General features: G+C 36.6%; 2 protein-coding genes across 33 annotated transcripts; one reads left to right on the forward strand and one right to left on the reverse strand.

The window, feature by feature from the left end:
- The first annotated feature begins 16487 nt into the window (after positions 1 to 16487).
- Positions 16488 to 138486, forward strand: LOC149784917 (uncharacterized). 31 transcript variants are annotated; one of them, XR_016425326.1, is made up of 8 exons: positions 16488 to 16580; positions 22236 to 22406; positions 29624 to 30894; positions 34547 to 34833; positions 46302 to 46435; positions 68985 to 69222; positions 108495 to 108744; positions 109590 to 109697. XR_016425326.1 is itself a non-coding variant. In XM_089978521.1 (8 exons), exons 2-7 carry the CDS (start codon positions 22281 to 22283, stop codon positions 101517 to 101519), a joined length of 2208 nt encoding a protein of 735 aa, XP_089834647.1. In that variant the 5' UTR covers positions 16488 to 16580; positions 22236 to 22280; the 3' UTR covers positions 101520 to 101565; positions 104833 to 104931. The 31 variants fall into 31 exon arrangements, 26 of the variants coding, with proteins under 26 accessions (XP_089834647.1, XP_089834665.1, XP_089834664.1 ...); XR_016425330.1 differs by lacking the exons at positions 108495 to 108744; positions 109590 to 109697 and adding exons at positions 95669 to 95870; positions 97564 to 97689; XR_016425327.1 differs by lacking the exons at positions 108495 to 108744; positions 109590 to 109697 and adding exons at positions 90145 to 90346; positions 90959 to 91428.
- Positions 138487 to 160433: 21947 nt separating this feature from the next.
- LOC149784918 (uncharacterized) lies at positions 160434 to 225041 on the reverse strand. 2 transcript variants are annotated; one of them, XM_089931161.1, is made up of 5 exons: positions 224691 to 225041; positions 205796 to 205851; positions 166028 to 166051; positions 162014 to 162205; positions 160434 to 160820 (listed from the first exon to the last, which is right to left on the reverse strand). In XM_089931161.1, the coding sequence occupies exons 1-4, from the start codon at positions 224755 to 224757 to the stop codon at positions 162017 to 162019; spliced, it is 336 nt and encodes a 111-aa protein (XP_089787287.1). In that variant the 5' UTR covers positions 224758 to 225041; the 3' UTR covers positions 160434 to 160820; positions 162014 to 162016. The 2 variants fall into 2 exon arrangements, with proteins under 2 accessions (XP_089787287.1, XP_089787286.1); XM_089931160.1 differs by lacking the exon at positions 224691 to 225041 and adding an exon at positions 217217 to 217386.
- Between the last annotated feature and the right edge of the window lie 63317 nt (positions 225042 to 288358).

A 288358-nucleotide genomic window follows, 5' to 3' on the forward strand; every position in this document is an offset into this window, starting at 1 on the left:
GTCAATGAGGAGACGGGGTGAAATTCCACCCACTGGGATTCTTGCATCGTCATCATGGTGGGGGGGGGCATGGCAAACAGATCCAGTTCCGTCTTGGAACAAGCGCAAGACTCTCGGTGCATCATTTTTTTCTGTGTTTCAATAATCGAAAACGTCTAAGTCTCGAACGGTTCTTCTTTTCTTGGCCTTTCTAGCTTGAAGTTTGGTGAAAGGGTGTTTTCTTCTTCGTCGTCTCTTTCTGCCTTGTCCTTGCTGAATGCCTGACTCGGTAGCGTGCAGGGCATTTATAGGTGTGTCTCGTCGGCCTAAAATGTCTTTTCCCGTTTGCAGCAAGACAGTTTTGCTTGCCCTCATGAAGGCTTCTTTAGGGTTTTGTTTGTCGATGATGACATTTTGGAGAAATTCTTTGCCTTGCGTCAGTGCCGCATCTTTCAAGGCGTGCAATCCGCGTGTCACCATCGGTTTCAACACCGGGGCCACCGAACGAAAGGCTGATTTTAACATATCTCCTAAACCGTGTCCTCGCTGTCGAGCAACCCCTCGGTACACTGGATACATGACTTACGAATCGTGAGAGAACCGTTTTCGAAAATGGAGTTTCACCGTGACTTTTCCTTTGGTGAATGGAATATTTTGTCCCAAATCTCCTTTTATAGCAATGTTGACCGTGTCCAAATACGACTTGCTGACAGGCAAATAATGAGGATGGACAAATTCGCGGTGAACGTGGTAAGTGTTTCCACCTTCCTGGTCACTGGTCGCGGTACTATCCACTTTGAAAGGAATGACACGCAGTAACGGTACGGAGGTGTGTCCCACCACGTTATACTCCACCACATCGGAGTACACGAACATCAAATTCAGTCCTTGGTTCAGTTCTACAGGGAATCGAAAAAACTTGTAAAATTCCATATTGCTGTTGATCTTCGGATTAAAATTTGGAGCCATTTTTGTGTCTCCACCTAAAATATCAAACAAGTCACGATTAAAACTGATGGACAACGTTTGGGTATCCGAAAATTTCATCAGTAAGCGACGAGCCACTTTATGGTACTCCAGGGTGACACTTTTTTTGATTCTGTTCAGGGCTTTGCCAAAGGCGAACTCGAACCTGGAAGTAATGGTGTCCACCAAATGTTGGCCACTAAAATAAAACCCTGTTGGAATTTTCACGGTGTAGATACTGAAGGCTGGATTGTTGGATGGTCTTGTGTCCCCTGAAAACCCGATGTCATTCATGGCTTCTTGTAATTGTTGGTTCATGATTTCGACCTCAAAAGTGTTTTGCTTTTCGGTGATGTTTTGGATTTGTGTAGGGTGAATCATTTCTACTAAAGCCACTTCCCAATGGGCTTCGTGATCTAAGGGGATGCCCTGAGGTAATTTGGCCGTGTAACAGCACAACGTGTTGTGGGGAAACACCTCCATGGAACTGTCACTGGGTAAGGTTAAGTAAAATTGGTTTTCGTGACTCATAATTCCAGAGTTCTGTGGCTGTCCGAGGGGATATTACTGGACGTCAGAGGCGTGTCTCGGCCCAAAATGGGGTTCTGGTTGTGGTTGGAGTGGTGACTGGCACTGGCACTGGCACTGGACACAAGGTTCCCGTGGTTCCCGTTCGAGGAGAATTTCAGGGAGGGATTGGGAAGCAGGTAACCGAAGCAACTGCTCAATAAAATGGTCCACAATTGTTTGTCTCCTTGTTGCAAACTCAAATTGGCAATGGCTGCCCCGATGACACAATACACCACGAAGATTTGGCAGAAAAAGACGATTTGCGTTTTAGGCACACGTTCTCCACACCACACCCACAAGGGTTGTTTTTGTAAATCTTGCACAGAAGAACTAGGTGAAGGAGGAGTGGTCGACGTAGCTGCGTCTGCTGTGTGAAAGGGCATGATGGTCACTTCTTTTTATAGTCGATGACTTGCGAAGCGTCGATCCAAGAATCGAAACTGGGTGGATGTCCTTTCCAACGTACTTTGACTTCTTTGACACGTCGTTTGCCCACTTTACGGGTTCTGCGTTCGAGAATGCTTTCGATGTCGTACACGTCGTCTTCTTTTTTGGTGACACGTTGTAACTCGGGCAAATAAAACGTTCCTTTGAGCACTTCTCCGTTTATGTCTTCCAATTTATAGACGGTAGGATGACGACCATGCACTCGTCCAGTGACGCGAAACAATTCGGTCGTCCAGTTAGGTAAGTAACCTTTATCGAAAGTGCGTTTGGTTTTGCCAATGCGCACCCAATCTCCTACGGTCAACTCTCCACTTTTCTTGGGGACAGCCCTCGTCGGGGACGTACCGAACAGGCGCTCAAACACCAGCACTTCGTTGTCGGGAGTCACGTCTTGCGGGGCACGTCCAATGCTTCGATGGTAAGATTGGTTGTACGCTTGCACCAGGTGCGGTAAGATGTCGATGTACTTCAGAGTGTGGTGATGCGTAAAATATTTCCACATGCGTTCTTTCAAAGTGCGTTGAAAACGTTCCACGATGCTGGCTTTGGTTTCGGGATTCTCGGTGGTAAAAAAATGAATGTCACGTTTCTTTAATTCTTTTTGGAAAGCTTGGTTCAGAAATTCGGTGCCTTTGTCCGTTTGCCATCGAAGAGGGTGACGACCGCTTTGTTTCAACACCCGTTGCAGGGCTCGCACTAACTCGCTGCTCGATTTGGAAGTCAAGGGCCCGACCCAGGCAAATTTGGAAAAGACGTCGATGACACAAAACAAATATTTGTAACCACGATTGTAGCTGGCCAAATGAGAGACATCGGCTAAATCGGCTTGCCATTGATGATCGATGCCTTCCACTCGGGTGCGACTTCTGGCAAACTTGCGTTGAATGGGTTTGTGTAAAGTGTAGGTAGCTTGTTCTTGTAACCATCGTTGCACTTGAGGTAAACGGAGACTTTTCAGTCGCGTTTTGGCAGCACGATACAATTTTTGAACTCCTGCGTAACCTGCAGGATGCGAGGGATCGTAGTAAATGCTGGCTAAGACTTTTTCCATTTTGTTGGTGTGTTAATAAGTCACCCACTCTTCGGTGATGCTACTTTGGGTGGGTCGAAAGGGTGGTTTGGAAACGGATTTACGTGTCCGATGGGCTACGGGAGTAGAAGTCGAAGGTAGTGGTGGTGGTGGTGGAGGTGGCAATGGAATGGCTTTGGTTTTCTTTTCTTTTTTCGCTTCTGGTTTCCCTTCTTTCTTTTTCACTTCTGTCGAAGGAGGCGTGGACATCATCTTTTTAACCCAAGCTTTCATTTCTTCTCGTTGGGGTGTGGGGGACGGGGTCAACAAGGATGCTGCAATCTTACTCGAAATGGGAGCTGCTGACGGTGTTTGAAACACTTCGCGCGTCTCTTCTTCCTCAAGTCTTTGTGGGGTAGCATCTCTGGTGACCCTTGGGGATGGTAGTGGTGGTAATGATGATGATGGTGCTGGACTTTTCATCAAGGTCTTAAAATCTTTTAGAGTGGGTAAAGCTGTTTCGTCTAAAGCTTTCTGGTGAAAGAGTTGCAGTCTTTGCAAGAGTTGACCGTACTTTTGCGATTTTTCTGTTTCGGACAAATCTTGGCGATCCATCAAGGATTGCAATTCGTGTTGTAACTGGGACATCTCGCTCAAATTGGGATTGGGAGGTAAATGCGGGGTGCGTTGTTCTTGCCACCGATGGTATTCCATCCATCGTTTGTAAGGCACTAAAGCTAGTTTTCGTCCTTCCATGGGGTTGTCAGGGGTCGATTCTGAGATCTTGGGACTTCCGAGGGCCTTTTTATCTTGCTCCCACCAGTCCTCCCAACATGGTTCCCAAGACTCCTTTCAGTATGGGGCCTAGCAAGAGAGGCAAAATGCCTCCACGTTGGACCAACATCTTCTTTTTTTGACGAATGGGAATTTTCTTTCGAACCATTTGGCGAAGAACGTGACGATGCTTGCTTAAGCATTGTTTCTGGTGTTTGGACAAAGGAATCGTGCCTTTCAAAACGTTCAAACAACATTCGCACACGGTATCGATGACCTCTTTGGAAGCCGTTTGAATGAATTTTTTTCGTAGGGGTGGAGAAGCTTTGGACAGGACAGATAACATGTCCCCATGTTTGGCTAAACGTGGTGGCAGTCCTTTCCTTTTCTTTCCTTGGGGTTTTCTGGAGGGTGACATCTTTGAGTCTTCAGGAGCACCAAAAAACACTGATACCCTACTTGGTCACAGGCCTTTTTTATACTGGAACGCGTCGCCACTGATTGTCTTTAAGTCGTATCAGTTTGAGGACAGGCATGACACGTCGTGCAGGGGTACGCAACGGACTAAATCGAGCCAGTTCTTGCTTGGACAAATCCAGTAAACTTTGTAACATGCCCGATCTTTCATGGACTTTGATTTTGGGAGAAGGTACTTTGTGAGCAGCAGCCACTGCCGCTAAATTGGAAGGTCCTGCCACTGGGGAAGTTCTTTTGGGGGTCATCAACGGAGAAGTTCTTGGTGTGATCAACGTCTCCAAGTACTCTTCAGTTCCTGGTGACATCAACGGAGAAGTGGATAAACGTGAGGCTGCCGGAGACGCAGTCACCGCTGTGGCAGGTCGTGGTTTGCGAGTGTAAGGTTGTGTCCTGGCCGAAGTGCCTCTCTTGCGACTAGTTTTCTTCTGTGGACTTTTCTTTTTCTGGGGACTTTTTTCTGTTTCTTTTTCTGTGGGCTTCTTTTCTTTTTCCGGGGTGGTGTCTGGTAAGAGGAGGGTCCCGCCACTGGAGAAGTTCTTCTTTTTGGGGACCTGGTCTTTTTCTTTTTCTTCTTGGGGCTTCGTTGGACTTTTGTCTTGGGTATAACTTTGGGGGCATTAGGATCCCATCTTAAGAGTGAGCGAATGATGACCCCTCCTAGAGTACCGCTCCCTCCAGGTTTCAAAATGATTTGTTTTTTGGTTTGAGTGTCGATGCGGGGATCGGCCAGTTGGACCAAAGCAACTTTGTTTCGATCGAAAAAACGTTGGGTTTGATGAGGAATCTGAATGATCCCTTGGAGTAATTGACGTGCTGTCACCGTGAACCATCGTAAGACTTCTTTGAGACTAGCTTCTAAGACACGAGCTCGTGTTTGTGGATTTTTTTCTCGACTGATGCCATACAAGGCACGAATCAATTTGACGGGAAGATGCGACTGAAGGGACGTCATGTTCGCACTGTGTGAGACAGACGAAAAAGGGTTTGAGGTTTTTATAGATTTTTTTATGTGGCGTGAAATGAAGTCGAGGACGGAGACGTGTACAGGACAGGCCCTCCGTCTTGGCACCAGTGGTGAAACAAGTGGGTACGAAATCGCAAATCCTCGGGGGTCGTAGGTTTCAAATCGACGAGTAAATAGGCGTGTGGCGTTTGAGTGGCATCGTCGTACGCCTGAGTCAGCCAAGGTGTTCCTAACTGTTTGGCTAAGACTTGCACTTGCGATTTATCTCGAGGGCTGTTAAACAAGACCACGTAATGCGCATTGAGACTGATGGTGCGATGGGCTTTACTTTGTTGAAACAAATTTTGGGTGATGTAAACGACACTGGCATTACGGTGATGCCCTTTGCGCGTGAACCACAGTTTAATTTCTTCTTCGTCTTCTCCTAACATGTCGTCGAAAATGACCAAATGGGTTTGACGGGAGTCAGAGACGATGCCGTCGTCTTCTTTAGGAATGCCTTCCACAAACACGATGGAATCGCCTTGACTTTCTCGCAAGAGGCTGTACGCCGATTGCCACTCTTTGTAACACCATACGATCCGTTGAGGTGGCCAATCGATCAAATGATGTTTATGTTCGATCAAACGTTTGACGAATTCGGTTTTGCCTGAACCGCTAGGTCCGGCAATGAGCATGTTAAAGGGATGGCGAAGATACAAAGCCTCCCAACTGGCACGATCTAAGTGTTCGTCGATGACTTTGACAGTAGAGGAAGAGGGAGCAGAGACAGCAGAGGTAGCCATGGTGTGAGAAATGTCACTTGTGACACGAAAAACAAACAAGACAAGAGTTTATATACTTTTTCAGAACACGTTTATTGAATGTTTTTTTCAAACATGAATACGAAAGACAAAAATACATAAAAGCCAAAGGCTTAAGTACAAGGATAAAAGGCACATGATAACTATGAACGTGGAATAAACACAAGTGTCTGTACAACATGTTTTGGGTAATGTTCTAACCAGTTCTATAGTAGGGGGTAAGGTCACACAAGTGTCCTCCCGAAAGGGTCTTTCAGGCCTGTCCACGACAGTCCTGTCCTGGGTGACGGGTTCTTCTGGCACCGTCACTAACACGGGTTGAAAAGTAACTTTTTTCCTTGAACAACTCTCGTGCATACTGGGCCACTTCTTGGGTCCAAGCCTCAAAACCCCATTCTTTCCAGGCACGGACATCTGTCCAATGGGGATGTAAGTCACAAGCTACACACACATCGTCATACACGTCTTGGGTAGCTAAAAGTTGACGAATCTTTTTTTCCTGTTGAGGTCGAGAAGTATCCAGATGAAACCGCAAGGCTTTGAGCAAAAGGAGTTTTTCGTGACCATTTAAGGCCATTGAGGTGGTAAGTACTGATCGTAAAGAGTCCACAAAGAATCGGCTGGTAAACGAAATCCCAGAAAACAAGTCACTAAGACACACACCACTTGTCGTCCCAAATTGAACGGATACAGTTCTTGTAATAATCGATGGTAATGATCCACGGTTTGAATATTGTCATTGAGTTCCTTCCACGGAATCTGTTGAATGATATGTGACATAATCCGTGGCATGGCAACTTGATTTTATAGTGTCTTTGTTTCAGAAGCAATAAAGGTAATTTCTAACCAAACACGTTCGTTCTCCAGTAGGGAATTTAAATGTTACATACTGTAACTGAAACGTCAGAGTTTGTCTAGATGTTTCGTCTTTTTCTAAGCAGATTCCATGTAACAAATGTTGGTAATCCTTAAACTCGTCTTCCTCAATGCGTTGCAGTAAGTGAATCTCCAAGTAACCAAAATTACGAACGTCTGGTCCATCCCCATCCATATACTGAAAGTGTTCAACAAGGTCTGACCACTGAAAAAATTTCTGACGAATCAGTCCTCTTATACCATTCAGGTACCAGTGGTTAAAGATCTGGTGACGTAACGGATGCAATTGTTCTTTACGTTTCACTTGTATTTTGACCAGCTCTCGGTAAATCCTTTCTCTCAACTCCTCAGGCAAGCCCAAAATGTTCTCTTGTAAAGTATCCATAAGTATATACACAGTTTTTGGAATCGTTGGGTGGTGGCCAATAGCCTCGTTTAACTTTGTGCCTGATGTAATATCCACTCATAATCAGTCTTCTTGTACTTTGAAACATAGCATAATTTAAAAACGGATGAATCACTTTGAGTTTGCGTTTCACTTGTATTTTGATCAGTTCTCGGCAAATGCGTTCTCTCAACTCCACAGGCAAAGCACGAATGTTCTCTAGCAAAGTATCCATGAATAGGTCATACTAAATCCTCTTTGGTCTGACACAAGAAATGTACTGTTTGCACAAACATGGTTTTACTTCAGTGTCGAATTTAAATCGTTCAGTCACTAATCTACACATTACAATTCGTTCAGAAGTTTCCTCTTTCACCAAGTTGACATTGTGTTCAAGATGTTGGTAATTCGTTAACTCTTCCTCTGGAATTCGATGCAGTAAGTTTACAATGATGTAGGTAGAATCGCCCATACCAAACCAATCCTTTTTAAAACTAGAGGATCGTTGATCAATGTCTGTCCGAGGGAACACTTTCAATTGAATCAATCCTTGTATAGCCTTCAGGTACCAGTGGTTCAAACACCGGTGACGTAACGGATGTAATTGTTCTTTACGTTTCACTTGTATTTTGACCAGCTCTCGGTAAATGCGTTCTCTCAACTCCACAGGCAAAGCACGAATGTTCTCTTGTAAAGTATTCATGAATAGGTCAGTCCGTACAATTCACAAAAGTAATCCACATAGTGAGTAATTTCTGACCACTGCCATTCAGGGTAACGTCCAAGAATGTCACTGAACTCTTTTGATGTAAACGGTCTAAAGCGATACAATAGGAGGAATGCACCCTTGACCCAAAGAAATCTAACACACTGGTTGACTTTTTTCACTTTCCTCTTATGAATTTCTCGACACAAAAGTTCTACAGTGACCCATTGAGATTTCACTCTGGCAAACCCCTGCCAAACTTCCTTGTAAATCTTCTCTTGTAGTTCTTTAGGTAATGATTCAATATCCTTTTTGAAATGAAGTTTAAATACTGGTCTCGGTGATGTCCAACATTTGACTCCTAGCCAATCTGGTTTCTTCTTCGTCAACGACATGGTAAGTTACTTCAATGTCTCGGTCCCACTAAGGGTAAGTAATAACAGTTCGGTGACCATCGAGCATGTTCTACGTAGGCCGAATCTTGCGGTTCCCAGTGGTGAAGTGACACACCGCAACTGAAGCACTTGACTTTATCTCCTTCGCCCAAGTAGAAAAATCCGGCTCTGGCTAATTCTTCGGGGGTCGGTCCTCCCAGATACTTAGGCCATTTTCCTTTGAACGATTGAAGACGATTTTCAAAGTCGCAGTATTCCGACAAACGCACAGGGAACGAATATTCGTCTTTCACAGGTTCGTTTCGATGAGGGTTGAGTGACATGGGTAGGAGTTTGCTCAGGGCTGGATGACATCCGTAGTGGGGTAGACGTGAAGGTGAACATTCCCCTTTAAAACGAAACCCAGTAAAATGTCCAAGAGGACGAGCGGCATCACTTTCGTATCCCACAGGTTTGACACGCACAGCATCACTTTCCATGATAGGGGTAGGGACACTAAAGTTCCCATGATGCTTTACGGCATCGCTCAGGTCACAACGTACAGCATCGTACACATCGCAAGGCTCACAATCGCACTCGTCTGCAAACTCCGTTACGCAATTACAATGGTAACCACATGGACAATCGCAGTTTCCTTCCGGACATTTTCCGTCGCAATGCCTGGGTCTTATCCATCCAGTATTAGTCACACTAGAGGAAGATACAACTTTTTTACAATCCCCAAACTGGAACGATGTCTCTTTCAAAGTATTCATCTTGTTCGCTCGGTCTTGGTAGTCCCAATGAACTATAGATCTTGCCTAGGGTTCCTTTTTATATACAGACCAATACCGACGTGACCGTACGGTAAGGTGAAATGATTGGGAAGTCGCACTCGCTTCTGGCACACGATTTGATAGACTTTTTCCAAGGGTCGACTGACGATGTGGTGAGTGGGTAAACGTACAATCTTGTTCGGTTGATAGGTGGTCACTTTAAAGTTTCCATCCTCTCCCGATTGCAAGGCTTCTTTCAATACCCCAAAATTGACCACTCGACTGGTACGATAATTCATAGTCAGTCCTTTCACTTTGCACGTCGTGTGCACTTCTCCTTGTTTGTCCCGGTATTCGTAGCCGTAATTTTTGGGACCACCACTGACGAAACTTAGAATCTTGTCGTCGGGATGCTCGTCTGTCCAGGCTCCTAAACGGTCTCCTTCGATGTTAGGGTGATGTTGAATCGGGTGATGGATGTAAATGCAACTGTCCGTGTCAAAGTACAGGACGCGTTCCCCTAACAGTTCTAAAGCTTCGTACAATTTTAAGCGAGCATGGGCTGTCACGTAAGCCGCAATGATGACATTTCCAAAGGGGTCGTCTTGTACAAAGTCCAGATCTTCTTCGTAATTGACCAAGATTAAATTCTCTCGAACGACGTCCACGTGTTTCATGTATTTGGTTTTGTCGTGAATCATCTGGAAGTAGCGGGAAGGTTCTGTCAAATATTCCGTCTTGGGTAAACACGGTCGTTGTGCCATTTTACCCCACAAGCAATTTAACATCACTTTGGCAAACGATCGCCTGCCTTCGTTTTTCTCGATGTGGTCTAAAGTGATGCCTTCTTGTTCGTAGTATTTCTCTTTGAATTTTATTTGGTCTTCGGGAGTGTGACACCAGGAAGGATAGCCGCTGGCTTCTTGCTTCAGTTTCAAAAAGGCATCCACGTAGTCGGCGAAAATGCCTTTCTGAGTAGGGTCACCCTTGCGGTATTGTTGTGTCTTGGGAAAGTGACAAATTTCGTACACTTCTAACAGTTGGTATCCCATGTCCAGAGCTTTGAACAATTCTACGCTGACCCAGGTTCCCGTCAAGGCCCGTTCTTCCTGGCTGTGCTGACAAGGTTGGTCTTGGTTGCACGTTTCGGCACAAGTACGGCACAAGGGAAACATCAGTTTGCCTTGACAATGGTGAGGTAAGACGGGATGGTATAGGTTCGTGGGAGGCAAAACTTTACACTTGATCAAGCCTTCGTATTGTCGAATGTTTTTCAGGTCGATGTGTTCCGTCAGCAATTGCGGGTGCCCTACAGGAAAGCAACAATATTTGCACACGTAGGGATACAGCGAACACACGTCCAAGTATTTGATTTCTTCTCCTTTCTCTTCGTCGGCTTGGTACAGCAAACAGGTGGCATTGGTCCTTCCTCCGTACAAACTATCCCTCGGGTTCAGCGGGTCCATGAACTGGTAACTTTCCACGAGGCGTTTAAACTCGGGATCGGTTTTCATACGGTGATCGTACTCGTGTTCCCACATTTCCACCACTTGGTATCCTTGCTGTTCTAACTTCAAGCGTCGCTGACAAGTGTCCTGGTACAAGTCTTCCATGGTTCGTTGCAAAAACTGATTTTTAGTGCTACGGTCAGGGTAACAGACGGGACATCCGTGAAATAAGTAACCGTTAAACTCGTACACGATCTTAGGGTTTTCTAAGTCCCAACCATCGACCGAATACGTTCCGATGGTCTTTTCGCCCCCTCCGTTGCGGGCATGCTGAATCCATTTATCTTCCTTGTCGCACAAGTAATGTAACCAACGTAGGGCTTTGACCGAGTATTGACGCTTGACATAGTGGGTCGTTTGAGGACTGATGACAGCCACGGTGTTTTCAGGCATAAATCGTTGGCGGTACACTAAGGAACACGCTTTGGCAATGGTGCAAGCTTCTTTCAAAGGATCGACCCCTCCGTGTTCCATGAACAGTTCTCGAAATTTTCCACAGCAACGTCGTAAAATGTCCACGTCGGAACGACAATACTTTAACATTTCTTCCTGAAAGTCGAAGGGGTCAGAGGCATGAGCCTGGTACCAAGCGTAGAAAGCTTCTCGTTGTTCGGTACGCATGTTGTCGGGGTCGTAATAGTGAGCCTCAGGTAAATGGGGTAGAACGGCATGTTGATTGGCTTCCGTATTGAAAAAGTGAGGAAAATAACCTTTAGCCATTTCTGTCATTCCAAACGTTTTAGGCATTCGACTCAAAGGCATGGCCAAATAGCTCATCGAATCTTTAAACTGTACTTGTCCCACTTGCATGAAAATGATTTTGGCTCCGTTCAAAGTCACTTTAGGACGCTCGGTGCCTTGTTCCGTATAGTACCTCAAAAGAAACTGTCCATCGTATCCGGAGAAATTGTGAGCCATCACCGTGGCATGACGATGACAATCTCCGTAACGTTCGATGTCCTCTTGGCTCCACGTCTTGTCGACGGGGTCTAAGACCCATTGGGCAAAATCGGCTAACGTGTTTGGTCCCCGAAAGATTTTTTCACGCCCTCCAGGAATCTTGCTGCAGTGAGGGCAATGACTGAAGATAGGTTCTTGAATGCACTTCTCGCACGCTCGATGAGCCACGCAGAAATTAGGAATGTGAATGCCGGTCTCTTGCATGCATTCGAAATCGAAAAAGATGAAATTGCCTTTCTTCTTGTGACTGTCCTCTTTCTCTGGTGGGGGTTGGTATTTTTGCACGTAACATTGGTGTTCCAAGTCCACGATGTGGTGACAAATGTGACATTTTTTCTTTCCTGAACATACGTGTGCCTTGGTATTATTGGTACGTATGACTTGTTCACACGTAGAGCACAATCTCAGCAGTTGACAAGCGCATTTCTTCTGTGAACCTTGCGTCTTCAGATGTTGTTGGTAACAGGTAGGGCTGACAAACGTGCGCAGACAAGTTGAACAAGGCACTGGTTCTTCGCTCAGACACGGTGAAGAGGCCAAACATCCTGTGCATTTAGATCCACAATGCTTGTGTTGCTCTCGATTGTTATAACCATGGTCACATTTCTCACAGTAATAACTGTATCCCAGAAATCCAGTGATAGTGGTAATCGTATCGAAATGGTCATCGTGATAATAAACATGAATGTATTTTCCGTCCTTAAAATCTTGGCCTCGAAACAACAGAGGCCCGCGCATTTCTTGAGGGTGCACTTTCAAGGTGTAGCGTGGAGCTAGGGCATCTTGCAATTTTTGCATCTCAGGAATGCCACAGGGTGTGCCTTTGGACAGGCCAGCTTGTTGCAACAGGAGTTCTGCTTCGCTTCGTTGTTTGGCTCGATCGGATCGTTGAATAGTGTTCCAGGTTCTTTTCCATTCTGCCGTGTCGTTCTTGTTGGCATAGGTTCGCCCCACCACGATGGCACGGGCTAAACACATCTGGTCATGAGGGTTGTTAATTCGGACGAGACTTGTTTTGGTGTTGCGAAGGTCGTCCACCAATAACATCTTTTTGCGTCCAGTCCCTTGAGGAGGAGAGACGTGGGTCATGTCCAGTGTGGCTTTACCATCGGTGATGTCAAACTGATCATTAGATTGTTGTACGTGTTGAATCTTGTCCATGACTTTGGATGCAGTCAATTCTGCAGGGGTGCTAAACTCGATCCAAACAGGGGATTTCAAACCGTCGTGTTGTATGGAAAGTCTCAAGCGATCGTCTTCTTTGGGTTGACATTGTTGCTTGAGTGAAGTGAGCAGAGAATCCCACACCCCAGTGATAAACACTTCTGCTTTCTCTAACGGCACTTCAGCCTTGAAATCTTTAAACTTCACCGTGTATTTGTAAGCCGTGGTTCTAAATTTTCTAGAGGAGCGCTTTTCCGTCTCTCGAATGGAATAGTACTTTTCAGGGTTGACTAAGGGTAGTGAACTTGGCTTAGAGGGTTCTGATTCTGGTTCACTCATGTCCTCTTCAAAATCACTGGCATGAATTTGTGCCAAGATTTCAGCCCTGGTTCGAGGCGATAGATCACGTTTCTGCCTCTTACTTTCTTCTTCTTTCTTCTCGAATGAATAGGATCGTTTCATCTTGAGTGCAAAACGTCAAATGACTCAAGTTTAAACACCATAGACTAATTTATAGTCATGGCAGACCAGCGTATATAAAAGGGGGTGTGTCTTGTCCTTTCACTATTCATTTCACTCTCAAGCCGAGCACAACGATGGAAGAGACTAACCAAATCGAACGTTTCGTCAGAGCTTTGCGAGGGGTCATTAGAAAATTCTCTTCAGACCAGCCGACGGACTACTCTCCTTCCTTTCGAGATAAAAGTCAAGATACTTGCTATATCTGTCAGAAGAAAGGGCATTGGTCTTCAGAGTGTCCAGACCGTCAAAAAAGAACAACAACAGGGGCTAAAAAAGACAAAAGTCAAGATACCTGTTATTATTGTAAAGAAAAAGGACATTGGTCTCCAGATTGCCCAAAAAAGAAACAAGAGTAGTCAGAAGAAAAGAGGGATTCTTCAGAAGAAGAAAGGGATTCTTCGGAAGAAGAGAGGGATTATTCTGAGGAAGAAAGCAGACAGGTGAAGAAAAAGAAACAGGAGAAGAAAAGAAGAAGGGAAGAAAGTGAGGAGGAAGAAGAGGAAAAGAGTGTGACGGTGAAAAAATTCAAAAAACAGAGAGACTAAACAAGGAGACAGAAGAAGTCAATGAACTTTTAATAAAAGTGTTATGTTGTGAATTGTGAATTGGATTGTAAAAAATGGAGAAAAGAATAAATTAATGATATAAGGTAAGTGTCTTTGAGTTTTGATTTTAAAATAAGAAGCTACACTCACGCACTCATACAAAGACACGTACTATAGGGGTAAAATGGGTGGGTTTTTTTTTGAGTTATTGGCAAATTGAAATTGTATTTCTTTTCGAGAAATGTGGGTGGCCCTGAAAAGGGCCTTTTTCCTTTATGGTGTAGGGGTGAGTTTAAGCAATCAATTTTAACTGCCTTAAGCCTTTGCCACGGCCAAGGCCTACTTCTGGACTGCGTAATGTTGATGATGATGATAATGATTGGGTTGAAATCACTAAGGGTGGTACGGTAGGCTTAGTCACAGGGTTGACATGTTTGGCTCGGGAAGGTCGTATTCTCTTCGGTCGTAATAAAGAAGTCTGATACATTTGTTTCAGACTTCTTAACTCCGCTAAAATGTCCAACAGTACCGTGACCGTTTCATTTTCACCCTCTTGTTTCTTTGCTGCTACTTCTTCTTGCTGTTGTTGCTGTTGTTTTTTTCTTACCTCTTCTTCTTGCTGCTGTTGCTGTAGGAGAAAAGCCTGTTCCGCTTCCTTTTGTCGTTGTATAAATTTCTCCAATTCTTCTTTCTGTCTCTGTCTAAAATTCTCCACTTGCGGTAATGAAGAAGGTAACGCAGGTTCCGGAACAAATTCTTGCGAGGAGAGAAAATCCACAAAATCCCAATTCACCTCTTCTGAAAGTAAGTCCGGGTTCCCTTGCTCAGTCTCCCCTGTTGGTGCACCCCAATGGATCGTTTTCTGAGTTTCCATCATGTTGAATCACTGTCGCATAGATTGACTGCACACAAGCGCTAACGAATCTATATAGACCAACTGACGTCACAGACTGCTCTCTTAGGATTGGATGCGGGGTAACTGAATTTTGTAACGCGTGTTTGGATTGGTGAATGAACTCAATCCGTTTCAATTCTACCTCTGCCTATAAATAAGCGCAGTTCAGTGCATTGATTCACCTGTTCTCGTCGCTTCAAGATGTGGACCGATGTGCAATCTTCTACGCTTGTGTCTTCCATGATGTTCAGGACGGACATGCTCATGTATGTCCGATCCAAGTGGACCGTTGTCCACAGGACAAACACCAGCCTGTGGATACGTAGGATTTACGTGGAGAGGCAAGGATGCCTCAAAAAAGTCCTGATTTACGGGCCAACAGTGAGACGCAGCCTAAGGACAAGAAGAAGACCAATGCGGTGTCCTTTATGTTAATGAATACATTAACATAAACCCAAAGGCCCTTTTCAGGGCCAGCCATATTTCTCGAAAAGAGATAGCCTTTCAATTGCCTACCCCTTTTTTTTAAAAAATTTAAAAAAAAAAAAAAATCCCATGTTCCATTCCCCTTGTCCCTAAACAAGCCCAAACTCTATTCCCCATGTTAAATTCCCCTTGTACGTAAAGTGGCCCACAATTTATTCCCGTGTTAATTCCCCTTGTACGTAGATTTGCCCACGATTTTTCTCCATGTTAAATTTCCATTGTACGTAGATTTGCCCAAGGGGGTCTGTAATGCTAATTCCCATTGTACGTAGGGTGCCCCCCTTCACTACTTGTGTATTCTCTTCTAAAAACGCATGGTATAAGTGTCAAGACCCACCCTCCGGCCACCCCCTTCCCGACAATACAAACGCTAGTAGCACAAGCTGGCAAAGGGATTTTATCATTTGAAGACTCGACATAATCGGTAAACTTTCTAAAAAAAATCGATTCCAAATATTTGATACTGAAACAGCATTAATTTTGAATTATGGAACGGAAGCTTGGAGTATCTACAAATGGCATTGAAGTTGTACATACGTCATTTTGTACATATATTATTGGTATTACAACATACACTCCAGACGCTTTTATTTTTTAATGAGTTATGTAGAATGCCAATGCAAGTAGTAAGATATAATAGGAGAATTCTTAAATAATGGTTAAAATGATTAAAAATTACTGAGGATAGAAAGCTATAGCCTACAACTGACATTGGGCGAACACTTTGACTTTTGGGTGAATAAAGTTAAGAATCCACTGTTTTCATAGGGAATGGCAGAAGTTTGGGTTAATCAAGAAGTTTGTAACGAGAAACTTTTTTTTTTTTAAATTTCCTTAAACAACGTTGTAACGATATATTTTTTTTTACAAGAACTGTACGGAGAGTTAAATTCAATGAATAGATTGTATAATAAAATCAGAAACGGTCAGAGCTGTTCTTTGAACTCTGCGTACAGGGTTGGCATGCTATGCATGTTCAGAAACGGAACCTTTCCCACAATGGCAATCATATAGATATATAATAATAATAATGATACTACTAATAATACTATTAATGATCATGATACTACTACTACTACTACTACTAATGATAATAATAGCAACAACAATAATAAGAATATCCTACTTAATTTTACTATTTTTCTAGAAAAATCTATAAAAATTAAGAGTCAGTGTGTTAATCTTTGAATTGTTAGGTTTTGTGGTATTATTATTATTACAAATACAGTTACTACAAAAAGCCAGTGTTCTCTGATTAAAGGGAGACAATCGCAGGTTGCTCTTTTGCGCTTGGAGGGAGATGATACCAGAAGGAAGAACAAAGAAGTAATTTATGCACCGCAAAGCGGCAGATTGATTTGTCGAATTCCCCGAACATAATACATGTTGGACTGGTATGTTTTATTTCACAATGTAGATTATATCACTATGCATCATATTAAGCGAATCTACAAACTTGGTGATTTATATTTTCGTTATTTTAGGCAAAATTATTTGTACTTTATCACCCGCTTTGAAATTTGCAATATGGCGATTGACCTACTTAATGTTATTCAAGTCGGTAAGCGTTAAATATCCAAATTTCTGCGTGTCTTTACATCTCATTAACATTTAGCTGTTTGTTTTACGAAAAAGGAAATTATATTGTGTAATTGTGCGAGTCCAGTATTAAATTTGTTGCAGTTTAATGTTAATTAGAAGGTACAATGTTAAGGTTTTTTGAATTGGGTGCTTTGGCGTGGTGTCGAGGGGTGGGTGTTAGTCGACACAAGCAGTTGCACTTTTCGGACGTGCGCAAGAAACCTAATTGGGTTGGGCGGTGGGAGTAAGTGAAGTTAGGTGATAGAGATGTAGTTTGCTAATTCAGATTTATCAGGGCTTGAAAGTGTTTGATTTTTTTTTTGTTGTCTAGCCCACATGGTCACCACAATACAGTTCTGCAGAAATCAAAGGGAAGTCGGAGCAGTTTCTAAATCGGCGTGTATTTTTAATTAACATCAACAGTAACAGCTGCATTTTACAAAGAAGTCTAACAAATTGGAAAATTCGTTTTCCTTAATGTTTTGAGAAGTGTTTGAATTTACATGGCTCCAAAAAGTGCTTGAAAATGCTATGTAGTCTTTGAAAATTGCTTCAGTTTTTCAAATAAATATATTTTTGGGAAAAACCCACCAAATAATTAAGAAAATAAATATTTAAAAAGTTTGTTATCCAGCAATTTTGAAACATTCAGAGTTCTTGTTAGCATAATCAACTAAAAGTCCATGATTCCTAATTTGATAAAAATAGGAGTCCTGCCAGCAAAAGTTGCAGTCCCATTCCAGAAGAATATTGGGCATACCTGAAGTGGCTAAATGTCCAGATGAGAAGAACCAATTGTTTAGTTTTCCAAAATTCTATATACCACTGACATACCGCTGTCCATCAGAGTGAAACTGAATTTTTTCAATCCAAGGTAAGGTTTTATTCCAGACATTAAGCCAGGCATCAGGCACTTACACTTGGCTGCTGTTCGATCCAAACTATCAGTTCTAGCAAATTTAGAACACTTCTGAATCTCATTAGCCGTTTAACCCCAAAATACTTGTCCAAATTTGCATTTTGTCTTAGTCTGTAGGTGTCTTGATTTTGACAGACAAGATTTTCTCCATTTTAAAGCAGAATTCTGCTTTTCTCCTTACTCGAATCAGATTTTTCTTGATATAGTCTGTTTTTTTTATATCATCTCCAATCCGTCTGTCCGCTCCCATTCTGCATTGACCCTTGTAAATTATTAATTTCATATATAAGTTAGCGCATGACTTGCATAAAGAGTATTCTGATTGTTCAAAGGTTTAAATTCATCCGATGAATCTTCGTGTAATGGAAACTGATCGAAGTGGAAAGAAGAAGCATGCTTGCAAAACATGGCATCCCGAGTTGCTAAGAGAGACCATGACACGAAAAGTTGATGAAAATTTAGTTGGTCACTTTATAAGAAAACTGAATGCTAGAGGACTGGTATTATGTGACCTCTGCAATAAAGATCTGAATTACAGTAATCGAGGTTGGAAGAGTTTGGAACAGCACCAACAAAAGAAGCTGCATATGGAAATATTGAAGCTCAAAGGCATCTGGAAAAAAGTGCAATTAATTACCATCAGAAGAAAGATTTCTTGCGTGAGAGAACTGATGTAGCCGTCTGTCAGAATATGTATACTGCATGTCGCCAAGCACCATCTTGAAAGGAAAAAGGCTCTCATTGCGAAGGAAAAGAAACAATTGCACATTGAGCCAAAAAAGTCAGTGGTTACAAAAAGGAAGGCTAAAGAAATCTCTGCCAAAGCTGCAAAAAGAGCTTGACTGGCATTTCAGCAGGTCGTGTCCATTGGAGAAAAAGACAAGTGAATGTATGGGATGGGATTATTTGTATATTGTTGATGTACTTGGGTATTTTTTTAAAATACAAATTTGTTATGAAAAGAGAGAAGTTTACTATATTTGCTGCAAAAATTGACAAATTATTGTGAATTAATTATGATTTGAACACTTACATGCAAATGAAATAACTTAAGCATCAATAATATTGGAGAACATATTCATGTGACCATAATATTGTGAAATCATTGAACTCAAGTTGAACATTTTTGGTAAGTTTATTAGTTTTTCAAATGATTATTTTGGTTTACTTTATGATAAGTTGCACCAGGAGCAGTTTTTCATGAGTGTAAAATGCATTTTTGGTCAGGGCCATTGGCCCCCTGGACCTCCGGATCAGGGGAGCTACCCCTCTAGACCACATTGGGGGAGGACCCCAAACCCCCTTACAATATTTTCAGCATTTTTGTATGGAAGACCAAAATTGGGTCTGTTTTGAGGTCACATGCAATACTTATTCAGCTTCACTCAGAAACGAACACAAGAATGAAAACTCAAGTTGTTCATCTGGTGTGCTCTTATAATGACCAAATTTACATCTCTGGGTCTATCTGCACCCAACTTCAGTCTTTGTACAAAATCATATTTTTGAGGTTTATGTTACTAATAGAGTTAAGGAAGCAGTTTTTTTAGACTGAAGATGGATAGTTTTTGATATTCACCAAATATATTTCATGTTTCATATATTTGAATACTATTTAAGTTACCAGTGCTTGAAAATAGTGTTGATAATTGGTAGGTCTAGGACCTGTAACCCTTTGAGGGAACTAGAGTTGCTGAACTGTTCTGAGGAAAATCAAATTCATTTCAAAACCATGTATATATATATATAGAGAGAGAGAGAGAGAGCGAGAGATGAGCTTTAATAAATGAAAAGAGTTATTTTAAAAAATGCAATTTCCTTTATTTACTGATCTAAATAAAATGTCCAGTAGTCTTAAATGGTCTTTGTTTTCACTGTCACCAGACTTGAGATTAATATAACTGAATGTTGTGTGATGGTATAGGGCACTGGATCTTGGCTAAATAATGGAACTTTAAAAGGCTTGAACACCTTTTTCCATTATCCAGATCATGTTCAATCCATGGCCAATTAGTATTCCACTGTTTTTTAAATGTACAAACATGGTGTTCATCATACTTTGCAACCTTGTTTGGCTTAATCTTTTTTTATGGGGGTCCATTTTCATTTTTGTGTTCCTGCGGCCTTTTGGATTTGCCGATAAATGAGAAATCAAAGTTTAAAAAAAAAATACTCTTGATTAGTATTCATCATCTCTGTACATTTGCACAGAAGCAAGTCAGAGGCTAATTGAACATTAAAGTATAGGACCAGTCAAATATGCATGGACACATTTTTTAGCCAGCAATCAAATCAGAAATATAGATTCTGTTGAAGATTCAGGCAGATGGCTTTGGAATTGTCTGATTCTCATTAATAAAGTGAAGACCCTTTGAATGAGATAAGATGTTAGATCTTGGGATTTTGTGGAAGGATACACAGATCTAGGGTGAAATAGCATTAGCTCGTATACTTTTCTATACTTGTACTAAATACTTACGAAAATGGTACTAACAAATAGGTTGGTGTTAGGACTGGGCTGCCTGGTGTCAGGATAATGTGTTTGGGTGGGATGTCATGCTGCATGTCCGTGGCATGATGTTCATGCGCTGGACACCACTTTAAACTGCCACAATGCAGACATCATATCGAAATGACTGATTTTTTGTTCTTAAAGCTTCGTTAAAAATTCAAAACACACACACACATACACTTTTCACTACATGTTCCAGTCCGACTAAAATGTACATATCAAAACTGGTCCTTGGCTTTAACTAAAATTGCTTGTACATAATTTTGCATATATTTTTTTTGACATTTTACACTTTGCTTAAGAAACAGTTCTAAGACTGCTGAGAGATAGTTCCATTTTTTGGGAGAGTGGGAGATCTGATGAACTTGTAACAAGTTTATCTTGTGAGTCCATCTCGGAAAACTGCTGGTTCTGGACTTAAGACCACCACCAATTTCAGGCCCTGCTTACTTTTCCAGCTAAACACTAGTAATTGATGAATTTATTTTGCTATATTTTCATGTGGGTCACTACATGCCAGCCGTTATGCTTTTGGCATGATTACACATTTTCCCTCACCAAATAATGTCTTATGCACGCCTGTATACGGATTAAAAGTTTTTGGTGCAATAAAATATAATAAAAATAAAGCAATAAGAGGATTTTTTTAATTATTTTTATTATCATCTCTTTAATCTCTCACATGCATATCGATGAATATTTTGTACCAGAATAGTGCAATTGTAGACCTACATGTACCTCCCCATTTTCTATTTATAGCAGCTTTATATGACACATTTCCAAGAAAAGGGGGTCTTCAATTTTAAAATGTGTCTCATAGATTCATTATAATTCGATAATATAGCTAAATAGCCGATGGTTCTATACTTAAAAATGGCACCCAGTGGCAATTGAAACTGGTTTATATCGATGTGACTGATAGATTTTCTATGACTTGAAAAATGCTAGAGGAGAGGGATCTTTTTAAATAGCGAAACCTGTCTGAACAGAGAAAGGACAAATTATTAGTGCTTTACAAATTTGAAAAGAAATCAATTGTCATGGTCATCATGGAATTTGTGGACTTTACATTATATGATCATTCAGAGAATGTTAAGATAAGTAGTCTGGCAAGTATTGTATATAACTAATATGTCAATATTTGACCTCCAAAAATCACTTAGTCCTCAGAAAATTCCTTGAATTATTTTTTTGTTTGTTTAAGCAATATCAGTATAATGATGATGGTTATGATAATGATGATGATGGTAGCAAAATCACAAAGTAATTATACTGTGCTGTGCTGAATATGAGGTCACATGGCCTTCAGTACTTTAGCAATGTTCTTGTCAGGGTTAGTTTCTGCCATATCGATTGTTTACTTGTACCAAAGATAAATCCATTGTGTGGATTGAAGGTAAGAGTTCTGTGCAATCTGATTAAAATCCATCTATTACATAATTGAGAATTGACATACACCAGTATGAGATAATGTTCATTTCCCAGGTCAAATGACAGCTTTCATATTTATTACAAAGGTCAGCAGAACATAAAACTTAATTGGTGCCTTTCAGATACACTTGTAATAAGTAGATTTCTGAGTCTTTGTGACATAGCTGGTGCATCATCCAACCTGTAATTCAGTAGTCGCAGCTTCAATACTTGCCTGGCTGTCTCTGTATGTCCAAGGCAGGCACTTGGCTACCATTTATCTTGGCATGGTAAAAGTCAAAAAATGTCTTTTCAAACCAACTACAGAATTTGATTTTAATCTGATTGTATTTATTTTAATCTCAGATGAAACCACGTTCCTGTATTGTGTCAATCTTAATTTACCATGTCACAGATGGAAAATTTCTTTGTAGATTGGGACAGATTTGATCTTTTCCAGTTAGTAATGCATAACTCTATTTGCTTGCTGGTGTGGATATTCACTTAGAACATTGACTGCTGAGAAAAGTGAATTTCATAGACCTACATTGCACAAGTGTAAAATTGTCATTTCAGTGTATACATTTTCCACTGATGCATCTGTACATGTTTTACTGTTTTTTTCAGATACTGAAAGCTATATTTTGAATGTAAAGTGAACCAAACCTGACAATGGCTTACCAAAAAGTTTACATGAACCAGATTCACTCAAGTTCCTTACTATGTCAGTTAGCTCAGATGTGGCGCAGTGAAGTGCTGTGTGATGCCTATATTAAGACGGGAAATGTTGTCACGAAGGTAAGTCCATCCAGTGTTTTTATTAAATTTTGACACCTTAACAGTGCTATACTGTTGGGGATATATTACCTTTGAAGTTGTGAGACTGATCAATGATTTGTGCACATTCCTCATTAAAATGAACATGGTAGCTCTTTTCAGTTTCTCACCTCTCAAGCAAATTTTAATGCAGTATGGGTTTTTGTCGAAGCCTCACTAAGAGGAATTGGTTTCCATTATGACTACTAGAAATGAGTATCACAAGCCATGCTGTATCATAATAGTGTCACATGAATGAACTGAAACATACACAGTTCATGTTTGCAGAATGCATTTTTGTATCATTACATAAACCTTTGGTATTGTATGCTAAATTCCCAGAACAATTTTTTTGCCTTTTAATGTTCACTATAAGTTGATAGATAATGCAGAATGATTAAAAGATGCATTTATTATATTGTGCAGAATAGAAACACCCTGGTGCGTTACAGTAAGTGAGGAGAGTGTCTCTCTTTAAGACATCAAAATCCAAGGAGTATTCTGTGTGTGTACGTATAGGTACATGTGCATTATACAGAAGTCTCACTAGGATTTGAACACCTTCACCACAAAACAACTTTGTACATATAGAGCCTTCAACACTAAGTAACTTTGAAGTTGTAAAGCAAAATGTGGATTTGAAATAACTTGGCCAATTTTAAAGATGTCTGCCAGGATTAGGTATCAAAACAAAGGTTAAAAATTAAATTGTACGACTAATTCACTACACAGGACATTGCCTCACATGAAGGACCTGTTGCAGCACGGGTTCTCTTCAAAGCAACCATATCTCAGTTTGTCAGGACAAGTTTTCAAAGTTGCAAACTGCATATTCCAGAGCAAGAGATGGTCTTTGTCCAATGTTAACAATGCAGAATATAAAAAAACCTATATGATTGGTGCAGTAGGAAGCACATTGATCCTAGTTATTCCTCTCCGAGTGTAGTGGTGGATGTGCGTCTCTTCCTCTTAAAGTAAGACAGTTCTGTCTAATGCTCATGTTCTCCAAGGGTCTGGTCATTGGCTCTGATTCTGAAGATCCTATTACATATTATTGAGTGCAATAACCATTTCCAGTTGGATCAAGAGGAAGTGGAACTCAAGATAGACTTGTATACCTTGATGAAATATCTGTTTTGTTTAGTGGGCTTTGTTAAAATGCCTCTTATGAACCATTGGGTGAAGCATTATTTTCAGAATCTTGACCTGGAATTGGTCTTCCTACCCTCATTAGCATCCATGAGTAGGAATGAGCTTTATGCTTTATCTAGAAAGAAAAAAGTTGCTTACAGTTCAGTGGCAGTTAAGAACCAATTTTTCTCCCTTGTCAACCGGGCTTTCGAGCAAGGAAACTTAGCTGGCCTAGGTAGCTCCACTCCCTTTAGAGTGCCCCACTCTCTCTACTATCTTCATTGTGTGTTATCACGGTTGACTTGCATGCTCAGTTTCTTCTTTAGGGTTCTATTTTGCCACTTTAGAGGGGAGAAGAAAGGGATTGTATTTTGGCAGCCATCTTTTATAGGTGGATTGTGCTCGATGTCGAGCAGTTTATCTGCCCCTTATTGAAATAGACCTTTCCTTCATAGGTTTTAAAGCCCATGAAGTTAGGGCATTGCTACTGCATGAGCGTATCTAACTTATCACTGGAGGATGTTACGGTGATGTTCAAACACCCAGTATGGCCACCATGAAAATCTTGTTATTGTAACTCCATCTGAATGGATGGACATATCAGCATGGGATTTTGACTAAAAGACTTAATGATGATGTCCATTGTGGCTGCCATGGCAGCCATCTTGGAAAATTGTATTATTATTACTCCTGAACGGATGGCCATATTAACATGCGGTTTTCATTTAAAGGCTTCTTATTGTGTCTAGTGGGTCAGAGGGCTGCTGACATCCAATATGGCCACCACTGCAGTCATTTCAAAATGTTATCACTACTCCTACATAGATATTCATATTAACATGGTGTTTTCAGTATAATGGTGTCTACAGTATAAGTATCACTGTAAGGCTTCTAATGATGTCATCTTGGTCCTAAATGAATCCAATAAGGGTTTGAGGACTAGCTTACTATATTACAAGGAGATATATATTGGTTTTACAGAAAATTAAATCCTTGTTTATACATTAGTATATCATTTTTAAGGTCTTTTTATAAAAATTTCAGACAGCCCTTTCGTAATTCAGACTTTCTAAAATGATTTTTTATTAACCAAATCATCGTAAGGAATTTAGGTTGTTAGTTTTGGTTTTATTGACAGATTGATTTCATGGTTCAACTTTTTCTTTACAAGATAAGATTATAAAATACTTTGCTTTTATTGTTTTCTTCAAATTGTGATAGGAAGGTTTACTTTGTATAACAGTGATATTACAGCTGATTATTCTGATTTTGGAATTGTAGGTTTGGAAGAAACAAAATTATATTTGCTTTGTTGTTTACTCTTGCCAACATAATGCAGTTCAGCAAAGTAAAGTTAAGATTGTTATTCTGTAAATCAGAATGATATTACATGCCAATTTATATGATGATACACGAGTCAGGCGTTTTTCTTGTAATACATTTTGTGGTTTAGCACATGATCGTATATATATATATATATATATATATATATATATATATATATATATATATATATAGATAGATGTTTTTGAGGGAGTTTTGAAATGGAAACATCTTTTGATTTGAAAAATGCATGTTTTATAAACTAAACTATTCTTCAATTCCATTCAGTAGTGGTTATATGGGAACCTTGAACAAATAAATTTCATCCTGGATGGAAATGACCTTTAAATTTATCTTTAAAATAGCGTGGGAACCATGCATCCAGCATTTGCACCACAGTAACTGTTGTCACTGAAGAATATAGGAGATTGTCTCGGTACTTGATAATTAAAAGGAAGAAGTGGTTTTGTCTTTTCACCAGTGTTTCCCTTTACACACATTAGTGTGTCATGGATGCACGCTGGAGAAAATTGACGCACACATTTGTTTGCCGTGCGTTTTTTGACGCAAAGGATTCGCATAATGCAATCAGAATTTATTTAATATCCAATGCATTGGACAAGGGTGACATTGTGTATACTTACAGCATAGGCATTGACTGGTTCCCCGCTTTGTTTACTGCATGCATTACTGTCCTCTATTCGTAAAGCAGAGTGCAACGCAGGGCACATACGAAATAAGGAACCAAACTAGCACAGGCAATGTTATGATGGAGTAGTTTCGCCTGCTCTCGCGAGCTCTCCCGTGATTTCCATTGAGCTCAGTAAAATGTTGTCCTTACGTTTAACCTCAATGCTTGTTGCACTAGAAAGTGACCTCCAGATTAAAACTTCATGCACTAAGAATCATTAGCAAAGAAGTGAAAGAAGCAGAACACAAAAGAGTAACTGTGAATCTAACTTTAATGAAGAATGGAGAAAATAATTCCCTTGACTGGAATACGGCACATCCATTAGGATTACCGGTGTGACTTATGATCGCATCATTGCGAGGACTGCAAAAGTGAAACATCCTTTTGTGACAGGGTTTAAGAATTTTTAAAAATATGCCTTCGTTCGCCACAAGATGTCTGGAGAACACATTATAACCCAACACATTCTTTCACAACAAAGAAATCAGTAAACCTGCCGAGAAAAATGTGTTTATTTGGATTACGAAGTCAGAGGGTCAGTGCAGATTTTGTTGGTTTTTAACTTTGTTGCAATAAAATAGAGATCTTAAAGTTCAAGTGTAACTTATTAAAAACGAGATGAATCATTAGCCTCCTTGATTTTTGGATAAATTTGTTCTAAGATGAAGTACAATGAGACCTATGATAGTACACATTTTATGACAGGCAGTAAATCAACTGACATCTGGTAACAAAAGATTTATTAGGCTTTTTGTATTGGCTTGTATGTAATGTGTTGGTCTATAATATTGCTTCAAAAAGCTTATAAAGAGACTGTTAAAAGTACGACTTTAAAAGAAAAATGATCTTATAAAATGATTCTTTGAATGGACAATGCATTTGTTTGTTAATTGTGCATGTTGGTTTATTTGTATGTTTAGAGAGAGAGAGTATGCTGCACAATTTGCATTATCCTATTTCAAGCTTAGTCGGAGGAACATTTGTCAGTACATTTTTGATCCCCACAGTTTTTATTTGACCCGCAGTTCTGACACCAAGGGGGATACACTCCTTTTCACCCAATAGAGCCAGAGTGCCTTCAAGGGACTCTTGTTAGTATTGTCCACCCCTAATGTGCCAAAAAGTTCATATTTGATTGCATCTTGATTGCTAAATGAGATGTTGTATCAGTAACTTTTCAGTATTTACAAGATAATTCATCCCTAAAATTTAAGTTGGCTCCCTTTAATTATAAAACAATGTGTCTCTACCATAAACAAACACAAATATCCAGACACATCAGTCTGGTCGCATTAGTTAATTGCTCAGGTTAGCAATTTAAAGTGTCATTACATGTTCATCTGTAACAGACAGAAATTAAAAAAATAAATCTAATTTGCTTGTATAACCACAGACAGCATGTTGCACTATCCTTATACACTACTTTGGTGCCTTTTTTTTGAACAACAAAACAAGCAATATAAAGAGCTTTACTCAGTGTAACCCCTAGGGGTGTAAATTGAGGTTTAAAAAAAACCTTTTAATTAATATGAAGCAATATTATAGCCCAACACATTACATACAAGCCAATACAAAAAGCCAAATAAATCTTTTTAACCAAATGGCAGTTAATTTACTGCCTTTCATAAAATGTGTACTATCGTTTTCATTGTACTTCGTCCTAGAACACATTTATCCAAATATCAAGGAGGATACTGATTCATCTTCTTTCTAATACGTTCCACTTGAACTTTAAGATCTTTCTTTTATTGCAGCAAAGTTAAAAACCAACAAAATCTGCAATGACCCGCTGACTTTGTAATCCAAATAACGCATTTGTCTCTGCAAGTTTAATGATTTCTTTGTGAAAGAATGTATTGGGTTATAATGTGTTCTCCAGATATCTTGTGGCGAATGCGGGCAGATTTTTTAAAATTCTAAATCCCTGTCACGAAAGGATTATTCACTTTTGCAGTCACACCGGTAATCCTAATGGAGGTGCCATATTCCAGTCAAGGGAATTATTTTCTCTATTTTTCATTAAATTAGATCCACAGTTACTCTTTTGTGTTCTGCTTCTTTCACTTTCTCGTGCAACAAGCATTAAGGTTAAACATCTAGATGACAGCTTGCGGAGCTCGACGGAAATCGCGTGAGAGATCACGAGATATGGGGTAGCTACTCCATCATAACATTGCCTATGCTAGTCTGGTTCATTGTTTCATATGTTTACTGCGGTGCACTCTGCTATACAAATAGAGGAGCGCAAGGCAGGGAGTAAACAAAGCGGGAAACCAGTCAATGCCTATGATCGAAGTATATACGATGCCATTCATCGTCCAATGCATTGGGTTTTAAATAAATCCTGATCACATTATGAAAATCCTTTGTGTCGAAAAAAATGCACGGCAACAAAAAGTGTGCGTCAATTCTCTCCAGCGTGCGTCCCTGACACACAAATGTGCCTAAAGGGAAACACTGCTTTACTTGACCAATTTTGATTGCAACTTTTTTTTGTGTGTTAAGGAAACAAATCACAGTTGTTGCTTTTACTTCAAGAAAATAAGTGATACCAACATTTGCCATAACAATATAAGCATTGAAAGAAAAAAAACAGTTCACTGTGTTTTTATCCTGAAAAGCTTTGGAAGTTAGGGACTGGTTTAATGTTAGGCCCAGATAATAAATCTTGTAATGGAAGCTTTGAATGTTTTACACAAGACACAGATGCTCTTGCCAGTGCATTGCAGTTGAATGCAAACTTAGCCATAAATCTCTGAATTTGCTTAAATAGTACAATGATCAACTTGATCTAGCTTTTCATAATTTCAATATTGATGTGCAATTTGTTTCCTGAAATCCTTCAAAATTAATTGTGAAATGAAATGAGTACTCAAAGAAATATTTTTGACACAGGCTTAAAGCTGGTGACTTGGAAAAAAATAACATGCCTGGATTCTGGCAATTTCCATGTGCCCAAAATTGCCCCTTTTTCAGTATTATTTTTTGGGGGTTCCCGAGTGGCTGAGTGGTCTAAAGCGCTCTCCATTACGGATCACTGCCATCTCACCTCTCTGCGTGGGTTCGAGTCTCGGATTCGGCCAATGTGGGTATGTGAGAAAACTTGCCTATAGCTTCTCGAGGGTCAGTTGTTCTTTCCGGGGATTTCCCGGGTTCTTCCTCCACCATTAATACTGGTCGCCATGTATAGCCTATCGTGTGCTGAAAACTGGCGTTAAACCCTAAAACAACATCAGTATTATTTTTCACACATTGTTGCAATTGCTACTCTTCCAGTATGAAGAAATGAAAACAAAATTTTGTTAAATAGACTTAAGTATTTATTTGAATTTTGAAACATTTCATGCAATGTTTTTCTCCAAGTTTTTAGGTCAGCCATTGTCTAATTGCTCTGACACGATCTTTCTTAACTCAGATGAATAATATTCATGTTTGTTAGCATTGGCAGCGTGTCTTGATTTATATACTGTTTCTGTTTACACTTTTGAAGTTCATAGGTGCCACTTAATTTGTTTAACCAGTAGTATTTTATCACACTTCTGACTAGTGTAAGCATGAGCAAGGGACAGCTTGATTATTTGTTAAACTTTAACTTGAAACATCTTGAACAACAGAATAGTAATTAGGAAAAAAAATCAAAAAATCGTTTTTTTTTGTGATTGATGTTTCTCAGGCATAATAGATTATTATTTTTTCTACAAGCCTGATGATCACCCCTCTTAGAATACGGGAGGGACCTGGTCTGAAATTAGAGTGTCCTCGGGTGTCAGTCTATATAATTTTTGAACACTGATAATGGCTGACATTAGTACTTAGTGGATATATTATGATCATTCATCATCTTTTGATGTGCCTGTCCTTCATTTGGTTTACTGAGAGTGGTTGATCAGCTTTTGAGGGCTTATAGGAGAGCAATAGTTTTGCATCCTGGATGCAGTCGTCTGGGAATTAGGTGTGTTTAGAAGTCACATTCATTTGTGTAAGTGAAGAATTTGATATTTGCAATGTCTTTCATCAGGTTTATAATTTACAGCATATATTTTTACTCTTGCAGGCTCATCGTGTAGTTTTGATGGCTGCTTGTCCCATGCTTCAATCGATGGATGGAGCCTCAGTTGGATCACAACTTGAGATCAAACTTGCTGCAGATATTTTTAAGGATTCTGTGAAAACCTTTCTTCAGTATTTATATGATGGGTTCATGATGTTAACAGAAGATAATGTCAAAGATGTTGAGAAGATTGCCCGGTTACTTCAGGTGGAAAATGTCATCAAGTGTTGTGCAGACTTCTACAAGACTCTTGAGCGTGTAACAGGAGGATCCAATTATTCCAGTTCACAGTATAAGTATAGCTTCCAGGATCAGCTGGAATTCAAACATGTACGGGCCACAGACATTCATAGAGCCATGCAAAATGGCAGTGAAAAGAGACCTGCAGATGCTGAGGAATTTCGTCGGAAAAGAACAAGAGGAGACAGTTTCTCTCCATCTCTGAGTCCACGACACACTACAGATGATTCCTCTTTCATGCTTAGTAGCTACACAAGCAGTGATGCACAAAGAACTTCACAAAACTTGGGGAGGGTTAAGCCAGGCTTTTCTGCCTCTCAGACACAGGGCAGACATGTTGTTGAAGATAGTTTTGAAATGGTGCAATCAGATTTAGACCCTAATAAATCTAGTCGTGAAAAAGGAGGTACAAGTGCACGGCCACAGCAGACTGTGTCCGTAACAGTTGCTAGTCAAATTAATCCAACACCTGATGTACAAATTATAACTATTCCAGACGTCAGCGAAGCTGACAGACCCACTGGTGCTTCTGGCACTTCATCCTCCAGACAGTCTATTTTCTCTGCTGCTGCAGCCAGTAAATCACCAAATTTTAGCTTTGGAGGAAACTTGTCAAGTCCTGTAAGAACTAGTGTACCACCTGGCCCCTCCCAGCCAGATAGAACATCTACATTCACAGGACCAAAAGGTCCAAGGTTTACATTAGGTAGTTCATCACGATCTGAGACCATCACTTCATCTTCAGTGTATTCATCAAAGGAATCCTCATCCACATCGCAAAGCAAAAGTTCCACAGTGACTACAGGAAGTGCTAGTGATTCCAAAGCTATTGAAATTGATACACATCCAGAGCAAATAATCATTACACCCATGGCAATAGATCTCCCAATTGTACCCACCTCTGCTATTTCAGAACCTATCAAACCAAGTTTTGTCTCATTTATTGAGAGTGAAAGCCATGGAAGAATATCACCTACTCCTGAAATAGAAGCCTTAAGTAAACAGGAGCGAACAGTTTCATCAGCTCCTGTAAGGTATGAATGTTTTAAGAGGTAGGGAATAAAAAATTTATATCCGACCGTGATAGTGTTAGGCATATGGTGTTATCCTTGGTTATGTCATCAACTGCACCTTGGTTAAAGTTCACTCCAGGTCAGTTTCAGGTACTTGAGTGGTGATTCAGTGTTTTTGAAGACTTGCATGGACTACCTTGGTTAAATTTTCTGCTGAGATTAGTTTCAGGTACTTGGGTGAGGCATCCATTTACGTTGAACACTTTTCTGGTTTTTGCCTGCATGATAAGATAGCCAGAGATAGGCAGCATTGTACATAGGGTCCCAAGGGCATTGGACACTGTCTCTCACATTCCAGTTCTGGTAGATACAAAACATTTTAATGGAACAAGTGAAAGTAATTGTACATAAGGCATTACTAGTGCTACAAATATGAGATAATCTTGTTTTTTTCAACAGTTTGGCCATCTTAACTTAGTGGTATGTACCATACTGTATTTTCCCTGGACACTTAACATTTTTCCAATAAAAATTATATCATATGCTGGGGCAACTCGTGGAAACGTTAACATGGTCAACTTGAAATAGCTTCAGTGTGTAAATTTGCTGTTCTTGATCTTGTTCTTGTTTAACTTTACATAACGCACCTTATCTACCACCAAAATTATAATAAATGTTTTCTGAATTAATTTTTTTTCATAACTATAAAATCATTAATTAAATAACGTGTCATTTCATAACTTTAGTCTCTTAAAACATCATTTAAACATTAAAAAGAAATTAAATCTTTTGTGCCATGGGGTGATTTTAAACTTTAAAAAAAAAAACTACACTAATGACCATGAAACACTTTCCATTGGCGACTACCACAGATATTGAATGTTTTTGTTGCCAGACACCATGTTTTTATATAGTCACCACAGTCTTAAAGTTTATCACCTTGTGACTGTTGCTATTGCTAGTACCAACATCCACTAATGCCAAGTTGAAGACATCTTTTGATTATTTTTCTTCTGATAAATAGCACAGGGTCAAAATTTGGGGAGCATGGGGCAAACCTGTGAGCCCACTCTGTGTGCAGTACTGCATATGTATGGAGGGAATGGATTTTATGTGTGACATGAGAGGTCAGTGAGACCCTTTTTTTGAGCTTAACAGTTTATTGATTGAATCCTTTCTATTTGAAGATGAAAGGATGGGTCTCACATGAGTCGGGACTAAGTTGAATTTTCAGTTGCCAAGATAATGAGGAAGAAACTTTTAAAATATTATGACTAGTCGGTGAAAATTAACATTTACTAATTTATACTTTGACTTTCAACTACAATTAGTTGAAAGTCAGGTATACATTGGGAATGTTGTACTTTCAGTTTGGAAATTATTTTATTGACATTTTTAGGGTAATATCTATAGTTAGGGCTGTTTTCTTATCAATGCCAAGGGTGTGTGTGTCTGAGGGATGTCTTGTGTAATGTCCATGAATGGATGTTTTCTTTTTTTTTAAATTGCTCTAGACAGTTTGACCAAATTTGACTGCATCTTGGCATGAATTGCTTTAAAATTTTGTACATGATGCTGAGCCACCAGTACTAAAAATGCAAAAACCTTAAAAAAAAAGTTGTTAGAAACATCACTTGACAGAACTGGACCAAATTTAACAGAAAACATCCTGGCATAAAGGCCTTGCAATTATTTTTCTTCATATGATGCCAATTCAGTATCAAATTTTGCCACCATTGCCAATAATAGATAAAGACAAATGATTTGTCAGAACTTCACAGCAGAATTTGACAAAACATTGTAGCATTAGCAACTTTCAGATTATATAAATAATGCTGATTCACCATCAAATATGGCCATTATAAAGAACAAAAAAAACCATTTAAATGACTACTTCGATGCCACTCATTAGAATTTGAATTTGACAGAAGCTTCTGAAAATAAAGTACTTGACGTTTTTACAAGTGATGCCACTCTCCTATTACATATGGATGCTAATACTAAAAATAGAACTTTAAATTTCTTTTTAAAAGTTGCTTCATATAATTTGACTCAATTTGAGAGAAAGCATTCTAACTCATTCTCTATTGGACAGATGATTCTGAAATATTATCACGTTTGCATAATGTTCACGATCAACAGCATTGGAAGAAATTTTTACCAAAAGCATCCTACAAACCCTGATTTCTTCTAGTGCTCTTGCATTTGGATATTCAGCAGATGTCAAAGAAGTATTTCCAGTTCAGGTGTTTCCAATCAGGTGACATCAATAACTACAACAAACTAATACGTTGTGTTGATGTTAATATGCATGCAGTAATCTGACGACAGTTTGATAATAGGTATTCAGATAATCACAAGATTAATTTTGATTATCATAATTTAATTGGGCTTATTGTCTTGTCTGTGTATGGCACAACACAACTGGCTACTTTTGGGAATCGATGGTAGCTCAGTTGGCAGAGCATTGGACTTGTAATCTAAGGATTACAGGTAAAATACCCACAGGGTCAATATGATTAAAATCAGCTCTCCACAGTCCCATGTGTAAAGTTCATATTTTGGTGATTATTGTAATTTCCTGTCCACTTATATTTAGTATCAGGTCAGATAAAGCATTACAGATTCATGTTAGGGAGTTTTATCATTAGTAATTGTATGTTCTGAATGATGCAAGTCACTTTCAGAGATTAGAAAGCGGTGATTTCATTGGTGAACCACAAGGCCAACAGTACAATACCTATTATTGGTGCCAGTCAGATCCACATATCAAACTGTGATGATTTTAATCCGATTTCCTACTGGGTACACTGCTTCTGTGTGTCATTGGGAAAGGCATCTGGCTCTTGTTTCCTTTCTATGATATAACCAATAATTATTTTAAGAGTTTATATTCTGCCATCCACTGATGGTTGAATATTCATTGTATCAACTTCCAACTTACATGTCCAGTGTTTTAAATGTGAACTCAGTGTAGAAACATTGCAGATGATGATATACCACTGAAGAAAATCTTGAACTTGTTGAAGTAGTGCAGTTTATATATAAAAATTTGATCCTATATTTTTAGAAGGTTTAACTTTACAGTTTTATTTAACTTTTACTGAATTTCAACAGCAGTCATCTTGAAAATCTTGTTATTGCTACTCCTACGGATGGAAAGTTATGTCTTTAAAATATTATCTCACTTTTTCTCAAAATGGAAGAATTTCATTTTGCTCAGTTAAGTGTCAGTCCTTTTGAGGGACTCTTGTTCTTTTGTTTTTAGTACCACATGCTTACATTTATTTGGAAGGCTTGTTCATATTTTGATCTTGTTGCTATTCTTTATCTTTACATTTTGAGAACTTTACTTTTAAATTACATAGCCAGTGTTGTGCTGATGTACCATTAAGCATATACCTACCAACCTACTTTAATACCTGTAACCAGTAGTAAATTGGGTTATTCCTTGGTCTATTTATTTATTTAATGGATCAGTCGCAAATTAAATCGTTTTCAGTCTGCATCCTGTCATATTTACTTTATTAAAAAGACATCAGTCATATTTAGTGATTTGTCTACAAGTTTAATCTTTTGTTTAAAAAGCAATGGAATAAACAGATAATATTACAAAATGATCCTTATGGTTAATGCCCAGAAACTGTATACTGAAAATTATCTTTCATTTTAGTGTTCATGATGAATCAAATAGCAGCCAACCCTCCTCAACACCTGATCTCAGTATTGTCAAAGTGGAAACCTCACCGGGGCCAACAACTATTCAGGAAAGTGATGTGCCCAGTCTGGACATGCATGTAGATGTCCAGCCTGAGGATGTGGAGGGGATAGATGATGATGGAGATGATGATGGTAGTGATCTGGAAATGTATGGATATAGCGACCTTTCCCAAGGAGACTCCTTTGGTCCAGGGCGGTCATCAGATCAGAACAACTCCTGGTACATACAGACTCTGAAGGGTATGTTTCAGAAATACTTTGATTGATGCTACATGTATTTGTGCACAATGTTCATCAATTGCCTTGCCCTCTCCAGTGTGAATTGAGTATATGATGGTGTTTGCTATTGTGCTTTTATCATTACAGGATGTTACAACTTAATGGTTCAATGATAATGACTCTTTGTACTTGTGTCCCTTTCAGATTCTTTTAAAATGCTCATATTTGTCTCATTACATGGAAAACTGACGTTGAAATTATGTAGATGATGACATTTAGAGGAATGTTCCCATCCAGCATGTTTCCTTTACCTACATTGAATTTTCTGATAAATCCTGCTCTGCATTTTCATAAATATAAACTTTGACTATAAAGATTTTGACCAAAAATTCCTGAGATCTATAAAGGCAGTGTATTTATGTATTTTACACAGAAAGAGTGACATAAAGCATAAATATTAACAAGGATACTGATTTTAGATGGTCTTTGCAGGTTTGACATGATTGTACTTGATCCCCTTGAGAACAGTCACTTAACTAGATCCATATAATTGAACACATCCTGATTAGTCTTGTTCACCATGTTGTTTGATACAGTCAAAAGGCATCATCAAATGACATGTTGATTAAGACTGAGTTATTTTTCAGAGTTCACAAAATATCCCTCTGAATTTTAAAAAGATGCCATTAGTTTCAAACCAGAATGTAAAATACCATATTTATTAAATTCTTATCTAGTTGGCAAGAACATGTCTTGCTAAATACTTTTTCTTCTACAGTGCAACCCAATTGTAAAAATATTTTTCTCTCCAACTTGTATCTAGCCAGTTTGTGTTTACACTTGTCAGCCTTTCCAGAAATTTTGCTTGTCTTGAAGATGCAGTTATTTTAATCCATTGTGGTTGCTTTAGAAAAGAAGCACTTCTGTTTTTGAAACGTCATGCAAGAAAACATGCTTATGATGTTTTTGGCATTAAAGAGTTTTTGAAGAATATATTTTTGAATGATCTTGCATAGCTTTGGAAACTTATTTGACTTACTTAAAAATGTTAAGAAATGGTAATTGTTTTAGTCAAGATGTTAAGGATATTTAATTCAGTTAAGATTGAATGATTTGATGTTAAAAGTCATTAAAGGTGTGTTATATGGGCTAAAGTTTTCAATCATGTGCATGTAAAAAATTAAGTCTTTCCAATACTTTATGTCATCTTTTTTGTGTTATAACAGTTCCTTCATTGCTTGTTACTATATGGTTGACTCAGTGTCGGGTACTGTAAATCATTGTACTTTGACTTAAATTTTTTGGTTAATTCTGTAAATTCAGCACATTTTTTTAAACCTGAAATATTCATGATTTACTGTTTGCAAAGGGCATATTTTATAACTGTTGCTAGTTATGTGAAAATGTTCACACCATTTTTTATTGTAACATATATACTTGCAGAGAAGTCTGGTCCATCTGCTAACATTATAGACCCAGATCTGCCATAGGATAATATGCTGGTGGATCAGGTCTCCACTGATTGTTTTACTAAATAGTCCTAACCAACGGCTTAGACCCAAATCTGTGAACGCATTGTGTGATGCAGACTTGGGTCTGTGCGGTTAGCAATGGGATCTGACTTGCAAGCAAGTTTATACAGCAGTACAAAAAGTAGGACCTCTCCATTTTTTTCTTTACATACTAATAATATCAGTTTCAAAACCTACTCCACTTCTGGCCATTTATTAATACCTGTATCAAGGTCTTTTCCACTTTAGAAAAAGGTATAGCAAGTGGTATGCATGTTGTGTGAAAGAGATCATTCCTCCAGGCAGTGAAGAAAAGATGGGGTGTTCACCATTACCTGTGTAATAAGAGGACTAGGCATTCATAAGTGTTCATGAAAGTCAAATAAAGGGTCATTATTGTTCCATCCATAGATTTTGTTTTGCTACAACTCTGCCTTTGTATTAACTACTTCCCATTTTGTATGTTTGCCTTTGTAGGCATGTAGTTAAAGTCTATTTGAAATTACCAGAAACATTGGCAAGTTTTGCAGAAGGATAGATTTGATTGGCAAATAAATTGAAGAAGGAAAAAATAAAGAACTCAAGGCATGGAAAAATGAATCCAGCCACTTGAAATTCCTTCGTCATAAAGGATAGAACATGCAAGACAAGAGGAATGACTAACAAGAATAAGAGGCTTACTAGTCTTCCCAGGAAAAGATTTGAAAGGAACTTCACCAAACAACAATCTTATCTTAGGCAGTGCAGACAATTTTTATACTGTAGGTCCTTTGGAGAATCCACAAGAAGAAAGAAGTACTTATCAAAAAGAAACAGTTCTACATGTTGCAAGTTTGACAGAGGAATTTACATGGCAGTTACATGAAAACAGGGAGGGAAGACAAACAGGAAGAAATGAAAAGGATGAGAATATTCATTGGCCAATAAAAGGAAAAAAAGGACGTTGCCGCCGGTGTTCGAAACAGAAAATCCGAAGAGAGCCTAGCCTTAGATGCTCAGCATGCAACATCAATATTTGCTTACAGTGTTTTAGACCATATCACTTGGAAAATTTTAATATTTCACTTCCATCCATGGAGTCCATTGAGTCAAAGAAATTGAATGACAAATGAGTTAATTTTTCATCATCTAGTTTTCAGAATTTAAAAAAAAGGTAGATATGCTTGTTGTATTTTTGTTTCCTGGAGTCTGATTAAGGATTTGACGTGTTGCATATTAGGTCAGTATGCATTACGCATGAAGGACATTGATGATGATATTGTATGACATGTACTGGCATGGTGCTTTGTGTTAATGTGTTTGTCCATATATTTTTTTATGCCTGCCGAAGTGAAAGAAGTTTTCATGAAGTATCTCTGTTACCAGTTTTGTTTCTGCATAATAACTCATGTTGTCTATTATCTGCAGTTATCAAATTTTGTAAAGAGCTTACCCATAGTGTAAAGAAGAACCCCTTCAATTTTGGAGTCAAAATGTCAAAAGGTCAAGGTCACCAACTGAGAAGAATAATAACACATATATATGGCTGGCAAAGGTCAGGCTTGGGATGAATCATTAGAAAGCTAAGAGAAATTCTTACTCTTTGAACCATTCAGCACCTTATTCAACTATATCTCTATGTCACTGTACTATTTTGAGTAAACTGCAGCTAAGTGCATTTCCAAATGACATACCAAGGTAATTGAACCAGGTTGGCAATGTACCATACATCCATGGGTTACAAGTTGGATGCTCTACCATTTGAGCTACCATAGTGCCCCATTGGGTCTTGGAGTTAAAGGTGACTGTTGTTTAGTTGGTGGGTTTTTAATTTGAAAAACTTATTATCATTGAAGAATATCAGAGATGGTTTAAACACTCCACATCTAAACAGAAGAAACAGTCTTAACTTGAATCATTTCAAATTCTTTTCAGCCCGTTGTGTGTCAAACCTTTTGAAGGACTCTGTTTTTGTTTTTCCTTATATTAAATCCCTTGGTGGATTTTCTTTGTGCTGTGGATGAATCATTATGAAGCTAAGACAGTTTTGCAGTATGCTTGTTCAACTTTTTAAGCTTTTGGTGAAGGTTATTTGTTCCACAGCAATTTGCATGCCAGGCAATCTTGTTTGATTATATCTGGTTACACATAAAGAGAATGATATTGGGTCTTGTGTCTTAGCTCTAAAGGTGCGTGTATTGTGGTGATTGTGTGAAAAATACTGCAACATTAATAATAATACAAGTTTTATGAAATTTTTATTCAGAAAATTGCTGTTGGTAGTAGAAACAGTATTCCAAAAAAACATTTGGTGTTACAATACTGTTCTTTGCAGACATGGATAGGAAAAAAGGTACTTAAGTACTGGTATGATACATAGAATATAGTTTTTCTTGATGTAAAAAAATTGGATGTACATGCAGGTGCCAAGAAACCAGTTAGTTGGTCTGTACATGAGTGAAAAATGGCAACACAGATTAAGAGACGAGATAATTCATGAAGAAAAAAGATGTTATGGATTATTTTTTTGGTCTTGAAATGTTGATTCTTATTGGACTCTACTGATCTTAACAAGTATTTTATAGATTCATTGGAAGATAGTAGGATTGTATACGAGTTTGTTACTTTTAATGAATGCGTCTTCCATTTTGGGCGGATTGTCTTTTTCTGAAATATTTGACAGTTGGATTCCTGATAGGCACCCTCATTGCAGGTGTCATTACCAGCAAAAACTTGCCCAGACTGGCAAAAGTTTAGATGGACCAATTGACATACTTCTTAGTATATATAAAAAAAAAAGAAAAGATACACATCTATTTAGTGTTCATTCATTGTTGGGTAATTTCATCCACACAGCATTTTTTTTAAAACATTCTGACATGTGGCTGTTAAGCTAGCTTTACATTGATTGAATGGTAATGAATTGACCAATCAAATAAGGTCACACATAATTTGACTGGTTTTCTACTAATGTACTCAACTTTTCATGTTTTTGGTTCTACAACACATCAGTCAGAGCTGTAAAGATCTAGAACTTGCTGGACAAAATGTTGTGCAAGATTAGAAGTTCATACTTAATACTGGTATCTCGGGTACAAATTATTTGTTCAATTGAGATGCGGTTCTTACATGCAGTTCAGCTTATTACAAAATAATTTACTTGTTGAATTACAATTTTTTGCCTTTTAGTGGATCAATTCATAGGCCATAAACAAGAGTTCCTATTTGAGCGAGTTGTGTTAATACAATACTATAAGTGTGATGCAGTGGTCTCCTTTCTGAGAGGCCACACTTGTTGTGGAAGGGTAGTATCAACAGACAAGTGCACATTCATGTATTAAATAAATGCAGTTGACTTCTCTTCAGTGGTGATGGTACTGGGATAATCACTCGGAAAACACTTAACAAATTAAAGCGGATCCACGGAGCTGATTTAACTGACACTTGTATCTCTGAATCCACCTTAAACCACATCTAAAAACCTTAGATAAGACCAGTTGTCAAATAAAAGAATCCAGTTTCTGTACTCATCCAGTAAAATTTTCCAGTTTATTTCACTATTGAAACCATAGTTGGATAGATGAAAGTTAGATTTTAGACTGTACGGTCTTTGCTTTTACAAGCAAGTAACTGACATCTCTCTGTGGTGTACCTTTGCAGGGCCCACAGAGATGAGTCGGGTCGAAAGAATTCCAGTACCACCACCACTGCACCATGTAGTGTCAACTTCCTGTACCAAAGCAAATAGCAGTGCATCTGTTGTAAGGGACAAATCATTGAAGGGAGATAATGAGAAAACTGAGTCAGCATCAGGTACTACTGTGGTTAAATTAAGATCATCGGATGGTCAGTCATTGCTTGAGCACAGAGAAGGACATTATATGGGAAATTTGTCAATGGACCTTTCACGCTTGGCTGTGTTGTCACAGCAGGCTGTCCCAGTGTCTCTTGGAGAGATAACACCAGAAGAAAGTGCACACATAGGAGAGATTCATTTATCTTCTTACTCCCGTCAGAACTTTGCATGGCGGCTGTGTCAGTATTATTTCCAGCCAAATGAACTGGAGGGACACAATTGTTACGGGAGGAAAGGAAAGCCTGGCTTGGATGATAACAGGCTTGCTAAAGTCAGGATGCTGACAATTATGTATTATCCACTTATGGAAGATGAGAATGAGGCCAAAGCTTGGCAGAACTGTGTTGTAGCCATTGATAAAGGCATCCGCAACACCTTTTCAGAATATGCTTATAGCAGAAGAATGTCGGTTTCTGTCTAGTTGCTTTCAAATGAAGGACATGAATAATAATTTGTTGACAATTTTGTTAAGTGCAATCTTAATAGTTGCATCTCATTTTTTTTGCAAAGGGAAAATAGTGAAGCTGTTTACTCTGCATAAAGAACTGAGTGAAAAATAGTATGCTTATTCATTTATAACATTTAATATTTTACATGGATAAAGGAATGATGCATATGTTTATCCTAAGGGTGAAACAATTCATTGATGTATCAGTTCCTCAGTTCTTGTTTCAATACATGTATCAATACTAAAGGTGGACATTTAATTCGGTATTAGTTAGAAAAGACTTCAGTGGATATGCATAATTGTTAGCTGATTGTCTCTTTATTCTTTACAAGTATTGATATGTATTGTAACATAGTTTGTGGCTAAGATACATATTGACATGGCTTGGGTGTATTGTTTCACCTTACATTGATACTGCTTCTCATCACAAACAGGAATATCCTGTCGATTTTGTGCATATTTATAAAAGAATTGTAGTAAATATATTTCTCTTTGTAATGTTCTTGACATTATTTTTTTAATGTGTGTAGTAGATTGAGATCAATATACACATGTACCTGTCGGAACATATGAAGATGTTGACGATTGGCTTTGAATGTTTCATGCTTATCCGTGTATATATTGAATTTAATTTTTAATCCTTGTTATCTATAAATCTAACTGCCAACAAAATAGACATTAGGTGCCAGCAGATAATAGGTTATGCCAACTTAAAATTTAAATTCTTGTCAACAGCATGAACTTGGATCTGCTGGAGTGTGGGACGAATCTGAGTCTATTATTGAACTTAACATTTATTACAAGGGAAATTTCATCCTCCATTTTAAAAATAACATAGGAAGGATGTAATGAAGAAATAAAGATATGACTTCAGAATCTAATGTATTAATTTTTGTGTGCATGTGGTTGATATTTCATAACAGTTTGTGAGAAATAAGTGCAGATCCCTCAATGTCATATCCTAGAACAGACCTTGACAGCTGTATGAAGTTGGGCTTATATATTACCTGAAAACCAAATTAACGAGTGTACATGTAGATATCAGCAAGGGATACTGTAAAGAATGTAATAGAATTTCCTATAGGTCTACAGTAAGAAATAGATAAGAGGATGATAATGTTTGGAAGAGGATGTGTAGCATTTTATGCATTTTTTAAATACATTTTTGTGTTTGTTCTTTTGTTCCTTATGTCCTCAGTGCCTTTATTTCACCTACATGTATATTGGCATGTGGATACATCTTGGGAGGAGTAATTTGGCCTTATCAAAACTAGATCACTATGATCCAGTGTCTGCATTGGAGATACTTTTTATTTTGGCCATTCTTTCATTGCTCGTCCAACATTTTTGTCTCTACACTGGTATAAATTGATGCGATACGTGCATCTCGGAAAGAGTAACTTGGCCATACCAAAACTAAGTCACTGACCAAATTTTTTGGCTTGTGTATTGTCATCTGGTTGTTCGTTATCCCTTCAGTGTGTTTGATCTAATTTCTCTGCATGAATCGAAGCTTATATGCAGATGCATCTCATCTAGAGTAACTCGACCATACCAAAAGTATTACACTGATATAATTTGCACATTCGAGTAATACATCTTCAGCTATTATTTGATTCTTGAGAAGTGTGGATCCTATTCACATCACTAATGTAAATCAGTATGTGATGCCTCACAAGGAGAGTAATTTGTGAAACTTTTTCGATGCATCTTAATGAGTAGTCTTTGCTGTATTAATTTCTTCCTCCACGCAATGTCTTTGTAGCTAGTATATACTCAAAATCAGTGGGTAGTTTCTTTGAATTCGTCCAGACCAGTCTGAATTTGGACCTTGTGGTAAATGTCTTTGCAAGGTTTTGCTCTCCTATTGTTGAGGTTAATCATGTCTTACATAAATACTTAGGTTTCGTGTATTTGTGATGACAATGTTACTCAAGTCTAGCAGATCTTTTAGAAATTTCCTTCAATTTATATTTTATTTGGCAGAGCATGTGCTTTTGAAATACTGTTGTTCATTTGTACTTAATTATCTGTCAGTTTGTAATCACTAGATTTTATAATTTGTTTGTCATTTTTTTTATTTTTGTTTTTTCTTGTATGGTTTAGGTTTTTGATGAAATGCGAGTAGGTGGTTCTTCCATCCAAATTTTCTTAAAAGATAAAGCTTTCTAGTGAATTATTTGTATGTATTGGCGAGGGAGGGAGCATGGAAGCAGTAAACAGACATTTATTTGTAGGCACTGGGGAGGGAGGGAGAATGGAAGCAGTAAACAGACATTTATTTGTAGGTATTGGGGAGGGAGCATGGATGCAGCAAACGGACATTTATTTGTAGGTATTGGGGACGGAGCATGGAAGCAGTAAACAGACATTAAATGCCTCATTTATGTACTGTTGATGTTTTTTGAGGGTTTGGCAGGTAGTTTCACCCACCCCAACATGTTTTAAAGTGAAAATTTTAGCTTTTAAAAAGTAGAAAATTAATTGTAGTTCACTTCAGCCATAATATTATGATACTTACTTTTGATATAATTCAAATGTTTATGTTTGTAAATAAATTAAAAATGGTTGCTGAGTCATTGGTTTCTGTGATTTCTCTCTTCAATTTCTTTTCTTATAAGTGAGCATTTTAAACAACAAAGCTTGATTAAATTGACATACAACACTTATGCTTTGCATTCATTGTAACACACACATGCATGTGCACACAAAGAGCTCACAAGAGCATTTCACAGCCATTTCTGCTTTTTCTTTTTTCTTCTATGCATACAGTTTTTTTTTTCTGCACAGCAATACAAATTAAAGTAGTTTCTTCCACTGTGTATTGTTGATCAGATTTCAAATCAACTATACAGTTAGCTGCTATTTCATTGCAAGTTTTCATTGTAGACTGTACATCTATTTGTTGTAAGGAAAGTCTTCGGCCATTTTGGTTTTCGGCCGTTTTGAGGGGGGAAGAGTACTAGGACTACTCAGAGTCATAGGTAGGTCTTTGTTCTCTTTTTTTCTTTCTTTCTTGTAATTAAGGGGATTTTCAAAATTAAGACCATGTCCTTGTCAGTGAATAGATGTATGGTTTACATAGTTTATCTGCAAGAAGGTTATTTACTTTATATGGATTTCATCATGTATACTTGTGTAAATCATCCATTCATTTTTTTTATTGCCAAACATAGCTTTTATTAATAATAATAGTACAAATATTAATGGACTGACAAAAGTTCGTAAAAAAGTGTAGGTGCAGTGGTCATTCTTTTCAATTTTATGTGTCAAGGCAAATCTCATTTAGGTTAATGGTTTGGCCTGAACATAAATTTCACCCCAATACTTTGTTTTATCTTATATAATACAATAGTAGAAAATGCTTTTAAATGAATTTATAATTTTTTTCGCATTTGTATGATCAGTATCAATTCTCTAGTGTCGTTCATAGAAAAGTTCGAAAAAATGTATTAAGATTATGATATGTAAACGATTTTATGGTAGTAAAATGGACTCCGAATAGCGAGGTGTCGGGAGTTAAGATCTTGGATATTAACTTTTCTAAATTGAAAATCACTAAATGTTTATTCATCAGTACTTGCATTACTTGCCATACATACTTAACAAGACAAACTGCAAGCAATAAAGATTCTGGTCTGCCTAAGCATAATGTGCATGCAGATCAGTGTCTGTGTTGTTCTGCTGATTACTCCTAATAAACTGCACATACCCAGATCTGCCAGTGCATTACTTGATGGAAGATCTAGGTCTTTGCTGTTTGCAGTTGGAATTGTGTTATCTGTACAATGCAATTCAGTAATTCAGGTCAGAATTCACTCTTTAAATTTTGAGGCGGCTTTGTTAGTATTAAACATATATGAAGTTAAGTCATATAACCATTTATTGATTGACTGGTGGCCTAAGTGGGTAGAGTATCCACCATGGATGAGAGAGGTTGTGGGTTTGAACCCCAGCCGAGTCATACCAAAGATGTATACAAATTGTTTTAGCTGTCTCGCTTGGCGCTCAGCATTAAGAGGTTAGTGTGTTTGGACTGGTCGGCCTGGTGTCAGGATAATGTGACTGGGTGAGACTTGATGCAGCATGATGCACTAGTGCCAGACATCACTAAACTGCCAAACTGCAGACATCATAGCGATATGACTGAAATTATTTTAAAGCTAGGTTAAATATTTATATCACACACTCACACGACACATGCATAATGATCTACTTTACCAGTAGGTCATAAAAGTACTGTATGTGGCTTCATAAATTGGTGAAAGGGTTTATATGATATAAACTGTCCTTCAGAAATAACTCTATTGGTGTTTAAAGGTAAGCATTATGTTGTAACATCATTGTGGGTGGAGTGGCAAAAGATTGCGTAGGATGAATAGTAGAGCTGATAAGATGCTGTAAGGGTCACCCTATGGCTTATGTGATATTTGCCAGTGTATTGTTTATGACAGGCTCGAGTATGCAAACAATTAAGCAAAGTGCATAATATTGTGCAAAAAAAACCATGAACCAAGTCCTTTGATGCATACCTTCTCTGTTTCTGTTCAGTAATAAAAACATAAATGTAGAAATGTCTTGCATCCTTGACCAAACTGTTGGCATTAAAAGGATTACATAATTTGTCAACGTAGCCCAATCTTTCTCCAATCTTCCTACCTTTTCATTGATATTTGGATTGTTGCAGTCTGGCAGATGATAATTCAGATTTCAGACACAAGGTAGGAAGGTCATTAAAACAAATTCCGACTATAGCTGCTGAGGTAATATGTACAAAAGTTAACTGAACCAAGGTACATAAATAAATACATCTATCTCGTTATAAAATTATTTATTATTAAGTGATTCTAGATATAATACAGTGCCATTATGAATGTGGGGACCAAAAATTAAACCATTGTCAGTCCTGTAAATTTCTTTGTTGTCAGACTCATTAACAGATTGAGAAATTTACTAGTCTTGCTGAATCTTAACTAGTTTTTCCCAATGGTAGACACACATCTAGATTAACAATGGATTCTTTTTTTTCTCTATACACGTGTAGTTAAAGTATGAAATTGATCTATTTGCTTTCTGTTGTACAACAACCTAAACAGCGCAGCTGCAATCATGTGTAAATGAGTCATATTTCATTGGTAATTGGATTTGTCAAGAATGTATCTTAGAATTTCTTTTATGCTATATAATTGATGCACAGCTGCCATGTGCAGGTAAATTTGTATTAAAGGAAATAATTAAAATGTGTTAATTCTATGATAGATGCTGCCACTTTGCTGGTCTTCCAAAAATACTAACTTGTACCTGTTCGTAAATGGCTTATATGTTTTAAAATTTTCAATAGAGATTAGGATTTTATCATGTTGCAGGCATTAGCACTTGGCAAGGAAGATGTACCACTTTTTGGGTGGCACAACCGCATCAAAGTTGTCAACAATGTTAGGATTGTCAAAGTTTTGGCAAAAATTCTGACAGTGACTTACCAAAATTATTGACATAAGTGTGGTTTTAAGTTGAAATTGTTACAAGATAATGTTTTTTTTTACAGTCAATATAAATTGATAAAAAAATTAATGGTGTTGGTTCATAATTTGTTATTAAGCATTGCAATATCTTTCTGTTGAACAGAAAATCTTTCTTAGAGCCTTAATCTGTGTGTTTGATGGTAACTTTATAAGAATGTTTTGCTTTGTTTCAGATTTGAAAGAGAGAACAGGTGAGGGAGGTTTTGGTCCTGGTCCAGGGGCAATGGGTGGCCCAACTGCCGGACCCTCATCTCTCCAACCACGACCCACCCCTCCAAGAGGACTCCAGATTGACTATGCAAATTACGTAAGTACACCACCCCATGTGTTTGTTTTACTTTGCAAGTGAACAGTCTACCTTATAGAAAGAGCTTTTATTCGTGAGAATCCATATTTCTATGTCCTTGTTTTTTGTCTTGGGGTCCCAGTTTCAGAGATGAGTCTAGAAGCTATATCACTTTTAAGTAGGCATGACATTCAAGCTAAACAGATTGCTGGATTCATTAGTTACATCCAGACATATTACATTGGTGAAGTGCAAACCCTTTTTATGTATCACTGTTAATGTGGAAGTTGTGTATGGTGTTGCTCTTGTCCAACCACGACCCACCCCTTTTTCTGGTACTGGTTCCATGAACATTTTTCTTCTTCATCAGTTTGGTTGACACATTTCATTAAATTCCCATTTTACATCTCACATGCTTTAGAAGTTCATGAGATGCTGGGGGTACTTTATGGAAACAATCACCGCAGCAAAGGCATCAGCAATTTTAAGTGAACATTTTCTAATATTAAATTCCTGAACGGTGTCCTGAATTTATATGCCATCTTGAAAAAAGTCAGCATATCTCTTTGGTTTAGATAACTCTAGGACTTGGAGAGGGCCCATACTCGATTTTCACAACCATGACTCTCGGGGCTATCCTGTCTTTTGGAGCACTGTGTTTTAGGGTGGTTTTCAAGCAGTGCATACTGTGCAGTAGAACTCTTGTTTGAGATATTTGAATCTGATCTCTCTCTCAAAATCCAGCAGAGACCTAATAGACTTTACATCCATAGTTAATCATGAAACATAATCCTCTTTTTCAAGCTCACATTGGTGGGAAAGAGGGTTGGTTATTGCAGTTGCCTTTATGGTAACCGTGACAGTTGTATCAGTGGTGTCACCAGCATTGAAGTAAACAGTTTGTTTTATTGTGGGTTTTTTTGTGTGCTTATATTTCCTAAACCCTATTTTGGATTTTCTTCACACTTAGGGTGAATTGTAATGATGCTAAGACAAATCATTCTGCAACATGCTCAATAAACCTTCTAACCTTGGGGTCAAGGTCATGCATGCTCTGACTGGAGTTCAACATTAAGTCTTGTCTGTATGATGAAGATGGCTTTTGAACACACAAATACACCCCACAACCCCGGCAAGAAAAAACAAGCTTTGTGTCGAAGAAGTCATAGTAGGCAGCCCAGGTATGAGTTCAGAAGGTATTGGATTTCTTAACAGACCTCCTTCAAAGAGTTTTGCAACATGTACAATAAAGTTACTGATGTTTCTGTTCTGGAGCAAGTGTGTTAAAGTTGTACATGTAAAGTGAAAAGTACAATAGAATTACACTGATAAATTTGTCTACCATCACCCTTTGCTCATTTTTAATAGCATCAATACTTTTTAGAATATTAAAGTTTGTATAGTGTTTTTTGTATGCCTGCCATATCGCAGAGCTTACTAAGTGCTGGTTCATCTGTCTTTGTTACCAATTTCCGTGTCCACCATGAGCAGTATCCAGACTTTGTACACAGGTTGCATTTGGGTAAAGAAGAACTTTGTCAGTTTCAGCCTTAAAAGATCAAAGGTCAAGGTTTATCATAGTGAAAGAAGAAGATTGGATCCCTCAGAAAAAACCTTGAGTTCTTCGTCATCTACAGTTACTAAACTTTGTGGATCCCTAAAATTACATCACTCTAGATAACCAGGATTGTGCTGATGTGCCACATGCTATTAAACAAACCTATAAAGAGATGCTGCCAGGCATGCATGTATGGGAATCTTGCAAAATTTGTATGAATTCTCCCACAGATTAGTTTAAAATCATGCATATGAAATGTATGTTGTACAATTTTTAGGTAACTTTTGACCCTTAAAGTCCGTCTTGCAACAAAAATCCTGCCCTTCGTAGAGGACTCCGTGCGTGTGGTGAATGTCTTTGCTTTGGCTTGAGTTGAAGGATCGTTAAACTAAATTTGATTGTTACAATAGGCCATATGATCTGTTAAAACTTCATGTTTAAAATACGGGCTACACAGAAACCCCTAATCGCTGACTTGAACGTGGCTCATCTTCAGATGACTGTTTCATGCAGGAAATACTGGCTGATGGTATTGATGATGACAATTATTTTTAAAGTTTTGATTATTGGAGTTGTAAAAGTGCTGCTGGAAATTCCTGTGAGCGGTTTTGAACCTGAAAATTATGTTGAATAACACAGATAAATTGAATAAATAAGAATGTAAAAAGAAATTCCGTAGTAAGTTTATTCATTTGATCAAAATGCCTGTCAGAAGAAGTAGACTGGTATTGATGGACTAGAACCCCTACAACAGCATTGTGGAACAGGTTAAAAAATCTGGCACAGTAGATTAGCAGTCAGCAAAGTACAGAATCAAGAAAGTGAAACTTTGCAAGAACAAATGTTGGGAGGGAAAAAAATCTTGGAGCAGAGATGTCTAAGAGACAATACTTATGAGCTGTTGAAAATTGTACATAACCACCATAAAGATCAGTTTTCCATCTTGCTCAGGCCAGCTATGCATATGCCCCTTCAGACAGCTGACTGTGAAAGGGGGATCTCAACACTGAACAATATTCATGCACAGATAAGGAGCGTATTAACTTGTTAACACCTGGAGATTTTTGTCATTTTCACCTGAAAAGGAAGTAGGAATGTATTTTGGGGGTTTATTTTAATACATCCAGATACAACTGCTTCCAAGAGATTTTCATATAGCCAGATGCATAGTTGTGTTAAAGACATTTTATATTGGCTATTTTGATCGCACATGTGCAGCAGGGTACAAATTGGACTAAAAAAATTTCTTGCTTATTGGACCCATGATTTTCATATCCTGGGTATTTTTACTCCCAATCTCAAACTTGTCCTACTTCTTGCAAAGATTCACCTATCTAGCACAGTTAAAATCAAATTGGTCTGCTTTAGATCCCAGGCCTAAAAGTAAACAACTCCAGACACAAAATCCAGTTTCGACAGCCAACAAATTTTTTGGTTCAAAAATTGGGTCTCAACAATTGGGCTTTTCCATCTGCATTTTGTAATGCAAATGGAAAGTCCAGATTATTTGGCATCATTGTAGAGCTACATCTGTTTACTTTTATGTAATATCACCCACTTCTGTGTATTATAAACGTTGTTGACATTAAAGAGCTCAGAATTACATCCTCATGTGGCGTAAGTGTTGTCCCAGGGGTTATTGACTTAAGCTCAGAACAGTGAACAGATTATACGACTAAAAGCAGACACCTTTTGAGAATTTTGATTTTAATAGTGCTTTAACCGAATGGAGTAAGCAGAAAAGAGCTGGATATTTGAGTGTTAAGTACTCTGAATGATGGCCTCTTTTGGATATTTGAGTGTTAAGTACTCTGAATGATGGCCTCTTTTGGATATTTGAGTGTTAAGTACTCTGAATGATGGCCTCTTTCTCTCCCTCTTCACCTTTAATCTATTCCACCCCATTATGTTCATGGGGGGGGGGGCTTCCCTCTTGATAGAATCCAGGTAGCATCTCTGCATACATACAGACAGACATGCACATACACACACATCAACAGTCACTAGAACTTTATTAAAGACAACTTGAGTCTAAAAGGAGGACCAACTCTACAGTGTCATTAATTAACCGACCTCAGAATAGGCAGCTGATCAGTCAGTTATATGCTTGATTGTTTAGGTAGCTTCTTGTACAATCCAGCTAATTAATCTTGATGCGATTTCTAGTAAGAGCTAGTCATTAAGGAAATTATTAATGCAGAGTTCAAGCCATATTCTTTCCAAATGGCCATAAAATTCGATAATTGTTTTTTATTTACTGGTCATTTGGCAGGGTTAAGTGAAAAGTCATTAATTTAGAGATATACACATTTATTTCTGAACGGGCACTAAAGTTAGAAGTTGTACATTTTAAAATTTACACTGGACAAAAAAAATGCTTGGTTTTCTCAAAGCCATATTGTGTTTAAGAAAAAGGTGTTATTGTAATTTTCTTTTTATAAAAGATGGTTGTTGTTGACTTTTCCAAGACCTGTCTCTGATCATGTTCATGTTGAAAAACATGTAAAGTTGAAACTTAACATAGTCATTTTGTATATGTTTACAAAGCAAGAATTTGCTCGAATTTGTGCACACTTGGAATTTGTTATGTCAAGAAGTAATTGATATAATTGTAGAAGATGGTATAAAAGATCATATCTTGTTGATTACATAAATCATATAATAGCAAGTACAAGAAATTGTGCAGGATAGTGTGGTCAGACAGTTTGAATTTTCCGAACCATTACTTAATATGATCAATGCTGTTAATACTTTAGGACCCCTATAATGTCAAATGAGTTTCTCGTCAATATGTATGCCCCGATTACATTATAAGCTAAAATATGTGTGCCCAAATCACCCATTACCCCACTTCACAAGCAGATCTGTCATTACAGAAGGCATAGGCAGATTAGGGTACATGCATTGTTTACAAGCCTAGGTAGAAGTCATAGTTTACACACTGATTGGTCTGTAGATGTAGATCATAAAACAGTAAATAAAGTGGACTTTCATTTTACCTGTGTCATGGTTTTGCATGACCATGTTAGAATCATTGTTACCACTGATGGACTGAAATGAAGAAAAGATTTTTGCAAAACAGTAGGATAGTCCTTTACTTATTCACATGTTCCAAGACGTGAGAAGTTATGTGTTTGAGGGGGGTGGGTTTAATGCCATTTCTCAGTGCAAGATAAGCAATATATGGTGGCCAGAATAAATTGTGCAGGAAGAACCCAGGAAAACTGGTAAGAACCACCGACCCACATGAAACTACTGGCAGCTTTCATGTTTACCCATGTATATTGAGCCCAAAACTTAAACCCATGCTGACAGGTGAGATGGCAGTGATCAGTAAAGGTGAGCACTTAGACCACCCAGCCGCCAGGGTCCCTAAAATGTCAGAATGGATAAACATGTCCAGAATTTGGGTTTTGACTGGACATTTGATTAGAAGCTTGACTGTGGATGCTTATGCTCCGAAGGTTGTTTTTAACTGATATTGGATGTTCAGCATTGGCATTAGGGTCCATTACATATGAGATCTTCCTGATGTCCAGGTTGGTTAGATCTGGAAGTTTTAGACAGAATAATTGAAACAGCATAGAACACCCAATATAATTTACATCTGATTTTGGAGGACCTTTTGGGTATGAAGAGGCAGAGGATGGAATCTGTTGGTTTCCACAGACTTCAGAAGCTGGGCATTATATAAGAAAATGTAATTCAGCTGACATGTGAACATATCTGTATTTGACAGTTTGTTGATACCCAAATATAGAATTTTCAGGTCCTCATGCCCTTAATGTGCTAAAAGGTGACTGGGGAACTTGACTGCGAAGTCTCTTGGTGGTACATAGTTTTTATCAGTGCTGACAGGTCATGTTGGAAACTTAAATTCTAATCTGGTAAATCTTTGTTTTTGTAATGCCATGGACCTTGCAGCTAAATGGGGATGGGGGGTCCCAAGCATATTAAAGCTTTAAGTAATTAGATTTAATTCCACACCCCGTTAGAACGATCTTCAATCAGGTAAGCAGGAGTAGATTGTGATGACTATTAAATATTGTAGTTCAAATTCCTTATGCAAGGATTGATTCATTTGTGCTAAGTAATGTTTTGAAGCTTTAATATCTTTTTCCAATTTACCGGATTTTGATATATATTAAATAAAACTAACTTAAGATTTGATTTAAATGAATAAATCAGTCGGGTCATAAAAATAATTTGGTAAGAAATTCATTTATATAAAAAAAATGCGGTTGTTTTTGGAGTAACACACCTTTTGTTGAAGGAAGGCAGTGGTCATGACAGCTTTTGAAGAGGATAGTGGCTCTTCAGCAACAGCCGTAAGTTTTGTGCGGTTTCCTGTCTTGTTTTTCTGTATTCTGCTTACTAGCTTAAATAAACAGTGTTTCCAAAGCAATTTCCTGTGTAGCTTGTTTTTGGCAATTAATCAAAGCCCATGCATTGGAACAGCAATTAAAGCATTGAGACAAAAATTATACTTAAAAAATAGCTAAATGGAAATGCTGTTTATTTGCATACTTTTGTCTTTCTCTTGATTTTTTCTACAAATCATTTTGTCTTATGTTTTGTCAAAAATAACAAAAATTCATTGGCATAGATTAAAGCACCTGCCAGAAATATGTCTTGGTTACATGATTTAGCAAAGTAATGTTTTACCTTGTGTAAGGAGTTATATTTTGTGTTTAAAAGTATGCTGATCACTTGTTATCTTGGTTGCATTAACTACTTAAATGTATAAGCTTCCTTTATATTTTTTAAAATGTTTGGTCAGTATTTCCTTGTCAGTGGGAAAGATTGATGCTCCACTGTTAGCACTAAGCAACGGATACATTTGTATTAATTTTGTAATGGTTCCAAGAATTCAAACATGTCAGAACTTATTTGTTAAAGTAATATTTGGTACAAAATTGTTTAAGTAATATTTCATACATTTGGGAAACTTAAAACATACTGGGACTTCTATTTATAGTATTTTGAAAATTGTAATTTTTGTATAGTTCACAGAAAAGTGTTTAATGAGAGGTTATAATAATTTGTACAGTGTATGTTTCATTCAAATGTTGGTGATCCTAGAATAAACGGCTAATTTTTTTGCAGGGTATGATGCCTTGGACTACTGCCCCTAGGTTTGGTGCCAGGAAGACACTGCGGGAAAAACTGGTTCGATCGATGTCTCTCTCCAAAGCTCCCTTCATCTACATGAGACCTTTACAGAGGAGAGTCGGTGGCACCAAGATTGCAGACATTCATGGTAATGGTTACATATGTTTTAGGATGTTGTGAAGCTGTCTAATTTTGATATTTAGTTTCAAGAATGGTTTATTTTCAACAATCAGGCTTATCCAAACTTGTATATTGACAGTTGCGCTATCCAAGGTTCCGATGACCCTTTCTACAACTTGGCATATTGAGCAGATAATTCTGAGCCTCATGTCTGTGAATTTCATTGAATGTGGCATTCAGCCACCTCATCCAATCAAATTTGAACACTGTTCCTAAATGATCAAGACAAGGGGAGCACACAACTTGAATGTACTGATAAATAAGCACTTTTCCAGTACTGGTTCATGTTTGCACAAATACCTTCCACTCATATAGACATGTAATAACTTCCCTCTGGTACATAGTCATACTTTGGATGTTAAACTTACTTTAGGTCAATTGCCAGCACGTTTTCGGTCGATGTACAATGCACCACCCTAGTGGTTAGTTGGAATTACTAAGTGAGGCAACAGATGAAATCTAATAGATGTCGCTAGGACAAAGCACCGATATAGCAGTTTGATCTGCCAAGGTGTAGATGGGGTTATCAGAACCTTGGCTAGTGAAGATGAAATGAGTTGAGATTAACACATTTTAGCTCACTTGCCAAAGGGCTTATGATATCCAGCCTTACTGAGAAATCTAGTTTGGGTTGGCATATCTGATTTTTACCTTTTTAAGGTCAGCTTTGAACTAGATTTTTGGAAAGTTTGAACATTTTAGAAATAGTTCTATCAGAGCACACATATAGTGGATGTAAACTGTTGCTTCTAATTCAGTGCAGGAAAAATTAGTGGAATCTTCTTATATCCACTAGCAGCAGTTCAGGTTCATGCAAATCATTTTGGACAGTTTGCATTTTGAAAAGTTAGCTAAGAGGTGTGTCATAGATTTGTTTAAGCCATCAAATTTGTTTAGCTGGATAGAATCCTGTTACATTGACATGAAATCAAATGTCCATTTAGAAGAATTTCATACTGTCAGTGCTTTTTTGTTTAGAGACTGGTGCCCCCCACCTCCAATTTTCAGTGCCTGCTGTAACACTGATACAGGTGTAATGTTGAATGTGGTGCCCCTATATCAGTGATAAGAATTTATGCTGAAGTTTTGCAAGGCAGATATAGCGAGGGATACATAATGTAATTTTTCTCGGGTGTGACATGGAATTCCACAGAAGCCTTGTTTGTTTTAATTTTAAAAAAACACCAAAAAGCCGAACTAGCATGAGAAGTATATTGCACAACACTGCCATGTGTATTGATGAATCATGTATTGTTTAGCAGTTGATGGTATTTCTTTAAATTCAATTCATAGTTTGCCAAACCATAAGAAATTTTATTTAATTTACCAGATTATATATTATGTTAGGTTGAACAGTTTAGAACACTATGATGTAACATGCCCCTCACTGCCTTGGATAAAATTACATGTGTTTATATCAACCATTTATAGGTTAAAACTTTCTAATCCTTAGCTTAATACACTTTTAATTATACACATGCATAATACAGTTTAATGACTGCTTTCAGGATGTATTTTGAAATTTCTAAGGGCCCTCCTATTGTAAGTACCCAGGTACCCCTATAGCCATAATATGGTCCATAGTGCATACCATGGTCAATGTCAAGATGTTCAAAGTTGTGCAATTGATTTTTAACCAAGATCTGAATGTATGTTATAAACTTGGATTTGTAATTTGTAGGGATGGACAGGTACCTGACCTGGTCGGATCTTGCACTATGTTGAAAAATACCTGGCCTGGCTGGGTTTAAGATAAGAATTTGATTTTGCTGGGTCAGGTCTCCATGGCAGTAACAGACCTGCCAACTCTTATGATTCTGCCGTAAGTCTTATGAAAAATACCCTTAAAATACAGACTTAATCATACTAGCAAATACTACAGAAAAATGATTGTTGCTGAAAAATCCGGATAATGGGTTTATTTGGATCCGGGTTTCATCTTAGAATTAGTTTAGTTAGGCAGGGAACCAGACTAACTTTACAGCAGCACCCCAGATGCTTTAAACTGCACCTATTTGTTCATGTGAAGCATCTGCATGATCAAACTGTTGCTTATAGAATTTTTTAAATTGCGCCCAGAAAGAGTTTAAGACAAAAGGGAAAATAAGCTTCTAGAAAAGTACTAAATATCAACACAGAAGAATAAAAAAGGAGTATTCAGAATTTTTTAATAAAAGCTGGAACGGACAGTTATGTTTATTGGACATCACATGCCAATTTAAGTAAGTCTCGTGGCTAGAGTTATGATCGCTGTCATGTGCAACCTTACTAGTGGTAAATTGTGCAACTGTACTAGTGGTAAATAAAGTCTATGCGTACTTTACAAACTTTTCAGTTGAACATAATATTTATCGTTGATGTGTCGTACTTTTAATTACATTTTCCAGCTTTACAATAGCAGTTATTGATATTTTGTTACACCCTACTGAAAACTGGTCAATCTTAGGGGAAAAAATCAACTGCCTCACTGAGACGGACTCGTCGGGGTTGGCAGGTTTGTTCAGTAATTGAATTTTTTTCTTTGTTAAAATGGTTGACTAAAATGTAGGTGAAGCTAAGGGTAGGGAAACCAGATAAAATGAGAGTGGAGAAACCTGACTGGTTCCCAGCTGGGTACTTGGCAATATTTCCCTACCTGTCCATCTTTAGTAATTGAAGTTTCTGTCATATCCATTTGTGATGAAACTATTGATTTTCAACATTTGCTTGGTTCCATTTTTTTTTTATTTGCATACCTCAATTTAGATAACCATCATAAAGTTTAAAACTGTACTAAAATCGCCATATACCATTTTTCAAGATTGAAATTCCAGTTTAATGTTTTGAAAACCTGGTCTTCAAAGTTTGTGATTTTCTTTGCAGAAGAGCTGTTTGCCCTCCAGAGGGATGGTTTTGGACAGATGGTCCTCAAGTCAGATCAGAATTTGTTGCGGAGTGATGCCTTCATGAAACCATCACCCCAGAGTCTTTCACCAGAGGATAAATTTCTTAAAAGTGCAAATGTTTCTTACTCTGAATATGCTGCAAACTTCAATGACCTCTCTAATGTAACAGAAGAAGAGAAATTTATGTTGTGCAGTATTCATCCACACAAAGACATCATTCTCAAAATCTTTGCCCAGGCAGCTCGAGAAAAGGATCGAGAACAAAGAGCCTTAAAAAAGGTTTCAAATCAGATGGAAGTGACAATATCAGGAGATCCATGGATACCAGAAGGCTTACGTTCCTATATATCTAACTATCCAAGTAGTACTCCCCCATCTCAGTCTCTAGAGCTTGATCACCCAACAACAAGCTATAGTGATGCACAAACCTCTGCAGCTTCTGCTGCTGCTGTAAAGAAGGATGTAGACCAACAATAATAATGCCATTAATTGATTGAACAATCCTGAGCATTTAGTTCTTATTGAAGCACCTGATTCTTATTTTATGATCACTGTAGTATACATGAAGCATTACTTTGAATTGACTTTTTCTTATTGGCTTTACTGGTCATAAAATAGAAGAGCTAATGGGATGGTCTATTGTCTATCATCTGTCATCTGACATCTGTCTGTCTATTAGTTTGATATCACATTCATTCATCCCATAGTCGAGGTCCTGGGTGGCTGAGTGGTCTAAAGGGCTTGTCTTTACAGATCAGTTGAATCTCATCTCGGGTTTGAGTCTCTGGCTCATCCAATGTATGTATATGAGAGATCTAGCCAATAGCTTCCCATGGGTGGTGTATCTTCCTGTGGTTCTAACTCCCCCAGATATACTGGCTATAGTGAATCATGTGTTAAAATATGGTGTTAAACCCCATTGAAAAAAAAAACAACCCGTGTAATAGCTGGTCCTTGATGACAATTTGGCCAGCATGGCAGCCATCTTGAAAATCTTGTTATAGCTACTCCATCTATATAGATGGCCATATCAGCATGAGGTTTTCATTAGTAGAATGTGATATCTAGTTGGTCCTGAATGAAAATTGTGATGACAGCCATTCTGAAAATCTTTTTGCTAGTTTGCCAGAATGGATGGTTATATCAGCATGGGGTTTTCACGAAAAGACTCGTGTTGTCTAGCTAGTTGTAAATGATTATGGTGCTTATCTTAGGTCTAGTTTGGCCACCACAGTAGCTATTTTGAAAATCTTGTGATAGCTACATGGATGGGCAACATTGGATGTCTGCTTTGTCCTAAATGAAAATGGTTCTAATCTGGGCTCTAGTATGGTTGCCACAGAAGCCTGTAAATTCTTTTTATCAATACTGCTCCTGAACAAAAGGTCATATTGAGTTTTCACCAAAAATTTCTTACAATGTCAACTAGGTCTTAAATGAAAATGGTGATAATATGAGATATAATTTGACTGCCCAGTGACCAGATAGAAAATCTTATTGTCACTACTTTTTGATAAGTGGTCATATAATCAAGAGGTTTACATTGAACTGTTTGTAATCTTTCTTGATCTTAAAATGGTGCTGATCTAAAGTCAGTTGTTTTGTGAATTTTATGGTAGCTATAAACCACAAATTTGATGACCCAGCATATGTCGCTTCCATGGAAACTATAATATGCCTCGAAATTTCATTGTTTTTTAAAAGTGAGAAAGATTGATACCAATACAACTGAATAAATTGACACAGTTTCCTTTCTATAAGAATTTGATAGCATTTTCTTCTTATTGTAGTAATTTGTTTTAAGGTATTCATTGTTCTTTTTTTGGTTCAGGAACATTTTGTATTAGAAGTAGAATGTCAGTTGTATTGCAAATCTTTGTTCAAATTTTATTCTTGGTATGTTCAAAGAATAGTGTTTGAGACTTGTATGGCAGTGGCAGTTATGGACAGTGTCTGATTTTTGTCCTGCAGATAGCTTACACAATGATACAAATCTAAACGGGCAAAATAATTTTAAAAAACTCCACCTATATCCCTAAATCAAGGAAGACAAAGTAATGATTAAGTCCTCAATTGAGCTTTGATTTAGAACCGATTTTTTTCCCTTCATAAATAATAACAGGGTTCTTATGGTCTTTGAAGGTTGACAGTTTGGGGGAAAATGAGGTATCATTTTCAAGGCCTTGAAAGTTTTGGAAGATCGAGCAGATTACCCTGAGTTCTTTAAAAGTCTTCGAAAATTGAAATAAACACAAACATTTTAATTTCTTTCCATAATCACAATTAAAATTGTCCAAGGTTGTTAGATTTGGATGTAGTCAGGTTTTCCTGGTTTCTTTCTTTTGATTAATTATAACTTAGTTTGAATTTCATCATTAAACAGTATTTTGCATTCGTTGTTTTCTCATATAACATAACTTGTATGAAAAATTTTGTGAAAATATGTCTTGGAAATTTATGTTTGTGGTATTTGAAAGTTGGGAAAAGTCTTTGAATTTATCATTAAGAATTCTGTATGAACACTGAACGAGGAGAATGTGAATGTTTTTGAAAAATTGTTATGACAAACCTTTTTCAACTCAGAATTTTCCCGCAGTATTGTTAGTCATATCCGCATTGAAATTTGTTTTTAAATTTCAAGTTTAAAATGAAAGGATATTGAAATGGAACCTCACAATTATGAATGTAATAATTGGAGAAGCAAAAGGTGTTTAAACATTTATTAAAAATTTGAGAAATTGATTGATGGTATAGTTTGGTAGTGCTTTGCTGTTGAGACATGAATATCTTTTTTGATGGCATTGTTACTATTGGCATAGGCATCAACACTACTCTTTTGCATTGAGCTCAGTTTCTCACACTAACAGTCATGGAACAACGGTTGTATTCATCATAGAGGCTACCTATCATGGGCAAAAATTAGGTCACACTTGCCTGCTTCTCATTCTTTTGTGACTTTGCTGGGTATTGGTACTTATGGCATTCTGCAGAATTTTCTCATATTCTTTGAAATGATAAAGGAAACATTTAATATTGCATATTTCTAGCACTTTTATTCCTTGAAATTCTTCATGCAAAATGTAATGTCATTTATGTATGTATTCATGAGATAATTTTGCATTATATAGTTGGTATTGATGTTAGCATGATTAGCTTATCAGAATTAAAGCATGCATTTATTGTTGGTAATATTATAATTAAAATAAATATTAGTTTTAAACCTTTCCAGTACATGCACTAATAAAACAAGTGACCATTATCAGGACTAACATTGTGACTTTCCTCATTTTAAGGGAGATTGCCATTTTGATTATCTCTAATGGTCATAGATTAGAAGCACTTGTCAGTTGTTCATCAATCTATTAGCATGCTACTCCTTAACTACTTCTTTGATTGCCATGAACCTTTAATGCACATTTATTCCATGGCTGAATAGATTCTAAATGAAGATGGTGCTGCTTAGAAATCCAATATGGCCACAGCAGTAATGGTCTTGAAATTTGTTATTACTACTTTGCCAGAATGGATGAACATAACATGAGGTTTTTGCCAGAAGACTTGTCATCTCTGGTTCATTCTTGATGAAAATGGTGCGGATTTTACCTGTATTATAGCTGCCATATTAGTTGCCTTGAAAATCCTGTTATTGATACTTCTAGATTGATGGTCATGTCATCATTTGGTATCCATCTAAAGACCTTTTATGATGTCTAGTTAGTCCTTAATGAAAATAGTGCCAGTCTAATCTAATCTCTGAGGCCACCTCAGGCTATCTTTAAAAATTTTGTTGCTACTAATTGGTTGGACATACTGACATTTGGGCTTCACCAAAGGATTCTGTGATGTTTAACTTGTCCAAGATGAAAATGGTAGCCAGACTTCCAGTATGGCTAGCATGGCAGCCATCATGAAAATCTTGTTAATATCACTCCTAATAAATGCACAGTCTTATCAGTATGGGTTTTTTCCTTTGGTGTCTAATCAATCCTAAATGGAAGTAATGCTGATATCTTGTTATTGCTACTTTTTTCTGAATGGATGAACATTTTGACATTAAAGATATTGAACAAGACTTCATATGATATTCAGTTGGTGCTAAATGAAAATGGTTCAGTCTTAAATTCAGTATGGCCACCATGAAAATCCATTTGAGATATTTGTGTGAAATATTTTTATCATTACAAAAGTGTGTCCTTGTATATGATTTGGCCTTGTCAGATGAATTCTTTTAAAGCTGTCTGCCACTTTATTTTTAGTTCACTTGGCCAGAAGGTTGCCACTGTCCATGCATCTCAAAAAATGCTTGTCAGATTTGCACATTGTTTTAAAATTTGTTCATTGGATGCCAATCCATTGTTCGGTATAGCCATTGTTACTAAGAATAGAAAACCTTTCAGCATTAACTTCTGAAAAAATACTTGTCAGAATTTAAATTTGACAGACGATATTCTGGCATTAAGGGCTTTCATTTTTTTCTTTCTTCAGATGCATCCAATTCACCATCAAATAGGCTGTTGTTACTAAAACAGCATTATTATAAAAAGCATCCCACTGATATAGACTCCTCTTCCAAGAGCTATTGCATTTTGGTATTAGGTAGATGTCAACCAGGTGAGAAATCTGAGGTTCACTTGGCCTTTTCATGAAAATGGTATAAACAAGTATCTTGTGAGGGAAACTCATATAGATCTTCTGAATTCTGCTTATTAGTGGATTAACAGACTTGGAAGTTTATTTATCAGTGTATTGTATGGTTAACCAGGTCTGGAATTTAACAAAAAAATTTTGTGTTGACAGAGGGACTAGTAGAGTGAGAAATTTACTAGTTCTGTTGAATCATCACTAGTACTTCTCACTAAAAAAATTCTGAAAACTTCTAGTCCAATGGGAAGTTTACTAGCCATGGGCTATTTGTCTATCATTAATTTCAAGCTATGTGTGCTTTATATGCATGTGAATATTGTAAAATGTTGGCAATTGGAATGGCTGTCAGTCGGCATTAGAGTGTCATGAAGTTTTCATACAAATGCACAAATTTATACTGTATATACTTGTGTTGAGGTGAGTCCATCTGCAAACTGTTTCTTCTACTAAGCATTATAAAACAAACTAACAGATTTACTGTTGCATTGATGGCATATCTGGGTCTATATAGTTTGATTTGACTGAAAGTCAGTATAGATGGTATTGAATAGGAGTCGTTTTATCTGATTAATAAGATTTTATTGTTTTGCAACATTTTGGATTGCAAATGTTTTTACATGTTTCATTGATTTCCCTTTTGGAGCAGGATTTGACTTGGACTTGACTCGTACAATCTTTTTAAAGAAATGTGAATCTTCATGATTGCATTTAACAAACTTTCAAGAATGTTAAGATCTTTTTTGAAGTCTGTTCTGTGTAATTTATTAATATTGCCTCGTCTTGAATATTGTTTGGTTTAAATTTCTGGTGTTCGAGTTCATTGTCTTGTCTAGGATATATAAACCTGTCTTGTATCCATTTTTTCTTCATTTAAAGCATTTCTGTTTTCTTGATAACATGGAATGGATTGAGTGTCATCTTATGTTATCTTTATTTCTTGACAATAAAAGCTATGCAGATGTTTTATATTCCTGCCATAAGGCAGAGCATATTATGTTTTGAAGCCCATGCATTCATCCATCCGTTACCAATCTCGTTTTCACTTGACAACTTGAGTTGTCCACCATATGCAATTAACTGACTTGGTGGATGGTTTGTAAGAAAGAGCCGTATTGATTCTGTGGTGAAAAAAAAAACTTCTTAGGTCAAGGTCATTGAAAGAAGAAAATTGGCCTCTGCACAATAAATGGAGTTCTTCGCCACTTACAGTTAGCAAACTTTGTGGATTGCCTGCAGTTGTGGTGAGGACAAAGTCATTGTGACTTAAAGAATAAAATTGGTATCATCACATTTGCCACACTTTGTGGATCCTTGCTTTTGGAGTAAGGAGAAAGCCTATTGAGTTTGGAGTCCAAAAGTCAAGGTCACTAAGTGAGGAAGAAAAAAAACTTCACAATAACATTAGTTCTACATCATTGAGTTATACAAAACTTTCTGCATGGCTTGCACTTGCAGTAAGGAGGAAGTCTGTTTGATATTTTTAATCCTCGGGTGAGGAGTTTATCTTAATGTGTAATTTATTTTTTGAAAAGAATGAACAGGAATTGAGAAATGTTTTCATATGAAAATGTGTATGAAAGTTAACAGCAAAGATTCAGAAAAGTACAACATGCAGTTTGTTTAGAGGTCCTAATAAACTGATGAAAAATTTGTCTGAAGAAAGTGCAGTCTTTTACCTGTGAAAAGGGCTTCAGAATCATACCACCACCCACAAAAAGTACAGCTTAGTTTCTCCTACACCTTTGTTTGCTTACTGGTAATTGTTCTGAATAGGAAAAAGAGAAGGAAATGAACTTTTCCTTAGATGATCCACATAAATGTTATGAGCAGCACAGTTGATAGACTTTGAAAAGTATGGTCTGTGTTTAATGGCCATCATGGCCAAAAATTGAAACTAACATAAATTTGATTTTTAAAGATCTTTGAGAAGAAGAAATTTTGAACATTTCCAGACCATGTGTCAGCAGTAATTCTTTAAAGACAAATTGTAAAGATGCTAGAAATCAAATTCAGAATTGGGATGGTTTTTGTTCAGCTCAGTTGTATATATTGCATTTAATGGTACTATGCATTAACATAACGGATGTTCAACTTAGAACTGATGATTTGGAAACTTGTGTACAGTGTTTCAAGTGTTACATGTTATTTACATGTTGCTTTGTACATGCCTTGATTTGTAATAAAGTTCTAGCATAGAAATGTGTATTTGTTTCTTTTTGAATTTTTGAAACAAAGTTCTTTCATTTAAAAAAAACGTTTATTACATTCATTGTTGATTACCATTTGTGCCATGTTTTAACAGCAGAAATCCTGACGCTGTGTTTGACAGACATGAATTTAATGAGGATTTTATAATCACTTTCACCAGTAAAGAAAAATTAATTTAAAAATGATCATGAAAATTCCTTAATGCCATATGAAAAAAAGGTTGAAATAATTTATGACCAGAAATTCAGATGATAATTGATCAAGTATTTATGAATAATTCTTGCAGTGTCAGTCATCTTGAGCTATTATATATCAAAGGGGCAGGCGAAACTTGTCAGTGTGATTTGAAAGAACCCCAAATTTTGTGACATTTGTTGTCTAAAATTTTTCATCAAAGGCGATGAAAGGGCTGAAAAGAAGCTAAATTCAGCTGTACAGGAAGTGATTATGTAGATCATGCACAACATTGGCTTATAATCTCTTTAGTCTATAGGAATCATTGATGAACGATTAGTGACAGTTTCAATTGGTCACTTACAGTACAACATGTCATTAGCTCATCTGGTCATAGCCAAGTAAGCTTCTGTTAAGTCATCATGGACTGTTGAGTCATCATGGACTGTTACGTCATCATGGACTGTTAAGTCCATCATCTGTTGCTCAGCAATTCTTTATTACCACGCTGGAAGCCATATTTTTATCCAACTCTAGTTTGACTTGGAATATGAGCTTGTATTGTCAGGACCTTGAAATATTTTAATGTCCAACCCAGCACACTCGTGTGCAGTAATTTAAAAACATTTTGGCAAATATTTTTGAAGATCTTTTTCTGATAATGAGCCCTAGTTCCCACTTTTTAGTAAAACATTCCCTATGTACTTTCTTTTTACACATGTTTGTATCAAATCAACATTTTCACTTGTATGTACATCAAAGTTTTCAATAACGTAACTAAAGCTGTAAAAATGTTAGGAAATGTCTGCAGGGTACCCATCAGTCCTAATGATAGGTTACTGAGGTCCTCGAACATTAAATGAACGTTTAACTCTTTACCTTCTGCTGATGCATATATGTGACCATAAAAATAGCCTTGTAACCCCAGAGACACATATACAAGCAGTTAAAAATACTCTCTGTCCCAGCTGCCTCATACATGTTTCTGGCCAAGGGTTGGATAAACCCAGATACACACATAAACGTTTCATATTAAAACTTTGTATTGGATCAAATTACAAACATCCATTCTTTTTAAAATATTTAGCTAATGAAAATAGTCCTTACATAAAATGATGAACATATTTTAGTAGTAGTTTTACAGCATATAAGCAGGAAATTCTATTGAAAATGAGGTCAATTGTGACAGTAAATCAAAATGGCAACATTCATGTATTCCGACGATTCTCATGAAAGTTTTGAAGGATTTTAAAGTGATGACATTGCAATGATATTGATTTTAATCAGATTCAGGATGAAGGATCAGACATTAGTATAGGTCTTATTTCGACACCTGACATTTCAGATTTATCTGAATCCGAGGATGAAACGCGCAGTGATAAAATCTGGTCGGAACATGTCTAAACCGGTAAACGTGGATGACTTCATAGCAGTTTCAGGGCCAACATTTATTTTAGAAGAAAATGCAAGTGAAATAGATTTCTTTTTATGTGCTTCAGGCAGTATCATAAAAAATGAACAAATCTTCAATAAAATAGTGGACACGTTGTGCAAAATTGTGTGAAAAAATTAATATAATGTACATTATAAACACAAACAGATATCTTGAGATATATTTTTAAAAATAAATATGTGAATATAAACATTGATTCCTGTGGATTATATGTAATTGTTGGTGGAAATGAGTGGCATAAAACATTGGTGTTTAAAATTTTATTTTTCATTAAATTACAAAGTTTGCATGGGACAAGATTTATATAGAAAATGTAGACAGCATGTGCAGTTGCTCCAGAAGCTCTCACTCAGGCAGCCATTATGATGCTGTGGGGTTCAGCCTACAAACAGCTGCTAGAAGGCAGGCTGCTTATCAGGTTTGTACTTGCAGAAGGTAGAGAGTTAAAATGCTTTGTTCTAGGTTCATACATGCCAAACCCCAGAGTGGTATAAGCGTAATTGTTACTAAGTTTGGAAAAAGCATAATCTGAGCATAAAAAGAGTAATCTATATATTGCATGCCATAATTACAGAAAACCATATGAATTACTTACATTTAATTTTGCGAATTACCTGAATCTACAGTTACTTTGCAATTCTTGTCACAAATCAGCTTAATCCATATAGATTAGTTAAGAATATGGACACAAAATGTTGCATTATTTTTTACACAGCATCAATTTTAAATAGTCTACATGACTAACTTTTGCAGAATGGTTGTAATGTCAAGTCCACAAATTCTGAATGAGACATTGCATGCATAAAAATTAATCTTTCACAATTTTTAAAGCACTATTGATTTGTCCTTTTCTTGACAGAACAAATTTAAGATTATCCCTATCCTCTACAATTTTTCAATTGTATAACATATAGGAATAATTTCAATAAAGCCCATTTTGCTAACTGTTTGGCACTATTTATTCCAACTAGTTGTCGGTTCATCCTTCCATTGATCTGTTTAAACTTGAAATAAAATAGGTAAAATGAACTTTGAAGAAGGTTTGGGTGAGAGTATGGAGTAAAGTATTTTTCAATAAATAGGAATACAGACTATATATATTCCTTCTTTATTATGCATATTATTTTGTATTTTTTGCTTCCTAGTATTATAAAATATTATTTGATTGAATATAGTAGGAATCCATGCATAGCGTATCATGTGCTGAAAAATGGCGTTAAACCCCACAACAACAACACTACTACTTACTGGAATTGTCTCCCACCCCATTAAAGAATTTGGTTCTTGAAGTGTATCAGTAAGTATTCTTGGATTTCAGCCAGGTTTGTTATGTTGCTTTATATTAATGAGACCTTGAATGCGTCAGTAGCTTCCTTAACCAGAATTATAATGACCCTGATTGCCTGACTTCTTGACCAGCTTTTGAAACTTATAAAAATGACTAAGGCTAGAAATGGTCAACATTATTATCATGATTATCTTCATCCGGAAACGTGTGATAAAAATCTCTGTGTGATTAGGATTTTTAACATAGCTTTAACAATTTTTCAGTCATATTGCTACGATGTCTGCAGTGTGGCAGTTTATAGTGATGTCTAGCACTGGGGCATCATGCTGCAGACATTTAGCTTGATGTCCCACCCAGTCGCATTATCCTGACGCCAGGCAGACCAGTCCTAAAACTAACCTCTTAATACTGAGCGCCTAGCGAGGCAGCTGTTAGTGCCTTTTTTGTAAGTCGTTGGTATGACTTGGCTGGGTTTCAAACCCACGAACTCCGGCTTGCGAGGTGGACGCTCTAACCACTTGACCACTGGAGAGGTGATAAAAATCTAAGTAATAGATAATACAAAAGTGTTATCATTGCTGCAGTTCTAATACTGTAAGTTTCCTGTGCATCTTCCACTTCAGAAACATTCATATTATCAGGCAGCCAGGTCGGCATGTTTGTGAATACACAAACTGCCAGAATTTCAAGTGTTCAGATAAGGTGTTCGTTACTGTTGATCACTGTTGGGTAAGATGGGGTCAGGGGCAAAAAAACATGTTCATCTTGAGTAAGTAGTATTTATCACATTTGGATGACTTTTCAATATTTGGCCAGTCATTGAGGGAAACAAAACATGGAAGAGGTTTTAACATATACTGATGACATTTCAACTTTGGACAAAATATGGTGGTGCTCTACAGTTTTGTATTTTGCATAGGGTTAGAATTTTACTTACTGGTTATCTTGGCTATTTAAAAAGGGACCTTGTATATCTTGGGTATTGCTAAAAGAACTTTTAATTCTCCCTTTTATGGTGTATGATTGATGTGTGTAATATAGGTTATAGAACATATAGCTTGGGCTTAATTCAGATGTGCATGGTCCAGGACTGGAGATGAAAATCCTTTAATAAAGATGATTTATGTGGTTTGACTTTTTTTTTTACCCATATGCACTAAAAAATTTAAAAAATTGTATTTCAACACAGCACTAGCCTTTGTTCAGAAGGGCCGATGTTTTGCTAGATGTTTGGGATCTGTGACAAATGCATCAGGTCAGAGTCTGGGTTCACAATAACTTTGAAAACTGAGCATATCTGATCCCTGCAGCATAACAGTCATTGGACTCATCAAGGCAAAAAAAGAGAGCCAGAATTCAAGCCGATGAGCAGTTTTAACACATTAACCCCTAGCGACGACTTTACGGGGCAGGAGGTAGTAGCCTACTGCCGAGCTCTGTAGTGTCATGGTCACGCATGATACACTAACGTGAATGGTATTATAGAAAGGTAGACAATGATACCAAATAATCTGGAATATCTAGTTGCACTACAAAATACAGATAGAAAAACCTCCTTTTTTGGACCCGACTTTTTTTATGCAAAATTCGCCTGTGGTCGGAATCCCATTTTGTGTCTGGATTTTAGACTTTTTGGTCTCATATCTAAGGCAGACCAGTATGAACTGCAAACAGACAGATGAGCCTTTGCAAAAAGTAGGATAAGATGGGCATTTGGAATAAAGAGTGGTCTCCATACGAAAATAATGGCTCTGTTTAGCAAAAAAAAAACAAAAACAAAAAAAACAAGTCCAATTTTTACCCTTCTGCTCATGCGCAAATCAAATAGCCAACGAAAAATGATGTTTCCAACACAATTAGGCAGTATGTTATTGAAAGATGACCAGGAATTTGGTGTTTTCGAGTCTAGTCAGAAATAGCTTTCAAAATGTGTTTCCTACTTGATTTTCAGGCAAAAATGGCAAAAACCTCCAGGGGTTAATGTGTTAAGTAGTTTTAAAACAAAAAAAATATATTGTTTAAATACACAACAAAAATATTAGTTATATAATGTGACTAAAGCCAATAAGGCAATTCCCTTGCCAGAAGCATCTGAACAGTCTACATTTGTTCAAAATCTTGTTGATGGTTTCACGTCATCAGAAATAATCTGAGCTCATATGACAAGCCATTGTTGGATATGTTAGTGCTTTGATCTGCCACTGCTGTCACAAATGACGAATTTTCAGTAGTATGTATAATTTCACTGATAAATAAAATATTAATTACTATATATTTAGTTATAACATTGGATATTGGTTAGTTGGTTTACTTTTATTGACTATCATACTGAGGAAATTAGAGCTATTTACACTTTCAAAAGAATACATGGAGGCAGGACTTTTATTGAATATGTAAACCTTAGGTTACAAGTGTGACATTCTACTACTACGCTGCCTTGGCCCCACATAAAATACTTTGTTAATAGATTATTATTATTATTATTATTATTATTAATAGTTTTCATTGCCTCTCTGTTGGAGAGCTTTTCAAGGGAAATAACATTTTAGCATTTGGTTTATGATAAAGTATGTTGAGAATGGTTCTCTTTGATGTTTTTGTAAGTTTTTGCAAATCAATTTGTAAAAATTTTTTCTTTAACAATATTTCCATGTAGGATGATTTTATTGTTGTAATGTCAGAATTATAGTCAAAACCATTATCATGGCAATGGTGCTCGTTCTTGACACTTGTGACCTTTGAGGAATAATTTTGTCAGAAAGAAAGAAAACTGGGAGATGTGCCATGGTCAGCCAGTTTTGATGTAAAAAAATCTGTTTCAAGTCATTCAGCAAGAGGTGGGAGCCACAGTAGCTGAGTAGAGCACCAGACTCTCAATCCAAAGGTTGCAGGTTTGATATCCACCCAGGTCAGCCTGGGTGTGTACTTGGGAAAGGCACTTGCCTCCCATTTCCTTGGAATAATATTGCTTATAATGTTGTAAACATGTCATTAAACCAACAAAACAAAGTCGAGAAGAGGTTCCATTGAGCTGCTACTTATTGTTGTCTATATTTTTCTCCTTTAAGGTTATTGTTGAACATGGCAAACCAGTTCCACAAGGATATCGGCTTTTGGCACCTGGTGCTATTGTTGCTGTTCCAGAAATGTGGTATGAATTAACTATGAGTCGGTGTAAAGGAAAATCGGCATCCTACACATTAACGGCAGTCACTAATGGCTTAATTCGACCTTGGGAAGTACGGAAAGGCGGGACTTCAGCATATGATGGGACACCCTTGGAACCTGTGATTGATGCCTTGAAATGTAAGCATCAAACTTTGTTTTGACCTGCCACTTTGATGTGGGTGAAGATCTTGCACTCTTTTTTTGAGGATCAGATGTGACATAAGTTTTACTTTTTCTAATAAGATTGATGTAAAATTTTAAGATGTCTTTATTTATCCTCAACTTCATGATCAGCCAAAATATGGGTCACTTTTGTTATGGGGTGTTTAACATGGAACGGGGCCAATGTATAATCACTGTAGCTGGTCTTTCTCACCATCCAATATGACAGGCATTTGGATCAATTTGAGCTTTTCTTTATTAATACTCTGTCGATTGAATCAGTTGGTTGAAATATTTGAAAAATGAGAACCACTTGGACGAAACATACCAAACACTTGGGACAAATAGCTACTTATTTTGTAAGTGCTACAAAAGACTTCCCAAAACATTGCTTTGTAGCAAAAATAGGGGCAAAAACTCTGATCATACCATATTTTCTGCTCCTAATTTTGCTATTAGCAATGTTTTGTCAAAATGATGTAATGTGCCAAAGACAGGAGCCCAGGTGTCTGTGATTTCTTAAAACACTTAGACCAGTTGCTGCACCTAAAGTTAGTGTCATAAAGACCAAGGTATTCTGAATGCTTTTGGCATAATGTGGTGAGATTGCAGATGAGGCAACGCTGGATTTTTGTTTATATGGAGCTCAGAAATGCATTCCTTTCATTACTTCCTTCATGGACACATTTCTAGTTCTTGTTGTGCCGGTAGATGTAGATTAAAGTCTTGACCTCACTTACTGTTTTTGACCAAGATGTAAAAGAGTACCAGCATCTGCTTGGTTAATCAGCAATTAACAACTGGTTTCCTATCTGCAGAGATGTTCACTCCTTGTCCCTCTATGCCATAAACGTTATAATCAACATCAGTCTTAGGAGACACTTAACAACTCAGGAAGACATTAAAGGCTGAGATTCATATTTGCCTGGTAGCCCACAAGTTTATGGGATGCAGGAGGTTGTGGGTTCGATCTCTGGCCGGGTCATACCAAAGACTTACAAAAATGGTACTAACAGCTGCCTCGCTTGGCGTTCAGCATCAAGAGGTCGGTGTTGGGACTGGTTGGCCTGGTGTCAGGATAATGTGACTGGATGGGACATCATGCTACATGTGTGTGACATGATGCCCCAATGATATACATACTATAAACTGCCACACTGCAGACATTGTAGTGATATGACTAAAAAATTTAAAAAAATCCAAATCACACACACTACGCTTTGTTTAAGAATCAGTGACCTGTTGGGAATTGTTTCATTATCGTGTTATTAAAATGAGGTGTGTAAAGCCCATTGTTAGTTACTGAATCATTGTTTGGCTTCAACTACTTTCAATTCATAACTGCTTATTAGTGATCCCAAGTACCACTGACCAATTATATTGCAAGCCACATGTGAATTGTCTTGACACCAGTCTGTAATTATTTCTTGAAACAAATGAAATTTAACAAATCAGTTAGTGCAAAGCAATGTCAGCTTGACACTGGACTACATGAATGCAAGTACCATAAACCAATTTTTAGATAACAAAAACTTTTCTGCATACTCGTTCCTGGGCTGAGGAAGTGCACATTTGCATCTTAAGAGTAAATCTGAGTTTATTTTCTACACAGCATGTCCCAAAATGGCAGTACAGTCCTACCCACTTGTATCGACATCACTTATGTTGACAAGCTGCCTATTTTGACAAAAAGGCAAAGTCCCAGTCCCTAGGTCTACTACAACTTCCAAACTTGTCATGCTTATGTCAACATCGAGATAAAAAAATAAATGTACATGTCGACAGAAGCCCTTGGTCCCAGCTTGAACAGTTAGTTGATCTTGCCGCCAGGCTTTAATGTCGCGGTCGGATAAAAAAACAGGCTTTTGTTTGGTCCTATAAAGTTGGCCTCTTGAGGCGACTTAAATCAAAGCAATGAAATCTGATCGATTCTTGCATTTTCCCAAGTGATCGGTGATTAAAACAACTTTATTGTGCTGTGTAAGTTTCCTTTTTAACTTCATTTAGCATGTGTCAATTAACTTTTTTTAGCATGTGTCAATGTATACAATATTATGCCTTCATTAATCATATCAGCCGCATATCTCTTGTTCGTTTTTATGTAATTTTAACGATGAACCCAGGCAGAGTCATACCAAAGACTTATAAAAATGGCACTTGGCAGCTGCCTCATTTGGCAGTCAGTATTGAGGTTAGTATTAGGATTGGTCAGCCTGGTGGCAGGGACAATGTAACTAGTTCTTTCGTAAAAGTACAAGCAGTGTGACCGCTTTGTTGACCTAAGTGGATATAGTGGCATCCACAGATACAGGATGCCACAGGTTCAAAATCCGGCAGAGACATACTAAAGACTTACAAGAAATGGTACTAGCAGCTGCTTCGCTTTGACCTCAGCATTAAGAGGTCAGTGTTAGGACTAGTCAGCCTGGTGTCAGGATATTGTGACTGGGTGGTACATGATGCTACACATCTGCAGCATGATGCCCCTGTGCTAGAGATGACTATAAACTGCCACACTGCAGACATCGTAGCCCTATGACTTAATTTGTGAAAGCTACATTAAAAATATAAATCTCGCACACCTGCATTGTAATGAGGAAGTATGTACAGTGAGGACAGGCACGAGTAAATGTTTTAAGTCACTAATCCCATGGATGAATGCTGGGAATATATTCCCAAGAGGAGAGCCATTGTATCACCTCCAGTGTCAGCATTGGCATGACCAGAATCCACACGCAACATTATCACCATGCATCTCTGTTAATATCACACCTTTGCAATAATACAAGGTCACTGTGACATTTATTTCACATTTCTTAATGAATTTTGCTTGTAGGTCATGCCCAAATAGTTTTTTTGGTACTCCGTGTACGTACTGTTATATCCAGAATATTTAAACTTGTTGAGGGGATGCATCTACTGCTTTTATTCCTTTAGCATTCCTGCTGTTAGGTCATGCCCAGGACGGAGTCAAGGGGTCTCGCGGTTATGCCTTTTGATAATATTATCAACAGCTTGAATAGGGGCGCATTTCTTAAAAATCGGTTCTTGGTGTTTCTTTAAATATTAAAAAGTTGTCACAATTCTAAAAATGTATCTTCATATTCCTTTTTTAACAAAATTGAATAGGTATGGACATGCTGTTTAAATTTGTATGCAGATTTTATTTCTTTTAAGTGAAACAGTTTGTCTTTTTGTGCAAATTAGCTCTTTTAAATGCTTTTTTAAGATTATTTTAATTTTTTGTCTCCCTATATTGATACCAATTTGTGAATTTGGCTTAGTAAATGGTGCTGTACCATTAAGGCAGCAACATTTACATGTGTAAACAGCATGGTTAAATTTACTACCTTTAAACTGAACATGTGCAAGATTGGCAAATATAAATAACTGTATGTGACCGTCATTGACACAGGAATTTCATATATTTCGTTGACACAGGAATTACCCATCATATATTTCATTGACACAGGAAATACCCATCGTATATTTCATTGACACAGGAATTTCATTGACACAGGAATTGCACATGTATTTCATTGACACAGGAATTACCCATCATATATTTCATTGACAGGAATTACCCATCATATTTTTCATTGATACAGGAATTACCCATCATATATTTCATTGACACAGGAATTACCCATCATATATTTCATTGACAGGAATTTCCCATCATAAATTTCATTGACAGGAATTACCCATCATATATTTCCACAGCTCTGCTTATGATATTATATAGTCCGATATTTGTTTAATTATTTTCTTAAAATATGTATCTATGATTTTTACAATGACATCGTCAGAAAAAAAATGGAAGTTAATGAGGATGGGTTATAGTGCACATTGTACATTAGGTTGAGTTAACATTTGACTTGTATCATTTTATTTTTTTAAAAATTTTCACATTTGTAAGTCACTGCATCGTTACAGTCACTATATATCTTACAAAAGTATCCCATGGCATGTCTACGTAGCAAGCCCAACTCCAGTACAGATTTTTCATCATGTACATATACGTGTCACTAGGAAATAGTATCACAACAATCCTAGTGAGATTTAACTGAAATTCAATAAAGGCATGTCTTGCAAATTGAATCCTCATAAATAAGATGCAAAAGATGTACAGCATATTAAACATTCATAAGTTGAGTGATGCATTGTGTGCACATTATACTAGACGTCAGCTGTTCCATAAGCGCAATGAGAGGAAGCAAGGGAGTTTCTAATCATTCTGATTAAATGACATCGTTTTGGTTATTTTAACCATGTTCACAAAACGTTGCAGCCTTGTATTGCATTAAAGCGATTTGCCTCTCCTGAGTAATATACAAGTTTAAATGCAAGAGCCCTAATGTGAGGCTGGAGACCAAAATATTGTTTTTAGTCGAATGAGACAGGCAGACAATATCTTGAATATCAGCTACAATGAATAATAAATACTGGTATCATTGCATCATACTTTTTCAGTATTACTGCAAAAGGATGTATGCCTTGTTTGGTGTAGAAACCATCACAAACTGGTCATATTTGATCTTGAATTTTGTCAACTTTGTACCATTCAAACTAGTGTCAAATTTGTTACATTCAAACTAGTGTCAACTTTGTACCATTCAAACTAGTGTCAAATTTGTTACATTCAAACTAGTGTCAACTTTGTACCATTCAAACTAGTGTCAACTTTGTACCATTCAAACTAGTGTCAAATTTGTTACATTTAATGAAGGTCTTACCTGAAAACCACTTGCAAGAGAAAGTATGGGTATCATTTTATTGACAGGATTGTTATTTTGCATGTGTCCACGTGAAGTTGGTGAATTTAGATGGGTCTCCATTGCACTTTTGCATGGACAGTTGTGAAATTTGATGGGTGTATTGATCATAGAGGGTATAGCTTACCAGAAGCAAAAGGGAGTTGCAGCAACCTACTGTTCGCATTTTACTGATGTTACTGCTTAATTGGATTAACTAGTGAGGCAAAGGATTCTATGGATTTATTGTTAAAAGCAGGATTTTATCCGTGTTGTTCCTAATAAATAAAATAAAGCCTTCATCCTGTCAGAAGTCTGCATTGATGCATATATATGAATCTATGTGAAAGATCTTCACCCACACAAGTGCTTTGATCAGTTTGGTAAAAAAAAATTCTAAGAAATAGTTATATTTTATAATTTACCAATCAATGGCATGATTGACATTTCCCCATATAGATATTTTTTTTGCTCTCATCTTGTGAAGCACCACACACACATACATTGTGTGTGTGTGTGTGTGTGTAACACATACAGACACACACATGTACACAGCTGATGCTCAGTTCATGCCATAGATATGTACCTGTGATTATGGCATAAATTGGTATCAATTTAAAGTAATTTTCCTAATAGGATATATGTAAATGAAGAAATCCTCTGGTATTATTCCTCAAAGTTTTCAAGTAATGATTATTTTTATGCATAATTTTGAAACAAATTTATATATATAATAATTCATTGCATTGATTAGTGATGTCTCATGCACATGCATGAGCTGTTATTTCTTGATTAAAAATGGTCTTAAAATGAAATCATGTAAATCAAATTGGTGTATAGCAAGCATCACCTGTTTGCGTGTTTGTGTAGATGTATATACATACATACAGCTCACTTTCACTGTAGAACCCTTTGTTATAATTGAGCGTCTACTCCAGTTTTAAATTACAAACAAGCTAAAATGTCTGCTTTTTCATATTTATGAGCAAAAATTTGTATATGTCTGCCATATAATGGAGTGTATTATGTTAAGATGATGTCCATTTGTCTATCAGTCCATCCATCCATCCATCCATACATCTGTTTGATGGTTGCTAGTTTCATTTTGACAGAATAACTGAGTTTGGTATCTACCCAAAAAATGCAGTCACCACACTGCATTTGGCGTGTACTTCAGGTAAGGTAGAAGCCAATTGAATTTTGGTGTCAAAAGGTCAAAGTATAATGTCACTTATTGAAAGAGTTTATAGTTTTAACATTAGCTTTATCATGCAGAGGAAAGACAACACAGGTTTTTCACCATCTACAGTTACCAAACTGTCGATCACTTGCTATTGGGGCAAGGAAGAAACCTATCAGTTTTGGAATTGGTTGGTCAAAGATCCATGTCATTCTGACAGAAAGTAGAAAAATGCATGATAAATTGAGTTCACCATCATCTGTGGTTATCAAACTTTGTGGATGGCCTGCACTTCAGCCAGAGAAATACCCTTTAGAATTTGGAATGAAATGGTCATAGTTAAAGACAGAAAATAAAAATGGTTTCTGCACAATATCATTAGTTCCACATCACATACCACATGGCTTGCATTTTGGGTTCGGAAAAAGCGTGTTGATTTGGGGGTCAAAAAGTTAAAGGTCAGCATTACTAACCAGAAGAAGAATTTTGTTTTAAAAAGGTATCCACACAGTGACATTAGTTCTGCATCACAGACCTGGACCAAACTTTGTGCAGTACTTAGGGTCAAGAAGCCTATCAATTTTAGGTTCCAAAGGTCAAATTCAGTGTGACAAAGAAGAAAAATGATTCTAACCAAAAATGTTAATTGGGTGCATAATTGGGTCATTCACGATACTATTCTAATGAAAATATATTATTCAAGATTGTCACAACTTAAACAAAGTTCTTCAGTCAAGCTGCTTTTGTTTCTGAATGCTACTTTATATTCTGACAGTGTATCTTTGATGAGATCTGATGATGATACCCATGTGTCATTGTATCTTTGATGAGATCTGATGATACCCATGTGTCAATGTATCTTTGATGAGATCTGATGATACCATGTATCTTTGATGAGGTCTGATGACGATACCCATGTGTCAGTGTATCTTTGATGAGATCTGATGATGATACCCATGTATCAATGTATCGTTGATGAGATCTGATGATACCCATGTGTCAGCGTATCTTTGAGGAGATCTGATGATACCCATGTGTCAGTGTATCTTTGATGAGGTCTGATGACGATACCCATGTGTCAGTGTATCTTTGATGAGATCTGATGATACCCATGTGTCAATGAATCTTTGATGAGATCTGATGATACCATGTATCTTTGATGAGGTCTGATGACGATACCCATGTGTCAGTGTATCTTTGATGAGATCTGATGATGATACCCATGTGTCAATGTATCGTTGATGAGATCTGATGATACCCATGTGTCAGCGTATCTTTGAGGAGATCTGATGATACCCATGTGTCAGTGTATCTTTGATGAGGTCTGATGACGATACCCATGTGTCAGTGTATCTTTGAGGAGATCTGATGATACCCATGTGTCAATGTATCTTTGATGAGATCTGATGATACCATGTATCTTTGATGAGGTCTGATGACGATACCCATGTGTCAGTGTATCTTTGATGAGATCTGATGATGATACCCATGTGTCAATGTATCGTTGATGAGATCTGATGATACCCATGTGTCAGCGTATCTTTGAGGAGATCTGATGATACCCATGTGTCAGTGTATCTTTGATGAGGTCTGATGACGATACCCATGTGTCAGTGTATCTTTAATGATATCTGATGATACCCATGTGTCAGTGTATCTATGAAGAGATCTGATGATATCCATGTGTCAGTGAACAGTAGGTTTGTTAGAATAAGACTAGTGGATCTTGAATGCAGAAGGCTTGCAGTCAGTTTTTCCCAATACAAACTGTATGCATTATGCGGTCACCAGGCAGAGCAATGGTCATGATATGGCTGCTGATGAGAATATTGTAAATATAAAATCCATCAACCCTTCATATTCAGACTTGGCACACAAATTCTACATGTATGCAAGGCAGTACATTTAAACTTGTATACTCGAAGTCCATATGGCTGATCCACTACGTTTACCTAGTAGGCACCATTCCAGTGTGCTATTAATAGCAATTAAAACTATACATATTAGCATATTGGGGTGAACTCTGTGATTTCAGAGTTGACTTACACTAATGATATTATTTATGGAGGCAATCTGAAATTTCTGATGTCATTAAGACTTTACTAGATGCAAGCTTGATTTTTGCATGTGTTCTCAATGAGTAAACACCAGTTTTGAAGAAAAGAAACTAATGGGGAAAAAGTTGTTGCATTTTTCAAGTTAATATTGACTAAATGGGGGTTTCACTGGCTTGAGTTTGAACTATATTGGTCATGAATATAGGTTTTGGTATAATATGGAAGAAAACAAGGAGCCCAGTGCTGAGTACTTACATTGAGCTGTAAACATTCCAAACATGTGATGAGTATGGATTCAAAACAATAGAACAGAAAGTTTCAATAGAATAAATTTATTTTCAGTATATGATTTTTTTTTAAAATTTATGTGTAAACTTTTAATGAGGTGACTGGTTTTTTTTCTTTCATTAAAGAAACGCTGTTGTCTTGATTTCATCCATGGGAGTGGTTTCTTCTCCAACTCCCCATTTCCTGATGTTTTGCATTAAACTATAGTTGGTACATAATGCAATCAGCAGTAATGGATCCTAGTTACTGCATTGTAGTGGTGGAGAGCTGTATGTATACATGTATGTGTGCTTAATAAAAAAAATGCTGCTTTTGCTCATTCATATATATATATATATATATATATATATATATATATATATATATATATATATATATATATATATATATATATGAATGAATGAATGAATGAAGCAGTATTATTTTTTCATTGGGCATCTATATCATTTCAACGATAGATTAATCATGCCAGTGATGACGATCAACCGCATCAGCTTTCTCATGCTTGGGTTCTCTTGGCTAACACAGTACTTTATTTTGATTAGTTAAGATGTATCTGCAGTAAGAGACTGTTTCCTCCTTACTGACTATGAGGACACTCTATCTATTTTGTGAGGTAAAAAATTCTCAGATATTCTGCCAAGTACTGTAGTGGCCTGGTTGGTGATATGTTTTCAGTGAGGTGGTGAGGTACAAGAAACTGTATTACTTTAAGAAGCACCAATGGATGACCATTAAGCTTTTCATGTGCCAGCACAGGGAAGGACGCCAGGCACTACATCAGGACAAAAGATTGTAAATTTAACGTCTGAAATAGGGCCTTGTGTCAAATATTTGTTTGCAATATTCACAGGGTTGCACACATGTACGTGTCATGTTTAGGGCCATACACATGTATAATGTGTCATGTTTAGGGCCATACACATGTATAATGTGTCATGTTAAGGGCCATACACATGTATAATGTGTCATGTTTAGGGCCATACACATGTATAATGTGTCATGTTTAGGGCCATACACATGTATAATGTGTCATGTTCAGGGCCGTACACTTGATAATTCAGATAACAGTTTAACCCACATTTGTACAGGTGGTAAATATGAGCACTGAAGCAAAATAAGTGAACTTTGAACCTTGGTTTGTTAAATATGGAATTGAAAACAACCCAACCAATCCACAATGGCTTTAGATGATATTTAGGGTGAATAGATCTGGAAGACTTGGGGGTGGGGGGGGAGGGGCTAGACCACCAGTCTTGGTGATTTAACTTGGCAGAATTAAGAAAGTATTCAGAAAAGTATATACTTTGTACCTTTAGAAAAAGGACCTGCAGAGAAAGCCAACCATTAGATTGTGTATTACAACCCTTTGTCTGCAAAGGTGGTTCCAAGTTGCATTTGAGGAAGGAGAACAGCCCACACTGACTGTGATTGGCATAGATTGCATGTTGTCTTATGGGCATGGGCATCATGGTCTATAATTCTTACAGTTGGAAGGGCTAAGACTGTAATAGTCTTTGTTTTTGTTTTAAAGTTGTTTTATCATCAACCTTGAGCCAGTGATGGGAATGATTTATTACAGGTTCATTTAAAATATTTATCAAACAGTAAATTATATTAATTTTAGCAGGAATTTGTTGGATAACAAGAATTTTAATTCATATTTATACTTAAAAGGGAAACAGACTCTTTCTTTCACCTGGAACTTGAATTAATAAACTGAGTGAATGGAAATATATGCTGTTATTTTGAATCAAATCCATGATTAAGTTCAAACATTCATGTCATTTGTTGGGACTACTACAAAATTTGCCATGGTGGATATAGGTTAACATCATTAAGTTGCTTCCAGTGCGCATTATTGATACATGGGTCTGCCAATTTACTGTTGGCATAATGTTCATTTTGAAACTGTTCAAAAACAAATCACAGAACAGATGTTAGACAATATTGTACAAAATGAAGATGAATTCAGATTACGGAGATGTACAAAGAACCCGTTCTTCAATGCTGTCAGATTGTTTGCAGCCTCCAACGAGAACATTTAACTTCATCAAGATTACTTTAAGAGATACATCACAAAAACTTTAACATTTAGTATGTTAATTTTAAACTTGTACCATATATACTCTCTTATAAGTTTAGTCAAACTGCAAACAACAGATCCTGATTTGCTATAGCATGATGTTCCTGCAGATCAGGGTCTATGTTTGTTCTACTGATTATTCCTAACAAACTGCCCAGACCCACATATGCCATCACATTATGCAATGGAAGGTCTGGGTCTGTGCAATTTGCATTTGGACTGGACTTGTGAGTATATACGTGTACACTATTTTCTCACATGAAATAAATTTATATTCAGATTAAACCCAAACTTTCCAACAGTTAATAAATCTTCGAGTCACCATTTTAACTGACTGTGACATTGTCACTTAACTTTGATGGATTAACAGTATCAACTCTCTGGACAATTGCTGCTTTCACAGGTGAAGAGCTTGGAGATACAGCAACATCATGTGCATTGATAAAGTGGACAGTTGTGGTAAAGAAAGTGAGAAATTATCCCTTACAAATTGATTTTTCCTCACATTTAAGATTTAATAAAATCAGTTTGTCACAAGAAGTTCATTTTCCTTTAATTTTGCAAATATTTTACACAAATTAAAACTGTTTGGGTTGTTTCCATGGTATACATACAAAAATGTAGATACTTACACAAGCTATACCAGTCTGATAAAAGAAAATGAAGTGGAAGTCGTTTTATCGTTGTCAGTGTTTATTGTTAATAGGAGTTATATTACACTTTGTGCAGTTTCTTTACTTTGGAAACACAAAGTATCGTGTTTAAGGTCCAGTTCTGTTAGGATAATGCATTATCATTGACATCATTTTAATCCGCACAAAAGTAACAAAACCTTAAAGTCTTGGACTTTGCATTATATCTGGAAAGTTTAATAAGGGACTTTTGAATTGCACATGGTTCATGCAGCAGTTTTCTATCTTGTTTCAGTTTTGCCTCTTGATTGGCTTGTCCCTGGCAGATATGAAAAAAAAGTATATGCCAGGGACTCAACATATTTACGTTTTACATTCTGTGACCATTATGTTTTCATGGAATCAGTTTTCTTTTCTCCACACAATGTAACCAGCTCACTGAACTTGTTAATTTTCAATGGAGAAGCAAATCTCTGCTTTTACAAATCTGAAAAAATAAGAATGCCTTTACCAATGTTAACCCCAGTCCAGTTTTAAATAATTTACATGCTAGGTCCCTTGGGCTTATCGGGGGGTCAGGGTGGGGTTAGATGCTGTAATTCAACATCGCATGTAAGCTGATGATTTAAATTGGTTCAAGTGTACTTGTAGTGCTGGTAGCACTGGCTCATCCTTGCTCACTGGCTTAATTTAATACTTTAAATAGACTTCGTGTGAAGATCCTTGTGTTTTTATTAGCTTTATTGGTCATAGACCAAAAGGGTTTATGGGATGGTCTGTTCATTGTCTATCGGTTTGCAAAAGTTTGTTGTGGCTACTCCTAAACTACATAGAGGATTGCCTTGAAACTTTACACAAACATTCATCCCATGGTCTGATTGGTCCTAAATTTAAAAAATTGCAGCTAAGACATCCAATATGGCAGCCACAGCAGCAGTGTTGAAAATCTCGTTTTTGCTACTTCTCCTGATTGGATGGTCCGTATCAACCTTGGGGTTTTCACTGAAGATTTCTTGTGATGTTAAGTTGGGCCTAAATGAAGATGGTGCCCATCTCAGATGTCCAATATTGTTGCCATGGCAGCCATTTAAAAAAATATTGTCACATCTATTTGAATAGAAAGTCCTATTGACATAGAGTTTTCACCAGAAGATATTTTATGATGTCAGTTTGGTCCAAGATGCAAATGGTGCTGATCTGATGTCCATTATAGCCACCACAGCAGTCATCTGGAAAATATTGTTATTGTTACTTCTCCTAAATGGAAAGTCCTATCTTGAAAATATTATCTCTACTCCTCTCCAAATTGATATTTAGCAGTAGAAGGCTTCTTATGATACCTAGTTAGTCCAAAATTAAAATTGTGCTAGTTATACAGCCAATACAGAGATGCTGCTTGGGTGCAAGATAGTACAAATCATGCCAAAATTGCAGAGAACAGTGATGCACAAGAACTCCTGTACATTTAAAGTCGAGTTCATGAAAATATTCTCTGTGCAGTATACAATTTCTAGTTAACTATTCAGCATTAAAGTGCTTGTAATGACACAACTCACACCAATAGAGAGGTGTTGTAGCACATGTTGTGACATTTTTTAAGGTTGGCAGCTGTTTACACATCTGGGTTCTTCAGCTTGAATGCTTTCAGAGCAAAGTTTGATTGGCATTTTGGGCCCTGGAACAAGCATTCTGTTTTAGTTTGAACCTAGTTTGAACCTCAGTTCAAAGAAGTTTTACAAATGCATGCTTAAAATACAGGATACCTAGAAAACCTAAAATGGCTGATTACCAGTATGGTTCGTCTTCAGATGTCGAGTTTGTTCAGCACTTATAGAGCACTATAAGGGTTGACATAAACTGAATCAATTATGATCTAAAAAGGAAATTAGGTAGTAAAAATATTTATTCAAAATACTTTTATTTGAACAAGCAGACAGACACTGAATGACTTTAAACCATAATACAACATTATGGAACAGATCAGAAATCTGGCATGATAGTAAAGCACAGATACAAGAATGTGAAACTTTCACAGTGATTATGTTAGTGAAATTTTTTTGGGGGGAGCAGAAGTATTCAAAAGATAATACTTGTGAGCTGCAGAAAATTGTACACAACAACTATAAAGAATAGCTTCCCAACTATGCTAACTATGTTTATGACACTGCATTCAGCACAGAACAGTATGCATGCACAGATAAGGAACAGATTAAGCCCAGAAAAAGTCAACAGTTTAATGCTTAAGACAACTTCTTTAAAGATTTTGATTGCAATAGAGCTCTAACATTGTGGAGCAGGAAGATGGACTGATCTTGAAATATTTGATATATATTGATCTATGGCTGTTCTCCCCTTTTTTTCCAACTTCCCCATTGCTTTGGTGATATAGGGGGAGCTCCTACCACCACTCTTAGATAATGTTGTTGGCATCTCTGCATTATGGCTGCCATTACTGTCTCAAAAATCTTGTCACTACTCTTTCTGAATGCATGATCATTATAAAAAGGGACATGCACCAAAAGATGTCTAATGGTGTCCATTTTGTCCTAATGAAAATGGTACAAAACTTGATTACAATACGATTACCTCAGGGGCTTGAGTGGCCGAGTGGTCTAAAGCGCTCACCGTTATGGATCACTGCCATCTCACCTTTGCCTGCGTGGGTTCGAGTCGCGGGCTCGGCTAATGTGGTGATGTGAGAAAGCTTGCCGGTAGCTTCTCGTGGGTCGGTGGTTCCTTCCAGGGTTTTCCCCGGTTCTTCCTCCTCCATTAATACTGGCCGCCATGTATAGCCTATATTGTGCTGAAAAATGGTGTTAAAAATATCTTTTTGCTTGGTAGAGTGTCAGGCTCTTTGATGGACTATTATTTATATGTAATTCAGTTTGGTGTTTTGAGGCACAACATCATCAGTGAGTTAGTTGGTGGTGAGGCATTTGGAATTAATTGCCTTGCCCAAGAACACACCACGCTAGCCGACCTGGGCAGATTTAATGGTAGGATTTATACCAGCACCCTTTTGGATGGGTTGTTAGTCTGGTACATACAGTAACAATGTGCCCATTGTAGCTTCTCATATATATATATATATATTGATATGTAGGGAACAGCTTAAGACTTTTAAGATGGTGTTAAGAGATTTATCAAGATTTTTTGTGCAGTAAGTTTGATGTCACCAACATACCATGTCTCTCAGATGTTCAGTGTAATTGTTGATGATAGCCCAGTCCCCACTTTCATGAAATTTCAGAACATTTTACTTCAGTTACCTTTTTTCTGATGCTAAAATTCGTTAAGATTTCCCCAGTATGTACAAAGTCGATGTTTTTTTTTACTGTTGTGTCCCATTTGCATCATAATAAAATCCAAAGTAGGAACCACATGTAGTTATTTGTATTTTCTAGGACAGATTAAACTTGCCTAACAGTTAGGATAGCAAAACTCTTGGTAAAATGTTTACTTCATTATACATCTGTATAAGGAATAAGTTTGCATTCTGTTCATCTGGTATTTGTTTTGTTGCTTTACATGGCTGTGTCGTTAAATTAGAAATACATGTATATTTGTCATTCTTTTCACCATGGTAACTTAGTTTACAATATGTGATTTGCTTGATCAGATATATAATGGGATACTGTTTTGGTTCTCGTATCTGCCATATCCAGCATCATGATACACCACTCCCGTGATAACTCGTGAACCCACTTATAACATGGGGTCAGGCATGGATCCCATTTTGTAAAGGAGAAAATACCCCAAAATTGTATCCCTATTTGTTGAACAAAATCACGATCAAAATTGGTAACGGAAACTTTGATATATTGTTCGTTTTATCGTCGAACGGTAGATAGGACCTGGAAATTTTAATCAACATTATGAAATTTAAAAATAGGTCATAACATTTTTTACATTTTCTATCTAAACAACATTCCTAGTACATCGCAATAAATGATGCATAAGAAAATTTTGATCAATGAAAATGTCATGCAGAATGGAGGATGTCACTTAATAAATAAATACAAATTAAATAATTTTTTATCAATTGAAATTTGTATTCTAGTTCTATTTTTTAGTTCCATTTAGATACAATCATCATAAAATGCAATGCGTCCTCTTAGATAACGTAAAATGCATCAATTTACTGTAAACTGCTATGTCGACATGCGTTTCTCTGAGAAACTAAATAAGTGCCAATCGTGTTTTGATAACCGTCTTGCAGAAGTATTTGTTGTATTGTTGCATAATTAAAAGCTGTTCTCCTTTGTATTATCACCTTAATTTTATCTTTTGAATCAAATAAAGGATTTGGAATAATAGTAAAGTTTTAAAAGGCATGAAAATTCTACAAACTTAAAACCTAGTGGCCCTGGTCTTATGTCTGGTGAACTCACTATCATTTGATCAATCGAACACGGTTATAAATGTTGTTGTGTAGGTAACATAAACTACCTTAAATTAACTGACTCTTTCATAACTGGGATCAAAGAAAGCAGGGCAACCAAGCAAAATGAATACTTTGTAAATTAAAGAGCCTGTTTTCACAGATATGGACCATTGTTTCAGGGAATTCTTGAACTGAACTTAGAGATATCCTCAAGACTTAAGAGAAATCCTCAAGGATGATAAGTTTCATTATTACTTCCAATGAAATCATGACATCAATATTGTACTAATTGAACAGTACAAAAATTTAGTTTTGACATAGACGATTGTCTCACTATATAAATGTCGCTTGTTTTTGAGGAAAAAAGAATCTTGTTGGGTGGTGTATCAACGGTTACTCTAGTTCCCTGCTAACAGACTTCCGATTTGGCAGGATACTATTAAATACTACTCTGGGAATCAGACTAATCAACAAAACAAAAAGCAGTGACATATTACACAGATGTTTTCACATAGATGTGATGGTTGTTGAAACCAGTTGGAACGATCTTTCACATGTTGGACATTTTGAAAATGTTCTTTAAATAGAATAATGAACTACTTAATTAGAAAAAGCGCATTATTAAAAATTATTATCGATATGATTGTAAAATGAGGATTCAGTCATTAAATAGCACAGTTCCCTACCCCCCCCCCCCCATTTTCTTGATGTTTAAGCACAATTTTTTAATTTGTGGAGGTCGCTCAATAACTTGCGCTCTTGCTTATAGTGCGGTCTATGTTTGTGAACCCCATTGTGCGCAAGTTATCAAGGGAGAGGTGTAATTGGAATTAATTCCAAAGTGAAATACCCTTGGACATAGTTATCCTGAAATGTCTTGTGTCATCTTAGAGTTAACCATGGCTTTTGAGATAAAGATTATATTTGAGAAATAAAAAAAAGACATTTTGAAAATAATCCTTTGTATTATTCCTAAAAGATAGAAAACTGAAATTAAAGTCATCATTCATGGAAATCTATTGTCTTGATTGAATGGGGTGGGGGAGAAACCTGATCATTTGGGAATCAGATTATATTTTTGTTATTGATTATGAGCATTTTGTTGTTTTCCTTTAAGATCAAGTCGCATGATCACAAAACATCATTAACAAACAACTTCATCATGATAGGAAAATAAGTAGATGAAGAATGGTCACTTTGATTAACATGAATACTTTCTTTCTTTTTGGGGGGTAATTACACATGAGGAAAATACATCAAAATAATTAATCACTCTTACCCCATGAAATTTAAACTTATTTTACCCAAAAATGTTTGAATTTAAGGAAATCCTCTTTAAGTTGAAGTATGATTTTGGGCTTCAGCTGTGATAGGAAGTGGATATCTTAGCATGAAAAAAATAGTTTGCCATAGTTAACAAAAACAGTTTGCCCAAAGTTTGAAGAGCATAATTTGTCACATAATGATAATTTTTTCTTGCCAGAAGTCTGCAGAACTAGAATGATTGCTGTATGTAGTGTTCCTCAAAGCACAGTTCTAGGTGTTTATTTTTGTTCTTAAGTAATGAACTCTTTAAAATTTTTCAGCCTTACAACCATTTTAGTGATTTAGAAAACAGACTAATCCTCTGTCCAGTGCCAGTTGATTTTTTTTTTGTTCATTTGTTGTATAGTACATAAAAAAGAAACTATGAGGCAAGTGATTCTTTGAAAACCACTTGCCTGTTGACTCATCAGAAGTTTTGTTGAGCACTATTTTTCCTTTCCTTTCTGGTACTATGTGTACATGGAACAATATATTTTTTTAGCTTGTCTGGCCATAAAGCCATGTGGGCCTAATGGTATGGTCCTTCGTTTGTCATGCATCCATGTATCATCTGTGAATATTTTAATCTTCTCCAAAACTGCTAAAATGAATTTAACCAAATTTTGGAGGTGGCATGTTTCTTTAAATTTGATGCTAGTCTACCATTAGACATGACCACTTCTCAAAAACTTCTCAACAGAATTTGACCAGATGTGACAAAATATTTCAAAGCCTATCAGTTGTATTGCATCTTCTGCCATTCTTCTGTCAGTGTTTAGAAAAATCTCTGATGATCTTCTCCAGAACTGCTGAAGAAATTTTGCCAAATTTGAGAGAAAGCATGCTGGCATGAAGTTCTTATGAATGATGATGGTATGCGGATGAATATGGCTGCCATTATTTAAAAGAAAGACCTTTCAATGACTTTTTCAAAATTGCTCAACATAATTTGACAGAAAGCATCCTGGCAAGAAACTTTTAAAAATGGGTGGGTGGGTGCTGATCTGCTATAAGATATAACCAATGTTACTAAAATTAGAGGCCCCCCCCCCCCCCCCCCGTGACCAAGTGGTCTATAATATTAGTCTTTATTGATCACTGTCATCTCACCCCTGTCCACATGGGTTCGAATCCTAGGCTCGACTAATGTTGGTACGTGAGAAAGCTTGCTAGTAGTTTCTCATGGGTCAGTTGTTCTTACTGGGATTTTCCAGGGTTATTCCTCACCCATTTATCCTGGCCACCATTTATAGCATATCATGGGCTGAAAAAAATGGCATTAAGTCCCAAAACAACATCAACTAAAAATGGAAAGGTCTTTTAAAAACATTTTTTATAACATGGAACGAAATTCAACCAAATGTAACAAAAGCAACTTGGCATAACAACTTCTGTATTGTGATCTATGAAACAAATGCTCAAAATAAGAATAAATTTAAAGTTTTTCTTCAAAAGCAGCAAAGCAGAATTTAATCTGACTTTTCAAAATGTCTTCATGTATCTAGTCCTTTTCAGACTTATGCAAATGATGGCCACTGTTGATAACAAATAAATAATATTTGAAGCACTCCTCAAAACCACTTTTCAGATATGGCAGAAAGTACTCTGGCATAAAGGGCTTTTTAGTTTGTACAAGTGCAACTGCTGTGAGGAAAAAAAACTTTCAGATTTATTTCAAAAAATCATTTTACAGTATTTGTACAACTTAGAAAGCATTCAGACATGAAGCTGTTTCAAATTTATGCAAATGATTCTGGCCTGCCATCAGATATTTTCGACATTACCACATGAATTTTTAAAACAAATTCAAGCACTTTCTCACGAGCTGTTGAACAGAATTTGGCTAAATTTAACGGAAAGCATTTATCTTGAAAACCTGTTCAGGTTTTACAAATCATGTTGATCAGCTATCAAATATGGGAACTGCTTCAGGAAAATGAAGAAATAAATACTTTAAACATCTAAACAGCTCTTAACAGAATTTGACCAGTTTTGAATAAGATCATCCTAGCAAGAAGGCCTTTTTTAAGTTTATACAATTGATGCAAATCCACCATTAAATTTGGCAGCAGTGCTAATTTAGTTGATAAAGAAGAAAGTTTTCTTTGGCAGAAATGCTCTGCTGAATATGACAAGTTGGACATAAAGCATTCTAGCATGAAGGCCTTTCAAAATTTTGTACATGTATCCATTATTCGATATAGCGTTGTATAGCTGCAAATAGAACGACCATAAGTGGCTTCTTTTCAGAAACCAGTCAACTGAATTTGACCAAATTTCTCAGCATTCTAGCATGAAGCCTTTCAAGTTTGCATGTGATGCTGATCTGCCCTCCAATACGGCTGCCATAGCTAAATAAAAGACAAATTACATGTATATAAGAAAACATTATAATAACCCATATTTGTCAGTTACTTGAGTGTTTGGCTATTATGTAGATGTCAGCCAGGTGAGTGATCTCATGCCTACTTGGGCCTCTTGATTTTGTCCTTTTCATTTAGATTGAGACTTGTTTTCTCTTGTAGCCTTTGGGATGTTAGTCCTGTGTATGACAATGGGAAAAACAACTCGTACACTTAACTACAAATTTGGAAATTATCACAAGACAATGAAGAAAATGACACAGAAACAGTTTGCAATGACGGAAGATCCACTTGATTACTCAAAATTTGACGATCCAGCAAATGTGTAGGAAATTCTTGTATTCCAATTAGAAGAGACTTCAGATATTTGCTTTTGAACTGTCAAGACTTTTTTCTCTTTCTTGTAGTGTTTGGGACCAAAAAGCTATATATGACTCCACAAAAAGCAATCAGAGTTTTAAACAACAAATTTCTGCATTTGCAAAAAGTTCTTCGACGAATGCTGGAGAAAAACAGAGCTGGGCAAGAATTGCAAGACCTTTTTGATAGCTAATTTGTATTTACTTTCTTGTGCTTCATTGTGGATTAAAATGACTTATTCAGTAAACTTGTTTCCATTTGGAGTGCAGTATACAGTGAATGTATTCTATGGATAGGAAATGTGAGATTGAAAGTTTTTTCATGGCTGAGATCCAGTGTGATTTCTACTGTTTCACAAGGATATTTCAAGAATGGAAGTGTCATCTTTAAAAAATAATGTAATCATCATATTTGACTCCTACAGGTTTAAATAAGTGGGTGAGCTGTTGGTTAGATTGCTGTTGAAATGCACGCTATTTGTTTTTCTTCTAAAATGAACAACCTTCTTCCTTTTTCTGTCCTGTAACTTGGAGTGTACATATTTTCATGTTTTATCTGAAAAATAAAATGTTTTGGAAATCCTCAGATTCATAAACCACATAAAAAATAATTTCTCTAACAGGTACTTGTACTGTGTATGTTTGATCTGAATTTAACAGAATTTGCAGGTTCTTGTGTCGAGATTACTGTTACTGTAACTTGTGTACTTGCATTGAAAGAAACATAATGTGATCGGATACATCTTTGTCACTTGCAAAGCAATTTAATTGCATTATGCATGATAGTATTTGGAAATGGCCCATTGATGAACATATTGTTAAAAGGGGACATAGGTTGCTTTTCATTTTTTGAATCACAGAATGTAGGATGCTGAGATCTTTATTTTTTGAACTATTGGTAACAGACAAACTAAACTATCTTAAAATAAGAATCTTCATTTCCCGATTGATTTGGTAAAGGGATCTTACAGGTAGCAATGTTCTGACTCTACTGTTTCTTTCTTGTAGGCTTTGGGACAATTTGTCTCCAAATGCCCCTGCAAAGGACAATACAAACATTGAACATCAAATTTGGAAGCTATAGAAGAGCTTTGAAGAGACTGGCCAATAGAGCCCTTACCTAGGATGCTCGAAACACAGTGATTCTGGATTTTATTCGTTTAGAACTGAATTGTTCTTCTGAAAATAATACCGTCTACTGATACAGATTTTTTTAGGAACATGTGTGAGAAAAGACCAAAATACAACAGCAGCCCCCCAAAAAGGGAAAAATTTGTATTCTCAGAAAATGGCATTGAAATAATGTCCAGTTCTCAGTAATTGGAAAAGCAACATGGCTGAAACACTGATTTGTTGGACATGCATGAAATTTTGTCTGTACAAAGGTGGAGAGTATTTATTAGTAGAAAATTGTATTCATTAAACCTTGTAGTGAAGGAATGAGGAATTCACTCCTAGATTGATTCATGTCTTTTTTTTTCTTCTTGTAGTGTTTGGGAAGCTATTACTGTGTATGCCACCGCACAAAGTTGTGCAAACACTCAATAAGAAATTTGTGAATCACCGAAGAGCTCTGAAGAATATGTTAAAGAAAAATTGGAATAAGTTGGACTCTGCACTTTCATATGAGACCTCATGATGATAGAACTATTTGTTTCCTTTATTTACATGGAGATAGAGTAAAGAAAATGTGTAGGTAGATAAAAGAAATCAAGTCATGTTCGCATAATTTACACCAAGACATAGGAATGATGTGATATTGAGGAAACGGATTGTGTAACACTTGTCATCAATTTGTGTGTTTGTTAATACCCTAAAATGCTGTTTTTAAACTTCATAAGGGATTCTTGATATGTGGTATATAATGGGTGATGCAGCAATTTAGTTTGTTGAAAATTTGAAGATAGAAATTCTAAAAAAATTTGGAATTTTTTTTAAAAACATTTATTCGTTATTTTCAAGACATTTCATTGGGAATAACTAGTAATGCCTTGTGGGAAAAAGTATTTTAGAAAAATAATTTTTGTACTGTTTTTAATAAGCAGCAAGAGCAAAGAATTTTAATAAAATTAGACATTAAAAACATTAGGTATGTTATAATTTTATGAATGAACATTTAATTTACAGAGCCTTTGTTTCCAGTGCTTTTCTACCTAGGGATAATTAGTAAAACTTGTCTGGCAATATTTCTCAGAAGTTGTACCAGGCATTGGATGATAATCTAAAGTACAAAAATTTTAATAAAAAGTCATGCAAGTTATCTACTTTCACTTTACTGTAACATGTTTTACTTTTTTTCCCTAGATTTTGGAACAGTAACCCTACAAATGCCACTCCAAAGAGTACTTCAAGCTCTGAACCAAAAATTTTGGTATTTTCGCAAATCTTTGAAGAACATCACACAATATGACTCTTGAAACAAAGAAAACAATTAGAAAATTTATGAAGAAACAATTTGACAGCTTCTGTGTGCAAATGGCAGATATTTCATGTCAGATGTTTCTCAGTTTATAGTTAGGATGATCGTGTTAATTTCATGTTTTTGTTATAGAAATATATATGTAAAAAATAGATCAACTCTTGATGTTATTTCACTGAAAGCTTTTTTGTTTTGTTTTTGTTTCTTGTAGCCTATGGGACAAAAGTTGTTTGTTTGCCACATCAAAAAGCAGTGAGAACATTAAATAAAAAATTTCAAAACAGTTTCAAAGCATACAGGAAAAAGCTTGAGAAGCAAGGTGTTTCTTGGGATGTGGAATTCTCATGTTAACTGTTTGGATGACTGATGAAATGAACAACGTGTTGATCAGATTCATTGGAAGTATTCTTTGTGTTTATGAATGAATGTGTTCTCCAGTGGATGTAATTTGAGTTTGAACAGTATAGTGACTTCATTTCTTTGGAAACAATATATAGGTTTTTAATGTTCATAAATGGACCATTTTACATCTAGAAACAGTAATATTGGACAGGTTTTAACAGTGTTGATAAGGTGTTCATTCATAAATCCCTACTTAATAGCTTAATATTTTATTTCTTTATTTTTTTTATGACATGCAGTGTTTGCTGCAGTCATTATTTCTTATTTTGTGTGTAATAATTTGTTTTATTCCAGACATTCGATCTGAATAATGCCTTATAAAATCTATCATCCCAAAATAACCAATCTGAAAGGAACGATAATTTTTATGACATGCAGATAGCCACGTTCATACATATAGTACTTTGGTTGGTTGTTACTTGCAAGTCATTGTTAACTTATTTTTAATGTCAGAGTACACCAGCAAAGTTTTTAATTTGATACATACCATTATGGATATGTGCGACTGTATAAAATCATATGAAAATTGTCAATCAAATGTGAAGATATTGGGAAAAAAAATATAATGGCTATAATAATTTATTAGTAGTGCCAGTGATCATGGGTAGTAATTCAATTTTTTTTTTTATTTATTGTAGCCTATGGGACAAACATTCTGGGTATGCCCCCTCAGAAAGCTGTGCGAACTCTTAATATAAAATTTAGCAATAGCAAGAGGGTTCAGAAGAGATTATCGGAAGTGCATGGAATGGGGAATATAGCCTTTCTTCATGACAAATAGGCTTGACCTTTGACAAAAGCATTGGATTTAGCAGCAAAGATGAAATGTGAACTGTATTCATTATTTCTGTTTTCCAAAGAGACCTGGAAATGGTCTGTGACATGTCCATGGCAAGCTTAAGTTCTGGCAGACTTTTCATTTCTGAATCATTCCATCATTTGAAACAATTACCTTTGTTCACCTGGGGGACTGTTACTTGAAATCTCTCGTTGCATTCAAGTATTCATTTGTCAAGTGTTCTACATATATGTTATTTAAGTAACCTTGTATACAGACATTGTTTAGCTATTCAGATGTTGTAATAAAGAAAACAGTATAGGTGTACCTTGGTTTTGTCTTAACATACACTATTGATCATTATGAGACAAAATTATTTTGAGTTTTGTTTCATTATGTATTATAGTCTTTATCCCACCACGAGCCAGTATGTCAACTTTTAAGCTCAACTGAAATCATTCAGAATGTGTTTAGTCTGTCGGTGACCATATCCATACAATAGAAAATGTTGCTACTAATTCTGTGTTCAAAGTAACAAAAATGATCATTAAATGTGAAGTTATCTGGAACAAGCATGATTTCTGTCAGATGCTATCTAGGCTTGGCAGTATAATGCAAAACCTGTTGACCATGCATTTAAAGCGTATGATGAATCAGACTGTTGTATAATGTTATAAAATCTTTAATAAATTGTCCTTCTCGTGTTAATGTTTCAAAGCAGTGAGTTGGATAAATTGAATTTAGGATAAAAGAGACCAGACTGTACCAGAATACCTTGAATCGTGAAAATGGACACATCTTGTTTTCTACAGCTTACTTTGAGTACTATCTTATAGTGAAAAATGTCATTTTCTAACATTTTGTTCATAAAAAAGGGAATCTTCCATGTTCTAATAAAAATTTGTTTTTACATTGTAAACACTACACAGGAAGTAAATGGTAGTCATATGCAAGTAACACTGTTGGCAATTTATACAAATTGCTTGATTAGTTTTGAGGGGTTATGTATATTATATGCCAACCTTTCATGTTAATTGGCATCTTACATCAAAGATTGTCTTGTTATCAAGACTATCCTCTTTTCTAGATTTCAGGCCATGTTTTTCTATACCCCCATTGCTGGCATTTGTCTTGTCTCTCTCTCCTTTTGTACAGCTCTGTCTCCCAAGAATCCTAACAGCAGAATTACACAAAACTTCTGGTAGAGAATTGAAAATTGATTGCAGGCATTTTTATTTTTCAGGAGATATAGATAACCAGATCAGATTTTCACACCACCAAAACAATTCTTTAATTTTATAAAAATAAACTGTTGAACATTTGGGACTTAACCTTTTATGAAAACTTTGTTAGCATAATTTGCACAAGATCAATGTATGTGGACAAATGGTAAACATTTACTGAATCAGCCATGACTATTTCCAGCTTAAACCACTGATAACTGCTTACATCAAGAAATTATCCATACATGCTAAACAGACACTCTGTTTAAAGAAGTTAAGGATCTTAAATGAAATGTTTTTCCTGGTATTGAAATGGAGGATATATAATCTCCAGGTTTATGTGCCCTTCTTGGTCATTTACACCCTGTAATTTGGCCGTATGATTTCAAATGAGCACAGCAGAAACCACACATGGTAATTAATTTCAACTGATAGGAATAATGAGATTGTAGTATAATAATTACAAGCAGGTAAAAATATTGAATCAAGCAGTTATAAGTTTTGTATTTAAGCTTAACAGAAAAAAGTCTGAAACATGCTGATACAGACATTCTGATACAACCCATATAAACCTACATGACATGCACAGGTGTATTCACACCAGTGTTCATCTAATGAAACCCTAATGATCACTAATGTTAAGGATAAGTTACCCGAATGATCACTAATGTTAAGGATAAGTTACCCTAATGACCACTAATATTAAGGATAAGTTACCCTAATGATCACTAATGTTAAGGACAAGTTACCCTAATGATCACTAATGTTAAGGACAAGTTACCCCAATGGTCACTAATGTTAAGGACAACTACATGATCAGAGGGATAATTCAAAAGAAAATTGGATCTTTTGGATTTCTTCAATTTTTAGGTGAAGTTTCGAAGAATTTTGTTTATATTCTAGTGGCAGTTGATTTACTATTTATACCAGTTTGTAATTACAATCTAATCTAGGTGTTCATATCAGTTAGAAATTACAATGTATAGTTAGTTGCTCCTGTGCTCATACGTCCAAATTACACAATATAATGACCAAGGGCACATAAACCCTAAGATGAAAAGAGATGGCCCCCAAAAATGTACTTTTGTTTGTTGCAGAACTATGTGTGTGTGTGTATGTGTGTGTGTGTGTGTGTGTGTGTGTATATATATATATATATATATATACACACACATACACACACACACACACATACACACAAACATATATTAGATTATGATCTCGGCAAGAATCCATATGGTCAGCAATCGCTATTATTGTATCTAACATTTATATTAGCTGATGGTTGTATGGCAAACTTGAGATGATGGTGTGTGGCCCTGCATCAAACGTGCATCATCCATTAGCCATTTTGCTTCATCCCAAACAAAACACTGAACCAGTTTTAATCAAACATGGTAGCTAGTATACTGGCATGAATGCCGTTCAAGTTTATTCAGACTTGTAAAATGGAATATGCTCTACACACCAGCTCGGATATGCATTGTGCAGCAATTGACTGAAACTTTGAAGGTTTGAGTTTTTGTTTGAAGAAAAACAAAAAACAATCCCCTCTGACTCTATTCAGTAAGCCAGTTCATTTGGGAAATAACTAGTAATGCTGGATGGTGAAACGTATTGTACTCTTTCAAAATAATTTGTTTTTCCTGTTTTTAATACGTCAAAGACCAAAAGAATTTTAATACTAGACCAAGTTATTACTGTGTGTAAGCAATGTTTATTTTTGGGATATTAAACAAGTTATCAGAACATTTCTTTTTTGCATTAACCTGACAGACGGCATTTATTCAGAAGTTATACTGGTCATTAGGTATTAATATAAAGTATAAATATTAAAACTTTTATTAAATTTCAAAATAACTGCATTCACTTTACTACAATGTAACATGTTTTACTTTTCTTCCCTAGATTTTGGAACAGTAACCCTACAAATGCCACTCCAAAAAGTACTTCAAGCTCTGAACAAAAAATTTTGGTATTTTCGCAAATCTTTGAAGAATGCAGCACAATATGATTGAAAAAAGAGAAACAGTTAGAAAGATTCTGTGTAAACCAGGCAGAATTTACACTATAAGCATTTCTCGATGTTGAATCGGGTTTGTCATATTAATGTTGGAGTTTTGTTACATGAAAATAGTTCGCTATTGATGTAATTTCACTGAAAGCTTTTTTTTTTTTTTTGTTTATTGTAGCCTTTGGGACAAAAGTTGTTTGTTTGCCACATCAAAAAGCAGTGAGAACTTTAAATAAAAAATTTCAAAACAGTTTCAGAGGACTCAGGAAAAAGCTTGAGAAGCAAGGTGTTTCTTGGGATGTGGAATTCTCGTATTAACTGTTTGGATGACTGATGAAATGAATGTGTTAATCAGATTCATTGGAAATACTGTGTTACAAGTGAGTGTTCTACAGTGGATGTAAATTGGAGTTTTAACTGGAAACTATATAAATTTTAGATGTTCATAATATGGAACATTTTGCAACTAAAGTACTTGTAATATTAGATAAGGTTTTAGAGTTGATCAGGTGTTCATGTATGAATCTGTAGTTTATTAACAGCAGTTTTATCTTTTCATTATTTTTTACAGGCATTGTTTGGTGAAGTCCTTTTTTCTTATTGTGTTTGTAATAATTTGCTTTCTTACAGACATACAGTCTGAGTATATTGCCTTGTAAAATCTGTCATCAGAAATTACAAATAAAGGAATGAGAATGTGTATAACATGGTGACCAGGCCTATTCAGAAATGTAAAAGTAATAATTTTATTATTCAAGTTGTGTCATGCGGGGAAGTCGGAGCAATGTGCCTTTCCCAATGATACACCAAGGCATAAAACCCTTGCTTGCCTTCGCAGGTATTGAACAGGCAATAGTTGAATTCTGAGTCCAGTGCTCTACCAACTGAGCTACTGCAGCTACCTACATGTAGTGCTTGTGAACTCTTAACAGGACACAAATATACATTTTATTAAAATAGGTAAAAAGAAAACTTTTTACTTTATCTTAAAAATTTAACTATTTTTGTTGATGTCATGTTTTTTCTTGTAACTTATTTGAAGTGAAAATAAACAGTATGTAAAGTTTTAATACAGTAATACCTCGTGCATTCGCGCTTCTGGATTCGCGGATTCGCGAAATTTTCATTGGAACCTAACTAACTGCTGGAAGGGTTGGAAGAAGCCAATCACACAGCAGGGTACCAGCTTTCCTCGTTGCTGATTGGCTTGTAGCTCGGATGCTTTGTGTACGTACTGTCACTAGTAAGTGTTTTCAGTGCTTTTTTCCTTGGTTTTTACTTAATTCTAAAAACCCTCAAGATGCCTAAACGTTCCTAGCAGTGTTCCTAAGCGTCAGAAGAAGGTGATGACACTAGAGGAAAAAGTAAAAGTTTTAGATTTGTTGAAATCTGGCAAGACTGCTACAAGCGTAGGACACCAATATGGCGTGAATGAAAGCACCTTCCTGACAATGACAAAGAAAACGTCAGTCATTATGTTTGCAGTCCCATTCGTTACTTGGTTTTACTTTACTGTGAGTGCAAAAGAAAACGGCAGCCAATGAATTAGTATAGGAGTAATATTAGTATACCGTATTGTAAATGCGCTAGTGTGGCAAATACCCATTAGGCGATACTGTACTCTATTTTTACGTCAACCATTTATTTCTCTTTTTAAGGGTAATGTATTAAGCTAACTTTTAAATGAAATTAAAGTGCTTTGGGAGCATGATTTCGGTCATATTTAGGGTTTAAACCCTAGAAATAAGCATTTATTAGCATTTTTAGTGACTCGTACCAAACATTCGCGATTCTTCCTGATCCGCGACTGGTTCTGGAACCTAAACGTCACTAATGTTCGAGGTATTACTGTATTTTGTAAAAGCACCATGACACATTCAGAAGAAACTAACAAAGTCTGTTTTTATTTGAGACCTTACCCATTATGAATGTTGACTGTATAAAATCATTTGAAAATGTAGAGTGTCAATATAAAACACTGAAGATATTGCAAAACAATATGGTGGCTATAGTAATCTTTTTGCTACTTCAGTGATCATGGGTAGTAATTTGCCTTTCTTTTATTTCTTGTAGCCTATGGGACAAACGTTCTGGGTATGCCCCCTCAGAAAGCTGTGCGAACTCTTAATATGAAATTTAACAATTGCAAGAGAGTTCAGAAGAGATTATTCGAAGTGCATGGAATGGGAAATGTAGCCTTTCCTCATGACATAGGCATGACCTTTGACAAAAGCATTGGATTTAGCAGCAAAGATGAAATGTGAACTGTATTTATTTTTGTTTTCCAAAGAGCGTGGAAATGGTCTGTGATTTGTCCATGGCAAGATTAAGGATAAATGAAATGTGGATAAGATACTGTACTTTAAAATGTCCCCCAAATTATGCTGCTGCACTTTTCATTTTCCATTGCAAGTTTTCAGAGACATTTTTAAGACCGTCTTGCTTTTAAGAGTGTTGTATTTTAATTAGATATTATCACCAATTTTGAGATATTTCCCATCACAGTTTTTATAGAAGCTTGTTTTTACTTAGTAAACAATTCTCAGTAATGGTAATTAGAATGAGGTGATTGCATTTTATACAAGTTTGTTTGATTGAGGGTCATGTATATGAAGCCTGTGTGTTAGGAATTAGTCTTATATTTGGATATTGTTACAATGTCAAGATACATTTCAAGATTTAGGAAAATGTTTTTCTGTACTGCCATTGCTGTCTTGTCTTGTCTGCCCTACTGTACATCTGTCCATAAAAACTGCTAGCAGAATTACAAGGAAAAAAAACCTACTTCATGTAGACAATCAAAAATTTGTAGGCATTTTTGTCAGCAGATGTAGAGAACCAGATCAGATTTTTATGCCATTATCTCACCTTTGTACACATGGGTTTGAGTCTTGGGATTGGCCATTGTGCATAAGCTTGCCAGTTGCTTCTGATGGGTCAGTGGTTCTTACTGGGTTTTCCTGGTTTCTTCCTCCACCATCTGTGCTGGCTGCCATGTATAGCCTATCCTGCTGTAAAAAAAATTACTTTCAATCCCAGACAACAACATATTTTTTAAAATCTTTCATGACTGACATTTTTTAAAATGAAAAACCAATTAGCATGATTGCAAAAAAACTACTTAACATAGAAATGTGGTATTCTTGCTTCTTTTCATATGTGGAAGACCTGATTAGATTTTAAAGTCATTAAATCAGTTTTTAAAGCCATACTTATAAATTAAAATGTTTGCTTTAATTGAGCTTTGACACTTTTGGTGAAAACTGTCTTAGCAAGATTGTTCCAAAACAACGCGACATTAGTAAAGTGAAATTTGGTTGGCATATATTTATATGTAGCAGTTTTCTGTTCTTTAACATTTTTTGAAAAAAGATGCATGGATGAAAAACTTGTTGCATATACCATGATTGTGCAAAATCCACTTGAAATAGATGGGATGTTTGAGAGTGTGTGTTTTTTAACAGTACTTTTAACACTTATTTTTGGCCATAACATGTTGAGGTAGCCAACCCAGACTGGTATGGGTGGTTATCAAACATGTGACCCTTGGATTAAGAGTCCAACACTTGCAGACTTGGTCCCTACACAAATTATAGTGTTCGTGATAAGTATTTCAAATTTATTCGGCTGCAAATGTTTTGCAGAGTGTGCATACATTGTGTTACAAAAGTCTAGTTGTACACCACTCAATAACTCATGTCCTGATAACTTGCAAACCCACTTATAACATGGAGTCAGGTGTGGATCCAGTTTTTTTTAAACCAGAAAATACCCTCAAAAACTGATCCCTATTTCTTGAACTTGAAAAAATTGTGATCAAAATTGGTTACAGAAACAATATATCACTCGTTTTATGGTTGAAAATGGCAGATATGACCTGGAAATTTTAATCAACATTTTGAAATTATCAACTTTTAATAAGTCATATAATGGTTACATTTTCTTTCCAAATGACGTTCTTATCACACTGTAATTAAAGATATTTAAGGAAATTTCAGTCAATAAAAGTCACTTGCGCCTAGTGTATGCAGTACGTTAATATTTAAATGCCAATTAAATGATATTTCCTAAGTGAAATTTGTGTTATAATTTTATCTTTTAGTTCCACTTAAGTGTAATCCTCATAAGTGCAATGTGTATTTAAATGTACAGTGTGTTAATCTACTGTAACAGCTATGTCCACAAGTGTTTCTCTGACAACCTAAGTAAGTGCCGACCGTGTTTTGATAACTGACTTGTGGAAGTATTTGTTGTATTGTTGCACTGAATTAAAAGCTGGCCTTCTTTGTATTATCAGGTTAATTATGTCTTTTGAATCAAATAAAGGATAAATAATCCTATGTACTTAAAATGTGGTGGTCCCCAGCGTATGTCGGGTGAACTCCATTTGATCAGTTGAACACTTACAAATGCTATTGGGTATGTAACATAAACTAACTTCAATTAACTGACTCCTTCATAACTGTGATCAAAGATAGCAAGGCAACCAAGCGAAATGAATACTTAGTAAAATAAAAAGCTTGTTTTCACAGATACGGACCATTGTGGGCAAGTGAGTTTCAGAGAATTCCTGAACTGGCACTTAAGATATCCTCAAGGATGATAAGATGTTTCACTATTACTTTCAATGAAATCATGACATCAGCACTGTACTAATTGAACAAAAATTTTATTAGTTTCAACGTAGCAATTGTCTCATGAAATAAATTTCGCTAGATTTTGAAAAAAAAAGGAATCTTGTTTGGTGGGTATCAACAGTTAGTCTATTTCCCAGCTGCTTTGACTCTCGACTTGTAGTATACTATGTAATACCACTCCGGGAACCAGACTAATCAACAAAGCAAAAAGCAGTGACGTTAGTACACAGATGTTTTTGTGTACACATGATGGTTGTTGCAACCAGCTGAAATGATCTTTCACATGTTGGACATTCTGAAAATGTTATTTATACAGAATAACGAACAACTTCATTAGAAAATGGGTGTAATTAACAATTATTATCGACGTGATTGTAAAACAAGGACTCAGTCATTAAACAGCCCAGTCCCTCAGATTTGAATATTAAATGAAACTTAATTTTTAGGGTTGTCTGTGAAATACATTGGATTACAAGTCAAACACAATCTTAATTCAATTATAGCAGCTCGAGAAGTTTTATATTTACACTGGAAAGCATTATAATTTATCTTATGTCCATTTTTGTTGTCAGAAAATGATTAAATTTCGTACAACTTGCTGCTCCTTCAGTCTACCTCCTATGTTAGACATGACAACCATAGTTTGCTGTACACATTCATTTTGTCATGTGGAAAGCTTGGCCACTAGAATAAGTACAAATGACCTTATTGGACTAATGGTGTTTTTGAGGAGATTGTACTTTACATTTATCGTTTTATGTATAATGTGAGATAAAAAGGTCTTGTTGCATGTATAATATGTTGAAATGGTCTCACTGCAGGTGTCACCAAACCCTTGAATTATCTTTTAGTTTTGAGGCACTTTCTTAAAAGGCATTAAAGGTGATTTTTCTTCCACTTCTAGATGTTCGGGTGTTTGCTTTTTGTATAGTCTCCGGTTAACTATACATCTCATCAGCAAGTCATTTATAAACATACTCAAGTTTGCTCAAAAGTTTTGTGGTGATTCTCAGACCAGTGTAGCAAGGGTACAAATTCTGCCAAAATAAATGAATCTAGGCATTGACAGTGAAGGCCGTCAATGTAAAAAGTATTGCCTTTACATTGTTTTAAGAACTCGATTAACCAGTAAATATAAGAACTAAAAAAAAAATGTCTTCAATCAGTTTTAACAAATGATCTTATTTGTAATTCTCTAAATTAATAAAAACATAAAACCTTTTATCTCTTTTCTTTGTAGCTTTTGGAATGAATGTTCTGGGTATGGCTTCCCACAGAGCAGTTCAAACACTTAATATGAAATTCGTGAATTACCGAAGAACATTGAGAAATCTCAGAAGTAAAGAGGTTATGTTCGAGAAGTCAGATTTTCCAGATATATTCAATACTTGATAAGGGCATCATTGGAACCTGAACATTATGCAACATTGAACTTTTGGTAATATTACAGCACAGACCAATACACTAGTTATGTACTACTGGATTTATTGAATTCTAATTATATTTGAAAGATTGTGAACAGAGCTGATTCTGTACATAGTGCTTAATTAAGATTGTTGGAGTGGAAATGGCTATGGTATGAGTGAAAACAGCATGGGACATCGATGCTATGGGCAGAAGATACATATTATAGTCTATTAGAAGAATTTGTTGAAACAAAAAAATTGTTTGAGAAAGATCTTGGCAGGTTGTTATGCAAAAGTTCATCTTTAATGAAGAAGCTGAAATTCAGATAGATGGTATTTCCATTATATGCTGTATAAAAAAAAAAAGTTGCATTCATAGAAAGGATTCCAAATACATTTCCATGTACTTTGAATATCATGTCATATGTTGCCAACTCCACTCACCTGTCACTCAGTTACATCATATTCAGAATTCCAGTGTAGTCCAAGTTGACCATTGCTATTGGGCTATGTATAAAGATAGGGTCAGTTTTGATCATGTACAGGTAAAGATCATCACAAACATAGGGTCAGTTTGATCATGTACAGGATTAGTGATTAGCTTTTTACCTGAGCATGTTCTTAAAATGCTGTAGCATAAAATATTTACAACAGGTTTTTGTGAAACGTCCCCAAAACAGTGTTATTTTGAAATGAAATAGGTTTTGGTTTTGTAAAAAAAAAATCTTATTTTAATAAAGGTTTGTGACTTGCTCCTCTTGCTATATGTACTACAGCTTTCCTCAATACCACTTGTCAGGACAAGTTATTGATCGCCTATTCAAACATATTAAAAATGGTCAGTTCTATTCTGTGGGTATCCTCTTACAAGAGGATATTTTTAGGCAATCCACGAGTGCATTTAACATGATCTTTACCCAGCAAGTAAGAACCTTTAAGATTAAATGTCATGCAGATGTCCAAAATGTAAAATTTTTGATGTGCAATTAATTCATCGCTGAGGATTTAAGACTAATTAGCCCCCATTGAATGCAGGTTGTGACTCTGAGAGTACAGGATGAAAAGCGGTCCTAACTTAGGCAGGGGACGATACTGCATGCATTGCATTATTATGCCATTTTAGGTATAGAACCAGAGGAAAACTGCCTTTGTACAATTTTGCAGCTGAAAGTGAAAGAGCTAATGATTGCCAACATACTGTAATTGTTATACATGTGATTTAGTCGTCTTTGTTGTTGTGGGCTGTTTCTTTTCTCGTCTTCCAAGATTTTCTTTTTACATTTATACTTACGGAGAATGATGTTTTGCAATAAAAAAACGGGAGATAACGAGAAAAGTTAAAATTTAATACATGGGTTGACTGCATCTTCCGATTAAAAAGTTGTAAACATTTTGATTCAGGTGGCTTAAATGAAACTTCTCAGACATGAACACTGGCAGTATCAAACATTTCATTATTTTATAGAAGCTGCGAGTATATACAAAGACTTGGTCATGCTGCAGGTCAGGTCTAGAGCTGGAACAAGTACAAAATTTTGCCATTCATTTAATATATTTGGATGGGATACAGATATTGGTGTTAATAAAATGAACAAATCTATCCATTTTTCATTCTCTTCTTTTCTATTTACTGACATTGAAACCACCAATTTCTGTCAAACTTAATCTAATTAAGTGATATTTAAGGGATCTTGATTACATTTTGGGGATATTCAGACTCAAAATCAAATAAATAAAGGTGTTATTATTTTCCCTGTTTATCTTCACTCTCAACAACATTCCTTGAGTGCTGAAGAGGGACTATAAGATGGTGTCATTTGTGGTATGTTTAATTCCATTTTTTAGCATGATAGCCTTGTACATTGTGGCTAGTCTTTCGATGATGCCTGAGCTCAGGACTTGAACCCATGCAGACTGGTGATATGTTCGTCATCTGTAAAGGCTTGTGCCTTAGACCACATGCCACCTGATGCTCCAAGGACTGTAGGTAAAGAAGGGTAAAAACTCTTGTTTACCTGTTCAGTTCAATGCAGGGACTATTTAAAAAAAAAAAAATGTCTTGCAAGTGATTCATTCGCAATCAAAATGTGTTGAATTTGAGTTGTTAAAGTTGGTTATTTTCGTTGATGTGTAAAGGCTTTCCTGACTGACTTTGATTTGACCTGTATTCAATACCATGTTCTCTATTAACTTGACATCATCACCATATTTTTTCAAGGAGTGCCTGAATGCTAAGGAATAATAATAATGATGATGTGGGCAGTGTGACTAGTCATAATTTTGACATTGTTATTTTGTGAGTAGGAGTATGAATTTCAAGTGATTCAGCAAGTTTGTAGTTGTTCTGTTGTAAACTAATTCAGAGTTGTATAGTTTACATTTTACCTTGTTTCTTTTTTACAAATGCCGCCAAGTTTGTTATGCAAGCAAATGAATATTTGATTACTGATTTTCTGTTTGAATATTCAGAAGTATTTTGTTTTGGTTAATACGTTCAGTTATACATTGGCAGCTCATGTTATAGTTGGGACTGGTTTAATGTTTCCTTCTATTACCAACAAGTCATCAGCTTACATGTTTAATGTGTGTGAATCCAATGCTCTGCCATTAGAGGCACAAGTTTATTGTGAAGTGCCCACTATGAATAATTTCACCAATTCATTCATATCTTAATTGTTTTATTGATGAGAGTCAAAGGTGTAGTTATTTTTTACCATCAAGAAAGTTATTTGGAAAAAAAGAATTGTTGGCAGTGTGTTTCTTCCCTGTGTTAAATAAAATTGACAACGATCAGAATTTTTCATTCCAACAAAATCTTGTTACAGCTCATGAATTCTACTGTATTTGATTTTTTTAAAATAAAAAAAATGTTTGCACTGTTCAACTAAATTGATAGGAGAAACCAGCACTAAATTAGAAATGTGGAAGCTAAAGGAACTTGAGTGTAACATTAAACAGATTTGTTTTTCCCAAATTATTAGTGATAAAAATAGTGTCCCCTTAATTGACCATAAGAAGGAAACTTTCAGAGCTGATTGGTCTAAAATACAGTGGTAGGTAGTCATCATAATTTTGCTTTTAAAATACTTTTGTGAGTTGATAATTTGCAACAAGCAGTTTTGTTACATACAGAAATTGAGGTATAGAATTAATTATATACAATGATGGAACCATGACATTCATTTTGTAAAAGCACTACATTTGTTAAAAAAGACAATTTGTAAGTAGAATGTATGTGTACATGTGAAAAAAAATAAAACTTGTAACATTTCATTTACTGACATTTTTATATTTTGTAGCCTTTGGGACGAATGTTCTGGGCATGTCTTCCCCGCAAGCAGTAAAAACAATTAATATCAAATTTAGGAATTACCGAAGAGCATTGAAGATTCAGAGAAGCAGAGAGATTCGTTGAACAAGTCATTTACAACAGGCATGTTCCAAACTTGAATATGTGACAATGAAATATATCTAGATAAACATAAACTTTTTGTAGAATATAGTGCCCAAAAAGACCATTATACAATGAATTGCAGCTAAGTCTGCTATTCATCCTTTTTTTAAAATTAATTTTCTTTTTGAATATTTATTCGGAGATGTTGAATTTTGTGGGGTTTTTTTTGTTTTATGACTGCTGCCATAGATGCTTAAATTTTTACTTCGGATATGTTTCTTGGAATTGATTTTCAGATACAAATATGGTTTTTTTTTATTTTCTTGTAGCCTTTGGAGTCCTCTGTCTCCAAATGCCTTTAGCGAGGGCACTACAAACTTTGAACCAAAAATTTTGGGCCTATCGAAGAACTATGAAGAGACTTACTCAGCAGAGCAAATCTACAGATACATATTAAAAACCGGATTTCAATGACTTGTATGAAGACTCTTATGTTATTCATATCAAAGTTCTTAAATTGCATGCAAGACTTTGAAATGAAAATATACTTGTATGTACTGTAATAAGAAAATGAGAACTCAGAACCTTGAATTTTACAATGCTTACTTGTGGAGAATAGTTTTTGTGGGAGCCAAAGAAAGCTGCCAGGCATTATAAATGAGGTAAATTTGACTGCGATAGGATTCAGCAAAGCAGTGTCAGGACAATATACATTCCCCCCCACCCCCCTCCACAAACGGTGTTTGACAATATTAAAATTATTTATTAAGGTCTCAGTATCCAAGAACTAAAAACAGTTGAATGATATAACAAACTTAAAACGTCGGTGGCATCCATGACCACATCATGTGTTACAAGAGATGCAGTATATTGATGGTTACATAGTGACAAAATCGCTATGACTATCAAGTTTTTTCTGAGATCTGTGATTCCTTTCTAATATATGGCTTATGTTTGTGTTTCTTGTAGCTTTTGGGACCAACGTGCTGTATATGCCCAGTAAAAGAGCAGTGCGAACATTAAACAATAAGTTTCGGAATTCCCAGCGGTCAACTAAGAAGAAAGTTTTTGAACATGTCTTCATCCATTAAAGAACATTTGTTGAATGTCTGGTTAAACAACTCTGTGATTTGAGTCACATTCTTTTTGCTGTTAGTTCTAGATTTTGCTCCTGTTCTGTGTAATTTTCCAGCAACATGTATGGGTGATTGACTGACTTTCCTTTTATTTCTGTTGTAGTGTTTGGGAAACTTGTCCTGGCAATGCCTCTGAAAAAAGCCGTTCGTGCTCTTAACTACAAACTTAACTATCAGCGGAATTTGAGGAGGCTTGGTGGTGAAAAAACCCAAATTCATGGAAACATTCTCAGTTTTTCATGATCACTTCAACAAGAATTCAAAGGGAGAATTCAAAACATTTTTGGGGGAAATTGAATTAGAGTGGAAATTTTAGAAGCAAGAATTTGTATCTTATATATATGAATGTTTCCCCCTTTGTGATAGAACAAGTTTTTGTCTAATTGGACATTTATATATGGGCTTTACATTCTATTGCAGTATTCGGAACTTTGGTCTTGCAAATGCCGGAATCCGAAGCTAAGCGAAGGATTAATATCAAACTGAGTAGTTGCCGCAGAACTATGAGAAGCTTGATTTCTAGACACAGCATGTCTCGATTCTCAGTGAAAGAATAGATCATTCATAAGAAAAACTTTACGATGGAATGCAGACTACAACAGAACAGATATATGACTGAAAAAAGTAAACAAAAAATAGAAAAGGAATATTGCTGTGCATTGTGTATTTTGTGAATTTGTGGCAGTTTCCTAAAAGTGTAACGTGTTCAATGCCATAACATTAATCCATTGTTGCAGATCATCCCAGTTGATATTTTTCTGTAGATGCTGCTCCATTATAGGTCATATTTATGCAGTTCGTAGATAAGTAACAATTTCCTTACCATCATTCATGCCAAATGATGTTCAATGCCACATTGTTCTATGGAACTTTGCCGCAGATTCTTCCACCCTGCCATGATGATTTTAGTTTCATATTCTGTGTTTTTCTTTGTAGTGCTGGGAACCAAATGCTTTGACATGACAATGACCCAGGCCACTCGCGCATTAAACCTCAAATTTGACTACAGCCGCAGGAGGAATAAACTTTTGTTCAAGCATTTGCAAAATTAAAAGACTTCCTTGGAATTACAGATAAGCAGGACAGATTTTGCTTTATTGGCTCTATCTTAATGTGCAAATATTAAGGATTAAATTGCCTCGGAGAGGAACAGGTTTAATACACAGTTTATTGTAACATGTTAAGTTGAAGAGTTGTGCTAAAAATGAGGATTGTGGTGAATTATGGAATGATACTAGCAAAGATATAGCTCAAAAATATCATTGAACTTTGCTTTTCTTTGGTCAAATTTCCTATCTCTCAAAAGGAATTTGATTGCTTTGTTTTATTTTCTTTGTAGTGTATGGAACAGATGTTCTTGGGATGCGGATTTCGGATGCAAAACACAGCGTCAATATGAAATTGAATAAAATGAGAGTAAAACTGTGTCAAATTCTATACAGGAAGCAAGTGTTTATGAGATTGACAAGCAACTTGGAAGCAAAGGACGATGCAAATTGACGTTGTATGATTTGATTATATCTAAATTATTACCTAAGCATTTAGTCAAATGTTCAAAATTAACAGAGGGATACTTTCATTTTAGCTGTATTTTATACAGGAATTGATAAGGATACTTTCACTTTATTTGTATTTTATACAAGGATTAATAAGGGGTCTTTTGTCTCTTGTAGTGTTTGGTGTCTCGCGCCTGGGTATGAAACTTGCTGATGTCAAGCACACCATGAATATGAAGTTTGGTTTTATTCGCCGAAAACATCTCAGTGGTCACAGACAGACTTTATCATAAATACAATTTTGCCAAGTTGGAATTACAGTGAAATAACTAAGTCAGTTTCACTCACTGAAAATATATCAAGCGTTTGTTTCCTTCTGCCAAAATAGCTCAGTGCTTGTTGAAATTTCTGTGGAGTCATTTGTTCGATTTAATTTTGCTGAAAATGGCATTATACTTGTATCGTCTTTTGACACATAAGGTAATTTTCCATCTTGGAATATCTCTGTATTCACTTTACAGGGCTGTAACAAAAAAAATGGAAAGAACGAATGTTTTTCAGAATAATGGAATATTGTTGTTGGTTGATTTTAATACTCATTTTTAGCACATTATTGGTTATATCATGCCAGGAAAATGGAAGCTAAGTGCCTTTTCAAAGGACACATCTAGGCAGCCAACCCAGGCTGGCCTGGGTGGGTATTGAACCCATACCCTTCGATTACAAGTCCAGTGCTCTTCCAGTGGAGCTACTGTGGCTTCTTTCATCAAGAATGGCTCGACTTGCCATCTGATTTGACTTCTGTTCGTGATAAATTGAAAGTAACAATTTGGATGATGTTGTTTCTCTGAGCTATAATTCTACCCAATAATTGTCATCACCAGTTAAGAGTTGTACTTTCTCCGTTCTGAAGGAATTTTTCTGTCTCTTTGTAGTGTTGGGGATGTTGAGTCTAAACATGAAGCTCCCTGATGCAACACACACATTGAACATGAAACTGAATGCTCTTCGCAAACGCATGACTAATCTGATTGCATTAAGCAGTCTCAAAGATGATGCAGTACAGAGTGTGAAAAGTTCAGATGATACTGACAACTATTTCGAGTCTGTATAAAATTGTGTATGTCAACTGGAGATTCAACCAATTTTAAAAACTTAGAATTTGCAACCAAAATATTATTCCAGGTACCTAGAACTTTTACATGACTTCAATTTTTAGCATCCCTAAAGTCTGTTCAAAAAAGTGAATGAGAAAATGCACATGGCCATTTATTTGTGGAGCTGTATCTTTCTGAGAGAAAAAAATATGTCTGAATTGGCATGTGTGATGATGGTGCATACATTTACAGTTTTCATTTCATCAAATAACAAGTTGATTCTGTGTTAGGTTAGTGACTTCCAGCAGTATATTATATTTCAGAGTCAGAAATTTGGTTTATTTTAGAATTTTGATGATGGTAAATGTGTTGTGGTCTCTCTCTTTTTTGTGTTTATACTTTATTTTTGACAAATGCTTCAATTGTACATGTTAGCTGTACATGGCATCATGAATATCTTTTATCATTTTTTTGTCCATTTTTAGTAAATGTTAGAGAGAGAGAGTGAGCAATTTTGGTAGTCTTGGACAATGGCAGTTGAATAGATGGAATATGTAGGGTTTATTTTTGCAGTGATTACAGGTAATGTTATTGTGAGCATGGGGGTGGATTGAAGAAGAAAAAAATCAGCATTTAAAAAATGAATCAGGGTTTTTTTTTTACATTCTTTTCCCCTCGTGTATTCTGTTATCTGTCATTTGGATTAAAAGGGCATGTGTTTCACTGTTACCATCATAATAGGATTATAGTTAATCTAGCACCTTGGCAATCTATCATTGACTAAAATAAAAAGAAAAAACTTTTTGTTGCAGTAACAAGAGTTTGGTTGTAAATAAAAGTGTTAATAAATGATTAAATGTCATTCATTAACTTGCATTTTGAAAGGTTAGATCTGGTACGTGTCTAATTTCCTTTTATCAAATTTCTTTTCAGTGTTTGGATCGAAACTGCTTGGAATACCAGTCACTAAGATCAAGACTTTGTTAAATAAAAAATTCCACTACCTTCTATATAAAAAGCCAAGAACAAATATCATGTGAAATTTATTACGAACTTCAACTGTCGATTCTTTTTACATGCGCGTACTTATGTTTTCACTCTTAAGATCAATTGGACTGGATCATTACCGTGTTGATGTGAGAAACTCTGAAGGAGAGACAAAATAATTTTCAGTTTCTTTGTGATATATACTCATAAATATCTTGCTCTTGATTGAATTATTTGTGGTATTTGTTAACTCTGCAATGAGACCCAGAAATTCTTACAATAATGTAAGTGGTATGTTTGACCAGAAATACTGTTTGATTTTTTTCAGTGTTTGGAACATGTCTGCTGGGTATGACAGTCAGTGAAACCAAGATGGTGTTAAATAATAAGTTCTACAATGTTCTCAGGAAACATAGACCTCAGTATTAGGTAGAAATGATAAGAAATTCCCTTAAAACATTTAACTTTTCAGGGCTGGGAAATTCTGATTTTCACCCAAGACGGGGTAAATGACAAATTTATTTCTTTTGGACTGAATCAAAAGCTCATAAATTCCACACATTTTTTTTTTATACCAGTTGCTTATCTGTGTAGAGGTTTGTGAGGGTGGAAGTGTTGGAATGCCTTTTTTTCCCCCATGAATGAGCAAATTGCTGCAAAGTATTTTTAAACAAATTTGTTTTGGTTCCATGATTTTTATTCCCAGGACTTTTCATAAGTTTCTAATTTGGCCAAATGTTTGCAGGTGTTCATCTTGACTTTTGGACTGGCCTGTTTTAGAGTGAATGAGCGGAAGTATACAAATTTAGAAACTAAACTCCATGTCCAGAACTGGCAATTTTTTGCCTAAACAAATCGGGTTAGAAAAAAATTAAAATTTCCATTGGTGTTTTAAGTTCAGAGGAATGTCTACATTTCTTGTCATTTTTATCAAGCTGCATCTTTCCACTTGGGTCTGTCATAAATATTGAAACAAGAGTACTATCTGTTCACTCACATTTATGGTAATCAACCTTAAGGAGTTGAACAGTTGTTTAAGTTTATTTTTGGAGTTTAAATAGCATCTGGTTTTTCTGGAATAGATAAGCTATGCTCAGCCACAATTGATTTATGTATAGTTGGTGAAAATGTTCAGAGACAGAAGTTTCATCAAAATTTCATCCGTTATATAATTTTTAGAACAAGTCAACTTCTTTTTTGGTATTTATTCATTGCTTATTTTATAGTGAAAATGACATGGTTCTTAGTTTTCACAACTTTACTGTTAGAGGATAAAAATAGTTAATGGTTTGTTGTTTATGGTTTGAAAATATACAGGCATTCTAAAAGAATTATTTCAAATGCCTCTTTGTACTTGAAAGACATTTGTACTGAAAAAAAGCTTGTTTAAATGTAGGTAGGTAAAACATGTACCATATATATTTGCTTGTGAAATGGATCAAACTGCAAACTTCATAGACCTTGATCTGTACAGTTTGTTAGGAGAAATCGAAAGAGTAGTCTATTGGCTTGTTACAGGGGAGGGGCAGCTTAGGTTGTGTGTTGTTTGCAGTTGGTGCAGACTTGTGAGTATATACGGTAAAGAATTATGTTACAAGAGAACTTTAAAACAGTGTGCTATTGTTGTTGATACCTAAATTTACTCTGACAAAATCTTAATTTTTTGTCATAAAATTCAGGTATGGCATATGTACTGCATTTATCTGCAGTTTTGAGTATTATAATTTGAAGCTTTTATGTCAAAAAAAGAAATTTGAAAGCTTAAAAATAGGTACAAATAAAGTTAAAGAGCAACATACTTTATCATCATCCAATATGGCCACCATTGAATCACCTTCATATATGGGTGTCATTACTTAAATTAGCAAACCTTAAATGACTCTTAAAAAGAAAAGCCTCTCAGTTCACCAGTTTTGACTGGAAGCATCCTGGCATGAAGTGGTTTCAGTTTGGTACACAAGTGGTGCTCCTGATCAGCCATAAAGCATGGATGCCATTACTAACATAGAAAAACTTGAGATCTTCTCAAACTACTTACAGAATTTGATGAAATCTAGCAGAAAACAATCTTGTCTAAAGGGTTTCGGGTTTGTATGCAGAGTAACTATCAAATATGGCCACCATTGCTGAAAATTGAAGAACCATGAGATGACATTATCAACTCGTCTGTAGCTCTTGAAAATTTGAAAGTATCCTGACATAAAAGGAACTCAGATTTATACAAATGATGTTAGTTCCAGCATCAAATATGGTCAGGTTACAAAAAATAAAAGAAAAACGTGTGCTGCTTTTAACAAATGCACTGAACATAACTTTACCAAATTTGGCAGAAAGCACAATGGATGAAGAACTATTTATTAATAATCCCACCAAAAAACTGCTGAGCAGAATCTGACCAACTTTGACAGAAATCTTCGTCATAAAAGTCATTTATTATTGGACCAAAGATGTTGATAAGCCATCAAATATGGATGAAGATACTAAAACAGAAACCTTGAGGAAATTGTTTTCATAATGTGCAATCAACAGTACTGAAAGAAATTTCTACAGAAAGCATCCCACTGACCCCGATTTCTTTGCAGTCTCCTCTTGCATTTGGCAGTTAGGCAGGTGAGCGATCTCAGGCCCACATGATCCTCTTGTTGTACAATTAGAAAATATTTTTTTTATGCAACTGAGCTTGAGCTGTGCTTAGAGCAAATATTGGAACTATTAATGACAACAGCCAAAAAAAAATTATTATATCTCTTTCTTTTCAGTGTTTGGGATTCAGGTTCTCCAAATGACTCCTTCAGATGTAACATCCATACTTAACCATAAGCTTATGTACATGAGGAAATCACTGGAAAAAAAAAGAAAGCTAACACTCGTCCCAAGTCATGAACTCCAGTAATTACTTCAAGTTTTTTACTTTAAAAAAAAAATAATTATAAAACTCAGTTTAAAGGAAACTATCATAGAATGGACAGCTAATATAATACATAATAAACGTCAGACTTGAGTTGAAAACAAGGTAACAGTACAAGTTGGATAATGGGTAACTCTCCCGTTATTGATATTTGTGGATTAGAAATACATGGCCCTAAGATGATGAGATTTCAAATACTGTTGTTAAATAATAAGGCAGGAAAATGATTTTGAAAAGAAATGAAACTTTGAAAAGAAAATGAACCTTACACAGTTCCTTGTTTGATAATTAATATTAAAAAGCTCTGTCACGTTACATGTTTATTGACATTACTGTGTCATCATAAATATATGATAGCGTGACAGATTGCCAAGGAAACTCACTACAATATTGCTCAGAAATACAGTGTTTGATAAATTGAATTGTAAACTTTATTTTATTGCATGGGAAAAGTCACAACCTTTTGAAAAGTCGTTGGAAGTACAATGTGCATTTTACTTTTTTGCAGCCGTTGCAATTTTACTCGACTTTTTTCATGAATATAATACCTGAAATGAAATGATAAGGTCTTACTTGTGTAAGATTCTTTGAATATTGCCTAGTGTGTGATATAGCCTTGTGATTCAGCTTTGTTTTTTATACTCTTTGGATTATAAAAGTTGTCTGCATGTAACATACAGAAATCTCGTCTCATGAAACAGTATGTGTCTGTTGCCAGCTTCGTATACCTCTCGATATGTGACGGTAATTTCAAGGCTGATTATAAAGGTGTTTGGAAGTTAGAGAGTATACCCACTTAATTAATATCTGGCGCTTTAGTTCATTGGAAATAAACAAATGATAATGTTAGATATTTTAGAACAAAGACAGTGATGGCAGGTTTTTGGTTTTAATTTCAGTGTTTGGTGTCAAAGTAACGCATCTGTCGCAAGCCCAGGCGACCTCAATCATTAACAATAAGTTCAAGTATATGCGAAACAGACTGGCACAAATACAGACGTACGAGGAGGAAGGAATATGATTTCAAAATTTTAAACATTATGTGCATTAAAGCATAATTTGATTGACAGAAGCTACATCCTTCACAGCAAGAATTTGTTTCTCCAAAAATTTTAATCTCTTGAAAATCAGATTTATGTAAGATGTATTAGACATCAACAAGTAAATATGGTTGAGAACTGAAGAATACTTACCTACACATGCATTACTTGGTTTTGAAAGTGTCTTCGTTTCTTTCCTGTTTTATTGGAAAAATTGTATCAACATCCAGTTCACTTTTCAACATTGTATGTTCAGCTGCTGCAGTCATACCCAGTATTGAACTTTATCTGGTCTTGGATAAATGTTGGATTTATGTAATCTGTGATGTGGACGTTAACATAACTTTTGGGTTGGAATTGGAAAAATTAAATTCTTGGTCATAATCTCTTGCATGTGTAATCATAAAAAAATGTAGATTCCTTCAAAATGTCCTATTTTTTCTTTTTCTGTACAATACATTCGAAAACAATAAGAAATTTTGAAAGAATCTTCTTGATGATAAAAGACTTTTGGGATGGAGATGGGGAAATGACATTGCTGGGTCATATTCCTTGCATGTGTCAGTCAGAAAAGTGTTGGTACTTCTGATACTGTCAGCTATTTTTCTTCATCTTTTTTTGCAAGTCAGAATACTGTTAATGCCTTCTGCACCATTTAGTATAAAACAATGGAAGAAATATAGAAAGAGTCATTTACCAAGAAAGCAATGCTAGTAGGTACATGTTTTGTAGGGGATGACATTTTGTTAACCGGGAACTTTTTCTGTTCTGGTTAGTTGACACCCATGGCTGTATGGCAAAGTAAATTATGATATGGCACATTGTCTGTCAGCATTACAAACGTCTCAAAAATCCCTGGGTCAATTTTGATCAAACTTAGCATTGTTTCTCAAGACATGCTCTTCAAAATTGTGTTCAGGGTGGGTGGCTTAGAAATGTGTGGTTTCCATGGCTAACAAAAACTGAAAACCTATTTTATACTTTTTCATCCGAATAGGTTTTGATAGATCTTGGTAGAAATGATGCAATATCACGTTTTTATTCAGTGTTGTTCAACTAGTAATGGTGTAGCTGATATAACAACCCTTCTTCTTAGTAGCTGAGTTGGCTGCAATCAAACTTGATAGGAATGTTTCTTATGCCATGTTTCATCAAAATTATTCCCAGGGCTGGGGCCCCGAGTGGCCAAGTGGTCTAAATTGCTCACCATTCTGGATCACTGCCATTTTACCTTTGTCGGCGTGGGTTCGAGTCTTGGGTTCGGCTAATGTGCATAAGTGAAAAATCTTGCCAATAGCTTCTTGTGGCTAGGTGGTTTTTCCAGGGTATTTTCAGGGTTCTTCCTCCACCAGTTATACTAGCCACCATGTATAGCCTATCTTGTGCTGAAAAATGGTGTTAAACCCTACAACAACAACAATTCCCAGGTTGACCGCCCAGGCCATGGTGCTTTGCCTCCCCTACCACTGGTGAGGCTTCTTTAGCAACTATATGGAACACCTATTTTTTACTTTTTCCCTTGAACGGCAGAGCAAGTTTTGATCCAACTTAGTTGAATTGTTTGCTGAGGATTTTTGTGTATTTTGAAGGGAAAAAATCCATGGTGGCTCTCTTGGTTATGTTGTGGCTCTTTTGCCAACCATATAGTAAACCTATTATCAAATTTTTCTCTAAAACAGCTTAGCCCGTTTTGATCAAACTTTGTTGGTTTCTTGTTTAGTGGCATTTGACTATATCATGCCTGAGCAGTATCAAACCCATGATGCTTGGATAATAATTCTAACTAATGCTCTCTTTTGCTACTTGATCAAGTGATTCTAGGACGTGTTCTATCAAACATATTTTTGAGGTTGCTCTAGCAATGGTGTGCTTTCTTTAGCTGTTTCGAAAACCTATTTTTTTAACATATAAAAGGACTGAGAGAGTTTCTTGGGACATGTTTTATCAGAACTGTTGGATGTGGTTCAGCATTGGTGTTCCTTCCATAGCAGTCATAGGAAAACTGATTCGCAACTTCTTCCTCAAAACAGCATAGCCACTTTTGATAAAACTTTGTATAAATCTTTCTTGTCACATTCGCAAAGTTGTGTCAGTGGTGGCGACACTAGTGAACCTGGCTTCCATGGCAGAATGGTGGAAAACCTACCAATTATACTCTTGTCCTATCGAGTAATGCTTGTTCTTATATCGGAAAGACTTTCTCTCCAAAACTGCTTTTCAGTGTCAGACCAGATGGATGGGTAAATTCCAACCATGAACCCCTTTAACATTTGTACACAAATGAAATTACTCAATACAATTCCTTCCAAATGGCCGGAAATTATCCTGTTACGGTTTTGTCTTTCAACCCAGGGCACAGACCTTATTTATTTACCATTTAGACCAATGTATGTCATATAAGGGATATGAGACCGACTTGGGCCTTGTGTTTTTACTTGAGAATAATCACCCATGATCACTGGACCACTTTTTTCTTTTCAAAAATTATTTACTGTATATAGTTTTGTTGGTTCCTTCCTGATAGAAAAAAATCTGCTTATTGAAACATTCCATTATTTTTGCTAGCATTCTCTTTTGTCAAAGCCACAGTAGTGGTAAAAGTATAATTTATCAGTATCAGTTTTCATGAATTGGGGGTGGGGTGGGGGTAATTTTTTTTGACAGACATCTATAGTAGATGCCTCTGGTTTCCACTACTGCTTAAGAGTGTGTAATGGCAATTCCTGACTAAATTACTTAGGATTCTAAAAATATTTGCAGATAAATTAAAGTCTAAGAAATAGAGACTGACTAAAGAACAAATGTTGGGAAATGTTAGATTTTTGTTGTTGTTGTGGGTTTTTTTTTTCTGCCATTGTCCAGAGAGAGAGAGAGAGAGAGAACTTGTAGATATTCATGTATTTTTACAATTGGATATCAACTATGTGTCTTGCAGTCATACTGTATATCTTCTAATCACATTGTAAAAGCATTGTGTACATCATCATGGTAATATTTTGTTATATGTGTATCATTTTTAGATTACTTTTTATAATAATACATTTTGGCAGCAGCCAGAAGTACATTTTACATTGTTAATACCATTTGTTGTATTGAACAGTGCAGTTTTACTTTGTATATTTGTAAAAAATTTGTGTTCTCTAGATCATGCATTACAGAAATAAAGTCATTGTGTTGAATAAAACAATTAAAAGTGAATGTTGTGTTTTGTCATATTTTTTCACAATTATATGCACAGTGACCTTCTCGCCTCGCCAACATTAACAGATTGAGAGACATGGGTATAACTTTCCACAGTTGGCTAAATTAAATATTGTGATCAAGTTTTCACAGTGTAACATCATATTTTATACTGTTTGCAGGTGAGACAGTTCCAGGGAACCCTTTATACTGTTCAGTCACTTAATTATCTCCAATCCAAAGTTATACTTTGGTTTGTCTTCCTTTCTGCCGCTGGATGGTCAGAGTGTCATATACTGAAATATGAAAAAGGTTTACAACTAAAAACTGCCTTTCACTAAAACTAAATTCTTAGAACCTTGGAATTCATTCCCAAGAACACCTACATTGTGTAATATACATGTATAATTTAATCAAATCTTTTTTCATTATGACTAGTACATTTGATTCTAAAGCTTGGCTTAAAATCATCATAATCTTGCCAGAATGGAAGCAGCCGTTACTCTAGTTTACAACTGGCATGTGCCTATACTAGTCGAGCTTATGGTTTCGCTCAGCATCTTTTGGTCCTTGTGTCATGTACCCACTGGTCGACTCGTCCTTGTGTCATGTACGCACTGGTCGACTCGTCTTTTGTCATTTGGTAAGTGTTCATGATAATAGAGCTGGGCTCTGTATTCTCAGAATTGTTCAAGCACAAAACAGCGCAAATTCTATGAGTTTTAAACATTCAGTCAAGTTTACTTAGAATGATGTTACATTCAAAGGGATTGGTTTATTTTTCACTGTTGTGCATCCTCACTTGGCACAGATTTATAAAGCCGATGAAGTGCAAGCCCTATATTGTTCAGACATGTTGAGCAAAAAACCTAAACCTGAAGTTTAAAGTCTGAAAATGTTGACATTATGTAGTCTCCATTAGTACTGAGGTCAGCACAGTACAATGCAATTTCAGAATCAATCTCAAGACTTGTATGATCACCAGGCTAGGTTTTCACTATCAGCCAGTCAAAGTGGTATTGCATAAGTAAGGACCTTTGTTATTAGCTGACAAAAAATCTCTGGCCCAAACTCGAAATCAGAATTGGGGCCAGCCATTTCGTACGTATGCATGGTAGGGGCAGGGCGGTTAACCCAAATGCGTACGTATCCGTGTTGGGGGGGGGGGGAGGGAGGGAGGGTCTACTGATAATGTACGTACGCATAGGAAACGGGGGTGGGGTGAAACATCGATAATAATTTGTCTAATACGTAACCTGTTCGACTTGGTTCAGTCGGCGTTTGAATTTTAACGGACACTAGACAAACTGTTTAAAGTTACGCAGCTTATTTATTTGATGCAGCCAGACATTCAACGTCTATGGATTATCTGTTTCATTAAACACGTTATTATTATTAATCCTTGATCGTTTCTGCGTGGATCAAATAAATGCCGTTCTATAGAATTGGGGGAGGGGTGCGCGAAGCATACGTACACAGGTTGGGGTGGTGTAAAAAAGTACGCATGTCTACAGGGAGGGATGAGGGTCAAGCTTTGCCAGATTTTTGCGTACGTACTAAATGGATGGCCCCATTATTATAATTTCCAGTCCTGGACAAATTATTTTATTTTCAGAAAATGAGCTTGAGTTTTGTTTTGCACAGAAAGTTTCCAAATAAAGGGTTCAGGTAAGGCAAGCATTATGATATGACTTGTATGGTCTTAAATATGGCTGCCACAGCCACCATCTTGAAACTTTTGTTACTATTTCTCCTAAATGAATGGCCGTAATAGCATTGGGATTTGACTGAAAGACTTTTTTATGATCTCTAGTTGTCCATCGTCTGTTAGCAAAAGTTTGTTATCACTATTCCTAAACTACTTGGAGGATTGCAAATGACATCTTTCAGAAATCCAATATGGCTGTCACACTGACCTTCTTGATCTCACACACACACAAGCTTTCTCACTATATATATATATATATATAGATATATATATATATATATATATATATATATATATATATATATATATATATATATATATATATATATATATATATATATATATATATAGTGAGAAAGCTTGCCGGTATCTTCTCGTGGGTCGGTGGTTCATTCCGGGTTCTTCCTCCACCATTAATACTTGCCGCCATGTACAGCCTATCTTGTGCTGAAAAATGGCGTTAAACCCTATAACAACAACTATACACACACACACACACACACACACACACACACACACACACACACATATATATATATATATATATATATATATATATATATATATATATATATATATATATATATATATATATATATATATACTTTTGAATGGATTGTGTTGTTTGACGTGCAGTATGACCAGCACAGCGACCATCACTCCATCACTGCTCCTTCTGAATGGACGGTAATAACATGGTGTTTTCACCAGACGACTTATTGTAATGGTTAGTTTGTCATGAATTAATATGGTGCCACTGGGACATCCAATATCAACGCCACATTGGCCGTCTTGAAAATCTTGTACTCACATCTTAGTGTAAAATCATTCTGCTATAGTGTTCTGGCCAGAAGACATTTGTGATGTCATGTCGGTCATATATGAAAATGGTGCCGAAGCGCCAGTATGGTGATCTTGAAAACCTTGTTATCGCTACTCCTCCTTGTCCTCTTGTCCTAAAGAAAATGGTGCTGAGATGATGTCTAATATGGCACCACAATGAACATCTTGAAAATATCACTATTCCTGAATAAATGATCGTATCAACATGATTTTTTTAAAGCTCTACTGGCCATAGACCAGACTAGTTTATAGGATGTCTGTCATAGCACACATTTTTTTTATCGCTACTCCTCCTAAACTACTTTGAGGATTGCCCTGAAACTTTACACACGCATTCATCCCATGGTCTATTTGATCCTAAATGAAAATGATGCTTCTGGGTTATTCCATATGGCCATGCTGAATGGAGGTGGGGGGGGGGGGGTCCTTCAAAGACTTCTTATGATATATAGTTGTTTGTAGTTGAAAATGGTGCTGATTTGAAGTTCCAAAATGGTCGTCACCGCAGCGTCGTCAAAAATCATGTTATCGCTACTCCTGAAAGAGATGGTCGTATCTACAAGGCGTTTTCACTTTTAAAAAACAGCAAAAAAAAACTTATGATGTTTATTGGTTCTAAATGAAAATGGTGCCGATTTTGCGTCCATTATGACCTTACAGCGACTATCTTGAAAATGTTGTTATCGCTACTCCCGAATTGATAGCGGTAGCAACATGGGGTTGGTCTTAAATGGAAATTGTACCGATCTAAACATGGTTCCCACAGCAGCCACATCGAAGTCTTATCACTTCTACTCCTGAAATGGATGGCCATATCAACACTGGGTTTTCACTAAAAGACTTAATGAACTTTAATTGTTTTTAAATAAAAATTGTGCCGATAACATGTCCAATATGGCCATCATTACATTCATTTTCAAAATGTAATCACTATTCCTCCTGAATGGATGATCATATCAGCAAGGGATTTTCACTGAAAGACATTCTATGATGTCTAGCTTGTCCGTAATAAAAATGGTGCCAATCCAAAATGCAGTATGACCACATGTAAACCATCTTAAAATTCTTGTTATCACAACTCTACTTGAACAGAAAGTCGTATTGACCGGGCCTTTTCACCAAAAGTCTTGTTCTGATGTCCAGTTGGTCTTATATGATTAATGTGCCGATTTGATGTCCAATTTAGCCAGCATATCTTCGTATTGCTACTATGGAATGTCAAGTCATTTTGAGATAATGTTGTCTCTACTCCTCTCCAAATGGATAGCTATAGCCACATAGGATTTCCAGCAGTAGATTTCTTGTAATACTTTGTTATTTTAAATGAAAATGGTGCCAGTCGTACAACCAATATGGCTAGCCTGACGACTGTCTTAAAATTATTGTTGTCACTACCCCCTCCCCCGCCCAGTGGATGACCATTATGACATGGGGATTTCACCAGAAGACATTTAATGATAACCACTTTGTCACAAATGAAAATAGTGAAAAGCTGACATCTAATATATTTATCACAACGGCTATTTGAAAGTCCTGTTATTCCTGAAATGGTCTTATCTTCAATTCCTGGAAATTCTTTTCTGCCATTATAGTCTCATCGAGGGGCTCTTGTTTAGTTTTACTGGTCATATCCCAGAAGTGCTCATGGTATGGTCTGTTGTTTGTCCATGGTTTGCTGTCCATCCGCTAGCACAACATTGTTATCGGTACACCGCCTAAACTGCTTGGAGGAAGTAGCCATGAAACTTGACACACACATTCAACCCATGGTCCAGTTTCTTCCTAAATGAAAAGTATGATGTCCAGTATGGTCGCCATAGCGGCCATCTTGAAATTTTTTGTTATCACAACTTCATAATGTATGGTCATATTAGCATGGGCTGTTGTCTAGTTGGTCCTATATCAAAATGGTGCCTATCTGACGTCCAATATGACATCCACGGCGGCCATCTTGAAAATCTTATCTCTACTCCTTCTGAATGGATGGTCTCATCAAACTAGGTTATAACTTGAAGATTTCTCATGATGTTTGATTGGTATTAATTCAGAATGGTGCCGATCTGGATGCATGAGAATATCTTGTTATCGGTATTTTTCATGAATGGGTGGTCATATTGATATGAGAAAACTTATTATTATGTATTGTATTACTAAATGAAAATGATGCCGATCTTACGTTTAGTATTGCCGGCACGGCAGCCATCTTGAAAATATCGTTAATCCCCCTGAATGGATGGACACATCGACAGGGGATTTTCACTAAAAGACTTCTTTTAATGTTTAGTTGGTCCAAAATGAAACTAGTGTTAGTGTTGATGTGATGTTCAGCGTGGCCACCACAGAGAATCTCGAACATTTTGTTATTGTTATATCCCCTGGATGGAAAGTTGTATCTTGAAAGTGCTGTTATCTCTATTATATCCAAGTGGATGGCAATATCAGCATGGTATTCACCAATAGAATTCATATGATACCTATTGGCTCCTAAACGAAGATGGTGTCAGTCATACATTCAATTCATGCATTCAATATAGCTGCCACGACAAATCTTGTCACTACTCCCCTGAATTATGGTATGGGACTTTCAGCAAAGAACTTCTAATGATGTCTACTTTTCCAAAATGAACATTGTGTTTAGCTGAAGACCAATATGTCCACCACAGTAGCTAATATGACAATGTTGTTATCGGTGAAGAATATCAGAGATGGTTTCAACGCTCGACAGATAAAAGGAAGAAATGGTCTTATCCTGAATTCCTGGAAATTCTTTACACCTGACTGAGCGTCAGACCGTTCCATGGACTTATTGTGATGTCTACTTGCTCGTAAATTAAAACGGTGCCGATCCGTCCTCTAATATGGCTTTCACATTAGCCATCTGAAAATCTTGTTATCACTACTTTTCCTAGATGGCTGATCATATCGACATCTTGCTTTCACCAAAATACGTCTGATGTGCAGGTGGTACTAACTGGAAATGATGCCATTCTAATACTCGCCAGGGCACCCATTTTGAAATTCTTGTCATCGTTACTCCTCCAAAACGGAAAGTCATGTCAACATGGGGTTGCTACCAAAAGACCTGTTAGTCCTTGGTAAAAATGTTGACAGTCTGACAGCCATCATGTCCACGATATAAACTAATTTAAAAATACTGAAACTGAATAAGAGATGGTTACAGCACTCGGCAGTTGAATAGAAGAAATGATCTTATCTTGAACTTCTGGAAACTAGTGTCAGCCAGCAAAGCGTCAGTCCCTGCAAGGGCCTCTTGTTATTAACAAAAGGTCACATGAAAGACCTCGGATCGCTTTCTTAGTTGCAAATATATTAGTATCTATTCGGAAAAAAGAAATAAAATTAAAAAAATGACGATGTACCGAATGGATGGGAACATTGACCTTCACTATAACTTTTAATTTTTTATCTGTCTTGATGGGACAGTCTAGGGTATTCAAATCCATAATGAATTGGCTATTTGACCTGCTTTTCTCCACGTGCTTATGACGTGTTCTACTAGTAAATGGCATGTAGTGGTTTAAAATATACGGAGTTATTTAGCAAGTATGTGAACTTTCCCGTTTACACGGCCTAGAAACACGGACATGTCTTACGTAATACATATAAAAGTAATGGAATAATATTCACATCGTATGTTTGTAAATAAAGAAAAGAAACGAGATGAAAAATAGCTATTTGTTGAGATAAATTAATGTGTCTTGCTCTCCGAAATTATAATGTTTTTGCTTGCCTGTGTGTAAATATTTACAAAGCCTTTAATGTGGTCATCAAAAGAAGAGTACTAGCTATTGGACTTCATTGTGCCAGTTGACGAGGCCGTTACGTCCTCTTTCCTTTTAAGGGGGGGGGGGTTGAAAGGCTCGCCAAGAATAAGATTTATTCTTTTTAGAAAAGTTCCAAGAGAGGACGTAGGAATTAATGGCATGCAACACAGTTAGAAAAGTTCCAAGAGAGGACGTAGGAATTAATGGCATGTAACACAAGTAGAAAAATTCCAAGAGAGGATGTAGGAATTAATGGCATGCAACACAGAAAAGTTCTAAGAGAGGACGTAGGAATTAATGGCATGCAACACAGTTAGAAAAGTTCTAAGACAGGACGTAGGAATTAATGGCATGCAACACAGTTAGAAAGGTTCCAAGACAGGACGTAGGAATTAATGGCATGTAACACAAGTAGAAAAATTCCAAGAGAGGACGTAGGAATTAATGGCATGCAACACAGAAAAGTTCTAAGAGAGGACGTAGGAATTAATTGCATGCAACACAGTTAGAAAAGTACCAAGAGAGGACGTAGGAATTAATGGCATGCAACACAGTTAGAAAAGTTCCAAGAGAGGACGTAGGAATTAATGGCATGCAACACAGAAAAGTTCTAAGAGAGGACGTAGGAATTAATGGCATGCAACACAGTTAGAAAAGTACCAAGAGAGGACGTAGGAATTAATGGCATGTAACACAGTTAGAAAAGTTCCAAGAGAGGACGTAGGAATTAATGGCATGTAACACAAGTAGAAAAATTCCAAGAGAGGACGTAGGAATTAATGGCATGCAACACAGTTAGAAAATTTCTAAGAGAGAACGTAGGAATTAATGGCATGTAACACAGAAAAGTTCCAAAAGAGGGCGTAGGTATTAATGGCATGTAACACAGTTAGAAAAGTTCCAAGAGAGGACGTAGGAATTAATGGCATGTAACAATTAGAAAAATTCCAAGAGAGGACGTAGGAATTAATGGCATGCAATACAGTTAGAAAAGTTCTAAGAGAGGACGTAGGAATTAATGTCATGCAACACAGTTAGAAAAGTTCTAAGAGAGAACGTAGGAATTAATGGCATGTAACACAGTTAGAAAAATTCCAAGAGAGGACGTAGGAATTAATGGCATGCAACACAGTTAGAAAAGTTCTAAGAGAGGACGTAGGAATTAATGGCATGTAACACAGAAAAGTTCAAAGAGAGGACGTAGGAATTAATGGCATGTAACACAGTTAGAAAAGTTCCAAGAGAGGACGTAGGAATTAATGGCATGTAACACAGTTAGAAACGTTCCAAGAGAGGACGTAGGAATTAATGGCATGTAACACAGTTAGAAAAGTTCCAAGAGAGGACGTAGGAATTAATGGCATGCAACACAGTTAGAAAAGTTCTAAGAGAGGACGTAGGAATTAATGGCATGTAACACAGAAAAGTTCAAAGAGAGGACGTAGGAATTAATGGCATGTAACACAGTTAGAAAAGTTCCAGGAGAGGACGTAGGAATTAATGGCATGTAACACAGTTAGAAACGTTCCAAGAGAGGACGTAGGAATTAATGGCATGTAACACAGTTAGAAAAGTTCTAAGAGAGGACGTAGGAATTAATGGCATGCAACACAGAAAAGTTCCAAGAGAGGACGTAGGAATTAATGGCATGCAACACAGTTAGAAAAGGTCTAAGAGAGGACGTAGGAGTTAATGGCATGTAACACAGCTAGAAAAGTTCTAAGAGGACGTAGGAATTAATGGCATATGATAAAATTAGAAAAGTACCAAGAGAGGACGTAGGAATTAATGGCATGTAACAAAATTATCACTAAAATTAATATGCATGAAATGTTTGAAAATAAATGATTTAGTTTGTTGCATGTTTTTGTTTGTTTGTTTGTTTAAAGGTTTGTTTTTAAATATATCGCATTAATTAGCAGGTGAAGTTATGGAGCTGTTTGGTATTGGACAGACAGGCCCGGTATAGGACAGACGTTTGGTATAGGACAGACAGGCCTGGTATAGGACAAACAGGCCTAGTATAGGACAGACACTTTTGTTATAGAATAGACACGTTTGGTATAGGACAGACAGGTTTGTTATAGGATAGACAAGTTTGGTATAGAACATACAAGTTTAGTGACAAACATTTCTAGGACAGACAGGTTTTGTATAGGACAAACATTTCTAGGACAGACAGGTTTTGTATAGGACAAACATTTCTTATATTTGGTAGCACATTCAACAAAGTTTTATAATAGGATAAACAAGAAGCAAAAGGAAAAGGAAATCGTCCAAGTTCAGAATGGATTGATAACCTTAAATGTGGCTGCCAAGGCAGCCATCTTGGAAATCTTATTATCGCTAAACCTCCAGGCTGGAATGTCATATTGACACGAGTCCCCAAAAGACTTCTTATGAAGACTTGTTGGTCATAAATAATGCCAATGGCCACTATGACGGCTATCTTGAAAATCTTGTTATCGCAACTCCTTTAGAATTGATGGTCATATGAACTTGCAGTTTTCATCAAGACGCATCGCAAGATACGTAGTTGGTCCTGAATAGAAATGGTACCTGTATTATATTGTTACACGCACACGGGCATTTACTTGACCGAGCGGCTGTCAAACCCTGACGCGATTCTCGCTAGAAGTCATAAGTTTACCCCGACTTTCCAAAGACTTCCATACAACTTCAGTTGTAAATTAGAAAGCCCGACGTGTCCATTCTATACCTAAATTTTCCTCTAATTAATGCAAGACCACATATAAACCAAACTGCCAACTGTCTATCAACCGCACCTCTGCATGTTTTACCTTCGTTATGTTTCCGTACTACCAACCGTTCACGCCTTAGAAAATATATGAGTACTCCCTAACAATGGGAACTATTTTAACTCCGCCACCTTAGGCCAGTCAATGTATACTTTCCAGGCACATTTCGCCAATATAACTGCACCATATTCGCCCACATGGCGACATAAACGGTGTCTGCCAAGTCCCTTTTATTTATTCCCTTGTGTAATTTACCGGCTTAATACCATTAAGTACTGTCCTTGCAGTCACGCTACCAACGTATACCACTAGATTTTAATACGGACTATTTTACTACAGGGACATTCATTCGGTTTTGGTCGGAATTCACTACTAGTGAACCATGACATCATGGAAACACACTAACACTTAACTCCGTGACGTTTGCTCCTAATAATTAGCTCATTATTTCGGGCTAGGAATATTTCCATGGCGCCGAATTCCAATAATCACACAAGTAATCACACAAATCTAAGAATTGCTTAAAACGGGGCGCTATAACCAAGTGCGCATACTCTAAATTTACTACAATATCAAATATGACAGCCACGACGGTCATCTTGAGACATTAATGAGGGTGTGAGATGCATTATAAGAGACACTGCGATTCCGTAAAATTGACGTTTTGTTTCTGAGTCATAAAAAATTAGATCAGTTTGGGTACAAGATTAAGCTCTACTGGTCATACATCAGGATGGAATGACATGTTATCCTTCGCCCGTCAGCACAAGTTTCTTTTTGCTACTTCTCCTAAGCTACTTCGAGGATTGCCATACAACTTTATACACATTAACTCCAATGCCTTGTTTGTCATAAACGAAACTAGGTGCCACTCGGATATTCAATGTGGCCATTACCTCAGTCATCGTATAGTCTTGTTATTGTACTCCTGATGAACTGATGGTGAAGTCAACGCGGGTTTTTTAATGGGCTTTATTTTTTGTAATGTCTAGTTAGTCCTAAATGGTGTTTACCTGCTTTGAATATGACCCCCACGTCAGCCAGGATCTCTACTCCTCTTGAACGGAGGACTATATCGACAATGCGCTTCCACCAGAAGACTAAACAGGCATCTAATATGGCCACCATGGCGGCTATCTTAATATCTTGCTGTCGCTACTTCTCCTTAATGCAAGATCATATCGACATGGAGTTTTCACCCCACCCCACCACCACCCAAAAAAGACTTCTTATGATATCACGTTGGTACTAAATGAAAATGGTGTTGATGTTACGTTCATTACGGCCGTCAAAATGCCCTTCTTGAAAAATGTATCGCTGCTCCTTCTTCTAAAGTGATGGTTATATCGACATAGAGTTTTCATCAAAAGTCTGTTACGATGTCTATTTGGTCCTAAGTAAAAATGGTGCCGATTTTATACCAATATTGCCGCCTCCTGGCCGTCCTGGAAATCAAGAGATGGTTGTAACGTTGCAAAGAAGAAATGGCCTTATTTTGAATGCCTGGAAGTTGTTTTCTGCCAGAATAGCACTGATCTCTTCGAGAAGCGTTTTCTTTTATAGATCTGACTGGTTTAATTTACCAACAGACTATACTCATCCTTTTTATTTTCATATAACGTTACTTTTAAATTTACAATTTTCGTATCAAAATTGCAGATATATATTTAAGCAGTGTTGTAAAATATTGTTTAAGGAAACCTCCTTTTGACTCTTTACAAAAATATTCAAACATGAAATTTTAATGTCATATGTTGAGAGTTTCAATTTAACATGTTGAATCATTGATTGTGCTGAAAGTTCCATTTGGTATGTTGAGTTTTTAGATTGTACCTGTTTAATTTACACAGCGGTGATTGTATATTTTATTGTGCTTGTCAGAATTGTTATTTTTATATGGTGAAATGATGTGTTGGTGTTAAAAGTAACATTACACAATGTCCACTTAAACAATTGAAACTAATATCGAGTATTAAGATACATCATTCGTATATTCAATTATGAGGCGCTATTACATTTCATGCATTTACAGTTTGGAAGTTACCATTCATAGGTCGAGAATTATTATGAATTTATTCGCTAGAGGTCGCTCTTGTGAACCGACCGCGTTTTTTTTACGCTGCTTCTCGTTGCTCTGAAATTCAACATATGAAATTTAAATACTGGCATTATGAAATGGAACTTTCATCACAAACAGTTGCATACAGTGTATGAATTAGGGATTCTCGACATATGATATTGGAATTTCATCCACCGCTGTGTAATTCAAAATCTACACTGTAAGGCGTCGACATAGGAAATTGAACTTTGAACCACCACTGTATAATTCAACATGTGAAATCTAAAATCTCAATCTAGAAAATATAACTTTATGGACATACAGTTTGATCAAACACGTGATATTGGATTTCTCGACATACGACATCGAAATTTCAACTGCAACTTCCTGATTGGGCCAGATTTTGATGTCCGCTACGGCGCCTCATACTCGTGCATACTGTTATATTTGACTGGATCATGGTCCCATGGTGCTACAGCCAGAAGCAAAATTACGATGTAGCTACCGATGCAAGAAAACCCGTAAAACATGTGATTAGAATTTCGTGGTCGACCAGAAATTGCCGCCACCGAGCTACAAGCGATATGCCTAATATACACACCTGTTCCCTTATGGTCCGCAGACTGTGCAAGACGGATCGGTCAACTCGACGATCCAAGACTTCGTTCTGAAAGGAATAATATAGTCTGTGATCTTTGTGAAGACCCGAGAAATTAGGTTTAGGACGAACGGTATCGCTCGAAAATTGTACACCATCGTCTGCACGCCAAATGGGTAGTATTTCGGTGATGCCTAGTACAGTATATAGAAAGGGGACTGTAAGCATCTATCATGTCTAGACGGATCGCAAATCTGCCTCTTGTAATCCATAATAATAATTTGTTAAATTATTATCATCGTTCGCATGGTTCTAACGGTGTCCTCGGTATGCAAACATCAGGAAATACCTGAAAGCCTTTATGTATATGAAATATACAAGCTATTGTGCATAAGATAAAACTGTAACAGAAAAAAATATATATATGAGCCTAACTGATCTAGTGAGCAAAGAGAAAATATTATATAGATCAGGTGTATAATTTTGAATCTTCATGCATGATTAGTGTATGAATTTTAAACACTGATGGTATGTGGACGCCTACCATCTGTCTGCCCGTCCGCTTGTCACCAGTTTCGTTTCAAGACATTAATTCTAGTTCTCTACACATCTAACGTTAGCAAATATTGGTGATGGCTTGTAGTTAGTGCAAGAAAAGAAAAAAACTGTCGATATGGAGGTCAAAAGGTGAGAGCTCAAAATCAATATGATTTAGGTTTCGGCATGAATGCACAAGTTTTAACATAAAAACTGGACCAGACTTCTTGAATTTCATGCACTCGGAGTTAGGAAGAAGTCTGTCGATCAATTGGTCCTAGATTAAGGTCACTGTGACTGATATCCGCATAATAACAATAATTCTATTAAACCACTTGGACCAAACTTTGTGGATTTTTTGCAAGAGGTCAAAGGTTAGGTTACTATGAAAAGAAAAAAAAATGGTTTGTACATATAGATTTCAGTTCTCGACATGTACCTTCACTGAAGTTTGTGGATGACATACGTTTTTAATCCTGCTGATTTGAGCTCAAAAGGTCCATGGTCAAGTTCACTGAAAGAAAAAAGAAAAATGGATGCTGCATACTAACCTTATTTCTATATCGTCTAATGTTTCCATCACCACTGCGTCACCGTTCCTCCGACGAACACTGGTATGGTCGTCATAGCTACAACTATTAGGACTATAATTATACTTCTCAAGCATTGCTCGACCAATATGGCCTCTCGGTTTTTGACCATCGATATTTGTCCGTTATTAAATCTTTATATTTGAATGAAAACAAGCTCAACGTTTTAACAACTTTCCCTCAGACATTCTCTCTAACAATCATAAGTACGTTCCGACGGGGTGTATACCAATATCAAGACCATTAAAGTTTGTATGTGTGATTCTGATTTAACATCAAATATGGTTGCCCTTACAACTAATACGCGGAATAAAGGCCAGTTTTGACACCCTTTGACAAATATAACAAAGAACACCTGATATGAAACGTATTTTCTGTATAAAAGTAGCCACGTGAACCTGATCATGAGACAGCGATGCGGTGTTCCTGTGATATCAGTTGTTGTTTTCATCGTTCAATAAACGTAAACTAGACGGGCTCTCGGTTGCAGTGCCAAATGTTCGTTTAAAATAACTTATGTTACCATAAAGTTATATGACAGCTCATAAGTCTTACAAAGGATCGTAGTTTCTGCTTACTACGATAACCATGACCCTGCGTGCGTCGTTCTTAGTAATTTCGTCAAGTTTTGATAATTCGATTGCTTATATAAAATATATATATAAAAATGCATACCAGAACAATTTCGACCAAGCTTGGTAGAGAGGCCTTTGAATTTTATACAAATTATGTTGGATCATCATGAAGTATGGCTGCCATTTCCAAAAACTGAACAACTTTTCAACCGACTTTTTCTCAAAAAACTATTGAAGAATTTGATCAAATGTGACAGAAGTTATCTTATGACTTCAAAACCTTTCAAGTGCAGATGATCCCTATTCGTAATCAAGTATGCCCATAGTTAACGACAAAAGAAACAAAATTTTAAACGACTTATTATCAACAATCGCTGAAGTAAATTTGACCAACGACATAATATAACATACTCTGATATTAAGGCATTTCAGCTTTATGCAAATGATGCCGATCTGCCTTCTGTATAGACACCATTATTCTAAATAAAAATATGAAAAATGCAAGATGAGCAAACTCAACACCCACCCACCCAGAACAGAATTGGACCGAATTTGACACAAATTCCTTGAAATCGGGTGGGGCTGGTGGAATCGTTTCCATTTCAGTTTGAGTTATATAATAACATTAAAAATAAAAAAGATAAAAGATATCTGACGTTAAACATAATTTTTTACTTTCAAAAACCTTTGAATACTTGACCGGATGCCAGTGTGGGAGTTGCGTCAACAAATTGGTGAGATGGGGATAATGATGCGTCATTTTTTATTGCAGCCAAAGTTTGTTTACAAAAATCCGTTCGAGCATAAATAAAAGAGAAGCAGACTTGGATATCCTATCTACCTACCTAAATACATACATACATACATACACTCAGTCATACATGCATACATACATACATACATACATACATACATACATACATACATACATTGTGAATTTAGGTACCTATAATCCCTTACATTTTTAAGGGTCAGCAGATAAAGCCAATTAAATTGCCTATACACGCCCGGAAAAATTCTTTCTGTATAATGTCAATAACGATTGTTTTATCACCCAAGTCCCTAACTGTAATTGATGGCTTGGTATTTATCACCTTCCTAACTGATAAATCAAAATTAATTGTACATTCCTACTTACACCTGGAAATTGCTTAAAAGCTTTCGATTACAAATTCAATGAATTAAAGCTGGACCGCAGAGTAGTATCTTTGTAGGAAATGGTGTGGACATTAAACAAGAGCAACACTTTGAAATTTACAATTTGCCTTCTTGTTCTGAAACGGATAGATCTACCGTAAATCCTTATCAGACGTGATGACAAACAAATTAATGGCATATCCCAATTCATTGTGTGTGGTGTTTGCAGAATCCTGGTTATTTAGTGCCTAGTATGGTATTTGCAGAATATTGGTTATCTAGTGCCTTTGTATGGTGGATGCAGAATCCTGGATATCTAGAGGCTATGTATGGTGTATGTGCAATCCAGGTTAGGTCGCGCCTATGTATGGTGTATGCGCAATCCTGGTTATCTTGTGCCTATGTATGGTGTTTGCAGAATCCTGTTTATCTAGTGCCTATGTATTGTGTTTGAAGAAACCTCGTTATCTAGTACCTAGGCATGGTGTATGCTGTATCCTGGTTATCTAGTGCCTAGGTATGGTGTATGCAGTATCCTGGTTATCTAGTGCCTAGGTATGGTGTATGCAGTATCCTGGTTATCTAGTGCCTAGGTATGGTGTATGCAGTATCCTGGTTATCTTGTGCCGAACAATATACAAGTTGGCGGTAAACTTTTACGCATGAGATTAGAGACAATGCTTGTAGTTGTTGGTTTAAATATTAACTTTCCAGTTATCTATATTGAAATCAAGAAAAACTGAGCGTGTAGCTAAGTTTTGAAAACTTTTTTAAAAAATTTCTTTCCTTCGTTCTTTTTCACCTTTATGCATTTATGTAATCTAGCTGTTAGAATTATAAACATGTTTTATTTCAGTTCATAAATACAATAAAGTATCTCTACCCCCTCCCCCTGCTACTTATAACATCTCCAGCGACAGCACTTTTAAGCGTTTCCGGTTGGCGCTATTGGTAGACAGGGGATACCATAAGTGTTAAATACACTTTCCGGATAATAAGTTGGGGAAATTGCAGTCAATACCCTTACATTTGTGCATACATTTTTCAAGTCAATAAATAACCTCAGCCTTCTTCCTGTACGTAGTTAACTTCGAATGCTTTTTTTTTTTCAGAATGGTTGAGGAGAAATGGATTCAGCGAAGATTTCGAGCGACTTGATTCAGAGTTAATGGACTCCATCCTCACCCAGTTTTATCATTCTGTATCCGGAGAAGAAGGAGTCCGCTTTGTCCCCGGGTACTTATTGCAGAATTATCCACAGGAGCTTACCAACTATCTTAGATCCGCTCCGTGTTACAGATCCATCAACATTATTAACGACGCGTCATTTCAGAATTCAAGAAACGCTCTTGCCGTTTGCAGTGAAAACCGCTCAGAATCAGACGAATTGACAATATATCCGTTGCCAAAGCGGAAAAGGGCGATGACTCAAGAAGATCTCAACAAGCTGTACCAATCCGGGGTTCTCTCCAATAGTAATCCAATCTCACTTCAGAACAAGGTATGGGTTGAGATAATGGTTTACTTTGGTGGCCTTGGAAGACAACAGCTCAGAAATCTTGACAAGGATAATTTCATACTCGAGACCGACCCTGAAAGTGGAAAGCGATATTTCCGGTTATTTGGCTCTAGATTATCGAAAGCAAACACGACGAATCGAATGTTTGAGCAGCCTGGAAACTTAAATTGTCCTGTTCAAAGTTTGTTGATATATCTCTCAAAGTTGAATCCAAAGACGACCGTGTTTTTCCAGGCACCACTCAGAGAAGCGGTGTATGACGATCCGATTTGGTACTCCCATCGTCCTATAGGTAAAAATGTTCACAGCATCTGGTTAGCCACGATATGCAAAGAAGCGGGAGTTACAACTGATTATAGCAACAGTTCGCTCTATATGAAAACTTTCGCTGGTAAAACAGAGTAATGTGAAGTTTGATAATTCATTAAACCAAGACATTGTCGGGATAGCTCGTACTTACCTTCTTTAAAAGAGACACGGACTACTTGGCGAATCCTTGTTTATCACACTGACGACGTCCTCAAAATCTAATGACTTTCAATTTACATCACACTGACGACGTCCTCAGAATCTAATGACCTTCAATTTACATCACACTGACGACGTCCTCAGAATCTAATGACCTTCAATTTACAGCACACTGACGACGTTCTCAGAATCTAATGACCTTCAATTTACATCACACTGACGACGTCCTCAGAATCTAACGACCTTCAATTTACATCACACTGACAACGTCCTCAGAATCTAATGACCTTCAATTTACATGTTAAAACATGTGTACAAGAACCTGCTTGAAAGAACTTTACCAGCTGTATATCTGATTTTGTCCTCAAACAGATTGTACAATCATAGGAAGAGTTATCGTTTAAACAGTGACATCATCTTCATGATTCATCCAATTTAATGTCATGATTAAAACATGCAAACATAACCTTTATTAAATTGCTTTTCAACAGTAGTATATGATCCGCATTTTACAAATTTCAAGAGATTTAAGCCGTTTCAGTAATCCAAACAATGTTTTTTGTTGGGTTTTTTTTTGTTGTTTTTTTTTTGCATTTCTTTTCTAATTTCTGGATTTTATATCATCACTCAATACTATATATCGTTTCTGGGAGATTGCATAATGTAGTTTATCTTGAGTTTGTGAACGGGAATTCCATATGCTTTTTGCTGGCAGTATTTGAAAATAGTTATAGAAATATTATTGGTGGATTCCTTCAAATCAGGGACAGTCGAAGTGGATATGCTTATTTGTAACTCCTCGGTTATGACTCTTGTTGATATATTTTTACAAATAAGGCAAGTCGAGTGTGTATTTTATCTTAACTCCATTAATCTAGCTCTTATCAACGTGTTTGTACAAATCCGGCACAGTCGAGCATGTATCCTCATCGTAACGCCTCGATTCTAACTCTTACTGTAGGGTTTCTACAAATCCGGCACCGTCGAGTGTGTATGCTTTTTGTAACGCATCGACTCTAACTCTTGTTGACTGTTTCTACAAATCCGGCACAGTCGAGTGTGTATGCTTTTTGTAACGCCTCGACTCTATCTGTTGTTGACTGTTTCTACAAATCCGGCACCGTCGAGTGTGTATGCTTTTTGTAACGCCTCGACTCTATCTCTTGTTGACTGTTTCTACAAATCCGGCACCGTCGAGTGTCTATACGTTTTGTAGCGCCTCGACTTTAACTCTTACTGATGGGTTTCTACAAATTGAATACAGTCGAGTAGGTATGCATATCGTGGCTCATCACATCTAAAATCGGCAGTGTTTGAAATTATTGTACGTCTTTTACAATCTTGCTGATGCCACTTGAAGTATTGCATAATGATACACTGAGTATTGCACAATGATACACTGAGTATTGCACAATGATACACTGAGTAGCTGCATGCTAAAATAATTCGCACACGAATTTTGTTAAACTCACCTTACAACTGTTTTGCATTCCGATCCCCGACTCAGTCACGGCCTTAGCAAACGCATGGCCCGATTTGGACCATTTTGACGGAGCCCCCTGAATTTACCCCCCCCCCCCACGTGAGTACGCCATTTGGAAATAAACTTTTAAATAAGTTTATATGATATTAACTTAAACTTTCTTCCATCGCTTTAAAATTACCTTCTCTCTATAGATATATTTTTAAAATTACTAATGTTATCTGATCTGCTTGCCTTTATAGATCTCTCACATATCACATCTGTTCGCGTGGGTTCGAGTCAGCCTGGGTATGCGAGAAAGTTTGCCAGTAGCTTCTCTTGGGTCGTTAGTTTTCCCGTGGTCTTCTCGGGTTCCTCCTCCATACTGGTGGGCATCATACTATCCGCCATGTGTAGTCTATCATGTGCTGAAAATGGCGTTAAACCTACAAAACCATAAACTGCAATCTGATCGTGACTTTGCCTCCTTTTACCGTGTAATATGTACAAAAGCCGTTTCGAATATTGGTGCCCCGGCCAACCTCTGCGCTCATCTATTAGATCGTTTCTGGAAGCAAATGGCTGCGAATCGTATGACGGATTTTATAACTTGCAGACTATTGTCCACCAGACTGACCGCCCCAACTGTGTTCAAAAATCAATTACGGACTTTTTTACCAAGTAGCTTGCAAACTTTTTGCAACGACTTTAATGTCTTTCTTTTACAATTTATTACTTTACTGGGAACTAATTTTAGTAGCGACCCGTATACTATTTTGCTACCAAAGAGTGATACGCACTGTAAACTAATTTTAGTAGCGACCCGTATACTATTTTGCTACCAAAGAGTGATACGCACTGTCAATAATTTCAACAATAATATTTTATAGTGTTATCTGAATTTACATATATTGTGGAATTAAATGTATACGTAGGTGTTTAATACATTGAAACACATTTATGTAGCATATGAGCTTTGTTTGTATGATTTTCCATTTTACAAGTACATGTACATTGTAAATATACATGTATACACCATTGGAATACGCTTGAGCCTTTCCAGAATTGATCTGAAATTAAAACCAACTCGAAAGTACCACAATAGTCATCACTGCATTGACATGTCGTTGTTTACCAAACGATTTCATAAGCATATGATACACCGTCATAGCGTTCATTACGTCGCCTCCACCGAGATTTCTCTAACAGCGTCTGACTTTCGGTACTTGCACGTTATTGGTTTGCCAATTTGGGCCTGTACCAACCAAAACAGAGATGACTTATTCTTGGCCGAAACGTTGCCAAGTTTCATGGTTTTTTTTACAAGCATGAACTTACTTGAGAACATTCTTTTACTGGACTTAGGCAAATAATTCCAAAAAAGTTATCATAATTGTTTTCATTTATTTCTAATTTGCACTGGGTATTTTAGTGTTTGAGTTTTCCGCCATTTCTTGAAACTTTCATCCTTTATTTTTACTTTATATTACTCCATATGAGTATTTCCATGATTGAATTTTGCAGAAAAGTCTGGAGGTATTATGATTGTAGCATGCACTTCAGAAATCAGATCAGTATGTGTAATATGAAAATACGTAACAGTAGAAAAGAATGTTGGCTTTTTATGTGTAATATGAAAATACGTAACAGTAGAAAAGAATGTTGGCTTTTTATGTGTAATATGAAAATACGTAACAGTAGAAAAGAATGTTGGCTTTTTATGTGTAATATGAAACTACGTAACAGTAGAAAAGAATGTTGGCTTTTTTAGTTCTGGTTGTTTCATATATGCTACACTCTTAAATTTAACAGAACGCATTTATCGTCGACGCAAGATAGGCGAAAGATGACCAAAATGACCATGGAAGGATTTCAAGGTCATTGTGTGAATGATAAATCAAATCATTCAATGGATTCAGAATCTTTTGTATAAGTAATCTGGTTTTTGTGTCTTTTACATTAACATCGAGCGAGGCATAGATATCACCTTTATGGGAAGTTACTAAGGCGGTATTAGTTTTTAGATTTGACAGGAAATTTGCATATAATATTACAACATAATACTTTTTCAGGCGAAACTTAGAGTTTAGAAAATGTGGGATTTTTTCTCTCTTGTTACTAAGCTCATCCATTTATTTTCCCAGCCAACATCAACATTATTGTCACATTTCTTCTTAAGGGCAACATCTCAGCTGTGGATTATGATCCGGCTTTTCCCACATATGCACCAGAAGTACAGGAACATTCCTAGACACTGAAGACCAAGAAGGTCAAAGGTCAACTTAACAGGGAACAATCAATTCAGTTTGAATAGGATGCTCTATTGTTAGAGGTTTGGAACTTGCAACATTATCTACTGTTGCCATGGATACATTTACATTAAATGTGGTAGGACGTTTTCCATGGGGTGTAAGGTACAGTTAAACGGGTCAGTGATTAAAACGTACACAGTGTTTAATAAACTTAGGGGAGCAATGCTTGCAGCACGTGTCCATGTATAGGTAATACACTTTTAACCAAGTCTACTATAATCATCCTCGGTGATGACAGACGCGATGGTCAAAGGTTGTGGTCACAGGGTGAACTTTTATTTTATTTGTGGGGGTGGGGTTTAATTGTTGATAGATGTATGGAGGAGCTATATCTACTGTTTCTATGCATGGATTGTTGTCGAATTGGCACATAAGTTTAGCAGAGGAGATGAAAAATCAATTTCAAATCCGTGGCTCAAAGATTTGAGGTCAAGGTCACCATTTTATTAATAGAGTGCTACTGAGACCACATCAACATCGCTGCAGGCGAAACCATAAGCTAAAGTTTTTAATGTATCGGTGTAAATTTGGTAATGTTTTCTCCCCATCTTTTCGGACCCATTATGACGGCAGCTCGACATAGCGAATAATATGGCTTAAGTGCGGGCGACGGGTACAGTTCCTATACTTCGTAGGCCCGTCCACGTCCTACATCAAGCACAATGTGAAAGCATCTATACTTCAGTCAAGTACGACTGGCAGCATGTCATATTATTTGGTACGTAAATATATTTTAATGTGTGTAACAGCAGTTTACCAAAAGCGGGAACAACTTGCAGGCCATGATCAGTTTCTTGCCCTAATTAATACAACTTCCGTATCAATCATCCAAACTATCGATAACCATCAACGAACCACATTCAGTCCACGTGGCAAATCTTGGATCAAACCGACATTTGCTGCCGCTATAGTCCCTATGTACCTGTACAGTATAGTCCCTTTGTACCTGTACAATAAAGGCACAGTTTTGCTCTGGTTATCATTGTCTGTAGTTTTTTCGTCTTGTTTGTTTGTTTCACAAAAGTATCCGTAGTGTATGTATTCAATAATGATTTTTATATTTCGCTAAATTCGAAATGTTTAGTTTTCTAGTATCTTTTACCCGTGTAGGATTGGTATAGTCATATATCGATCCGGACTTTTTAATTCACGTCTATCATTTACTTGGCTGGTTGTCTAAATTATGCTTTGACCATATACATTGCAAGCCTTGTTACTTTCATCTTTTGACTGCGATAAGCGATGTCCTTTCTGTTCTATAAACGGTCAACTTCCATTCTTTTCATGTATTGTGTAATTTGTATGTATCACACAGAATTTATGTAGTTTGAAGTCTTAAGAATAAATTGCTGTTTTATAAAAAGTCATTTTTTTATGTTTTTGTCGTTGAAAGTGTTTAAATCTGTATTATTTAACGCGTGACAAGTAGTAGATTAATGCTAATTCTGGCTCAGTGACTCAACTCGGCCTTGACTTGGCCTATTCTGGCTCAGTGACTCAACTCGGCCTTGACTTGGCCTATTCTGGCCCAGTGACTCAACTCGGCCTTGACTTGGCCTATTCTGGTTCAGTGACTCAACTCGGCCTTTGACTTGGCCTATCAAATGTTTATTTAATAGAAATGAAATAGCAATTAAAATACTCCAAATAAGATCAAAAACATAAATTGGGTAGGTATGACTATAAAAATGGTTTAAGTGCACGAAATGATAAAAGGTGTGTGATACATGACGAGTAAATTCGATATTCTCTTTGGTCATTACACAATTTAATAATATATATTTATTATTATTGGTCATTATAGAGGTTGTACAATGAATTAGAAGGGAATATAGAACTGATCAAATCCCTTCATGTATCGCTCTGGAGTACTTAAAGTTATCTTATAAAATATAACTATTGCACATTGATTATAAATATCTGAAATATCACCAGAACAACGATTATCAGACTTCATGGGTCATGATCGGCAAAGATTCAAACTTTACTTTTAAACTTGCCTGTCAGGTAGGTTGAGGTGTTGGGAGGATTCGTGCTGTGCTTTTGGTGTTTTTCAGATCGGTGCTAATCAAATGAGAGTTTCAAATTTTAAACCATTCATTTATGATTTTCTTTTCTCGAAAGGGAATACAAGATATTTCCAGATACTCCTCCAACCTTGTTTCTATGGTCTTCATCAAACAATTGTTGCGTTTTACTTGACTTGGTTAACTTGATAACCTTGACAATGTTCTATGGTCAAGAGCGTGATTATTTTTGCTAAGGACACTAAGTGCTGTTCTTGTTCGAGTCAAGGTTCCTTCTTCTTTTACATTTTATCCACATCTTTCATTTTAGTATTGTGACTGATGTAGATTATGTTCGTAGTTGGTTATATCCACTGCTACGTTGTCCATAAGTGTAACATTTGATGGTATATAATCACTTCTTGGAGACTGTTGGTTGCAATAGTATTGCCAATATATGCAAACATTCACCGTGCTACTGAGAGCTGGTGCAGACCGAACTTGCATACAATAACCTCCTGCGTAGTCTTTGTACAAAATGCGATGTGTATTCTTGGTATTAAATTGTTCCATGGCTTCAAGCAGAATGAAGTAAGATCTCAAATAATTCATCCAGGCATCGATGGGTTCAAAGGGCTTGGTATCCGTCCCGGCTGACTTCTTTGTTCTCGTCATCATAGTGATGGAATAGAGAATGGTTTTGACCAATGGCTCTGTTGAGGGTTGCATTGCTGGCCGTTGCCAATGATACTGTGATAAATTTGGAGTATGTGCAATTGGTTATAGCGCCCCGTTGTAAAGAATTCTTAGATTTTTATGATTACTTGTCTGATTATTGAAATTTGGTGCAATATAAATATTCCTTTACTCGAAATTATTGGCCAATTACTAGGATCAAACGTCACGGAGTAAAGTGTTAGTGAATTTCCATGATGCCATGGTTCACTAGTAGTGAATTCAGGTCCAAACCGAATGAATGTCCATGGATAGAATAATAAAGTCCCTACTAAAATATAGTGGTGTACATTGGTGGTGTTACTGCAGTGGCAGTATTTACGGTAGGAAACCGGTAAATTACACAATGGAATCAATAAGAAAGGACTCGGCAGATACCGTTTATGTCGCCATGGTGGCAAAGGTGATGCAGTTGTACTGGCGAAAAGTACCTGGAAACCATAGTTTGACTGGCCTCACGTGGCGTAGTTAAAATAATTCCCTGTGTTAAGGGACAGCTGCATAGTTTCTACGGCGAGAACTGCTGACGGTACGGAAAACTAACGAAGAGAAACCATGCAGATGTGCGGTTGAAAGATATTTGGCAGGTTGTGAGATCTGTGGTCTTGCATTCATTAGAGTAAATTTATGTATAGAATGGACACTTCGGGCTTTCTAATTTACAAATGGAGTTATGGAAGTCTTTGGAAATTTGGGGTAAACTTATGACTTCTAGCGGGAATCGCGCCAGGGTTTGACACGGCTCGGTCAAGTAAGTGAGATATTTGGTCTTGCATTGATTAGAGTAAAAGTTACGTATAGAATGGACACTTCGGGCTTTCTAATTTACAACTGAAGTTGTATAGAAGTCTTTGGAAATTTGGGGTAAACTTATGACTTCTAGCGGGAATCGCGCCAGGGTTTGACACCGCTCGGTCAAGTAAAGACTCCTGGCTTGTAACAATACGAATTTAGGGAACTAACACTTGAACACATAATCTTGGATCTCTGATTGCAGTCCAACCGCAATGGTGAAGGTTTTATCTTCTATATGTACGGGATACTTGGTCGCGCTTCCGGTCAAAGCCAAACTAATATCTTTTCCTACTTTTGGTAAGACTTGGACAGGTCACTCGTTGAGTCTGGTCTTTTCGATGATGGTTTGTACTGGTCGGCGTTAGCCATCAAATGGAACACGGTGCTACTTAAATTCAGCCTCCATCGCACATCCACCATATTTTAAAAATACTTGTATTTCGACCAAATGTCAAAGCTTACACGATCAATAATTTCTAAGATAGAAGCATATTTCATTTTTGTCGATCGCTATAACTTGCAATGTGAGAGTCGTCATCGTCTGTCAACTTTTTTTCTCCCTTGGATCTCTCTCTCTCTCTCTCTTGAGACTGGAGGTTGGTACCCATATGCTACAGAATTGTGTTCGAAAATACGCGCGTGTTTCTCGTAGACGGTCTGATGCAATGTTTCCAACGGTTTACTGACAATTTGGTGATCAGACGTACAATCTTGTGTTTCTCATAGACGGTCTGATGCAATGTTTCCAACGGTTTACTGACAATTTGGTGATCAGACGTACAATCTTGTGTTTCTCGTAGACGGTCTGATGCAATGTTTCCAACGGTTTACTGACAATTTGGTGATCAGACGTACAATCTTGTGTTTCTCGTAGACGGTCTGATGCAATGTTTCCAACGGTTTACTGACAATTTGGTGATCAGACGTACAATCTTGTGTTTCTCGTAGACGGTCTGATGCAATGTTTCCAACGGTTTACTGACAATTTAGTGATCAGACGTACGATCTTGTGTTTCTCGTAGACGGTCTGATGCAATGTTTCCAACGGTTTACTGACAATTTGGTGATCAGACGTACAATCTTGTGTAATATTGAGGTTTAAGATTTTGGCATGGTGTTCAAAGGTATAGCAAAGTAACTCGGGTAATTTTTAAGTTGTACTCTCTCTCTCTCTCTCTCTCTCTCTCTCACACACACAGCAGCAGAGGGGGTGAACAGACCGAAACTAAAATAGTACTGAATAGACAAAAACAGTTTCGGTTTACTTATTTCGACGATAAACCTTTCCATGACGACCACAGAATAAAAAAAAAATATCCCTGAACGTCGAATAATTTCTCTCGGAGAGACTCTTCGACGACCGGGGAAATGCAATAACATCCGCGCGCTGACGTTCTTGGTTTACTTCAATAAATCTGAAACTATTCCCCCGCGGGTCATCATTGACACGGTCGGTCGGTCCAGCCCCCCCCCCCCCTCTGCTGCTCTACGAAATGAGTTTCCAAGGAAAAACATTTTTATGTTAACCATACAATGTATCAAGTCCGATACGGTATCGTGTCCGCGGGTCGTGTAAATTTATTGTCACAAATCCGTGCTGGTTTCTTTGAGCGTGACTAAAGAAATTCTTAAACTTATTAATATCCATATCGCCGCTACACCAGGTTTGATGAATATTTCTCAGCGTATGAACATCAACTCCATTAAACACAGCAAGAAGATTACAGTTATCCCTGATTACTTTTGGTATTTGTGTGTAACGTTGAGTAATATAAATGACATCGGTGTTTTTATGACGACCCCGGGAAAATATTCTTGCAGGATTTTTTTGCTTGTCCAGCATCACATCATCATACACTACTAGGTTATTTATTTCCCCGTTAAGGTCTTCAACGCTGGGAGCTTCTTCGATATCAGTGATAAATTCAACTACTTCCTCGCCGTCTTCACTCAGCGCTTTTGCACTCTCATTAAAATCTTTTATAACATTATAGCATCGCTGATCATCTACAGATGGTGCTACCAAATACAGCTTATCCCACTTCATCCACTTCATTATCATGTTCAACAGCAGTTGCGTTTTACCCGATCCTGACGGTCCTATGATGATCATTCTGATAGAGTTTGGTAGCACTGAATTATGCTTAACTGGCTCCTTTCTTCGCGTCGCAGAAAAATCTGTAATTTCCATTTGTATATAAAGAATAATAATTATGGATCTATATTGTGTGAAGTGTAAGGCACGAACCCCTACGAATGATCTAACAACCATTACAACAAAAAATAACAGACAAGCACTTTCTGGTAAGTGTACGCGATGTGGCACAAAAAAATTTAGATTTCAAAAAAAAAGCGAGAATTTAGCGGAGGTGACATTGCAGCCAAACTTGGAAAGCTCCCCGGAACTCCCTGGGCAAAGTATCCCGGAGAAAAACATCTCCCAGGATACAATTACTGCGGTCCAGGGACACGACTAGATATCAGACTTGATGAACAGTCTAAACCAAAACCGGGAGAGTATCCGATAAACGCTATCGACGCAGCGTGTCACATACATGATGTTGCTTATCGAAGTAAAGATCTACAAGACAGGCATATCGCGGATGTGAAATTAATTCATGCACTAAGCGCCATAAAAAATAAATCATTTAAGGAGTCACTCGCTAATTGGTTAATAAGATCAGCGATGAAATCTAAATTAGCATTAGGCGCTGGATAATTAATAACAATGGAAGCGATTTATTATTCCCCAATCGGATACTGGAGAGGTAACTCAGCAATTAATAAACTCGCCAACGCGGCATCAGTAACACGCGAGGTTGCCAAAAATTGGCTATCAAAACAAGCAATATGGCAAATCTACTTACCACCACCTCGACAAATCAACTTTGCACATTTTGATGTTAGTACCCCCAATGAAGTTCATCAGGCTGACATACTATTCCTGCCTCATGATACTGTCCGTAGAAAAACATACAAATACGCGCTAACAGTAGTTGATGTTGCCAGTAGATACAAAGAAGCAGAACCGTTAGCGACTAAAACAGCCACTGAAGTTGCCTCTGCGTTTAAACGAATTTATCAGCGAGGACCTCTAAACTGGCCACGATTATTACAAGTTGATCCTGGCAAGGAATTTCAGGGCGCGGTGTCATCACTGACAAAGCAGCATAACGTTGTTATACGACGAGGACATACTGAAATTCATCGGGATCAGGCAATTGTTGAGCGATTTAATAGAACACTCGCTGAGAGATTATTCGGATACCAGTACGCGAGGGAATTCATTTACGATACGAGATCTCGTGAATGGGTTGCAAGACTGCCAAACGTGATAGCCGCACTGAATAATGAAATTACCAGAACAACAAACATGAGACCTGTAAATGCAATCACAAAAAAATATATACCCCGCGTCAGTGAACGCGGACAACAGCAACAAAATGTTTCAACGCAGCCAGGGACGCTAGCGTCCCCACTGCTGGGTAATGTCACCGTTAGGTATTTATACGAACCAGGCGAACTAGAAGGAGGAAAAAAAAGAGCAACCGATCCCACATGGAGTGTTACTACACATAAGATATCCAGCATAACCAGATCAACTGGGAGAAACGCAATCTACAGATTAGATTCGACTGCTCCTCAACGCGGATTTAAACGCGAGCAACTTCAGGTGATTCCCGAGGATACACAATTACCACCCCGATCACTAAAGTGATCCGCACTGAAGTGATTCAATCATTTAAATAACTGCAGCAACACCTCTGCGTCGGTTACACTCAAGACAGGTCAACATCACATTTTCACGTGTATGACCGCGACTGCTATCTATTCTATCTACGGTGAATTGCCTTGGGTCGTTTTTCGAATACTGCCACAGCAATAAACAATTACAACTCGCACAGTGATTATTCTGCTGTTGTTGTAATTGTATTACAAATTCAACATCCAAACTTTGTTTGGGATCAAACTCTCTACCATTTTTTTTGTCGCTCTGTTTGTAACCGGCTAATTTCTTTCTTATTGTGTCATCAGCGATTGAGCTGTCGTTGACAACATCATCTAATACAATTCTTCGTAACTGACCTATCCTTCTTACTCTTGACACGGCTAAATAAACTAAATTTGACCACTCGATGCGATCATCAACAATCCAAACTGTTGTATCTGAAATAGTTAGTCCCTGCGAACTGTGGATGGTCATAGCGTATCCTAGCGTCCACGGGGATTTGCTCATTTTCAGTGCCTGTTCAACAGCATCAACATCAACTGTGACAATATCATTTAATACTAAATTCTGTTTCTCCGGACCCGACGCAGTCAGGCGCCCTGGAATATCAACATCAATATTCTGCAATCGCGTATCAGCTGGTCTATAACACAACGGCACTGGCAACATGGGAAATTTCTTCTGATGTAACTGAAATAACCGCTGCTGAAGTGTGTCCCTGACTATCTTTCTACTTGCCACAATTAAATCACCTGGTTTACACGTTTCCCAAAAGTCGCTCAGCGAAGTCTCTGGAATTATTTCACGCATTATCTCACACTGGACTTTATTGGTTTGTAGCCTGATCAGTGCCTTAAACTCTTTCAGCGTTTCATCGAGTGCTCTAACATCGTTAGTTATTTCCTCATAATAATCTACAAAAGTTTTCAGCCACTCGTGTGGAGATTCACCTGTAAATGGCGGTGGTTGGCCATGATCGCCGCACATAACAACTGCGGTATTTTTCTTTAGCAGCCAATCCAGAAACTGTTTTAATGTATCCAACGGCACAGTGTCTATCTCATCCCAGATGATTTTCTCGGGAATATATTTCGTTCCCATTCGTTCAGGTGTCCACGTGCCGCCGCTGTATTTGAAAAAACTGTGATACGTGCTCGCGTTAACATCCCGTTGTCTCATCTCCCTGGCAAGTCTGTGTGTGGGTGTTAGCACAATCATGTCAGAGTTTCTAAATAATTCAATCGCTCGAGTTGTCTTACCGGAACCACCAGGACCGTTCAGATAAACTGTTTTGTGTCTTGTAACAGGATCGTGCACCGGCGGCAACAACGAAGTTGTCCCCGACGAAACCGTCGAAGATATTTCTGCGCTGCGATACTCATCCTCGATTTCAACATCAGCCGATTCACAATATCCGTGTAACATTTCATTCTTTATTCTCCACGAGCCCCACGATGGATCATCCGATATAACATTATCCAACAGCGCTGAGTGTTTTTTATCGATATAAAATGAATCCGTTGCAACTCTCACTGCGGCAACGGGGAATCTATTGATCATCGACAACAAATTTATGGATACATAAGCCAGCATCGAAGATCTCAAATGTGTGTACTGAGATGATTCTCCGTCGATATAACTAAAAACAGTCCCTAGTTTTTCCCCGTTTGACAGAAACACATCTTCGCGGTTACAGAACATGTTGTTCGTGGCTGCATCAGCGACAATAAGATCCAATTCAGTCTTGTCCATGATTAATCGACTGTGATGTTGTTTATGATCATACGCTCCACCTTGAGTGAATTTCCCTATTATTCTTCGTCCTAGATCTTTTGCTGTGCTTTCATCATTTCTGAGTTTGCTTTTAAGTACTTCAGGAGCTTTCTTGATGATAGCGTCGATAGAAGTTTCTGGATATTCTCGTGACCAATCTTCGATGACTTCTTCTAACGTAACCGGCGTTGGAGTTGGCAACCAAACTTCGGTTTGACGACAATAACATATAATCGCTTCGCTGACCGTCAGCGACAACAGTATTCGACTGTCAAGCATGTATCGCAATAACACTATCGGTGCCCATCGCTTCTCAACGAAATGTCTGCCAAACCAAACATAACACACAGGATGTAAATCCTTAGCGAATTTAAACGACGACACACAAGCAAATCCGGTCAAGTCAAAATCGGGTAAAACACCGTTGACAGCTACTCTTGTCATGGTATTGCCAGCGTGGCCAAACCGTTTAAAATATTCGCTGCATTCTCCACGCCCAAGGAAACTTCCTGGATAACACGCCGTCATGTCCACGGATATCATACCGCGGTGATCATACTGAGTATTCCACAAACCGCCGTGTCCGTATTCGACACAGCTCTGCTGGATATCAGCAAGAAAACTTTTCGGAGTTGGTCTCCATGAATTTCGTTCCCGGGCTACATGCGCGACAACACCCGGGACAGTAAAACAGTGTGTCAGTAACGTATCAGTGTTGCCAGCATGATATTTTTCTGCGAGTTTTTTCATTTCCTGCTGTAACGCCATTGTTCTGTATATTTCCCCGTTGGGTCTCACAAACTGATCATATTCTCCATCTTCGCTACTTCTGAATAACCACACAGACACTGGATCGGTTTTACTTATCTGATAAATAAAATCAAACATGCTCCCAGAATTGCTTTGCGAATAATACTTCACAACACGGTCTTGCGGAAATATCCTAACCGAGTCAGTCCAGGCGTGACTGTTATGATCGATAATAGTTATTGGTGTTCCACGGGAATTGTATTTACACTCATACAATACCTCACCGGTTAACGATGAAACCGTTATAGGAAATTTTAGTGATCGCTCTAGCTCAGCAACATCATTTATTGACGCTCCTTTATCCGCTACTCGTGTCGCCCACGCTGTTATTTTAGTTTGTCTTAGCGGTGTTAGGCCGTTTCCTCGCATTGCATTTTTAAAATGTTCCATTACTCGCTCAGCTACACAATTCATCCTTGACTCTGTCAACGGCGACACCTTCATCGGTTTGAGTTTATCAACGCGTGGTTTCTTCATCGGATAAATTCCATAAATGACTGCGGTCACAGGATACGCTCTGGAATAATATGGTATATCAATCCCAACAAGTACTCCCGGTTTTGAGTCTTTACTTAACAGAACGGTTTTTCCGCCCCTTCTGGCATCAAGAACAGGGTCTAGTTTGTCTCTGATAATCCACGTTCCCTCGCCGACTCCAACAATAAATTTTATCTGTACGAAATATCTTCTATCGTCGAGATACCCAATTATGTTACGCGCGATTGTATCGTTCATGGTAGCATCAATGATACGGTCACGAGAAATGCCTTGCATTTCCCGAGAAACGCTCGCGTTTCCGAGGATAATTTTATACGAAGACCACGTGTGTGCGGCACCATCACGACGAAACTCTTCTTTGGCATTCTTGATAACACCAATTACCTCTGCTAACTCTCTTCGTCGTGGATCAGCGGTTAACCGGTCAAGATCGAATCTAGAACCTGATATGGGTTTTATTCTGGATAGTCTTTCAAAACCCATTATTATAATTAAGACAAATATTTAAATAGACAAATATATTATATGATGAACCAATGCAAGTGGATCAAACTAAATTCATCAGCGCCGTGTAGCAAACCCTGCAGAGGCGAATACTGTGGACAACATGCTCAACAGGTCCGCGGTGGGAGTCTAGGACCGATACCGTGTATCAGATGCGGCATTGGAGTACGAGGAAAAACGCAATTATGTTCAGCGTGTGGGGGAAAACGCTATCGAGAACTAAAACGGTATTATGATAAAAAAAATCCAGACTGTGATAACGCTCTCTCGGAGCGTGATTACATAAATAAGTTTTCAGACAAATTATGAATTAGACAAATGATTTGCTTATAGTATAATGAATCAAGAATTCGTCCGACATCCAACTATTCCAAATTATGAGGCAAACCGAGATGGCATAGTACGACACTGCACGCGAAGACGACCAGTTGGTGGAGTTGATAATGGTGGTTATTCAAGATTTACTGCCACGTGCGGAAAGAGGTATTTATGTCATCGTTTTATTTACGAATGTTTCTTTGGAGTGATCCCTAAGGGTTTTGTCATTGATCACATTAACGGTAACATACTTGATAACTCTATAAACAATCTTCGCGTGGTCACTCAGAGCAAGAACTGCCTACTGGGTAACACAGGGCGTTGTAAAACAGTTGCAAGAAGAGCTATTAAATCTATAAACGCAATTACAGGTGAAGAAATTGTATTCCAGTCAATAAACGCCGCCGGTAGGTATTTCGGTATTTGTCCACCTTCTGTACAGCATGTCGCAGATGGGATCTACAAAACAGCATTTTCAAAGAAGCTCAAACAGAAGATTTCATTCTGTTATATAACTCTTATCGTTGACACAAACGACGATAACTCCTCCGAGAGTGTGTAACGCTTTGCAGAGTTGTCGTTGCTGGTCAGAGGATTTGCTCCCCCTAAGAAAGCCACCTTGATAAAATATTTTATCGAGTTCATAACATGTAATCATTTATTTACCGTAGAATATATATTTTTTTACAAACAATATCCTCGTTTTACTGAATATATCCGACTGTTTTGCTCTTCTGTGCTTGTTATATGACCGCGCTTAAGAAAACATACAATTAAAATATTTTAAACAAGTCCCGCCCACTGCTAGAGCGAATTTCCAACTCGCAAGTAACAGTTGGGTTATATACGAAATCGCTCCCTAAGACCTTTGGGTCGATCGAAAGTCAGCACGCGCAAGCAAAACCATAAATTTAATCCGCCAATGGCGGGTGTCTTTTGTGCACCATCCAATGGTCGATTCAATGGATGGTTTTGCTCTGCTGCTGACCGTAGAAAATGACCCACCTGTGTATGTTTGTGTCGTCATAGGATAAGGTCTTAGGATAAGTTAGGATAAGATTACATGTTCATTGTGCCTTTACTTGCTGTCATACTCGAATCAGAGGTAAAGGTTGTCTGTTCTGTACCGTCTCTTAGGATAAGATTACATGTTCATTGTACCTTTGCTTGCTGTGATACTCGAATCAGAGGTAAAGGTTGTTTGTGTTGTCAAATAAATGTTTGCCGGGCCTGCTAGAGAACTCGATCCTAGAAGCCAGGGCTGTCTCGTCTTGTAAATAAATGTGCCTCTGAGTCACTTGGCAGTCAGAGGGGTCCGTCCTTAGGATAAGTTACGTGTTATATGTTTGTCCTTGTCAATTCACTAAACACGTCTTCTTGAGCCTATAGAACGTTATTTGACGATCTAGAGGCTCTTGCAGGGGATAAAGTGTTTGGTGTTACATGTTGTATTGTCATGTCGGAAGCAGTCCTCGTGGGGTTCTAGAACGTTATTTGACGATCTAGGCCCTTGCAGGGGATAAATGTTTCCGACTGTCTCGTTTTGTTTTGGAAAGCTAGCGTTTTTTATGCAAAGTGTTTGTATTAAAAATATAAAAATATATAATAATATGAATCACGAAAATATAAATACCATACTTGTTGAAATTAAAGAATTACAACAGCGAGGTTTTAATATTTTACTAGACACTGAAACAATTATGTCAGATTTTGAATCCTTGAATGAGCTATCACGCTTGGGGAAGAACAATCTCCCTGCTCGTTATAGGTTCATTAAGGGTTTGCAAGATCGTGTTTACAGATCACTTGCCGGGATAACTGAAAATCAGGTATCTGAATTTATTCCACTGTGCCGTGCAGTTGAGAAGATTCGTCTTGGATTGTCACAAGAGTATGAGACTCGAAAATTAATTAGCACCAGGGTGAGACGGTTAAAAGGTTATATAAAGAATCTAGACACGGAAATGCCTTGCATTTCTGACAAAAATACTAGTGTTTCTGACTACGAGGCCGACAAGGAAGTATAAACCTAGCATAGCGTGTGACTCACAGCACAAAGTGAAAGTAGAACCTGAGAACGTAGGCCCCCCCCCCCCGCTTGGAGTGTAAAGCACATTTCCACGGGTAAAAAAAAAAGTGTATTATTTTTTTTGCCCTTGGAAACTCAAAGAGTTTCTCAAGTGAAGGGCGCTTTCAGATTTTCAGGATTTGCTTAAGCGTTTCAACATCAATACAGGAATGAGAATAGTTCATAATCTGTTCTCGTTGACACCAAACTATGATCATATGATTTTGCTCTAGCTCTGTTAATTGTGACGGAGTTAACAAGAAGTCTTCGTCACCATACACGTCAATAACTATTTTAACGGGGAAATACTGTTCTGGGAATGTCTGTATTTGAAATGCGGTTTTTATTGCCTCGTAAAGAATTTGCTTATCATGAATATGAACTCGTGCATGAATGTACTCGGGTTGATACATTATACACAACCGTTTTTTTTTAAATGCGTGCTAGCACTTTCAACGATAACTTATGCTGGTTTTGATAGGGTATTTGCACGATAAAATGACGAAAATGGATCAGTGCAGAAAAAAAAACTATTATAAATATTATGGATCCCTTGACTTAGGACTTCACCAGTAAGTTTATACTAACAGTCTCGTCACGCAGGTCCAACAAATTCCTCCTCTGGTCGGTGAGTTTGAAATTTATCGTTGACAACCACGGGTTATGACACCGTAGATAGACCGGATTGATTGGTTCTTGCACAATCAGAAAACCAGGGGGGTCTCTTGGTGTGAACGTATACAGGATAAACCCCTGTTGTGCCGTCGTAGTATCTGATGCGCTGTAACTGCCATCGATGACGTCACATACAAGATTGACCGCAATAACATCTGTGATATTTACGATCCCGGGTGAGATGTGTCTGCCATCGGATGCTGTACTGTTGTCGTGCTTGAGAATAACAGGTTGTGGTTTTATTCGTTCGTACGCGGCAAGAATATCTTCGAAAGATTGATCGATGAGATCAGAGACTGATTTTCTCAGCTCGGGCACGTTATATCCAGGAAATTTAAAATCTGAAATATCATTCACTTGAATACCATATTTAATTGCAAAATCTGCTCTGGCTATCTGTCTATAATTATCATCGATATAGTCTTTAAGATCCAGTAAAGCCTGAATTATTCTTAGATTTATAGTTTCCATGGCCGATGCGAGTTTGTTTAGTTTTTCTATGGTTGTGATAATATTATCACGCGGACTTGTTAAATCAGAAATATAATCTTGGAAATATACTCGCAGGAGTTGTAGCTGTTGTTTATGTACTAGATTGATCGGAATAAATAATTCAGATTCTATATCATCTAGACGGTAAACACGGAGCTCCTGCCCCCCCTTAACACGTGGAGCTTCTATACTCCAAGTATCGGGCATTAAAGTACTTTTTCTTGCTAGTAATTGATCTGCAAGGAGTAAATAATAATTGTACTCGAGGTCGTGTAGTGCTTCTTTATAGGTCATAAAATCCGATTTTTCAGGTTTTGGTGGACGAGGTTTAACCTCGGGGGCCTTTGGCCATCCTAATAATGTTCGGATTGAGCTGTTATAAATATCCACGGCGTATCCTGGCGTTGAGATTTCAATGACCGCAGACAGCGTTGGTTCATGAGCTGTTATAGATATTTTGGCTTCCTTGCCGGTGATTCGTTTTATTTGGCGTTGTATCTCATTATTGATTTCTTCGATCTGATAACTCCCAGTGGGAAGTGTAATTGTATTCCAGTCAAGTTCACCCTGTTCGCCGGAGTCGGCTTTGCTTTTCCCGAACACGAATGAATTATTTGGCTGCAGACCACCAAATGATGCCGACCTAACATTGGGCCAGCTGTGATACACACTGAGCTTTGCTAACGCGATTTCACTCACTGGAATTGGAGTTCGAAAATTAATACCGAATTCTGGTGTCGTCGAGGACACTGAGATCATTGTGGTCCTTACCGGTGTTGTGTTTGTGACTATTTGTTGAAGCAGTTCTATTGACATTATTTATTTGTTTAGTTTTCAAATAGTCATTGTACGCATCTGACATTAGTTTGAATTCAGAATCTGATATCGTAGCGTCGCTACTTTGCACGTCTAACGATGATGATATCAGCGATGATAATTTCTGATATGCGGTCGTGGCTGTATTTAATTTTGTCGTGTAATCGTGTAATTTTGTGTTAGCACATGATGATATTTTTTTTGCTATGATGCCGAAAACTCCAGCTGTTGTTGTGGCCGCGGAAACACAGATCGTGGCGGCGACTGCTGCAGTTACCGGAGTGACCGCTGATAGTATTGCTCCGGCAGATGCAACAACGGCAGATACTGAATAAACCATAATATCCAGCACTGTTATGCGGCGCTTGTATTTTTTTACTTTTTGACTAGTTACTTCGATGACAGTTTTTAACTCAGATTGCCACTCACGGACTTGATTGTATCGATATTGTTGAGCATCTGGCGTCGTTGACATTATTCAATTACGCGGTAACCAATTGAGGCGTTGCAGCGACGAATTCCAAACAAAACCAGTAAGATGTTGCTGTTAAACTATCGTCCTCGGCTTCAAGCATAAATGTTTCCTCGGTTCCGCTGTTTAGTATTACAGTGCAAACCCCGGAATACTTATCGGTGGAATGTCTCCAAGGATATGTTGTGAAGATTTCAAATTTAGCGGCTGAAAACACAGACAACCTGTAAACACCGGTGGCTGTTGCTGTATATTTGATAGTGTTATTTTGTCGTGACCATGTTGCGAATCCCGATGATACCGTGAATACGATGTTGGTGATATGCCCCGGAGTAACTCCAGTGGGAACTTTAATCAAACTGGTTTTGTTAACGATATCAGGAATACCCGATACGATATCCTGCTGTGTTTGTTTGATCGTGTTAATGTCGGTCTTTACATCAGCGAGTTTTACATCGACGACTGGAGGAGTCCCAAAGAACTTATCCACGACCTCATCAGTTTTTACGAAGTTTCTTCGAAATCTTGTAAACGCGCCCACGTGAACATCATGCTCTGCACGCAGCGTATTTAGTTTACCGTTGACGATGTCCACGTATTGTTTGTTTGACGCATCCTGGTCGGATTCGGGATTCGCTAACGCGGTTATTTTGTTGCCGCTCATGCTGAGTTCGCCTGTCATCGTGTCACCGGCTTTTTTCACACATTTATCAACACCTTTATCAATACTGTCTTTGATGCTTGCGATTGATATATTCGAGTCCTTGATCCGGCCGCCATCACTAAATGCAACGAAGTTATCCTTGGTAGCTCCAAGAACTCTGCGAATTATATCATTCCACTTAATGTTGCTCGTTCTTAGTTTTCCTTGCCTGTCTTGGAAAATAGCAACTTCATCTGGGTCAACTCCAGCTATATTCAAAAGATTATCGACTTCATCTTTGGTCACATATTTTGAGAGATCAGCATCTGTGCTTGGTTTACCTCCTCGTGTGAAAGGTCTTCCGTAAATATCCACCATTATTCTTATTGCTGTTTTTCAAATGCTAGCATTTCTCGATGCGGTATATTCATACACTACTTTATGAGGAGGAGTTGCTGGATTTCTTGAGATTGCATCAAGAACATTTAAAACCTCCCTCCCACAAATGGGCGGATCAATTAATGTTTGTGTTGGTAACGTCGACTGCCACACTGGAACATTAGAAAATCTGCTGACATACTTGAGAAACTCAACTGGCGGTGCTAAACCGTACGAATCAAAATAGATAATTCCACGTGGATCGATCGCGTAAGCAACCCAGTGAGTTCCCGGACCATCTTTGTTGTCGAGATTGATAATGCCAGTTTCTGGATTATTCGGTCGTTGCGGTAATTGATCTCGCATAAATACGCCTCTGAAATGTTTTACACGCAATTTTTTAACAGCATCGAGTAAATCAAAATTGCTCAACGGCGTTAGAATTTTTTTGGATACCATGATGGTGGAGTTCCTGGTAGTCTTAGACCGCGTCCCTTTTTTTTCTTGTATCCTTTTCCCGTTGCCTTTTTTAGTGCCATTCCAGCTGCAGTTCCAACTGCACCGAGTGCTGCGGCTTTTGCTACGGCTGGTGCTGCCGCGGCAATCAACGCCGGTATTGCTGCGAGAAGAGGAAATATTCCACCGGTTTTAGTCATGTCCTTGATAGCTGCAGCAGAGAAATCAAGTCGGACACCGGTTTTTGCTGTTAGTGCCTTATTAAAATGTTTAAGCTGAGTATTAGTCAACGACAATTTGTTTGGACCACCAGTAATCTGATCTCGTTTTAGTGTTATTGATGTCCCGCACGTGCTTGCGTTCTTTGATTGCAATTTCTTCGTTTGACCGGAAGTCAAGGTGACATTAACATGACTGTATGACATTATATCCTAAGTTTGATTTTAATTGCGTTACATATTCTCGATTGGAGCGTCGATGACCCTCATTCGTCCGCCAACACCTTCAAGCAGCATTGCTTTATCGGAGAGTATGACAGCAATCGCTCTGTAACCACCAGCAGGAACACCTACACGAGCTCGGAAATGTAGGTCGACAACAGATTGTTTAACCAGATCAAGATGTTCCTGCGAAAAGTAATAAATCGGATATAAACTCATAAAGTCTCGCTGTGATATTTGCAGGCCAGTGTCTACATTAAGGTCGCGCCCCATAAATGACATCAGACGATGATACGCGCGTGCGACACGATGATGTTCGAAATCTATTAATATATCCTCAGATGGCTCCTGATGCCCATTTATTCTCAACGAAACTTCAGAAACTCCAAGTGTATCAAATACCATTGGATTTCTTTCCTGGCTATCTGTTCTAGCACGGTATTGAAATGCAATGAAAATATGTCGTGGTGCTGATACTCCTTGTTGCGATGATATATGCCATGTAAACAACCCACCATTATCACCCTGAATAACGTCTGTGGTTGTTGTTTTCCAGGATAGCAGTGATTTACCGCCCGTGTCCATGAAAGACAACAGTCGTTGTTCTTCGGTGATTGACGGAGACAACACTGGCATCCACAACCACAGTTTAGTTAGTATTACCTGACCAGGGGCAACAGCAGCATCTCGCCAGATAGCGTCATTATCATCAGGTTTTCGCACAAGTACAACTGTGTGTTTGGCACCGAATATGACCTTGTGGACATCTCTGCAGAATCCAAAGATGTGAGACAATGGAATCACACCTGAGAACTCTTCATCTCCACTTAACATCGATCTACGTGTTGCAAAACCCAAATTAAAATTTTCGTTCATCGATGCAACTGCGTCACCGGCATTATTCATTGTTACATTCCTGTTCTCGGGGCTGTCGGTTATATCCTTTGCAAACATCATTGATGGTCCGGCTGATCTGGTGTAATCATCCGAGTATCTCGCCAACCCGAGAATTGTTGTGGCAACGTCGACGTTATCATGAATTGTTTCAATTTCTTTTCCATCTATCATGTAAATAGCGGATTTAAATAACGCCATGATGCCGTTGTTAACAAATCCAACTCGGTCGCCGATTCCGTAGTTAGTGTTATCATTCTTTAAAAGCCTACCTTCAACTTCGATGAAGGCCTCAGCGGGCAAGAAGTATCTACTTGTATCCTGGACCTGTAGTTCAATTCTTCCGCGTTGGTTAGGATCACGTGCTTCATAAGAATAATATTGAAAATCACGTACAGAATCATCTTTAAGTACTGGTTTGGACATATCAAACGCGTCATTGGATTTTCGTGCAAACATTATTATTATTTGTGATGATCTAATTAAAATGTTATCGTCACCGGAAACCACTACCAGCTATCAAATTAGCAGTTACACTATCTTGCAACGCTTTGGAGGTAATTCCTGCTGTTGCGATCTCAGCTAATTTCTGATTTACGGCCTTATTTACTACGCTACTAACATTTGCCGGCATAGCTTCAGTGGATGGTAGTTTTACTGGCACCAACCTCTCGACTGGGTTTTTTTTTCGTATCAGCTGTGCTAGTCGATCCTTGATTGATTGAAATGCTTTCCCGGCAAGACTACCAACAGTGCCAATGGCTTTATCCTTGACAACATCAGCGGCTTTCATCGCGAATTGTTTTGCTAACGGTCCAGCTTTCGGAGCGATTCTTGTGACTAAATCCCTAACAACATCACCGACTCCATCTCCGTAAACAACCTCGTATACTGGTAATCGTGAGTTTACTACTCTGACACTTCTTGGTCTGCGAAAAGAATCGTGTAGTATCATTTTATTTAATTATTGTTTATCTAACTGAATTTGCTAGCAAATTTAATTATTAGTCGCTGTGGTAACCGTCTGCGAGTTCATCAATGAGCCCCCGGTAGATGCTGATATCCATGATGCCACGCTGAAATAGTCTCTGACAGATATCTGCGGCTTCATTTATAATTTCCGGAGAATTGTTTCCGGCACGTCTTCCTCCGATGAGAACTTCCAACCGTGATACATCATCGATGATATTATTAGGGCAGGCAATAAAACCGGATCCTAAACCCTCCCCTGTTGATGGTACAATTCTTGGGGATAAAATGTCTTGAGGCAAACTTTCAGAAGATGTTGTTAAGCTAATTATCGGCGACCTAGTTTGTTTGAATTTTTGCCCCCGCGGACTTCCTTCAGATGCAGCCTCGTATTCACTTAACGGAGTTAGGTCAGGATCTATTGCTCTTCGCCGTGAAGGATATTGTTGTCGTTCTGTGTGTTGCAACGGTGATTTTTCTTCTTGAGGTTGCGATGGTGGAATTTCAAGTTTACGTATAGCATCTACAAGTCTATCGTATTTTGTATCGTCCCTGCTGATTTGTTTTTTATTTTCACGTATACGATACGAATATTTGATAAAATTATCATCTGTCATAGAACCGTGTTCTGGGTTTAAAGACACATCTCTTCTAATCAATCCTAACAGTATTGTCTCAGGTAATTTCTCTTCTGGTACATTTTTAAGAAGTTCAATATAATCCGGCGTAAATCTTTTGGCGGGGTCAGTAATTCTCCCTGTTACTCGCTTACCAGCAGGTACTGACACAACAACTTCATCGGGTGGAGGCGGGGGTTTAAGTCCAGCTGAAATATCCTGTAAAATTTTCCTTTGCTCTATTAAAGCCTCTTTGGTAACAGCTGCGGATTTTTCAGTAGCTTTGGTCACGGGTTTAAATAATTCCTCCGTAGTCTCTGCAAAGCCTTCCCGTGCTTGCTGTCTTAGTTGTAATTTTTGTCTGACACTATCACGGACAGGAAGAAATTTCTGAATTGCTTCGAGACGTTCTCGAGCTAATCTAGTCGTATGTGCTTCTCCAATATTTGCCATTATTTATTTGTCAATGATTTAATTCCGCTAACATAAAAATGTTTTTCCTTGGAAACTCATTTCGTAGAGCAGCAGAGGGGGGGGGGGGGGCTGGACCGACCGACCGTGTCAATGATGACCCGCGGGGTAATAGTTTCAGATTTATTGAAGTAAACCAAGAACGTCAGCGCGCGGATGTTATTGCATTTCCCCGGTCGTCGAAGAGTCTCTCCGAGAGAAATTATTCGACGTTCAGGGATATTTTTTTTTTATTCTGTGGTCGTCATGGAAAGGTTTATCGTCGAAATAAGTAAACCGAAACTGTTTTTGTCTATTCAGTACTATTTTAGTTTCGGTCTGTTCACCCCCTCTGCTGCTCACACACACACACACACACACACACACACACACACACACACACACACACACATACATACATACATACATACATACATACATACATACATACATACATACATACATGATTTTCTTTTTCGTTTATTAAATATTCGTTGTTGTGCAGGTTTAGCTATTGAAGAAATATAAAGATATGTTTATATTTGCACCATTCCGCCTAATGCGAGTCCAGATATTCTTTCAATCGCCAACTCCATGTTGAGTCGATAGGTATTGAGTAGTGTCAAAATGACGAATCGCCATGTTCTCTCCCTCTGCCACCACCTGTTGAGTTTGATTAGGAAGGTACAGTTGGTGTGCAGGTAGCTGGGTAGACCGATAAATTAGCACCAAACATAGGTAGCTAGGTAGTACGTAGGCAGGTTTTAATGACAGACAGACAGACAGACAGATCCTGGGATTGAACATGGATCAGTTGTATCGCTCTATATGTGTGCATAATGACATCGTCGTACCTAAAATGTTACCTTGACTCAGCATCTCAACCTGGGTAATTTCAGCCATGTAACATACACAATATAGTTTTGTTACATCACTATTTTTTAAGAGTTCTACTGCACACCCAATATGTATGCAATCGCGTGGTCATGTTTATCCAAAGAATAACGACAAGTATAATGAGAATGCTAAAGCAACGAAATAGGCATAGTTTTCTATGCAACGAATATGCATAGTTATCCATCAACGAATATGCATGGTTATCTATGCAACGAATAGGCATGGTTATCTATGTAACGAGCAGGCGTGGCTATTTATGCAACGAGCAGGTGTGGTTATTTATGCAACGAATATGCATGGTTTTCTATGCAACGAATATGCATGTTATCTATGTAACGATTAGGCATGTTTATCCATCAACGAATAGGCGTGGTTATCTATGCAACGAATATGCATGGTTTTGTATGCAACGAATATGCATGGTTATCCATCAACGAATAGGCATGGTTATCTATGCAACGAATATGCATGGTTTTGTATGCAACGAATATGCATGGTTATCGATCAACGAATATGCATGGTTTTGTATGCAACGAATATGCATAGTTATCCATCAACGATTAGGCATGGTTATCCATCAACGAATAGGCATGGTTATCTATGCAACGAATATGCATGGTTTTGTATGCAACCAATTTGCATGGTTATCGATCAACGAATAGGCATGGTTATCTATGCAACGAATATGCATGGCTATCTATGCAACGAGCAGGTGTGGTTATTTATGCAACGATTATGCATGGTTATCTATGCAACGAGCAGGCGTGGTTATTTATACAACGAATATGCATAGTTATTTATGCAACGAATAGGCATGATTATTTATGCAACGAGCAGGTGTGGTTATTTATGCAACGAATATGCAAGTTAATTTATGCAATGAATATGCATGGTTATCTATGCAACGAATGGGCATGGTTGATTATGCAACGAGCAGGCGTGGTTATTTATGCAACGAATATGCATGATAATTTATGCAACGAATGTGTGTGTATATATATATATATATATATATATATATATATATATATATATATATATATATATATATACAGTGGCGTCGCTAGGGGTGTGCGGGAGGTGCGGACCGCACCGGGTGACACCATCTCAGAGGGGTGACACCAAAATGAAAAATTGCAAATTGTGCAGAGCACACACTGCTCGGTCTAGTCGGATTTCATAAGCGGATAACCGATCATAGTTAAATACATGACTAGCAGGCACAGCAGTGGCGTCGCTAGGGGGATGCGGGGGGTGGGTGGGTGCGGACTGCGCCGGGTGACACCATCAGAGGGGGTGACACCAAAATGACATTACTAAGGATTCTGTATGGTCTGTTACGGAAGGAGGACCATGGGGGTGACACCATGAGCTACCGCACTGGACGACACCAACCTGAGTGACGCCACTATATATATATATATATATATATATATATATATATATATATATATATATATATATATATATATATATATATATATGTGTGTGTGTGTGTGTGTGATTTGGATTTTTAACGTAGCTTTAAAAAATTTTCAGTCATATGGCTATGATGTCTGCATTGTGGCAGTTTATAGTGATGTCTAGCACTGGGGCATCATGCCGCAGATATGTAGCATGATGTCCCACCCAGTCACATTATCCTGACACCAGGCCGACTAGTCCTAACACATAGTTATTTATGCAAAGAACATAAATGATTATCCATGCAATGAAAATGTATGGTTATCTATGCAATGAATAGGTATTGTTATTTATGCTATGATAATTATTCAATGCACATTAAAACATTCGTAAGAATGAAGATGGAGTGAAAGTTAGAGACTATAGGATAAGTAAGATTCCACCGATTACAGGTACCAGTAAAGATTGGATAGAGAGAATGCATTTTTATTGATACGAAAAGGCAGAGCCAATTTAAATCTTTACATATGAAGCCATTCGTCAGTAAATTTTACAATAGTGCAAATGAATTTAATTTTTATTTCTTCTTGTATTTGCTTATCTGTTTCATAGTTTCTTAACAACAGGAATCTGCTTTCGATGAAAAATGTAATCTTCATTCGCCGTGTAACACCTATATCGACCCTATTTCATTAGCTTTTATATATAAATACAGTCAATCATAAATGAAACGGATCCTGAATTTCAGTAAAATGTGGCACAGTTTATTTTTCGCTTTCTTGAGAAAATTATAACACTAAAGTGTTACAGTGTAGATGATCACCATTCAGACCAGCACGAAATGGCACGAGTGTCGGCTGCAAATAGAAGGAATATATATATAGAGTAAATTCCATTCGTGTATCCATCCATCCATTCAACGATTTGCAACCATTATAATCCTTTGTAAGTACACTATTTAATAATATATACTTTGTGTAGGTATAATGCCTAATACTATACACTTCTGGCTTGTGTAAGGACACTACCTAATACTGTATACTTCTAGCTTTGTGTAAGTACACTACCTTATATTATGTACTTATAGCTTGTGTATGTACACTACATAATGCTATGTACTTCTAGCTTGTGTATGTGCACTGCCTAATGTTATATATTTCTAGCTTGTGTATGTACACTACCTAATGATATGTACTTCTAGCTTGAATATGTACACTACCTAATGATACGCACTTCTAGCTTGTGTATATGCACAACCTGATGATATGTATTTCTAGCTTGTGTATGTGTTCTACCTAATGCAGTGTACTTCTAGCTTGTGTATGTACACTACCTAATGCTATGTATTTCTAGCTTGTGTATGTGCACTACCTAATGCTATGTACTTCTAGCTTGTGTATGTACACTACCTAATGCTATGTATTTCTAGCTTGTGTATGTGCACTACCTAATACTATGTACTTCTAGCTTGTGTATGTGCACTACCTAATACTATGTACTTCTAGCTTGTGTATGTGCACTACCTAATACTATGTACTTCTAGCTTGTGTATGTGCACTACCTAACGCTATGTACTTCTAGCTTGTGTATGTGCACTACCTAACGCTATGTACTTCTAGCTTGTGTATTGTTGTTGTTGTTCTAGGGTTTAACGTCATTTTTCAGCACAAGATAGGCAATACATGGCGGCCAGTATTAATGGTGGAGGAAGAACCCTGGAAAACCCAGGGAAGAACCACCGACCAACGAGAAGTCTAGCTTGTGTATGTGCACTACCTAATACTATGTACTTCTAGCTTGTGTATGTGCACTACCTAATACTATGTACTTCTAGTTTGTGTATGTGTTCTACTTTTAGCTTGTGTATGTACACTACCTAATCCTATGTACTTCTAGCTTGTGTATGTACACTACCTAATACTATAGGTCTATTACACATTACGTTTTGTTCATACATTTTTCAAAAGTATAACTGCATATATTTCTGGAAATAAAAAAGGGTGTGAGGACAAAAGCCCACACTTTCCCGTTTTGGGATTATGATAGGTACCTGCTATCTTTCGTTCAGTATTGTATACAGGTAGCTGCCATCCGGGGCTTTCTGCAGGCCCGCTCTAACCGGGCCCGGTAGCTGATCAGGGTTGGGGTAAAAGTCTGCATCACTGTTAGGGTACTCATAGTCCGTTTCCAAGGAATAGACTTCCTCTTTTATGTTCGCACGTTTTCGCAAGACCGCAGGGGTCTGAAATTAGAGGCAACAGAAATTATAATATATTTCTGCTCAGACAGCGAAATAATCGAAAAGTGAAACGTATGTCCAAAATCATCCAGTACATACAGACATTTTAATATTCTGTTAGTCTAGAAAGACAAATACATGTGATATAGGTGATCATACCGTCGCTTCCAAATTTCATTTGTCATGGTCATTCAGATGATTCTTTAACGGTGAGTGAAGAGGATATGTTTCCAACGCACGTGATAAAAATCCTTTTATTGCAACATAAAACGTCATTTCGTTGGTTGCAACAGAAATATAAATCAAAATATGCCCTCTTTCGCCATAGACCTTCTCAGAATATATGCTGATTTGTTATTGTATTCTTCTTGGTTTTTTAGACACAATTTTAGTTCTAGTTAGGAGTATTTCACACCTTCTGCATTGTCTATATGGGATGAGTAGAACTTAAAAGACTTCGTACAGGGGTTTTATTTCAAAACTTTCTTCTCAAGGCTTTCGCATTTTACTAGACAATTTAATGAATCTATATATATTTAAGGTAAAGTGTTTGTGATGGGTCTGTAATTATCTCGGGCCTTCCCGCCAATTAAAGGAAACTCACCCTGGAAATACCACAGTAGCCGCCGTTACACCTACATGTTTACCCACTGACATCAAAACATTATCACATAGTTCATTGCAGCGACCAGTGGCGTCGAGGGGGGGGGGGTTCGGGGAGTGCGGACCGCACCGGGTGACACCATCTCAGAGGGGTGACACCAAAATGAAAAATTGCAAATTTTACAGAGCACACACTGCTCGGTCTAGTCGGATTTCATAAGCGGATAACCGATCATAGTTAAATACATGACTAGCAGGCACAGCAGTGGCGTCGCTAGGGGGATGCGGGGGGTGCGGACTGCACAGGGTGACACCATCAGAGGGGGTGACACCAAAATGACATTACTAAGGATTCTATATGGTCTGTTACGGAAGGAGGACCATGGGGGTGACACCATGAGCTACCGCACTGGGTGACACCAACCCGAGTAACGCCACTGGCAGCGACAGAACTGAGATGGCTCATTCTTGGCCGAAGCATTCGTAAGTGTGTGTGTGTGTGTGTGTGTGTGTTTAGTTTTCAACTATGAACTCAGTAGCAAATTTTATCTTACTGGACTTGTACAGATAATTCTGATAAAGTTTTATAATGTTTTTGATATGGTTCTATTTTGCCAACCGTAATTTAACGTGTGAGTTCAGCAACATTTCCGTCGATTTGTCCCTTTTTACCCTGTATCACTCCATTGAAGTATTTTCATAACTGACTTTTGAAGAAAACCATGAGGTGTTTCGATTGGGAATCACGTATCTACTCGGACTGGACAGAAGTAGCAGCTACCGTTGTCAAACGTGAAATTAACAAATCCCCGCGACCCTTACCTCGCCCCTGTTGAGTATAATGTGTTGCAAAGAGACCGCGATTCTCAACGTCCACGACCTATCACAACAAGCTGCACGTGCACATGTTAAGGGTAACTTTAGTCTCAATGTACATACATTGGCTGTCGCTATTAAACAGCCAGTCTATGGGAACATATTGTCTGATTTATAGTGCGATTATGCTGAAATGAGCAGTGACATTATACATGCCTCCACTGCAGATATCAGCTTGTAGTGGTAGTCGCGTTTCGAAAGAAAGGACAGTGCCTCCCAGACCAATTGGTTTCGAAGTCATGTATCTAAAACGATTGTAAGGCTTCGATAATTTAAATCCGTCATATATATATATATATATATATATATATATATATATATATATATATATATATATATATATATATATATATATATATCAGCGAATAATTGAAAATTTAGTATTTTTACGAATGGTAAAGCGATATTTTCCATCGAGTGGGTGAAGCTACCATAGTTTATCACCTTTTAGATAAAATATACCCATTATTTACTCGAACAAGCATTATGCTCTAACGTGTAGGCAATCTAAAGTAAACAAGTAGATGTCTTACGCCAAAATCACCTATTTTTTGTTTATGTTCTGAGATGTTTTGTGTACCTGGGCCCAAAAAGAGGAACCACCAACCACACCCCCAAAAGAGAACATTACACACGGATATAAATTAATTGATATTTCCATAACAATAACCTACTAGTGAATAGAAATGATCATTAATAAGAAATCAGTGGTTGATCGATGTGTTCTTTTTAGTTAGCGCTCAATAAAACATCAAAAACTTCGACCAAGACGCCATTTCTTAAAATTCCAATATGTGTGAAAAGATGATTGAAGCTGGATTTGGCTAAAATATGACAAGAATTCGTAAACATATATAGAGGATTTCAAGTGGGCAATGATTTTATATTGAATTTACGAAACGAGATGAATAAATGTCCACCTTTTGCTAGCCTTGACGAGCAAAAGCTAAACATTATTCAACAAATTTCATAAATTTAATATTAAATTATTAAATCATTACCCATTTGAGATTAAGTTTACAACGGGTATGCAATATCTAGTCAAGATGTCAAGTGTATTTTAGTCTCTGTGGGTGTCACTGCAAGGAATGCATCTCCATTCCCTCGGCAGCGAAGCAGTCCCTGTAGCTGGAGCAAACAAATACAAAATTGATAATCCACTGCAGTTAATCATCGGATTTATATCTCTTTCAAAATCCACTAATTCACGCAGTGGTACAAAATAAAATGTTATATTTGTGACTGCACTAAATGGAAAACACCAAAGATGAAAAGTATTTACACGTTTCATAAATCTTTATATGAAATCGACAATCATATTAGATCATATTTTTAATACTTAATTAAAACGCACGATGGTTTATGGAAGTTTTATTCGTTTTCTTTTCTTTTCACCTAAACGCTGTTCAAATGCCTTTTTTGCACATGCATTGTGGCGATAACATTTTTATTGCAATTTGATAGAAAAGTGCCAGTGACAGTTTGTTGAGGATTACTATCACATGACCATCTTCTGTTATCACATGATCATCTTCTGTTATCACATGACCATCTTCTGTTATCAACTGATCATCTTCTGTTATCACATGACAATCTTTTCAAAAAGGTCAAATTTTAATAGATCGCAAATTTGAGTTGTTGGTCTGATAACAGTTTTGTACACTTTGACGTCTTCACAGAAATGTCCGCAAAACTACGCGCAGCACCTATGTCATTTGAAATAAAATCAGTTGCCCTTTTCAACTGCATTACGTTACTAGTGAATAAATGGCATGCACTATCATCAGAAAGCACAAGGCGATGTTTTACCCGATAGAATAGAATATTGTTGTTTTGTATTCGTTGACTATTTTGAATCAGTGGGTATCTATTAATGGAATAAAGATTAATTGGAGAAATATCACAAATGCAACAACTATTCTTATTAAAGCAATGTGTACCAATAAAATTATTTATTTAATTATTATTACCAACAAGAATAGTGGTATGTTGCAGTCTAAAGCGAGCAATTATGCTATAAACTCAGTTCATATATATTTTATATAGCCACAATGGAAGAATACTGACTTTTTAAAGTAGCCGTGATGATGGGCGTGAAGTCAAATTATGCATAATTGGTGCTAATACATTCAAAACTTCGAACAAATTAAACATAATTAAAGACATAGCTTTTAAGCATGAATGTCAAAATGTACCCTTTTAGAATCAGCAATTCAAAAATACGTTCTATTAAGAACTGACGTTTTTGAGGAGCTGGCGGAAGTCGTCTTGAACAAACTTTGATTCGATGAGAAATAATATTGTGATAAGTGAAGTGCACTGTCTTGTAAACAGGAAAAGACATACCTGCTCTGAACTTCTTTTTCGAAACTGAAAAAGAAGAAAGAATTCATTAATAATCCAATAAATACCAAGCTTTATGTTGCGTTGGTTAGTTTCAATTATTCAGATGGAATAGCGGCATCACAGTGGTTATGGCGTTGGACTCGTGATCAATTGGGCGCGGATTGGATTCCAAGCATCTGGTCAGTGAATAGAATGGCTTAGAATATATTTTACCCCCACCCCACCCCAGTGTTCTATATGCTTGCTAATATATGCAGATGACAACTGATTTAAAAGTCCCTCCATTCCAATACGTTACGTAAAGACATATCTTACTAACAGCCTCACGTATGACGTCACTCCTTGACGTGCTTCTATCTCACGTATGACTCTTTGACGTGCTTCTGCGGATGCCGAAAACATTTGTTGGCTTTGTGTTTGTCTTAAAAGATAGCCACATACAGGTGCGAGTAGAGTTTTGAATTCATGTGCAATTTGTGAAGACGACAACAAATAAGGTCAAATCTTCTAACAATGTTAATGACAGTTCGTAGAAATCTGCACTTGGCACATCATTATACGTATGCGTGAGTCTTTAATACTTTTGGGTTGCACATGCGGTAATCCACCAGAAGGTTTTAGCAATCAATATCTTGTGACGGACGGGACGAGTCTCTTTTCTTCCTGCTAATAAACGAACATGTAAACCTTGATAACCAACCATGGTACCCAAATCAATGATAAGCAGCCATGGGTTGTCAGATCAATTGTTGTCAATGGGTTAATCAATTACTCTGTGTATATATTATGTAAGGTGTCAACCAAACTAACCACAAGGGGTTTGGCATAAATCACTGATAATAAACACTATCGGTATCGACATACGTACTGCAATTCCATCTATCTCTGACATTTCTGCGAGACAAAAAAATTTTCGGATGTATGCCTGCGCAGTAATTTACAGAAAACTCGTGCATTTTATTCGCCAGATATTTCTTAGCAAAAGAGAAACTGCAATCTGTGTTGGACCATTTCCACTATTTCTCCTATTGCATTGACCGTAGTTTCGACAGAGAAATTGTTAATGAGAAAATAGCTCGGTGCGTTGGATATGAAAGGGGTGCTCTGAAACAGCAAATACCAAATGGATGATGTAAACGGTCAGAAGCTCTCAGGAAATGAGTTTTGCTGGTATTTATTTTTATCAGACCAGGTGGGCGAAGGGGTGGTCCTTTGGTATGGTACTAAGCTACAAACGGGTATCGACTCGACGAAGTGGAGTCTGGCCTGGCTTAACCCACACCGGCAAGCCGAACTTTACGACAGCTAAGTGCGACCGACCGACGGTGCTGTCTATTGGCAGCCGCCAGGGATGACCCAAGACATCTGCTGCGCTCCTATTGTACCCGTCGAGTCGGTTCGTCGATATATTAGAGTTTGGTATAAGCCGTATAGGTAAATGTTAGCGGGAAGATTGCATACAAATGGTATAAACCTTGATTATTAGCAAATATGTATTATGAATATAATCAATAATCCATCCATCAAGATAACCATAAATGAAAATGGCTGAAGCTGGGAACAACAGTGACTTTTAGCTAACATTGTCTGACAATGTACTGCATGCTCCTTGCGGCACAGAATAGAAAGAAAAGCTTGGTATTGGATTGGCTCTCACTGTTTCTGTTTCTGCCGTGTATCGAGCACTTGGTTATCAACTGTGTGTCATAATTTGTATGGCTGATTTAGCCGATACCAAACTTTCTTTTGACCTTTGTGGCAGAAACTTTCCTCCGCATACGTTGGATTTGATGGATTTGGGCCGGTAGTAGGTCGTGTCTGGCATGCAAGGTGACAATGGTATTATCTCATGTGAACGTCATACTAGTTAGTTTGTAACCATGTGGTACACGCCACCATCCCAACACTGCTAGGATTTTTTCCACCCACACCTGCCAATTATGTCCATAGGCCCTTGCACCGTGGTTCTACATGTCATCTTTCCGCTTACGGACACATATGCGGTCAGTATCAAACGCCGGTCTGCCTATGGAGTCAAGCGGAAGACGGGACATGTGTGTAACCAACGTCTTGAACAACTCTTTGCTGCTGCGAGGTTCGGCTTGCAGGTGTGAATTAATGGATGCTGTGAGGTTTGGATTGCAGGTGTGAATTAATAAATGCTGTGAGGTTCAGCTTGCACGTGCGAATTAATAGATGCTGCGAGGTTCGGCTTGCAGGTGTGGATTAATAGATGCTGAGAGGTTCGGCTTGCAGGTGTGAATTAATAGATCCTGCCAGGTTCGGCTTGCAGGTGTGAGTTAATAGATGCTGAGAGGTTCGGCTTGCACGTGTGAATTAATAGATGCTGCTTATTATATGCTTTGATCCAGTCATTTATTTCAAGTGAAGTTTAAATTTAGAAATAAATACAATAAAAGTAAAGAGAATATCTTAACACAAACAGCAGCGAAAATTTCAGCAAGAGTGATCAAGAACTTCTTGGCATATTCCAGATTTAAAAATGTCAAAGGATATAACTTATATAATTAATATTCATGCTAATGTCACAGAAGGGATTAATATTTATTAAATTAAATTTAAATCATCTTCCGTATTAGAAATAATTGCTACTTTGTATCAATTATTTAAGAAGAAGGATGTCGAAGATGGATTTACACAATTAGATAATACTTGAATAATGTTAGAAGGATCTAATAATGAAAAGTTTAAAAAAAATTAAACGATTTCAGTCAAAATTACATTACTCCAAATCACAGTATCATCTCTGTGCTGACAAAGATAATAACATTTGAGAGAACTTTCCTCTCATTACTCATCAAACCTCAAATTATATATTGTTTGACTGCTCGAGGTTCGTGAATTCATCTCTTGCAGAAAAAGCTAATAGCTTATGGCTGATGCTAAAACGTGTAGAGTTTATGACATAGAATTATTTCAGATACAAATATAGTTTTGACAAGATTAATGAAACCTGTTTAGCACCGGTTTACAAAATGTATTCATCCTTGCATAGAAAACAGCTCGGAAGAAGAATTTAAGTAAACGAACGCTGTAATATTTGAAGATATATGTCTAAAGAAAACTGAAATAGAGTTTGAGTTGATACGAGATGGAGATACGCGCATGACGATAAAAAGTGAAATCGGGGTGGGTGGGCATTAGCATGGCTTATTAAGGACACACGATGGCAAATACATACATACAAACTACGATCTACTCACAGACGGTTCACTTATTAAATATCCATACACTAATAATAAGAACGTTTGGCTTTGCCACTGTACTTGCTCTACAAAGGTTGTAGATGGCTAGTGACGGAAATGTAAAATAAATACGTTGGAGCGATGATTAAAAGATGGAATGATGACGCTTAAAAGAAATTTATGTTTTGATTGAGAAACACCTAGAGACTAGAAAGTTACACGAATACTTTAAGGACTTGAAAAAATTTAAAGGTGCTAAAAAGAAGATTATTAACGATTTCGATGACTATGCAAGTTATCTGCGTAATGATGATGAGCGGTAATCGAGTGTTCAGATCATAATATCTTACAAGCAACAGGCATCCAACGTTGAGATACACAATTTACTCCTACGTGTGCGCTAATCAGTAGTAATACACACACACACACGGATACATTAATCAGGGTAAAACACCTAAGGATACGTTAAAAAGGTAAAACATTCCTACGGGTACGTTAATCATTAGTCAAAACTTCCCTGCTGGTACGTTCATATGCAGAAGAACACATTAGTACTGGTACATTAATCAATACTATAATATATTCCTAGTTGTAAATTAATCAATAATAAAACATCTCCTTACTGGAACGTTTATCAGTGGCAAATCATCTATATGGGTACGTTAAAACATATCCTTAACGGTACGTTAATCAGTACACTAAAACCAATCTTGAGAGACCTCTGCTATGAAAGACAACCGATCTTGAAAGACCAGGTTCTCCTTGAACAGATTTATTAGTTATATAGTGTTTGACCTTTCATGAGAGACCACCTGTCGTGAGTAACCATTATTTTTTGGCAAAAAGGTTGATCTTTTAAGAGAGGTTCAAATGTAGTAAAATATATCCTTAGTGGTACTTTAATCGGTAGCAAAACATATCCTTACTGGTAAGCTAGTAGTAAACCATCCTTATGGGTACGCTAATAGTAGCAAAACATACCCTTACTATTACGTCAATCATTAGTAAAACATACCCTTACTATTACGTCAATCATTAGTAAAACATACCCTTACTATTACGTTAATCAATAGCAAAACATACCCTTACTATTACGTTAATCAATAGCAAAACATACCCTTACTATTACGTCAATCATTAGTAAAACATACCCTTACTATTACGTCAATCATTAGTAAAACATACCCTTACTATTACGTTAATCAATAGCAAAACATACCCTTACTATTACGTTAATCAATAGCAAAACATACCCTTACTATTACGTCAATCATTAGGAAAACATACCCTTACTATTACGTCAATCATTAGCAAAACATACCCTTACTATTACGTCAATCATTAGTAAAACATACCCTTACTATTACGTCAATCATTAGTAAAACATACCCTTACTATTACTCAATCATTAGTAAAACATACCCTTACTATTACGTTAATCAATAGCAAAACATACCCTTACTATTACGTCAATCAATAGCAAAACATACCCTTACTATTACGTCAATCATTAGGAAAACATACCCTTACTATTACGTCAATCATTAGTAAAACATACCCTTACTATTACGTTAATCAATAGCAAAACATACCCTTACTATTACGTCAATCATTAGTAAAACATACCCTTACTATTACGTCAATCATTAGCAAAACATACCCTTACTATTACGTCAATCATTAGTAAAACATACAGTTACTATTACGTCAATCATTAGTAAAACATACCCTTACTATTACGTCAATCATTAGTAAAACATACCCTTACTATTACGTCAATCATTAGTAAAACATACCCTTACTATTACGTTAATCAATAGCAAAACATACCATTACTATTACGTCAATCATTAGGAAAACATACCCTTACTATTACGTCAATCATTAGTAAAACATACCCTTACTATTACGTTAATCAATAGCAAAACATACCCTTACTATTACGTCAATCATTAGTAAAACATACCCTTACTATTACGTCAATCATTAGCAAAACATACCCTTACTATTACGTCAATCATTAGTAAAACAAACCCTTACTATTACGTCAATCATTAGTAAAACATACCCTTACTATTACGTTAATCAATAGCAAAACATACCCTTACTATTACGTTAATCAGTATCAAAACATACCCTTACTATTACGTTAATCAGTATCAAAATATATCTCTACTGGTTCGTTAATCAGTTGTAAAAGATATCCTCACTATTACGTTAGTCAATAGTAAAACATACCCTTACTATTACGTTAATCAATAGTAAAACATACCCTTACTATTACGTTAATCAGCATTAAAATATATCCCTACTGGTTCGTTAATCAGTTGTAAAAAATATCCTTAGCCTTACTATTACGTTAATCAGTAGTAAAACATATCCTTGCTATTACGTTAATCAATAGTAAAACATCCTTACTGTTACGTTAATCAATAGTAATATATATCCTTACTATTACGTTAATCAGTAGTAAAACATATCCTTACTATTACGTTAATCAGTAGTAAAACATATCCTTACTATTACGTTAATCAATAGTAAAATTTATTGTTACTTTTATGTTAATCAGTAGTAAAACATCCTTACTATTACCTTAATCAATAGTAAAAACATCCTTACTATTACGTTAATCAATATTAAAACATATCCTTACTATTACGTTAATCAATAGTAAAACATATCCTTACTATTACGTTAATCAGTAGTAAAACATATCTTTACTATTACGTTAATCAATAGTAAAACATCCTTACTATTACGTTAATCAATAGTAAAAACATCCTTACTATTACGTTAATCAATAGTAAAACATATCCTTACTATTACGTTAATCAGTAGTAAAACATATCTTTACTATTATGCTAATCAGTAGTAAACCATATGCATATAAATAAATATCAGTCAAGCATGGTATTTCAGGATTAAATGAAATAATGGAATGAAATCACTGGAAATTGTTAACGATATACTGAGGGCATCCAAAGTATCGTTAGTAATGGGCTTGTTGAAAGGAATGTAAAAAGAAATAAAATATCAAAAAGACCTATCAAGAATCAAATGTTCTGAGAACTTATTACAAAATCACAATATTAAATCGCCACTGAGATATTCGAAAAAAGAGCGATAGAACAGTCATTGAAATATTAAGGGTGCAAGAGAACATAAAAAACTATCCGGTAAAGGAAACAAAAAGAAAAAGAAAACAAAATTAAAACTGTTAAATTCAAACCGTTGTACACGGCAAGCAATAATAGTTTGTAAACAGTTTTAAAGGAAGATGACATTTAATGAATAGTAACTATGATGAAGTATATAGTTGTGCTAAAACAGAGACTAACAATGTCACCTGGTAATAAAAGTGTACCGAATGAGTCTCAGATCCCCAATGCATAATATGAAGAATATCACGTAGAAAAAGAATGGCCTAGTCCAAACTGGACAAAGACACGTAACGTCGCACACAACAGCGAATAACGGAAAATGTGTGCACAGCACACGGATGGCTCAGCTGTTGGGCGAGATGATAACAATAAACAAAACTTTATTTTATCATATTTTTGGGAAAGCATTAAATAAAGGAACAAAACTAAACTAAACAGAAACTTTAATAATTATCATAGAACACAACTTGATGATTTTAATTCGTTTGAATATGAATTGTCTTTCTTTTTTTTTTTTAAATGGTTTGAAATTCGGCGCATTGAGAAGTATCTGAGTTGCACTGGGGTAGGTGACGAGCACAATAACGTAATGTTTTAAGAACTGCGAAGTATCTCTGAGTTGTATGGAAGTTTTACGTCACCTTCAGAGTACTTGACGTGCACAACGGCCCAACGTTTCAAGAATTACAGAGCGTCGTTGTAGACGAACTAAATCAATACCAACAATTCGCATTTTCACACTTTTGAAAAGTGATAATAATAAACAGTGGACAAGACTAGAAGAATAGTTTTATATAGTAGTACCCTTATAATCTGAACAATTTTAACTTTTTTTCTCTTTTTTTTTAAAGCAATCATTTATACCCAACCCGAAACACACATACAAAATTTTGCTTGAGGTTATGTGATTTAGGAAAATACAATGACATTTTATGCCATATATAATTTACGTTTTCCGCCTCCGTATTTAAAAAAAAATACCATTGAGGTTATATATTATTAACTGTCCTTTCACTCATCCATCTATCTCACCTCGCTGTTTTCTTTAAGCGTGTGTGCTGTGTGATGACTTTGGATTCATAGTGTCACAGTAAAGAACACTTATCCTGTGTTTTTATATTATATATCAATTATATTCGATCGTGTCAACTTTCTTGAGTGTGTTTATTATATGTTTAGTGCATGTTCGCCGCACCTTGCAACACATATTAAGTCTGTTGTTCAGCTGTATTCCTAGTTCTAATTTTCTCGTTGGCAATTATTGTAATTTTAATTGATATGAGGATTATAGTTCTGTCATCATCGCCAGATCATTTTAAAAAAAACACCAAACAAACAAATAAAAAACGATAGCTTCATAATCTGTTTGCATTTCAGTTAGAATATTGAGTGCTATCTTTCCCAGGCTAAATGATATTGGATGGCTGATGCAAGACTAATGTCCAAAGTACCAAAATTATTCAGTTTTTTCTTTATTATCAATCTTTAGGACTCTGATTGATTTAATTCCTATGCTAAACCATATTTGTTGATGGATGGCAGGTTAATGACCCATCCACCAAAACAATAACGATAACCAATTGATTTTCAAAAATATTTGCAAAGGACTGTATTCTGTGATTATTATTAAAAAAATCGCATGCTCATTTTGCTGCATTTTTATTTTCTGATTTTGCATAAACTGAAATCGTTTGCTCTTTTGTACGAGTCATGTCCAACTGCAAATAACATACTCTCTGATTTGCATTATCTGCATGAAAATCGGGGTCTGTGTTGTTTGCTTTAGTGATTACTCCTTTCAAACTGCATATATATATATATATATATATATATATATATATATATATATATATATATATATATATATATATATATATATATACGTCAACGAATTACTACAATATAAAAAGAGTTTCCACGTTTGATTACGTTATAAGTGGGATTGCCAGATCTACACAAATAGTCCATTATTGTCAACATGTTTTCGAGAGTATCTCAAGATATATGCCTGCTATATTTCTTAGGTTAAATTATGTTTTAAGATGGATATGAGAATACGTTTGATCAACCGGTGAGTCCACAATTTCAGTTTGCGCCAGTTACATTATTTTTTTATGTTTACAATATATAGTATTTGACAGTGGATATCAGAGAAATTTTTGATGAATTTTTATAAAGTGCAATTTGTAGGATTTTAATTTGTACATGTATAATTTTAATAAAGATGATGATTGTCATAATTTTTGTATTGTTTAATTCAAAGCTGCATACCTGAAACAAATACTATGATGTTTAGAGTTTTATTATTGTAACACAAATTGTATATATTTAATAAGGATTATCATTATTCTTATGTACACAGCATTTGTACATTACACCAAATATAGTACTGTGTTTCTCGTATATTCCAATTAAGAAAGGTAGCAATACTCTACATACATACAAAATTCTACTTGCGTTAGAAAAATCCCCGCCGCTTATTTCAAAGGCATACTGAGAGAAATGATACAGTACGAGCCTAAGTTTTGCTCTGTGGACAATTATTGACGGGGCAACTTATCCTCGGATGCTGAATGCAAAATTGAGAACCCTTCGTAGTTTTTGGGAAGTACGAACGGCTGTCCGAGCCTCAAGAACACGAAAGTTGAAGCTAGGTGTTACAAGCTCATAATCTGTTACCTGGTCTTAGTTTAGAGATTTTTTTACTTAAATGCCTTTACATATTGACTTTTGAGAAGAAACATATTTAGTAAGTGTTTCACTCATATTCAAAGTGCTTTAACCTGTTATTATATAATATTAATTTTTGAAAAATATAGTGCGTAATGGATTTTTTAAAAGTTTTATTTAGAATTTGTGTAAATTTGCGATTATAGAATTTACTATTGTAAAAATTACTTTGCTACCAACTTCATGCTTAGTAACAATTAGTTTAGAAACAAAATACCTTTTAAGTTACATAAAACTATATTGGTATTTTAGATCAAACATATATAAAGATACTTTGAGCTCAAATATGTTTCGTATGGAACATTTGGTTCTTAACCATTTTTTTGATAATTGTTAACTTATTCGACCTTATTTTCCAACATATAGAAATTACAGAATTGTGTGAAGTTTGTTAGCCTTAAAGAAATGTAACAATTTGATTCTATAGCTTAAATGTATAATTTGATTTGTGTGTAATTTTTCTATATGTAGTGATCTTTGATTTCAAAAAGGAATTGCTACATTGTAGACTTCAGGTTCTGACTTCATTTTTACAGCTCGAGCCCAGTACCCACACACTAACGATGTAACACCCACATCGCAAGAGTGACACCGCCCGCAAAAAGGAATCCATAATGATATCTCTCTCTCTCTCTCTCTCTCTCTCTCTCTCTCTCTCTCTCTCTCTCTCTCTCTCTCTCTCGCTCCGAGAGTTGCCCCATCAATAAATTGGGTATGGTTAAAAAAACCGCAGACCATTTCCATCGTAAAACTAATATAAATAGTTTTAGATTACTTTCTTGCTGTTTTTCAAGCAAAGTTATTATATTTCTTAGAATATATTGTATCTGATGGTGGATGTCAGATTATGTCCGATCAGTCCAGTATTTCTATACATTCAGCTTATTTATGTATCATGTCACAAGAAAAGTGCCTGCTGTGTTTCTTGGGCAACACTATATATGACGGAGATGCCGGGTGGGTAGTTAGATTATGTCCTATCTACGCAGCATACCCATATTTTGAACACCTATTTAGTATTATATCGAACATATGCTTGCTTTATTTGTTTGCTTATTTTCTGTTTATTTGCTTGCTTGTTTTTTTTACTTGATTTTTGGTTGGAGATGGGGGAGGGTATGCACATGATATTTAGCGGTGGATGTTGAGCCACCTAAATAATTTTTTAAGAGTTTTAGAGTTCTTTACATCCCTGTGTGTAGCATTTATTCGTCTGATCGAGAATAGACGGGATTACAAATTAAGGTCTGATCTACCTTATTTTAACTAATTTGTTTTTCCTTTTATCCATATAAAGGTTTTGCATTTTACGTTTTTCTCCCTTAATTAAATAGTTTGCAGTTTAAATGTAGTCAGTGGCCCTTCCACTTGTCATACAGACAATATATTTTCTGTCATTTATTACAGCAATAGATCTTTGAGCATATATGCTGTCACCGGGTGGCCGAATGTCGAAATCTAAATCCCCGGCAGGCCGAGTTGTTTAAAGCGATCGCCTTTACCGATCACTGCCATCTCACCTCTGCCCGCGTGGGTTCGAGTCTCGGGCTCGGTCAATGCGCGTATGCGAGAAAGCGGCCAGTAGCCACTAGGTCGTTGGTTCTTACCGGAGTTTTCCCGGGTTCTTTCTCCACCAATAATACTGACCACCATGTATAGCTTATCTTGAAATGGCGTTAAACCCAACAACAACAACAACAACAAGCACCCGTTCCCCATTGGTATTCAAACAATATTCTCATTTACTGATTGTGGGTGAAATTAGAAACTAATCCAGATTGCTCAAGTAATAACTGTAACATATAGTACTTCCCTTAACAGGAAAGTACTCGATAATTTATTTAGTCTAACTTATGAAAGTGCTCGATAATCTGCATGCTGGCATTCAATATTTAATCTAAATTTGAAATGATAGACTTAAGGAATCAAAATTCAAGCAAAGAATTCAGAATTAATGACACATACATTTTCTTGAAACAAGTTGAAAATTGCAATAAAAATTGGAACGTAGTCTATTTGTATCAAAGAAGACATTTATATCACATGTATTTCACCATGTTCTAGCGTTCACAGATGTGTGCAGTAGAAGATCAATTGCAAGTGACTATTCAGATATATTTTGACAACTATTTAATGTGAAATATATGCGCGAAAATTACTTACTTTTTTATCTCGGTGTTTGAGATAATTATGTCTTTAAGCTACCGACGTTACTCGCTTCCAAGTCGGGTAGTACTGAAAACAACATAGACCCTTGATATGCCGTTGCATAATTTACTGCCATATCAGAGTCGATGTTGTTTTTTCTACTAAATACTCCTAACGAATCGCAAAGATCAGATTTACCGGCACATTTTGCGATTGTAGATCTGGGTATATGCAGTTTGCAGTCAGACTTTTTAAATCTCGACCTAGAAAATGAGACTGTATGGACAAGTATTTTTGATAGAACACGTGAAATTGGAATCCTGGACATATGACATTCAAATTTCAACGGCAACGTTCTGATTGGACCAGCTTTTGTCCGCTACGGAGCCTCATAAAACTGCACGTGTTTAAGCGTACTAATATTAACTGAGATTATCTTTGCACAATTGGATTCATGGTGGAGACTTCAGAGCTACGGTCAAATACATAGAAATTTGACCTCTCCGGTTTGAATGATTCGCCCACTAAATAGCAACTAGTTATTCAATATCAGGCTTTTATACTTTTAATAACGGTTAATAGAGGTCATATAAGTATGTGGTGGCAATTGCATGAAATTTGGACGAGAGGTTTTAAAGTTATAAAGGTTTTAAATTTTACATAGTACAATCCGCATATATGACTCGCCTGACTTCTGACAGATCTCTTGATCGCCCACCATGTGGAGCAAAAATGTTAGGTTAAATATCAGCCAGGGTGGATTGGTTAGAGAACTGTTGGAATTGCCGTTTTGCTCTTGTATACTGAGTCACCGCTTTCTGCCCATATGTCGCTTTTAGCCTCGGATTTCGACAATCTGGCACGTGAAGTTGGCATTACGGTATTTGAGTATTGATTTTACAGAAATAAATATCGCTTCTTTATGAAACAGCAAAACAGCATGGAACTTGCAGAGCAAAGGTAACATCAGCTTCACTACTGGATCCAAGAAACATGCATCATGCGATAACTGACATGTCATTTCGGTTACGCTAATCTTCAACACCATCAAATCAGTTTCTTTAAATCCGACGTTTTTTCTTTAAAACAACATTGGACGAGTTTTAAAAATATTCATAGACAGGTTCAACAAAAATAAACACAAAATAGTCATGACACGACTATACGAATATACGAATTTGTATATATATACATATTGAAAAAAATAACAAGGCATACGAGACCTCTTTGAAAAAAAATCTGCAAACAACCGATATATGGGTGATTCCTCAATTGTTTGCATGTGCCTCGCAATCTTGCAATCTCTCTCTCTCTCTCTCTCTCTCTCTCCACCCCACCCCCAGCAGATATTCTGTACATGTATGTAAAGCTAAAAGAAAAATTATAATATGAACACCCGTATGTATAGTGTTAATAAATTAATCAATGATTATGACGTAGACACGTACAAGAATAGTATCAAGCATCTCCTAAGAGGTGTCTTCATATTAATTAACTTTGTACAGAGAGTCGTGACAATAAAGAAAAGTGTTCTGGGCTATTAAGTCGCAACAACAAAGATTAGGAAATATGCCAATATCTATAATAATACACTTCTGTATTGCAATTAATGTTTTACACCTTAATAAACCCAATATATTGCCAATATGTTTATAATAGGCACACTGACTACTTGGTTAAACAGACTTCAAATATATTTCAATCTATTTTTCGATAGGAAAATAAAAGAAAGAAAGAAAGATCGATGTACGGAGTGCTAGCTAGCTAACTACATAACATCAAGCAACCTCCTCATTAGTCACATTAGTAGCATGCAAAGAATAAACTCTGGGTATGCAGACTAGTTTTTTATTTTTATTTTTATCATTTATTTATTTATTTAAATAATACCCGTACAGGATGAACCCTGTCAAACAGGAATACTTGAAAAAGGAAATTCATTATTTGCTGGAGAATGATTTTATAGAGCCCAGTAAAAGTGACTAGAGTTCACCATGCATTCTTGTTCCAAAACTAGAAAAAACTTTCCGTATGTGTAATGATTATAGGAAGGTGAATACTGAGACAAAAATAGATTCATTCCCATTACCAAGAATGGATGACTGTATTGATTAAATCAGGAATACCAAGTATGTCACCAAATTTGACCTTCTGAAAGGGTTTTGGCATATTCCACTAACGGAAAGAGCAAAGGAAATTTCGGCATTCGTGACTCAAGATGGACTTTACCAATATAAAGTAATGCCGTTTGGGATGAAATGGTCACCAAGTACATTTCAACGTCTCATGAATATGATTACCTCTGGTCTAGACAATTGTGATGATGTTATCATCTACAATGGCACCTGGAAAGAACATTTAGCAACAATTCGGAAAATCTATGACAGACTGAGAGATGCATGTTTGACAATTAATTTATCTAAAAGTGAGTTCTGCCGTGCTAGTGTAACTTTTCTAGGACATATCGTGGGACATGGGCAAGTTAAACCAATTGATGCCAAGGTCAGTGTTATTTCTGATTTCCCTGTGCCTGTAAATAAAAAGCAACTGATGCGATTTTTGGGTATGGCCGGATACTATCGAAAATTTTGTTCCAATTTTTCTATAATTGCCGAACCCCTGACAAATTTATTGAGCAAGAAAAACAAGTTCTTTTGGACTGAAAATTGTCAGGAGGCTTTTGACAAATTGAAAGCCATACTTAAAAGCGCACCAGTTCTTACAGCTCCAAATTTCAGCCAATCTTTTAACCTGTCAGTTGATGCAAGGGATGTTGGGGTTGGAGCAGTTTTGATTCAAGAAGATTAAAGTGGTATTGATCATCCATTGTGCTATTCTTCCAAGAAATTAAATAAGCACCAAAGGAATTATTCAACAATCGAGAAGAAATGTTTGGTTTTGATTATGGCATTACAACATTTTGAAGTTTACCTTAGTTCAGCTCCTTCCTCGAGTGTTGTATTTAGTGACCACAACCCCCTTACTTTCATCGGCAAGATGAAAAATAAAAATCAAAGACTACTAAGGTTGAGTTTGGTGTTACAAGAATATAGTCTTGACATCAGGCACGTCAAGGGAAAATATAATTTAATAGCATATGCACTTTCCCGTGTATAGAAATGCATTATTTCATGTACACTGTTTGTAAGTCATAAGAGTACTTTTTATGTTTTTCTTAAAACTCGTGTACAATTAATCTATGGTAAAAATAATACCTTGTCATATACATCTTTCTTTTTGTGGGGAAGGTGTTATGTATATCTGATTTAACTCATATTTTTTAAATTTAATGGTTTGTTAGTTTTATTTTTTTTAATTCTATTATATGCTATAATAATGTAAATTTGTTCACTGGAGATGATATTTTTCCAGAAAATCGGTTGACCTGAATCATTCTTTTTGTAAACACCAGGTGTTGATCTAAATCCTGACATTGTTTCAGAATTTGTAGCAACCTTCGTAAACAAGTTCTATTTTCTTATAAAATGATTGGTTTTCTTCAGGGTCATATTTGGTGTACGTGACATAAACACGATCACGTGACCCTCCCCTTCGATTTCGCAATTCCGGTTTTTCCTTTACTGCGCATTTGTTAGCTTTAATATAGATGCCTAGAGAGAGAGATTTCCCAGTCTTGGGCTTTTTACACTAATGTCAAGCTATTTTGTTGTAGCCAGATTTTGAGTTATAATTTTCTTCAGATCAGTGGATTTCAAAAGGATTAATTCTTTTTTCTCTGGAAATATTTTGATGAGTGCTCACACAGAAATTTTAGAAAGACATTACTTACAAATTTACTCCAACACCGGAGTGTCATTATTTGTATTTCTACAAGGAACTGTAGATAATCACAAAACTGACTACAGCATATGTCATCGTCATCCATCTTGGAATTTCTATCAGGATTCAAACTTGAAATTATTAGAACATTTAATACTAGGACGTTTGCAATTTAATTCGTGAATTATTCTTGGATTATTTTTGGATTTGATTCTTGAAGTCGTAAGTTTTTCTCCTTTCTTCATTTTTAAAGACTTTTTCCGGGGAAATAAATTATTTGCTCAATTTTAAAAAGTTTTTTGTTTTCACTCTTTCTGCGTAACTGTTTATTCGAGCCTAAACACGTAACAATATGCACATATTGAAAAAAATAACAAGGCGTACGAGATCTCTTTTAAATTTTTTCTGCAAACAACCGATATATGGGTGATTCCTCAATTGTTTGCATGTGCCTCGCAATCTCTCTCTCTCTCTCTCTCCACCTCACCCCCAGCAGATATTCTGTAGATGCATGTAAAGCTAAAAGAAAAATTATAATATGAACACCCGTATGTATAGTGTTAATAAATTAATCAATGATTATGACGTAGACACGTACAAGAATAGTATCAAGCATCTCCTAAGAGGTGTCTTCATATTAATTAACTTTGTACAGAGAGTCGTGACAATAAAGAAAAGTGTTCTGGGCTATTAAGTCGCAACAACAAAGATTAGGAAATATGCCAATATCTATAATAATACACTTCTGTGGTGTAATTAATATTTTACACCTTAATAAACCCAATATATTGCCAATATGTTTATTCTAGGCACACTGACTACTTGCATAAACAGACTTAAAATAGCTTTGAATCTATTTTTCGATAGGAAAATCAAAGAAATAAAGAAAGGTGGATGGACGGAGGGCTAGCTAACTACGTAGCATCAAGCGACTTTCTCATTAGTCACACTAGTAGCATGCAAAGAATAAACTCTGGGCATACCTACTAGCTTTTTATTTTTATTTATTTATTTATTTTAATATTTATTTATTTACTTATTTATTGCTTTAAGTTTTCACGCAGCAATGCTCTGTTTCGCAAAAGTATTATCTACTTCACTTTATTGCTATCAACACAAATTTACTAGACCATAATATCAGGTTTTCCATAGATGATCACCTTCTATATTACAAACAGAAACTCCCACAATCTTAATGAAACAAAATTCTATAAATATTATAATAAATGATCAACACGTACACTTAATGCGAGATACAAAAATGATAGTGATATAAATTTTGTATATCCTAAATCTAAATTGTATTGCTGGACTTTTCCTGCCAGTTTTTGTTTAGTTAGCTCCCTTGACTTTGCTATCGTACTCAATGGCTCTCATTTAGCCTTTTCGACAGTGTTGTTGTCGAATTCATGAACAATTTCCACTGCTGTGTGTTCCTGCTCATTTCCAATTCATTCTCGAGATTTTCCATTTTATTTATTGAAGTTGTACCTTTTATATCCATGTTTATATAACGAAGATTAGTAAGCCATCAAAAGGTATGTTTTGCTTGTGGACCAAATAAAGATTCTATAAATCCACTTGAATACATTCCAGCTTTCTCTTTCCAGATTTGTAGCAATTCGATATCGAGCAAACGTATAACAATCTTACTGATTTTCTGTACTCGAAAGAGTAGAGTGTAACACTTTCAGTTAACCTCATTCCCTTTTATGTCATTAAATATTATTTTCAGGACTTTTTTTGTTTTGTTTTGTTTTTTAATTGTGTATAAAGCCGTGGATATTCTTTAAGTCCACTGGACTGCCACATGCTGTTTCATTATTTATTTCAATGCTAAATTGTTTTTTTCTTATTTCTTTTCGCTTTAGCTTATTTTTTGCATTAGAAGTGTCCATTCTAGGCCTTGCGTCCATCAAGAACAGCAATAAAACCCTTTCAAACTTTTTTTTTTTGATACTTATCTGGAGATGGTATGCCAAATTTTCTCACTATTACATATGTAATGAGTGTATTTCCAGGCATCACATAACTTTTGCATGCAATTTTGTATGGTCATGTCCTTGTCTAGTTCAGAGAAGACTTTCCAAGCTAGCGATATTTTATAGTGTGTCTAATTTCCTTAAAGTATTTTATCTTCTCAATTCCATTCCAACATAAGACCTTGACAACTGAAACAAAAATACTTCTATGATATATTTTTAATTACTATTTTTAATTTCATTGACTATAAATGTATCTCAATTTTAAATAGGCGTAAATCATTGTATTTACGCTGCAAAAAGAAATTCATCATAAGCCGTCAAAGCTTTAACATCGGAGGATAATAAGGCATAGGCAATTGCATTTCTTGAAAGTTTCCCTCATAGTTGAAGAATTTGGCTTTGGACATATCAGATGTAACATTTCTTTTGATTGCACACTTCTTTATGCCGTGCAACATTAAAAAAAAGAATCTCTCTACAACGAATAGATTTTTGACTTTAACCCGCAAAACTAGTTTTATTCATTGTGGGATATCAGGCACGCTGTCCTCCGGAGTATAGGAAAACTCTGATGTCTTCTATCGTGCGATTCTTTTCACATAGATAAACAATGACTCTATATCAATCAACATCTTTCATTAAGCATTGCAGTTTTGATCATACTTGATTTTCAACATGTTGTCGTAGATTTCGTAAATGAACCCTGCTCCAACAAAGAAAATGAAAGGTAAATGTTCCTCAATTTCGTTTCCTTTTATCCATGCTGACTAAACCAAATCATCTATTATTGTTCTTGAGACAAATAACAAGTCTTTGTGGCATTTCAAAAATTTCTTTCCTTCTGACATATTTTACTGTTATTCTATTCCTCAAATCTTTCATCTGTTTTACAGTTATATACTTGTATATCCACACAAGATGTCCTTCTTTAAATCTTTACTGGTTTTATATCTCAAATTGGTATTAAGCTCCATAAAGGATTTAAGCCACGGTTGATATTCGTAAAGGACACCTTGTATCATTTTCGGTTATAAATCCAAGGTGTATAATAGCTTACGTACCACTGGTTTTGTACCTTTTGATTGTTCAAGTAATTGTATGTAGCCAATTTCATCGTCTTCAGGAACATTTAAGAGATTTCCTTTTATCCATCTGTCCCTCAAAGATTTTTCTTACCGGCATATATGGCTGCAACATAATATATTTTTTTTAATTGTAAGTACATTATAAAGAACCTTTGGTCCTAATTTGTCGTATTCTCCATCGTTTTCAAGTTTTACTTTAAAATACTGTTGTTAATTTGCTTTGGCCTGATATTATTCCTCCGCGCATTCCACACCAAAAAAAAATCATAGGGAACATATCGTATCCTGTTAACGTAATATTTGTATCATTATCTAAACCTAGAGCACTGAAATTCTGCGGTGGATTAATTTTGTATTTTTTTTCGAGCTCTTAAAAATATGGCAGAACATTACTGAACTTTTCTTTATGTACTATGTGGCGCTCTACAGTTTCGTGTTTTGCATAGGGTTAAATTTTTAGTGAAAAATAATTTCCCCTGTTTTCCTCAGTGGTTATACTGGCTATTTAAAATACATAGTATATCTTATATACTGTTAAAAGAACTCTGAATTCCCATTATTTTTATGAATGATTTATGTATTTAACATGAGTTATAGAGTATACGGTTTGGCCTTACTTCAGATGTGCACCGTTCAAAAAACTGCTAGATCCGCTTGGTCATTTTCACTTCCTGGACTTCAGAGGCAAATTGTAAGAAAAAGAGCCGATAGCATCTTTTACATTTATATATTGGTAATGTATTCATTGCCCTTTCAGAAGCTAGTGTTGTCTATACTGGCAAAATTCCATTTCCCTATTTGAATAACTGCTCAAGATAGAGTACTTCAGAATAATTCAGGTTCAGTTTGTTAGCACAAGGGGGCAGTCATTTTAATTAGTTAATTAGTAATATGCTTAGATCATGTAAAATTTCCACAAGTGCAATATTCAAAGAAAGTAATATAGAGATGTACCAACATTCTCTCCATTGTGCATGTTGCAAATGTAAACAACTTCAACTTACACCCGTCACTCTCTCAGAAGTACATACTATCTGTAGAGCGCCCCCTAGTCCTAAAGATCAAAGTGTGTCTTGATTATTACTAACAGGATATAAATGCTGATAATTGTCATTTCCTATATTCAGTTGATTAGAGACGATCAAAACTTGTTTATAGGTATTATGAACTGTCTCATTAAACTGGTACGTAATGTTAATCGTCATTTCCTATGTTCAGTTGATCAGAGATGATCAAAACTTGTTTATAAGTAGTATGAACTGTTGCATTAAACTGGTACGTAATGTTAATCGTCATTTCCTATAGTCAATTTGATTAGAAACGAGGAATAAACAACTTGTCTGTCGGTGGTAGAATTGTTTCATTAAACCGGTGCATACTGATAATTGTCATTTCGTATATCCAAGTTAATTAGAAAAGAGAAAAACTTGTCTATTGGTGATATAACTGTTTCATTAAACCTGTAGATACTGATAATGGTAGCTTCCGACATTCAAGTTGATTAAAAACGAGAAAAACTTGTCTGTTCAGGTAGAAATGTTTCATTAAACCGGCACATGCTGATAATTGGCAGTTCGTATATTCAAATTGATTAGAGACGAGAAAAACTTGTCTATTTGCTGTATAACTGTTTAATTAAGCCTCTAAAATGTATTCATGTATGAGTAAATCTCTTTTCAGAGATATTTAGACGCCATGGATTAAAATAGTTCAGTGTCTCTTTAATTTGTGGTGATTTTAACGCTTTCTAGTCATCCACTGATTGGGACATTATAACGCTATCTATAATTCCAATTATCGTTTTAACTGCAGTTTTATGTCCTTTTACGGTGAACCAATAAGCCAAGAATCCACGCTGATTGAATATATTTTTTATCGTTGTTTGTTATTATTTTTTACATCCAGATCGGAATCGTTTGGAAGGAACTCTTTGATAAAGAAGTGGTTGCCATAGTCGGACAAGATATGAAGTAATAATGAGATGTAGTTTCATACATTTGTAAGTAAATAACATTAATTATGTGCTGTACTTTGCTACTTACCAGTCAAATAATGACGGACATTCACTGTTTGTGTATGACAATTGTTGCAACAAGTTATTAATTTATCAAATACATTGCATCCATTTCTTGAGATATTTTTTCATCCTACTAAGTGAACACCATATTGTTTTGCAATTGTGGGCTCTATTTCTACGTATTCAAGTTTTGCGACTTTTCCATGACATCGTAAAATACTTTAATGCAATATGTTTCTAACAGTAAACTTTGGATTGATTTGAGGTACATACGAAACCTAGCCGGAACATATTTACGAGTCTTTTGCGTGTTTTACGTTTACATCTTCTGTACATTTATCTAATATGCATTCAAAGTCGAATCAAATTGCGAATGGAACACGTTACTGGTTTTGAAAGTTGTTCTTGACAATTTCACAACAGATCCTTTTGAGGACACATCTATCGCATTCTATCCGGTATAACATACTTTTTGTTCAGCTAATTCTTATCTTGTGAATAAAAACATTTTTGGGGGGGGGCACATTATATATAAATTAATTGGCATATCAACATTATTTTTATTCATGTTTTATTACCCTTATTGGCCAAATGTTCCTCTCCACAGTTTCGCAATTTGGACAATGTTAAATTTCTAAAGAAAAATGCGTCACAACTTTTGACCTATGTGATCATATGCTATTTAAAGCAGAATCAGCTAATGCTTATGTTGATGTGATTAAATTTTATTTCAGCATTCATCATATACCAGATGCTGCGTGTATCTAGCTCAATATGATCACCACGGGATCGAATGCAAAACTATGACCTCAGGGTGAACATAGAGTTTAGAAAGCAAAATTGTGCATCAAATTATGGAGATGAAATATAGAAAGTTTAGCATATCATATTTCCTTCAAATTTCATCTAAAGAAAAACAAGCTAAGGTACTTAAATTTTGACACTGGTGTTGATATAAGAAATTCCTTTGTCAGAACAGGGAAAAGTATTAAAAAAATTAAATAAAATTTCTACTTATTGTAACGCGGTTTGCTAGTTCATAAACTGCATTTAAAAAAGAATAAGTGACTTTAACATGCGATAAAATCACCAGCTGTACTAGTACCAAATTTTTTTGTTTTCCATTTATGATACGAACAAGCAGTTTTGAGTAGCTTTCACAGCAAAGATTGAACCTCCAGCTGTTGACATATATGTCAGAATATAAAAATTGGATGAAAACGGGATGAGGTGTCTCTCCGGGACAACCACTTTGTCTCCGTCGTCACTTCCTGTATTAAAATCAACAACCATATTAGCATGCTTATCGTTTTCGTATTTATTACTCTCGCCAGCCGAATGTATTTATTTTCTACCGCCTCGTAAACATTTACAAATTAGTCAAATTCCTAATATCTATTCAACAAATGACTAAAATGCACTTTGAAGGTCTTGATAAATCTGCATAAGCCTTATTTAAAATGATTCGATAGCATAATAAAAACATTTGTTATTGATAATTTTTACGAATATAAAAAAAAAAACATTTGTTTTTCATCCTGTCGTGCAGGCTGGTGTGAGCTTCATAGATGTCCATTATTGTCAATGTTCATGGTGAGGCATTCGATTCTGTCCCATAACCATTTTGTGTTATCTTTTATATTTTTAATCAAAATGCAAGTGATGACTACAAACTCAAACAAATGGAGGATGACACGAAAAGAAGTAAACAGAATAAAGGTAATAAATTACTTTGTCTATTTAAGACTTTACGTTACCTGCTTGTATCTCTTACATCATTAACAAACTATAAAAATGACCGAAGAAGCGAACTGTACATTTGAATAATCCAGTTTGCACAGCCGACATAATGTTAACGGTAAAGCCCGTGTGAAGCAGACAAAGACCATTTCATCCATGAAATGTGGTAGTCTGCAGGATATTTCTCAAGCATTATAGATATGCCTAAAATTATCGTTTAACGATACTTTACGCAGAGCAGGACTCTCATAGTCTATTTTTAAGCTCACTTCACTTTTAAATTATTGCAATGTTAGATGCCATGTTAGATGCAATAACAGATGCAATGTCAGATGCAATGACACAAGTATCATATACAGAGCACTCTTAAAAGCAGGATTGCAAGAGCATGTTAGCGAAGGCTATCGCTTACAAACCAAGTCTAATAACAATGTAAGTCTTTGTAACTGAATGTCAGAACACACCAACTCTGATACAGTAAGCAAACGTATATTGTAACAGGCCAAACTGGTTTTACTGGCCGAGCGATGTTAAACTCTGGCGTGCTTCCAGTAGAATTCATAAGTTTCTCCTATTTCCAAAGACCTCCATATAACAACTGTTGTAAACTAGAAAGTCCAAGATGTCCATTCTATTCTATAATAGCTTTACTCTAATTAATACAAGACCACATATCTCACAACTTTCCAACTGCACAAGTGCATGGTTTCTCTTCATTAACTTTCCCTAACGTACGGTCAGCATTTTACGCTGTAAAACTCTACAACTCTCCCTAATACAGGGAACTATGTTTTTTTACTACGCCACCTTAGCCCGGTCAAATCATGGTTTTAAGCCACATTTCGCCTGTAACTTTGCATCACATTAGCCACCATGGCAATATAAACGAACATTTCGATGACAGAACAGTCCCTTCTCGTTTATTCCATTATATAATTTACCAGTCTCCAATCATAAATACTGCACCTGGAGTCACACAATCAAATTACACAAATAGATTTTAATAGGGATTACTGAGCGACAGGAACACTCATGCGGCTCTGACCTAAATTCACCAAACGTAAACCATGGCATCATGGAAACTCACTAACACTTCACTCCCTGACTTTTGCTCCTAGTAATTAGCTAATTATTTCGGTCTGAGGAATATCTCCCCAGGACCGAGTTCCCATAATCAAACAAGTACTCATAAACATCTAAGAAATCCTTAAAACGAAGCGCTACAAACAAATGTGCATACTCCAAATTAATTACAATATTTTGTCACTGAAAGTCAGGAGTCACAAATTCCGAATCAGGACTAGCAATATATGTGTTATTGAATGTCGGGATACACCAAGCCTATCATGGAGAATATCTGTGTTAATAAAGGTCAGGATACAAAGTAAGAAAACAAAGTAGATAATGTTGAATGTTCCTTGAATTTTGCTATAATTTAAATGAAATAAAGGAATTTGAAAACTTTAGTTTTTACCGCTCCGGTGGCCTAAACGTTAGAGCCTCCGCCTCGGATGCGGGAGGTCGCTAGTGCGAACCTCGACCGAGTCATGCCAAAGACTTATAAAAATGGTACATGCAGCTGCCTCGCTTAGCGCTCAGCTCAGCATTAAGACGTTAGTGTTAGAACTGGTCGGCCTGGTGTCAGGATAATGTGACTGGGTGGGACATCATGCTACATGTCTGCGGCATGTTGCTTAGTGCTAGACATCGCTATAAATTGCCGCACTGCAGACATCGTAGCGACATGACTGAGATACATTACAAAAAGCTATGTAAAAAAATCCAAAAATCCAAATCACACACACACACACACACACACAAATTTACTTTTTTAAAAATTGTTTTATTTTCGTGCTCAAAACTCATAAATGTTCCAGGGCCCTCATTTCTTGGGGACCGATCACTGTTTCATAAATGATGTGATGGGATATTCTTTTGAACAAGAGTATCTTTATCCTAAAGATATTTTTTTACCTTATATAATAGATATAAGAAATTCTTTTTTCTACAAACCATATCCAAAAAAATGTCAGAACTATTTCAGGGCCAGAAATAATTTTTGCAAAATAATTCCACGTCGTCCCTAAAATTAAACGTTCGGCTCCTTACAATCGTGGAACTTGCTAAGGAGCCAAATTTCGTCTCTTTCGTATCGATTATCTTATTTTCACAGGGACGCAAATTGAATTGCACTGACACAGCAAAAGGTACTCATTCACTTTTGGTATCGAATAATGTAATATCATATGAACAGTAGTTCTATGGTGGAAAACAATGATATTTTGCCGGCATAGGTTTAGCAACCATATTGATTACTGCACTGCTCATTTCGTTATTGGCTTTATGACCTTTAATACCAGTATTCGTATCATGTCTCTTGGTAAATCTATCCATACACGCATATACTTAGACGACTATAAAGACCCAATGCTGGTACAATTACTCGTCAAACAATACAGGATTACTGTGCATAGAGTGACGTGTAATTAATGTTCCAGTTCATCCTACCCAGCATGCCGTCTTATCCATATGGCATCTGATTGAAACATGAATAACGTTAAACAACATTAATATTGACTAGCCATTCACATATCAGCATTTTAATACATTCTCTTATCCTCTGAAATCAATAAGCACAACGATCGTCATTGAAACAATGTCCAATGCCCTCAAAACCCATGTTTAAATTAGTACGACATTGTATTCTTTTTCTGTTTCATAAACGGTTGTAAAAATGATACATACCCCTCCTGGACAGTTCTGAAACATGTAACAGATAAAACATTACAATTAAATGATTTTGTTTTGCAACACAAAACGAAAACACTGTTCAAGATAATAAATGATAATATTCTCACTTTCGCATTCATAAGTCTCAAAGAAGCCGGAGAACTGTAGCTGTACCAATCTATTTTTATAACTCATGCAAGAGATCAATTATTTATCGTCTATAAAACATCATATTTCAATGGTAAAATTTGTACCAGAAAGCTGTACAAAGTAAAATATTCATTATGCGTTGATAATAAATTTAAAATAAATAATACTCAGAAAGTCAACGATAGAAATTTAAAGTTTCCAATTAAAACATCTTTTCATCAATGTCTTTTGACAATTATACGAATTTTAAGTGAGAATTAATTAATGTTAGGAACCTCACAAAGAAAATAATCGAAAAATCCAAATTTTAAAAACAAACAGAATATGATAACTTCATTAACATGTTGGGAAACTATATTTACATGTTGGGGAAGTATAATTATATCTTCACATCTATATTTTTGCTCAAACATATATTTTGAAGAAAGTTTGTAAATAATTATTATTCCAGTAGCTTGAAAAGAGTATTTGAGAGCATTCATTACATTTGAAATCGCAGATGTTAATTCGATGTCCAGCCAGACAAAAAAATGATAGAAAGAACAAGAATGAGATCGATATAGTTATATTTAGATATACGCTAATAAGCAGATGTAAAATAGCGAGCCAGTAAACACCCTCGATGATGGGCTTATGTGAGTTATTTCCGATTTCCAAATTCACTGGCAAAGGGGCAGAAATGAAATTTTCTGTACTGTAACGTATTATAAGGATGAGTTTTGATCTACACACCAACATCTGTACATCTGCATCTTTTTACTTTAATACTCGAATACTGATTGCACAAAGTGTATATATCACCGTCAGCACTCTTTTATCCTTTAACAATTTTTATTTCCGAGATGAAGAGTTAAGACCGGATACATACCCTTGGATGAACCTGTAAGGCAAAGAAAGGCAGATGCATCATTAGGCAAATTTATTACATACATCTAAACATGTATCAAGAAAAAGCGGCCAGTTTGATTAAAATCTGTTCTCCACTGTCCTACGTGAAGATCTGACAGCAACCGCTTAGTGGTCATGTTCTGGTGACCTATGTTATTTCTATAATCTCTAATTTTTTCAGCCACTCAGATGAAGTCATATATCTTCACGTTTAGGAGACTAAGCAGTATGGCTGAAGAGCATCACTGTATGCCAAACGATCTGATTTACTTTCAGATTTCTGAAACCAGCATTTCCATTGATAATTCAAAGGTCACCAGAACATGACCCGTAAGCGATCTCTGTCAGATCTTCACGTGGTACAGTAGAAATCTGATTTATTCAGATTGAAAAAGCAGTATACTTATGTTGCTTGATGATATAATGGATGGCCGGCAACAAAATCACTTATTGGTAACATGTAGCCTTCGAAGGGACCGACCATTTAAGTTTGTTCGGTAGGGGTGCTGCGATTTTGTAAAAAATAAATTTCCGGCCATCAAATATATTTTTGCTCCGATTTTGCAGGGAAGTGGAGTAATAAACACAACCGAAATGGAATTCATCTTTACCAAATAAACTTTTTTTCCGGTATTTCTCTCAATCCTACAATGCCTACTTGTCTCTATTTTCAGCATGTATGATCAGCACTTGAATTTAAGAAGCAACTTCCTAAACATAACACACACACACACCTACCTACCTACCTACCTAACAACATGCATACATGCATACATACATACATACATACATACATACATACATACATGCATGCATGCATGCATGCATGCATGCATGCATATATACATACATACATACATACAGTATTCAAATATATTCGTAGAGATATTGCACGGAGTATCAATAAAGGAGATGGCTCTGTAATAGTTTGGATCGCTCTTGTCACCGCACTTATATATGGGACAGATACCACTCTTCGTTCACTATTTAGCCAGATCAAAATATTTTCTTAAATAGAGCGTTTATGAATAGTAAGATTATTTCAGTCGTGTACTGATAAAAACGCATAGGTATCATATCAGGACGGTTTTGTTTTGTTTTTGGTTTTAAGCAAACCTTTTAAAATTTGATCATTTGAATTAAAACTATTTAAGTGATCATCTTGTATGTGAGGAAGTTCTTCACGTACAACATTGTCAGAGCCATCTAACTCGGACACTGGTTTCTTCAACAAAGGTTTAAATTATTCAAAACAGTTTTGAAGATATGTTCCGATTCATGTCGAGAATGATACGTTTACTGTTTCAAAAGACGGTGTTTCCTCGCTTCAGTTAATTTATTCATTTCGGATTCTCTAGTGTATATTTTGTTGAGTGCACTGATTGATTTAAACATTGATTTATACTCCTTATATAACCTGAGGCCAGCTTCAGTATTTGATAATCTAAAGTGTAATAAAGGGTAGTTCTTATTATATGTTGCCTTACTGCATCCCATCAAGGAGGTTGTATTGCAATGGCATTAGGCGTCCAGTCTGAAAAGTCAAACCTATATTCTGATACAGTTTAGCTAAATTTTTGAGGGTGAAGGTCAAGATATTGGAAATCATCATTCCTTATGTCTTCGCAAGCTGTAATAAACATCCATATAAGTGACTGAATATTTTATCTCCATTAAGACGGAAATATTCCAATCTATAAAGGTACAAGTTCCATAAATAGTTTTCTCGTCACCCAAATGATCATCAACATTCACAATGGCTGTGGTTTTGTAATTGTTGTCTTCAAGACTTTGTAGTAGTATTAGTAACATATTAGACAGTGGTGGTGCTGATGGTGGTGGTGAAGGTTGAAGGTTGAAGATGCCGTTTTGGTCGCCTAAATATAACAAATGTTGATTCAGTGCAGTAATTCAAAAAGCAACGTGGTTTCTATGTTTATCGATAGCCAAAATTTAACGTCAAGACCGACAGAAAGCTTCAAGACTAATGTACAGAAAGGGTCTTGAGAAAAATGTTATAGCAGTTGCCTAGCTTGGCGCTCAGCATCAAGAGGTTAGTGTTAAGTCTGATCGGTCTTGTGTCAGGATAATGTGACCAGGTGGGACATGATGCCATAGTGTTAGACATCGCTGTAAGCTGCCACGCTGCAGACATCGTAGCGATATAACTGAATTTTTTTAAACCTACGTTAAGAATCATAAATCACATACACATACACACGTCCTGAGAATATAAAGCTTGGTAGCAAATGTCTTAGAGTGAGCTTTCTTTCTTTGTAAATTATATATCAAGTTTGAAAAGTATAGGCTTTTATGATTGGTTCAATAACATATGTTTAGTCCCAACTCCATGTAAAAATTCTAACGATCTCCAGAATAAACTGTTATACGCCTAATTAGAGGATAACTAAAGTCTATTGCATGATACAGTTACAATTTATCAACTCACCATACACATCTATTGTTTCCGGAAGGAAGGCACAAAAAGGAAAAAAGAGCGTATGTGTGAATTTAACCTTAAACTGCATGACTCCATTTTCTGCATACTAAAACCTTTCAAACAACAAGGCAGCTAATAATTCTTACTTCTCTTCAAAGATCATATTTTCTATAAGTAATGTATTTACGTCATTTTGACAGCTACGACATCATATGATAAGAACAATTAAATTCTCCCATTCTTTATTTTCTCCAAACATATACGTGTAATTTTATTCTTTTGGTTTATTGTATTAGAAATGTTGTCACGAGCAACATCTTCTAATACGAAACACCAGTCTATAAATCCCTTGGTACACTCACGCCATCTAGCGAAAGATAAGATCAATGGTTTCTACGAGCCTGATCTATCCTGTTAATGAAAGCAATTAGAGTTATTATATTGTGATCACGGAATTTTGGTTCGTTTTTCATAATTGAAAGCGTTATTAGAAAATATACTGAAATTATTAGAGACGGAATATAAAAAGTTTCAATTACAGAAATCATATACTTATACCAGTTGTACCTGACTCAATGTGGAATACAGAAATGTAGTTTGCGGTAATTGTAAATGTTATGACAAGAATAAACTGAAACAAAATACAAAATGAAGGAGCTGAATTGCGACGATACCTCAAGAAATTGGATGGAAATCTTTAAATCCAGAAAGCACAAACGTATCATTGTTTAACACATGGCAAACGGTTGAAGCCATTCCTGTCTTATATCTCTGATTCCATCATCCATTAGTGACGATACGCGATATAACTTGGGTAATGTAAATAACCATAGAACAAGACATGTTTGAATTGGTCTCTACTTCAATTCACAACTTCCATTTGGTATTAGAAAATGGAAATACAAACTAAAACTAAAAATAATGACTCAATTAACAACAATTAAGAAAATACTCAATAATAATGTATATGTTTCCAGTTACTATTATTCGAGGTCAAGGGTCAAGGAAACTTCCGAGTTTGATCTTCGACTTCAGACAAACTGTACTTCACTTAACTAGCACCTGTTCCTAACAAATTCCACTGATTCATCGTTATGTTGAGGTGGTCTTGCGGAAAATACACAGAAGCATTCCTTTTCTTGCTAGCATTACCGCAAACCAGTCTTGGGTTGTTCCAAAACATAAGAACCCCATGAGGCGCCATTCTTTACAGACTCTAATACAGGAATGTGTCGTTATCATACGAAGACTCTAATAATGGAATGTGTCGTTATCATACGAAGACTGTAATAATGGAATGTGTCGTTATCATACGAAGACTGTAATAATGGAATGTGTCGTTATCATACGAAGTAAATATGTATATTTTTATGCAGTACATAAATTTATTTTTAAAAAACTAAGATTTCTTTGATCTAGCTTCTCTCGAAAATCATATTTGCGTCCATGATTCGTGGTTGAATCTAAAAGATAGTTATATGGCTATATAAATACAGGTTGTCATCGTTACCGTTCGGATTCTTTCCACGAGAAAGCGGTATTAATTTTCTTCCATTATCTCTTTTCTTCCCTTCCTTCTCACTTTACATCTGATTTTATTGCTTCATATTTCTTGTCTATAAGTTTCTTGCCATAGTGCAAATATCTGACCCATTGACCTGATTGTAAACTTTGATATCTGGTCTATTGAACTGATGGTTAACTTGAATATATGCGATATTCAGCTTTTCTCCTACTTTACTTTGATATAATTTAGTCCGACACTTTGTTTACGATTATTTGCATTCTGAAGAAAAAAACATGTTCTGTCTAATTTTCGCATTTGGTGCAAAATGTAAATGATATTCAAACAAAATAATAAATACATCAAACCAGTCGTTATTATTCTCGTTAGCATGATCATTGTCATAGTTATTGTTGTTGTTATTACTATTATTCTCATTATTTCTTCGTAGTAGTAGTAGTATTTGATACAGTAATAGAATATAATATAATTATAAAGTAATTGTTACCTCGTTAGCATGATCATTGTCATTGCTGTTGTTGTTGTTGTTGTTAGTGGTAGTATTGATACAGTAATATAAACATGTGACTTTAGGAAGTTCATCAATATAAAAAATTTAAATTAGTAGACTGAATAAAAGTAAACAACACAACACACAGGTAATGTGTCAAATTAAGATCCATCAAATAACACAACACACAGGTAATGAGTCAAATTAAGATCCATCAAACAACACAACACATAGGTAATGAGTCAAATTAAGATCCATCATATATCAATACAAATGGAGCTAAGAATTCATTTTAAATAAAAAAATGAAGAAAAATAAATACACTAATATTGGTTAGTGCAAAAGTAAAAATTTTTTGGAACTTCTTTGATATAAAATAAATAACTGAAACAAAATTTATTGAGTACTAGAAACATTGGAAGGTGACGTGTTGAATACTTACCAGCTTTTAGAAGCATTAAAATATTGAAAATAGAAAAGGTGGGAATAAGTGAAAAGTTTCTTGATAACATGTCGAAATTTGATTGGACATGTTCTTGCGAGCATTTGGTCAGTACAGGAGACATATTCAAACATTGGAGGAAAATGTGGCGACATGAATATGCTTCCTTCGTATGGTACTACAACTCAATAAATAAAACAGTGCATAATTTGATAAAGCGAGAGAATGCACAAAATAAAATTCAAAAGAAGTACAGAGGAATTTGGCCGGAATTGAAGGTCAGTGGAAGAAGGAACTAGACCACGATTTTCCTTATATGTGATCATGGTGATATTTTTATAAAATGTGGAAAGAAAAGGGAACATAGATCAGTTTGGCTTTGCTATCTTTTTATTGGAACATTTAGTCTGTAATTATGCCGGAACTCATACATTGTTTTATTTCAATGCTGCTTTCTGACAAATACTACACTACTGACTTCAACATTTAAAAATCGACACATCCGACACTACGGAGATCTGACAGGCATCAGTGAAAGTTAATGTTCTGCTGACCTTTGGAATTCAGGGTCAGTATATTTTTAGAAGCCTATCAGATAAGCAATATTGGATTGGTGAGTTAAAAGGTCGATAGACGTGACCTTGTTTTTGGTGCCTGTCAGATCTAATTGTTGACCTTTAGATCTCGTTTTTAACAAACTCCTTTTTCTTCTTTACATTCGATGAGAAAGCAACCAATCAGAACGAAGCAGTTAACCATGGGTAAAACTAAATTAACAGAAACGCGGTCAACAAAGTAACATGGGCCTTTAATATTTAAAGAAAAATAATAAAATAATGAGTTCATGATAAAATAGAAAAAGTGAAACAACTAAAAAGACTATGTGATCAGAGAGTAATACAAGTTTGTCGCTATTTCCATTCACTACTGGGAAATTTTAGCATACGAAAAACACCTCTGCATTATATGCCATCTTGACGTATCAGTCCCTAACCCTCCACTGTTATCTACTACTAAGAGAAACCTCCGTATGATAAATAGAACCAAATTAATGCACGACATCCAAGCTAACCTAACAACTTGCTTACCTCCTACCGCAGAACAACTCGATAACTGTCTGCGTTCATTACGTGACAAACATGCCCCAGCTACCAAGTGCAGAGAATCAATTCAAAAGTGTTATCCACGGTATAGCAGTGTTAGGGACCAGCTTCGCACTGCTAAAAGAGACCGCGGTAAAGCTGAGAGGCTCTGGCTTTCCACCAGACTCACTATTCATAAGCAAATCTATGAAGTCGCTAAGAAGAATGTCACAAATATAGTCCATGCAGCGAAATCAGCCCACTAAACTACTAAGATCATGGAAAGTTCCAGCTGCAAAGAGCTCTTCGAGATTACTAACAAGCTAATGTCAAAGAACAAATCAACTCCACTTCCAGCTACCTTCTCTCCAGTCGACCTTCCGGACGTGTTTGCAAATTTCTTCCGTGACAAAGTACAAACCATTAGAAATAAGCTTGACACCACAATTTCAGTTGACTCGTCGTCACCATACAGTTGGGATACAGAATTTGAGCGGCAACCTTTAGCAGCATTTGAACCTGTCTCTATGGATTTCGTACGTATAATCGTGATGAAGAGTGCACCAAAGTCATGTGAACTTGATCCAATTCCAACATCACTACTGCTTGAGTGCTTAGATCCAGTATTGCCTTCACTAACTGATGTTATTAATACCTCTCTCTCATCTGGGGAATTCACATCATTTTTCAAAACTGCCATTGTAAAGCCTCTGCTGAAGAAACCAACACTAGACCATAACGATTTAAAGAACTACCGCCCAGTTTCTAATCTCCCATTCATTTCAAAAATCTTAGAAAAGGTTATTCTATCCCAGCTTGTATCTCATCTAAATTCAAACAGTCTTTTTAGTAATGTACAATCTGCATATCGCCCTTGCCACAGTACTGAAACTACTCTTCTAAAAGTAGTTAATGACATTTTCTCTGCGTTGGATAGCGGAAAGATTACAGTCCTCACCCTCCTTGATTTGTCTGCAGCATTTGACACAATAGACCATGATATATTACCACACTGTCTCCAGCATGTATTTGGCATTCATGATACAGCCTTACTGTGGTTCAAGACCTACTTGGTCAACAGGAGACAAATTATATCTGCAAATGGAATACACTCCAGCCCAGTTGATCTATGTTGTGGTGTTCCACAGGGGTCTGTTCTTGGTCCTGTTCTCTTCATTCTGTACACTCAGTCGCTCTCAAGTGTCATAGATCATCATCCAGTGTCTCACCAATTGTACGCTGATGCCACCCAAATATACAAATCTAGCCACCCAACTGAAGTTGATGCTACCATCCAAGGTGTAGAGAGGTGCATTTCTGATGTGAAATCATGGATGATATGTAACAAACTGCAGATGAATGATGATAAAACTGAGGCCATTCTGATCACAACACAAAGACTTTCTCATTCACATCCTTTACCTCAAACAATAAATAGCAGCAACGCCAACATTAAATTCACACAATCAGTACGAAACCTATGTGTTACTCTGGACAGTACTCTCACATTGCACCAACATGTCATGAACATATGCAAGGCTGCATATCTTGAGCTGAGATGCATCAGCTCAATTCGCAAATATCTTTCAGTTGATGCCACTAAAAGACTTGTGTGTTCATTAGTACTTTCAAGACTGGACTATTGTAACTCGATTCTGTCTGGTTCATCTCAATATCTACTCCAGAAACTTCAAAAAGTTCAAAACACAGCTGCTCGGATCATACTTAGAATACCACGATCAGAGCATACCTCCCCGCTGCTCTGTATCCTACACTGGCTATCTATTCGATCCAGAATCAAACACAAAATTTGTTCTCTGTGCTACATTTCACTGTCGGACTCTAGTCCAACATACCTATCTGACCTCACCCATGTGTACACACCAGCAAGATACTTACGCTCCTCTTCTGACAATTGTATACTCATTATTCCCACTATGAAAACAAAGTCATATGGACAGGGTTCTTTTGCATACCAGGGCTCAGCAACGTGGAATGAATTGCCCACTGAACTTAGACACAAAGATACAGTGATTACATTCAAGAGGGCTCTCAAAACTCACTTATTTCGACAGCAAGAACAAACTTAAAGACCTAATAATGTTGCCTACCTGAAATATTCTCAGCATGTTTTTTTATTTTTTAATGTTTTTTTAATTTCATATTGTTTGTTTTTGTAATGATATTATTATGTTTCTTATCTTATAGGTGTTGTCTAATGTTGTAAAGCGCGTAGAGCTTCTAAAGATTAGGCGCTATACAAAGTCCTCATTATTATTATTATTATTATTATTATTATTATTATTCACATGGTTACTGTATAGACCAGTATAGACAAGTAACCCGCCAGCTTTCGCATGGTTACTGTATAGACGAATATAGACAAGTAACCCGCCAGCTTTCGCATGGTTACTGTATAGACGAGTATAGACAAGTAACCTGCCAGCATTCACATGGTTACTGTATAGACGAGTATAAACAAGTAGCCTATCAGCTTTCGCATGGTTACTGTATAGACGAGTATAGACAAGTAACCCGCCAGCTTTCGCATGGTTACTGTATAGACGAGTATAGACAAGTAACCCGCCAGCTTTCGCATGGTTACTGTATAGACGAGTATAGACAACTAACCCGCCAGCATTCACATGGTTACTGTATAGACGAGTATAGACAAGTAGCCCGTCAGCTTTCGCATGGTTACTGTATAGACGAGTATAGACAAGTAACCCGCCAGCTTTCGCATGGTTACTGTATAGACGAGTATAGACAAGTAACCCGCCAGCATTCACATGGTTACTGTATATACGAGTATAAACAAGTAACCCGCCAGCTTTCACATGGTTACTGTATAGACGAGTATAGACAAGTAACCAGCCAGCTTTCGCATGGTTACTGTATAGACGAGTATAGACAAGTAACCCACCAGCTTTCGCATGGTTACTGTATAGACGAGTATAGACAAGTAACCCGCCAGCTTTAGCATTGTTACTGTATAGACAAGTGACCCGCCAGCATTCACATGGTTACTGTATAGACGAGTAAAGACAAGTAATCCGCCAGGTTTCGCATGGCTACTCAATAGACGAGTAATCCGTTAGGTTTCTTCAACAGCCATTCATCAGTTAAGGGGGACTGATGTCAAAAGTTGATGGACTTATTACTATAGGATATAAGAACATCCCAGCTGCTTTTTATTTTGCAGATACAAAGTGTTAAAAAAAAGTTACATTAAGTCTGTCATTGGAGTCATGCTTGCAAAAGCAGTATCGTCAAATTTGCCCTTGCTGAAGTTGGAATCAGTTTTGAAATTTTCTCTTTAACTGCACTACATGTGTACTGATTCCACTAAATCACTGTGGGCAATCTCGGCACGTCTTTCTTTTGTTAAATATAGTTATTAACGTTCTTAAATTTTGAAATAACATGTCATATATTTTAAATGAAAGGAGCACAAACATAATACTATATTTATCGCATGACTAACGACGCGAATGTTTTGTTCCATAAACGCTGAAGTATTATGCGTTTTGACATACACTGCATTTGCACCTTATACTGTTTTCGCATGACGTCACTGTTTCACATAATTACATCTTTTCAAAATATTGTCCGCCACTTCTTTGGACCATCTCCCGTATTGGATGCATGCAAGAAATTTGTATTGCCTTAATTATCCCCATCATCCCGTTTATATAAATCGTATTGCCATTTCACAATCTCGTAAGAGATAACCAATACAGTTAATAATCAATACTGCTCTAATGGGAGATTGAACAAACAGATGGTGGACTTTTTATTCTTTTCCACCGGTGGAAAACCTAACCGGAAATGACTTAAGTCTATTACATTAAAGTAGCTTCGTTGTTACTTACCCGGAGTCCCTGCGGAAGCAAATTAAAGTGAAATACACGTGATCAATTTCAAGGTGAGATAAGGTGATATATGATTTTAAACTGATACATGGCATGCATTTCAGCTTTAAAGTTAAATTATAAAAGGCAGTTGGCAGAATTAAACATCAAAGAATTAAAAAGCTTTAATCGATGCTTATGTAGGCCAAAATAAGATTAATATCGGAGTTGGAATTAAATCTAACTAATGTCAGGATATAAAGGTTTTCGTCTCTTTAATATATATGTGTAATCATGGATGTGCACTATTTAACAATTTAACAACGTTATGTGCTGTAACTTGAATAGATTGTGAAAACATTATGTTTGCATAAAAAATGAGTCCACATTTCCATTAATCAAAATTAAGTGATCAATAAATTGCATTTCATATAAGACTTTACTATTTAGTTACAAAAGCATGCAATAAAAACCATGTAAGTGATACAATGCAAACATGTGCAAATAATGTAAACAGGCGAGATTGCTCCAAATATAAATGCAATGTATATATATATATATATATATATATATATATATATATATATATATATATATATATATATATATATATATATATATATAGCGGTCTATTGCAAAAACACAAACATGCATATACTAAGCGATACTTACCAAATTCTTGAGTGCAAAAAGAACAAAAAGATGGTTTACATACATGTATATGTGCATTTGTGGTCGAAACAGGTCATGCGAATCTGTCATAGAACATGATGCGAATGACTCTTTTGCATTCATTCACGCACACATACAAACATGCACTAACAACGTACAAACGCCTTTGTCACTTAATTGTTTTATGGTTGTATCGTCCAGAATAGAGGTATCAGGATCTACAAACACAGGCATTGACAAATTAAGGTATGTGAGTACATAGGAAATATATAAACAGCATAACAGGCACACAGAAATAACAAAAGTTTAATTTAACGCAAAGAGACTCCGATACATTTTTTTTTCTCGGTCTCTTTCGGATGGTACCGAAACTGACAAATAAAAACTTTTCAGAGTTATGACTGTAAGTTTGCACTACAATAACATTAATTATTGTTTGTACCCCAAAACACCTATTGCGTATTATAGCATCGCAACACAAATAAGAAGTGGATACGAAAGAAATGAGCATTTTTACTTTGCTATTAATGAATGATTGCTGTTTAATTAATATAGGGTCCATTAAAGTTTCATTGCATGCAAACCTTTTTTAAATCATCGCTCGACCGATACCATCAAGTCGTGAAATAACCTCGGATGTAAGATGTAGGAATGCACGTCGATTTTGATGTGTTTGATGATTCGGAGTAAACCACATACGTTACGACAGCAAAGGTCTTGATTGTTCATACTGTGATTTTATCTCCTTCCGCCATGTATTTACATATGAAAGTCAAAAGTAGTTCAGAATAAAATTCTCAATGGCGATGAATTACATCCAAGATTTATTTCATGACTTGACGGAAATGGTCGAGTGATTTTCTGACCAATTTAAAAAGGAAAGAACTTTATTTCAGGCTGGTTTCGAAACATTTCTAAATATTGTTACTAGATATAAGAATCTTACAACTCGTGCACGCTTCTCCTTTTCAGTACCGTCTAACTTTCTGTTGAAAATCTAAATCTTTTTCGACAAGATAATTGGAAAAATCTTATGTTAGAAAGCGAGTGTGGACGACTACTTGGTCTAACTGTTCGCACAGTGATGAAAGAAAGAAAGATAAAATGCCATTTCACATGCAAATTTAGAAAGTACAGAAGTGATATTTAACAAACACAGTAGACATTTTATGGAATTAAAAAAAAATCTTAGTTCATAACACAAAAATAAGTGTCATACAAATACTATTTCCCATTTTAAAGAGGCTGTCCTGCCTGACACACAATATGGCAACTAATATGGCATTGCTTTTTGTTTTTAAATTAGCAGGAACATCCTGGCGTTCTCAATGCAGCATTGATAAATATTTGATATTTATCAAGATCGGATTCTAGAACAGGTGTAAATGTTCGATATCCGATGAGGCCGATCTGATCAGCAAATGACAATCTTTCAGTCTTAAGACAATCTTACCAAGAGAGATTTTACGCTAAAATGAGGGTATTCTACAGTATTCAAGTTTTGTCCTTAAGAAAACAGACAGAAAATATGACACCAGCCATAGTACGAGCTCCGGCAAATACATAGACGGCATGCCATGTTGTGCATATGTTGAAACTAATCCAGTGGTGTGTTGCTCACTGAATTTGAAGTGTATATGAAGAATTTGTAATAATTTTCATTTCAAAACAGATTACTGTTTCTTTATATATATTTTGTTAAAATATTTTTTAAATTTTTTTATATATGTTGAATGAATACCATCGTAGATTGACTATCCTGCGTGGAGGCGAAGGCAGAAGTAGTATGGAGTGACTTCCCTTATGTAGGAAAGCCTGTCAAGGGAAAGAGGGTCTTTGGATTGAATGGTGGGCTTCAACAGTAAGTATTATAAGAGGACGATTTTGGTACAGCTATCGTCTCGTTCAGTCAAACCTCCCGCGTGGCTCCATGAGATCGCATTGAGATGGCGCTCAGCAGTTTAAATATGTACAGAAAAATTTCCCAGATTTTCTTCGCTTGTTATCCTGACTTTCAAAATCGACCTTGTATATTTTAGGCATTGTTCAAAGAACTTTTAATTCGCTTTATTTTGGGTTAAAATTGATGGATATACTTTGGGTTATAGAATATATATATAGCCAGTGGCGTCGCTAGGGGGGTGCGGACCGCACCGGGTGACACCATCTCAGAGGGGTGACACCAAAATGAAAAATTGCAAATTTTACAGAGCACACACTGCTCGGTCTAGTCGGATTTCATAAGCGGATAACCGATCATAGTTAAATACATGACTAGCAGGCACAGCAGTGGCGTCGCTAGGGGAATGCGGGGGGTACGGACTGCACCGGGTGACACCATCAGAGGGGGTGACACCAAAATGACATTACTAAGGATTCTGTATGGTCTGTTACGGAAGGAGGACCATGGGGGTGACACCACGAGCTACCGCACTGAGTGACACCAACCCGAGTGACGCCACTGTATATAGCTTGGCCTTACTTCAGATGTGCACACAAAAAAAAAACCACCTACTAACTCTCCTTGGTCATTTTCACTTGCTGGACTTTAAAGGCAAAATGTAAAGAAAACAACTATTCAACTACCTAATCGTTGTTTAAATTTTTTTCTTATATTTTGTAATTAATTCGTTGCAATTTCAAAAGCTGGTTTGCCTAATCTGCCAAAAGGTAAAGCCGCTGATTGGTCATACGAACGTCAACCTTAGGTCACATCACTTTACAAATGTCACATGTTTGTTTATGTTTTAGAAGAACCATATGAAATGTTTATTGGTAATATATATTTTATATTCTGCACGAAAGCTCGCTAATCATCACATCAGACTGACACCGTGAACATACAATATGACACTAAAAATTAGTATGTGGCATGCCTTGCTTCTTTTTGCACGAACACATTCTACCACCTTTAAAGTACATTATGAATACATTCACATCTATCGTTGATGCGTAAACAAATATGATCGTTGATGCGTAAACAAATATGATGAACTTTACTATATAGATGATGTATGTTTTCGGAAAGAGGAAAAATAGAAAGAAAGGTTATGATCGACACTTATTGTTAACAATCAGTTGTATAGACATTTACCTTTATTTTCATGGGGCCCCGGGATGCCGAGTGTTTTAAGACACTCGCCATTAAAGATCAATAGCATCTCACCTCTATCTGCGTTGGTTCGAGTCTCGGACACGCCAACATGGAAATGAGAGAAAGCTTGACAGTAGCTTCTGCGGGTCGATGGATCATCCGGGGATATATCGGGTTATTCTTCCACCAAATATACTGACCGCCATGTATCATGTATTTTAAATGGCGTTAAGCTGACATCATCAACAACAGCAACAACTCCTCAGTCTATACAGATCTCCCAGAGTCACGCGAGAGCTTGGCTAAGCAAGACTAACATGACTAGAAATATGTAGCATCCACGACAGAACGATACCGATCTGCTTCTAATCATGCACATTCGACACCACAAATCATTCACCAATGACGAATCTAAAGCACCGTTAAAACATGGCATTCATTCATAGAATTTTTTTTTTTTGTTTTGTTTATTTAACAGGCAATGGAGTCATTCGATGTACCAGTTTTTTCATGAAAGGAAGAAAGAATGAAGGAAGGAGAGTCCCAGCTTACCCCTTTCTTGTAGATTCTGAATGGTACCAGCTGTCCTTCTTCGTTGATAACATAACCTGGAATGATATATATATATATATATATATATATATATATATATATATATATATATATATATATATATATATATATAGAGAGAGAGAGAGAGAGAGAGAGAGAGAGAGAGAGAGAGAGAGAGGTACACCCACACACAAACAAATATATTCAGACATGTATTTCGGTCGATTTTATTTTCTCTCTGTCTCTCGCAGACTTCAAGTATTAAGTTTTTATAATTAGTTTCCACATGATTCATGCGAATTGTTAGTGACTGAACTTACATGACCTTGCTATTCGATAGTCTGTCACCCGTACACTATTGTATACGTGTTACAAGCAAACGTAATACAGTTTTAAGAAAAGACTCTTGATTACAAATTGTAACAACTTTGTGTAAGTATCAGTTTTAGCTGTCACCACAATCATGTTTGAAAACGATGGGAAAATCATCTGAGAGCAGAAATTTAGTGAAAATCGAAAATCTGATGAAGCGTGTCTGACCGCAATAGACCGACACATAAAAATCACGTATAAATGCAGAAATAAAAAAAGTAAACCCAAATCATTACAAGCAAGAAATCAGTCATTGAAATCTGTTGTTTAACGATGATACGCTGTGAAGTCAATTGGAGTGTTATGTCCTGTTAATACAGGAGTTTTGATTGTATCAATCCGCGCAAGAAACGTGAAAAAAAATATAAAAATAAAATTCTCCTAATGTTCGCATGAAGATATGCATTAATTTGACCCAAAAATAGTCTGAAGTATTATATGAATAACCTAAATTTTATAACAAGTTCCTGTCCTAACATTATTGTTAAATTTTGTAACAAGTTCCTGTCCTAACATTATTGTTAAATTTTGTAACAAGTTCCTGTCCTAACATTATTGTTAAATTTTATAACAAGTTCCTGTCCTAACATTATTGTTAAATTTTATAACAAGTTCCTGTCCTAACATTATTGTTAAATTTTATAACAAGTTCCTGTCCTAACATTATTGTTAAATTTTATAACAAGTTCCTGTCCTAACATTATTGTTAAATTTTATAACAAGTTCCTGTCCTAACATTATTGTTAAATTTTGTAACAAGTTCCTGTCCTAACATTATTGTTAAATTTTATAACAAGTTCCTGTCCTAACATTATTGTTAAATTTTATAACAAGTTCCTGTCCTAACATTATTGTTAAATTTTATAACAAGTTCCTGTCCTAACATTATTGTCAAATTTTCTTTTCATCGATCTAGAACAGCCGATAATTGCAAAAGACACAGTCATCTAGGTACCTGTGCCTGATTCTACTAGCCGATAATTGCAAAAGACAGTCATCCAGGTACCTATGCCTGATTCTACTAGTGTCACTGGATATTTTCTGGCATCCCGATTGGAATGCTACTGAACCAACCGTCCGCACACTAGTACCCGAGGTATCCATCTACTACATATAAATGCACCGGGGCATAAATCCACCATCTTGTTAGACTTCCTGAAGGATCACAGCATCCACATTTTGTCAAATCGTCCATGCAGCTCTGATTTAACTCCATGAGATTTTTGTGCTTTTAAAATTTACTTTAGTGTCTAAACAATTTATTGTACAAAAACTATTGCTCAGAATAATACATTTTATTTAAATTCTCTGACTCAAAAACATTTGATTGTCCGGCACATATATTTATGTATTTTGGAGAGATGGTGATAAAATTCTGACCAAGTATAAATAATGACTCAAGGTCGCGTCATGGAAAAAATACATTTAGTGTCCAGAATCCTTGTTTGAGGTGAAAGTCAAGACGGGGAAAAGTTAAATCAATTACTTGCATCCTTGTTCGATTATAATTTTAATTATTTTACCACCGAGTATATTTCAAGGCCAATTTCAGCCAAAATATGCCATAATATGTTGGTATGTTGCATAATACAGCCATGCCACTACCTCCGTCCCAAGGTCAATGTCACAACAATATATATTTCCTACATCCTTGGTAGAGGTGCAAACTTTGAACCACTGAAAATATTTTAAAGACAAAGCTCGCTTATGCATATCATGGCTAGTTGCAGTGATTCATAACACATCTATGCTCTTCTCTCACGGTCAGTGTCAACTGCATCTGGATGTAGGTTACATGAAAGGAAAATAAACTCAGTAACTTTTATCCTTGCCAAGCTTTGTAAAAAAATTCAAGCCACTTGAAGAATTTAGTTGTCTACTAGTTACGTCCTTTATTCATACATTATTTCATAATTGGCGATTTCTCTTCAGCATATTCCATCTAGCCTCATACAGGTATTGCAGTTTTACCAACTCTTATAACACACACACACACACACACACACGCACACACACACACACACACACACACACACACACACAGAGTAATTTCATGACCCAAGCCACACAAGTTTGTACACGCGATCGTATTGTGTACCGCATGGAGTGCATATGCTATAACATTAGTTTGACGAGAGATAAATACGAGTTTCGGATGTATATCTAGCCTATATCATATTAAGAAGTTTTTCATATTTAATACGTAGAAAATCTGATGCACTATTAACAATGGAACGTATGTATGAAATCACAAACAAGCGCATTACGTTTTATCAAGTACCTGTAGTTTCACTTGGACAAACTATGACTGGATGATTTAAATGCAACGTAGATAGAGCAAGTTACCGTGTTTGTTGTTTTGGCGTCACTTCTGACACGTAATTGGCAATATCACACCGATGCAATAGAAAATGAGTGTCTTTGTCAAGGACACAACGAGGCAGCCGAACCTGGCCAGCCGTGGCAGGTATCAAATATGCGACCCTTGGATTACGAATTCGGCCGTTCTACCAATTGAGTTACCGAGACTATCTAGTTTAATTAGTTTTACTCTTATATTTTCAGTTGATTGTAATACCAATTTATTGACCTCAAAAAAGAAACCTTGCAGAAGCGCACTATAAATAAAAGTACAGTTTATCAAATAAGAAAATGTAATTTTATATTGATGTAGTATGTTTACTTCAAATGTGAAATTCCTGTAATGATTTATTCTTTGTATAGATAGATAGATAGATAGATAGATAGATAGATAGATAGATAGATCTTAAAGTTGAGCCCTAAATACGAGCAGACGATAGCAAAGAAAGAAATGGACAATTTTATTGTGCCATGGTAAAATTAGATTAGTCGCGTAAATACTGCTAATTATCTAAATGTAAAATTGTGTTCAATATTTTATACACACTCGAGTTTGTTTGGATCTTACCTTTCGGTCAGTAGTGAAATCCAAGACTGTTCGAATGCAAAATTGCACTGTGAGTTGGGTTGTTGTCCAAACGTTAAGATCGGCGAACAATTATTGCATTTTCTCCATTATATCACAAATTGAATGAAGTGTGTCGAGCTGTTTTGAAAAATGAACTATTCTTGATTACGACTGGCCTAAGTTGGAAATTAGCAGACGCAATTAGGATAAACTAGCAGTGTTGGAATTACCGAGGGGTGCGGACCGGTGTCTTCCCTTGTGTTATATTATTACAGGTTAGAACCCCGATCCCTAGATTTTGTTTGTAACGAGCCCCTGTGCGGAAACCGATAGGATCTTAATTCCGATATTCGAAAATGTTAATTTATTCACAGATGAGTTTATTTAATGGACTTTGCCATAAATAACACAGCACCATGCAAATGATATTTACCAACTTCCCAAGAGTGTAAAATTTGCCCTAAGTTTAGGTATTCAAAATGCGATTTGTACCTGTCACAATTTGCAATGTGAGATTGGGCTTATGTTCACGCTGCGCATGTGCAAGTATCTTCATTAGTTGCACTCCACAGATATTACGTACTCCTGACAGAGTGATAGTTGTAAGATGAAGTTGTTTGCAGCTGCCACATGCGCGAAAGAGATAATGCTGCCAGCACTATATACTACTTTCATGTACTGTGGCTGAAATTTCTTTACATGGTGTAGTTGTAGAAATCGTTGCTTTTTAACATTGTTGAACGAACTAACCTCTGTATTTTCATTTATATCATATAAGATGATTTAAAATTATTTTTTGTACGATAGTTTACCGTTTCTTTCTTTTATAGGGCCATTTTATCACCACTTTCTTTTCTTCTTGTACAAATATGACTAATGTACTTAATGTGAGTGACCTTTCAAAACAACTGAAGGAAAGATATTTTATTCATAATTCCAAGACCCATACGTCCAAAGTGAGAAAGGATCAACTATTTGTCTTTATTGTTGATCTTTACCTATTTCCTCAGCTCCTCAACACTTCCTGGATGATGCAGGAAATGGAGGTGGTGGAGAAAAGTAGCTGGTAATAAATGACAACTCTCTCGTGATATATGCGTTAAATTTTCCACTATTGCACAACATTGAAATTAATCTTGACTTTAAAAGAAATGGTCATTGTTTCCTAATCTATTTTTTAAAACAATTTATTTTGTCCTACTGTTTACTGCGGGTTATCCCCCCTTTGATAGGATAATGCAACTGCCAAAAAAACCCCACAAAAACGTTCTTAATTTGGTATTAACATGCTACCTTGAGAAAATTGTAAGCTTTGAAAACTGCATCACACTTGATCGGCACTAAATAACCTGCTTTTGTTTCTCTATCATAAAACACTAAAGCAAAGTCAATTTATACTGTATTTACAATGCACTAAAGCAAAGTCAAATTTAGACTGTAGTTACAATGCACTAAAGCAGAGTCAAATTTACACTGTATTTGCTGTAATCTTTTTTCTACAACGGCCTTAGTGCAGAATGAGAAGATTTTGCCTCATATGCTGGAGGAAAAAGAAAAGAAATCTTTACCTGCAGTAATGCAGCGTAGATCTGATATGTTTATAGGGTGCATGTAGCAGACGTTACAATATGCAGATGGTGTCACAGTGAAACTCGCCTTAGATGCCATACGTTGACTGGTTCTTTTCCAGTAGTTTTTTTTATATTTTAAATATTTGTTTTTTAAACCCTTGTCTGTGATGATCAAGTAAGGTAGGATCCATTCAGCATGCCTGTATACTAATGTGGGGAGACGATCGACATATGTTTAGATGACCCAGTGGCGTACTACTAGGGTAAATAACGCTCGGGGCAACGATGAAGGCCCACATAGGTTTAGGCGCCCAAAGACCTCTTGCGCCCGTGGTTTTGGCTCTCCAGGAGCTCTGGCGCCAGAAGCAAGAGCCCCGTCCGCCCCCTCCCCCCATCCAAGGTTCAAAAACATCCGTAAGGCAGCGATATATGAGCTGTGAGGGACGTGTTCTTTGGTTTTGGCTTGACTTGCCACACAGCCTTCGTGCGGAGACAGAGGTAATGCTGTGAAACTTCTGAGTGTTGTTGTTTTCATTGCTCCTAGTTGCAGTGTTAGATGGGAGCAGTGTCGATGTACCTTTTCTCTTTTCGACTTTGTACACGTACACCTAAAGACACTCGGACACTAACACTCCAATTATACTCCCTTGCCGATCTACGCCAAATCATACTCCCCTAGAATCAACCAGGGTCGACTTCCGTGGTATGTCTCTGGGAAAATCATTTAATTCCGTTAGCCTCGGTACTAAATGACCCTAATATGTTGCTGTACCATAAAACATAACATCTTCGCTAACCAAGGTTCTGATATGTTAACCCTATCTACACCTTAGCAGATCGAACATATATTATAGCACTTTGTCCCTGTGACATCTACTGGATTTTATGAGTTGCCCCCCTTAGTATATAATGTCACCTAACCAATAGCGCGTAACAGCGGTGCATTGTACATCCACCGAAAGTTATGGAGGCAATTGACTTCAAAGGGTATTTTGTAAGTTTAACATTGAAAGTATGACTACGTACCAGAGATACGCTATTACATGTTTTATTCGAGTGAAAGGTATTTACACAAACGCGGATCGGCATTGGAAAATTCCTTATTTATGAGTCCATTCTAGTTGTGGATTCCCTTGTCTGGATCATGTTGGAACAATTTGAAAAAGTTAATTTTGATTGGATGCCAATGAATTACACAGACCCGAAGCACATAAATATCTTCTCCATACGCCAAGGTGTAGATAGGGTTGAAATACAATATAGGAACCTTGGCTAGCGAAGATGAAAACATAATCCAAAGCAACCCTTTTCAAAGTTAAAAGGTTGCATACCAAAAGGAACGAAATATAATGTATTCCCATAAAGATAATACACAGAAAATTTGTTTTCAATTTTTGCGCTTTTCCATTAAGTAAAAGATTTTTTAAAACAAATATATTATGAATAAGGTTTGGCTTCGTTATCGCCAGAAACAATTGCGATATGACAGCTTGACGGACAAGATGAATGTACTTTTAAAGGGGCATATTATTTACTGTCCTTTCTGCGCAAACTCAATGTCAACTGCGATTGATATTATTATTTTATTGGCTCCATCATGGCTGTCATAATGATCACAGTACGACCATTAGTACGCGATATGACAGAGCATCAATATCAATACAACATTAACGTCACTTTAAATGTATAGTTGTCGTATTTTATTGTTTTGCCGTGAAATCAGGCGACCAGAGTTAGTGCAATACTTGTTTGACATAAGTAAAATGAACCGGGTGAAGGACACAGTGGAGAGTTGTGAAACAAGAAGTAGTTCCAAGATATTATTTTATTACATACCCATTTAAACTGACATGATTAATCCATAGCTCAATGCAGTCGTTCAGTCCGTATATTTGTACTGCATGCCCAGAGTGGATCTATTTTAGGTGTTTTTACTGACATCTGTTGATATTCTTTGTTGTACTGAATCGAACTTACAAAGATTCCAGTCTAACTTTGCTTAAATTCACGCTGGATAGCGAAAACAAAACTGGAAAGCGTTAAAGAGATAAGTATTATAAATACCCAACTCAGATTCGTGTTTTGTTCGGAGTCGAACTCTTTCATTTTGGAACAGGGAACTATGTAGATCTGTGTACATAACCGATGCAGAAAGTTGCAGCTAAATTAGAATGACAGCTTTGTGAACGATGTCATTTTTATTTACCAGTTGTTTTATTTATTTACCATTGACGGTAAATACCATTTGTTTTGAATGAATGAATGGATTGATGATCGTGTTGATCACAATGCTTACATATCAGTTATTTCGCTCCAGGAAGCTTTCACTATACTAGATGTACAAGTACAGAATGCCAAAATCAGTTGCAATCATTTTTTTTCTGAAATTATCCATAAAAATCCATTCTGGATTCCATGAATGAACTATAAAAGAATGTTTGACACTGAGTAAATCTTGTCTTATTTGGGGTCCAAGAAAGAAAAGACACCCCTTTAAGAAATAAAATCTGAAATATCTGACAAAGAACAGTGCCAAAGTAGATTTATCATGCTCATGCTTGTTAGACCCTTGCAGAGTCTTCACCCAAGGCAATTACAAAACACAAGGCATACATTAAACACAAAACAAAGCGCCGACTTGACAAAAACTTTTTAGTCATGCATGTCCAATAGAAGTATTGATCTCTCTCTCTATCTCTCTCTCTCTCTCTCTCTCTCTCTCAGACACTCAAGTTATGTAATAAAATTTTAAAGGCTAACTAAAATGAAATAAACACTTGAATGAAAAAATAATAAACCAGAAAACATTACTTCTGCACCTTGCCGAGGATGACAGACCTAAAATGTTTTCTCTAATCGTCTGCTCCTCTGTATTGAGATCATTATTGAAAATACTGCATTGCATAGTTCGTCACTTACCTCTGTTGGAACTGGCAGGTTCGTTTTAATTAGATTGCTCTTATTACCCCTAATGACAACTATCTGCTTTTTTAAGTGTAGCAATTAACTGTAATAAAATGTAGAGCACTATTTGCTTTTTAAGGAAGTTGAGATGTCGCAGCTAATTCAAGGTTAAAACGTACATTGTGCGCTTTACCTTAGTTTTAAACTGGTATTTGGATCAAAATTAATATTCTGCAACCTGTTGGTATTTCAAAAGTCACTTGTTGCATAGGACTGCTCCGGTGACGTGCGAGCGTCGGCCTCGGAAGCGGGAGGTCGAGGGTTTGAACCTCGGCCTAGTCATACCAAAGACTTACAAAAATGGTACTAACAGCTGCCTCGCTTGGCGCTCATCATTAGTAGGTTAGTGTTAGGGCTGGTCGGCCTGGTGTCAGGATAATGTGACTGGATGGGACATCATGCTACATGTCTGCGGCTTGATGTCTCAGTACTAGACATCACTAAGAACTGCCAAACTGCAGACATCACTAAGAACTGGCAAACTGCAGACATCGTAGATTGAAATTTTTTTAGAGCTACTTTAAAAATCCAAATCACAGACACAGACAGACAGACACACACACTAAAATAGATTATAAATAAAAACCGTTGGCTACAGAGATGACATAAATAAAGTTCAGGAATAATGTAACAATTTTAGGAGAGATAGACGAAGACCGTAGCCTTATTAGCCAGATGAAGACCTGGCTTTATCAGACAGATGAAGACCGTGGCCTTATTAGACAGATGAATACCGTGGCGTTATTAGCCAGATGAAGACCTGGCTTTATCAGACAGATGAAGACAGTGGCCTTATTAGACAGATGGATACCGTGGCCTTCTTAGCCAGATGAAGACCGTGGCTTTATCAGACAGATGAAGACCGTGGCCAAATTAGACAGATGAAGAACGTGGCCTTATTAAACATGCAAATCTTTCAAGATCTGGGTCACGGATATAGAACATTTCTGATAAGTTAGACAATATAACTAAACAAAAGGGATTTGGGTTATGAATCTAGAGTCTGTACGACAGCATGATCGCATAGCGTCATGTTAAGATATACAGGACGTTAAAAGCTGTGCTGGGTACCCTTACGAGACAGTAAAAAAATCATTATTTGTCTGAAACCGTATAGATAATGGCAAGTTTATGATGAAGGTTAAGTATGTAGATTGGTCCATTTTTGATCAAATCCTGTTTCACACACACACACACACACACACACACACACACATACACACACACACACACACACAGAGTTCTCAAACAGCACATTCTAGCATAGGAGTACGAGAACATTAAAATCAATTAAAACCACTAGACAATTCAAATATGTATGTATGTATGTATGTATGTATGCATGCATGCATGTACGTGCGTGTGTGTGTGTGTGTGTGTGTGTCCTCTCACCTTAGGGTCACACCAAAAGAATTGTCTAAAACGGCTGACATTTCTTGTCCTCTTTTACTGAAAAGTCGTTGAAATACTGCTCCAATGGTTAATGTATTACACGAGAGTTGTTGTTGTTGTTGTTGTGGGGTTTAACGACATTTTTCAGCACACGATAGGCTATGCATGGCGGCCAGTATTAATGGTGGAGGAAGAACCCGTGAAAACCCCAGGAAGAACCATCGACCCACGAGAAGCTACTGACCAGCTTTCTCACACACTCACATTGGCCGAATCCTAGACTCGAACCCACGCAGACAGATTACACGAGAGAAATATATAATGTGTTATATATGTCTTCGATTACATGTATGTGTCACTTATCTTTTTGTGAATAACAACTTTAGAAAATAACAGAAGAAAAAGTTCCCGATGATACACTCTTCACGAGATCACGTCTTCTTTAATGAAAGGATGAACTTATAAAAGTGTGTAGCCTCTACTGACGGAGTGCAAAACCAATGTATCAGCACCGTGCGCCTGTCACTTTTCCTGTAATCTGTGCACGAGTTTATGTCTTATTTCGGTGTCTCGTGAGGCTAATTTTTCTTATTTACGTTAACGTTTTCGTGACATTTTGTCGTTTATTTTCGTTCAGGTTATCATTAACACCAAGAAAAATGTCCTTCGCATCTGCCGGAGATAAAAGATACCCAGAAACACAAGCACCGACACTATGTAAATAATAAATATATATCGCCGTGGTGCATTAATACAGTGGCCTCTCATCTGTGGGTTATCTCTCTTTCGAGTCATTATTACACTAGAGTTGTCATTATTACACTAGAGCTGTCATTATTACACTAGAGTTGTTATTATTACACTAGAGTTGTCATTGTTACACTAGAGTTGTCATTATTACACTAGTGGGACCACTATACATTCGTCATCTACATTCATGCAGCTCTTCAAGGTAAGTGTTACGAATAATAAAATAACTACAATTTTGTGAATAACAATTTTCCATGTCACTGCGTGTATCCTAGCATATCCTTTTAAATTTACACCGTGTTTAGTTTTAAAGCTGACCTGTTTAACCAACTTTCAGCTTTTTTTTAATACTAAAACGACACCAAGTTAAATATGTATGTTACAGACAATACACAGCTTGTTGAAGATACTTGTGTAAAATCTTCAATTTCTTTGGAGAAAACTTGAGATACTGTAGAATGAAAAAATTATCTGTAAAAACAAGGTGGAATTTTTTATTTTGTTGTTGTTGTTGTTGTTGTCTTGACTTTTGAGATCTTGCTACAACGAATGAATGTCAAGGCGCTTTTAAGAACCAAACGGAGCATTGTTTGGTACGCCCCTAGTTACTAACCTTTCGAAATCGGGTACTTAAAATACTTTCCAATGCTACCCTGTTCGAATTCACTATCACTGAACGTTTCACTGAATCACGTCCAATGTCAAAATCTACCAATCTATTCTGTCTCATTTATATTTTGATGAATTACAAGGAAAGTAAAAAGTACTTAACTACTATAATTCATATTTGTTCCACAATTGTGAAGATCGTCTTAAATCATTTGAGTTCATGGCTTCCCGAGCACCATTGCTTTGTACCGTGAAAAAATTTCGGTTCGCGCCTGCATGATTTCCGACATCAGACATGTTAACGGCTATTAAAATTCGCAGATCCGTTTTTACCCATTTGGAGATTGGTCCCCCAGAGTTTAAATTTTTACCCATTTGGAGATTGGTCCCCCCAAATTTAAATTCTTTATCACTGAAGAAATTCTGCTAAATATTCGAAGAAAAATACAGGTTTGTTTTCAGAATCCAATTTATTTTTAAATAATCTGCTTTAATTATAATATGTTTTAAACAAACCCTCTCTCTCACTCTATATCTCTCTCTCTGTCGCACACACACACACACACACACACGCACTCAAGCTTGCAAGCCGTGTGCGACAGCACCCTTCGCCCCTCGCATAGGCCGCTGCTGCCGTTATTTTAATTCTTCGTAAAATAATTTCTCATCTATTTAAGTTTGCGGATCGATTCCCATTGAAAATTCCTCATTAAATATGGCGTTCACAATACATGTTTGTTTGCAGCTACACCAAGGAGTTAAATTTCAGATCTAAAGCAGCGAACGAGTTGAGATGGTTTGTTCGTTTTTTTAAAATAAAACTGAAAAACTTACCGTCTTCAAGATCTTCAGGGTGATGTTTAAATGACACCTTTCCAACACGAGACTGAACCTCTAAAACAAGGTCTATAAGGTCCTGTGGGAAAGCAAGCTTATCTCTACTCCTTATATCATATACCGTGATCATCCGTAAAGTCCAAACAGTAAACTGTCCCACGTAGATAATGAGTAGAATGATTCCCTTCATGTCTGAACCCTAATATTGTGTGAAGTTTATAACTATTGGCACCTGATTTATATAGCGATCGGATATTAAATCTGATAGTCTTGCCATTCACTTTTGTTGTAAGGGAAGGGTTTCAAGATTGGCATATTTGGCGTGGGTGATTCCAAAGTCATTTAGCCAAGAAGCCAAGAGTTATTGAAACATCTGATATGCCAAATTATCCTACTAAAAAATAATACTTTTCCACTTTTGGAGCACTGCCATTAATAAGGGAAGATTTTCATTTCGTCTCTCATGTAAAAGCTTAACACTTTTCAATTTGCAAGTGTGGTCCTCGCATGTTTTTCATGATAATTTCAATTTGCAAGTGTGGTCCTCGCATGTTTTTCATGATAATTTCAAGTACTAGTGCAAAAGTAGTGTGGTACTCAGGAGATTATGTATCGAATGCGTTATAAATTATAGTTGTATATTCATTTTAATCAACCCAACCCTCAACATTATGATTTAGTTATTTTTGACGCTAATAATTTTCAAAGATGTCAAATGTGCCCATGATTACAGGCGGGACTGAATTAAGTTGTCAACGTTAATGAGGAAATTTACGATGCAATGTAACGTATTAATCACAAGTTCCCTATATTCTACTTTGTGCTTAGTTCGCATTTATTGGTTACAATATCGCGACATCAAAAATACACGTATTAAACATAATTAATAATGAAAATGAGGTAATTTAATCGTACCCTTTTGTCTGAGGTAATTTAATTGTACCCTTTTGTTACCATCTTTAAAGTGAACCATCGTTCAGTCTTTGGAGGAAGTCGGCAGTCAAAAAAGTATTAATGGTGAAGAGAAAATATCCATCCAGAGAATATTCGCAAGACATCTGAACAGAGGGGCATTTTCCCGTTAGGGAACAGTTTTTTGGGTATAATTCCGCGCATCAATTTGTTTGACCTTGCTGCACAAAGACTTTATTTAAAATTTGGATAGATAAAATGTTTTTTTTAGATGTATTTCAGGCTTAACTAATTCCTATACATACAAACATTAAATACAATTTAATATTTACAAAGTACTACAATGTCGGAAGAAATAATTGAATAATGTTTTAAACCGTGAATGTTTGAAATCAACAGTGCAGCGACAAATCTCTGTGAAAACAAATGCAAACGGAACTATTCGTCAGGTTTATGAAATGGAGAATCTTAAATAATATATTAGATAATGTTATAGAACTTCCAACAGTGAAATTATTAAAATATTATCAATACTTACATTAAATAAATAAAATAGTCTCGGTATTTATATAAAAAATATTAAATTAGTATCGGCATGTAGTTACCAAGATTAAATTGGTATCGGCATGTAGTTACCAAGATTAAATTGGTATCGGCATGTAGTTACCAAGATTAAATTAGTATCGGTATGTAGTTACAAAGATTAAATTAGTTACAATGATTAAATTAGTATCGGTATTTAGTTACAATGTTGAAAATATTATCGGCATTTAGTTAAATTATTAAAATAGTATAGTTATATATAATGATTCAAATAGTATCGGCATTTAATTACAGTGATCAAAATAGTATCGGCATTTATATGCAATGATTAAAATATTGTCAACAGTAATACAAAAGATGACGTTGTTTTTCTTTTACGAATGGATAAAGTGTTGTTTTCGGTACAAGGTAGGCTATGATGGCGCTCGACAGTTTCGTATTTTGCATATGGTTCGATTTTTTAAAAGAAAACGAATTTCCCGTTTTCCTCACTGGTTATACTAGATATTTTTAAAAAAGGCTTTATATATCTCAGGTATTGTTCAAAGAACTTTTAATTCCCTTTATTTTGGTATAAGATTGATGGGTATAATAGAGTATACAGCTTTACCTTACTTCATATGTGCACCTTTAAAAAAATAATTAAAAAAAGCTAGTTCCGCTTGGTCATTTTCACTTCCTGGACTTCAGAGGTAAATTGTAAAATTTAGAGCAAATAACTTTTTTGAAATACATTTTATATATTTGGTAATTCATTCATTGCTCTTTCTGATGATGTAAACTCTATAATCCAAATTACAGCCATCAATCTTACACCAAAATAAAGGGAATTAAAAGTTATTTTAACGATATCTAAAATATACAAGGTCTTGAATTAAATATTCAGTATAATCAGTAAAGAAAACTTGGGAAATTATTTTTTAAGCTTTTGATAATTGTGGCATGTCGGGTTTGTTATGCTGTTATGTGGTAGGTGTGGGGTGGGGTGCTTCCAATATTTATTTAAATTATCATAGAAGTCCCACCCAGGCTAGATTTTGGTTGGAAATAGAGAAAGACAGATGTAAATCTCCGAGCCCCCAATTAGCAATGCCGACGGTTACATGATTGAATATACAAACAAGTGAAATTCAATTAATAACAATTTAATGACAATTCAATAATCAAATGATTAAAATTTCCCAACTACTCTCCTTCATCTCGACCCTGTTATAGCCTATTACATCATTTGATTTGTAGTGTGAGAGAGCTTTCCACCGGTCCTTATATTCTACTCATGCGTGTATTATTCGCCCCTATTCCTACATTCCTTCTCCTTTTCCTCCCGTCTTTTTCATAATTCCTTCACCTCCTCGACTTCTTTATGCTTCTCCTTTTCCACTTTCTCCTCCTTGACTCCTTTTCCACCACCTCCTCGACTCTATACCGACTTTGTGAGCTTTTAGCTTCTTGCATTTTGTGTTGTTTTTGTCGCTCTGTCTGTTGTTTCTGTTTTTCTTGCTGTTGTTGGAGTTTATTTTGTCCATTCTGATGCCTTTTGTTGTCGTCCTTGTTCTACGTCTTGTTTTTCTACATGGTGTTGATGTTCCTGTTTTTCTACTTGTTTCTGATCATCTTGCTGTTGTTGTTGTTGTATTTTTCCTAGTGGTGCTTGTTGTTGTTGTTGTTCTTGCTGCTTTATGTAATCCTATTTGCTCAGCAATATTCCCAGGAGAACTACATTTACGCTTGCTAGTTAGAAGTTATAATTCGGATCGAAATTGTTACCATTCCCTCCGTCTCAATTCCGACTGGATGTCGGTTTGATTCGATCCAATCAACTTAGCGGATAATGTCCTTCTCGCCGTCTGTCCACGTGAGGACGGATTTAGAACACGCACCGGTTCCCTCGCGGTTCCTCTGATCTTGGACAAAGCTGTAGCACCTAGGTGGGAAGTCGCTCGATCTAACATCTATGCCGATTCAAGATGCCGGGTCGTCTCTCTGGTCACATTAACCTTGCGTAAGAGATTAACTCTAACCTGCGGCATGTTTAGACAGCAACCATTGGCTTGTACTAATACTTTAGTTTATATACGACTTAAGAACTGGCTTTGAGCAAACGTGACATTAATACAGACAATGACGAAACCAATGTTGAATCTGAGTGTTTTGTTTCAGAACAAGGAATAATAGACGAATCTATACCGTATAAAACATGTCTTCATAAATTTGGAAATAATTTCATCATTTTTGTATTATAATTATGGCGGCGATAGAGGTAGAGAGAGAAAGATAGAAAGAGAAATTTAGGAAGAGAAAGATAGTACGAAAAGATAGAAAGAAAAATGTATAAAGTAAAAGGTAGAAAGAGAAAGAAAGAGAATAGTCTGATCAATATTTTGGATATACATAACAAAATGGAAATACAAAAACCCCAATAACCTTTCTATTCTGAGTTTCCATAGGAACATACTATTTTAAATATTAATTCTTTAAATTTATTAAGTCTAAAAGTAGGTTTGTATTATTTAGCAACCCACTAAACTTGAACTTGAACTGAGTACATATTGAGAATAAAACCTTATGGCGTTATTGAAGAGCATTGACATTATATCACAGCATTATATTTGAATGGTTAATGGAGTTTCATTCATTTCTCAATGAACTAAATTTAACCAGTCTGTAGGAGTAGTTTACATTGTTTAACAATGTGATATACAATAAATAATTGTATGAATCTGTACAGAAGGTATGTCATATGGGACAGCAACGGAAATGTAAGATTCCTGTATTGTTAAGGAAAACGAATGTTTACATTTTGGACACTGAACGTGTCATTTTTGTTAGTGCAACCTTTCTGAGTGATGTAAATGTATCTATCTGAACATTTTATTCTTCCTTCCCTATATACCGCTTTTCGTCCTATATATCTTTTTATTATAAACGAAATAAATCATTTTCAAGAAGGGATACTTGCTACCTCTTGCATTTAATGGTCTCTAAGAAGGAAACTACTTGAATAAAAAATGCGAAAACATTAATAGTTGTCAAGATGCACATAACATGTCAGTGGCATAAGACAAATTTCATACTTTCGTTTGTAAGAACAATAAGTAATCCGTAAAAGCATATGGAAAAAAGATAAAAAAAGAAAAATACGTACAGAAACATCTCATTTGCCAATACTGATTCCGAACGCAGGGGCGGATACGGGGCTGGGGTGGGGTGGGGATGGAGGTGAGGAGCAATGAGCGTGAACAACCGAAACGTTTCCTAGAGTAACTTATCTTTGCTTTATATGGTTGAAAATATGGCCGGAAACGCTTAAAATGCAATAGCTTCCGGGGGCTTCGTATCCTGGGCCTTCATGGCGGGTTCTGTTTTACAGACACCTCGCCTACATGTGTATCCTCCCCCCTAACAATATTTCTGGATCCTCCCCTGGTTTGATCACAAATTTTATCGCATTGCTTGCTCACATTTCATTATCAATTTGATTACAGATGAGATAGCTCTGACAGGCAATGATTAAGGTTCATGCTCTGCCGACCTTGTTAATTCCAGGTCCACTTAATTTTAGTAACCCGTCTGAAATAGTGCCGTTTTTCATGCTAGGGAGGGTTATCGATCGTCACGATATGCTCCGAATTAAGTGTTTCACGTGCATAAATGTGATAGCTGTAATTTAATTGGTGAATCTAAAGAGCAAGAGAACATTACCTCGTAGTGATATCCGTTAGGTCTCTATTGTAGTGGGTATCTCGATTACAATCAGACTGGTATATTACTGAATATAACCAAAGTCAGATAAAAGTAATAACTCGTTCTGCAATTACGTCTTATGATATTTCAAAGCAAATTAAATAATCGTATTTGACTAATGAATATCAGAGGGGACCTTAGTAAGTACCAATGTAACCACAGTGATGGATTTTTCCACTAATTTTGGAATTTTTATTTGCAGCTTTGCGACGGAATTGGCAAATTTGCGGATTTCTTTTCATGTATAGAATTCCTTTATTCTTCGAATACTTACTCCACGCTAACAGTTTACTATTAATTTTTGGCGTCTTTTCTCCACTGTTAATCTTAGCATCTTGTGTGCACGCTTACAATCCATTATTAATGTTGTCATCGTTTCTCTACGCTAGGAGTCCAAAATGTCGAAATGTATAATTTTGAAATAAGTAGGAAGAATTTACCTCATGCTGATGATAAATTGCATGTAGATGATTTTAATGTTTGGAGTATAGAAAGTTCAATTTGTCAGAAGGAAGGTAAAACTAATCGCGCTTCTTTAGATGTAGAATAAAGGAACCTGCCAACGTTTAACATTGGTTTATCTAAGGATGTCTTGTGGATATCTTATGATAAATTTGTGAATTATTTTCGTATACTTTTACGAGTTTTTGTGCATATCATGAAGTATTTCGTGTGAAGATTTGCTTTATTTTCACTAAAAGGTTGATGTCAGTGGAGGATGGGGACGAATTTGATGAACCAAGCATGGAAAGCAAACATACAAAACATTACTAAAGGGTATCTTTATACGATATTGGATAGGGTATATACCAAGCAAAAACTCAAAAAAGTTACTAATCGTGGGATAAGTAGGTTTAAATTCCCAAATCCATTCACGTACTTGTCATTTGCTGTGGCCCTGAAGATTTGACCTAGTCGAGGCACTAAAATGATTTAAGACCCAAATATTTGGTCCAGTTCAGGCACTAAAATGATTTAGCACTTAAAGATCTGGCCTTTTCAGGCACTAAAATGATTTACCATTTATTGACCTGGCCTAGTCCAGGCACTAAAATGATTTACCATTTATTGACCTGGCCTAGTCCAGGCACTAAAATGATCATATGATAATTTGGTCTAGTTAGGCATTATATTGAGTTACCACCTTAAAATCTGACCCAGTACAGGCACTAAAATGATTTACCACCTGAAGATTTGGCCCTCTCCTGGCACTAAAATGATTTAACATCTAAAGATTTGTCCCAGTCTATGCACTAAAATGATTTACAATTTAAAGATTTTACCCAGTCCAGGCATTAAAACGATTTACCATTTAAAGATTTTACCCAGTCCAGGCATTCAAACGATTTACCATTTAAAGATTTGATCTAGTCCGGGTACGAAAACGATGTATGGGGCGATGTACAGATAATATGAACGTATGATAGAGGGACATCTGTAAGGAGATGTTGTTCAATCTGAATTACAATCATGTATTATTTCACATTAGGCATTTAGGAATTGATAGAACTTTTCATTTGGCCAAGAGGCCTGGTAATATACCATGAGAAATCAAACGTATTCCTTTTCTTACATCTTTTGTGTGCATTTGAACCTATGAAGCCATATGCATTGATGAATATTGAATTACTTGCTACGATATTTAACTATTCGGTATAGGAAAATAAGTTGAGTCTCGCTGCTTTTTGTTGTTGTCGTTTCAATTTCGCAAAGATTTCGTCTCTAGCAGATGAAATAAGTACTGTATCTATGTTATCGACGGTATACTTTGTACTCAGTGAATTGGGAAGTTACACAGACCTCAAAATTAATGAATAGCAAGCGTTCAATTTACGAACAAGGTAAATTGTAGCACCAATATTTACAATACAATTCCTTTGAACTTTTAGATATAGGAGGAAACGTGAGATCAAAAGGGTGTGGGGCTCACTATCTTGTAATCAATACATTACTATAGGCTATATCATTTCAGCATTACTTTTATATCATTCAAAATAAACTTTCAGTGTAAAGTCCTATTTTAAAAAAAAATAAAATCCCCAACGTTACAGTTTCGTTATATGCAGGGTTTGTTCTTGAAGCTAATGCATCCGAATTTTAAAACGTGTAAATACTACACCAATATTCTGATACGAAACAGTACGATGAAACTGTAATACAAACTATGAATTCTTTCACCTTACTTCCCCAAGTTTTATCGGAATTATAAAGTATGGACATACAAATATTAATTAAACTGTCCAAATGTATGATCAAAATAATTAGATCTTACCTGCACTCTTCGTAATGAAAAATGTTGCAAGAAGAGTTGTTAGGTAAACCAGAATTCGTAAGTTCATGTCACTCAGAAAGGGTGAGTTCTTTCAGTTCGTGCTGGTCCCTTCTAACCCCCTTTCGAGCCGAAACATAAAGGAGTGAACAATTTCCGATGAGGTTATGTGCGTAAGTGGATGTGAGGCACGTCTCTGTTGATGAACCTTGCGCGTGACAAGCGTATCGCTCCAATATCGACGGCTGAGACATTAGATGTGCGCATCAAGATTGGTCGCTAACTGAAGATGGATATTGGACCAACCTATTTATCGACATGACACATGATTTCCCACGCCTGCTTCCGACTTGTGTTACACGTGGTTTCACGAAACACGTTGAACGGAACGAACTTCTAGATGCAATCTACTAATGAAAGAGAAAACTTGACTGCCAATGTCATGACACTCGCTTTCAGATCCGCACTTTGAGCTAATCATGAAGTTTTAGGCATACTTACGCAATAAGGTGTGTGTTGAGTACATCGAATAGAGGAAACGTCATTCGGAAATCACATCAACATTGTTCCTTTCAATGACGGCCATGACAAAAGTTAGGAAACTGGTCACGTTTTCAAACAGTGGATTGTCATTGTTTTAATCGAAGTGCTCTTAAGAGTCGTATTTACAAACGGCATTCACCTGGTATCATAATTGGCAAGCATTCAGTTGGTGTTTTATTTAGAAATTTCGTGCTCCTTTTTCTACGTTGGAAGAGAAAAAAAATCACCCGTATGGAGAGACATGGATAGCCTTTCGATAAGCAACAATCTCTATCACGCAAAGAGTGGATCATAAAATTCTGCAATTATGTTAAATTTTAAAATGTAATCTCTATATTCTGGTTTTATAATTTTATGTCTTAAGGATTTCTAAAACAAAATTATTAAGATAGTTTGCTTTTTGGAAAATAAATATTATGTCATATGACTAAATCACCGTTTATCTGCCTACATGAAAGGTGGCGCATCAATAAACTCGATACTTCTCTGGCGTCTAACCTGATTCGGCAAGCAAAAAAGAAAGCACTTGACTATCCACATCTCGTTCGCCTAATTGAACATGATTATTAGGGCCCACCCGCCATGCAGTATACAATTCTTATAAATTTGTATGCAGTGCCCCGCCTTTTCACAACGTTCGAAACGCTGTGAAAACGGCAGAATATCAGACTACTGATACATATGTACAACGTATGCACTGAGTCTGACTGAGTTGCCGAAATGCAAGAAAGCACAATACGTTTGAAGTTAGTCACCCAAAACATGCGCAAGATTAAAAAACCTCAACAAAAGAATAAAAAAATACCAAATTTCGTATACAACAAAGTTTACTATGTAATAAAAAAGAGACAAGAAATGAAAACGAAATATTTAAATTATCATACCGCACCGTTCGGATATATTTATCCTCCTCAAAAAATATAATCAGCACTAAAGAGTTCCTCAGAGAGTAATCAATCGATTTATAAGCATAGATTCGTGTGACACGAACGTAAACACAAACAACTGATCGGATTTAACATTAATTTCAATACTTTAAAATACGGTTAAGATAACGACATGTGTACACAAAGAACATGATTATCCTTGCAATTAAAACAGATGAGGTTGATAATCAACTGAACAAATTCTACATAAAATGTCAAAGTCCAATAGAAGAACGACTAGTGATTACATCCTTACCAGAGGCAAACAAGAAAACTACTGACTTCGGGACTAATAATTACATCGTTACCCGAGGCTAACTATTGAGTTATGGACCACAAGTACAGAGATGCATAATTCAGTCATTATATTTCAGACGTTTCAATTTGTATTGTACAATGTCTATGAATTTGTCAATTTATATTATCAATCAATAATATCAATAATATTGTGACACAGAATGGCGGTATTCTGATTGGAGACAGGGAGTGGCTGGGACGGGGGTGGAGGATTTTCGTGGAAAATTGTTTCCTCACTGCTTTTATTGTTTTTGTTGTTGCTGTATGACATAATGTTTCACACATATACTATTAAATATGAACGAGGACTATCACATAATTATTCTAACATTACAGGAACGGTGTTGACAATAGAATCAGTCTATTAAATATGAACGAGGACTATCACATAATTATTCTAACATCACAGGAAAGATGTTGACAATAGAATCAGTCTATTAAATATGGTTAATAATGTTTCAGCTAAATTTGACCACCAAACGTTACAGCTTGTCTGTAAAACCGCAGAAATTTCTGAATGCCAAACTTGCGAGGCATAATAGATATGACTTTTTCCTATTGTCTTTATGATGATCATTTTAGCTGTTTAATTAGAGTTGCTTAAGGTCAGTCCCCGCAACCCCTCAACTTCCACAAATGGTTTAATATGAAGAGAGAATTTATATGCAATAATGTGAGGAATACAGCGCTCCTTTCAAGTTTTGCATGTTGAAACTTAATCCCGGTCCATGTTCTACGGCATGTCAGTGACTATTAAGGCAAGTCAATGACTCTGTTATGGCGCGTTAATGACTCTTTCATAGCATGTTAATTGACTCTGTCATGGCATGTTAGTAACTACGTCATGACATGTCAATGTCCCAATTAACTGGAGTAAAACAAGAATCAGATATATCAATCTATCCTTTGATTTCCGTCTTTACACATTTAATGTCCAACGGATAGCTTTGATTTTGTGGACATTTTACCAGTTCTTGATTGCTAAGTCGAAAAACGAATTCATTGAGGACATGAGCATGAAATTATCGCCTAGTAAAACTTGCACAACAAAATTTAAAGTTCGACTACCCATGCTCTAATATCGGTAACAAGGTACTGTGTCGACTACCCATGCTCTAATATCGGTAACGAGGTACTGTGTCGACTATGTCTTTTCTTCTCATCATAGAAGCTTGATGTTCCATTGTGCATATTTTTGTTCCATTTCTAGAACGTAAACTCTGTTATAATGAAGACAGGGATGTGCCAGTATAATTCTCCCCTTTAAAGTGTTTCATATTTTTCTGGAATAAACTCAACGGGCATTTTTCATTTTAACAGCCAGTACCATGCATTGAACTATTTCGTCGGCTTTTATTACAAACTGTCTGCGCAAAATTGATTCGTTGACGCAGAACAGGGAAAGGAGAAAGACTTAGGTGCCTTGTTTGCTGCATTTACTTTAATCCCCTGTTCGCATTGGTCGCAAACATGTACAATATCCAGTTACTAATTTCGATAGATTTTTAGACCAATAAGATACGCGTTGTTCTATGCAGTGCTGTCAAGCTATGTACCTGTTATAAACATCTGTTAGCGCATTATTTTCGCCGTATCATTTGTAATAAGCTCAAAGCTAATGAAACAGTTTAGTTCTTCTGTCTTGTAATCCAGTAATGCAGAGTTAATCCCATTCGTTTTTATTTTTTACTTGCGCGTGTGAATATGCACCATTTTACTTAAAGTTATAAAAGTTTACCAAGCTTTTGTCACAAGCGTTTAAAATGCTTATATGCACATCATATGACAGAAAACAAGAAATAATTAGTTTGTAAAATCCAGAATGGAACTGTTTACATATTCATATATACCCTAGTGTAGTTTGACACTGTTTACAATACTGCATGAACGATCATAGTAAGTGACTTAGTAAAGTCAGACAACTATCAAGTTGAAATAGCAATTATTTGCTCCAAACACGAAATAATAGTTAAACTACCATTTGAGACATTTTTGGTTCGGTTGTCTTCTACCTACCAAGCATTAATATTAAATATCATCATCATCATCATCATCTTTATTTCCTTCCATGGAAGATTACATGATATAAGAATAAATCATCTGAATACAATCAATAAATATATATATAATAAATAAAAAAATTAGAATACAAATTCTTACACAATATCAGTCAACAAAGTGTTCATCAACTGCATAAGCTGCAAGTTTCAATACCTTATTTACAGAAGATAGCTGCACACTGCATGACAAAGTATGCTGCATTCAAGACGAATAGCTTGGAGATTTCTTTGTCGATTACTCCTGATGGTAACCTTTTACCTACAAGATATTGTAGTTGCAGCTCATCTTCTGCATTAAATAACGTAATGTGCAGGCTCAGTGGAAATTTATCAGTAAGGAAATCCCAGAAAGAATTTCTAAAGTTCGACATATAAGGACAACAATGAAGTATCAAGTCTGTATAAACATTCCCACATCTAATACACATATCAAGCTGTGTTTGTGGAACAGCAGCCCATAGTTTAGCTACATATGTAAATACCTTAGTGTGTTGTCTGGTTTTAGCCGACTGCCACACTGAGGCAGGTCTTAAGTATTCGTGTTTCGAAGAGAATCTATCAAAATCTGCTTGATTAGACATACGAACTCTCCAGAGGCTATTTTCAAGACCAACAATTTTTGACCTTACAATTTCTTTCCAATTATGTTTATCTGGAATTTCAGAATGATGTAAATAATCAGTTAGATACCCGAGCAAGTCAAACTTCTTTGAGGTATAATATAAATTTGAAATTAACCCGTAGCTTGACATGCATCCGCTCAAAATGAAGTGAAATAACGCAACGTTAAACACACGTTTAGTATGTACATTGTGAGGCATCAAACACAATCGGTGTAAAAACATCAATTTTCTTCTATCAATTTCGGACTGCGCTGATGTCCATCCTAGCATTCCCAAGGCAATGTCTGATCTTGTATATATATTGGAAAACCTTGTAAATGTTTGACAAAATACCTCAGAGTTTTATCCAATAAAGCGAGGTCACTTTTGGAAATGTTACACCATAATTCACTTCCATAAAACATTGAAGGGAAAACTACCTTTTTAATTACATTTGCAGCAACCAAAGGATTTAAACCATTCGGTTTAATGTCAATACCAAACAGACCGTGAAAAGATTTTTTCCCTTTCTTGCATGCATCGAGTATTGCGTCATGCGACGTCAGCTTTGAGTTAATCCGGTGACCCAGGTGTGTTGCCGAATCAGTAACCGGCAAACATGACGGGCCAAGATACCATTTCATATTGATATAATTCTTGTATTGGGGTCCGAAAATGATAATGTATGACTTTGTGACACTAAGCTCGAATCGCCACTTATTACTGTAGTCGTATGCCATATCTAACAGCTTTTGTAGATTGCTAGGATATATAGCCAAAAGTGAAATATCATCAGCTAGGGTTGGATTTCCCACAGCTAAGGATCCAATCTTTGCTCCAAATCCACTATTTTCTAACTGTAGCAGCAAGTCATTTATAAATATTGTGTACATCAAGGTTGACAAAACACCCCCTTGTCTCACTCCTTGGCATATTGAGAACCAATCTGAAAATTGCCCATTTACAAGAACTTTACTCTGTAAATTTGTATACATGTTAAAAAATATCAAAAGGGATTTACCCGTAATTCGCAACGTGAATAATTTAAAAAGCAGTCCTTTGTGCCACACGGTATCAAATGCCTTTTCTGTATCAAGAAAAGCAGCAAAAACCCGTGAACCCATGTTTAAATTATATTGTACTGATTGCAACAGCACAAAACTCGCTGTTGTGCAGCCTAAACCTTTTTGGTAACCATGTTGTTGTGAACTGGGTATACTAGAATTAGTATCTTTGAGCCAAGTTATCAAACGTTCATGAATAATTTTTTCAAAGGTTTTGTAGATAACAGGCAGTAAAGTAACAGGACTGTAACTTTCGAGGGAGTTCTTTGATTTTCTGTTACCTTTGTACAGTGGTATTACTAACCCTTTTTTGCAATCTACAGGTATGTAAGATTGATCAATCATCCGAGAAAATAAAATTGTCATACACTCGATGAGGTAGTCGCTGCCATAGATCAAATGTTCATTGCAAATTTGATCATGGCCCGATGCTTTTGATTTCTTTAGACCTTAAATGCTTTCTCTTACTTCGTTTAAACTGATACTGGTCTGTAAGGCCTCGATATGGCTTACTCCGTCCTGTAGACCCCGATTTAATTCTCTCTCTATAAATTCATAAAAGTTTCCGTCAAAACTATGGTTAAAATTCGGCGTGTGAATTTCCTCACAGTATCTGGCAAAGCAATTTGCGATGGAATCATCATCACGGACACAAACTCCATCAGTTGATAGTTCCTGACAAAAATTTATATTGTTCCCTCTCTTAACGTTGATCATTTACCAAAAGTGTCTTACATCGCATTCATGTGCTTTTTCAAGTTCTTCATACACCTCCCCCATATATTTTTCCACAGCCAGTTTTTGAACGTTTCTAAAGTCTCTCTTATCTTTATATTCTCTGTAAGAATTAAATTGACTACCCCTCGGTCTTCCCTCATATATCCAAGTATACCTAGCTTGTCTTTGAAGTTTATGTGCTTCTTTGAGTTCATTTGACCAGTATGGTTTGGCATGATAATTGAATTTAGACTTTGGAAGAGCGATGTCACTTGACTGCTGTATTGCATTAACAATGTGCCGGTAAAAGCTATCAACATTGTCCGAAATAGTATCTATATCTAAAGTTTTCAGGCGAAGGTCCAGCTCAGATTGATAGTTTTTCAAGATATCAGCGTTTAATTTATTCCAGGCTATGTTGTTTCTCTTCACAGACTGTCTGAAGTCTCTCCCACAGGTCACTGTACGAAGGGAAGTAAGGATAGGGAGGTGGTCAGATATCACGTGCTCTTCGTGATCTGAAACAATGTGCACACTCCGCAATCTACCTATGCATTGCTCCGACAGTACAAAATGATCAATCATCGTTCTTGCTGGGGTGAACGTATAACGGGAACCAGTGCATATTATTAAATGCCCAGCACTCACTAGATTATTATATCGCAAGAACTCATGAAATACTCTATCTTTGTAATCTCTGAAAGTGTCTGGTTCAGCTACTGCATTGAAATCACCAGTAAAATACACGTCCCCCAGCTGTGAGTACTGATCATAGAGATTTTGAATCAACTCAGTTTGCGCTTTGTAACAATCTATGCCATATAATAGGGTCGGCAAATATACACAAAAAATATATACATTTTGCATATTGGGAAATTTGAATTATATGCCAACAACTCTGTCACTATTAACTTCATCTATAAAGTTAGCATATCTCATGAGAGAAGTTTTGCAGAAGATTGCAACTCCTCCTTTATCACATTTTATTAACGTGCTATTAGAGGAAATATCCTCTGCCTTAGCAGTGCATTTATAATCAGAACGAATAGTATCGCAAAATGGAAGTATGTCCTGTAATAGTTTATGTTCAGTTATGCAAGATACGTCAACATTATATTTATCCAGCATTGCACTAAAGCTAAGAGCAGAGGACATAATTCCTCTAACATTCCAGGTCAGTATATTAAGATTCATATTAACTTGCAATATAGGCATATTAATACTTATGCATCGTGAAAGCAGGACTAAAATGAGAAAGATGACAAAACACATTAACTTACGACAGAACATAATGCAAATTTATGAACAATTGACTGTCACCCTAGTCACGGAATATCGCATCCTGCACCTTCATTTGCCTCCTGATCGCGATTGTTAAACCTGTCTCGCCAGGATTGATTCCCATACCACCTTCTTACATAAACACTTTTTGGCCATGTTACATCATTTTCAACAGTGTTGCAGTCTGAATTATATACGGTCAGCTTGGCCGATAGACAATTGTGGATGAACTTTATGGATAACGGATCTATATCGTATTCTTTCAAGAATTTACCGAGGCCTTCAGCAGTAGATTTGACGCCAATGCCACCCACATAAAAGCGCCTTGTTCTACGTCTAACTACACCTTCAAATACAACATTCTCATTAACATCCTCATGTCCAACAATATTCTCTGAGCCGATTTCTAAACCTGATTTACCAAATGATCTAGGTCTTTCTACCTGACCCCCAATAACGGTAGGTATCTTGCTTAGATGGGTTTTCAAGTCAATACCTTTCACATTGCTGTTGCTAGCCATCGGACGCCTAACGTTCTCTATCCTGGTCGAAGTCGAACTCCCCTGTTCAGAAAGCCGTTCGGTGTGGGTTAACAGTATATTTTGATTCCGAATGGATGTGCGTACAACATTTGTCGCATCAGGATGAACATTGGCTTTATAAATCTGTGGGATATTTCGATCGAAGGGGGCGATATGTCTTCTATCGAAAGTCTGTGAAATTATATCCGAACGTTTTGAAACCAGAGTTTGCAGAGCACTGACCCCCCTCTTTTCCAAAGCTGGTTGGGCCGTTACGCCGGTTTGTGACTCCACTGCCATTGTACCTGGTGTAGAGTCGTCAACCTCAACCGACACGGGAGACAAACAGTTGGACACTGTAGTTCTGTTCTGAGATTTACTTGATAGGCAGCAGTGTGTATCGCAACCAGTTTTGTTAGAGTCAATCAAGACGGGAGACGAACAGTTAGACACATGAATCTTGTTCTGAGCAGCAATTGATGGAGAGCGTTGATCACCACATCCATTGGCACTACCTGTTAGGTTACTTACAGCTGGACTATGCGTGCTAACGACATCCGCATAAGCCATAAGACATGGATTTGCTCAAAGATTTCATCAGCTTAACTCTAAGTTGCTCGGTGATGGTGTGGAGAGTTTCATTTTCTTTCATCAACACGCTTTGAGTAGTTTTCAGTGACTTAATCTCATTACGGAGCAGTTCTATTGTTTGAGATTGTGCCTGTACCTTATTGTTTACATCAGCACGGAATGCATTAAGGTCATTCATAGTCACCAATGTGATTTGGGTTGCCTTCAGAGATATAATCTCTTCTCTGAGCGAAACAACAGTTTGTTGTAGATGACCGCAATCACTCTTAATTTCCGCTAGCGAGAGTCTTGCTGAATTAATCACTCGTTCTGCTTGCCCTGAGCTATGCTCATCGTCATGTTCACAATGTTCAGCTTGTACATTAGGGTTTGATTTCTTCTTGCTAAAAATAGAATCGATCTCGCAAGGATCCCCTTTTATAAATATAGCTAAAGAATAACAATCCCTTGCATGTTTGATTAAACTACTTACACCATTTCTGTTCTTTCTAACAACCAAATATCCAGACGGACAGCCAGGAAAACCTCGTGCTCTACTAAATAAAACTGACTTATACCAGGTTACAATATCTTCACTGTCGTGTGCAACCTCTAGCAATTTCGCAATATACATGTCTCTGGGTAGATTATCTAGTTCCTGATCAAGTCGTCTAATATAGTCCTGATTGGGAACCTGAGATATGACATCTTGATATGTTGGGCTGTTACAACGGTGACACGAATCTTGGGCATCTCTGTCAAAACATGTATTGTCAACATTCTGTGTACTCGTGTACTGAGGTTGCGAGCATAGATCTGCCTTGTTTGCATTGTCAGGCTCATCACTCGCCAAATCTGCGTCATAAAAAGCATTTAAACCACAATTCCCATGTACAGTACAATCACCTTCATTTGCTGTTTCCAGTTCAGTATATTTCTTCCTGGAGCCAGTCTCATAAACAGAATTATCCATGATTTGCACATGAGCACTGCAACGTCCATCTGAACAGTCCGCCATCTTGCCAGATATCTCTAAACGCTAATCATACGATGCAATGTTAGGCGTTGTATAAGCAGTTAACTTAATATTCATTTGAAAGGATTCGTGAAGTCATTTGCCAAAGTTAGTACAAAATTTAGTACAAAAGTGACTGTGAATGACTTTACTTTATTTTGCTTTATTAAATGCAGTCATAGGACATAAAAACTATTATTTAAATGCAAAAGTAAATCTAAGAAGTAACGAAACTATCAATTATATTACGATTACATTTACGGTCTTATTACCTTATCCATCAAGACTTCTACTAACGTTATCATTGATACCTTTCTGGGTATTTGAGAAAAAAATTTAGACAAAAATTATTTTGCTTATGTACTTTACGTTCCTTCACCTTCATGATGAATGAAAATCTATGAGTAGTAAAAAAAAATACATCATGTTACAATTATTCTCATCCTTTTTGGTTTGAACCATTTCGATTTACTCTTTGCGGCCGACACACGTACCTTTTCGGAGGCGGGGGAGGAAGATATCTTTTCATGTCACTTGCACAAGTATTGTAATGTTGTCGTTGTTAACTAACGATAAGGGTATTTAAAAAAGCCATTTAAATATGTTCTGAGTGAAACTAATCAAACATATGCAGTACGAAGGAAGCATGAAACAATTTTTAAAAATGGCTGCTTGAGCAATTTTCAATTCCCCTTGTACGAAGAATAAATATCAGCGTCATTTTTTTGGTAGCTGTACATATATCTAGCCATTGTTACGACCCATATTGACTAAATAACTTAACATCTTACCATGCACAAGTCGCCATGGCTACAGACTTAACACTACTACTGTAGACAGCGGACGGAAGCGGAATTGCGCGGCAGCTATTTCCTCGACACATTCACACGGTCTAATGCATTTTTTTTTTAATGCACGGTAACATTATCTGAATATAAAATAAAGCCATATGAATGTGATCAATGACTATTTAAAAATTAAAAAAAAAAAACAAAGAAGAAAAAATAAAAATAAAACTACTTTCGAATGTAAACATGGTCATGCGTGAGGACACGGAAATTGCATGATATACACAAAATCTTATATGTGAATGTGTTTCCTGTGTATACTCTGAAATATAAAAAAATTTTCCGGAAGACTTTAGCTTATACAAATTTTGGCTGTTCCTCATTCGGAACAATCTAAGTAATGTATTGGTACTCATATTATATGACCGCGTGACATGTAATCGTTCTTGCACGAAGATTAGCAAACGATATTCTTCACTTCAATGAATGTCTTACACAATAAATATTCCACCTTTCTTTTAAAGATTAGGTAAGTCAATTTATGAAAATAGAATAGTGCAATTACACTATCTTGTGCTATTATTTTGCATTTTTCTTTGTAAAAAGTTAAGACAGGCTAAGAAACAAGGTTAATAATAATGCCATAAATTACCATGTGTCTCTTAGAACTTCGTTAATACGTTTTTGAGAGTCAAATATATCCCTACATCAAAGTGTCAAAGAGCAACCCATGTCAAAACAATTTTAGATGTGGACTATAGGGTCCACATATGACCTGAAGAAATAATCCCCTTGTGGAACTTTGTATTCCTACAATATACTGAGCTCACTATTCCTCGATTGCTTGTATCAGGGATTGATTATGAGAAATACAACAAACTGACAGCGAACGGTGCAAAACTCATTTTTAACTGAACTGGCCTAAATACCTTTTACAATACAAACAACAATAAGCACAAAAAGAGTTAAAATGACTCGATAATATATATATATATATATATATATATATATATATATATATATATATATATATATATATATATATATATATATATATATATATATAATCACGTGAATACATGTCCCTATGACGCCTATATCTACAAAATGGCTAATAACTCTGAGAAGTAATTTCCCATTACCGACTCCACATAATTAAACAAATAACAAATAATCATTTTAGTGTATCGAATCTGTAATAGATTATAAACCAAGGCCCAAGTCCTAATGCATAGTTTATTTACCCTACAGACCCTACTACCGGGTCCACTGCCTAGTCAAAGTTTTCGAAAATCGACAAAAATAGCCAAAAAATGGGTACAAAAATGAAATGACTGGCCATGAAGCCTAACAGTTGTATTGTCACAACAAATAATAGGCGGCTAGCCTAGGACCTACGTGTATACAATTATTACACCGCTTTATGTCCATTAAAACTCTAATATAAGATCAACCGTGGCTACTGAATTAAACGAATAATTAAGTTAATTACGAATTTCGTACTGTTCAAAGTAAAGTTCCGGCTACGGCTATGATACGTCCTGGTCATTTCATTTGGCACCAATCTTTGTATTAGGGTACATCTGACACTACCCCTATCTCCCTCTGTGCAATGCACAGAGCTGTTAAAGTTTCGTAGACATTTAATTTAGATTTATATTTCTACTTTATGAAAATATCTTCTTTAAAGATGTAATTTATATCTAGAAGACATTTGACTCGAATTTAAATAAAGATATAAGATATATCAGTAAGACATTTGGCTCGAAAATCTATCAAACGTGACATTTCTAAAGAACTGCTGACACAGTCTTCATGGTTAAAAGAATGATGCATATTTTTCTCACCAGAGTTAACATTGTATTGTACATATTTTAGTTATTTTAATAGTTCCTCAACTTGCTACGTTGAAGATTCTCGACGCTGCTAACTTTTCCTTCCGGAATATGAAATACTTAAGAACCTGTATATTTTCTTTGATTCCAAATTTCACTGCTTCACGAAAGAATGTGGAGGCTAGATTTTGAAGTTTTGCAAAGGAAAATTGAGATAAAATAAAGGGCTTATCGTCTAGTTTTTTAAGTTCTTTGATTAGGCTGATCTGCGAAAGCCACGAATCGTTTTCCCTCAACTGGCTCCGCATTCCCAACTTTGAGTTAAAATGTTTTTGCATATAATTATATTTAAACGACAATTGGATAATTTAAAAAAAAAAAACAACTATATTTTGAGATTTTGACGAGAAGTTTAACTTTATAGAAATTATCCAGAGGGAAATAAATATGATTTGGGTTAGAAAGATTTATAAGAGCAGGTACCAGTTAGTTTTCATATGAATACGATTCAATATTTCCTTTTTTGGGGGGGTACATATTCAAACATTTATGGACACATACAACCATCGATCAGCGTATTTACATCTTTTGCTTTGATTCAAAACGCAGTAATGGCAAGACAGGTTGATTTTGCAGAATTCAAATAATTTTTTTTAGGTTACAACAGTCTTTTATTTGTGGATTTGAGGACGTTTATATCACTTTTACTATTTTAGACTGAGTTTTACTGGTAAAGGCCATATCATTATATTTTATACCCCAAAAAAACAAACACTATGAATATACTCAGGTTCTCAAACACATGACTTTTAAAAAAATCTATTCCAGCACCTGTGCAAACTTTTGTAGAAATATAACAGAAAATGTAATTCTCCGTGTCACTACATCATAGGACGAGTCAGGGTGGTGTCAACTTATATGTCAAAATTTTTAATAATAATAATAATAATAATAATAAACTATTTTTAACGAGGATAACACATTTGGTCATGGCTGACCCATCTGCAGGAAGTGATACTACAGTTAATTATTTCTTTCAACGACTCTGAGATTGATAAAGACGACATTTTCAGAGTTTTGGGGTGAATTCCATCTAGACCAGCTGATTTGTTTGTGTCAAGTTTATTTATAATATCAAAAGTGTCATTTATTGTTATTAAGGGAATGTTGAAACTAACACGATCGGGTACCCTTTCATTCACGAATTTAGAAAGTTTGTCTAAATTAGGCTCTGTATTCTTAGACCTGTCAAGCGTTTGGGAGATATTAGTAATAAAAAAAATGGTTCAGCTGGTTTGCAATATCGAGCTCATCAGTATAATTAGTGCCATCAACAATAATTTCACATGGAGCTAGAGGCGTAGGTTTCGTTGAAGCTAGATTTCGTAAGTGATTCCAGATGGATCTGTTATCGGAGTTTGATGTGATGGCTTCTTTGAAAAAGGAGCGTTTGTGTTTTTCACAATGATTGATTTGACGTTGTTCCGCCACAAACGATATTTTGTAAAGTCTTTATATTTATGATAGTAGTTTCGTTTGCATTGTGCCTCTGCGATTTCATTAGTATACCATTCTGGTTGTTTTGATCGTTTAATTCTTTTGATGCGTATGGGGGCGTGTTTATTTAGGATAGTAAGAAAACAGTCATTCCAGATAGACAAGTCATAATCAGGGTCTATTTTAGGGAAATATATTGTGTTAATGTTTTGTAATAGTTCGGTGAGAAATTCATTTTCAGCAAAGTGTTTGAAACATCTGTATTGCATGTAGGAGTGTAAGTTGTTTTTCTTTGCGCTCTGTTGCTTACGAGTTGCACATATAGGATAGTGATCACTAATAGGGAAATCTAGTACGTTTATCTCGTAGAGATTGGTTGGATGGGTAGTATAGATGTGGTCGATCAGAGTAGAAGTACAGGCTGTTACTCTTGTTGGAGCATATATTACCTGTGTAAGGTCGTGTAGTTGTATCATATGTAGCCATTTAGTGTTAGTATCAGAGAGGAGGTCAATATTAAAGACTCTCATGATAATTACTTCATTGTTGGAAGATAAAGCAGCCTCTAACTCGTGTTCAAATTGGTCAGTCCTTGAGGAGAGGGAGTTTGGGGGTCGGTATGCTGAGCAGATATAGAGTGATTTACTATTGAGGAAACGTAACTTGATCCATATTGATTCCATAGTAGAATTTTCAAAGTCTGTTCTTCTCTTGTATGTTAAGTTATTTGAAACGTACATGACTATCCCTCCTCCTATGCCTTGTGGTCGATCTCGTCTTTCCAAAAAAAGTTGCTAATAGATATAGCACTGTCAGGTACATTACAGTCTAGAAACGTTTACTGCAAGGTTGGGTTCTATTTCTATCGTTAGTCATCGATCTTTGATAAGATGTGTCTTACATTCCACTGTTTTATTCTCAGACCAGTCAGACTGCGTTTTACGTTTGGCAAGCAGGTGGGTGTTTGGCACAGGTTAAACGACAAATTAGAGAACTGAGGTTTACATAATTGATGTTTTATGAAACTTATGTAGAACATTTTAAGAGACAAGTTGCTTTTGTAAAAAAATATACAGTCTACTTCGATTGATTTTCAAATCAGCCACAAGTTTCTTACAATCTAAATCTCACTTACTGTCGATTAGTAAGCACATACATCAATTTGCACAGATACTACTAAAGGTTTTACGAGATGGAGAATTATTAGAATCCCGAACACTTAATATTAGTTTAGGACCACTATCACTTTCGTTTTAACACAGCATTGATTAAGCAGCTCACTGCAGAAGCCGACTAAGTGATTTGGTTATTAACTGCCATTTAAGAGACATATTTGGATAAATGATTTGAGTGATCAATAAAACACAACAGCAGTTGTAATGGTCACCCTTTCATTCATACGCCATCGTAATCACCCATCCTTTTCAGTGTCAGATTTCATTTTATTTAGGTTAGTTGCTATTTTCTCTGTTTCATTGCCGTGTGCTCCGCAATGCGCAAATGTTCTCTGTCGTCTGCCCTTTTCTCTTATAGTTTTTAAAGGTTTTATTCACTCTCATCTACATGAAACTGACGACACTTTTAAACGGTAATCTGCCAACAACCATTGGAAGTCCAGATAAATTACAATAAGTTACAAGAGATGCAATATTTCCAATACCTTTGGTCACCAAATCCGCTGAGCAACATGTAACTTGACTGAGTTACAAAATAGTGTCATGTTTTTACGGCGGCAGTCTTCGAAATCTAGCAATCTGAAGTGTTGTAAACTTTTGATAACAAAGATAAGAGAATGGCAGGAAAAGTTTAAAAGAACATGACACATTATTCTAATAATGAGCAATGGGGGTGGGTGGGTTCTAGACACAGGGCATACTCATGCTATTAATATTAATTGTTCGGCATCTCTACTAACGAAGATTAAGTTTGTACCTGATGGCTAACTTCAAGAAGCCACCTTTCATCACCCGGTAACTTAAATCGGTACGACTGGGCCAGACTCCGAACGAACACCGTCCAGTGGTGCATAAACGGTACCCGGTTAAGTACATCTAATGCCTGCTGTTCTTGCGTGAGTCAGGGAGAATGTATGCTATTGAATGGTACTGAGAGTAATTACAACGGCTCCTGGTATTTTACAACTTCCTGAATAGAAAGATACAAGAACTAAGGAGGCATAAAGGAACGATTAGAAGAAGGTATAAAGAATACAAATTATATAGCGAATAACAGTCCTTTCAAGTGCACTGGATCCAGCAAGGCACCTTGTGTGTCAAACTGACAAGCTTAAACAACGAACTAAATATGTTATACATTGATAGAAATAAACAGTTGATTTTAAATGTAAACAAAATAATAGCAAGTAACGCACCTTATCCATTTCCCGCAATTCAAGTTAGCACTTGTATTTACCAAGACATTGACAAAATATTTAAAAAGACGAAAGTCTACTACAATTAAACAACTACTTTACACACTAGTCATTTAACATATCTGGAGGACTGATTTGAAAAAGGATGTAACCAGAATCAATTAATTTGGACGTATTTATGGCAACAACCGGGCGTGGAAGCTCTTATTGGCATTTAACAGATCAAAGTATACCCGAGTTGGAACAAAAAGGGCAATGGGCGAGTAGACGTAAAAGAAATGTTTAGTTTCGATCCCGGTTAACCCAGATGACGAGCTGGATGGGGACTCAATTAAAATAACTGTCAGCCGTTTAGGTGACTCGTTGAAACGACCGTTAGACGGTTAATGCTTGGTTGTCTGACCGGTTGAGACCCCCCTTCCCCTTTCTCTTCCCGCGAGGCCATGTTAATAATACTTGTTTTTGTCATTAACCTTTTATTCGTACAGCCACTTGACTATTTTTTGTATTGTCGGAGGACAAATATGAACTAGTGCTTGCACGTTGAATAAAAATGTAAATTAAAAAAATAGTGTACCTAGCGGCAAGCAAAGTCTCAAAGCTAGTTGCAAAGGTTTCGTATTACCCAGTATCATTTGCAATGGTGTTCATGGAGGTTAATGAAGTAAAATCTAACATCGGGGAAGGTGATATTGATGTTGTTGTTACTGAGGGTAAAACCATCAACGTTTTGAAAAAGTCTCTTGTTGAATCCCTGCGATTGTAACTACGCACATTTGTTGCATTAATCTCGCTGATTAACATGGCAATTTGGGTCATTAAGCACATTGTCGCAGTGTCAGGTGCCCACTGATGAACGCCACTCTGGTTGACATAACGATGGATACCTACAATTACAATGGTGTCGCCTACAGGAAACTCACATTTCCAAGCCTAGAAGGCACTCTCCAGTGCGAGAGAGAGGATGCTAGTACGTACGGCATGGTCTGACAGCTAATGACGAATGTTTTGGTAGCAGCATCCTGAGGGTCAACAAGATCACGTGACATAGACATACACAAGCATACAAGCACGGACAAAAGGCACTGATTGAAAAACGTGTCGTTTGGTTGCCGTCCTGGACCGCTGAAACGTTAACAACGACAATTATCAAGGACGGATATGTGTCACCATGAGTTTGACTGCAGCACATGGTTTTCAGTAAGACATAGAGAATTCATCCGCCTCCATCTTCCACGCATCCATGTATTCTCCCTGCCGTTGCTTCTTCTACTGATGTTTTCTTTTCACATCCTTCTCTTTCTCTGATTATTTCATTTCACCATATCTTGGCCCTTCTCGAGGACAATGGCGGTCTTTTTCTCTATTTTTCACTGTCAAACAAGTGATATTTTATTCTGTGCATGTGCACCATTTCTTCACGTTTTACATACCATGGTAGTTGTTGATGAGTGAACGATAGGTGGAAAAAGTGGTGAATGCATCTCTTTACGTGTGAGAAGCACGGACAGGAAGAAAAACAACCCTCCAATTCGGTACGCACACGTGAAAGAAAAACATTCTATTCATTTTAAATAAAGATCGATAGAGAGATTATGAAAAATAAATGTCTACATGTATAGAATAAGAGCGCTACAATCGTAGCTGCAAAAATCGTACCATTTGTCACACCTTTCACACTGAACTGTTGTTTCAGACTTTCATCTAATGGCAAATGATCTTTAACTTCTTCATTTATGTTTTAGTATTTTTCTAAGATTTGTTAAGTGAGCTAATACATGCATGTTTTTAACATTCAACACTTCACAACAGTTGTTTCCGTTTCACTTTCTTTGGTTGCATCTGTATTTTGCTGCCATTTTTCCTTATGACTTCTATCGGCTTATTCTACGTTACAGCGTTTGAAATTTTATGTTTTGTACTTACAACATTTATATGACTTAATAATATTTTCGTTTGTCTTGCTGAGTAAATAATCGCTGTGCAGGTCGAAATTCTCCGCTTAGAGTTAATTCATTGTAATACTCTGCTTCTCAGATGGATCCTTTGTGTTGTGTGCATTTCACTTTCGTTGGGGACTATTCAATATTAAGTCTTTGGTTAGCATCCAGTTCCAACGGCTATTCTGAAGATCTTCGTAAAGTTTTACCATTCAGCGCTATCCAGTTATTTCCTTTTTTTGCAACCGAAATATTTTACGAAGTTACAACCATTTTTTATTGGTGTCATTTAATTTTAGGGGATAATACTCTTCTTGAATTTATCTTTTGTCAAAGGTTTCATTGGTTCTTCGCTCTATTCATTATAGTACAATGTTTCTCATCAATTTTTAAACGAGGTTTAATTACAACTATTACGTTGTAACTTTACATTTTTAAAAAATCACAATTGCAGAGGTTTTACGTGAATCAGTCTCCCGTACCCCCCCCCCCCCATTCGACACACACACAAAATCACTTTTGGTTCAGGATTGAATATTCGTAGCTGTGATGTCCGTCATATGAATGTTAATCTATAATCACTAGTCAATTAATCTTAGTTATTTACAAACCGAAATTTTATAACGACAAGACATTTTCCAGTAATCTAGCCTTCCATATCGAGAATGTATGAGTGCTCCTTTCAAATTAAATTTTCCGGTAAGTATGCATTATGTATAAAAAAAATTATGAATGCCCATTTCAAATGAAATTTTCCAGTGAGCTTGTCACTTGTCTTACGCAAATGGAGAACATATGAATGCTGATTTCAAATAAAATTTATTGAACGAGTTAAATCACTTCTATATTTTGCGACTTGAAAAGCAAAAGTTTGAAATTATTTGACAAACTTCATAACTGTCATTTGGACTGAGCGCATTTGTCATGTGACAAGCTTTGCTGATTTTACTGGTCGAAACAGCAGTATATTGTAGTGCAATAACATTAACATATGTTTGTAATTCTAGGTTGCAAAGTCTTTCTCCTACATTTATGGCGCCATGAATGCTATTATAAGCGTTTCATATCTAAAAATAATGATACTGAGGATTTTAACCTAAATAACAAAGTAGCCATATTATCAATAATAAATCCTAGTTCGTGTACGTCAGTAGTGTGCGATCTATAATTCTTCTAAATGATTGGATGTACACCGGGTTCTGAATTAGTATTGTATTGCATGACTCACAATATAACCAAAATGCTAATTAGATACTCTCTATCAAAATTTTAAATCAGACCTTTACAAGAGATTCCTATCAAGAAGAGATGATTATTTAATGACAGCTATGATGCCTATCTCTTCCGGGTTGTCTTTACTGTGTTCCGATCGATGCATTGCCATCAATTCAAAACATTATAGCTCTGCATGCCGAATGTAAATTTTGGTCAGTGATCCAAACAGGAAGTTTGTAGCTTAAATAAGTGACGCCACACCGCGCGTTGGACGGATAATCAAAGGAGCAATCAGCATTTTATTAATTTATTTATCTATAAAATTTTATTTATTTATTTATTTATTTATTTATTTATTTATTTATGAAGAGTTGCATTAGCTTGTCTTTGACCTGGTTTCTGGGACTTATTACCAGATCAACAATATTGGAGTGATCCAATGGTTATAAAAAAAAAAACTTTATTGGATGGAAATAATAAGTCTACCACAAATCCAACTAGAACCCATTTGATGACTCGTCATCGCAAAATGGCTATTTTTTGTACAAATTACCTTAGTATGAACAATATATTTTTCAATCTTCTACTCACGGATCCATCCCCACCCTTTTTCTAATCCAGACGCATCACACACTGCATGTGCTACATGTCTCTATTAGTGGCGAAACTATCTCACCATAAGCCCAACAGCAAACTTTTGTACCGCCCCCTTTCCCTTGCTGTCACTTTATTTTTGTCCTGGTTGGGCAGGCCCTCTCTCTCCCCCCCCCCCCCCCCACCAAGACGGCCGGGCCCCACAGCTCAAAATAATTCCGTTCACACTTCATTACATCATTCTTAATTATTCATGCTAAAACTCCTATACAGCTTTGCTAGCATTTAACTTGTGTGTACCATATAAATAAACAAATTAAGGTCTCATCCTTTTATTCTTATTTTTCCATTGTGTGTGAGAGAGAGAGAGAGATTGTACGTATGCTTACAATCAGCAATTCTTTGAGATGAGCCTCATGATCTAATTACAAACTAAATTACTTTCTTTGTGTATTGCTCTAAAACTGCTTTACCTCAAGGAGCGAAAGTCTCTCTATATAAAAACTATTTCATCCCATTGGTGTCAGCAATACTTTTTCTTTTTTATAATATAAATTAATGTGAATGAATCAACATCCACTCCCACTCTGTTTACTATCTTGATTTGTCACGTGATCATATCAGGTATTGTAAAGCGCTTTTTTGGATGAGGAAACGCCTATGTACTTCCGAAGTTCACGCCTTATTAAATTGAACACAAGCTTCATTTTTATAGACGTTAGACCGGCTAAAATTTACAAATAATTTTCGTAATTTACAATGTGAAATAAATAATTACTATAGTTCGTCTAATCGATAGCTTTGACAGTTTAGTAATGAACTGAAACATGAATTTATGATATCAAAGGAATTAATTACGTTACTGGATGTGTAATTTAAACTGTGTTTGTCGCCATCTGAACTAAATGCTAGTGTGATAACTAAATGCTAGTGTGATAACTAAATGCTAGTGTGATAACTCTTAGACATGTCGTTTTCAACAAGTCTGAAAGTGATGAAATTATTCCTAATTCTGTGTGTGCCGGTTGATTTGTTGTTGATTTATGTTACCATAATTGTATTTACAGAAGTAGTTGTCATTATGCAAGAAGATGACATAGGGATAACGGATTAGACAGCACTGTTTAACATCTCCTCCACTAGGAAGTTAGCGATGATACTTTTTATTGCGCATTTCTATTTCAATATCTTTTTGAAATCTTGTATCACTTTCACCATTTTTTCGCTGGTTATCATATGCCATGTACTTGCTCAGTAAAAACACGTCGTTTACGTTCAGGCTCTGATAGGTCATATTATGAACATAGATAAAACGTCATCCTTTAGGTTTTCTAATATTTATCTTTTTTTCCGATGCAAGTCGATAGACTTTATTCAGTGTCTTGTTTAAAATGATGTCTTAGCTTGGTATCTTTTTAAATTCTATTTATTGTCATGTTACCTAATCTGAATATTTCATTATTGTGATAACTTTGTGTTGTGTTTTTCTCTTTTCACTTGCTTGTATTATTTTTTTAAAACCAGTTTTCATTGTTTTCTTATTTATATCTTTACAACTTATTTAACTCTTTTACTGTAATCGACATGACAAGGTCAGTAGTAAGTGCTAGTTTTCTGAATGTTAGGAGGGGATGTGGTGCTGCTGTTTTATTGGGTGGGTAGGTTATTTAACATTTTTGAACATTGCTTTGTATAAAATTTGTAAGTCATCTTGCAAATTACCTTTTAAACGTCTTGAAATCATGTTTACATAGTTTTCCAATTTTCATTACAAATAAATGATCCACGTAGACATGAACTGGAAAGGTAACTTCACAAAAGCCAAATGATTCACGTAGACATTAACTGGAAAGGTAACTTCACAAAAGCCAAATGATTCACGTAGACATTAACTGGAAAGGTAACTTCACAAAAGCCAAATGATCCACGTAGACATGAACTGGAAAGGTAACTTCACAAAAGCCAAATGATTCACGTAGACATGAACTGGAAAGGTAACTTCACAAAAGCCAAATGATTCACGTAGACATGAACTGGAAAGGTAACTTCACAAAAGCCAAATGATCCACGTAGACATTAACTGGAATGGTAACTTCACAAAAGCCAAATGATTCACGTAGACATTAACTGGAAAGGTAACTTCACAAAAGCCAAATGATCCACGTAGACATTAACTGGAAAGGTAACTTCACAAAAGCCAAATGATCCACATAGACATGAACTGGAAAGGTAACTTCACAAAAGCCAAATGATCCACATAGACATTAACTGGAAAGGTAACTTCACAAAAGCCAAATGATCCACGTAGACATTAACTGGAAAGGTAACTTCACAAAAGCCAAATGATCCACATAGACATTAACTGGAAAGGTAACTTCACAAAAGCCAAATGATCCACGTAGACATTAACTGGAATGGTAACTTCACAAAAGCCAAATGATTCACGTAGACATTAACTGGAAAGGTAACTTCACAAAAGCCAAATGATCCACGTAGACATGAACTGGAAAGGTAACTTCACAAAAGCCAAATGATCCACGTAGACATGAACTGGAAAGGTAACTTCACAAAAGCCAAATGATCCACGTAGACATTAACTGGAAAGGTAACTTCACAAAAGCCAAATGATCCACATAGACATTAACTGGAAAGGTAACTTCACAAAAGCCAAATGATCCACGTAGAAATTAACTGGAAAGGTAACTTCACAAAAGCCAAATGATCCACGTAGACATGAACTGGAAAGGTAACTTCACAAAAGCCAAATGATTCACGTAGACATTAACTGGGAAGTCAATTTAATAAAAGTTCACAGAACTTGAAAAAGCCAAAGCTGAAGATATGAAAGCTGAACAACGCTAGTGTAAAAAAAAATCACAAGATAATGAAAGCACACTGTCTGAAAGAAATGAAACGAATTAAAACTTGTCAATCGATTAATCCACTCTAACCAGAACGTATTGTCAAGTATGAATTGCTAGAATGTTAAAACGTGTATTAGTTGATACATCAGGCAAATGTCACCTGAATAAAAGCAAAAATCAAAACAATTTACTGCTCAAAAAAAGACTCTGATCTTGCCGTTACCCCACAACCCACACAAATGCTTTGTTAGACGTATATAGATTTACAATTGGTACACCCTTTTCCAAAGGTATTGAACAGCTGTAACGCTAATAATTCCGTCTTGCCAGATAACAATTAACTTCCTGAGTGCAAATGGATTTTTGCCTTGTACGATTGGCACTCAAAAGCAATTTTAGTACCATTTTGAGACTACAGAAACTAACTTTTCTTTATCTTTGTCAAGGCAACCAAAAATTCACAAACCATATCAATGAGTATCAATCATTTGCCTTGGAGTTTTTAATTCATCATATTTCGCCTTACGGCATTGATTTTGGTGAGTACATACAAGACATCCCAGTGCTTAGATAAAGGAAGAGGGATTTCTTGTTTTCCTTGTTATGGAAACAATTTTGGACGTCGACAATAGTGAGGTGGCTATGAACTCTTGGGGAACGACAGCTTGCTCATAGGCGCTGAAGTGATTTTTGTCTAATGCTTGTTCCTTTATAATATAATTCGTCTCAACAGTCTGTGAAGGGGTCGTACAAAACTGACTTTTGGCAGCACTGGATGATGAGGTGTTGTCAACGGACTAAAGTGAGTCAGTTCTTGTTTGAACGAATCCAGTACATTTTGTAACATTCTCGTTATGTCTTGTATTTCTTCAATATATTGGAAAACACTTGACTTAAACATGTTTAGCTTACAGCATTAACAAATGGTGTAAATTCACAGGGCTAAGAGGGAGCGTATGTTGGTGTGGGATCAATAGGCCCAAGTTTTAGTGAGTACATGTGCGTTCTAACCGCAACACCTCACAAGAAGCTAAATCATGGTCGTATAGAGGACGAGGCAAAAGTTTGGATACTGTTCTCCTTCGGGAAGACTGCCAGGAAGGCGGATGTATGCACTGGTCCGTTGTTATTGAGTATATTGTGACAATCTAATTCAAACGTTTCTGATGTCTCTTTTGTATCTGACGCGTCAATCGAATTCGGCTTTTGATCAACCGTCAACAAATGTGGGACCTATTTTGCCTAAACCCTTATGAGCTTCATTTGATTTTTCATTATATTAGAAAGGTTATATATGCGTTCCAAGGGTTGTTATCGCCGGGGGCGGATGTGGGAGATAATCACCCACTTCCCTTGGAAAACCACCAATAGCTTGCGTCTGATAGAGCCTCTGACAACCAAATCCAGCACCAGACCTTCACGAGTGGCTTAACTAAACCCGGTAGAACCTGTTTAAGCTGACTGGAGAAGGGATGACAGGCGAGTTTCTGGCGCCTCAAAACCAAACGCTTCATGCAGATGGGGCTCGTTAACCTTGGGTGGTCGACCATCAACGAGAAGGTAAACTCTGACTTCAAACCTTCACTGCCTTGCGACTATACCATCTAATGGGAAAGGCTAAGTGAGTAAACCCTAACAGAAAATCCAGAGACGGAGTCCCTAAGGCGACTTGGCATTATTTCAGTGTCATCTCGGAAACTCCTGCGACGTCGCTGGTACCATGACGTATCGGCTTGTCCTTTCCCTTGGATCCATCAGCTGCGTGGAGAGGGAGATTCAGCTGCATGGGCAACAACTAATTCTCCATATCATCCTGCCCAGACTTGCGCCCTGGAGAGGACACTCCAGCTTCTCTTCACAGCGTCGACACAACACGGGAAGCAGCAGTTTACCGGTTATAAGTCACCGCTCGATTGGCGTAGAGTCAGACGCCAGGGGTTGCTTCCGACGGTGGGAGAGAAGGACAGATCTCACTGGACAGCTACCGCCCGTCTCAAGCTGGGCAGCCCCCAGACAATAAGGTGCCGTCCCGCCACAGTTCGTCTACCTTACTGGGTGCGTAGGGCTCAAGGTACGCGAGTACCTGACAAAGTGGACTGCAACGACTGCACCAAGAAACAACAAACGAAAACCAACAAGGAAACCTCCAATCTTCAAGCTAGGCACCTGGAATGTCCAGACCATGCTGACTGGACTCTCAGATGATCTTCAGGCAATCACTGATGTTCGAAAGACTTCAGTCATCAACGACGAACTTGCAAGACTCCAGGTCGACATCGCCGCACTACATGAGACACAACTACCACATTCCGGGTCCCGCAGATACAAGAAATACACGTTCTTCTGGCAAGGAAAGAACGCTGACGAAGCCAGAGAGTTTGGTGTTAGATTCGGCGTCAGAACTCCCTGCTGGGGATGATAGAACACTGCCAACAAGGAAACGGAAGGCTGCTATACCTCTGCCTCCACACCACAACCGGGCCTGTCAACCTGATCAGCGTTTACGCTCCCACACTAAGTACCGCCGCAGATACCAAGGATGAGTTCTACGACGAGTTAAACTCGCTCATCGACAAAATTCCCAAGGAGGAGAACTTGATATTACTGGGCGACTTCAACGCAAGGGTGGGTGCCTACCATGACGTTTGGCCTTCCTGTCTTGGCAAGTTTGGCATTGGGAAGATGAATGAGAACGGTCAGCGACTCCTAGAAATGTGCTATACTACGATGCCATGAAAGGCACAGTGCAGTACGATGGCTCAACGTCCAACCCCTTCAACATCCGCAGCGGAGTGAAACAGGGTTGCGTTCTAGCCACCACACTCTTCGGCATCTTATTTGCTGTTCTGCTCAAGAACGCCTTTGGGACGTCCACAGAAGGGATCTACCTGCAACTGAGATCAGACGGAAGACTGTTCAACCTGGCACGACTAAAAGCAAAGAGCAAAGTGCGTGAAGCAACCATCAGGGACATGCTCTTCGCAGGCGATGCTGCCCTAGCCACTCACACAGAAGCTGAGCTACAGCACCTGATGGACCGCATTGCTAATGCATGCGATGAGTTTGGGTTGACCATCAGTCTAAAGAAAACAAATGTGATGGCTCAGAACGCGGCCCCCCAAGCATCATCATCAACAACTACGAACTCGAGGTAGTCAGTCAGTTCACGCACCTAGATTCTTCCATCACCAACAACCTAACGCTCAATGCTGAGCTCAACAAGCGGATTGGAAAGGCATCAACAACTCTCTCCAGGTTGTCGCAGAGTGTGTGGAACAACAGCATGCTGACCCTGAGTACTAAGATCTCCGTGTATCGTGTCTGCGTGTTAAGCACAATCCTGTACGACAGTGAAACCTGGACTCTGTACGCCTCACAAGAGAAAAGACTGAGCACCTTTCACATGCGATGTCTCCAACGCATACTTGGGATCACCTGGAGCGATCGAGCAACAAACAATGAGGTGCTTGAACGTGCCAAGATTCTCAGCATGGCCACACTCCTCCCCAATGTCGCATCAGATCGCTGGGCAATGTACGTCGGATAGGTGACGGACGGATCCACAAAGACCTTCTTTATTCGGAACTTGCCTCTGGCAAAAGGTCGATCAAACGGCCACATCTTTGCTTCAAGGATGTCTGCAAGAGCGACATGAAAGCCCTCGACATCGATGTCAACACCTGGAAAGAGCTCGTTCTAGACAGGCTCGGCTGGCGACACGCTTTGATTACTGGTTTGAAAGCCGGCGAGGACAAGATACGCTTGCTAGCTGACGAAAAGCGATCTCAGAGGAAGAAGAAGTAGCTCCAACACACACCGAACCCAACCTTCAAGTGCAGCAAGGACTGCCACTCCCATGTTGGGCTACATAGCCATAGCAGACGCTGCACAACCACCAACCGGGATATCTCTCATGGGCGCACTTCCATCGTATTTCAAGACTAACGGATGCCAACACACACATATATCTTTGTTAATTTTCCCTCCACAAAAAGACACGCAGATGAACCGATAATTCCAGTGAAGAAACTCAGGGTAAGGCATTTATACGAAGAAAAAACGGACTCTTCTGATTCGTTTGAAATTTCATTGTGATTCCTCTTCATGAGAATACACCACCACCACCACCGCCACCACCACCAACCACAAAAACGTCAGTCTATCCATGTCTTTGTTTCTTTTTTTAAAAATAGTATTCATAAGTTTATGACTTACACACAAACATACATATATTTTACAGAGGGATTTGTTTTACTTCTTTGATTTGGCAAAACCTAAATAGAATCACTCGCTGAGAGGTACGGGTGACCCAAAAAGGACCTTTGGGATTGAAAATTAAAATCATGGACTTTTGAACATCAGATACAGATGTTTTAAACCTTCTCCACGTCCAAATCCTACTATTGAAGTGGTAGTGGCTACTGTCGCTGATACTACCGCTTTAGAAACGGAAATTTTGGATGTAGGTGTATGTCTCTTTCTCTGTTTTGTTCTTCCAAAGTGAATTGATACCTTGTTCTTAGTTATTTTAGCCATGCCAAAATATAATGGAACAGACAGACAGTTATGTATTTATTGACTTCATTCCGAACATTGCTCTCGGTTTTTATCTCCTCTTGTTGCTTTGTCTTTACCTTCTTATTTCTGAATTCAATGCTGTTCTTCCTCTTTTTGGCGTTGCAATATGGTCTCTGAATCTTCCTTGTTCTTTTCTTTTAAAATCATTCAAATTCTGGAAATGATGGTAGTACTGCAAGAGGAAAAGATAAAGGTCGGGTGCCTGTAAATATTCTTACGATGATAAGAAATTGCCAAAAAAATATTTTCAAATCAGGGTGTTCTCTGGAATAATGCTGCCTACAGTAGCAGTAGTCGTGCTGTCAATCTGGGTGTAAGAAGCATCCACTGCAAATTCACCCCAGAACAAAACAAAGTATATATATATATATATATATATATACTGTATCTTCTCACTACGTCAGCTGCAGGAGAAGTGTCGCGAGCAGCAGATGCCCCTCTACATTGCCTTCATAGACCTGACGAAGGCGTTTGACCTGGTTAGTCGGAGTGGACTCTTCAGACTCCTGCAGAAGATCGGCTGCCCCCACGTCTGCTTGCTGTCATCATGTCGTTCCACGAGAACATGCACATCACGGTGTGCTTCAACATCTGAAGCATTCCCAGTCATCAGCGGAGTCAAACAAGGCTGTGTCCTTGCGCCGACGCTCTTTGCCATCTTCTTCTCCATGCTTCTCCAGTACGCATTCAAGGACTGCAGAGAGGGAGTGTGCATCCATACCAGGGCTGACGGCAAGCTGTTCAACATCGCCCGTCTCCGTGCTAAGACTAAAGTCACAGAGGTACTCATCCGTGAATTGCTCTTCGCCGACGATGCAGCCTCGACATCACAAATGGAAGATGGACTGCAGCAGCTGGTATGCCGCCTCTCCCATGCTTGTAAGGAATTTGGACTGACCATCAGTTTGAAGAAAACGAACGTCATGGCGCAGGACGCAGACTCCCCTCCCTCTGTCACCATCGATGGGTACAACTTGGAAGTTGTCGAGAACTTCACATACCTCGGGTCTAACATCTCCAGCTCACTCTCCATTGATTCTGAGGTGAACGGCAGGATTGCCAAGGCAGCAGCAGTGATGGCCAGACTTAACCAGAGAGTCTGGAACAACCCCAACCTCACAGAGAAGACCAAACTCCGTGTCTACCAAGCCTGCGTACTCAGCTCACTTCTCTACAGCAGCGAAACATGGACCATCTATGCAAGACACGAGAGGAAACTCAACAGCTTCCACCTGAGATGTCTGCGGCGCATTCTGCACATCCAGTGGCAGGACAAGGTACCCAACACAGAGGTTCTAGAACGTGCCAACATGAACAGCATGTTCTCCATTCTCAGCGAGAGGCGCCTTCGCTGGCTTGGCCATGTCAAGAGAATGGACCCAGGTCGCATTCCCAAGGACCTGTTATATGGGGAGTTAGCAGAAGGTGCACGACCAACTGGACGACCACATATGCGCTACAAAGATGTTTGCAAGAAGGATATGAAGACGGCAAACATCAATGTCAACGACTGGGAGAGCTGTGCAAACAACCGTTCCAGCTGGCGTCTAACTGTCAGGCAGGGAGTTCAAAACGCAGAGGAAGATATATATATATATATATATATATATATATATATATATATATATATATATATATATATATATATATATATATATATATATATATATATATATATATATATATATGAAAGTGAATTCACATAGCAACATCATCCTGGTGAATTGATTGATAACAAGCACGATTTGACTAAAATATGTTACAGGCATTCTGATTTATGGAACCTCCAAAACAATTTAAATCCGGATTTAGACTATAAACAGAGGCTCGTTTGTGAATTCTGTCATCCATTCTCAAGACAAGTCAAGATGCGGAGCAATGAGGTCATCGATTATCATTATTAGTATGCTGTATGATCCCGACTGTATCATATGTGTGAAGTCATTGTGGGCCATTACAAACTTCACAGATACTGCTGTATAGAACAGAAGAGTGTTTATTGAAAGACAAATTTGTTTCAAGAAAATGGACATGCGATCGTTTGTTAGCAAACGAACGAACATTTCCAGCGCTATCCAGAGCACTCTGAAATAGAGATACTAGGCAAACTGTTAGCAATCTTTGTACTTGTATGTGTATTCATTTTGTCTATGTTTTTTCTTTGAACACAAAACTTACAACCCCCTCTCCACTCTTCCTTCTTGTGTAATAATATATGTGATGGGACATTAGTGTATGACTGAGTAATCCTATTCCTTACATGAATTATATTTTATAAGTATGTTCGTGAGCATGTATAAATATGCAAAACTTTGAGACGATTTTCATTTCACCCGACCTCTCCGGTGATCTAGTGGTTAGAGCGTCCGCCTCGGATGCGGGAGGTCGTGGGTTCGATCCCCGGCCCGGTCATACCAAAGACTTATAAAAATGGTACTAACAGCTGCCTCGCTTGGCGCTCAGCATTAAGAGGTTAGTGTTAGGACTGGTTGGCCTTATGTCAGGATAATGTGACAGGGTGGAACATCATGCTACGTGTCTGCAGCACGATGCCCCAGTGCTAAACATCACTATAAACTGAAAAAACTGTTACGTTAAAAATAAAAATCACACACACACACACACACACACACACACACACACACACACAAACACATACTTGATGCATATAACAGTAGTGTCTATATTTACACAATTGATATTTAAATGAAAATCGTCCATAGTTTATTTAATTTATTTCACAGTCAGAATCACATACTAGTAGATATTTAAACATCACAATCCCCTCCACACAACAACACCAGCAACAACACCAGCAATGCGTCATGCCTTTAACAGAGAGATACATTCTTATGTTTACTATATATGAGCTTGGCGCTCAGCAAGCTTGTGCACTGTTGTAATGTATATGTCGTTAACTTTTGTAGATCTGGAGGCAACCACATTTTGTTCTGTTTTGACTTAAAGATGGACGCGTTTGCTAAGAAATATGTGTTTGGTTAATCGATTTTGTACGTCATCTTATGAATACTTTAATAAAAAGCTTCATTTTATCGTTTTCCGCCAATTTCTCAGCTTACATATGCTGTGTATAAATGTGTTGAAAAATGTGTGTGCGTGTGTGTGTGCGCGCGCGCGCGCGCGCGCGTGTGTGTGTGTATGCGTTGTTTTCAACGTAGCTTTAACAATTTTTCAGTCATATCGCTACGATGTCTGCATTGCGGCAGTTCATAGTGATGTCTAGCACTGGAGCATCTAGTCCGATAAATCAACCCCAACCCCCCAATCTGTGTTGATACTGATGGACGATAGATGGGTCTGATCTGACCTGTTCATTAAAATGTGCAATTTTGCTGCATGCAGATCTTTCCGGAACAAAACTGCGTACACTTTAGACACATACCGGTGATTTGTAACAGCCATATCAAGCGTGAAATTCAAAATGGCCACATGATAGATAGTTGTGCTATTACAGGTGGACTTACATGTCACCAACCGTATGATTTGATCCGGAAATATAATGTACATGTCACCAAAAGAACTATACAGCTGATGGTAGCTGCACAGCCACGAGAAATACCGGTAAGTGTATAAAATGTACACGGATGTGTGCAGCCACAGTTGGATGCAGATAATTGCAGCTTTTAATGAATAAGTAATATCAGCCCCTCACCCGAAGATCAACATCATCACGGGTGAAGGGCTGATTTATCGGCCTATGGAGCATCATGCCGCAGACATGTAGCATTCTGTCCAAAGACCAGCCAGTCACATTATGTTGACACCAGACCGACCAGTCCTAACACTAACCTCTTAACGCTGAGCCCCAAGCGAGGCAGTACCATTTTTATGTCTTTGGTATGGTGTTAGAACCAGCAACCTCCTGCATCTGAGGCGGATGCCCCTACCGGAAGCAAAACAATATGCTATAGCCAATTACGTTCCGGACAGAAGATTGACATCACGAATTTTCGAGCTAATATTTTGAAGTTTCAAGCTTGTGCTAAAACAGTTTTTAGGAAACGGTGTAAAAACTAATTTATGGCAAACGAGTGAGTGTAACAACTCTTGTTACATCTTATACTCTAGAACTAAAACAAAAACGTTTTGCTTGAAAAAAAAGTATGGTTTCAATTTCAAACAGCACGAATTCAAGGTCAGATTTAGGTTTTAGAGTGACAAACGCTGTACACATTCAATAGTCTGCAACTAATACGGGTCGACTTTGCGTGTATACAAGTTAGGTGGATAATTGTGCATTAACACGAATGTCATTGCACATCACAGTTTAGTTTTGTGTTCCATTATCTTCAGTGCGATCGGAGAGTGAAAACATGCTGTAGTTATTGATTATACTGAAGACTTTCTGCACCATTAAATACTTGAGGTCCATTGTCGTGTGTATGACCGTCACTCTGAGAAGTCATACATATATTAGCAAATCAAACTTCATTGCTTAGGACTGCGTTTTCTGTCATGTTCAATATAATGACTCAAAATCTTAGAACATTATCCAGTGCAAGGTTCAAAAGTACCGATTGTCATTACAATGAAATTCTCAACTCTATGTCCACGAATCGCTAATATCGAGCAACACGTGAAGGTCATTCATAAGCGTTGTAATGTAATTAAAAAGGTATAATATGCAATGAGTCAAATAAAAATGGCACCTTGCGTTATTAATTACAATATGATTGATGGCTTTTTGCTAATTGTATGAGCTTTATTGTAAACTTTGTTGCTAAATTTGAATAAATTGTTCTATTTTCAGTTACAACGATTAATGTCCAGTCAATACAACAAACACGTTCGAGAGTTAACCTGTTCTCATATCGATTGAAAGAGAAGTTAAGTATTCAAGCATAAAACTATAGTACTTCTAGGGAAGGGTTGTTCCGCCAAACTGACAGTGTGAGAATAAATTGAACTGCAAACAAATAACGAGTGAAGAAAGTAACGATTAATTGTCGTCGAAACAACATCAAAGTTGTTCTGATTTTGATTTCCTTTGCAGATCTATATCTCCATGCCAGGCTTGGTAATAAAAATGGGTGTAAATTAAACCTAGGGTTGGTGTTCTGTCTTCCATGATTTAACTATAAACATGATGTATGCATTATATTAAAATAAAACACTTGGAGTACACGGATGGAAATTTCAACATGTGGAATGTCAAAACTTTTATTTATTGTAAATAACATTTACTCTTAAAAACTGAATCAAACACGTGAGTTCTAGTGCGTGTATTTTAATTTTCTTAAACACCACGAAAGTCAAACGTTTTGTCGTTTTGTGGAAAGTACTGCAGAGAATAAGAGCATTCAGGTATAAATTCGTGTGTTTTCCATTAAAAACTAGCAGCAGGACGACATTTGAACTGTCAATGGAACTGTCTTTCGAGTAACAAATGGTATCACATTGGGTCAGTTTCTATAGCAATACTTTGGATACCGCGTGACTACTAAAACTGGATGTTTTTCATTCTTATAGAAATTAATCTTATTTCTATTTTCTGCTTTAGTCAACCATATGACATCATTTCAAAGCCTCATCCGGGCAGAATAATATGTGTCGACTGACGGAAGGAAGGAGGTATTAATGTTAACCGTAAAAGCCTGGTTATTGTTTGAAAGAAACGTTTTAGCATTAGAACAAAAGGGTACGGAATTAAAAAGATATTCCTCTGCATTCTCTGTGAGTACATATTTTTTGGTATTTATTTCAATTATTTGTTTATTCATTTAACTTAAAATGCATGGACCTATTTTTTCTACAACACAATTTAGATGTCTTGTTTTTTTTTTAATGGCGGAGGGGTTATCGCGTTCAATCATATTACGTTACTTTTTAATGGCGGAGGGGTTATTGCGTTCAATCATATTAAGTTCCTTTTTAATGGCGGAGGGGTTATTGCGTTCAATCATATTAAGTTCCTTTTTAATGGCGGAGGGGTTATTGCGTTCAATCATATTAAGTTCCTTTTTAATGGCGGAGGGGTTATTGCGTTCAATCATATTAAGTTCCTTTTTAAAAAGTTGATACCAGTCATCCCGAACAGATGTTGTCACCGCATAAAGATCTCCGAATGAAAGGAACATACATATGTGTAGAATATGCAAAAGGATTATGGGAAACCAGATCGACAGCAAATTAGTATGAATCTGATAAGGACTATTTCGAACCGCCTTACTACTCATTGCATCATAAGTACGTTGCACTGTCGCTCGATTCAAATCTAAAATTAACTATCCGTTTTGTTCATTTTTAATGAATCACAGGAATGACTGTACAAAAAATATTAAAAGTAACTAGGCACGAAATTGAGAGAACAAGTTAATTCTGTCTTTATTTTGAGTCAAAAGACATTTTTTTTCTGTGCAATTTAAATCAGATAATATCCTCGTTTCATCAGAGTATAATAAACCATGTAATTTCTCCCTCGAACTGAGAAACCCGCCAATGTTCACAAGTGTACGAAATAATCCGATGTTGATCGGCGACATCCATGGGTCAACGGAGTTTAGTCAAAAGCTGGAACACAAGATTTGGTGACTTTACAGTTGTCTTATGTTACGTGTTTAGTTTCGAATAAACATCAACATAAGAAAGAGCGAAAACAACATGCTTTGAAAAATTTAACAAAATATTTATTTTCCTGGAAAAATCGGTAAAAAAAATAATAGGAACTTACGGTTTTCATAATCAAATCCAACAATAATCCAAGAATAATCCACGAATAAAACGTTATAAGTACTAATAATAAAATGTTCTAATGATTTCAAGTTCAAGTCCCCAAGAAGAATCCACGATGGAAGGCGAAGACGTATGCTGTATCCTGTTCAATGTTGTTGACTACAGTTCCTTGTAGAAACTCAAGAAATAATCCGGTGTTTGAATTAACGAAATTTCTTTTTCAAGAATTCTGTATGAGCACTCAAACTATTTCCAGAGAAACGAATTATACTTTTTGAATCCAAATAATTTGGACAAACATTAAAATTTAATTCTCAAAATGACGCAACAAAAGAAACCTTTACGTCCCAGTGTTTAGAAGCCCGACTGATCTCTCTCTCTCTCTAAGCAATGGTTTAAAACTTGAATATTGCGCTAAACAGATGCCCGGATATAGGTCACATGATCATGTTTACATCACGTACTCTCAGCATGGCCCTGACAAGAACCAATCATTTTATTCATAGAATAAAATTAAAAAAAGTTGTTTACTTCAGTAAAACTATTTTCAAGCCTAGGGTCACGTATTCAATACAGCCTCGAACTCACAATTATTATTCCCATGATACAAATAAATTTTAAAAAATTGTTCACGTGACTGTTACTACTTTTGAATTAAGGTCGGGAACTAAGTCAGCTTTAAGTGTTTACAAAATGAACAGTCAAGGTCAAAGTAGCTTCTGGAAAAGTATCTAGTTCTTAGTAAACGAAACCACATTATTTTGACATCTAATGAAGTTACAAAAACTAAAAAGATTTTAAAACTTGCAAACAATTAAATCAGATATAAATTAAATCAAATATGCATAACAGTTGTAAACATAAAAACCAACATAACACTATGTCGGATACGGTAGATGATCCTTGTGTGATACGTTATTCTCATTTTGCGTTTGATATGATGCAGTACTTGGTCAAGAATTTACAGGTATTGTTTCTTTAAGGCATAACTGACATACCTTATTTTTTAAAAGTCCGTGCCATATGCGTATCAGTTAATATAGAAATCCGCAACAGCTGGGTCTGTCTTCAGTTCAAGTTAACCCTTCAAAGTATTCATGCGCCGCACCAATATTCACCCGAGTCTTACTGTTAGACAATACAAGCTTTTTTCTTAGTGGGCCTGCCTCTCTTCATTCCCTCTCTAATCAATTTGTGCCCCACGTACAGATATTGTTATTATATTAGTCATTGACGGAATTTGCCGAATGTATCATATCACTATTTTTGGAGCACTCCCGAAAAAGAAAGGAACTACAAGTGAATTCGGTGACTGAAGTAAGGGGTCGCACCTCTTAATTCTAGATTGATTATTTGAATTTCGTTTAAACCTAATATCTTGAACAATTCAAAGAAAGATTTGTCAGATAGCTTCGTTAACAAAATATTTCCTTTTTTTCAAACTGCAGTTAGATTGGACGAATGGTGAAATTTATGACAAACAGGGGCTTAAACACTATAAAATTCCAGAAATAAATGACATTGTTATTCACATGTAACCTTCACTAGAATTATTGCATAGTTGAAATTGACTGCTTAATAATTATTATATAATATTTCTTTAAAAAGCCGCCGTTATCTCCCACCACACTGCTTAAGTAGACCAGTAATAGAATCAACTTCACAATGAGAGCAGACACTAATAAACAAGATTGTGTTTACAGTTGTGTATTATAATGTTGACGTTTGGCTTCTAGATAAACAATTGTGAGCCCTATAGTAACAGAAAGTGATAGTGTTGTGACAAACACTATGGATGTAACGCACTGTGCTATGTAGAGAGGCACGTCCTATTTCATCTTTATTATTTTATTAATTTTGTAAAATTTTGTACGTATGTATCTATGTATGAATGTATGTATGTATGTATGTATGTATGTATGTGTATATATATATATATATATATATATATATATATATATATATATATATATATATATATATATATATATATATATATATATATATATATATATATATATATATATAAAGAAGGACACGAACATAAGTTACCAAGCACTGTTAGAAGTAGGAGTGATAAAATTGTTTGAAACACAATTAACTTGCAAGGTCAAAAAGCCATATTGAGGAAGCACACACATTACTTTTACCAGTCTCTAAAGTTGATTCACTGTTAATTATTTTATTTTGCTGGGTTTAATTTTTGACCTAATTATTCATTAGATACATTGTCCTGTAGGAAGTAATTTTTATGGTGCCTTTCTATTTATGTAGGCCTTATAACAATGTTTGACGAGTTTCAAAAATCCATAATATACTAGCATTGCATTTCGTTCTGTATCTACCTATGGATGATGTTAAATTGCATTTCGTTCTGTAATATACCTATGGATGTTAAATTGCACTTTGTTTGTAATATACCTATGGATGACGTGAAATTGTATTTCGTTCTGTAATATACCTATGGATGATATTAAATTGCATTTCGTTGTTTAATATACCAATGGACGATGTTAAATTGCATTTCGTTCTGTAATCTACCTATGGATGATGTCATATTGTATTTCGTTCTGTAATCTACTTATAGATGATGTCAAATTGTATTTCGTTCTGTAATATACCTATGGATGATGTTAAATTGCATTTCGTTCTGTAATCTACCTACGGATGATGTTAAATTGCATTTCGTTCTGTAATCTACCTATGGATGATGTCAAATTGGATTTCATTCTGTAATATATATATGGATGATGTTAAATTGCATTTCGTTCTGTAATACACCTATGGATGATGTTAAATTGCATTTCGTTCTGTAATCTACCTATGGATGATGTTAAATTGCATTTCGTTCTGTAATATACCTACGGATGATGTCAAATTACATTCCTTTCTGCAATATACATACGGATGATGTTAAATTGCATTTCGTTCTGTAATATACATACGGATGATGTTAAATTGTATTTCGTTCTGTAATCTACCTATGGATGATGTTAAATTGCATTTCTTTCTGTAATATACATATGGATGATGTTAAATTGCATTTCGTTCTGTAATATACCTACGGATGATGTTAAATTACATTTCTTTCTGTAATCTACCTATGGATGAAGTTAAATTGCATTTCGTTCTGTAATATACATATGGATGATGTTAAATTGCATTTCGTTCGTTAAATATACCTACGGATGATGTTAAATTGCATTTCGTTCTGTAATCTACCTATGGATGATGTCAAATTGGATTTCGTTCTGTAATATACATATGGATGATGTTAAATTGCATTTCGTTCTGTAATACACCTATGGATGATGTTAAATTGCATTTCGTTCTGTAATCTACCTATGGATGATGTTAAATTGCATTTCGTTCTGTAATATACCTATGGATGATGTTAAATTTTATTCCTTTCTGTAATATACATACGGATGATGTTAAATTGCATTTCGTTCTGTAATATACCTACGGATGATGTTAAATTGCATTTCTTTCTGTAATCTACCTATGGATGATGTTAAATTGCATTTCGTTCTGTAATATACATATGGATGATGTTAAATTGCATTTCGTTCTGTAATATACCTACGGATGATGTTAAATTGAATTTCGTTCTGTAATATACATATGGATGATGTTAAATTGCATTTCGTTCTGTAATATACCTACGGATGATGTTAAATTGAATTTCGTTCTGTAATATACCTACGGATGATGTTAAATTGCATTTCGTTCTGTAATCTACCTATGGATGATGTTAAATTGCATTTCGTTCTGTAATATACCTATGGATGATGTTAAATTTTATTCCTTTCTGTAATATACATACGGATGATGTTAAATTGCATTTCGTTCTGTAATATACCTACGGATGATGTTAAATTGCATTTCTTTCTGTAATCTACCTATGGATGATGTTAAATTGCATTTCGTTCTGTAATATACATATGGATGATGTTAAATTGCATTTCGTTCTGTAATCTACCTATGGATGATGTTAAATTGCATTTCGTTCTGTAATATACATATGGATGATGTTAAATTGCATTTCGTTCTGTAATATACCTACGGATGATGTTAAATTGAATTTCGTTCTGTAATATACCTACGGATGATATTAAATTGCATTTCGTTCTGTAATATACCTATGGATGATGTTAAATTGCATTTCGTTCTGTAATATACATATGAATAATGTTAAATCTTTAACAGTTCTGAAAGTATATGATTCTGCTATAATACCACATGAAACAATTGGAACTTTGTTCAAATGACTGTGGACAGTATATAACAGTATCTATTAGTGTCAATTTCAAAACTGTAGATGCTCTATTTCAAACACATGAAATATTTATACCTTCAAAGTTTGTTGTCTCCCTCTTCATAAATGTTGCAAAAAACGATAACTGTCATATAATTTTTTTTTTAAATTATGACTCATTACTTATTCTTTGTAAAATTTTTACAAGTGTTTCTACCTTTTATGTCAATCCGATTTTGAGCAGTTTCGTCTATGCCAGAATGGTTTTTATACATCTGTAAAATAAGTTCAGTTTTACAAAACTGAATCAAGAACAAAAAGGCAAAATTAGCCTGGGATGTATATTCGACTGATCCAGAAAATATAAAACTCCTTTACTAATCCCAGCTTCCCCACCCATCTATCCGGCTAGGTGCGGTAATTACTGAACTATCCATAAGATTAGGTCTGAAGATAACGATAGCCGCATATGTTGTTCATGTACAAGAAAGCTACAATACCAACGACTGTGACACAGTCACATCTCTCCAGACGATACAATCATAGCTATAAATCCTAAAAGAAACTACAGAGAACAGGGGAAACCGCTGTCATAAGAGGATGAAGTTACAAATACTACGGCAAAGGTTTTCAACTTGTTTCTGATTTTTCATTGTTTAGTTGCGTCATGTTGTCCAGTGATGGTACGGAAAGTTTATGGTGCAGGTGAAATAATATCGTATTAAATTTACAATAATTTCATGTCTCAATGTCCTCACTTTGATAAAAATAACAAAGAAAACAGATGTGATGATATTATTTGTAGAAAGACACAAAACATTAACGGAAAGTAACGTAGATGCGCGTCAATTTTAAACGGATTAAACGGTCAATATTTAGAAAAACATTATAAAATCGTATTCCGTTATATTAATATAATGCAAGTGTTTGTTATCGCTAGACATTGAAGTCAGAATGGAATCAGGTTTTTAAAAAATCACGCCTTTATGAAGTGACTATTTCATCTGTCATCCGCATCAATTTAATAAAAAATATTTCTGAAACATAAGGACAGGGTCTTTTTAGCTTGCACAATTCTCAAGTGTTTTTTATTTTGCCGGGTGGTGTTTTTCAAATAGAGGAAAATATATTTTTGTTTTTTTGCTCTTCATGTTTTTTTTAACCTCTTCTTCAGCAACATGATGGAAACATTGTTCTGCAGATGTTTATTCCTTCAACATTTCTGGAACTGGGGGAGAGGATGTGTGTGAATTAGAAGAGTTTTTCCACTTTTTCTAGTGTGTCAGACATTTTGGAACTGGGGAAGAGGATGTGTGTGAAATAGAAGAGTTTTTTCAATTTTTCTAGCATTTTGGAACACCACAAGCGTAATTTCGAATCGCTACATGATTTTTCTGACAAAAGTGAAGACCACCCCACCCCCATGGCTGTAGGTTCTGGAACGCAAGGGTAGGGGTAAATTTATTATCTTTTACTTTTATACTTTTTTTTCTAGACTAGACTATTTTAAACTACTGTTTTGAAAAATAACTTTTTGCAAGGAATCAAAATAATTGGAGAATGATTTGCAACTGGAGAATACAAAACTAAGTTGATGAATTTAGTGAAGGCTGTAATTTGTCTTTAATTTTATGTGTGATGGATAGAGTATTTCTTTTAACAAATTTAATTTTGTTTTACTTTGCTTTATTTAAAATCAGGATTACTTAAAACGAAATACCTGTCTTGGATCTGGTGGCATATATTGAAATTTACAGATCTAACAGGAGAGAGACAGCTACTGCTTGACAGTAAAAAGAACTGAATTTGACGACTATAAACTGCCACATGTATTTCAAAATATTTTTTTTAAAGTCATTGTATGTAAAACTTCAAACATAAATGTGAATAAATAGCGTGTTCATTCGGACGCTAATGTCGAATCTGTAATATATATTTTGTGACCACATAATGAACTACAATGTTTTGGCTGGCAACGAAAATGAGGGCTACACTGTATTAATGAGATAATGAGGGCTGTACTGTATTATGAAATAATGAGGGCTGTACTGTATTAATGAGATAATGAGGGTTGTACTGTATTAATGAGATAATGAGGGCTGTACTAAATTAACGAGATAATGAGGGCTGTACTTTATTGATGAGATAATGAGGGCTATAATGTATAAATGAGATAATGAGGGCTGTACTATATTAACACGGAGAAAAAGAAGCATATAATTTAAAGATAAAGTTAATGTTCTTATAAAACAGTAGAATAAAATTATCGCATTTGGACGTTGAAATCAAATAAGTAAGGAACGGAAATGTTGATGTGTCTAAGATGTTGTTGGCTGATCAAGACCTAGACGCAATAACTGAAAAACCAGAAACAATAAAAAGCTAAATTTAGTTGCAGAGATAATTGTATAAAAGACCGATGTTACACAAACTGTAACGTATCTGAAGGAGGTCCTTACGTGTAAGAACAAATCAAAATAGTATGTAATCTGTAATCGCAGAGGGCTGCATAATATTTGGGATAAAACAGTTTGAATTATTTTTGTTGGAGCGAAGAAAGTTAAGAAAATCATTTGAAAAACAAAAAACTTGATTTGGCAAGAATAGTATTTATAACAAACATTTAAAATTTTCAGGATTTGCCAAACTATTACAGACACCGACATAAAAAGGATCTCCCAAACTATTACAGACACTCAGATAAAAAGGATCTCCCAAACTATTACAGACACCAAAATATTACAGACACCCACCTAAAAAGATTTGCCAAACTATTACAGACACCCACATAAAAGGATCTCCCAAACTATTATAGACACCTACATAAAAAGATTTGCCAAACTATTACAGACACCTACATAAAAAGGATCTCCCAAACTATTACAGACACCCACCTAAAAAGATTTGCCAAACTATTACAGACACTACATCAAATGCTTTGGCAGACTAGAACAGACACCTCCCTAACTATTACATAGACCTACAAAACAATGATTTGCCAAACTATTACAGACAACACATAACAAGATTTGCCAAACTATTAGAGACACCTACATAAAAATGTTCTCCTAAACTATTACAGACATATAAAAAGATCTGCCAAACTGATAGACACCTACATAAAAATGATCTCCCAAACTATTACAGACACCTACCTAGAAAGATTTGCCAAACTATTACAGACGCCTACATCAAATGATTTGGCAGACTAGCACAGTCACCTACATAAAAGGATCTCCCAAACAATTAAAGACACCTACATAAAAGGATTTGGCAAACTAGTACAGACACCTACATAAAACGATCTCCCAAATATTATAGACACCTACATAAAAAGATTTGCCAAACTATTACAGACACCTACATAAAAAGGATATCCCAAACTATTACAGACACCCACCTAGAAAGATTTGCCAAACTATTACAGACACCTACATCAAATGATTTGGCAGACTAGCACAGACACCTACATAAAAGGATTTGGCAAACTAGTACAGACATCTACATATTACACAGACCTACAAAACAAGGATCTCCCAAACTGTTACAGACAACTACTTATAAGGATCTCACACAATATTACAGACACCTACATTATGCTGGTATTATTTACAGCTTAAAGCTCCGTTGTGCTACTAAAATAATACATTAAATGGCATTATTATTATTATTATTATTAGTAGTAGTAGTAGTAGTAGTAGTATCTTAGTTGTTAAGAACATTGTAGCTACAAATGTAAATTTAATAATAAAGGTTACTGCTTGTTCATGCCAATATTTAATCAAAACGATAAACACTGTATTTTTAAATGATACAAACTGATTGATAACTGCATCAATTTTATTCGAACTGATTGATTGCTGCATCAATTTCATTTGAACTGATTGATAACTGCACCGATATCATTCGAACTGATTGATAACCGTATCAATTTTATTTGAACCTTTTGATAACTGTATCTATTGCATTCGGACTGATTGATAGCTGCATCAATTTCGTTTGAACTGATTGATAACTGCATCAATTTCATGGTATAAAATAATACTGTGTAATTGTATGCCAGCTATGGAATCTCGCACAGCAAGATTAGCTCGAGAGCGACTAGAGGCAATTAAGAAATATATCCCTCTCCGTGATGCTATCAAGCAGCAACTACAAGCGCGTCAGGAGTCTCAGGTGGAATTTGCAGAAAGCACAAAACAGTTATTTAATCCAATTGCCGAACCAACAAAGAAAATTGTTACAGCAACTGAGGCGGCTCAAAAAGCAGTTGAGACATTGCCGGTTAATATTGGTGGCCGTATTCAAGCAGCTCAACTACCACCCCAGCAACCTCCTCAACCACAACCTGAAGTTCAACCACAACCTCTGCCAAGAGTCAAAACAAAGACAAAAGATATATTCACGCCTGAAGGTAAGGCCGAAAACCCAGACAAAATAATTGATAGTGCCGCGTTTGGATATCGTGAAAGAGAAAAATATGTAAAACCCGAATATATCAATACTTTAAAAGCTATCAGTTGGATTAAGGATGTATATCGTGTCGCTACTAATACTCAACAAATCAGATCTGTGAAAGATATTAATGATTTTAGTATCTTTAACCAGAAAGTAAATGATTATATTGAACAAAAAAGACAAGAAAGGAGACAAAAGAAGAAGAAGAAATGAAATTGCAACTTGAACAAGCACGAAAACAGCAAGACGAAAAGGACTCAGAATTGGAGAGAATTAGACGATGGAGGAAATTATATTCCACGCCAAGAAAGAAAGAAACAGACAAAACAATAAATGAGCAAGAAGGAGCAACTAGAAGAGGTTTTTCTACTCAAGGAAGTGGTCTTGTTGCTCTATGTCCCAGCAACATCCTTGCCGATGTTGAACGTTTGAAAATTCTAATTGGCGGAAAACGAGCTGGTAATTATTCTTCAGAAATTATTAATGAAGCAGCTGATATCTGTCAACGATTATTTACAGGCGGTATCATGGATATTAATGTTTATCGTTGTTGATTATCACAGTGATTGAGGGTATGTAATTAATCAGTGATAATAAAATAAGATGATCGTACATAATGCTCAACGTGGACCTGTAATGGTCAGGGTGATAAATTCACGATTACCAACGTACAAAGCGATTTACGGAGATGGACTTGGTGATGTTGTTATGAGTTTATTTAGAAGGTCAGCTCCAAAAGCAATACCGATTTCAAAACAATTAGGAATGAAAGCTATTGAAGCTTTTCGCGATACAGTGGCATTGTTGTTGGTAATGTTGCCGGTAAAGCATTTTCAGCAATCAAAGAAAGATTAACTCGATTAATACGAATAAAAGCACAGCCAGTAAAATTACCCAGCACTGAAATTATGTCTGCAAATGTGAGGAAAATAATCAAACAAGCTGCAAACCAAAAATTAGCAGAGTTGGCTGGTATACCCATGTCAGAAAAAGAAAAAGGAAATAGAGTAACTACAAGTTTAATAGCAGGAAGTGGTCTTCGTGTTGGGCGATAACAATTAAAATAAAATGTTTAAACGTATATCCGATCCAGCGTTTGACATGGATGCGCAAGTTCTCAAAGATGAATCTGTACGTGATTATCAATATTATTCTTATGACGCACGACAGCCAAATCAGCGTGGACGAATCGAGCTTCAAGTTCAGGATACAAGTAGATATTTCTTACCCGCTGAAACATTTACTGAAGTAGAAGGTATACCTTAGAAGCAAATAGCACATACATCGGAATTGGTGATCGACCTGGTTTTGTTAACAATGGCATTATTGCGTTATTTAAAAGTGCCGTATACATGATTGATGGAAAACCCATGGAATCGTGCCTCGAAAACATCGATATTGCCACGACGATACTTAGGCTTGCAAGATACAGCGATGATTACTCAAGATCAGCTGGTCTGTCAATGATGTTTGCGAAGGATACATCTGATCATCCAGAAGACAGAAACGTAACACTAAATGCAGCTGGAACTGAAGTTGCATTGATGAATGACGGGTTCAACTTAGGATTTGCGGTACGGAGATTAATGTTAATTGACGAAGAAGAATTTTCATGTGTGATTCCACCATCACATATGTTTGGATTTTATGGACATGTCAGAAAGGTTATTTTTGGAGCCAAGCATACAGTTGTAATTGTTAGAAAAGACAACGACAATGATGCAATCTGGCGACCCGGCACAGTTAGTGAATGCATAGTAAGACTAACAAAACTTTTGTTGTGGATGCCAGTAATGACTCCATCGATCGGCGAAGAACAACCGCTACTCTCATTTATAAGTCAAGGTGGTAAATCAAGATTGTCATGGTTGACGATGACAACATACAGTATTTCAAGCGAAGTTGCTGGTTTGTTTACATGGCATATAGCATCACAGCAGGGTGTTTCTGCACCACGACATATAGTTATTGCATTTTAGGAAAATGCACGAGAAAACACACAAACACGAAATCTAATGGTATTTGACAACTAGGATTATTAAATCTTGCAAAATTAGATCCAAACAAAGTGGTTGTATTTCAAGAGAAGCAGGGAAAATTAAAAACAAGTAATCTTTCATTGAAATATATTACCGTTAAAATTAATTGAGTAACTGAAAATAACATAGTTGCGTTTGAGAGTAATGGAAAAATTAAACCCGGTGTTATTATGTCAACGATATTATATAATATTCAAGGTCGAGTACAAAAATCCGGTGATACAATGATTGGTTCTCTCAATATGTCTAATAATAAAATTACTGATCTTGGAGAATCAGAATCAGACAATGACGCTGTAACGAATAAATTCATCCTTCCATTGATGAACTCGTTAGTATCAGTTAATAATGAAATGAACTAACTTAGAACTGAATATTCTAATTATCTACAATTATTTCTGAATTTTCGTAGAATCATAAATATAAACACTAATGAATTTTATGGAAGTTCACCAGCCATCGATATTAAACTCCCCGACATACAAAAATTATCAACAGTGTAGTATATACAGTAGCGTCTGGACAAGTATTATGGTCACCACTTAATAAATCTATCAAACATCGCACTGAGGTTACCGGTGTATACATATTTTCAGTACGTGGCGTTAGGACATTTACAATATCTACCACAATTTCCGGCGTTATCCACTGACTCCGTCAGGTGGATCTCCTGGATATATGTTAGTGATGTTTAAGCAAAACGACTAGGAAACATTTACTGTGGATCCCGAAGAAAAAAAACTCGGCTTGATTAACTATCGGCGTCTTGAATTAGTCGCAAAATTCCCACCTAATTAAAATATACTGAACTTTCCGATCAACGCTCAACGTTTTAGATACAATCAGGCACGTGACTGGCAAAACAAAACAAAAATATCGTTGACCAATATACAGTAAAAATAAAAAATATCGCAAACGTGTAGTTGTTGTTAACATAATTGTAGATTCAGCGTCTGCTGTTATCGCTGGAACCGGAGTATTATTATCAACAATAACAATGACATCACCAGCAGTTGTAACAATTTGTGCTGCAGCTGCAACAACAATTGCTGCCCTTCTTGATATCATCGCAAAAATACGTGCATGCACAAAATACGAAATTGCATGAGTATATAATAAAATTACACACAGCGACGATAGTATACTCCAAATTATCCTCGTTAATATCAACAAGCCTTAGTAATGGAAAAAATATCAGATTTTGTGTTCACGGTAATGATTAAATTTACAAGGAAGTAATGACTGTGATACAATCCACGCCTGATTTAGAAAATCTGGATTTAGATAATAATAATAATAATAATAATAATAATAATAATAATAATAATAATAATTATAATTATAATGTCTACTCCGAACGAGCTACTTCAGCAAATTGTCGTTAATACAACTCCGTAAAAAACAACGATGATATAAGTGAGCGCAATTAATCCTGAATTTAGCGTTAACTTTTCAACTGCAATTCCAGCGAAAGGTATAGCGCTTGCACAATTACGAGTATATTACCGCAATCCAAATATCAGATAAAAATCATTTGGTGGATTGCCATCAAATAATTCACTGGTATTTGCAAATAAAATAAAAAAACAGATGGAACTCCTGATTGGCAAGTTGTCAGTATTCCAGGTAATTCTCAAATTGAACAAATCAATGATGAATTTCAGCGCAGAATTAAATAAGAAAAATAGCTATCACTGTTCATTAACCAACTTTATCAGCTGAGATAGAAATAAATTCGCAAGATTATGTTGTAGATATTTTTGGAGCAGTCTGTAATCTTCAGACGATATAGCCTTCATAAAAACAGTAAACAACTATTTGCTAATCGTTATAAAATAACTGATGCAAATTTACCAAAATTTGTAATACCAGAATTTAAAACTGATGAACTAAAAAAATCAGTCAACGATCTTATCAATGAACATTTTCCTAAAATTGCTGAACCATGGAGAAAACTAAATCCAGGGATTTATTTTTGTTATGATTACGTATGGTAGAGATCAGATTCTGAATTATGCACATTCTTGTATTGAATTTGATCGTCTGAAAAATATTATCTAAATCTGAATAAAAACCTGGTTTCATCAAATTTATGTGTATATTACCCATACTTTTTCTGATTATCAAACAATTTCATCAAATTGATGGGGTAATATTCACTAAAAATAACGAAAATCTCAACAGAAACAGAAAAAAATATTACACAATAATAATAATCGGGTAGAAAAAATATAAATAAATATTGACTTTCACTTTCACAATCACTAGCCACGACAGGGACCCCTAGCTGCCATAACTTTCATTTTCATCAGTGCCACTACTTTCACAATCCCTCTTAGTGACGTTGTTACTACATTCACTGACAGCACTTTCACTTTCACAATCACTAATGACAGCGCTTTCATTTTCATGATCTGACGTAATCTTTCTCAACTGCCTCACGTGTGTGCCAATAATATTTTTTGTTTCGTATTCGTGAGCAAATTCTGATCTAATTTTTTCAATCGCGCGTGAAAGAGATATGAATTCTTAAACTTCTTTAGCTTTGACCATAGCCAAGGATTAGAACATAGACTGTTGGATGAGCTTAATGAATCTATACTCTGCTGGTAGTGTATATCTATCCTCGAAGGATTCAAAATCATAAATATTTTTTCAGGTACAATTTGAATTTTTATACCGTCATGTTTTAATTTTTAATTTTGCAGAAGTAATAACATTAATATTTTCAAAGTTCATTGTATAACATATGTGTGTGTGTGTGTGTGGGTGGGTGGGTGTGTGTGTGTGGGTGTGGGTGTGCGTGTGTGTGGGTGTGTGTGTGTGCGTGTAATTTTTTACAAACAAATCCGTAGCATGATGAGCGTTTATCATTCATGGGGTCCTTTCCATCATTCATACGAATTTATGGCAAAGATACAGTTTATTTCCCCCGGTATTGAATAAGAGATAACCAGCTTTAGTGACATTACTAAAGGAGGTGAGGAGGTGTACTTAAATTCCTTCGCGGCTGGAGCCCCCACATTTTGAATGAAAAATCGTGAAATATCGCGGCCGTTGACAGTTTTTCAGTCACGGGATTGGAACGCCAAACCTCGAGTATGAGAATCAGCCACGCTACCACTGCGCTATGTTCCAACCTTTTTGATATATATTTCAGAAATTATTATAAAGTTACCTATGCTGGATTACTACAAATGATCATTATAATAACCAAGGCGTGGATTTATTTTCCATTTTCCAGAACTCATCGTATTAAAATAATCATTTATTGTACATATTTCTGCCTTTGACTAAGTCAGGTTTAAATTACACGTATTTTTGTATAACAGAGAGATCTAAAAAGAACTACTGCATTACAAAGCGGGTGATTGATTTTCTGCCTTGACTTTGTCAAGGGAGACGAAATTAGAAGATATGTCCTGTCACTAATTTGAACGTTTGCAAAATTATATTACTTCACTGATACTAATTATCACACAGATGGTTAAATTATTGTATATTTGCATATAATTAGTTACGATGACAAACAAAATAACAAACGAGATAACTACTTAATTACTCTACCGGAGAGAGCTTAGCTTGACTGAGTTATCTCAGATCAACAATACTGAAAAGTTACTTTTTGTTTATATTCCTTCGAAAAAGCCGATCTGTTAATATTATCTGCGACATATTGTACAGGACGCATTGAAATATCAAAATATTCACCAGTTGCGTTCATTGACTGAAATATTATTTCTTCGAAAGTTTCTGTATTTACAGACTTAATAAGTTTTGCAATTTTTTTATGTTTTCCGGTTTTCCAAATTTGCTGTTCTGACTTTGTGTAATGGCTTGTAAGTAAATTACCCAAGGAATTATGGACTTTTTTTTTACCATTAATATGATCATTAATAAGACCCTTCTCAATGAATATGCTGAAACACTCGTATACGAATTTATGGTAAAGGTACATTGTATTTCTTCCGGTATTGAAAAAGAGATAACCAGCGTTGGTAAAATTACCAACCGGTCTTTTTGGTCGACAGTTCCTGATTACACCATCACGAGATGCTTCATAATTCTTGATGATATGATGTTTCATACATTCATTTTGCTCCATTTTATATAATAATGTTATTTGTCTAAATATTTATTTGAAAATCTGGCGAGATAATATTCAGCGCTTTATATGACATTGTCATTATTATCAGTGTTTTTTTAAATATCATAATATCTTTTCAGCTCTCTGTGTTTTTTACCATCACATTGCACACACAACTGCGTTTCTCTTTTAACCCCGACACCACATTTCAAACAGGGTTTTGGTCCATAACACCCTATCCGTACACTTTGTAAGTGAAGTCCACATAATTCGTTTACGTAGGCTTTCTTATAGGGAGTTGCAGGACCTATCATAAGTCATTTGCAGTTATTCTTTGTTTGAATCATTATAGATATTCAGTTTTTACGACCTAATGGATATATTTATCGCACGGAATCTCTCCACGAAGAAAAGAAAGAAATTGCGTCAAAATACACCCATGACAATGTCGTGACAAGTTGCTCATTAATTGTTTCACGATTCCATCAGTCGCGGCTCATTTTGCTAGAGAGAAAAATTCGTGGAAGTCTACGAGGTTTTATTTTCTCAGTGATATAAGATCTTGGCAGAAAAATAATCGGTCAATTCACCCAAGGAGGATCATATGATCATAAACGACATTGTACAAGATTAATTATAGATGATGCAGAACTCGATTTAATAACTTCTGATGCAACGAATAGAAATACGTTTATAAGTCGAAGTAATGTTAATTTATCAGATGCAACGAATAGAAACACATTTATAAGTCGAAGTAATGTTAATTTATCAGATGCAACGAATAGAAACACATTTATAAGTCGAAGTAATGTTAATTTATCAGATGCAACGAATAGAAACACATTTATAAGTCGAAGTAATGTTAATTTATCAGATGCAACGAATAGAAACACATTTATAAGTCGAAGTAATGTTAATTTATCAGATGCAACGAATAGAAACACATTTATAAGTCGAAGTAATGTTAATTTATCAGATGCAACGAATAGAAACACATTTATAAGTCGAAGTAATGTTAATTTATCAGATGCAACGAATAGAAACACATTTATAAGTCGAAGTAATGTTAATTTATCAGATGCAACGAATAGAAACACATTTATAAGTCGAAGTAATGTTAATTTATCAGATGCAACGAATAGAAACACATTTATAAGTCGAAGTAATGTTAATTTATCAGATACAACTAAATTAGGTACAAGTGTGAGTTATACTCATGGTGAGTCACCGCAGTTAACGCATCTAAGAGCTTCAATGCTCGCGTACGTTTCGATAAATCTATTATTCGATGATAAAAAGAGTTTCTGAGTTTGCTGTCAGAGTCGCTACGAATTCATTTTATATCAATATAAAAATATAGTATTGCTAGAACAACTACATATCGGCACTTGTGCATCACTGGGTGAATGGAGAATAAAACAAGAAAATATCTTTAATTATTTTGAATCCGCCGACGTTGACATTAAGGTATATTTATTACCAAAACATCTGATATTAAAATTGTCATCTGCATCATCGATATATGATCCTGTTGCTAGACATAAAACAGTTTATCTCAATGGCCCTGGATGTTCTGGTTAAACAACTCGTGTGATTGAATAATTTCGGAATTTTTATATAGTTGTATTAACACGTACAGACAGACTCGCAAGAGAAATGAAAGAAAGAAATATTAAATCAAGCACTTATCACAAATTCTTTCGATGGAAGGGAGATAAATGGACTCATGAACGAATGGGCTAGAAATATATTCCAAGGATTATTGTTTGGGGTGAAATATGCACTGTTTCATTAGAAACGTTAAAAATATTTCTTGATTGGTTATTGACAAACAAAACCTGCTGTGATAATATGTGGCAATCATGGTCAACCATCGCCTTTTGTTGTATTGTCTCCACATAAATGGCTGAAAAAACTTGGGGATTATTATGAAGAAATAACTGATGGCCATAGAGCACTTGATCCAAAATTAAGAGAGTTCAAGAAATTAATCAGACTACAACCTAATAAAGTTCAGTGTGAAATAATGCGCGAGAAAATTTTTGGAGACCAAATGATTTGATAGTTGCAAGTAGAAAGATAGTTCATGATACACTTCAACAGCAATTATTTTTGTTACATAAAGAAAAACTTTCAAATCTACCCGTACCATTGTGTTATAAACCAGCAGATACGCGACGACAAAATATTGACGTTGATATACCAGGATCGTCAGAGAAACAAAATCTTGTGTTAAATGATATTGTTTTAGTTCCTGTCGGTGTTGTTGAGAGCGCGTTAGCTATGGACAAAACTCTTGGGAATCAAGACACCAGATGCAATATTTGTAACACTTGCTTATTCTTATAGTTCCAGTTGACGAGGTTTTAAAATATACTTGATTATGTTCAAGTGTATGGATATGACGGGTATGCACAATTGCTTATAGTCATTTGTATGCTGCCCGAATCTCTCACTCTCGTGTGCAAATGCAGAAATAGCTTCCACCATCGTCATTATGAGAATTTTTTATAGCTGCTCTTCTGTTCTAGGAATGAACCAGTTGTATTTCTTCTAAGTGGATGAACACCATGGCATTCATTTTGACTTGGAATATTGGTAGATGGACCAACTTAATGTCAGATTAGTCCGTACCTGAAATTAATGCACACTAGTTCTGATCAGGCCTTTATTTCTTAAGCTCATCATGAAGACCTGGAAATGTATCCTGTAGAAAGATGTCTCAGATCCGTTAGATACGCACACATTCTTGAGAAGTTAGTTCTTCGTTCAAGTGTGGGGCCCTGTACAGACCATTGCAATACAATATAATCCAGTTGCATTATTGGCTCCGATGAAAAGAACAGCACGAGCATCAAGATTATCTCACATTTCCCTATAATGCCAAGAAAAGACTTTTTTGTGTTAGCTTCTGAAGCGGATACAACGCGTCTTTGCAACATAACCAAGTCTCTCTCTTTCTCTCTCTCTCTCTCTCTCTCTCTCTCTCATCAATTTATGTATGCGATTATGGTTACTGTTGTTCTTTCTGTCATTATAACTTTTGGTCTTTGGTTGTTTTTAATAATAATAACTACAATGATAAAAACAATAATAACAACGACTAACATTAGCAGCGACGACGACGACGATGATGATGAAGATCATGACCGAGTGCAAAAATTATGCAATATATTCGAATATTATTTGCCTTTTCTTGTTTATCATAAAGGCCAGAAGAATAATTCGATGATGCTAATCGCATAGTTCATCATGAAAATCACAATCATAAATCAATAACAATTAATGTTTTTTTTTTATTTAAAAAATCTTGGCTATTCAAACGAATCGTCCTTCCTTATCCATAAAACAACAACACACACAATCTGTCAAGTACACCTTCATCCATCTTCAGAAACGGAAATAACGACGAATTAAATATCTCATAAGATAAATCAGATGGAAAATGGACGAATGAAAAAAAAATCAACTTGTTATATTATTGATACAATAAAATGGCACTGTAAAAGATTTGAACTGCAACAAAGAAGAAACACTACAACAATTACACGGAATGCTATATTTTACCTCTCCGGCCGCTGCATCCAAAAACTTAAAATTATCGCGTCAGCAAAATAAAGACATTGCCCTGAGACAGCTTTAAAGGTTGAGTTTATTTCCTTGAAATGAAAGTACCAATCATTTTTGTTAACTTTAAATGCCTCGTCGTTAGGGAGGTTCTTAAGAATCATCGTAATGACCTGAAAGTTATCACCAAAATGTGAATGTATGTTACTGTGACCTTTGTCTTGCTATTGCTATGTACCTGTACATTTCATGACTTTAAATGAGAAGGCTTTAGGAAATTGAGCTAAATATCATATAAACTGAACTTTACGTCATAGAGAAACATACCAAATATTTTAGAAATCTGATATTCAGTACAGAAACATAATGGTAAGTTTGCTTCTGATAATACTGGGTGACCATTGTCCATTCTGGACGGAAGTGTTACGCCATTTAGTTCAATTAGATTCTAGGGCAATTCGGAAACGGACATTACGAAGACCGGCATTTCGGAAATGAGACAGTTCGGTGACGGGAATTTCGGAGAAATGACAATTCAGAGAGGGGACATTTCGGAAACAGACAATCTGGGTTTGTAAGCAATGAATTCTGATATGAAAAAGTCGAATCTAAATGCAATGCTAATTAATAAGACTCATAAATACACGCTTTGAGAAATATATTTTTTAGAAATATCCAGGGGTAAAGGATAATGAAATAAGAATCTTGTACAAAAATGCTACAAATATGGTGTTAAGTTACACGACAACATACTACTGAATGCATTCAATTTTAAAATAATCAAGCACCATGTAATACTATTTAGTTTAACGGTTTAACGATATAATCTGGATTAGGAAGTCATGTGTTGTTGTGTAACTAAACCCATGGACGTTTCTGAACAAAAATCAATTCACTTAATAGTGTTTTTTATAGGTGAATTTTCCCCTCTCTGAATTGTCCATTCGCCGTTCAGTTACATATAACAGGAAATTAAACCCTCTCGAAATTTATTCATGTGTCATCGATGTGGTTGAGCTTTCTACTATAGTATAATGATTTTACTCAAAAAAAACAAAACGTACAACAAACAAAACCACGACAGTCGTGTTCATTTTCCATAACAGGCGATTTCTCACCCACGTTTTCATAAATTGTCGCTCAGATGACACGCTTTTATTGAAAATACGAACGGATGGCTAGTTAGTCTGTTAGTTTGGGCGGAAATAAATTGGCCATTATTTCAGCAAAGTAATTAGACTAAATTTACTGTCAAGATATCTCTGACTTTGAACTTAAAGTCATATATTCTAACCCAATTTCCCTTTTTATTGAAGTTATATGTGCCTGAACCTTTGAAACTATAGCGTGTAATGTCCATATGCATCACTTCCGATCCATGAGCATGAAAAGTCCAATTTTTAAATTAAATATATCGATTAGAAATGAAAGCAAGCTTCTAACGTAGGAGTTGTGCTACGGTTTTTTTTAAGGGACTTTATTGAAAACTGCACTTCGCTAATAAATATCTGGTTCTCACAGGTAACGAGATTATTCCGTTCCAACCGTCATACTGTTTATTGAAAAAGATTTCCTTCTAAATGTATTCCTGCAAAATTTACATTCAGTGGAAACTCTTCTTGCAAAATAGACACAGAGTTACTTTTAAAAACAAACTGCTTTAAACATTTTCATTATGTTTCTGTAAATGTAAAATTATGCTTGTTATATTCGACTTTGCAAATAATGGTTTCATTGATTTAGTTTCGAAACGAAGCTTACATTAATTACAGTGGTATAGTGTTGTCTGTTGCCAGTTTTTTAAGTAAGTATATATAGTTCTACTGATAACCCCCTACATCTCTCTCTCTCTCTCTCTCTCTCTCTCTCTCTCTCTCTATATATATATATATATATATATATATATATATATATATATATATATATATATATATATATACACACACATCTGTAACGTCGACCAATCAAAACGTTTCTTGAATAACTGCAATTCAGAGTGGCAGAATGGTATATACAGTATATAAACGATTTTTGTTTACTTGACCAGTAGTCTGGAGGTACATTATCCCCAAAAAGACTACATTCGGTTGCCAAGCCAAAATAATACAAAAACTGCAGGATTCGGCAATCACTTTTGGCAATTCTTCTCAGGGTTGCCTTGGAAACTAAGCAAATTGGTTTTTTTGTTGTAAATTATCGTGCAGAGGGAAATAAATAAAAAAAACATCCAAAGTTATAATTCGAGAAACACCTAAGGTTACGATATTACAATACGATAGAACGACTAGTCGGAGTGAAACTGCATCCATACGCTAAGGCGACTTCCTCCAAAAGTAGTTCATTAGGCTACAAATACGACATGTTACATCCAAAATGTATGTGATAAAACTTGTCACGTGACATGAGGATAGGTAATCACGTCCATTTTAATTATCCCACGATTCAACACTACTTAAATGTCTCTTAGGCCGTATGACGTCACGATTCAACACTACTTAAATGTCTCTTAGGCCGTATGACGTCATGATTCAACACGGTGACAGTTTTAGGAGCAGTACGTTGTTGAAGTTGTTAGATATATTGCATTACACTTCGATTCCATAAAATTTGAGATTTTTTTTTTCCTCTGGCTAATATCAGAGTAGATTAAGCTAGAAGACAGAATGTCGGAAATCGCCAAGGTCTTACACATGTAACTGGACTATTCAAAATAACTAAACCCTCAATAATATATCGATTTTTTGTAACTTCACAATGTTGTTATTATAGAAAAGATCAATATTTTAACACAAATATTTTAAAATAAATTGACAATTTCATTACAAATCAGACGTATATGGGTAAATTATTATTATATGAATTTGTATATGCAATGTAATGAAAATATGTGAAGGTGTCTTAGTTCCACGAGAAGAGGCGGATTCTGGGCCACATTGTATTGTTTCTGACTGATTATTCAAATTTTAAAAATCGATTAAGAAAATATACGAAATACAAAATTGAAAAGCTGATGCAATAACATCAAAAGTAGCACTAAGAAAACAAACTGTTTGACCTCTCCTAGAAAAAACCGCATCGACACTCATTGATATACGTCCCTGTTTCGACAGTTATTGAAAAACAAGGTAGTTAATTAGAACAATACAATATGGAAATTACTATACGAGTTATCCTCCTTCTCCCTCTAATGACACGACTCGTTCAGCATAAACGACCTTACTTCCTTTGCATATTCGAAATTGCCCAGACTTAATATATTTTGTAGATCGATTAGGTTAGGTACTCTATGCATTACCCCCTATTGTCCACATGGGTTGATATAAAAAATGAAAAGTAGAATACATGTACGTTTATTACAGCAAGCCGTCTAAATATAAAAGAATAGTCCGAGTCTGAATCCGACAAATCCTGAATCGTACTCCACATTCAATCTCTGAAAGTAATTACCTTGTACAACCACATTCAAGCAAATGGGGAAAACTAATGATAACATAGTAGTGAAGGGGGATCCTATAGGGTCTATGGGATTTATCATTAAAAAGACCCTTGGGACAATATAGGGTCTATGTAAATTTAACATGGAGAAAAATCGTGGGACAATATAGGGTCTATGGGAATTTAACATAGCCAAAAACCCTGGGACAATATAGGGTCTATGGGAATTAACATGGCCAAAAACCCTTGGGACAATATAGGGTCTATGTAAATTTAACATGGCCAAAAACCCCTGGGACTGTATAGGGTCTATGTAAAATTGAAACAGGGAGGGTCTCTATTTTTTAAAAAAAAAAAAAAATAAAATAAAAAAAGGGGTAGGCAATGGAAAGGCTATCTCTTTTCGAGAAATATGGCTGGCCCTGAAAAGGGCCTTTGGGTTTTCTTCTTCTTCTTCTTCTTCTTCTTCTTCTTCTGCTTCTAATTTCTTCTTTTCCTCCACCAAGTTCTTATTTTATCTCCTACACTCTTCTTCTCTTTCTTTTTTTTCTTCTCCTCCTCTTCTTTCTTCTTCTCTTCCTCCTCTTCTTTCTTCCTCTTTTCATTTTCTTCTTCTTTTTCAATTTTTTCGTTCCATGTTCTTATTCTTATTCTTTCCTCTTCATCCTCCTTCTCATCCTTGATCTCTTTCATGACACCACTAATCTTGTCCTTTGCTTTTCTTAAGTTATTAATTTCCATCTTCACACGATGGGGACTATAGGAATAATGGTCTTCAACCAGTCTTATTAGCATCTGTTCCATTATTCCTAAGTTGTCTAAAACGTCTTGCAAGGTTTGTATTTTGTCCATTTGGTTTGACGCCATCTTCTTTTTATTCTTTGCAGAATGGTTTGAACCACGAATACTGTGGGTTCTTATACTTAAAGCGCGGACGTGATGGAAAACATCCCCCCTAAAAAACATAAAATTGATCTTACCTAGATCATAACCTAAAACAACAACGCGCGGACGTGATGGAAAACATCCCCACTTTTCTCATTTCATATAATCAAACCCAAACTATACTCTCCACATACTCTAAGAAACAATAAAGAAACCCATAATCTACTATTCACACAAACATACCTGAGCTCTTACAAACACAAACACACAATCACACAATCACACAAACACATACCCTCACATTTTTTGAAAAAGAGTTAGTGTTTATAATCACACTACTCTACCTACACACATTGGCAAATGGATTGTTATTTCTTTTCTAGAGTATTGGGTAGCCCTGAAAAGGGCTGTTTTGTTTGGAACTTCATGGGCACCTGGTTAATGGTGGCACCTTCCAGGCCTGGCGCCACATACACATCTTATCCCCCAGTTACTTTTTACCTTTTGGGGGGAGAGAGCAGAGGCAGGATATGTCGCTTCAGAATCCCAATTTTCGCTCTCTGGGATTTTGAAATTTCTTCTCTCCTTTTCCTCCTCCTCTTCTTTGTTTCTTCTTTCCTCTTTATATCTTCTTTCTTCTTCCTCTTTATATCTTCTTTCTTCTTCTTCTTTATATCTTCTCTCCTCCTCTTCTTTGTTTCTTCTTTCCTCCTCTCTTATCCTTCCCTCCTCGACAATAGCTTCCGCGGCCAGTTCATTTAATATGCGCCTGGCATATTCCAGATGCACATGAAGCTCCAACAGTTTCTCAAGTCTCGTGTTCATTTTTTGGTGTTGATCAATCAACAAGGGTAGCTGGACTGCCGAACGAGTTTCAATTTATACTAAAAGCGCGGACGTGATGGAAAACATCCCCTAATAACATAAAATTCATCTTACCTAGATCATAACCAGAAAAACAACAACAACGCGCGGACCTAAAAGAAACACTCACTCACTTTTTTATTCTACCCATCACTATTGTAAAATTTTTTATGAATCACTTCAATAGACTATCCACATACGCAAAGCAATTCAATCTAACTCCCAATATACACCTCAAACACCAAAAAACATCATTTTAATCTACTATCCACACCAACTTATGTGAGCGCTTACTAACACAAACACACCAACACATACCCTCACATTTTTAAAAGCAAGAGTTAGTGTTTATTTTCACACTACTCTACCTACACACACACACACACACACATACACACACACACACACACACACACACACACACACACACATTGGCAAATCTATCGTTATTTCTTTTCTAGAGTATTGGGTAGCCCTGAAAAGGGCTGTTTTTTTTGTTTGCTATGGCATTCTTTTTTTAGTTTCTAAGAATGCGATGTCCTCTGATTATAGACTTTCTGGCGATAGGTCTGCTTCTTTGGAAAGAGCAGAAGAACTCTTTGGTGTCGATACGACAATCGACAAAGCCTCTGTCAGGTTCAGGTTGCTGCTGCTGTTGTTGCTGTTGCTGCTGTTGCTGTTGCTGCTGTCTCTGAAGTCTGTACTTCTCTGTCCATTCTTCTTTTTCCCTGTTCACTTCTTCTCTGAAGAGCTCTTCTATTAGGTCTTCAGTGATTTTTAACATTCTCACATTCTCTATTTCTTCTGGTTTTGGTATCAGACTGTGTCTGACCCTATGCAAATTCACGTAGGCTTCGTTGAGCTTAGCTAGTTTGGAGCACATCTTCGTAGGAGGATGAGTCGACAATGGATGGTTAGACTGGGAACAAACCGGTTCTTAAAGTCAAAGCGCGGACGTGAAGGAAAACATCCCCCACACGGTTTTCGAGCCGCAACGTTTAGTGAGTGTCATGAGAGGGATAGCAAGAAAAAAGAGCATCAATCCAACATTCTTATAGCTAAACAAATCACAAAAGCATTTTTTTCATAACACAACATTTTTTATTCAAAAATCACTTAACACTTAACAACAACTCTAACATTTTTTAACAATAATCCAACACTATAACATCAAACAATTTTTTTCAAATCACTAACATTTTTTTCTCATTATACAATCTACTTTAAACAAGGCTGACAACGTTGTGAATGAAATCGTGATTTCCACTGTTGGAAATCATTAGGCCATTGATGGACACTACGTTTCCTAGCTTGAGACAAAAGATAAGCATAATGGTCACAAAACCATCGATCTACTTTCACATCATTTCTAGCAGAAGAACGAGGATCAAAATGAGTCACTAAATGTTCTAAGGAATAGCCCAGCCTGCGATGATGCAGAAAATACACACAGTACTGTCCACACACCAAGGAATCTGTGCCTTGTAATTTCACGTTATTGAATCGGGTGGTTTGAGCATTTCTTCTCATAAAGTCAATGATATCGTCTTCCAAAGGGGGCAATCCGTACGAATCGAAATATTCCACACATCCTTCTTGAGGAAAGTAAACGGCTACCCAGTGGGTTCCTGGGAGATGACTGTCGTCCGTGTTGATCACGTAAGCTTGATGGTCTTTAGGTTTGCGATGAGGGAGTTCATCTTTAGCACAGACGACAGGATTCCAAGAAGCCGTATACGAACTGTGGTTCAAAAGGTAATAAAGTTCCCAGGTATCCATTGATTTGTTTTCTTCTTCACAGGTAATAATAAGTTGTCAATTCGATCCTGACTTTTTGCTTGAAAATGTCTGACGAATAAACGGTTATTCGTTCTGTTTCCTCACTCTGATTCAGGAGAGCTTCGATACGATGGATCTCTTGAATGGTTAATGGTGGACAAGAATGTTCACGCAAGTCTTTATACCACTGGTGCAACACGTCTTTGTCCGAGATGAGACTCCAAGCTTCGTCCAGATACTCGTCCAATTTTTCTTCTTGACTTAACATCAGGCATTTATCGTGTTGAATTTGACTGGGATGATCGTTTTGACATCCATAGCAATTTTTCTTGATTAATTCCGTCATTTTTTCGACCAAGTGTTTGGCAAAACAGGAGACTAAATGGGCTTCTTGTTCTGGCCATCTCGACTTCATCATGATCACTTCTTCTTCCACGGTCTCCTCACATTTCATCTCCAAAGTTTCTCCACTAGGTAAAGAGGGATAACAGTCTTCCATGGCTTCTAGTAATCTAGAATGACTTCTCTCAAACTGTTGATTTCTATGGTATTATCGAATTCTGCATACAGGATGACGTTCACCGTTACATCAGGGTCTCGGTTTGCAAACTGAATTTCCACACGAATCTGGCCAGATTTTATAGGGTGGAAATGTCCCTCGTCGCTGCCTTGGTCTGGAGTGAAATCGAAAGCCCACAAAGCATAGCCTCCTGCATAATCCTCGTACGTAATACCGTGACTGGTGTTGGTTCCTAACTGTCCGGTGGCTTCGTACAGGGACAAGTACGATCTCAAGTAATTCTTCGCGACACCAAAGTTAGGTTCGAAAGGTCGGGTACACAAGGTCTTGCCATCGCGACTGACTTCGATCTTGGACACGCCAAAGTGTCGAAAGTTAAAAGGATTTTTATCGATAGCTCCGTTGAAGGCTGTATTCTCGACGATACCAAGGATCAAACGTTTGGGTAGCTGTCCTTGGAACAGATGATCTTCGATCATGGATCGCTGTCCAGCGGGAATGGTGAAGGTTTTCACTTCCACTCGTCGGATCGGATACTTGGCGGTCGTTCTGCTCAACGTCTGACTGATGTCGTTACCTACTTTAGGTAACACTTCCACACGTCGCACGTAGAGTCTGGCTTCTTGGATGACAGTTTTGTAATCGTTAGCATTAGACAACAGATGGAAAGCGACACTGCTGCGATTCAGTCTCAGGCGGACATCCACTCCGTTCAGCAAATACTTTTCTTGCAACCACATGTCCAAATGTAAACGATCCATCAGTTCTAAACTACGACTTAGTGCAATTTTCTTTCTTCGTTCTATAAATCCCGATAAATTTTGTTCATCCCCAGCAATTGTAGTGCTGTCGAACTTTGCACCTAATGCGTCAGGCTTCCATACCACGCAAGCATCCAGATGAGTATTCTTGGCTTCTTTTCCGTACGTCAAGAGATTTTCCAGGTACGCTCGGTAAGGGTAAGTATCCATGCTGCTGCTGACTAGTTTGTTATTCAAATACAAGTCCACTCCACTGAACAAGGAATGCATGAAATTGTTGACGGGAGCTACTCTGGACGTATCAAAGAGAGGGTCATTGTCCACTTCGGTTACTTTGACTTTCAAGTACAAGTAACTGCTATTCAGATCGATGTAATCTTCGGGCTGTCCTTTGATTTCAAACTCGATGGGAGCTGAATCTGTCAATGAGGAAACGGGATGAAATTCCACCCACTGGGATTCTTGCATGGTCATCATGGCGGGGGGCATGGCAAACAGATCCAGTTCCGTCTTGGAACAAGCGCAAGACTCTCGGTGCATCATTTTTTTCTCTTTCTCAATAATCGAAAACGTCTAAGTCTCGAACGGTTCTTCTTTTCTTGGCCTTTCTCGCTTGAAGTCTGGTGAAAGGGTGTTTTCTTCGTCGTCTCTTTCTGCCTTGTCCTTGCTGAATACCTGACTCGGTAGCGTGCAGGGCATTTATAGGTGTGTCTCGGCGACCCAAAATGTCTTTGCCCGTTTGCAGCAAGACATTTTTGCCTGCCCTCATGAAGGCTTCTTTAGGGTTTTGTTTGTCGATGATGACATTTTGGAGAAATTCTTTGCCTTGTGTCAGTGCCGCATCTTTCAAGGCGTGCAATCCGCGTGTCACCATCGGTTTCAACACAGGGGCCACCGAACGAAAGGCCGATTTTAACATATCTCCTAAACCGTGTCCTCGCTGTCGTGCAACCCCTCGGTACACTGGATACATGACTTACTTACGAGTCGTGAGAGAACCGTTTTCGAAAATGGAGTTTCACCGTGACTTTTCCTTTGGTGAATGGAATATTTTGTCCCAAATCTCCTTTTATAGCAATGTTGACCGTGTCCAAATACAACTTACTGACAGGCAAATAATGAGGATGTACAAATTCGCGGTGAACGTGGTAAGTGTTTCCACCTTCCTGGTCACCGGTCGTGGTACTATCCACTTTGAAAGGAATGACACGCAGTAACGGTACGGAGGTGTGTCCCACCACGTTATACTCCACCACATCTGAGTACACAAACATCAAATTCAGTCCTTGGTTCAGTTCTACCGGTTTTCCAAAAGCTTTGTAAAAATCCATATTACTGTTGATCTCGGGGCTCCAATTGTTTGCGACCATTGTTGAATGTCCACCCAAAATTTCAAACAAACTACCATTGAACCTGAAGGACAACAGTTGAGTATCCTGAAATTTCATCAGTAAGCGACGAGCTGTTTTGTGGTACTCCAGGGTGACACTTTTTTTGACTCTGTTCAGGGCTTTGCCAAAGGCGAACTCGAACCTGTCCGCAATAGTGTCCACCAAATGTTCACCACTAAAGTAAAACCCTGCCGGAATTTTCAAGGTGTAGATTTTGAAGGCTGGATTGCTGGCTGGTTTTGTGTCCCCTGAAAACCCGATGTCATTCATGTAGTTTTGTAATTGTTCGTTCAGGATTTCCACCTCAAAAGTGTTTTGCTTTTCGGTGATGTTTTGGATTTGTGTAGGGTGAATCATTTCTACCAAAGCCACTTCCCAATGGGCTTCGTGATCTAACGGGATGGCTTGAGGTAATTTGGCTGTGTAACAGCACAACTTGTTGTGGGGAAACACCTCCATGGAACTGTCACTGGGTAAGGTCAAGTAAAATTGGTTTTCGTGACTCATAATTCCAGAGTTCTGTGGCTGTCCAAGGGAATATTACTGGACGTCAGAGGCGTGTCTCCGCCCAAAATGGGGTTCTGGTTGTGGTTGAACTGGTGACTGGCACTGGCACTGGACACAAGGTTCCCGTGGTTCCCGTTCGAGGAGAATTTCAGGGAGGGATTAGGAAGTAGGTAACCGATGCAACTGCTCAATAAAATGGTCCACAATTGTTTGTCTCCTTGTTGCAAACTCAGATTGGCAATGGCTGCCCCGATGACACAATACACCACGAAGATTTGGCAGAAAAAGACAATTTGCGTTTTAGGCACACGTTCTCCACACCACACCCACAAGGGTTGTTTTTGTAAATCTTGCACAGAAGAACTGGGTGAAGAGGGAGTGGTCGACGTAGCTGCGTCTGATGTGTGAAAGGGCATGATGGTCACTTCTTCTTTTTATAGTCGATGACTTGCGAAGCGTCGATCCAAGAATCGAAACTGGGTGGATATCCTTTCCAACGTACTTTGACTTCTTTGACACGTCGTTTGCCCACTTTACGGGTTCTGCGTTCGAGAATGCTTTCGATGTCGTACACGTCGTCTTCTTTTTTGGTGACACGTTGTAATTCGGGTAAATAAAACGTTCCTTTGAGCACTTCTCCGTTCATGTCTTCCAATTTATAGACGGTAGGATGACGGCCATGCACTCGTCCAGTGACTATAAACAGTTCGGTCGTCCAGTTAGGTAAGTAACCTTTGTCGAAAGTGCGTTTGGTTTTGCCAATGCGCACCCAATCTCCTACGGTCAACTCTCCACTTTTCTCGGGGACAGCCCTCGTCGGGGACGTACCGAACAGACGCTCGAACACCAGCACTTCGTTGTCGGGAGTCACGTCTTGCGGGGCACGTCCGATGCTTCGATGGTAAGATTGGTTGTACGCTTGCACCAGGTGCGGTAAGATGTCGATGTACTTCAGAGTGTGGTGATGCGTAAAATATTTCCACATGCGTTCTTTCAAAGTACGTTGAAAACGTTCCACGATGCTGGCTTTGGTTTCGGGATTCTCGGTGGTAAAAAAATGAATGTCACGTTTCTTTAATTCTTTTTGGAAAGCTTGGTTCAGAAATTCGGTGCCTTTGTCCGTTTGCCATCAAAGAGGGTGACGACCGC

This window comes from Sinohyriopsis cumingii, chromosome 13, assembly GCF_028554795.1.
Source record: "Sinohyriopsis cumingii isolate HCF-2022 chromosome 13, ASM2855479v2, whole genome shotgun sequence".
Taxonomy (NCBI): domain Eukaryota; kingdom Metazoa; phylum Mollusca; class Bivalvia; order Unionida; family Unionidae; genus Sinohyriopsis; species Sinohyriopsis cumingii.

What these genes read in the sequence shown, in the direction of transcription:
- LOC149784917 (XM_089978511.1), top strand. Translation starts at nt 22,281, where the DNA reads ATGGCTTACCAAAAAGTTTACATGAACCAGATTCACTCAAGTTCCTTA. An exon ending in GTTTCATCAGCTCCTGTAAG is followed by an intron (nt 30,895 to 34,546) that starts GTATGAATGTTT and finishes CTTTCATTTTAG; the next exon opens with TGTTCATGATGAATCAAATA. An exon ending in GTACATACAGACTCTGAAGG is followed by an intron (nt 34,834 to 132,474) that starts GTATGTTTCAGA and finishes TTTTTTTTTCAG; the next exon opens with AATGGTTGAGGAGAAATGGA.
- LOC149784918 (XM_089931160.1), bottom strand. Translation starts at nt 217,349, where the DNA reads ATGATCACGGTATATGATATAAGGAGTAGAGATAAGCTTGCTTTCCCA. An exon ending in CCCTGAAGATCTTGAAGACG is followed by an intron (nt 205,852 to 217,216) that starts GTAAGTTTTTCA and finishes ATATCATTCCAG; the next exon opens with GTTATGTTATCAACGAAGAA. An exon ending in TCAGAATCTACAAGAAAGGG is followed by an intron (nt 166,052 to 205,795) that starts GTAAGCTGGGAC and finishes CTTCTTTTTCAG; the next exon opens with TTTCGAAAAAGAAGTTCAGA.